Below are 231,099 nucleotides of genomic sequence, written 5' to 3'. Positions count from 1 at the left end.
GTTTTATTTTGTATTTTATCCTAAAGTTGGCAAATAAATTAAATATTAATAAATAAAGCCTAGACTTATTTCTATAACATGTTTTAGTATTTGCTATGGATTTTGACTACATTGACATTTGTATTTCGAGTTGCAACATAATGTTGACTTTATTTTGTCAAAAGGAATGTCCGGGATGACAAGATATGTCAACACAAATGTCAGTGCAGTCGAAAAATTTTTAAATTTTTTGTTATTTCAATTATACCCAAAATTGCATAAAACAATAAACAAATCGGGCAAGACATAACAAAACTATCAATTGATTGCCATATACAAATTGAAAAGACTACCCAAAACTATTATTTACATCGATATGATAGTAACAGACAAACGTAACATATAACAGCACTCAGAATCCATTAATGATTGCTAAGATAGGACCTTAGTGTAGACATTTCACACTAAATCTACATCTGCCTGAAGGCTTAGGCTACGGATTTCAGATTACGTAGTCAAGGGTTCGAATTCCGTCCTTCGTCTATTGTCTTAAACGGTACAAGAAATGTTAGTAAATAGTAAAGTTCCGTAACAATCCTGAGTACGGCTACGGTACGGTAGTTTTTAAACTTATCGAATTGTTTATATTAACTTATAATCCGTTAAGTACATTGTGAAATATTTTTTATTAAAACGTATATTCGAGATATGTCCCAAACGCGTATGTTGAGTAAAATAGTACTATAAAATATTTAATACTTTCGTAACTTTAAAATAACCAATTGTTAAGTGATATATTTCTTAACTATATCATTTTTTTTTTAATTATGTGCATGTGTTCTATACTCATAAGTACTATTTAAATTATTTGCAAAATAAATGTATATAGTGCAGTTTATCATTTTATTTACCTCTATGTTATATTTTACCATAGATAAAAAACGGTTCATGAAAAAATTAGAGGTTAGGAATTACTAAATCGATGTTGCCACACATAAATTATTTTTAAATTCTATTGCAAAAAAAAAATATATTAAATGTTTATAAAATCTATAAACAAACATAAACTTAAAGGCGATTTTACTATTTTTTTATCAATTCCATTTTCATTCACGATTTCAAAAAGGAGCTTGTATAAAACTAAAAAAATCACTACGGAATGCTATTTCTTAGTAATATTACATAGACAAAAGAAAATAAACTATCCGTTTTATAAATATATGAACAAAACAAATTTCTTCATCACTCGAGTCATTACATCTTCGAAACTAGCACTCAGAGTAATATTCCTTACAAGAAATCATACCATAAGGTAATTGGCAAGCCATACAGTCATCGCTCATAATCCATTTGACAAAAAGACCAGCACCGAGCAATGCTATCTTGAAGGCAAGATTCACGACTCAATTGAGCCGTTATTCTCCCACTCATCGCTGATAGCGACTGCGGGCATATGAATACTCAACTTTGTATTTATTGTACTCAATTGTGCGCCGCTCGTTTGCCTTGCATGTAACCTTCCCACCTCTTGGCCGTGTCTATCAGTATGGGGTCAGGGTCCAGGCCGGCGAGGAGGTACAGTTGGTTGACATGAGTGGCGTGGTAGTCCCAGCGGGCGAGGTTGGGACTCACTCCGAGAGTGAAGTGGCGAAGGTCGTAGAAGCTGCCGCTGCCGGTGTCGAAGAGCGGCAGTAACGTCTTGAGGGAGGTCATGCCGTCGTCGAACATCTTCTTAGCTAAGGATATAGAGTTCTCACCCTCGATGACGTGCAGATCGTAGAGGCCAAGCAGCGTGTAGATGAAGCCGTTGAGCACGAACAGAGGTGGTGTGGTCGGATATTCCTCGTACCTGTGTGTTGGATACAATTATATTTATAATTATACTAGTTGTCGCCCGCGACTCTATCCGCGCGGAATTAAAAACAAACGTAATTAGTAGCCTATGTGTACTTCCGTTGAGCCGTTTCGGAGATATCTTCAAATATTAATAAAGCATTTATAATCTGACTAAGATATTATCTCTTAATTAAAATGTCTGTTGGTCAATTTCTAATAGCTGTCGCATAAATAAAATTAGATGTTATTTTTATTTTTATTTGAGTACTGTTGGGAACTGTATGTTGGTGTGTGTAATGTTGTTATATATCCTCACCAGACGTATTTGTCCATCCACAATGCCTTGACGCCGCCATCCCGGCTGTGTACATCGAGCGGCAGCAGCGCGCGCTGTGCGGCTCGCAGATAGCGCACTCGCCCGCTGCGGTGGTACGCACGCGACAGTACAGAGATCGCGTGACCCTGACTCATCGCCGACAACCTGCAGGTACATCCGTATAATAACCATGAGATTTTTTCCCATAATAATATGTTTTTTCGGCAAAACATGGATGTTTTATTAGGGTTCGTTAAATAACAAAGACTGTTTCTGCACTGACTGGTTGGTTTGAAAGTCTCTCGGTCACCAATTAACGTCTCATTACTGCATTCGATCATATTGTAAACTAGCGGTCTACCGTGACTTTGTCAGCATAGAATTTAAAAGAAATGCCCTACAATATGCCCGCGTGTACTAGTTACCTTCCCTTCAAAGTCTCGTCAAACACTGTTCCGAAGATTACCAGGAACAAACGGTGCCTTACTGACACATACAGACAAACAAAACTTTTAAAATTTGTTTTTACGTTTTCAACATTATATACAGACAATCCAATCGTATTAATATTTATATAAATAAATTATAATTAAAAAGAGCGTCAGTGGCTCAGGGGTTAAGCACTTAACTTGCAATCTGCAGGTCCAGGGTTCGAATCCCTACATGCAACCTGTACATATCTGAGAAGAAATTCAATGATATGTGTGAAGTCAACCTGCAGTTGGTCAGTGTGGTTGACTATGGCCCTCGGTGGGGACTTATAGTGAGTTGATGATGATGAAATTATAATTGTATATAAAGATTAGTGACCATCCGGGCTTGAGGTCGGGCACTGTGGAGCCAACATGGCGACGTGCGAGCACGGGCCAGCCGCCGCGCGCGCGCTGCCCGCTCGCCAGCCAGTCCGCAGCCGCGAAGAAGTGCGCCATGTGCTCGCTGCTCGACACCCGCACCCCGCACACTGCTCCCGCGCCGCTCAGCATCACACTACATATCTGACGTAACACCACTACTTACAGTACAGAAAGCGACTTCATCCGTATCAAATTCCATTCATTTTCACGCTTAAGGCCATCGTATGAGAATTACCGTTACCATGGCAAACTTCTACTTACCCTAAACTTATTCCTGGGCGATTTCCTCTTGGGTCGATCTTGCAAGGCCCAGCCTTTTTGCATATCGATGATCAGGTCGCGAGTTATTCGTCGCCATTTTACTTCTGTGCCGATGCCGTGATAAATGTGGTCCTCCTGAAACAATATCAGAGGAGAGTCAGATTATAAAGATTAAATGTCTTCTTGATCAGTATTAAATAAAACTTGCTAAAAATTCACCTGAGCATATATTAACTGATTACTAGTAACATAATGCAGATAAACAGTTTCCTTTTTGTCTTTATTCTGCAGCACCACAGTCATAGATGAATTCGGTTTGAACCGCACATCCAAACTGAGCACAAAATCCTGACTGATGTTCACTTTCAACCACACCTGACTGGATACATGGTCAGAGGTGGAGAACTTCAGCACTTTAGACTTCATCTCCTGATCATATTCCCTCGAAATTGTCGCATCTTTACTAACGATCCAGTTTTCCAAGACTTTATCTCCATCATCTATGATCCTCACCCTAGGCTCGGGTTCGGTGACATTTTTACTATAATGTGCTAAACCAAACTGGGCTATTTGAGTGGGATAATAAAACCCACGTGGTTCCCACTGGGTAGACACCGGGACACCTTCTATACCACTAATACATTTGACTCGCTCTCGCACTTCGACATTGTAGTTCTCAAACGTGGTGAATGTTCCTCGTGGGTCATACTTTTTTTTCGGATGGTAAATCTTACTATAGCTGTGGGACCATTCAAACCTGTCCACGCCATCCGTCGATGTTATCTTGCCATAAACCTAATTACAAAAAGAAGAAATTTATTACAAAATTCACTAAAGTGTACAACAGCTTAGTGAGTTCTTTCCCAGTAAATGGAGTGACAAAAAAACTAATTTAATACATTATTGAGAATTAATACAAATGTGACAGACCTCAAAGTACTTGTGTATGAAGGAGAAGGGCAGGTAGACCTGGTCCCTGTCGCGACGGCACGCCACAGAGTACTCGCCGTTGATGACGCACTCGATCTCCTGCCCCCCAACCCCGCTCGTGTCAGCTACTCGCTCCAAGACACCATAAGACAACACTGAGGCTACTACAAATAGAATTGTTAGTAAGCGCATGATGAAGTTGATAACCAGTTGGTATTTCTTTATCCATACTCCCCTCCCCTGTGACATCTATTGATTTTACTCTACTGTTGTGAACTTGCAGGGTAAGTTAAATGTATTTAAAGCTGTTTTAAAACAAATAGCATGTATAATGCATATTTAATCTATTGTAACTGAAAAGTTGAAGCTTTTTACATACTTGGTCTATGCGAGAACTCCCCGCAGCGGCTCCAAAAGACAATAATGAGAAGGACTGCAATGCACAGCGCAGCCAACGCTGTGCGCATGTTGATCCGCACCAGCATCATAGTGCTGTCCTGTACACCACACATTAATCTCAATAATGCAACTTCTATATCTCAGAAGTGGGCAGGTATATATTTTAATTTTGGATTATCTTGGTTCTGTATGTGGAGGAAATTTCTGACTATAATATTTAGAATTATAACATGTACAGGTTGGATTAATGAACTATACTTTTGTTATTAAAAAAAATCTTTTGTGTGTCAATGTTTTTACACAATAACGATTGTGTCAAATGCAAATTTGTGGTACAAAATCTTAACAGGAAATTCTCACAGGAAAATAAAACATTAAATAACATTTAACTTGACAACACATAAATGTTAATGTACACAACATGAATAATAATGTATGATCCATTACATGCATTGTGTTCAATGTCATGGTTTATTTTGATCAAATATTGCAACATTTAACATAGTCATTGGTAATATTCCAACACAAAAGAGGAAAGTTGTGTGTTGCTAATGAATGAGTTTTTAAAAAATAAAATATAAGGAAGTTGTCCTAATTCTAGGAATAGGTTTTAAAGCAATAAATTGATGATGCAAAATCATAAAAATTAATTGTTGAAATTTACTGAGTCCTGAGTGTCTGACAAACTTACTAAAATATGTATGAACTATATAGAATAAAATGTACTAAAAGATTACAATTCAAATACAAAATTCATCATTTGTTTAAGTAAACAGATCGCTTCCCTTGGACTAAGAATATTTGCGTGGGTGTAGAGGTGTACTACAATTTAACAGTTTCTAGATAGGAAAGAGCTGCAATTTAGTCTACATTAAAGTATTATGAAAACATATATAAATAATGTAGTAAATAACTGAGCATTACGTACTTTTTACAGTACAACGGTGATCCATTCGTTCCGTTATTGTTTTTAATAATTCAACCCATGGTTCCACTTAAAGTCAGTTATAAACGCTGTCATATCCATCATGATGACTGAAGTATTTACATTGGACAGCTTTATTGAATGTAACTTTCACGAGTATTGATTTGTAATAACTATTTTTTTAATAAAAGATAACTCTCGGTCATCGAACCGAAATTCTGTACATATTTGATATTTTTGATGTTTTGATTGACATTGACATTACTTTGCAAGGGGTTGCCAAATCTAAGCATGTTTCAACTTGCTGTGTTGCTCGACGAAAATAAAAAGACATATCGGTAAAAAGGTTTTAACCGAGAGCACAAAATATTTTGATAACTTGTCAAGTAACCACTTGCGTACGCGATAATAAAATGTTATAAAAATCGAGACTCCAACGCCATCAACCATCAATTAAAATTGTGCGTAATCTGTAATGCATTCTGCTACGTACTATAAATTTTCAAATAAATATGTAAAAAATGAAAATTCTGATAAATGTAAATTCTTTTATTATTCAAAATAGATTTTCGAATCAGATTGATGTATCGAAAAGCTCGTTGAACATGAACGCTTTCACATAAATTAATTTATCAAAGCTGAAGACAGAGTTTGTACATAGGTACATCGCACAAGCACTGGACTTTAGGGGAGGGTTTTTTAAATCGAACACACGACTTTTCACTCAAAAAACGTATAAATGAAATATTCTATATCGGGATCGATAAAATGTAGTTATATTTGGCCAGTTTTCATTTGCAACGTATTTTTGCCTACCCCATGACCTATTTTGGCTGCTGTTTCTAAAAAACGTCTTAATAAAAAGTATTTCACACACTATTATAATAAAAACATATCACAGCATTGCCTTATTCTGTACAAAAAGTAAAAACTTGGTCCATATTTGTAACTCAAAACACTTTGTTTCCTCTTTCGTTGCTATTTGTAATAAAAAAACAAACCTCTAACTTAGTTTCTATTAAACAAACAATATTACATTAACATCGACGAATCAGCAAAAACTGAAACGAACTGAACTGCTAACTGAATTTGCTTTAATTTTCCAGTTCGTTATTCATTGTTTGCCCGCAGCTGATAAATATAATTTTATCGCGCCGCCTTCTCCGATGCAATACTAGATATTACTAAATGAACAAACTACTTGTGAAAGTGTGGCTTCGTCTTCATGTTAAAATTTGGTTTATTAGATAGTGGTGCGAATAATGGTGTATTGTGAAGGTAGTGGAAGGGTAAGTCGCATCGTGAATCCGTCTATTGGAAGTGTTGGGAAAGAGGTCAGTGTGCGCGGCAAGTGGGTCAGGGCGGATGCACCGGCGCGAAGGGACCAGGGAGCGCGGTGCGCGGGAGGGGCGGGCGCCTGCGCGTGGCGTGCATCGATCGCCGCCCACGCGGCGCACCGCTCGAGTGGTCCGCGAGTCGCGACGCGAGCCCCGGGCTGTGCCCCACGAAGATGGCGGCGTGAGCGCGCGCCCACGGCCTCCGGCGGTCATGCCGCGATGGCCAGAGAGGTAACCGCGATACGACCGGCGCCGCCGCCCTGCAACTAGCGCGCTCCGGCACGCCCGACGCGCCCGGACCCATGGTTACTATCCTCGGTCTGCGCCTCCATGCCCCCGTGCCGCCGGATAGCATCTGGATCACACGCGAACCCCTCGTTTTTTGTAGTTCAGTGCAATTCGGTGAAGGAGTGATCGAAAGTGCCAGGGAGCCGGTCGGACCTGCCCCGGCACTGCCGCAGCCGGCGTCTCGCTCGCGCACGCCACATGCCGCCTAGCCGCGTCTCGCTCTCTCTGCCGTAGCTCGTTGCACATGCAACTTGCAATATTCAAAATCTGTGCCAGATTACACGATGTTCCCACATGCGAATCCTTCCAACCACTATTGATTTTACAACAGGGATTTAAAATTAGGCCATGTTTACATGGTTAACTTTGCCTAAATAATCAATGTTTAAACAAATACCTATTCTCCTTTTTTACAGGTTTCCTTATTTGTGTATTTTACTATTACTTTATATCAATTGACTTAGGCATATATATATATAAGAGAAGTTTATTGAATTTCCAAAGTGGTATGTTTAGGTTTAAGATTCTGTTTATTTTAATAGGGAATAATTATTTAAATATTATTTTCGAACTAAAATGAATTTACTAATATTTTCGTAACTTTTCTTTAAATCTTGACAGATTTGTGGATTTGTGTATAGATATATGTACATTGTGAGCGGACACGGCACATGCGTACAAGTCCCTTCGAGACAGGGCTAAGCCGTTAGCAGTATTGAATCTGTAACTAGTTCTAACCTATTTATTTTCTAAATTCGGCTAATTTCTCCTCTAAGTTTTTTCGTAGTGTTACTATCGGAAATTATGTTCAGTGCTGCAAAGAGATCAAAATAAAAAGAATCTTCATAAACATTATCTACTTGGAAATAGATATTATTAAATTATTTTTTTTTAATTACTATCACTATTTATCTATTAATAATATTTTGCTTGTTCATATTTAATCCGGTATTTTTTTAGAATAAGTAGATAAGTTTAATACCTCCAGATTGTTTTCGGTAAGACCATTTTCAGCCATGTTTGAGAAAAACTTTCTGATGTTTCACCAACTTCTCTTACATTGTTTGTTTAAATATACTACAAAAAACCGAAAGAGCGCTAGCCAACGAAGCGAAAAGAGAAGGCCCACTAAATTCTATGTCACTTAATTTAACAGATCCAGATGAAATACGTATAATAATTAAAAAACTAAAATCTCATACCTCTCCGGGGTGGGACAAAATAACATCTAATTTTCTTAAAAAATATGATCAATACTTATCTAAACCTATTTCATATCTTATTAATCTTACCTTTGAGACAGGCTATTTCCCAGAAATTTTCAAGGAAACAATAATTGTTCCCATACACAAATCCGGAGATAAACTAAACCCATCAAATTACCGCCCTATATCTCTGCTGTCGACATTGTCAAAAATAATTGAGAAGGTGGTTAATAATAGACTTACAGCATATTTGGAAAAGAAAAACCTACTAGCTAATACCCAATATGGATTCCGACAGAACCGATCAACAAATGATGCTGTATTGTTATTAACTGAAAAAGTAACGGAATACATAGAAAAGGGAGATAAATGCATAGGTGTTTTCCTAGATATGCAAAAAGCATTTGACACTGTCTCGGTAGAAGTGCTATTGACAAAACTAGAGAACTGTGGGATAAGAGGTACAGCTTTGTCGTGGTTTAGAAATTACTTAAAAAATAGGACACAAAGAGTCCGAGTGGGATCGGTAGTCAGTGCACCTGCTAGCTCTGACTATGGGGTGCCACAGGGCAGCACGCTTGGTCCGACCCTATTCCTTATTTACATAAACGAACTATGTGAAATTATCCTCCATAATGCAGATGTACTAATGTTTGCTGATGATACAGCTATACTTTTCCACAATAGTACATGGAAGTCTGTGAAGGAAGAAGCAGAACAGGGACTAACTACTGTGACGAGGTGGTTAGAAAACAACCTGCTAACTCTTAATACCTCCAAAACAAAATTTGTACCCTTTTACAAAACTGCAAGATCCAAGCCTCCTAATGACTTAACAATCATCATACATGAAGCCCCCTGCAACAGAAATCTTAATTACAACCCTAACTGTTCATGCACTGATATAAAACGAGCAAATATTTTTAAATACCTTGGTGTAATACTCGACGAGCACCTAAACTGGAAAGAACATATCAGATGTGTTGCTAACCGCATAAGAAGACTAATAATCATCTTCAGGAAACTCAGAGCGGTTGCTAATCAGGAACTCCTGCATAAAACCTATAATGCTCTGTGTCACTGTCTTATAACTTACTGTATCTGCTCTTGGGGAGGGGCTTCTAAAACCTGGCTTCTTGAAGCAGAACGGGCCCAGAGAGCTGTACTAAAAGTTATGCTAAAACTTCCATACAAACATCCAACTAATGACCTATATAAAATAGCAAAGATCTTAAGTATTCGTAAAACATATATTTTTGAATGTATAAAACGACTACATAAAAACACAATGAATGTGACATCACTGCAAAGTACAAGAATTAAAAAATTCCATCTACCAACTGTAAAAAGTGCCCTCGCTGTAAGGCAGTTTAAGTTTCAGGCTCCCCATTTATACAATACTGTTAATAAAAAGCATAATATAAGAGGTTTGAAATCATTTCATATGAGGAAAGTAACTAAGAAATGGTTAGAAGATATGGATTATAACGATTGCGAAACATTGATATGTAATGATTAACAATGCTACTTATTCACACACTCCTCACATCCATATTCACATAAAACCCATTCACGCATACATACACGCGAACACAAATCAACATCAGATACACACACACACACACACACACACACAGGTACACACACACAGGTATACATAAACACACCCGCATATTACTTTGGTTTACTTTTTCTCTTTTGGTTTTAAAATGTTCATTTAATTCAAAAATTGTACAAACATTTCAACATTTAAGGGAAGTCATTGGCTCCTTTAATACAGGGAAACCTAGTAAAGGAGCCAAGGTTATAATGAAACAGATGTGTAAAATGTACAATAAAGATTTATTATTATTATTATTGTATTTTTAAGATGTAAAAGAGCCATACTTACATATTTTTAAAAGTTTCCATCCAAAATTTTTCAAAAACTTAATTAATATACGATGTTATTAGTGAATTCGCGTCTGTAATCGAAATAGGTTTACATCGGATGCGGAAATGCGGAATCAAACCTACGACCTCAAGTTTCGCAGTCATATTTATCTTATTGCCAGTAATAGTAGTTATACGATGTCTATTTTTGTGTTAACTACAAAGTTAACAGAAGTCTTCCACAAATTTTTTTGTCTCTTTTGTCAATCTCCTTACTTAACCCTTCAATATTCTGGTTAAATTATTTTCATAGTTTACTTAATCTTACTGATATTATAAATTCGAATATATAGATGGATCATATTTGTTTGGATCTTGATTAAATTTGGCATAGATGTAGAGCAAAGTCTGGAAGAACAAATAGGCTACTTATTAAGATTTTTTTAAAATCCGCGCGGACGGAGACGCGGGCGACAGCTAGTGTAATAATATCTAATACCTTATGTTAAATGGTAATAGTTATTACTCTGAATAACAGGAAGCTCAAATTTGTAGAGAATCGATTTTAAGAAAGTAATAAATTAAACCAAACATCTTTTACTTTGTTTAAACCTGAACACTGCAAATAAATTCCGATTTATAAAAACCCTATCTAAGTACACGAAAACTCCAGTTTCTATTAACAATTTCTATGTACATGGTCTCTGTTTCAAGGTAAACGAACAATCTTTTCCCCAACCTTATTTATTCCCTTTGTTTGTCTTCATTATGCTAATAGGGTAATATATAATCAAAAATAAGCTTCCAATGCACTTAAATATATCATTTTTATCACATCGAAATTGATTCATAAAATATTTCATGTTTATATTCGAGTAGCTGTGTGGATATGGCATTAATTTTACGTTCAGTTACAAATATAATAAACTAGCTTTTACCCGCGACTCCGTCCGCGCGGAATAAAAAATAGAAAACGGGATAAAAATTATCCTATGTCCGTTTCCTGGTTCTAAGCTACCTGCCCACCAATTTTCAGTCAAATCGATTCAGCCGTTCTTGAGTTATAAATAGTGTAACTAACACGACTTTCTTTTATATATATAGATAGATAAAACCTTTTTTTTCTCTCCTAATAGAGTAGTCGGAGCATTAATTTGCTAGTTTAGGTGGTTCAATAATCATTACCAATCGGCATTTTAAGGTTTATAGCCAAAGAACTTAACAACAATTAAATAACAGAATAACAATGAATTTTTACAATTTTAATAATAAACATTATTAATAACAACAAAAATCCCCTGTTATCCTTTTCCAGTTCACTTCTCTAACCTTGAAAAGATCTTGAGTCCATCAGACGGAAGTCAGAACGGTGTTTTTTGGTAGAATTGACAATTTTGTGATGCTCTGCAAAATGGGTCGCCTTTAATGGTAATAGCGCATTGATCAGAACCTAGACTAGGATCAGTTAGGCTTATGATGAAATGTATACTAGCGGCCGCCCGCGAATTCGTCACCGCAAAATTAAAAATAATGTCTATAATCAGAGCTGGGCATTAACTCGTTAATCCGTTAATCGTTAATTAACGAAGTTAACATTTTGCTTAACGGATTAACTTTTAAGTTAACTTCAAAAAGTGTTAACGCTTTTGTTAACTTCCGTTAAACTCCACTTCCGTGAATAAAAGTCCGTTAATCGTTAAATTAGAAACTTTAAGACGTGCTGTCATCGAATGGTGAACGAACGAGTTGATAATTGATATAATATGTGAAGTTCGCGTGCAAGTGTGATGCATCAGAGCGTCCGGGAAAGACGTGACCAACAGGACAAAATCAAAAGAAGGTTCAAAGTAGTATATTTCATTACAAGTATATAAAAGCCTGAGTATGTAATAGCCCACATTCCGAACGCTCTTCGTCCCTGCAATACGCCACTTTTTGAGCAACTGTTTTAAAACACTTTTTTACTCGTGCTTTTTCTTTAGCTTTTCTAAACTTGTCTTTCCCAACTGTCAAAATAATGTCTGTTAAAAAGAATAACCAACCACGAAGTTTTTACAAAAAAAAAATCATTGAAGTTTTTATGATTCATGCAAATATTTCTAAAAAAAGCTCCTAATTTGTTACAATATCAGATTTAATGATTTGATTCAATGAATTAGGTTAGTTTTCATTTTATTTCATCTCATTAAATTTCATTTTCATTTCATATCAATAAAAATAATCTACTGAAGACTTGGTTGTTTGGGCATAGTACCCTTTGCCTACCCAGAATGGGTAAAGAAAACAAAAAAATCTCTGTTTGTATTCTTTTACGGTTGGCGCCATTTTCCAAACATTTTAGTTAGTTGAGTTTATTGTGTTTTTATTATTCTATTAAATTGCTTCATTTTTTCGCAACTGTATCAAAAATAGTTGTTTAGTACACGTGCGAAACTGTCATTCCGCATTCGTAATGAAATATACTATAATGCATTCATACTTGTCTCTAATACTAATGTGTACATTCTATAAATGTATAGTCTAATTAATATTTTAAACAAATGTCGCCACATAAGTGTGAAATTAGTATGTGTAATTTTGGTATGGTTAACTGTTAACGATTAACTTTAACTTGCGTTAAATTTTCGAGAATTTAGCGCTTTAACGATTAACGAAGTTAATTTTTTAATTAACGAATTAACGATTAACGAAGTTAACTTTTCGATTAACTGTGCCCACCTGTGTCTATAATATGCCCGTACACATTACCTACCTTCCAGTGAAAAGTTTAGGTGATTACCCGGAACGCACCTTGCAGACAAACAGACAAAAAATTGAAAAATTAGTTGTGCGTAGTAGCAACGCAAATATACCGTGTGTAAGAAATGTCATTTTATTACATAGATAGACACTCCAATTTTATTATTATAAATTAGGTTATTTTCTTGATTTTTTTTATTAATAGATTAAATATTGTGAAAAGCGAAATTTGACAACAGACATTTGACAAATATGTTCTTACAGAGTAGATTTTTTCCTTTCCACGACATTAGACTATTATGTGTCGTAACGATGAGTAGTCTAATGTAAAATTGATGATGGAACTTTGATGATTTTCTTACACTTAAGCACCTGTCACGAAAAATGTATGTAATACGTGATTACATAACATCCCTTAGCTAACACCGCATAAGTCATTTTTATCAACTTTACAGGAGACGATAACAACTATTTATTTAAAAAAAAATCGGTGGATTTTTTAGTAATTTCTTAATAAATATTTAAAATTTAATAGCGGTTAAGAAATATTTATTTCTTTAGTGTTTGTCGATTTCCTATATTATAACTATTTTTACTATATTTCTTTAACTTTCAATTATCATGTGAGCAATGGTTAGACGCGGAATGAGCAGCTCCATTTAATGGCATCCAAATGTGAAAACCGCCGATTTTCTTCTTAAGCGGGGTTGTAAGCTAAGGGACGATATTGTGTTCAAAGTATTATCTGCTTTTTCCATAAAAATTAATAAAATTGCATTGACTGTATGTAATAACGAGAAGAAAACCATATTTCGTACACGTAATGTATTTACGTTGTTGATGTATGTCTGTCCGAGAGGCCGCGTTTGTTCCGGGTAATCTCTGGTATGGTTGGACCGATTTTGACGTAAAATACATGTAGGTTCATGTCTTTGCGTCCAATTTCACCTAAAGAAAAGAAAAATTACGATTTTTTTTGCATAAACAAACCCTCCGAAGTCCATTAATAACTATAATACAATGTTGCCGTATTTTGCTAGCAAAGTTAATATTAACACAAAAAAGATGACTTAGATATTAATATCTATTGGTTTTTACATACGCCGACACGCAGTAAACTTTGTTAAATTTGTACTAACGGCCTCTATCGTAGACTGGTGGTGGCGGCCACTCACACCGTTCAACTACGAGTACATAATCCACGGCCGCCGACCGCACGGTGTGATCGCACTTTCAACATTAAACTGACCTCTGCAGGCGTGCCAACGAATTTTTAATGTCCTTCTAACTGAAGAGGTGAATTTATATAAAACGTGTCTAAGCCTGATTTAAGACGGCTATATAATTCATTATAGATATTGGCTATTTTCGTCACTCAGTAGGTGTCTGAACTTTGAAAAACATATAATAAAGCATTTGTGTAAATAACCGTAGGTGTCACTTATCGCGTATCTACCCACAACGTCTAGGAATTATATAAATAAGTATACTTATCATAATGAACATGAATCTGTTGAAATTAAAGTTGTTTTTTATCAACACACGCAAATTGTTTATTTTCGGCCTGTGTTAACGTTAGTCTAAAATTATGTTAATAGGGCAATTCTAAAAAAAAAAAACTAACAAATAAAATACGATAATAGAGAGATAATACAAGAAATAAAAAAAATTCTTAAGAAAATCTCAAAACATTATCGATATTAGTGGTTAAACAATAGTGAATATTGCTGAATTTCTAAAAGACTCGGTAACTTTAACCAACTGAGCGATAAGAATTACACCTACATATTTGTATGTGCTCGCTAAAAACATTATCTTGTCAGTCGAGTTATTATGATTACTGATGCATAATCCAAGCAGTTTTAATATAACAAAGCGTTAACTAATAACGGAGGTCGCAGTTACCAGCTTGTGTCGCGTGGAGGTCGCATTGATTTGTTGAGGCTTCAAGCCGCTTGTTCGCTTTAATCTTCTTAAACAGTTTTCAATGACACGCGTTCGATGATCGCAAAACCTTTCATTTTATTTGCAAACAACAACAATGTTTGAATTGAAAAAAATCTACAAATTTCTGATTACTGTATCATGATGATGATGATTAAGATAATGATACCAATAAGTTAAAATAACTATTTTTTAATATAATAAAGATTACATTTTTGTCGTTTTCCGAACAAACTCGATGTCAACAATACTTGATGCTAAGTCTGACCACTTTTTTATTTAAAACACGTGAGGGCTTATAATAATTCATCGTTTACTTGTTCGCCGTTGCATTCGTATTAAGTTGTTATTTCATAATCAGCCAGTGAGTAGACCATTGCGGCATTCAACTCATGATAAGTGACATAACTATCAAATTTATAAAGATTTATTTGTTATTAAATTATTTATTTAACAAGAAATAGTTTAAATTACTTATAAAATTTTATTTGGTATAAAAAATAAACATGGTTTAGGATAGTGTAAATAACAGGTTGTGGTAAGGCTAGTGATGTTCCAAACACCACGTTGTACCGATGAGAGCTGACGTTCCGCGCTGCTTGTAGACTAAAGCACCTCACTAATCCGTTCGTTTAAGCATTATTCCGATCATAAAGATCCTCATAAAACCCCTCCCGAGGGATTTTTGTGTGGATCGCGTCTGCAGCCTCGCCGCGCCGTCTCTTGTTATCGTTTCAAATTATTGTAAATCAATGAAATCTTAATAAACTTCATTTGGGATTCATTGGCAGGACACTGATGATAGTTTTAGCCTTTTTTTAAAAAAGGAATAGTACAAATTGTAACCACATTAAAGGACCATAGTTTTTTTTAACAAGAAACGTTTGAGCAGAGGTAAAGAATAAATATTTATTTATAAGATTAACTAAGTTATCAATACGTCGTTTATAAAGGCAAAGTCTAACGATTTTACCAAATGGCTTTTCTCTCGTGTGACCTACATCTTGATCTGAAAGCTCTACGCTGCACCCTGTGGGATCCGAATGTGTTTGGCACGCTGCGCCCTGGCACCTGCCACCTGCCACATGCAGTTACGTATGATTTACTATAATACAAGACGACCATACTGCCTCTGTTATCTTACTAATGTTATAAATGCGAATATTTAGATGGATGGATGGATGTTTGTTTCAAGGTATCTCCGGAACCGCTGAACGGATCTTGATGAAATTTGGCATCGATGTAGAACATAGTCTGGAAGGACACATAGGCTACTAAGTTTCTTTAAGAGGGCTAGTTATGAAATAAATACATTTATAAGTATTGTTAAGTCACGTGTTTCTAATTTAAATAATTTGATTAAAAGGGGGATTACTGTCTAATAATGATAGATGATTAATTTGAAAGGTGAAAATTTCTTTTGAAACAAATAATTTTACTTCGAATTTTAAGTATTTAACTTTAACGTAAAATATTTAACCATATCAAAATCATTTCCAAGGTAAAGTTAGAAAGCACAATGTAATAGAAATCCAGACGTTGACTATGATTGCAATTAAAAGAGGATCTGAAATAGAACTGCTCTCAAAACTAATTTGAAATCTACAGCGGAATTCAATTTTCGCTTTGAGTGTGACGCTGGAATAATGGCACCTTTACACTTTTAGTTATATCTTGAAATAAATAGTACAAACGTACCTCACGGGAACCGTAACTATATCTACAATTAAGAGTAGCCTATGTGTTCTTTCAGACTATGTTCTATATCTATGCGAAATTTCACAGAGATTCATTAAGCCCTTAGAACAGAAATAGATCCAACAAAATCTACATGAAGAATGCACTAAATATGAAGAATGGAGCATTTTTTGCAAATCAGTGTAATTCTTGCCCAAGGAATTTGAAAAGTTCAATACGTGGGTGTTTATAATATTAAGAAATTAGCTACGAACACCGTAATCCGGACAGTTTAAGTTATAATTAATATAGCGAGCGAGCGTTGGTGGTGCCTTGACACTGATAAGGCTTACAAACGTGAGCCCACTCGCTGCCCACTGCTTTAAGTTAGTAAATAAACTGATTAATGATTACTTGTAATTAATTATTGAACAATATTTGTAACACGTTACTTCTTTGGAACTCAGTAAATAGCATGCTACGTCGTCGTTTCTTCGTTGTTCGTAGCACAACAAGGCATTGTATTGTTGTGCAAGCATGCTTCATCGCTCGTTCAAAGTTTTTTGTAGCATACTATAAAACTGTATGCTATGTGATTGCAATAATGTTCTTTGCATACTACGACATTTCTTTGATGTTTGTAGCTTTCTTCAACACTACACTTATTCGTAGCAAGATTTTTTTGAATTATTTTACGGAAATAGCTTCTTTATTTCCATATTATTCTTAGTATATTATATTGTTGCCACTTTCACTTCACATCATGTCCTGGTACGAAAGCGAAGAGAACTATGACTAGGAAGGTACGCACACTCATCACACAAAACGCGGAATTACATTCACTTCTAGCCTGTCTTCTGTGTGATCGTGGTAATTTACCGGTCCATTTTTGCATAGGAAACATCCTTTGCACAAAACATTGCGCTCTACATTAATACAACTGCATATTCGTAGAATGCTACGTCGTGGCAATTTGTTATTATGTTCGTAGCCAGCTACGTCGTTGCTATATTAATTGTAGCAGCCTACGAAGTTAATGGGTGAAGCAAACTACGACAGTTCTGTGTTTGTTTGATTGTTTGATTTTATGTTGTTGCCTTGCTTCTTGTAAAAAGCTTATTCTTGTTATTGTAATGTTGTTTATAGCATGCTACGTCTTTTTCTGTACTTCGTAGCATGCTACGAAATAATATCCATAGCTTGCTACATTGTGTTTAAATAACGCATTTTTGAATTGCTCGGTCTCCACTTGGATTTTCCTTTTCGATCTGTATTTATATATTAGTATTACCTATTCTATTCTAATAATCCCTTTTTGTTGTATTTCATATTGAGTAAATATGAGCTTTTATGACTATTTATTTATGGCAACTCTGACTAAAATCTGGCATCAATTAGCCTGTTAGTCTAAATATAATTAATCAGTCTAATTGTCATCTCGTTCTAATGAAGATGTTGATTTTATTATCGCCTAAAAGTTTAAACATTATGCACTAATAAATAATTTGATGGTGAGTATACTAAGTTGGATATGACTGACGTTAATGAAATATTAGCAATACCTTTCTATGAGTACAATTAATGGCCAGTTAGAAGTTACTATGTCTATAGTGAGGTCACTTATCCCCGCATTGTCACGGGCAAGCGTGTCACTCGCTGCAGGTCAACGTCCGGCACTCGACGCCACGACTGTATAAAAAATGAAAGTTTCTATTCACATTTGTATATGTCAAAATAGCTGTCACTTTTGCTGCCAAAAGAGAGATAGTCAAAGGGCTGTTCAAATTGTGCTCGAAATGTGCATCATCGGCGTTGCTAATTCCAACGATGTTACGGCATCGAGAAGGCGCGGGTTTGCGAGGGTGCGCGGCGCGGGGTCGGGGGCGGGGGCGCTGCACTGCGGGCTCGGGGTCGCCCGGGCTGCGCGGGGCAGGGGCGAGGTTGGAGGCAGGGTGCGCGGGGCGAAAGATGGCGCGGCGCGCGGGGAGGCCGCGACCCGGTCACGAGTCGCGAGTCATGAGTCGACAGAGCGGCCGCGGCGCTGGCCCGCGCGCACCGCGCCGCCCGCCTTATAACCTCTAGTCTGAACTAATTCAATTTAAACGTCTTTTCTATACCGTAAATATACACAATTAGCGGCGTGTTCGCGGATACGTCATATTCCATCGAGGCGGTGCAAAGGTTCCGGCGAGCAGCGGCCGGCGTTACGTAAAGACTGTACTACCGCGTACGGTTTTCTGTGTGTCTACTTCTTTACTCAATAGTGTGGCCGTGTAAAATTGTTTATTCGATTATCGCCCGTGACGTTCACGTGAAAGGGTGTGTTTGAAAATTGTATAATCTATTTTTTTACGGATAATTCTTTGACATTAAGTATAATATACTAACTTGAGATAGCCATTTGTTTTTCTTTTTTTTTGTGTCTGTATTAACCGACAGCTTAACAAAGTTAGTTGAAGTGTATCATTTACTTAGAGATTTGTTTCGAGCGCACTCGAAAGTTATCCCGAGCGCTCATTTAAGACTATAATGAAGTATCAATATGATGGATATATAGGAAGACTGCAGTGCTGTGGTGAAAGTGGGTCCTTAACGAATTTAGTGAAGTGATTTTTTTAATTTTGGTGAAAATGATTGTTGAAATACAGGAGGTAACTTTTCAAAAAATCTTAGAAGCAAGCATTAGCTATAAATTAGTGGACATTTCGCAAACCGGACCGCCATCACTTGTAACAAATTCAAATTCAATGAAACAGACATCGACTCCACTGCTTTGACTCGCCGCATTTTTCACGCTACACCTCTGTATATACATTCCATCCCCGGCATCCAATGACATCCGCTGACACCACTGCACCATTGGACCTCGGAAATGTTTTGAAAAAAGTCAGAAAAATCACAGATTTTTGCAAAAAAAATGATTTTTTTTTTACACTATACCTTATTGTTTTATCATTCGTAATTAAAATAATTTAACAATAATAAAATGCGACTTATTTCACTAATCAATATGAAAAATATTATGACCTACTGCCGTTTGAAAAAAAGCATCGAAGGAAAATCTTTGCCCAGTGCTGGACCAAGTTGTAGATTAAAGATCGTGCAGGGTGGCGATGTCAGTAGGTCAACGCACAGTGCGTGGCGAGGGGCGTGTCGCGGGGCGGGCGGAGAGCGCAGGGGCGGGCGGAGTGCGCAGGGGCGCGCGGGGCGGGCGGGAGCGCCGGTCGCAGGGCGTTGCACCGCTACGTCAGTAGGCATTATGACTGCTTGTGGGCCGGACTTGTGGTAGCCCAAACAGTCATACTGCATTCATTATGCATGACACCTTCGCTTTATCATATTAGTTTCATTAGTGTAAAATTGGTGATCATTAAATCATGTATGTTTATTGTCTCCCAATGATCTATGGAGTTTATTGATTCGAAAATTACCTTATTTATTACAATAAATTTAAAATTTAATTTACCTAATTATAATTTATTAGATTAGATGAAAAATCACCATTTAATTAAACTTATTAAATGTTTAGAAAATGTATTTAATTTTATTTTTAACAACATCTAAATTAAATTAAGTTTAAATACAATAAAAATAAATACATGAAATAAAAATTCAAACAATTCTAACGAATTTTTCCTTTTGTTTCTAACTGTTAATTAATATTTAAATATTTTTTAACCTTTCTTATTGTAATTGTATTGTTTTTCGTGAACTAATTTACCGTCGTCATATGCGCAGGAGGTTAGAGGGAAGAGGCCTTTCAAGATATGGGACAGCTCTCGGAACGTGAGGAAGGGCCTGGTGGTCACTAGTTTTGAGGAGTTAATACACAGAGGTTTGTGTTCAAGTTTTTTTAATTGATACAAAGTAATATTAATAAATTAAGAAAACTGAATTTGTAATTGGAGCAACAGACACTGATTTTTTTTTATTTTTTGTAACTTGAAAAAATATGATAAAATCCTTAAAATTTGCACACGCCTTTAGCAAGAATTATCACTTACACTATTAATTTCTCTCTATCTAATGATTTTACAAATACCCTCAAAAAAAAATTTGACTTCTGCTTGATAATTTATTGTTCCATAATCCATTTCTAAAAATTCTTTCTGATAGTAAGCAATTTACATTTCTTATTTATTTCTTAATAAACTGGTGCAAGATTTCCGAGAGTGCTGCGCCGCCGCGACCGACTTACACACACTTCAACTGAAAGCCCCTACATCTTTCTTCATCACGAAAAGGATTTCCTTTTTTTAATTAAAGTCTTTTATTTGAAGTACTTGCCTTTTAGCTAGTTTATACAATTTTTTAACTATTTTTAAACAGTGGCGGAACAAGACCAGAATTTGATGTGACGAGTTTGGAGATCTTCGGCGAGACCCTCATGTGGCAAATTAACCTTTTTTTACTTTAATTTATTTTAGGTTGATTTAATTGATTTTTGTTCAGCTACCTTTGACTTTGAAAAAGCCCTACATTATCCTATAATTTTGAGAGTTTTCTGATGCTTCTACTAAGAAACTATCACTAGAACTCTATTACATCACAACAAAACAACACAAAACAATGATTTTCAGTATTTAGTCTGTTTGTCTGTGTGTTTGTGGGCGCTAATCTATAAAACGGCTTAACCAATATGGGTTTAGTTACCTTTAATATACTGTTGTAGGCCTCAATCAACATTTATTGCATTTATGAAAACACACGAAAAACTGTTAAAACAGGCCTTTTTTTATATTGGAGGAGAAGGACCAATAAAAAAAATATCAATTAAAATATTCAATTTGGGGATTTTGATTTCTTAAATTAATTTTAATCCATGATTGGCTTAGGTTTAAGGTGTTTTTGAAACTCTTTTTTAATTTTTGGCTGAATATTTTTATTGTTAAAACTCCAAGGCGCGAGGCCCCTTGGAGCGCAAAGCCGTGGTCGACAGTCCACGCCTTCCTCTGCCTCCGTTTTTTTAAGTATATGTATGTACTGCGAGATTTAAAAAAAGAAAACTCGTTAACGTATGTCACTATTATTATTATAATCTACACTCTGAAATATTGATCTAAGGCGCGGTGTGTCTGCGGCGATTAATCTTTGACTGCGCATGCGACCCAATGTAACAATTTTTTTAATTTAAATTTTATTGCTAACAAGAAAACTGTCAAGAGTTATAGGTTACTAGCTATCGCCCGCGACTCCGTTCGCGCGGGATTAATTAGTAACCTATGTGTTATTCTTCTATATCAATGCCAAATTTCAGGAAGATCCATGCAGCCGTTCTGGAGATACCTTCTAACAAACATCCATCCATCCATCCAAACATTCGCATTTATAATATTGTACATAAAACTACTTAGGGATTCACGAAAACACACACACTATCACAATTCACTTTATTTAACACTTTGAAAGGTGTTCGCGCCAATTCGCCCTTGGGATATGCGCCTGCCATTTTTCAACGAGCAACGGCGTAATTTTAGGATCACCGTCATAGAATTAAGATTTGTTAATTTAAATTAATTTTTAACTGTGTCATTCTGTTCGCTGTTATCGATCAACTCGCATTATACGTCTCTTCCCTCTCTGGCAAAAATTTGTTTTATTCCGTATAAAACTCACTAACTTTTACATGGTCAGCTTCGAGCCAAATTACATATTGTTAATAACCAGTGGAGTTAATAATTTCGTCGATTTCTACGGATTTTACGAAGATCTTGAAGAAGACATTAGTTCGTCCGGAGGTCATGTGAAGGACATCTTGAGAACAAAGAAACGGACAAACATACTCAGCACCGCACAGTGTTTAATGGAAGTTTATTAATATTTTGATTATTTGTGTAGTGTTGTTTAGTTTACTTTAAGATTATTTTTGTAAATTTTCAGATTTTTGCCTTTTTCCATATACAATGACCGAGGAGAGGGAATTAATTAAAAAGCGAGCGAGTTATAAAGGTCGCCTAACTGTATTTAGTAATTACATCAGCGATTTAAAGGAGCCTTTAACTTCGTCCCAGGTTAGCGAATTGAAGACCCGCGTAAGTAAAATTGATATTTTATATACAAACTACGATGAGGTCCAACTACGTTTAGAGTGTTTAGCCGACGATATTGACAGTCAAATTAGCGAACGTACCGATTTCGAGTCAATTTATTTTAAAATTGTTGCAAAGGCGCAAGATTTAATTGTGCGTCATGACAATAGTGAGCAAAACAATAGCGCACTAAGTTGCAGTAGTTCACAGTGCAACAATAATATCGTTAAATTGCCAACTATACAGCTACCTAAGTTTAGTGGTTCATATGATAATTGGCTTGAGTTTAGAGACACTTTTTGTAGCTTAATACACTCGAACGATAGTATAGATAACATAAATAAGTTTCATTATCTTCGCGCGTCGCTAGAAGGGACAGCCGCTGTAGTTATTCAATCTATTGAATTTTCAGCCGGTAATTACTTAATTGCTTGGAATTTGTTATGCGACCGGTTTGATAACAAAAGGCTATTGATACAGAATCATGTTGCTGCAATATTTAACATCGAGACAATTACTAAAGAGTCGAATTATATTTTAAAGCGTACAATTGATACGATAAATAAAAATATTAGAGCTTTAGAATCGTTAGGAGAACCTGTAAGTTACTGGGATACGTTATTAATATACATAATTAGTCATAAATTAGATTCAAAAACGTATCGTGAGTGGGAGGAATATAAAGGTAGGTTGGACTGTAATACTGCCATTTCATTTCAATTATTTCTAACATTTCTACGAAATCGTGCAGACCTTTTAGAAACTTTAGAACTATCTCGTTGTTCTCAACCTGCACAAAAGAGGACAAGCAGTATTAAGAGTATGGTGTCGATTGCACAATGTCCAAAAATTCAAAATAATGAGAAGCCGTCGTTACAGTTATGTCCTAATTGCAAATGCGAACATAAATTAAGCGATTGTCCCAAGTTTTTAGAACTTAATTACGAACAGCGTTTGGAACTTTTACCCAAATTAAAGGTTTGTTTCAATTGTTTACGTTCAGGTCACTATGCAAACAATTGCAGAACTAACGGTTGCAAAATATGTAAAAAGCGACATAATGTTCTAATTCACATTCCAGATCTGAAGTATAAGCCAACAACTAATATATGTTCTAACACTGAGGACCGCTCCGCACTTTCTCCCGCAAACCCGACACAAGGCAGTGACGAGCCCTCTGGTAATGTCACGTTGTCTGCTCAACTTTCAACCTACTTGCCCAACAGAACGCAGGTACTCTTAGCCACTTCCCTTATAAAAATTATCGACGATCGCGGCGGCGAGCGTCTCGCCCGCGCTGTGCTCGACAGCGGCAGCACTTCATGCCTTATTAGTGAACGATTGAAACGATCGTTAAATTTACCTACAATTAAGGTAAACGAGTCACTTTTGGGTATAAATAATTCAAAATCGCATATAGGCGAAATGTGTTGTTTACCCATTAAGTCGTTAAATGAAAACTTTTCGACAAAGATTTTCTGTTTTGTTTTGCCGAATATAACTGACGATGTGCCCAGTCAGCAAATAATTTTAAAAGACTTAAATTTACCTAGCAACCTCTGTTTAGCGGATCCCAACTTCCACACTCCATCTTCGGTGGATTTAATTATTGGTGCGGATGTTTTCTGGGATTTATTAGGGCTACGTAAAATTAGTTTAGGAGCCGGGAAACCCGTGCTATTTGAATCTAGTCTAGGGTGGCTAGTTTCAGGTCCTTTGTATAATAGTGGCCAAGCGCGCTCGACTTCTGACTTTAAGTCCAATTTCGTGTCGGTAAAATCAAATAATGATGTTTCTTCGTGCAATGATTCCAGTGATGACATTCAAACCCTGTTAACGCGGTTTTGGCGCCTCGAGGAGGTCAGCCCTCAGTCTTCATCTTTCTCCGAAGAAGAGGAAATGTGCGAAGAACATTTTATCAAAAGTACATCTCGTCAGGCAGACGGTCGGTTCTGTGTCAGGTTGCCACTGACGCAGTCACCTGATGTATTAGGCGGCTCGCTGCAGCGCGCCAAGCATTGTTTACTTTCTCTAGAGAGAAAATTCAAAGAGCAATCGAATGAACCTCGAGTGATTTTAAAGTCCGATGACCCCTCATTAAATTTAAACATTGGGTCCACGGAGCCTTGTAAAACATTAGGTCTCAGTTGGCTTATCGAATCAGATGATTTGCATTTTTCTACAAATAATATTAAATTAAATAAATTAACTAAGCGAGGACTACTTTCAGTCATTTCACAAATATTCGACCCGCTAGGTCTCTTAGCTCCCTGCATTATTTCCATGAAAATATTAATGCAAAAATTATGGCTTCTTAAACTTTCGTGGGACGACCCACTGCCTATAAAAATTATTAAATCGTGGCAAATAATTGCAGACAGCTTGCCTTTGTTAAGTTCTTTGCGTATTCCTCGTCTTTTACTTTGCAATAATTATGACTCAATTGATTTACATATTTTTTGTGACGCTTCGCAATCTGCCTACGGCGCATGTTTATACGTTCGTAGTTCAAGTAATAATGTTGTTTTGGTGCGGTTGCTTTCAGCAAAAAGTCGTGTGGCGCCTATAAAGCCCACCACGATCCCGAGACTCGAGCTGTGCGCTGCGCTCGTCGGAGTGCGCCTATACGAAAAGGTGTTACGTTCTCTACGAGTGCAAGTAAGATCAGTTACTTTTTGGACAGACTCCACTATCGTCTTAGGCTGGTTAAGAATGTTGCCAAGTAAATTACACCCGTTTGTGCGTAACCGTGCAGCCGAGATATTAGATAAAACCGGTTCGCACGTTTGGCGTCATGTTCCTACTGATTTGAACCCGGCAGATTATGTCTCACGCGGTGTCACTATTGAAAAGATACGCGATCTCGACATGTGGTGGTCAGGCCCTCAGTTTCTGACGTATGATATTTCTTCTTGGCCGAAAAATGTTACGTCAAATGAGTGTTTACCTGAAACGCGTACTGAAATTACTTTAATTAATAATAACTCTAATAGATCTTTAATCAATTTCGAACGTTTTTCTAATTTTGTAAGATTACAACGCACCATGGCGTATGTATTAAGATTTATTAATATTTGTAAAAAACAGCGTCCACCAACACAATTTCTAACCAATGATGAACTTCAAAATTCTTTAATTGTTTTATTAAAATTATCGCAAATCGAGTCATTTAATGAATACAATATTTTATTGCAGAATAAGCGCTTGCCCGCAAAGAACCATCTATTGAAATTTAATCCGTTTTTAGACAACAACAAATTAATGCGTGTCGGCGGTCGCTTAGGTAATTCATTGTTTTCTTATGAAAAGAAGCATCCTATTTTATTACAGTCCACTCATCGTTTAACAAAAATACTTTTCAAATATATGCATGTAAAACTTCTACATGCTGGCCCTCGTTTATTATTGACTTCTATTAGAGAAACTTACTGGCCAATCGGTGGTCTAAATTTAGCTAAACGAACTTATCGTAATTGTCATTTATGTTGTCGATTTAAGGGAAAAGTAGTGAATCCTATCATGGGTAACCTGCCGCAGCGACGTGTGACCGCAAGTTGCTATCCCTTCGAGACCGTTGGCATCGACTACGCCGGACCTATCACGTCAGCCAGTAGACAGGGACGCGGCTGTAAACTTGTCAAAGTTTATATTATTGTTTTCGTGTGTTTCGCTACTAAGGCCATGCACATTGAGTTAGTAGGTGATTTGACAAGTAATAATTTTATGTCGGCTCTTCGTCGATTTATGTCACGTCGCGGCAAACCTAAACACATTTATTCCGATAACGGGACCTCATTCGTAGGTGCGTATAATGAAATCGGTCATTTTATTAAAAATTGTAACAATTCGCTGCCTGGTGACCTAGCTCCTGAAGGTATTGATTTTCATTTCCTACCTCCTCACGCCCCTCATTTCGGTGGTCTATGGGAGGCAGGCGTTAAATCTGTAAAGTTCCATCTTAAACGAATTCTTGGTAATTGTAACCTCACATACGAGGAATTAAACACTGTGCTGGTCCAAATTGAGGCAGTTCTCAACTCACGTCCGCTAACGCCGCTCTCAGCAGATCCTAGCGACCTGCTTCCATTGACGCCGGGACACTTCCTCATCGGTCGCCCTCTCACCGCGCTGCCGACTGACTGCTACGAGCAACACGTCACAGGAACACTGAGCCGATACCAACATTTGGAGCAGCTCCGCCAACACTTTTGGCGCAGATGGAGCAAAGAGTATATATCGGAACTTCAGTTGAGGACGAAATGGCGCTCTGATCTCAACCCTTTACAGGAAGGTGTCCTCGTCATCCTGAAGGAGGACAATCTACCGCCGCTGAAATGGCGGCTGGGTCGAGTCGTGGCAGTCCATCCCGGAGCGGACGGAGTATCCCGTGTGGCTGACGTGCGGACTGCGACAGGAGTCGTACGCCGCGCTTTTAGCAAGATCTGCCCGCTGCCTCAGGACGACATCTAGTTCTGTTGAAGGACGAGCCTTCAACGCCCGGGGGCATGTTCGCGCCAATTCGCCCTTGGGATATGCGCCTGCCATTTTTCAACGAGCAACGGCGTAATTTTAGGATCACCGTCATAGAATTAAGATTTGTTAATTTAAATTAATTTTTAACTGTGTCATTCTGTTCGCTGTTATCGATCAACTCGCATTATACGTCTCTTCCCTCTCTGGCAAAAATTTGTTTTATTCCGTATAAAACTCACTAACTTTTACAAAAGGCCAACTACAACGACATAAAAATTATAACAGGTAAGTAAATTTGCATTCACCCGGTCGCTAGCGCATTTTAATTTGCCCGCAGCGACATCTATTGATCGTTGGCGGAAACGACTGCGGAATACACTACAAATATTACAAACTAAACATTCCGCCCACCAAGGACTTGTCCTTTAAAAATCAAACAACAAAATATTCACTTACAAAAGACATAAAACTTTACTTAACCTAAAGAACTTAACATCTATATGTAATATAAACTGGTAAAGAAACTAATGATATAAAAATAATAAAAAAAATAAAACCGCCCACCGTGACAATGTAAATCATTTGTCAAGAACACAAACTTTACTCAACGGTCTTTTTAATAATCCATTTTTACAACGAATAGTTACTACTCGAGTTACATTGTCAGGTCCAGTATGCTTACTTACAATTCTACCTAAAAGCCATTTAGTTGGTGGTAGGTTATCGTCTCTAACAATACAAATATCATTAACACTTGGTTCTGGTAATTTCGAATTCCACTTATATCTTTGATTTAAACAAACCAAATATTCTTTAGACCATCTTATCCAAAAATTATCAACCATTTTTTGAACTAACTTCCATCTATCAATACCAGTAATATTACAATCTGTATAATTATCATAAGAAACATTGAACATAGGTTCTCCGATTAAAAAATGACCTGGCGTCAGTGGGAGAGGGTCAATTGCGTCATTACTCAAAACCGATATGGGACGTGAATTTAAACACGCTTCAACCTGCGATAATACAGTAGACAACTCTTCATAAGTCAGCGTAGTATCCCCAATTACCTTTCGTAAATGTGCTTTAGCACAGCGTACGCCTGCTTCCCACAATCCACCGAAATTTGGCGATTGCGGAGGAATGAAATGCCATGTCGTAGACTCTAACGTTAACGCTTCAGCGATTTCCTGCGGCAGATTTGACTTGGCACAATCAAACATCTCACGTAATTGTTTATCGGCTCCAACGAAATTTGTGCCATTGTCACTGAAAAGGTCTTGACAATGACCTCGCCTAGAGGTAAATCGTCTGAAAGCGGCAATAAAGCCCTTTGTTGATAAATCAGTTACTGCCTCAATATGTACTGCACGAGTGACCATACACACGAATAAGCTGATGTATCCCTTGTAAGATTTGGCTCCACGGCCTGGTGAAAATCTGATATTAATAGGACCCGCATAGTCTACTCCAGTCGCTTTAAATGGTTTGCAAGGTTTCAATCTCGCGTCAGGAAGTTGTCCCATCAACTGAACTCTAGCTGCTTTGGAGTATCTCATACAAGTGATACATTGGCGATAACACCGCTTGACTTGATCTCTAGCTCGTAATATCCAATACTTTGAACGAAGAAAGTTCAACATAATCTGCGGACCGCCATGCAGAGTCTTGTCATGCGCGTCCGCGACCAAAAGCTGGGTAAGGTGACTTTTAGCTGGTAATATAATTGGATGTCTAGTGTCGTAACTCACATCAGCCTGTTCGATTCGTCCTCCCACTCTCAGCAACCGATTTTGATCCAAAACTGGGCAGAGAGTATGAAGTGCGCTTTTCTTCAAGACTTCTTTCCCTTCTAGTAACAACTTTATCTCTTCTCCAAATTCAACTCCTTGAACTTGTTTGATACACATCTCTAACGTTCGATTCATTTCTTTAACTGTCACATATCGTTTAACCCATATAGGTAATTGTTGTCTTTCTTCCTTTTTTGTCAACATTCTTCTACAAAATGACATTACTTTGAGCATTTTTGTTAAGTTTGAAAATTTCGTCCATTCAAAATTCTCTTCTTTTGTTTGTGTCACCTTCATAGAAACTATTCTTTCTTCTTCATGTGTTTCATCTACATTACATTTCGACTCTTCTATTTTAGATTGTTTTAGCCAAACAGGTCCATGCCACCATAAAGATTCGGAATTCATTTCTGAGGGCTGTAAACCTCTTGACGCACAATCCGCAGGGTTTGTGTCAGTCGAAACATGTTGCCATTGTTTGTAGTCCATAATCGAGAGAATATCTGATACACGATTGCTGACAAATGTAGTCCATTTGCTAGCACCACCCTTCAGCCATGCCAATACGATTGTGGAGTCAGTCCACCCATGAAGATTTTCTTTAGGTATGTTCATTACTTGAGATATCTCTGATAGCAATTTTGCCGCAAGAGTCGCTCCGCACAATTCCAATCTGGGAATTGACATTACCTTATCTATAGGGGCAACCTTTGTTTTAGCAGATATCAAGTTAGCGTGCACCGATCCGTCATGTTCTATAACTCGAATATAGACTGCTGCAGCGTAAGCTGCTTGAGACGCGTCAGAAAATGCGTGTAGCTCACAATAGCTACTTCTAGTACTCTTAATCCATCTAGGAATCTCAATTTTCTTGATTTCAACCAAATCATTCCTGAACTTGATCCATTGCTCTTGCAACTCACCGGTGACATGATCGTCCCAGTCTAAATGCTTTTGCCATATTTTCTGGATAATAATTTTTGCTGAAACTACAACTGGCGCAATCCAGCCCATTGGATCATATAATCGAGCAATGTCGGACAGGACTTGCCTTTTTGTAATGGGATATTTCACCTCAGGTAAAGCGACCGTGTATTCAAAATTATCTGTAGCTCGATCCCACTGTAGACCTAGAATCTTCATCATATTATCAGCTTTGATTGGCACTGACTTTTCTTTACTGTGTTTGTTCTCTCCAATATATTTTAATAACTCACTACTGTTACTGCTCCATTTTTGTAGTTGAAATCCTCCAGATGTCATTAGTTTATTCATTTCATCATATACGCTTCTAGCTTCTTCTTCTGTATCACATCCGGTCATTAAATCATCAATGTAATAGTCTCTTTTAGTTATTTCTGATGCCTTTGGAAAACTATGAGCTTCATCGTCAGCCAGCCTTTGTAACGTCTTCACTGCCAGATACGGAGCACATGCCGTACCAAAAGTTAATGTCAACAACTTATAGTGTTGAATAGGCAAATCTGGATGGGCTCTCCAAAGTATCCTTTGAAAATTCGTATCATCGGCATGTACAAGCACCTGCCTATACATTTTCACAAGGTCAGCAACAATACAAATTCGATGCGTGCGAAATCTCATCAATAAATGCCTCAAATCCTGTTGGAGCTTAGGTCCAACTAGAAGATCGTCATTAAGTGAGACGTCATTGATGCCCTTGCTTGATGCATTAAAGACCACACGAACCTTAGTCGTATCCTTGTCGTCTCTAACGACAGCATGGTGAGGTAGATAGACCGCTTTGGGATTGTCAATGTCCACTTCATCAACGAGATTCATGTGCTTAAGATAATAATATTCATCTAAAACCTTTCGATATTCTTCATATAATTTAGGGTCTTTTGTTAACCTCCTTTCTAAAGCTATAAGTTTTTTCGTTGCTATATCCTTCGACTGTCCATATTGACATGCAGGATCCTCATTCTTAAATGGTAGTTTGACAACGAACCTTCCTTCTTCATTTCTAACAGTTGTAGCTTGATAGATATCTTCACATAATTGCTCCTCTTTAGTCAGTCTCTTCTGAATCTGATCAGGTTCAGCCTCTATTTCCCAAAAACGTTTGAGACATTCATCTTCTGGAGTGAAACGCAAATGTAAAGTCGTAACATTGTCATTAGCTGAAGATGAATCCGACAATTTACCATATAAAATCCTCCCAAAGACCGTATTTTGCGCTAAGAGTTTTCCTTGAGGTTGTTTCATAATGCCGTCTAATAAAACTTCGTAGTACACTTCAGCTCCTAATAAAACATCAATTTTACCTGGTGAAGCAAAATTTGGATCAGCTAAATTCAATTTCTGGAGTTCTAGCCAGTCAGGTGTTTCCAGCTTGTCACCTGGAAGCAGTGAGGTAAGCGAACCTAGAACATAAGCATTTACGTGATAGGTAATTTCGGGGTTGTGGCGCGACTTAAGACCTAAAGTTACCATGTATTTAACACGCGTTTGACCACCTCCCAAACCTGAAACCACGCCATTAACAGAAAAGCGTTTGAGACCAAGTAACTGAGCCGTTGCTTCCGTTACAAAAGAAGCTTGAGAACCTTGATCTAACAAAGCACGAATCGGATATGTCTTCCCGTTCCTTGAACGAGCCTTGATAATAGCTGTCGCCAACAGCACATGATAGCTTAAATCTTGCTTTGAGAAGTTCGCCACTATATTTAGTGGGTTAGCTGTGGATGACCCATAATGCTTCGTTCCGTCAACTTTGTTTTGATTTTTCTCTCCTTGATTGCCAATCGTCTGTTCCGTGAACTCTTCCTTATCAAAGTGTAACATAGTGTGATGTCTTCGTCCGCACTTCTTGCAACTAGTTGGTAATCGGCATTTCATAACAACATGCGTTGGTTGCAAGCAATTAAAGCATAGCCCTTTTGATTGTATAAAATCTCTTCTTTCCTGTACAGATTTCTTCTCAAACTGCTTACACAAATTCAAATGGTGATTCTCGCCACAGAGAGCACATATTGTATCATTCTTCTTGTTATCCTGTTGTTGTACTGCTGAGTGGAATGATTTAGTCTTAGTCAATGGTTTCTTCACTTGTGTCAACGGCTTAGTGTGCTTACTAGAATCTATCATCTCCATGCTTCGGAATCTAGCTTCTAGAAATTCAACAAGTTGCGCCCACGAAGGCATATCTTCAGCCATAAGACTTATCTGCTGTTCCCATTGTTTATGAGATTCCACATCTAGTTTGGAAACCACAAGATGAACGATTATAACATCCCATGTTTCAGTTCTAATTCCAATATTGTTCAAAGCTTTCAAACAAGAAGACGTTGTATCAAGTAATTGTTTGATACCATGCGAGGAATCTGTATTGATTTGTTTTTGTGAGAAAAGTATCTTCAGAATTGCGTTTGAGTTGTACCGTTTGTTGTTGTAACGTTTAGTTAGTTGTTTCCAAGCCTCATCATAATTTTGGTCTGTGGTAGCGAAATTACGCAGCATGCTCTCTGGTTCTCCTTGTACACTGCTTTTCAAATAGTGCAATTTTTGAACAGCTGATAATTTCTCATTGTTATGTATTAGCGACACGAACATATCGTAGAATGTCTGCCACTCCTCGTATTTACCACTGAACGTTGGTAATTGTATTCTTGGAAGCTTAACTTCATTACACGGCGGAGTATTCGATTCAGGTTTGTGCTTTTCAGTGAACCTGCCCTGTACTTCTTTGAGATCTGACATGTAGGCGATATATGTCTCTTCAAACTCATCATATTTATCATTAGTAAAGTAAGGTAAGACTTGCTCTTGTTCAGGTTTAATTATCTGAATAAGTTCTTTGTGATTACTGTTGAATTCTGCATGTAACTTTTCTAAAGTATCAATCCTTGTTTCTACATAACCTTTAGTTATTCTAATTTTCGGAGTCTTCTTATAGTTTGTTTGAGCTTTCTCCAACCTTCCTAGTAGATCAGCTTGATTCTTAAGTAATTTCTCAGCCATTTTTCAGTTAATAACAGTTCACATAAATTCTCAAAACTCAGTTAAGTTGAATATTGTTTGAGAATATTCCAAGTCCATAGAATAAAATCACAAAAAAATACAAGTCGAAGATCACTTAAAAATTTTCTAAGTCCAAAACCACTGCTGATTTTACTAAGTCCGTAGAATAAAATCTTGAAAAATTACAAGTTGAAGATCACTTAAAATTGTTCTAAGTCTAAAACCACTGCTGATTTTTCTAAGTCCGTAGAATAAAATCTTGAAAAATTACAAGTGTTTTACAATGCAGAGTCCAAAGTCCATCCGAGGTTTCGGCACCATGTACATAAAACTACTTAGGGATTCACGAAAACACACACACTATCACAATTCACTTTATTTAACACTTTGAAAGGCCAACTACAACGACATAAAAATTATAACAGGTAAGTAAATTTGCATTCACCCGGTCGCTAGCGCATTTTAATTTGCCCGCAGCGACATCTATTGATCGTTGGCGGAAACGACTGCGGAATACACTACAAATATTACAAACTAAACAAATATTATATAGTAAGATAGGTTTACTACATACACATTGTAAGTTGATATGCGTGACCTGCTCGGGCTAAATAAAATACATTGTCTGATTTTTCTGTGGGTGGCTAAAATTTTTATTATATAAGTAGTGTAAATAATAAAAAGTAAAAAAGCTTGAATGTAAATAATTTAATAAAAGCTTACTAAGTGACTCAAGTAGTATCTATTTTAGGTAGAGATTGGTGCTCGTCTCTAGCCTTGAACTTTGAAGAAAAGCCTTTTGTGTTAACATCTTGCCGCTCTTGACGTTTATGTCGACACACGAGTGTTTGCTCTAAACATTTCTATTTCTGTCTTCTATCACGTTGCCCATTCTAACGTTGGTACTCCCTCTTAAAATACTACGATTAATTAAAACCTTCCTGTCTGTTTTTTTTTTCCATACATTGCTATTATTTATGGCGATAATTCTTCGACATTTTCAACTTCTATAAGTTTATAAAAACAAGCACTATTGTCACAAGCTGGCACTTGTGTCACCTTAAGAATGCTAAGCCTTTTACCTGCATTTAAACGCGCGAGGTGGTCGTAAGCGGTTTAGTTCCGGGTGAGCAGGGCTCGCGCTCCGATGCCTGCGTTTGACCCGCTTCCCAAGCTTGGCCAATTGCCACTCGCCTTGCCTCCGTCTGACCCGCTTTCCGGAACAAGCGCTAGTATTATCCAACGCTTTGTTGGGGATTTTAAGTATAGTCTTATTTTAAAATATATATTATGGTTAGGAAATCTTGTACTAACAATTCTAACTTTAGAAGATGTCTGTAGTTTATTTAAATTAATAAAATGTGTATTGTCAGGTAAAGAAAAGTTATCGGTAGCGGCCAGCGAGCCGGTGCGGCTGGTGCTAGAGAGCGACGGCACGCAGGTGGAAGACGGCGAGTACTGGCGCACGCTACCCCCACACACTGTGCTCCTGCTGCTGCGCACCGGCGAGCGATGGTACCCCACGGGGGTCGACGTCATCAAGGCTGGTCAGTTCTCCTCTAATCTACATTTTGTTAATTAAATGCACGTCTACTCTCTCTGTAGTAAGCCTTGATGGAATCAGGACATGATTGTCCAATATGCTGTGTGAAGTTGCAATTACTTAATTAAGTATTTGGGTTAGTCATCTTCGCTTGTTGTATATGTATACGTCTTTAATCGCTTTCGACACTAATATAAGAAAAAAATTATTCTAGCGATATCGGCGATCCCGAAAATAGTGTGCGAGACCATCCACGCGCTCGAGCTGCACGATGAGACGCCTTCGTGGAAGATCATGGACAACAAAGGGCGCGTCACGGTGGTGTTGCACTGGGACCAGCGGCCGCAGGCGTCTCCTGCCGCGCGCTCCCCCTCGCGCCAGCCCAAACCCGATCGTCGGCCATCGCTCGTGATCCAGACCTCGCTGGACCGCCCGCAACCGCCGCCGCCGCACATCACCGTCGTCAACCACGACGAGCCTGCGCCGCGCGCGCGCCTTACGCGCTCCGCCGGCTCGCTCGACCAGCACGTACACACGGCCGACTGCCGCGCGCACGTCCCGCACACCACTCACGCCGCTCCCCACGCGTCCCACGCGCCGCACACCGCCCACTCTTCCGCGCACCAGCCTGCGCGTCCGCCGCCTGACGAGTGCGACTTCCACTGCTGCGCGTTGCACGAGGAGGGGCGGCGCATTGCCGTGCATAAGAGCGTTGCCACCTCGCCCATACAGGACGCGCAGCCGCGCGCCTCGCCGCAGGGCCGGCCCAAGGGGCACGTACGCTTCCTTGACGCCGAGTCGGCGCGCCGGGGCGACCGCGACTCCTCCGAGAGCGAGACCGAGAACACGCTCGTGGAGGACGAGGCGGTCACCTCCGAGAAGTTCCTCCTGTTGATCGACCAGCTCAGCGTCGATCAGAAACGGCACCTTACTATTAAGGACATCGGCATCATTCTCGAGAGACTGAGCTCCAAGATCCTCGATGTGGAGCGGCTCGACCGCGAGTCGGAGTCTGACGACTGCTACAACTGGACGATAAAGGCGACTATCCGAGGCGATGCGCTGCGGGAGCTAGGCGTCATCTACAACGGCAACTACTATGCCATCAGCGAGCACCCCGGCTACCGGGAGGAGAACGAGGAGGCCGGAGACGAGGGCGAGGAGGAGGAGGAGGAAGACCGACTCTGATCGGGCCTGTGCGGCGCCGCGCCCGCCGCCGCTTTGCGCCTGGCGCTTTGCCGCGCGCGCTGACCGCCGCGCCGCACGCCCGCTCCGAACGCCACGAACGCGCGCTCGCCTCGCCCGCCCGTTGCGCGCCCCCCGTGCACATCGGGCGTCAGCAGCGCCTCACACCACGCAGTCGACTCGCCAGTTTAACAGCAACCGCGAGTCACAGTGGACTAGAGACTTGTATGAAATTAGTCAGAGACGAACGGTCGCGCCCGCCGGCGCCGCACCGGCCCTGATTCTAGTTAATAAATAGCGGAATTATGATAGGTACTGACTTCCTACTGATTTGTAAGGTGAATGATAAGTCAAGTGCATTCGCCAAGTGGCCTGACGCACGGCCAGGTCAACATCGAGGTTATCCTCAATGTGCTTAGATAAAGTAATAAATTATACAAATGTTAGCGACGATTTACAAAATAAATCATTAAAATTCTCTTTTTTTTTCGGTTACCACCGCGGGCCAGACCCGACAAAGCCGCAGTTGTGTCGAACACTATGCCAACCGCATTCACATTGGCCTAATCGTTAAGGTAAATTAGTTTGAGTAAAGTACGAACACTGCAGCGTCATATATCTTCATAGTCGACATCTAAGTATCGAATTAAGTCAACGCTCTGTAACTGATATAAGACTCCAACAATAATAATTAACAGTTAATGTAAAGGATAAATTAAATCGGTATACTCGTGGTATTAGGTATTACCTTACGATTACTGGCTAAGATGAAAGATTTTGCTCATGTATTATGTTATCTAGACAAATGTAAAATACACAGCAAATATTTAGGAGTTGTTGTGTACGAGGCCCCGGTGTCGCCACTGATGCGTGGCGGACGCGTTACCTCTTCTATACAAAAAATTTTTGACACGATAGAGACAACCCGGCGACGCGAACATGACGGGAAACGATAACCGCTCAAAGACGCGTCAACAGCGAACATACAATATTGAGAGAGCAAATCTAAACGGTATTCCAAGAGATATAAAATAGATATAAAAAATTGTACTAATTAATCATTGTAAAAGAGGTTGTAATTACGATATACCGTCATCGCATTTTGTCGCTCAGGCAGATGGGTATAGATAGTTGTAAGTCAGTTCTTTCTATATACATATAATATATTAGCTCTATGATATCGTAGTATTATTGTACAATGTTTTTAATTTTTGTATAGTACAGAGACGTGGACGTTTAACACATTGATGTATCATATAATGAATCTAAATTGTCGAACGGCATCAGTTGTAAAGTTGTTTAAGATATAACATTAATTGTCTTATGTTTATATTATTGAGTGCAGTTGAAGATCCCATGATAAGGAAACGATCTCGTATTGACGTTGCATTATCATAATTTTACATACATATGTTTGTATTTGATAAATGGACTTGAGCTCTCAGTGGTAACTTTGAACAAATTATTTTAAACAATTACCTTCTTATGAAATTCATTAAAAATAATGTTTGTCAAACGAATATTACGAACGTTTTGTACGAAAATTGTATAGGTAATTGATTCGAAATTAAAAACGTATAATAATGAAAATTTGCAACTTCATTGTTGCAATCCTATAATAATAATTTTTAAGATATAAATTGAATCGATGTTTTATCATTTAAAAAAAAATTATTTGTAAATTTTGTTATATGTTTTATTGTAAAAAGAGTTTTTTATGCTCGCTTTATTAATATTGTAAGTAGAAATGCATTTTAATAATTCTACCTCTTTATATATTTTGCCCGTTCGATGTGTGCAGTGGATACGAAGAACGATATGGGGAAACCCAGAGATGGCATCGGACGGGCTTATAATTACTTTGTTATGTCTACTTTTAATTTGTACGTTTATGAGATGTTAATTTGTACTGAGCTGTCGGAGATGCAGTGGTGTTACGGTCCGTTACGCACATTATATTATATCTAGTTATTAATTAAATGTTCCGTTTTAATATTTTCATGTGTATAGTAATAAATAAATATACATTTTTTTGTGAAAGCGGTCGAGCGAACCGCGGATTATTTTGAATGAAATGATGCTAATGAAATTAAACGTTATAAGCGAATGGAAAATGTATAAAGTTGAATAATAATTTTTTTAGAAACGGATTAACTCACGCATGATCGTGGCACAGTACGAGGCGAGACGCGACCGCGATGAACTCAAAATAAATACTCACCCTGAACGACTCCCGACAGGTCCGTTACTGGTGCCGTCACCGGACAATCATACGTGAGTTAAGCCGTTCTTAATTAATTAATTATTATGTCTCGCGAAAGTTTAAATAACTTCAGTTGAATAATTTGACATTTTTTATGTGATGAATCTTCGGCTACTAAGATATCTGGTATGGTCGAATATTGATGAAGGATGTTTTAGTGCAAGTATTTATGACTTTACGGCAGCTAGTGAGGCGATTGACTTCGCAGTTGTAATTGTAACAATATTAATCACGTACTAAACGACGTCAATAGTAAAAATCTATTTAAGGAACATGCATTAGCCATTAGCAAGAATAAACTACTGAAAATGTAAAACTACAAAATATACTCATAATAAGGTGTGATTTGCCGTTAAAAATTATCGATTTAACGCATCTTTGTTATTCATAATTTTACACGTTTAATATTTTTAAATTTATTCGTTGCCAGTGCTGCCAACCTAATCAAGGGTCAATGAAAACAACACGATGTTGTTATATCAAATGGAGTTTGGTAAATTTTTGCTCCAACAAAACGTCAAGCGTGTCTTATTTTATATGACTAAAAATATTGTACCGTTTGTTGTATGGTCAGTGACTGAAAAGGTACGAGGATCGACTGTCGAGAGCGACTGAGTCGCTGCATCTGTTTGAATACAATGAAAACTGTATAAAGATTGGATTAATATTTTTTTTCTTAGATGGATCCTTATAGTCAAGTAATTTTTTTAATATCCCAAAGATGTGTTTGTATATTGAAAATACGTAAAGATATTTAGTAAACGTGACATATAATCGAGTCAGATGCACTTAGAGACTGTTTTTAATGTGCCAAATTATTTATATTGTTGTGTAAATGTTTCCGCTCCATCATTCACAAACGTTTAAAAACTTTTGTTGTGTCATAACTTGATTTATTATAATTTTACAATAAAACTACAATGGTGGTAATTTTATATAAATAATAAATAAATGACTACTCTATAACAAACATTTAATTAAGATACGTAGATATTTGAATGGTATAAAAAGTCCAATATACTTTCATGATCATGCGATATTATTCAATTAAATAACAATTTCTATAGATGAAAACAAAATAAACACTTCATAATATCTGCTACTCTGATGCTAAAAGTTTTTTTTTTTAATTCTTTTTTCCTATTAATATTTTTTTTTTACATTACATTATTAAAATGATTTACATATTAAAGATAAAATGGTGGCTTACTTAATATCGAATACAATTGTAATGTTTTTTTTACTGTTATGTTATTTTTATTCATTTTTAATCGTTTGTGAAAGAGCAATGACTTATGCCAAAGTATAAATATGTTATTTCTATCGCTTTAAGTTTATGTTATGTGCACTGTGTTGCAAATCTCTGATACACATACATGTTTTTTTATAATATAAATACAATATTGTAATAGAATAATAAGTTTAATTAGTACAATGATTAATTCTAGAAAATATGGATGAAATACTGAACTTGAAAAGCTCAACCATTTGATAAATAATCCTTTAGTAAAAGCGTATTATATTAGAATATATTTTGACAATCGTGTGTTCATAATAAATTACTGCTGCAAAACAGAATCGTTAAATGGCCATTAAGGCCTTTAACCGTCTCTTAGTGAGACACTAAGAGACTGCTTAAGTGTTTAACGTTTCTGATTACGGCAGTTAGAATGTAAATGCATTTTATAATGTAGAAATAAATTAATGTTGGTTGTTTTTAAATTGTAAAGTATCAGAGATTTCCAGTGCAGAGGTCTGCCAGGTGTTCGTTGTATTGACTTGTGTGGACGTGTATGGAAGCTGAGGCAGTACCAGGTTATGTTTGTATGTCACGAGACCCACCCAATAAAATTTCACTGCCACTAAATTAAAAATAAAAATATTGGAAACGATATGTGCATTTTATTGTTGATAACTTTAGATAAGGTACGTTAGATCTGGTGAAGGCTATAAGCTGCTACATCTTTGGATTTGTATGGTGAAACAAGTTATTAGATTTATTTTTAGTAAAAGATGACAAACAAGCAAATGGTCACTTAAAATCGTTGAAACAATGAAGTGACCGTTGCCCATCATAGACAGAAAAGGGATATTTTACTGTACTATATAAATTGCTATCATCCAGCCCACGTTGACCTCCTTACTATCAAACAGTATACACAATATTCTACCAACACTGGTTTATCACCAACCGTTTTCATGCAATTAGAAACAAAAATATAAACAACTCAAGAAATGTCAAAAAATGTCATTTATGTAATTACGTCAAATATTTTCGTTATGTTATCGTGATTCGGTTAATAAATATGAAATTGATAGTTTTCGCGGAAACTGAACGATATAAATAATAAATATAATTGTTTCAGTAAGCATTACGGTAAGTTATTACAATTGAGTGTAGGAAAAACAGTAAAAAATTAAACTCACGAAGATTGTTCATCTCTAAACTAAAACAATTACCTAAAATTGACTACGAAAAATGTAGCCCCAGTTTCGAAGCCACGGATTACGCTTATTTGAAATTGCTAAGAATAATATTTATACAACTATTTTTTTAAATTTTTAGTTGATATCAGCATTCAACATGAGCAGAGACAATCAAGGTCCACCATACAAGCAACGTTTTAAAGGGTTAGAAAATTTTCTGCGACGAGTAGCGTTCAATTTAGGTAAAAAAATATAATGAATCAATATTAATATATACTGCAAGTCAAAAACAGTTACGGAAACAAATAAGGGGACACTAAATACCAACTTCAAACGAACGATTAAAAAATTAATAGATCGATCGAACCAACCAAATATCCAGTCCAGTAATAGTCCAGTTAAATTAGCCATCAACCCCGGCATGTGATCGCATTATAAAATATTTCAAAATTAAAACATTAATAATGTCAATAACATTCCAGGTAACACTCCATCACAGACAGAAGTGAAAATAATTTCGTGCATTCCAATAGATGTGACAGACTTACAGCAGAAGATAAACTCTCTGGAGAGGGAGCTGCGCGAGGTGAAGGCCAGAGCGCCTAGCGCCAACAATAGCAAGAACAACCGCGTCGCCGCCATTGTTCAGACCGCGCTCGGGAAACCCAACATGATTCGTAACAAGTCGCGAGACAAGAAGGCCGAGTGCAAAGTGCCCGTCTCCAATCACGCCTGCAACACTAAACCTAAGCGTGGCTTCAAACGGAAAATTTCTAAATTATTCGTAATGTCCTCATATTCTACGGAAGATAACACCGAAATATGTAGATTCGCCTATTCCGATTCGAACATCGCCGATATACCTACTTCAACGTTTCCAACAAAAGTTTCCAAAATAAGCAGCAAAATCTTTCCGAAAAGGCTTCAGAAAGCCCTCAAGAAGAAACCCCGGAGGAAGACGCAACTGGTTTATTTCACTCAGGCTTTGAACTCGCCTTTCAACAGCTACGACAAAACGTCTGACTTTAGCACGATCAATAGAAACCTCCTCTCCCGCGCCTACATCAACAAGATGATCCGCAAGCAATATGAGCCGGAGCTGATCGGCGACCGGCTCACCGACATCAGCCAGTTCTCCTCGCCAGTGTGCCGCGACCCCACCCGCAGGGACCTATCATACACCTCTGACATATCATGCTCCTACAGCAAATACGAAAACCTCGACAGGACTTATCCCAAACCAAATCATATAAATATTGATGTTACCAATAACTTTACCATCGACTCCGAGCCCGTTTCGGACCATTCCCATAATGATCGTAATAATTATAACAGATATTATAACTCCGATGATTATGATATGTTCCCAGTAAGGGAGAAACCTATTAAACAGAAGAAAGAAGAGGTTATACCGAAGCAAATGAAAAGGTGGAATACTGATTGCTGGCACGAAAACACCAAACTAAATTTAAGTCCGTTAGTGCTCGCCAACGATGGTACTCGCCGGGCATACGATGGCGCACGCGTTCCTTTTAAAACTCGTTACAAAAATGGACATGAATTCACAATCACCAATATTCAGAAGAAAAAAAATCGAACTCATACACATCAATCAACTAATTCCAGTGAACCTAAAATTTGTTCTATAGATTATGGAGATGTTTATGTAAAACAAAATCCCAGTCCCAAACCTCAACGTGTTATTGCAGTAGAACCGACGTTTAAAAATGCAGAATGTGTGACTGATAATACTAATAGCGCGGAATGCCAGACGGTCGAATCGAAAGGGGTCCAGCTTAATATTCCAGATGAAAACAAGGCTGAAGTAGCACTAACTCAAATTAAAACCATATTACAATCCGTTTTAGCAGAAGTGAAGTCAAATATTAAGCAACACAATGTCGTTTCCAGAGCTAAAAAAGATGTCGTCGTTCAAAAAGATATGTCGCACAATAACATCACCTACGGGTCGACACTTCTCAACAATTATAACTACAACCCTTTGTACAACATCAACCCTTGCTTAGCTACGTACCCGCGTCATGTTCCTAACTTCTACTACGCTAATATACAATCTCCTACGGTGAAATGTATGCAGAACTTCCCCCTAATATTTCCAAATATAAAACATCACGATTTCGAATGCCAACATATAGACAACGTGAACGCGGAGTCGAAGCCTGTGCACTTGAAGCCGGCGATCACGACGGCTACCAACACAGACGGCCCCGCCTACACCTCGCCGCCCAAGAGCGAGACCATGAACTTGATAAAAGAAATATACAAATCCATAGCACTAAACGTTAATTATTGTAGTAAAAACACATCACATATATCTATCGACTACCCGAGGAAGATTGAGCAATCTGAACTGAACACTGTCACCACGAAGGAAATGACGATCTTAGAACAAAATTCTGGTGAAGAAAAAGAAAATCAGATGGACATACCCGCAATGGTAATGTCGTGCGGCATCGATGAGGATCGTACTCACACCACCTCGACCAGCGAGGTACAAACAGAAGTGAGCAGTGAATCAGAGGAATTTGTCAACGAAGAATCTTTACAAACCATTAACGACGAAGAAGAAGATAAACTAACATCAGTGGCTCAGGAATATGAAGCTTTTGACAAAAGTGAGACGAAAAATGAAAACGAAACGCGTTCGACCACTATCGGCACTGAGCTCACACCGGCTGCCGATACAGAAATAGAAGTAAATAGCTTTTGTAATTCTACTAGCTGTCGTCCGCGCGGCATTAATTTAAAAAAGAAACTTAATTACTTAGTAGCTTATGTGTCTTCCTGACTATGTTCTATGTGATTGCAAATTTCATCGAGATGCGTTGAGCCGTTCTGAAGAGACCTTGTTACAAACATTCATCCATCCATCCAAACATTCGCATTCATAGTTTTAGTTAGATTCATATTAGGTTGAGTCAGTATTTAGTAAAATTATCGTAAACAATTTTTAATAAATTTCAAGAATATATATTAATGTTTCATTTTATTTACAGAAAAACGTAAAACCCGAATTACTACAAAAAATGTTTGAAACTGTTAAAATGTTGAAAAAGAAGAGCTTGAGTAACAGAATGTTGCCCAGCGGCCGAGGGACGGCCGACGACGCCAAGTCTTCGAGCTCGGACACGGACACGCAGACTGTATACAGCTACAAAACGCACAGGGGGCGGAGACCTACAGGACAGAGTGCAGAAAGGCCCGGACAAGCTCTGAGACGAGAATACTTGAAAGACATCGTCGAAACGGACAGAGAGAGCGTCCTGAAGATCCAGGAAAGTTCTAGAAGGCAATCGCCCTATATGGAACAGGAGTACCGGCGCCACTGGGACGAGAAGCTGATGTTCAACGTGAACAAATCCCCGATACATTTCTCCGAGAAGTCGTACTCGGGCCGCGAGCCGGACGAGGCGCTGTTCTGGCGCGGCTACGAGGCCCGCAGCGCCATGCTGAAGAAGCGGCTCTCTAAGACGTTCCGGGAGCAGTACCGCGCGCCGCTCTCTCCGCCAAGGGAGAGGATGGGCCTCAAGCTCGAATGGCTCAAGAAGCAGAAATTAAAATCTCCGGTTCCCGAAAACAGTTAAACGATTCAGTTGTAAAAGTAAATTCTTGTGTCACGTATAAATTTTTATAGTATTTAAAATAAATTAAGCATACTGTAATAATTATGTGCTTATAATAATTTCACTGGAATGAATAAGTCATCCGAAGTTACCACAGTCCTAGGTAATAAGTAATAAGTAATAAGGCGATAAAGTGAGCATTAATAAAATACATGGGTACATAAAAAGTAGGTTTTAATGTAAGTATAATAAAAAGACTAGTCGAGCAACGTTACATTTAAGAGATCACAAATATCTTATGTCAACTTGAGGTCCTCCTTGGGGCCCTGGCTGCGCCGCGTGTACTGCAGGTCGTCTATCACAAACCTGCAAAAAGATGCAAAGTTTTCTGGAACATATTCAACTATTAGGTGATAAAACGCTACGGTTGATAAACATTTTTAAAGTCTAGACGATTAGATTAAAACTATTTCATATTTAGCTATAATATACTTGAAGTCTGCAGCAGTAGATGCTGGTACAACTCTTTCAATCAAAGCTATTATTTCTTTTGATTTTGATTATATTGTATGTGGTAGTCATTTAACATTAGCTCCTCTCTTTTACTTCCTGTGTTGGCAAAGTGTCAGAGAATCCTCACCTGTAGAACAGCAATGGCAGCGGTACTGTGGCGAGATGCCAGAGCGCGTGTGCGTCCCAGATGTGGTAGTAGGGCGGGAAGTCGAGCAGCTCGAGGCTGAGCGCGACCGCCGACAGCAGCACGAAGGCCAGCAGCCGCCACGCGTACCGCCGCCCCGACAACCACTGCCCCGCGCCCCACCACAACCATATCAAGGATCCACACACACCTGCGACACACCACAATTTGACATGATTGAGCATCCCGTCTACTCAATGACCTTTGCTAAAGAGGAACCCCATAGAAATCCTTCTATGCGTAATTTACCAAAGAACAAATTGACCATCATGTTGTAGTGGTAGTCTACGCGTGCGGAGTACAGGTAGAAGAGGTGCTGAGCGTACACCAACGCCGACAGTACCACGATGCTCGTTGTCAGCTTCGAGCGCTTGCTGAACACCCTGACATAAATTACATCCATTTAATAAAACATCTCCAAGACAAAAGACAAAAAGAAATATTGAATGTTCAATACAGATCCAAAGAAGAGACAATTTGCCTAGGAAAATCATAAAAATCTGTGAGGTTAATTGCTTAACATTGCAATTCTCTAGTCACTTTTGTATAAAATCAAAATAATAACAGTGGTAGACGCCAGCACAACATCTGTTGCACAAATTCGTCGGCTCGACCACTAGCAATACCACAACTACACAGAAGAAGTTGAATGAATTCCACATCTCGTCTGATGAGTGTGCGGTGCCGGAGTCCTAATTTTAGTAGTATTTCTCTTTCCACCCTATTCTTATAAGGTAAGGATGGAAAGAGGAAGTAGATTTGACCAAGGAGACGCATTGGAAAGGGGAAATATTCTCTTTATGTGCATCCCCTCCTCCGACGATTAAAGATAGGCAGTTAGGTAGTTGTTAAAAAAGTGTAATGCTAGTACATTTGACTAACCTGATCACAGCTGCAATATACATGATCATGACCATAGAGAGCGCGCACCCGTAGTCCATGAACTCTGTGAAAGGGCTGTCTCTCGTGTGGAATATTAAAGACCAGATCCACGCGTTCATACACACCTGCATACACAAACAGCCATACATACTTCATTTAATTAAAAACACTAAACGAGAAGGCAGTCAAAAACTGTCTCATCCACTCTTATATTTTAAAATTTGAAGTTATTTGGCATTATATAATACACTAGCTTTTACCCGCGACTCCGTCCGCGCGGAACAAAAAATAGAAAACGGGGTAAAAAATATCCTATGTCCTTTTCCTGGTTCTAAACTACCTGCCCACCAATTTTCAGTCAAATCGATTCAGCCGTTCTTGAGTTATAAGTAGTGTAACTAACACGACTTTCTTTTATATATATAGATTTTCCTGAAATATCAAAGTATCAATTTAAAAAAGTAGTAATAAAATTCACTAAAAATGTATTCAAGCACCGTATAAAAATGTTAAATATTATCCTATCAATACTGTGGTAATATCTGTACAATAGAGGAAATACTGACCGCGGCAAAGAAATGCCAGAAAAAAACTCTAGGATCATCATCATCTATAGAGAACTTCCGCGTGAACTCCACGTGCATGAAGACGTGCGCCGCCAGGTTCAGGAAAGACGCAAACGCGGATCCTGGCTCTTGCACCCCATAGATCCTTTTAAATGGCCACTGCAAGTAAATGATCATATTTTATGCTAAGTCCAGTTTATTGTGATCTGTCATAGCCTGTCTTGCCTGATTTTGAAGAACAAAGTTTAGTTTCGTAATTTGTTTTAGAAATCTAGCAGTAGTAATGACTTTGGTACTTTTGTATTATTACTTGTTGACAGAATTTTTGAACTTCATAGCGTGAAAAGGTTTGTATGGCTAGCTAGATTCTAATTTTGTTTCCATCATAATATATTACTGTACTAAATATTAGCAGATTGTTGAAACAATTTAGTAATACTGCTTATCCATCCTAACAAAGCTAGAAGCTTAGGCTATGGATCACGAAAATCTTGAATGGTAAGATTCAAACCTACGAGCAAGATATGATCAGTTCAGTACCCTTTATGCTATTGGCAATTTAATAATGATGTTTTATTGCATAATAACACCAATTGTTCAGATGACTTTCATCATCATCATCAGTTCACTATACATCCCCACTGAGGGGCTCAAAGCCTACCCTAAGTTACGGGTGATGTTAATCCAATTTCAGAAAAATGCATTTCAACAACTGCCTCTCTACAAAATCTACAAAATGGCTAATGGCAAGTAGTACTATGAGCTAGCTAGCATAAGAAAACAGTCAAGAAAGATGCCTCATACCAGAGTTTGATTAAGCAGATTTCAGCCACCACCTGCCCTTTAAGTGAGAAAAACAAATATACAAATAAAATTTAAATACAAATTATTAAAAAGCAAAATTATTAAAAACCAACAGAATTCATACACAACAGAAAATTTGACCATATGTAAGGCTAGTTTACACTGCTAGAAGGCTACGTTATAACAGAAAAATAAAATGGTGTTAAACTTTACTAAAATTATCATAAATGAATTTAATTTTTCTTTAAAACAAAGAAATTACCTTTCCGTGAAACTTTGGTACATCATAGCCCCGCTGCTGAAATCCTTCCACAGTTCTCCACATACAGTTATACCGACATTCAGCCAAACAGTTCCACATAAATAGTGGGTTGGTAGTTTTAAGTTTTTTTTCCGCTGTTGGAGTAAATTGTTTCTCATCTAAAAGAAAATAGACATTACAACTTCATTAAAAGAGTTTTCATTAATTTTCTAAGACAACCTGCTTCCTACTTTCATTTGGATACTAAATATAATTCCAAAAAAAAAAACAAATTCAAGGCAAAAAATTCAATAGTTCTTACACTAAAGCTACAACAAATATTAAATATTAATCAATAAACCAGTAAATATCTTAAAATAGATATATATTAAAGCTTTAAATCTAATTCTCACCTTCAGTACAATCAGATTTCACACAATTCTTCACACATTTCTGATAAAACGGGGATCGATCGCCATCGCTTGCCGATAAATATGATACCCCATTAAATAAAATTAAAACAACAACGCACTTATAAAAAACTAATTGCATTTTAACTAGATTGTGGGTTTATTTAATAATATAACTTTCTTTGCCTTGCGCGGTTTTATTTTGGATCAATACTTTAAACATTGGTCTTCTTATCATTTTTCATATCAATTTTTTTTTTGCTTCCATTCCATCACTGTCACTGTCATTTCAAATGACAACAGATTAAATATTATCGATCGATGTCATATCATCGATGTAAAACAATTTTGCATGGTGCGTATAACGTTGACGTTGTGCGATATAGGTTAAAAATTATTTATACTCTGCATTTTAAAGTTAGCGTATCAAATGTCAAAATGTCAATGTGACAATGACATAAAGAAATGATTTCAAGTGTTTATATAAAAACATAAAAGTAACCTATAAAAATACTTAAACTATGGTTTTTATTACCAAAATTTGTTATGCAGTTAAAGAAATAAAAATACCACGTAATTATTTACGTAGTAAGTTTTTAGATTCCGTCAGACTACATGTAAAAGGTGGGACCGGTGGTACCGGGCTTCCTAAGTTCGGAGGTCTCGGTGGTCAAGGAGGATGCGTGTACTGCGTAGGAAGCGAAAATGCTAATCTCAGACATATGTCAAAGTATCGCGCCAAGACAATCACCGCTGGACATGGAGAGGATAGCCGAAAAACTAAGATAGTTGGAAACCCTGGTTCTGACATTAAACTCGAAGTACCGCTCGGTGTTACAGTTTACAGAGAAGATGGCAAAGTCTTGGGTACCATAGACAAAGAAGGTGATACAGTCATAGTGGCTAGGGGAGGTCCTGGAGGAAATCCAGACAACAACTTCTTAGGGCATTTTGGTCAGATACATCATATACGTTTAGATCTTAAACTAATTGCAGACATAGGCCTTGTCGGTTTTCCGAACGCAGGCAAGAGTTCTCTGCTAAAAGCTATTTCTAGAGCCAAGCCACGGATAGCAAACTATCCCTTCACTACGATAAAACCAAATAAGGGCATAATCCAATATGAGGACCTCAGGCAAATCTCGATGGCGGATCTGCCAGGTTTAATAGAAGGGGCACATATTAATATTGGTCTAGGACATAAGTTTTTAAAACATGTAGAAAGAACAAAATTGTTGCTGTTTATTGCTGATGTTGAAGGTTTCAGATTGAGTCCAAGGCATACAAAGAGAACATGTTTAGAAACAGTTTTATTGCTGAACAAGGAGTTGGAACTGTATGATCCTGAATTGCTGAATAAACCAGTTATTTTAGCCATTAACAAAATGGATTTAAATGGTGCTGAAGATATTTTTGGGAAAGTTAAAGAATCACTTTCAAATATACACAATATTATTGAAAAAATACCTGAAGAAATACGTCCAGAAAATCTAATTTCATTTCAAGATATAATTGGTATCTCTGCATTGAAGGGAAGTTCTGTAGAGGATCTGAAGCAGCTGCTCAGGAAGAGACTAGATGACTTAGCAGAGGAAAGTAATCCAGACATAATAGAACCAAGTAAATTATTGAAGAAAAACAGAGCCATTGTAAGAGAAAGAGGGCCACAGATCACATGATGTGTTGTGTAATTTGAAATTAAATAGCTGTAAGTAATAAGTATTAGCAATTGTTCATAGTTTTTTTTTAGTAAGTTTGTTTAGTAATCTGTCAATTCCTTAACATTTAGTGGCTGCATTTCACATAGAGAAATGTTGATAAGCAAAAAAGCAAACACTTTAATATGCGTTTATACAAAAAATAAAACACAAATATTATACAATTAAAACTTTATTAAAATTTAATTAACATTCCAATTATCAACTAAAACAATCACAACTACAAACTTGTATTACAAATTGTCTTCTCCCCGTTGCCAAAGACAAGCCTTTCATTATCACAGCAATCAATGTTCTCTACTCTTATGCTTATAACAATATTACACAAAAAACATACACAAGATTAACTACAATATATGTTCACTTAAAAAAAAAAAAATTTGTTTAGTGCATCCTGGTAATGAAGCTATGGAAAATTTTTAAAGCCAAAGTTACTTATCCTTAGAGAATATCCATATATATTCTTTTAATCATTTTCATAACTGTATTTTTACTGATAAAAAAATCTACATAAATATAAGATCTATCAAACATAAAATAAAAATTTTAATGATATGGAAATCCCTATAACAATATTGTAATATTCCAACTGACCTCTATACATGGACAGGCTGTAAGTCATGATATTTTGTGCCAATTTGATTTGCGTCCTTTTGGTAGAAGTGGTGAGAACTCAAATAATATATTGACAGTTTGTTTCCGAAACCAAAATCCTCATTTAAAACATTATTATCTCACAGGTATATCTTTTAAATAGACATTTTATTCTCAGAAACAGTTAGTTGATAGTTACATCAAATTGCGTCGGAATTAAGCAAAATTTCCAAGCAACGATCTATTTGTATAGAGATCGGTGAATATTCCTAATTTAATTTTCATTTTGCTGCAATAAACCAAGATATGAATGGATATGAAAATATTATATTCTCTTATCAAATACACATTACATTAAACTTATAACCTAAATATTAAAACATTTCGTGCAAAGATATAACAATAAAATAATTAGGCCACACACAATTACGTATTGTAAATGAAAGTTTCTATGGATATAGTATACTAGCTATCGCCCGTGAATCCGTCCGCGCGCAGTTAAAAAAAATGAAAAATAGATGTTGGCCGATTCTCAGACCTACTGAATATGCTCACAAAATTTCATGAGAATCGGTCAAGCCGTTTGGGAGGAGTGTGGCAACGAAAACTGTGACACGAGAATTTTATATATTAGATAAACTTAACAACATACGCTTTGAATCTAGATAAATGATAAAACAAAGATCAATTTCATGACATATTAAAATAATATATCACACAATGAGAAATTTTTTTTTTTTTATATTACAAGGTAGTAAACGAGCATGCGGCCACATGAATTCACCGAAATAGCGAAGCGACCGCTGCCCATAGACATTCGCAATTGCAGATGCGTTGCCTACCCTCAATTGACAAAGGAGGAAACACACAAAAAGAGAATTTTAACCTTCCTATGCATCTCCTCCATCAAACCCACCTCCCATTCCCATCCTTTCCTTATAAGAGAAGGGGTGGAAAGAGAAAGAGGATTAAAATAACTATGGGGACTAAATATGTTTTAGGCAGGTGCAGATTTACTTGCTATGTGTCGCAGTCACTAAGTGTCACACTAAGCGAATACTCAAGACATCCAAACTGATTCATTAAACAACTTAGTGGCAGTGCTAGTTTCAATTTAATTTTTACAAGAGAACAAATAAAAAAAATTTAAATAAATCACAAATGAAACATTTATGAAATCAGAATAGTAGATATTTATGATACAAAGAATGGCCGTTTTATTCCAATTGCGATGTATTTTTGCATGTTTACGAAATGGAAATCCAAGTAAATAATTTAAAACATCAAAGCGAGACTAGAAGGTATAGACTAAACACTAAATAACTAGAGAAAAAGATGTCGTTGCGATAAAAATTAAACTTAATTCTATTTTCACACACTTTCTCAAATATACATACAAGTAGTAAATTTTTTAAGGTTATAAAAATGTTTGAAAAATGCATAAGTGACATTTTTACTAAAAAGAATACATACCTTTTTAATTATTCTTTTTATATTCGCACACTCAATATTATTTATTATTTAATTTCGAATTCGTAAATATTTCAATAACTGGCAACACAAAAAAAAATTGTCATTCAATTCGTAACCACATCGAATAAAAGAGATTTTTAGAATCACATACACTTAGTCACATTATCCCAGATCGGTGACTTCTATGACGGATGACCATTGCCCGGTGTCATAAGTGTGTCATAGAGTGTCAGACGCAGTGGCAGTGCGCGCGGCGGGCGCTGCCTCACTCGTCGTAAGTCTCGGCGGCCTCCTTGGCGGTCTCCGCGGGCGGCACACTGCGGCGGGACCTCGCCGACCCGGCCGAGCTGGTGGAGCCCGCGGACTCCGCAGACCCGGTGGGGGACGCCGCCCGCACTCGCTCCGGGCTCACGCTGCTGCCTGTGGACCATAAATATACTGTAAATCATCAATATCAATCCAGCTCGAAGTCATTAATTGGTCATGCGGAAGTTCTAAGTGTAGGTCCTAACGACTCTGAGTGCGATATAATTTGTAATGGGTACTGACTGGTGGGGCCGGGCAGGGCGCGGTCAGAGCGCGGCTTCCTGCCGCTGGCGGTCTCCTCGCGCGGCTCCTCCACCTGCGCCGGACACTCCAGATGCACCAGGTGGAACACCTGCACATACAGTCATAAATTATAGCGTCTGGTGTTACAGAGATTTATTACATTTACAAGTGGAAGATGAAACACCTCATTGACAGAGTTGTGAGTGCCGACAATACGGATGACAGAGACTGGCCGAGGACTGAAGTAGATCACCTGCCATGACCTGCAATTTTACATTATAAATTACAACATAATTTTTTTTTATATGTCATATACATCTGCAATTGAATATGAGTGACAAGGAAAAGGAAGTGTATGTGTGTGTGTGGTGGGTGGTGAGGGGTAGGGGGAGGGTGACCTGCAGTGGTCGCGCGTGCGGTCGGCGACCATGTCCCAGTGCCAGTAGTTGACGGAGGTCTCGACGTAGTAGGAGTAGTGTCTGTAGTCGCAGTCCCACAGCAGCAGCCGCACCGAGGAGAGCATGTAGGGCTGCGCGAGCTGCACCACGATGGCGCCGGAGCCGAGCTGGTGGCAGGTGTAGCCCTGCTCCCAGTCGTAGTGCTCCGTGTCACCGTTCAGCAGGGCGTTGCGGGATCGGCTGCGCACGAGCAAATATTATATTGAAAACTTTATATTTTGACAACTGTAATATCAGCGATGAGCACAATTTGTTACGTTTTGTTGGAAAATATGGGTGCATACCTAACCTAAGGAAACCATTTTTTTTTACAGACCTGAACATCTGGTTTAAATGCGTTTTACAAATACTTTTTTCATAGAAGATAGCACAAAGCAATTTTAATACCCTCGAATAGTGGTATGACTTCTAAACCGTATTTTTTTTAATTTGTCTACTGAACAAATTTCTATCTAACATCGAGTCGCGGGCGACAGCTAGTAATAAAACAAATTTTCAATTTTCAATCCGTTTGCAAAAGCGGGAATACGTTGACTTTGCTGGGGACAGCAGCCAAAGTGGTGCATATGGTGACATGACATGACACATACCTGATGCCCTCAATGACAACAGCTGCGAGGTCAACAGTGGCGACGTTGTGTGTGGGTCTCACCAGACCGTTGCAGAGTGGAGGCACTCGCGCCGTGTACAGCGCCTCCAGCGACACCGCGTGGAATACCTGTACACAATACACCATTTTGTATTTCTAACGATTGCCGGCGATTTCATCAGTGCGGAATTAAAAAAAATAGCCTATGACATGCTCGCGTACATCAGCTACCTTCCAGTCAAAGACCGGATAAAATCGGTCCAGCCGTTCCGGAGATTACCAGGAACAAACACGACCTTGCGTACAGATAGACAAAAATATTTGAAAATTATTTTTTTCTTTATTAGTAACGCATCATGTGGACATACGATTTCTTTTTCTCGATGTTAAAGACACTCCAACTTAATTAATATGTATATTAACCAACGTTACATCTCATAAATTGAATAAAAAATTTATTTAATCAGTAAAATAGATATATGCAATTATATTGTTAAAATGTATACTTTTCTATGATCGAGGTCACTCACTCAATGGAAACCAATAGTACTTACACTATAAATAATAAATTACAACATAAAACTTACAGGTTTTATCTTAAATCTATTAAAAACAAAGATTTCATTTCATTAAATGAAGAAATAAGTTTAATTTATACCTGAAATACTAAAAAAATAAAAACAAAAATGTGTTACATAACATGGCAATACCTTGTTAACAGTGTTGCTAGTGCCTACAATCTTGATGAACTGGACGACGCGCGCCTCAAAGTAGAGGTTCTGCCAGGAGCGGCAGAAGTAGTTGCTGTGGTCCACCACCCTCACCCAGTCCTGCTGGTCCACCGACACCTCGATGTAGTACGCGTACGACCTGCGCATGCGCCTGCACTCTTCATCACATTATATTTGATCCATAGAGATTTCCTTCAGATATATCGATGGGTCCTATTTATATAGGCCTAAGTAACAAATTGATGATTTGAACCTGCCTTTTAGTTTAGTTAACAACATGCAATAAACAAAATATATATTTACAGGTGTAAATGTAATTTTTTTGCTGAAATACAAAGGCGTATGTGGCATATCTATCTATATATATAAAAGAAAGTTGTGTTAGTTACACCATTTATAACTCAAGAACGGCTGAATCGATTTGACTGAAAATTGGTGGGCAGGTAGCTTAGAACCAGGAAAAGGACATAGGATAATTTTTACCCAGTTTTCTATTTTTTATTCCGCGCGGACAGAGTCGCGGGTAAAAGCTAGTTTTCATATAAAGATGAAACTTATCGTCATCCTATTAAAAAAAAATGGTAAGATAAGCAATATTTCTTTTCGAGTGACGTGTGTGATACCTGTGGTCGCGGTCCCAGAGCAGCAGACGCAGATGGTTGATGATGGTGGGATGTGCAAGACGCACAGTGATGCCGGGGTTGTCGGCGGCGTCGCTGATGGTGTGCCTCGTGTATCCGCGCTCCATGTCGTAGTTGTCCACGTCGCCGTCCAGCAGCGCCGACCTCATGTCGCCAGATATGACGCGAGCTCCGCGCTTCGGAGTCGCTACGTTCTCCTCCGGCACTGCACAACAGTCAACAACGTCCCATCTTCATTTCATTTTCTGCCACCTCATTCAATTAATTCAAATAAGGAGAAAAGATGAAGTTTCCTATCATTGTTCAAAGTTTATAATAGTTATGTTAAAAAATATATAAAAACTACTTTGGCACATAAAATGCCAAAAAAGAAAATACAAGACAATTACACTTTTTGGACAGGCTATAAGACGTGGTATTTTGTGCCTATTTGATTTTCGCCATTTTCTCCCAACGGTAGAGGTCAGTAACAGACGCGTTAACATCGGAATGAAGCAAAAGCTGTCACTTCCAAGCAAATCACTTATTTATAGAGAACAGTCAGCACTGTAGATCATCCACACCTATCGCTAGAGAAAAGTTTCCCCCCATTAGTTCTGTGATGAATGTTTCTGAGTAGTCAAAAGTTATAGTATGTATATATCTCACGTAGGAAGCCCCGATGTGGCAGGTCGGTGCTCTTGGTCTGCGTCTTGTCGTGTATAGCATCCAGCAGCATGTCGGGAGTCACCAGCGCCACCGGCCGCACCGCAGTCAGCAGCTCCTCCAGAGACATCAGCGTCAGCCGCACGCACTTTAGGATCTTCTCCTGACACAAAACACTAATTTTACTCCCCTTCCTAACATTGGACAGGGGAGGGGTTGTATAGAAAGTATGGAAGGAAATAAATTATCTTTTTTCTGTTCATTTCCACCGCACTTCATAAAAAGGTAAGGCATCTGAAATGTTCTTATTAACTGCTAGAAATTCATATTAATATTGTAACGAAAAAAAAAAGATTAATATTATTAACCAGGCTAAGTAAATTTAAGTGGTACTTACGACTTGCATCATGCCACTATCAGACTTGACCCACTGCTGGTTGGCGGTGAACCAGTTACAGACCGCCTTGAAGATGTCCACCTCGGGCGCGAAAAACGAGTCGCGTTCCAGTAGACCCTGCAGCGCTTCCTGAATCATAATACACAAATATAAATAATTGTCACATACTAGACACACTTCTCTGAATCTATCCTAAGGTATACAATTTAATGGGTCTTTAAGAAAGGGTTTCCAAAGCATCAGACTTTAGTAACACCATACTGTTCATACAACATTCCATGCATTTTCATAACTTACAACAGACAGCTGTAGAAAGGAGTCATGCTGCAGCACCTCCGTGGCGTTCCTATCCAGGAAGTTATAGCAGTAGTCCATCAGCGCCTCCAATCCATACAGTCTATGAAAAAAAGTTAAACATTTTTGTATAGATAAATCAGCTTTATCTTTCGGATATTCCCATAATAAAATTAAAAATCACATGCTAAAAAAAATTATGTATAATTTCTCAACTCCATACAATCATGAAATAATCTTCTATCTTATGACCTTCCGTAATAATAATTATTATTTTTTATATTATAAGGTTGCAAACGAGCAAATGGCCACCTGGATTCGCAGCAATAGCGAGGCGACCGTTGCCCATAGACATCCACAAATGCAGATGCGTAGCCTACCTTTAATTAATGGAGAAGGGGACGCACAGAAAAAGGATATTTCTCCTTCCTATGCGTCCCCTCTTCCGCTAAATCCACTTCCCCTTCCTATCCTTTCCTATAAAGAAAAGGATGGGAAGGGAAAGAGGACAAAAATTTGTGTTTCAAATGCAAGAACTTCTTGAACCAAATTGGTAGTTCCCGAATTAAAGGTATACAAACATACAAACTCTTCAAGTTAAGATAGATTAATGCACTAGCATATGTACCTGGCGGCGTCGAGTACTGCGCAGACATTCCTCAGTGCGAGCACCTGTCGCAGATAGTCTGATATAGCAGCCTCCAGCTCCTGGAAGTTGAATTGGTGCGCTAACCCCAGCATATCCAGCACTGTCTCCTCACGCAAAAGCGACAGTCCCATGTGTCCTGGACAAAAGAGTTACACTCTCCATTTATTGTACAACAAACTTAAAACTTAATCTTAGTTCTCGATCTACTCAAATCAATATTACAGTTACATAAAATCGATTATTGATATTAACATAGTTTAAATCAATTAAATTTTGTTCTTTAAAGTATTATTTGTAAGTGTTTTTTTACATACAACTAGAGTAATAAGAGTATGAATTGTTCAACATATTAGTCATCTATACATATAAAAGAAAGTCATGTTAGTTACACTATTTATAACTCAAGATCGGTTGAACTGATTTAACTGGAAATTGATGGGGAGGTAGTTAGAACTAGGAGACGGACATAGGAACTTTTTTATCCTGTGTGCATTGTTTTTATTCCGCGCGGACGGAGTCGCGGGTAAAAGCTAGTTTATAATATATTAATTTATGCAGAATTAACTTACCAGAATAAACATATCGTAACAGTGCTTTAAACGCCTGTAGAGGTGCTTGCAGTTCTACTTCAGCCTGAAACAATATTTTTCTTAATTACCTGCATATCTATATGAAAGTATGTCTTTATAATCATATTTGGTTCTTAGGTGATTGTACTACACATGTATTGGTAAGAAAATTTTACTGTCCCTACAAATATTTATAAATGTTACTTCACCTGGTTGGCTTCCCTCATGCCTCCATACAGTAGAGCTCTGAAGTAATCACTGCTGGCCGCAAGGATCACTTTGTGGGCAGGGATCCTCTGACCCTCTACTATCAGGGTCACATCTGAGTACTCTGAGGATAAACAGAGAGACCCAATGTGCTCCGACAGGTGGCCTAATAATAGAGGAAATAATATATAAAATATTGAGATAAAAGATAATGCTAACACACACTCTTAAGTACTTTGCTTATATTTATTTTTCTTTTTTGTTATTTTTTTGTTTTGTCTGCCTCATATAGTTAATTCAAGTCAATTTAAATACAGTAAAAATAAAATAATATTAAATTAGTAGAAAAAGGTTTAATTTATTTAAAAAAGTATGCTTGTAAACAACATTACTGATATACAAAATTTCTTTTTCATTAAGTTTTACTTTATTATTTATTTTTATTAAAGAAAAAAAGCATACTTATATGTTCAATATCTCCAACCCTGGCGCTGGGAGAGTTGTTCACCGTCATGTACTGGTGTTGGCTGCTCATCTTTAACTTCCAGCATTGAACGCCGGTCTATATGTAATGTTTCAGGAAAAAAAATGTGGTAATTGTTAATCAAATCTAAAAATTTTGTTAAAAAGTAAAAGCATGTTATTAGTGCAAACTAATAACTATGATGCATGGTTTAGAGGTTTGTAAATGGAACAAGTATAGGATATTGCAAAGAAAAGTCTGTCGCTGTCTTTTAGATAATAAACTTATACATTTTAATTAAAACTGCTTAAGTAATTCTGATTGTTTCTATAACGATTTGAAATTGTTCGATATGTACATAATGTGACACGTAAAAATAAATATTTTGCAAATGTTACTATAAAATGAGAGCGTCGATGGCTCAGGGGTTAAGCACTTGACTTGCAATCTGCGGGTCCTGGGTTCGAACCCGCCATGTACCAATGTGTTTTTCGATTTTCGATTTACATATGTACATTTATCCGACGTTCTTACGGTGAAGGAAAACATCGTGATGCAACCTGCACATATCTGAGAAGAAATTCAATGATATGTGTGAAGTCAACCAACCCGCATTTGGCCAGCGTGGTTGACTATGGCCTAGTCACCCCTAACTTGGGGTAGGCTCCGAGCCCCTCGGTGGGAACGTATAGTGAGCTGGTGATGATGATGACTATAAAATAATATGAATAATAAATTAATACTTCTAGATTTATCGAAGCGTATACCGGGTATATGTTACGAAAGATTCGTGTTCTCTTATTATTTGTGTAAATTTTACTGCGCAATGACACAACTTAAGACAATTAGTATCAAATAATCCAGGTACCTGAATATGTGAAATTGATGAAGTGATATTAGAAATTCAATGAATAACAATTTACACTGTAACAATAACAAACTCCAGTTTATTTTAGAGAATTATAAATAAACACTCGAAAAGGTAAGCAATATCCTTTGAACTGACATTTGCATTTGACATTTTGTTTTTTTATGTGTGTTTCACTTTAATTTATTAGCTATAGATATAGGTCTTTTTTCTTAAGGTAGCCTTAAACATTGCAATCCCATTTTGGACCTAAAATACCAAAATTTTATAAATTATATTATATTTACAAGTAACTTTTCATCAAAACATATATAAGTAATATATAATTTTTGACTTCAATATATTCAACAACTCAAATCATTGAGCCGCTTTTTATAGCGTGCGAAATAAGCAAAGATTCAATAATAATTTAAGTTTATTAAGCAGTTTTTGTAAATCGTTTTGAAATAAATATGACATCACATAACATGGTATAATTTATTTTTTATTGATGTATCCAAACGGAAAACTAAATAAACGGAAACTCGTAGCGGGAACGTGAACTCTGAACATAAACTTGTACATTTGATGGCTATCTATATTTTTATTTCCGTTTCGGTATTTCCTGTTTTCGTAGTAAATATATATTGAACATCTCATTAAAAAAAACACCCTTAATGTTAAAATCCTCACGAACGTATTTAAAGTATAAGTTGCCAAATAATTACGTAATAAATACTGTTGAGTTTACATACTTTTGTTATATTGTACATAGCAACAATGTGACTATTTATTTAAATTACTTCTTTTAAAGCTTACATTAATATGAAACTTTGGGAAATGCACCGTAATGTATCATTTCAGAAAGCTGTGACATTAAAACTTTAAAAAATAGCTTTATAATTTGATATGTTATGTATTGGTTATGATAATGTGCGCTCGTCTTTCATTTTTTTAGCTGAATAATCGGGCGCGAAAGCACCGTCATAGAAATGCTCGAATTTCATTGGTTAAAAATTTCGAAAGTACCAACCTAACGAATGCTGTAATAATTTGGCTATGTTGTCAGAATTATTACCAGTTGTGTAGGCAGGTAAATTTTGTCGCTTTGCTGAGTTAAATTTATTTTTCTTTAATGGTTTTCAAGACGAAAATGACATTGTAATACCTTGAATAATACCAAGAAAATTCTGCTTCAACTTCAAAATAATAAATGTAAGTAACAAAGAGCCGTATTAGTGTTTCGAGAACTTTTCTTTTTAAAAGGTTGTGGTCCTGCAAAAGTAGCTGCACAATTGATAGAGTGCGATAGTCGCGAAAGAAAAATGTTCTAATTTTGGTTAATGCAATTGAATAGAAAAGTAATGTAGTTTCTTTTAGATTGTTTTTAATTCGGTGATAAAAACTTTATCGCTGCGTATTAATAATATTTGTCGTGAGTTATGCGCAGAAATTTTTTATTTGACAATATTTAATTTTTAAATGATTTCCAGGTGGTCAATAATGAATTGCAAAAGATAATTTAAACTTCTGTAATGAATCTGTTAATGTTTCTGAGATCGAGAAATGGACAGGCAGCAGACTAGTGCACTTCAAAACTTTGACGATCCAAAAACAGATATATTAAAAAAAAGATTATTAAAGACTTCTAACTCAAACGTTAGTGGTGTTTTTTCACAAAATAGTTCGCAGAATAATGTACTGTTGAACACATTGCGCGTGAGTTTAGCTATTATATCTCGTAAATTTCAATATGTTGCGCCGATACTAACATTGTTTTATTTTTCAGGCGCCAATCTCGAGCAGCATGATCGTGTCCTCAATGCAGGCGCCGCAAAGCTCGATGCCGATCACTCATAACTTAGTAACACATTCAATAGCTCCTGTGAAGATTCATCCAAATAATTCCCCATATCCTCTGCAGCTGTCCACGGTACATGTGCCAGTGCAGATACCTGGTTCTACTTCTAACATAAATGTGCCCGTTCAACTCTCAGCAGCTACAAACTCTATGCCATTACAAATAACACCTGTCAGTCTTCCCTTACAAGTTTCTGGTACAACCAATGTACCCGTCCAGTTACCAGCCGGAGAAACAATAAATGTTCCACTGCAGTTACCACCGGTTAGTCAAAATATACAGATAGGTGGACAAGCATTGCCTCCTATGCCACTTTTACAAAACGCACACAGTTCAATATTCCATGTTCACATGGGTTCAAATGCGAGACCCCCAAATATTGATGTAAATTCTGACATGAGTGTGTCAAGTTCAACACAGCCTTATCTTCCTGATTCAACAATTCAAGTCAAAATGAACAACCAGACATCAGTAGGTCAAGTTGTCTCAAATTCTGGTATGGTACAAATACCAAATACATCCAACAGTTCAATACAATTATCATTACCAAATGCTGGTAATTCTGGAACAGTGCAGCTTCGAGGTGCACCAAGAAGTGTGCCACATGTTGTGTATATACAGACACCTACTGGATTGAAACCTGTCACTAACACGGAAGTTATAAGCCAAGCCAGCACTAGTGGGAACCCACCACAGATCATAGTAAGGAGACCAGTGAGTTTCTTTTCATATACATTTTTTTTTATAATTGTCTTATATTATCATTCAAATATTGTAAAATATGGAGGTAAATGTGATAAGTGACTTTGCAGTTATTGCTAATTTGTTATTTTCCTTTGGCTTTTACAGGAAAAAAAAACATTCTTTCTAAAATTAATCTTTCGAAAATTAATCAATACATGTTATTTAATTATAATTAAATTTATTTAATTTCTAATTTATGTGACTTATTATACAATAGCAAATTTAATTTTTTCATATCTGATGTGAGCATGTAAGAGCAAAAAGAAGAATTTTTTTTTGTTACAGGTTGCTAATAATTCAAACATTCATTTGATATCAAATGTAAATAAACCCACAATTGCTCAAATGCCCAAACCAAAGCCATCAATACTGGCACCAGCAAATGCTTCTCAACCTATTGTCATCCAGAAACCAAAAGCAAGTGATAAAATGATGGTCCCAGTGAGCATAGCTCCCGTAACACAAGGCAAACAGGCCATTGCATATTTGGGGCCCGTAAAGAAAAATACTAAAAACATATCAGAAAATCAATCCATCCTAATATCGAGCAATCAACCAGCTCAAAACTCGAATAATCAAAAACTCTTCTTGACTCCGATGAATATGCCCAAAATGAATAATACAAAATTTATTTTACCAGTTACGTTACCAGCCACCATGGCTTCAAAGGGTCCGATTATAAATTTACAAATAGCCAATGGACAGATACAAAATGATCCTCAAGGAAACATTACGGTTATGAGAGATACTGCCCCTATGGATACATCTGATATGCCACTGGTGACACCTTTATCAAATCTGGTAAATGGTAAGGACATTGCAGTTAATCAGAGTATACAAGATAAATCCTGTGCCATATCAATACAGGGCTCACGAGCTGAGCCTACCGGTGAACAAGGTGAATATACTTTGTCCATACCAGAAACAAATGCCTCTATGAATGATGATATTTATACTGTATCCATAGAGGATGAAGGCGGGCAAACACATGAAAAATCTTTTACTTTAGCAATACCAGAGAAAAGTAAGAGTTTATTAAACAAAAACATCATAGATAGAGATATCGGACCTCCTGCTGTGGCAGCTCCCGCTATTCTTCGACGCTCTTATTCCGATACTAGTGACAGAAAAGTGTCCAATGCAAGTATGAAAAGACGCATATCGCTGTGTAATGAAAATTATACAAAGAAACTCACTAAGGAGACCTTTACACAAATAATAGAAAAATCAGAAGTAACAGATTCAGAGAACAATGATGATCATCGTGTGCCTTCTTTGTTCTGTGACGAAAAGCTAGACAAAGAACTAGATATCAAAATAACCACTGAAGATTCGGACTCTGAAGATGATAAAAATAAAATTAAATTGATCCCCGAGGTAAGCGTTAATATTACGTACGAAAGCTTAGATGAAGATAATTCAAGGAAAGGACAAGAGAGTAGTGAACCCACTTCGGAGGAAGACCCTCCAGGTTTGATATGGAATAATGGTGTTGCTCACTTGCAGGGCAGCGGCCTACAGTTTCAAACTAATGAGTTTGGCTTAATTGATTTGATATCTAGCAACGGTAATGTTAAGGAATCATCTAATATTGGAGCTAAGTATAATTCCCCAATAAAGCAGGACAACGGGAACACCGCCAGGGAAAAGAAGCCCACCTCTCCGGAGGATCTGTACCGTTGCGAAGTGTGCGGGTGTCACGGCATGGCGGCGGAGTTCATCACACCAAAGTTCTGTAGCTTGACTTGCCAAGAGGAGATGCGGAAGGTTACCCAGAAGAAGAGGGATAAAGAAAGACTTGAGAATGCAAAAAAGAGAAATAAAATAAAGAAGTTGCTAATGAGAAAACAAGCGGAATCTGATTTGATACAAGACAGTAAAGATAAAGTTTCACCGGGATACGAATCAATGCCGAGCGATATCCAAATGTCGGAAGTTCCATTGCTTCAAATGACTGAAGATTACGAAGATGAGAAATATCCTTGGATGTGCGGTAAAAATGGATTCTCATGGATGCGTTATTTAGATATATGTAAGGCGAAAGCTGCGCCTGTGAAATTATTCAAAGACCCGTTCCCATACAACCGGAATGGATTCAAAGTTGGGATGCGTTTGGAGGCAATAGATCCTCAGCACCCGTCGCTGTTTTGTGTGGTGTCGGTGGCTGAGGTGCAAGGCTACAGGATGCGTTTACATTTCGACGAGTACCCTGACGTGTACGACTTCTGGGTGAATGCAGACTCAATAAACATATTTCCCCCGGGCTGGTGTGAGAAGAACGGACGAGCCTTGAAGCCTCCTGCCAGCTACACATCCTCGTCTTTCTTTTGGCCTTTATATCTGAAGAAATTGAGGGCTGTCGGCGCACCAAAACATCTGTTTCCACATGTGACTACAACGGTAAGTTGTACATTTCAATAAGGGCTAATGATAAAGTTGTGTACTTGTTACAATAAATTTAAGTTGTAGCTATTAACAACTTATTTATATAACATAACAATAACTTAAGATAAACTTAAATATATTATGTCAACACTGCTGTTCTTGTATTTGTATATTAATAGTATGATAGTTATGTCCTATCTATTCATAAAATTGAACTAAATATTACACACCCATACCGAAATGAATTTTCACTAGTGACCAACGATTTTGTCAGCATAGAATTTAAAAAAAAATACCCTATGTATGTCAGTTACCTTCCTGTCAATATCGGTCCAGCCATTCCTGAGATTGCCGGAACAAACTCTGACTTGTGGACAGACAAAAATTACACAACTTTTATACTTTATCTTCGTAAAATATGAAATTTTCAAATACAGATACTCCAATTTTAAAAGTTAAAAAAAATATATTTTTTTTTTAAATTGTCGAATTATTGTAAATATGTCTAACTTTGTTATTTCACGTGTTAAAGTCATGTGAGTGATATATTACTTTGTCGTCAGATGGTGAAGCCGAACGGTTTCCGTATCGGTATGAAGCTGGAGGCGGAGGACGTGCAGAACGAGATGGTGTGCGTTGCGAGCGTGGCCGACATGCTGGACAACCGGCTGCTGGTCAGCTTCGACAGCTGGGACCACGTGTATGATTACTGGGCCGATCCAACCTCGCCATACATCCACCCCGTGGGCTGGGCTGAGGACCACGGGTACACCCTCACGCCGCCCAATGGTCAGTATTACTAATATTATAAATGCGAAAGTTTGGATGAATGTTTGTTATTAAACATAACTTGAATAAGGTGTAAAGATGTCGAAAAAATTTGATTCAGATGTAGAACATAGCCTGAACGAACGCATTTCCTAAGTTTTTTTTTAATACCGCGCGAATGAAATCTCTTGCAAAAGCTAGTATTTTTATAATGAACTAGTGGTCGTCCTCGACGTTGTTCGCGCAGAAAAAAAGAAATAGTAGCCTATAATATGCTGATATGCATTAGCTGCCTTCCTGTCAGAGTCCCGCCAAAATTGGCCTTGTTAGACGTTAGACAGACAGAAAAAAAAAACAATTTAAAAAATACATTGTATTATTTTAAACTAGCATTTACCCGCGACTCCGTCCGCGCGGAATAAAAAAAATGCACACAAGATACAAAAGTTCCCATGTCCGTCTCCTAGTTCTAAGCTATACCTCCCCATCAATTTTCAGCTAAATCAGTTCGACTGATTGAATATCTTATAAAAATTTGGAGTTTTTTTTTATTTTTTGGTACTAAAAAGTTGAAAGATAAATTTCAAATTTTATTTCCTAGAATAAATTCTAGTTAAAACTTTTAAATGAGAAACATTTTGGAATTTTACGGACTTTGTGCTTGTAAATCAACCGTGCATTGTACATAGTCCGTGTTATAACTTCCAGACACCTTATAGCACTTTGATTTGTTCTTTTTCTTATTTGCAAGTCAAACAAAAATTATATAATTCGTATATATATTGGTTAACTTCAAAAGGCCTTTAGCGAAGTTTTCTCTTTTTAATAAAAACGTCGATCTTGTCTTGTGCACAACGGGGTCAAGTGGACAACAAAATAATAATTTGCGCGACGCCCTTCGTTTTCGTAAAGGATTACGTGTCGGAACATTAAACAAGTAAGCTGGTTAATTTGTTACCTTGATACAGTGCGCGGTCGGGTGGATATATTTTATTGATTTTGTAGGAATTTCACTATAATAAAAAAGTGTCATAATAATAATGCAAAAAGGGGCGCCTTGAATAATAGCAGTTTTTTATTCATTACATAATTCATAATTCAAATTAAAAATATTCTTAAGTTCTTTTTAAGTTGCATCTTTTTTCAATTGGGCTTGTCGTAAGTGTTCGTAAGTAGTTTAAACGTTTAACTTACCCAAGATAAGAATTTTAATGAGTTACCTAATGATTTCAATGAGTTTTGAGGAAAAAATCCATTTCAATATATTTTTTTTGCAGTTCAATTATAACGAGAGTGTATTGACTGTGTTATTTTATTGTCACCCTACACCGCACTGACACATAAGTTTGTTTGCGTACAAACAGGAATGCGTCTGTTATCATTATAGCGACGCCCTCAATTTCCCTTAGCGGTTGCCCACTGTCAAGTATTAAATACCCAGTACTTATTTACCTAAATTTATATCAACATGTCGAACAAGTGCACATTTAATTGTTTGTAATAAGTGATTTTTTTTTATAATTAATAGTTGTTTGTATGCTCTCGAAAAGTCAATTTTTTACGTCATATATTTGGATGAAAAATTATTCTGCTATCGTCGTCCTCGTCGTTATTAATATCTAATATATAAAATTCTCGTGTCACAGTTTTCGTCACCGTACTCCTCCGAAACGGCTTGACCGATTCTCATGAAATTTTGTGAGCATATTCAGTAGGTCTGAGAATCGGCCAACATCTATTTTTCATTTTTTTTTTTAAATGCGCGCGGACGGAGTCGCGGGCGACAGCTAGTGTACCTATACAATTTTTGATTAGACCTCTCATCAAAATAAACGTGACAGATTCTACCAAAATTTTAGGCCGTACCGGTTTAACAATTAACATAAAGTGTTAATAAATAAATTAACAAAAAACATGTTCTACCCTTGCTTTGTACTCGAAACAAAGGAGGTAAATAAAAACATAATCGCATTTATTAAAGGTTAATTGTTCATTTATTCTTCACTCGTTAGTAAGCAACTTAAATTCATTTTTTTTATTAAAAGAATACATCAATATTCTCTACAAAGATAATTTCACAGATTTTTCGTTCTTTAGCATTGTAAACACTACCTAATCTTGTAAGTTGTGGTCTTGAAGAGTTGCAAGTCTATTGAAACATGCATTTGATAGATTTCATTTTGCATTAAAGAACCATTAGAATACAGATTATTAATTGATTGTCCTAATAAGATTACCCGAGTTAAAAACCTCGACGTCTCAATAATAAAATGAGATGTATTTATTTGGAATCGCTCGATATACCTACATTTGTTTACGTCGCGGCTCGCGGCACGGCAGTCTGTCGACGTCTCGCCGACCGTCGCGTCGTCGCCTCGGGTCCGCGCCCCCACACTATAAATATTCAACATGTCGTATGATATTAATTTACCAAAATATGTGCAACTTAAAGTTTGTCTTAAGATGTGAAGTAATTTTATACGTATAAAATGTTTTGAGTTGAGTGTACAGTTATTTTTGTATGTGTAAACGGTAATTGAACGTGTTTTTGTTTTTTTGTTGATATTTAACTTTATTTTTTATTTTTAATGTGGTTGAAATGATTAATTGCTATTGTGGCGATATGTTTGGTTAAGGTTGTTTACTGTCACCTTTTACCTTTTGAAACCTTTGATGACACATTGATTTGAAGACATTGAAAACTTTCTTTATTTATGTGATTTGAAGAAATCTTAAATATACCGGGACATTAATATACCGGGACGGGACATAAAAGCAAATATATGGTAAGCTTTTTTACAGTTAAATGTTTGGTTATTGTAGTAATATTTTTCCTTTTCTTAAAATATAGAATACGATAAAGTTCAATGCTTGTGATCGTATACAAATCTTGATATACCGGATTTTAATTTGGCCGACGCGCACCTATTTTTTTTTTTTTTTTTGTTAATTAGCTAGGATAATAATTGCTGATAGAATTGATGAAATCGATAATTTTGTCTCGTTGGTCTTTACCAAATATTATGAAAAATATAATCTTATTTTTTCTACCACTCAAATAGTAGTATCGTCAATGTTTAAATAAATGAAGAGCCGTCTGTATAAAAACCTATACACATTATGACATTTTTTTAGATACGTTGTGAACCATGAACTCGGTAATATTTTTACGTTTTCACAAAAAAAAACAATTTGATTTATCGATTTTCGTTCCGACGCACCTCAAATCAAAAGGTACGTTGGTATAAAAACAAAAAAAGAAACATATGTATTTTATCAATATTACAATGTAACCAGCACTTCCTCTGGAAAAGGGCGTAACATACATATGGTACATCTAAATATAACATGTCTCTGTTTGCTTTCACTTCATTGCGCTCAAGTAAATTATATTTTATTACGATTTAAAAACACTGTTATGTAATCGAAACTGATAAAAAACGTCATTGCAATATGAAAAAGTTTCTGCTCTTTTAGTATATTCGAAATTCAAGTTAAATAACATAGAATCTATTCTGCCAATTATTTATAAATAGCTGTCGCCTGCGACTCTGTCTGCGCGGAATTAAACAAACGTAATAAGTAGCCCATGTGTTCTTCCAGACTATGTTCTATATCTGTCCCAAATTTCATCAAGATCCGTTAAGCCGTTCTGGAGATACATTCAAACAAACATCCATCCATCCATGTAAACTTTCGTATTTATAATATTAATAAGATGGGGGATAAGATTCCATTCTTGTGTACAAATAGGAGTTTAGATCATTCGTGATTATCTTGACGATGGTTCTATGAATAGTACATGCAGACGTGTACGTGTGATGTTCCGTAGACTACAAGGAGGCGGAGACGTTCAGCTGGGAGGCGTACCTGGCGGAGACGGGCGCCGCGGCCGCGCCCCCCCGCGCGTTCCGCCCCCGACCCCCGCAGGGCTTCAAGCCCGCCATGAAGCTCGAGGTGGTCGACCCTAGGGTAAGCATCTGATGCATTCATTCCTCCTCATCCAAAACCAGGATCTTGTTAACCATATTGTACATTCGGCTGCGAAAATCAGTCAGTAAAATGTATTGCTCGTATTAAGTTAAACAAAAGTTTTTACACAAGTGTTCAGAGCTTGTATTCTGAATCAGCATTTAAACTTAAACGTGATTATTTTATTGCTGCGAACGTAGGGAACTGAACTTGATACTCTAATGTCTGACAGTACGCAGTATATTAAATTTCATCATATTTAAAGTAATTATATTATTGTTCACGAGTCGATGTAATCGGTTTTTGTTTTTATTTTAAATTCAAAAACAATCGTCCCCCATCCATAACAATTGTGTGAGTGAGGACTTTTACATAATTGATGATCATATTTGTGTGTCAGTGTGACATTAATGTGTTATTGATGTTTGAGCCGCGCCGCACTTTCAGACACGATACACGCAGGTACTGCTAATGACTCGTAGGTTGCGTTTTATTGATAATGTAAACAGGAATAGAGATACATTTGTTAGTTTTTAATGTAAATGAACTGAACTGACCAAAGCAAAGCTTCAAGATGTTAGCGTATTGAGGACGTCCTCTACCTGTAATTCGGTGAACTTGGGCGATGAGTTGTGTGATGTGTGTCAGGTGCCATTCCTGATCCGCGTGGCGAGCATCAGCGAGGTGAAGGGGCACCAGGTCCGCGTCACATTCGACGGCTGGCCCGACACTCTCTCCTGCTGGCTTAGCGACGATTCGCCCGACATGCATCCCGTCGGCTGGTGCCTCAAGACCGGGCACCCCCTCGAGCCGCCTCTAAGTAAGTACAACTTCACAGATGCACCACGATTTCTGATAGAACTTATCGATTCTTTACTATTGCAACTTCAATGTTTTGATACTCTTCTAGTAACACTCTATTTGATTCACAGCGGAGGAGGAGCGCAGCGTGAGCGGTCCGTGCGGCGTGGGCGGGTGTCGCGGGCTGGGCTCCGTGCGGGGCGGCGCTCACAAGCAGCACGCCGCCGCCTCCGCCTGCCCCTACAGGCCGCGCGCGCCGCTAGACCCGCCCGACAGGCTCGCGCCCCGGTATCTACACTACCTACATGTATATGTCTGGATACTGAGAAATTCACATTGTTTTTTTTTATTAATTCGCATAAATATTATTGTTTATTTCAGAGCCAACAACAAGTCCAACAAGGTACAAGTGCAGAACAACACACCCACCAACGACGCGCCCAAAGAAAAGTACGTTGATACTTAAATTACTGATTATATTTATTACCAAATGTCGACCGTGACATTGTCAAATACGTGTCAAAATTTGACCAATCAAGCGCTTATGTTTTGTTATAGAAATTATTTTTTTATTGACGCAGGTTGCCTCGCGGTCGACCACCGAAGCATAAACGCGTTGAAGTTATGAAAAATGAGCATGTAAGTAATGAGTTGCTCGTTAAAAAAACTTGCCTTTGTGATGGACAATAATGAAGATTGTTCATCAGTGTTCGGACGAGGAGTCGTCATCTAGCGCGGCGGGGTGCGGCGGCGCCGGCGGCGGCAAGCGGTGGCGGGGCGGCGGCAGTGCGGGCGGAGGGAGGGACGTGTCATGGCCGCAGCCCCCGCGTGCGCTGCTCGCTGCACACATCTCCGAGCTAGCACTCTCACACGACCCCGTGTCCTGGTCCCAGGTCAGTATTACATCGACATGATGAGTCGCTCAGTGATGGTGGGTATTCGTAAGTTAACATGAATGTATGTGTTGCCAGAGCGAGGTGGAGGCGCTGGTGAGCCGCGTGGCGGGGCGAAGCGCGGGCGCGGCGGCGGCGGGCGCGCGGCTGTCGGGCGCCGAGCTGCTGATGGCGTCGTGCGAGGAGCTGGTGGCGTGCCTGCGCCTGCGCCTCGGCCCCGCTGTCAAGGTGTACGCGGCCGTGCGCCAGCTGCGCGACTCGCTCACCTGACCCTCGGTCGCCTGCCACGCCATTACAGTCTTTATGTAAACTACATACGGACCTGTATGGCACAAAACGTAGACTAAGATGGACTGTTCAATTACCTAAAGAATTCGGCGTGAAATAAAATGAAGTTGACCGTTCACCCACCGAATGCGTTGCCACATTTTTTTGTTATTTAAAACCGATTTGTGATGATTTAAGTGTATACTCACAAACTTTGGTTATGAAGAAGAATACCGGTTTAGTTTTACTTTTAAAAGTTTTTACTGATATTTTTATTAGATAGTGGTGAAGGTGCAAGTTGGAACACTTTATTGTTTTGAATGTTACAAACTGTTTCCGTGACTGTTCAGTGTACATTGGTATTATTTTTGAACTGTTGCATCGAACTTTTAGCAATTTGACAATGAAATTTATTGTGACAGTGAAGTAGTGAAGTGTATTTAAGATTCGCCATCATGAATTATTTATAAGTTGTACAAGTGTACACCGTTGAATGTTAAACCGCCACACTATAAGTATTAGAAAATTGACAAACTTTAGTGATGTGAATTTCTTCAGTGGAATATTTGACATTGGAAATTGTATTTCTTGCTAACTTTACCTTTGAAAATTTTGATATAAACTATTAACTTGTAACTTATTTCTTGTGACTTCAACTGTGTTAAAAAAATAACTTATTAGACTATGAAAAGTGATGTACGGAAAGAGACATATCGTGTGTTACCATTGAAACTTACAAATTAAATTATTGTGAAGTTAAAATTGTGAAAACGACTGCTCGAAGACTGCCCTCTCTGTGCTTACATATTTATATTATAATATTAAATATTTTAAATTATGGTAAATTCTAGTTAAATTATGTTGGAATGGATTATATTTTTGCTACATTTAAAATTAAGAAGTCAATTTGTTGACAATATTTCTAATTTAGGTTGTATTTTATTTGCATAAGTTCTATGATCAAAATTAGCACAAAAACATAATAATTGTAAATCAGGTACTCAGGTTGTGATGACAAAACTTTTTTTTTAATTTCCCATGTCACAAGTTTTTCGTACTTTGACTTTACATATAGACAAACAAAACTTGTTCAGAATTATGCATTTGATTTGATGTTTTTGCTTCTAATATTCAAAATAAATCTATATTTCTTATCTATCATTCAGGTGTTGGGTGAGTTTAAGTTAATATTATTAAAGATCTTGTTTAGACAAGCCAAAGAAGGTGAAATTTATAAATAACCATTGTTTGTGTAAATATATTTTTTTTAGATGGGTTTCCATTAATGATGTAAATAATTATGAAAAAGTGCAATTTAGTTCATTATATATTAGTGTTAAAGTTGTTATAAAGGGAGGCCAATTTAATTGGAAGGTTTTAGATCAGGGATTCCCAAAGGGGTCTCTTGGGGTCGATAACGAACTTAAAGCATCGCTAATTCTCACTCTGTCTTCTATTGACCTAAGTCAGAATGAAAAATAATAATAATAACTATAATTGTATTTCTTATGTTATGATGTTAAAAGTAGATAATTTGACCATGGGGAGTCTGTGGTAACGGTTCATTTTGGAAAAGGGGGTCACTTGTCCAAAATAGTTTGGGGATCCCTGTTTTAGATGTTGTTATATATTAAATAGCAATGTCCTCTTTGTAAATATTTCATTATGTTTAAACTTCCAAGCGAGTTGTGAATATAAAAGAAATATTAAAATTAAAATATTATTTTCTTTTTATTAAGAAAACTATGTTTCATTATGTTGTCAATTTTTATTTATTTCATGAAATGTTATAAGTTTTTTATTACATATTGTTTAATTATGAAAATTGTGGCAAAACATTTCGACATTGAATAGAACAAAATGTTAATAGATATGTCTAGAGTGTACTAAATAGCACAAGGTTTCATCCCAGCTGGTATAGTAGTTTTCAAATATCTTGGTTGTTTAGTAGAATGCAGAGAGAGGTTGGATGACCTTAGGCCGCCAAGACATTTGAAAGGAATTGTAAAAAATTGGAATATAGACAGTTTTCTTAGAAAGATATGTTTTGCAAATGAAACTGTGGGTTTCCTCTGCAGAAATAATTGTACCAAAAATATATTGTCTTTTCTTCTGATTCTCTATGACAAAAACAAAATAATATTGTGCAGGTATTTTAGATTTGTCTTTGGTTACATATTTTGTTTCATGTTTATATAATGGGCTTATTTGTCAAAGTTTGGTTTGGCTTTTTAATTGTGGCAATGAAATTTTAATGTTCACACATCACATAAATCTAAAAATTGTGAGCTCTATTGTTACGTATTTCATTAAGTATTTTGTATATAATAAAATGTTTGTATAGGTGACACTATTTTTGCAGTGGCCATGTACAAAATGATTAATATAGCTTAAGTTTTTACACGTGTTTAGTCGGTAAGTCGAGTGCCATTCCACAGGCACTACCTATTCTAATCCGTTGTTCAATAATTTAATAAAAACAAGAAAATATGTTGTAATTTTCTTTTTAACTCACTGAAATTCCAAAGAGTTATAACCAGATTATAAGAAAAAAAATTGCAGTAAATATTAACAAGTTCGGAGCCGTTTTATAATAAACTCTCATACAAAAACATCCATGAAGAAGACAAAATCTATGGTATTTCCAGAAAATCTACGTATTTTTTGTGATCCTGTTACTGGCTAAATTACCGTATTGTTAAACAGCTTTTGCCAGCGACTCCGTTCGTGCGGTATAATAAAAACAGTATGAGTTATTTGAGACTATGGTAAACGTACATATTTCTAGAATGTTATGTCACCTATGTGTACCGTATTCTACGTTTGTTCCAAATTTAATCGAGTTCCGTTTATCGGTTCTGTGCATACGTAAGAACAAATATTTTTAACAGTAGATCCCGAGACACCAATATATTACGTACTCGAAACGTTCGGGTCTACCGGTGAAAAACACCGACCACTCAGAAGACTGGCGTGAAATGAAAGAAATTCCGCGTTTCGTCTGATAAATGAGCGTGCCGCTGGTCTAATTTTGGTCCAAGTTTCCTGCCTACCCTTTTCTTATAAGGAAATGATGGGAAGGGTAAGTGGATATGGCGGAGGAAATATCCTCTTTCTGTGCGTTCCCTACTCCGATAACTAAAGAAAGGCAACGCAACTGCAATTGCAGATATATGCGGGTTGCATAACGATGTATTCCTTCACCATAAGAACGTCAGATAAATGTTCAAATGTAAATAGAAAACACTGGCATATGGCGGGATTTGAACTCAGAACCTGCACATTATAAATCAAGTGCTTAACCCCTGACCTACCGACGCCACCTTATAATATGGAAAAACAAAATTATATTCACCCATGTTACCACCCAATTTATAATATTATTAAGTATAATAAGATGTTGGGTAATTTTAATTATTGTAGGTCCCAAATAAACATTCCACCACATTCAAATTCGATTTTGCAATATCTTTGGTACTGATGTTTCGGCAGGTTAACTGATATCAAACATTTTTATACTCTGCGCTGCATCATTGATGTTTGTTTTATTTATCTATTAACTTTATATTCTCTGTGGCTATCGCTTGGAACCACAGAGCATCCATCAAACTATTGAATTTGATTGAATTTACAACATATTTGTATTTTGTTACTTGAATGTTAATCAATTTTAGTGATAAAAGTTTGCTTTAAGCTGGATTTATTATGGCTCTGTGTTGTGCAAGTAAGTTTTAAATTTCTCTTGAACACGGCGTTATAAGTCCGCAAACAAATAGTGGTAAAATCATGCCGGGTAAACCTTCAAAAGTTTATGCCTTGGCTTGTTTTCCTTTTGAATAAATATAGTTTTAGAGATTAACATTGCGTGATTTAATTATTTTATAATCTTTAAGGGAATAAGGGTTATATGGTTGTAAGGAATTATTGCGTTGTATTGAAGGAAAATTCTAACCTATTTGTACCAAATTTTAGTATCAAATGAAGTGCCAGAAGTTCCAGTTGTTTCTCCATCTTCGGGGGCAGTGTTCGAGAAACGTATCATAGAAAAATATATCATTGAAAATGGTGTGGATCCAATTAGCGGGAAAGAGTTAAAAGTGGAAGATCTTATTGAAATTAAAAGTAAGTTTTATAACAGGCTTAGAACTGTACATCTGGTTGTTGCCCAATGTGTTATGATATACAATATACAAAATGTGGGATAAAATTATTATGGATATCCTCAATGTAAATTTTTTTACCTTACATTACATTTTACAACAATGATATTGAAACATATACAAATATTTGTAGCCCCACCGATAGTAAAGCCAAAGCCCCCAAGTGCCACATCAATCCCTGCCACATTGAAGAGCATGCAGGATGAGTGGGATGCTCTTATGCTGCACACCTTTACACAGCGCCAGCAACTGCAGACTGCTAGACAGGTAAGCTTATTAAAAAAAATGTATTAGTCCTTATGACAGCAGAATAATTTACAGCTATAAGGTATATAATACCTCACATATGAAATTCTAATAATTTTTATGCTATTTTGAAGAATGAATTTTGCATTGAATTTATGGGTTGTACAGTAGACATCAAGAACTGTGCCCTTAGCTGGTAGTTTTCTTAAAGACAAGGTTAATGCTAAGATCATTACAGTTGCTATAGATATCCCAGATGGAACAAATAATAATTATTGCTTTAAAGAAATTTGCAATGTCATTGCTAATACATATTCAGTTATGAAAGTGAAATAATATAAATATTAAATATGCAGGAGCTGAGCCACGCGCTGTACCAGCACGATGCGGCTTGCCGGGTGATCGCTCGTCTCACCAAGGAAGTGACGGCGGCGCGAGAAGCCCTCGCAACGCTTAAGCCACAAGTAGCCGTCGTCACTCCGCAGCCCACACATGCGGTAAATTATACAGATATCACTAGAATAACAGTGTCAGGACATTTTGTCTTATTTATTAGTGGTCTCAACCACTATACTTTTAACACAAGAAATTTCAGGAAATGAGATTAAAGGGAAAATAGAGACTTGTGTCAAAAAATTATATTTCATACCAGTTTTGAATTGAATTTATATTTGTTTGCAGGTGGAAGCTGGTGCAGCGGGTGCGGCTGGCGCTGGAGGCGGCGCGGCGGCGTTGGGCATGTCGGGCGAGGTGGTGGCGCGGCTGCAGGAGCGCGCCACTGCACTCACGCAGGAGCGCAAGCGGCGCGGCCGCACTGTGCCCGAGGGCCTGCTGCCCCCAGACCAGATACGCGCCTTCCTCACGCTCGCTTCGCATCCCGTGAGTTCACTTGACCATCTGGTTAAAATAATATGTTGAGAGAATTTGTTAATTGAGAATATCTGGGTATTATTTTAAAAACCAAAAATGTTAACATTGTTTTAGTTTTTTTGAAAACTGACCTATCTGTGTCTATGCTACATGAATGAACCATTTAGCTATTAATATTCTATAACTGTTATAACATAGCTAATGAATGAGATTTCCCTAAGGGTCTCCACTCTGCGAGCGTGCCGGGCATCCTGGCGTTGGACATCAACCCGTCGGATCAGAGCCGGCTGCTGACGGGCGGCAACGACCGCAACGCCACAGTCTTCAACAAGGACACGGAGCAGGTGGTGGCCATTCTCAAGGGGCACACCAAGAAGGTGACGCGAGTCATCTACCACCCCGACGAAGACACCGTCATCACCGCCTCGCCCGACCACACCATACGCGTCTGGAATGTGCCCACGTACGTTTTTACTTGTCATTGTTTACAGAGAATTAGCTTTTTAATAATTCAGTTGAAACATTGTTGTATTTGAATTTGATGGCAGATCTCAAACATCTGTGATCCTGCGGTCTCACGACGGGCCGGTGACGGGGCTGTCTCTGCACCCCACCGGCGACTACGTTCTGTCCACCTCCACCGACCAGCACTGGGCGTTCTCAGACATCCGCACCGGCGCCCTGCTCACCAAGGTGAGCGACTCCTCCGGCGTCAGCCTCACCACTGCGCAGTTCCACCCCGACGGCCTCATCTTCGGCACGGGAACTGAGAACTCGCAGGTCAAGATTTGGGACCTGAAGGAGCAGAGCAACGTGGCCAACTTCCCCGGCCACGTGGGCCCAGTCACCTCGATCTCGTTCTCCGAGAACGGCTACTACCTGGCGACGGCGGCGGAGGACGCTTGCGTCAAGCTGTGGGATCTGCGCAAGCTGAAGAACTTCAAGACGATACAGCTGGAGGAGGGGTATGTGATCAAGGAGCTGTGCTTCGATCAGAGCGGCACATACCTGGCCATTGCGGGCAGCGACGTGCGCGTCTACCTCTGCCGCCAGTGGCAGGAGCTGAAGGTGTTCAACGACCACACCGCCTCCGCCACCGGCGTGCGCTTCGGCCGCAACGCGCAGTACCTCGCCTCCACCAGCATGGACCGCACGCTCAAACTCTACGGCCTCGAGTGATACTTCACATACATCACAGGACAACAGGTTAAAGTTATGGGACTTTATGACAGCGTGTTGTTATAACCTAAATATGTTCTTTTATAACTAAAAATCTCATATCACAGTCATTGGTATGAAGAGGCACAGATATATGTCTAAAGTTAACATTTTATGAACCCAATTTTCATCAGAGCTGATTTGGACCAATGTGGCAAAATGTGAGGCCAGAGTATATATTTTTAAGGATTATCATTGAACTTTTTTTTACCTTAGTTAAATATTTTCGTAGTGTAAGTAACCCTTTTTTAAACATTGGAATAAAAACTTATTTGCAAATGTATACAAGATCCACAGACATTACATCCTTTATTATTATTCAAAGTAATGTAAATTCCTTTTTCCTTGACTTTCCCCACAGTGTAATATAAATAAAGGAAAGTAAACCAATGTTTTTTTTTTATTATCACTTGTAGCCATAGAGAATTGAGAAATATAAAGACAAACAACTTGCAGTACAATTGTTTATTTTAAATAATTTACAATAAAACATTTAAATATATACACATAGATTACATAAGCATTTTAACATAAAACTCTATCTACCGAATTAAAAATTAACCATGGTCTTTTTGCTTGACAAGGAATTGTTGCGACGTTGACGTGTGACAGCTGTTCCCGCCAACGCGCAACATAACCTCCAAATATCACAAACATCCTTCACTTTTTTACATTAGAATCAAACTAAAGCTAATAGAATATTTTTTTTTAAAACTAACAAAGCAGAATTTTTCAGCCAGATAATTTATAGTAAAACCAAGAATTAATAAACAATATTTACAATGCCAATACGACTTTCATTGTGGCATTGGATGTGACAGATTCATAAATCAATGGCTCCTACGTAAGTTATCTAATGTTTAGAACACAAATTTTGCAAAATTAAGTTTAAGCATTTACAAAAATAATTACGATAAAGATGAAACCATAATTATCTACAGTTATTCATCTTTGTATTGTTAAATTAGTTTTTGTCAAGTTTAGAAAACAAGAGGTAGGTAAGTCACAAAATCATGACTTCCTATAAGTCTACGTAGGAGGCATCAAAATATTAGACATTTACGAAAAAAAAGATGTTTTCAAAATTGATAATTATTTAGTACAGAAAATATGTGACCATATTTAGATAGTACTAAAAAAAAAAAACAGAAAAGGCATTTTCCTTTGAAAATAACTGAAGAGAAAGAATGATAGGCAAAATATCCTTTTAAACATAACCATTATGTTGATACACATTAATTTACACAAAATACCTAGTTCTTAACATAGCAAAAATGAAGTTTTTTGTTATTCACTCAAATTTATTTTCGAATACATACATAATATACCACATTCAAGCTCTCGTCTGGTTAAGACTGAAAAAGTCTGTAATAAAGTTCAAAGAAAAACGTTTATTCATTTAAAAAAAATGTTGAAACATCGAATTTAAGTTAAATTCGATGTTGTTTTGAAGTGACAGTAGAATTAGTTTTTAATAATTTATGTGAGCTTTGTGACGATGATTTTGCTTTCTTACACTGTTTTAAAATATATTTTTATTAAATTGATGCGCATTGAGCACATACGACAAAGATAGTACGGCTTCGGCATGTTAACTATGTATTCAAATATTACAATAAAATGCAATTTGTATTATTACACCATAAACCTAGCGCATTTAAAACCTGTCGCGATATTCAAAAATTAAATTTAGGAATCAAGTGATGTTAGAGGATAAGTCCTCTGAGGAGACGCACGCGGTGTTGTGGCGGGAGTGAGTCGCGCGGGTCATGCGAATATCAACCACAACACGAAGAGGATGGCCACCCACAGGAAGATCTTGGACAGGAACTGCTCCTCGTCGTACTGCGCTGTGCCGCGCGGCGCTGCAACACAAGAGTACTATATTACAAATAACTAACTAACTAGGGTGACGCAGAGACCCAAAGTGGGCCTTGGCCTTCGACAACAAATACAAATATTACAAATAATAATCAAAATGGCCGACACCTGTGTTGACAGTTGACATCTTACTACAGTTGTAAATACAATTTCAAGGTTAATCTTATTAAATTTATTTTTCGTTGTGTTATTAATTGTTGCATTATAAGCGATGAAGATCCAACATAAACTTTAGCCGGAATAATCGCGATGTTCGAAACAGAGCGAGTTTATTACGAAAGTAATTCGAACGCTAAAATATCGAGTGCGGCAAAAGCTGCTTGTGCTTTACTGAACGTGTGATGAGTATACAGTTTTTGTAAGTTATAAAAAATACAAGTACGCAAGCAAAGTCATGTGCGGTACATGTAAGTTCTTATCCCTAAGTTGCCTACGAATTATTTAATGTCAGTGAATCGAAGTTTTTTTTTGTGTGGCGTCTTCGCATTTTTTTTTTCGTTTCGGATAAACTGAAAAATGCGAGAATCTATTTTTTATACAATTTTAAATGCTTTTATCAACAACTCTTATTCTTAAAATGAGATTGTTAATACGTAGAATTTGAACCCATAGTCCGTAACGCATTCATGAGCTACCGTTTACCAAAATTAAAATATTTTCACAATTTGCAGATATTGCTTTAAACTTTTGAGACTAAAAAGGTATATTTATGTGCAACTTGTTTACGAGATGATTTTGTAACGGTATTCTGTTCGTACCGGTTCCGGCTGCGGCGCACTACGCTACGCACACAGGCACAAAAAAAAATTTATAAAGATCATAATTTATTGATAATGACAGCTAAGTGAACCAAATCAAAATGTATTATATCTGTAAGTCTTATGAGATCACATAAGACGACTTAACAAATATAATTCAGTCACTCTTCATCCTCTGTCTCTTAAACAAGCAGGCAACATCTGGAACCTTTTAATTTATAGCTAGATCTCTATGTACAGCTTCAGCGATTTAAGGTTATCGCGTATATTGTAAATGTGAAAGTTTAGATGGATGGATCTTGATGAAATTTGGAATAGAAATAGAACATAGTCTTTAAGAACCAATGGACTACTTATTAATTTTTTTTAATTTTTCGCGGAGTTGCGGGCAACAGCTAGTATGTACTTTAACAAAGTATTTAAAGCATCCATTTGTCAACAATGATAATATAAGTTTGGACCTGCGCTGGGCCGCGGGTCGCCGAAGTTGAATGTGGAGGTGAAGACGCCGAAGGGGAAGGCGCCGATGCCAAAGGACATGTGGAAGCCCTCGCCGAAGCCGAAGCCTGGGAAGCCGCCCGCGCTCTCGGGCTCCGAGCGCTGCCCCGCCGGCCGCGGCGGCACCTGCGCAGTGCACACAGCGTATATAACATACGTACTAAACAATTACGGTATTATTAATAACTGTATCCGACAAATGTACTAGTTTTCGTTCAGATATTATGTTCGTAGAAGCAAAAGAAGTATGCCACCGAGGACCAAGTTAAGGAAAAAACACTATAACCTGTGCGTTCTTTGGTTTAGCCTAAAAAACATAAAGCCTAAAGATGGAAAACTTGGCAGAGCATACCCCAGATGCTCAGATTTACGTCATACCTCTTTTGTACGATAGTTTATGATAAATCATATATTTTACGATAAGTTATCAAGGCTACAAACACTCAAATTTCTGTGAGCCAAATCAATGTTACAATTAAATTTTTTATATATAAATTCATAATACCTATACATGTATTATAGTTATCAGACATTGGACCGCCAAGATATTTGTAAAGAGTACATTTTTATAATAGTTTGCTATAGTAGATTGTTTTAAGACCAATTCACTATGTTTTTTTGAATAAAAACAAAGATAAAACACATCACATGATTATAATAAAAAAAAAAAACTGAAGTGCCTCATCCACATGTATATTCAGTGGCCATTCATCTTTGATTCAATTAAATATTTAGATGTTAAGTATGAGGAATAAATAAACAATGTAAACAATCAAAATGTCCGTAAACAATGTCAATACACCTGGCATGACAAAGAGACAATAGGATATGGTAATACATTATTTTACTAGCAAAAGGCGAGAGATCATCGAACTGTTGAGGTCGACATGCAAATGTTATATGTCCCTGGTAACATAGCTAACTAATAAACGGTATCCACAAATTGCTAACACAAGCTACAATCATCAAAGAAGTAATTCCCTGATTCATTGAATGGTCTATTGTATTAATGTAAAGAATAGTAAGTTTATTCTCTTACGAAAAGGTTTTTTTATAATTCCAAACTGCTTTATTTATACCAGATTTATTGTCCTCATAAATAATCATTGTCAGTCGACCTTTTGGAGATAACAGAACATCAATATACAATTTTTTTTATGTTTAATATTTAAAATACAAAGGTATGATTTACAATGTCCTTGTAAGTTGAGGATAAACATGCATATTTCATTGAATGTTGTATACCTAATTCATTAATATTACTTATCACTTGCTTAGTTACTTAGGTTTTAAGGTCTGTACTATTATTATTATTAAACGATCGGTCGGTTCAACTGTAAGTTAAACAGTCACTAAGTGTTAATTTCTTATACTAAATCTACATTAAGAATCTCCTTAATTATTAAATTATTCTATGTTTTAACCTTATTTCTGGGGTCCTCCTGCTTGGTGTTCCCCCGACCATAGAGGGGTATGACTTTGTCCCTGCTTATTGCAGCCTTACACACGGGGCACACCTGCCGGCTCGGCCGCGTCTCCAACCACTGGTGCAGGCAGGGCCAGCTGCATGAAACAAAATTATTATAACACCGGGTATTGCAAATTCAAGGATCTTACAATATTACTGTCCATTAAAGACATGTAAAAAGTGTGAGAATACATGTTTTTTATATTTCTTTTACATCCACCCCCCCACTAGCCAAATCCAATTCTACCAATTCTTTTGTTATTGGAAAACTAACTGTCACTGGCAACTGCATGGAATAAAAAAAAATTAGTAGTCTATGTGTTCTGTCAGACAATGCTCTATATCTATATGAAATTTAACTTGAGCCATTTTGGAGATAACTTTTAACATACATTCATCCATCCGTACATATAAACATTTAGTAAGAAGTAAGACGATTGAATTGGGAAAAGGACTAAAATTAGCCTCAACAATGACAACAGTACTGTGTGTGTGAAAATAGATGGTATAGTAAAGGTAAATTGAGGTATCATTGTAAATAAATACAGAGCTATCAATATTATTGTGAGTAATCAGATTGTGTCTTCAAAATACAATGCTGCAGTCCTGTATAAAGTCCTCTATTATTTCATAGTATTGTTCTTTGCTGCAACAAGACACAAAATGTCATCATTTTAATGAAAAGGTTCTAATGAAGTTTAAATGTAATTAAACAAGTTGAATAAACATGTTTCGGATAAATTTTCAAGCAAACATAGAAATAGTTAGCAAGTAACTCATGCAACATTTAGTAACCAATGCTTTTTACTTATAAACATTAATCCTTTTAATAACAAGAAGATTCATTGATGTGTGAACAACTTTTGTGTTAGGTAGGAAAAATGATATGGCCCAACTTATGAAGTAAAATAATCAAAAATTTCATAACTTTGTTTGTTATTGAACAAGTGTAAAGAAAACCTGTTTGTGTGTGTATCATAAACACTATACTTATTGATTATATTACAAAATACTTATTTATCTTCCTACCAAAATAGGTGTCCGCACATGCTGACCACGGCATCCCGAGCTGTATCCAAGCAGATATTACACTCCAGCATTCGTTCATCCCGTTTGTCATCCTCGCTGCCGTCTCCGCCGGGCGCCGACGCACTGGCCTGCGCTTCACTCGTCTCAGCCATTTCAACAAACTATTTGAACTGCTTATTGCGTCACGCAATTATTTTATACAGCACTAACAAATCACAATTTAAGATATCCCTGTAATGTTAAGTGATTGTGTAAACGCACTTTGCTTAAAATTTGTTTAGTCTTTGCAACAATGACTGTAAACACTAGAATTCACTACAAAAATTTAACTGTAAAACAAACTAAAACTAATTGTTGAATTAACTCAAAAACAACTGGATCACATCCCCTTTCACGTATTTTAATTGCAACTTGACGACTATCTGTCAATGTTACCGTAGATTATAGAATAGTGCCGAATCATCGCACATCGCATTCGTTTTTTTAGCCACGTTGCAAAATACATATGTTTTTTTGTAGCTATTCCCAATTCTTAACATATGCTTATATAGACCAAATTGACATCATTTTTTGTATGGATGTATACTGGATATAATGCCTCTTTAAATGTATATGACATCCATACATACACCATCGAATTCAACATTCTGTAAAATTAAAGGTACTGACTGGGGTTGGGGAAATCTGATATCCAGTAGTGGACTGATGTAACTTACTTGACAATGACGATGAAGCCAGCTTGGCCTTGGATTTTTTTCTTTTTCGCTTTCTTTTTCTTTTCTGATGCCAATGGCACGAATCTGTGATATACTCTTTGGCTCTTCGGCTTATATTTGTTCATCTCTGGTTTCAAAAAAATTCACTTTCATCTTCTTTTATCTGTGGCTGAAAAAAAATAACAATCTGTTTGGTTTTATTGAGTGGTTTTGCGTTTCCCTTTTAAATTATATTCCCATATTAGAAGTTCATAAAAACACTTATAAGTGTACAAATAATTTCTAGTACATTATATTATTAGCCACGTTCTATTAAGACCCCTTTTTAATAGGATGGGCTTTAAAATATGTGGAAAAACAACTGTGACGTCACGTACTCTATCAGCTGAATACTAGGTCTTTTTACGTTAAATTGTAGTGATAAAATAACAAAATGGGTGGTGCAGTGAGCTCAGGACGTGATAACAATGAGTTGGTGGACAATCTGAAGGAAGGGAGTTACATCCGAACCCCAGAAGTGGAACGCGTGTTCAGAGCTCTTGATCGAGGAGATTATATGCTTCCTGGTGATAGAGAGCGAGCTTATAAGGATATTGCCTGGCGAAGTGGACTTTTACATTTGTCTTCGCCTTGTATATACAGGTATGTCGTCGTCATTAGATCATATTTCTTCTAACTGAGGGGCTCGGAGCCTACCAAAGTTTGGGTGAATAGACCATAGTTAACCATGCTAGCCCAGTACGGGTTGTTTGATTTCACTCATATCTTTGAATGACTTTGCCGAAATATGCAGATTGCATCACAATTTTCGCCTTCACAGTAAAAACATCTACTTTATGGATATATGAAATTCGAAAACTGAAAATACATTGTATTATGGTGGGGGATCAAACCTGGTCATAAGATTTCCGTCCAGGCTAGCCAAACATTTAACAACTGCTACCTCTATTTTAGGAAGCGTCTTTAGACTTCTCTATTAGCCTTTCTCTCAGCTATAAAGTCTGCAAATTGCAACTGAAGCTGTAATAAGGATTTGGTTTATAATTGTGTATGGAACATTCATGTGGAAGAAAACTTTTATACCTTCTTTTTTGTTGTTAATTCTTTCAATCATAATAAAATATAATAAGTACAATTTATTTTTAAGGAAAAACATAAATCAAGGTGTGTTGTATTTTTTATTAATGACCATGTCTCTCTAACAGTGAAGTTATGGAGGGACTGGAGTTAAACCCCGGGCTGTCATTCTTGAATATTGGTTCTGGCACTGGGTACCTGAGCACCATGGTGGGCCTGGTGCTGGGCTCTGGTGGCATTAGCCATGGGGTTGAATTACATGCCAAGGTTGTGGAATATGCAATCATGATGCAGAGGAAATTCATTGAAAGATCATATGCTATAGATGATTTTGACTTTTGTGAACCCAAATTTTTTCTTGGTGAGTACTAGTAATTTAGCTATGATATAAAGAACTATTTTTAGGAAGTTATAAATAAATTATTATTAATAAAGTCCAAAAAATAATTGTTGAAGCAGAACAAATTAATGTGGAAAACAAATTAATGCCATTTGTAAATTGTGATAAATGGAATTGTAATGGACATGTGTTGTTGTACTTACAAAAGTACTTGATGTCAAGCTTAGATGGAGCATTGGTGATATGAGAGATGTATCAATGTGTATTGATAGAGCATTTGGTGGCCAGGCAATGGGCTCTGTCTGTCACCGCTGACGGCCGCATACGACCGTGTCTACTGTGGTGCAGCCTGTCCTGAAAAGTACGCCAACTACTTCAAACAGCTTATAAGGGTAATGTTTTTTTTATTATCTATGTATTTTGAAGTAGCTGTCGCCTGCGACTGCGTTCGCGCGGAATTAAAAAAAAAAAACTTAATAAGTAGCCTATGTGTTCTTCCAGATTATGTTCTACATCTATGCAGGATTTCATCAAGATTTGTTTGTTGATCCATCTAAACATTCACATTTATAATATTAATAGATGCAGGATGAAATAAGTGTGTAAGATATCAATGCAGGATTGAATATTGTTAAGTTTATCAGATCAGAGAAAAACGTATTAATGAATATTTTTTCCATTTTCCGTGTAACGCTTGGTTTTGGCGGGAGGTGAATGAGAGATTTGTGCCAAGATCGGGGGCATCCTGGTGATGCCGCTGAACGATACGCTGGTGCAAGTGCGGCGTGTGGGCGCGCGCGAGTGGGTCACGCGCAGTCTGCTCAACGTCTCCTTCGCGCCGCTGCAGCTGCCGAACGAGGACGACGGCACCGAGGCCGCATCCAACAACGGCACCGACGCCCGACAAACTCTCACGCTTGGTATACTTCCTTAAAATTCCCTAAACTTAACCGACTTCTTTGAAATTCTTTTTCCAAAAAAATCAATGTGTAATGTTTATAGACGAGCAGACGCCGCCCGCGCTGCAGGTGCTGTCGCGCGGTGCCATCAGGCGCGCTCTGCTCCGCGGCTTGCTGTGTCGCCACCCCGAGCTGCGCGAGGTCCCGCGAGTGCCCGTGCCCCGCAGCACGCGCACCTCCAGAAACACGCGCCGCTGCCCGCGACGTATCTGCATACCTATAAACGAGAACCGTGCGCGTGAGTCTTAACTTTACTAAGGAGCCCCGTACGTTTAACGCCACCGGGCGCCCCTTCTGCCGGCGCGGCGCCTCGAACCGGTGATCGTTTCCAAATGTCGTCAAGTAATCGATTATAATAGTATTACTGTGTCGCAGGTAACTTTAACATGTTTCACGACCTGGAACGCGAGGATGGCGCCAACGAAATGAACGCCCTGCTCAGTCTCGTGCTCAGCATGGGCGAGAACAGGGTGGCCGGCGCCCTGCGCTTCGACGCCTCCTCCGATACCTCGAACTCCGCCGACGACAGCTCCGAGCCGGAGTGCGACCTCGCACCAGAACCCGACCCCGAAGATTCCGATGCGCCTCGGATAAGATTAGTCAACCAAACAACGGGAGAGTTGGGCAGGTACCTGCAGCCCATGAACCTGCAGCCCAGGTACCCGCGCCCGCTAACCGTAGAGTTTCACGACGTGGACGAGACCGCCCCCCCGCCCCAGCCCCAGTCCCAGTCTCAGCCCCAGCCGCCCCTCACCGCCGACCGCGACCTGCCCGCCGACGTCGACGTGTACTTGGACAACACCGAGGAGCCGCGAGGCTTGTCCGCCTCCGACATGGAGTGGGAGGAGTCGCGCACTGCGGCGGGTCGCCGCCAGCCCTCCAGCGACGACGACACCGAGTCCGCGTCCAAGGGCATCGAGGGGAAGCGCCAGAAGCTGGACAGCGGCATCGGCGAGGCCAACTCCCCCTCCAGCTCCTCGCAGGAGAAAACCGAGCGCAGCACCACCTCCGACACCGGCGACGCCACCGACGACACCGAGCCTCCGCTCGCCGACGGTAAGTACTATTTTATTTTTTCGCCGAACAGCTTTATAATATAAGTAATAGGAAATCTTTAAATTTATGGTGGAATGTGGCAAACGAGACGTGTCACTTAATATTCGAAGCCCATGGACATCTGCAACACCGGATACGTTCCGGATAGACATCTTGAATTGAAATTATTTTTTATTTTGTGCTGTTAAAAATGTAGGCGAACGATATAACTCTAGTGGTATTATGACCGTGAGTGTTGTGTCGCGCAGGTCGCCGCCGCCAGAAGCGTCTGCGCACGTTGGCGCCGACATCCTCCACTGAGGAGGAGTGGTCCGAGTGCGAGGGCGAGCCGCGGCGGCGAGCGGCGCGGCGAGCGGCGGGCGGGGGCGGGGGCGGGGACGGGGGCGGCGCGGCGAGCGAGGCGACCAGGCGGCGTCGCGCGCGACTCGTGCGTCGTGCACTCAGCGACCTGCCGCTGCCACAAATGCTCAAAGTGTACGTGAACTGGGGCCGCAGTCTGCCTCAGTAGACAACATACAACATACAATATACAACCAACAGGAAATATATAAGATAATGCGACATAAACACGGATACTACATGCTAATTGTAACATCTTCTACCAAACATTCAAATACGTCACTTTATTAATGGCATGTGTCGTGGAATGGTGCTGGAGATGGTCGAGAATGGTCTAACTAACAAAATTGGTGGCTACTACAATCTTAATGTTACCTATTTCTCTAATATTAGGAACACTACCTATGACAAATAACTAAATCAGTACTTCATCTCATTTCGATTTGATCATAAGTTTAATGATGCTTTTAGAGAACTTAACTGCCATACATAGAATGTACTAGAGTTGACATTTAAATAAGTTATTGTTACGCATAAATTAAGAATTATGAGAAATTATGAAAGTTAGTATTTGAAGAATGTTCATAGAAGTGGCATCTCTGCCTACTCCCATCAGTCAGCTTTATGAGGTTATATACGGAGTTGGGAATATGATTGTATATTATAAAATATTACAAATATGAAACACTACAATAAAATGAAAAAAAAAAACTAAAAAAAATATAGTATTTTAAAATGTAAAAAAGGTTTGTCACCCCTGGCATTAATTGGAGTGCTAATCATCCTCAACAAAGATAAATATTATTATCAATTAGTTCTGAAAGTTATATGAAATGTAAATATTTGTTACGATTTATTGTATTTGATATAGCGAAGAGGAATCAATAATATTGATATGAAATGTTTATAGAAGACATTGTTACATGATGTAGTCAACAAGATAAAAGTACAGTACAGCAACCGAATGTGCCTGTTTTCAAGCAATAATTATATGTCTTATCATTTTTACTTATTAAATTGCTTACTATATTTACCTTAATACAATGAAAGTGCCCATAACTGTAGAGTATGTATGGATGTATGGATGTAAAGATATAGAGGTGTGCCAGGATTGGGATGAGTTGGTAATCTCTGCCTTCTTTGTGATGCAGACTTGAGTATCTTTAAATGGTTAAATTAGATATAAAATAGTTACCGTGGATGTTCACTGTCAAAATACCTGTATTAGAATGTATTGAATGTGTGGGAAGATATTTTTGTATGAGTATTTAGACAGTGGACATCTACGGTTATTTAGTTAGATGTAGGTAATGTTTGCCCGACAGACAGCATAGTGTTGAGGTTTGTTTTTGTAAGACTGATTGCTTGTCTCTAGAGTTGTATGTTGTAGAGTTTATATATTTTTTTTTCTTGTTTTGTATATGTAATGTCATAGAATGTGGAATAGATTTGTGTAAAAATATTTTTAAACAATTGAATTTGGATTAATGTTTCGGATTTTGCTTCTGTGTAATTGATTGATGAAGTATTTTTTTTCATTGCATATTTCTGATGTGGATTACATTTAAAGTTATTTGTGTTGTTAATGAATGTTGTAATTTTATAAGATTTACCGCTAAATATGTCTGTAAAGTAGATAAAACACGGTGTTGTCGCGAACCGTAATGTCACAATCAGGGTTGTAATTCACGATGTCAACGACTTATCCCTTTTCCCCTTTTTTATATTGATAAATATTGTAATCATCTCACGATATTATTCTTGTAAATATTATATAAAATGTAATTTGTTTTGTTGCAAATAAATATCCAAGTTTATTATGGAATGATGTTTTATTTGACATGGAATGGGTTACAATAGTTTGAGAAAATTAAGCAAATAAAAAAAAACTAACATTTATTTTGGAAATTGTTTAATTTCTTAATAATAAAAATACAGTTTACATACAGGTGAGTATTTAACGGTGGGCCTTAGGAATAATACAGATATGTACAGAAATTCTATTAATATTTTAACAAGTCGGAATATTACTGGCAGTGACAATCGGCAATCGACGAGGTCATCGGTGTCCCTACAGTCTTTATTATTTAAAATGGTGGTAGCTAATATCATACAGGTTTTCAATATTTTTAATTATTTTGGGCAAGATATTTTACACCTTTTCAAACGATGTATTAAATAGTCTCAATGACATTGAGAATGGGATGAACTCAACTTTGTTGCTATTTCACATGGACAAGACGTAACGAATAACTTGTGATTTTATCATTTTAATTGAATTTATTGCAGCTGACAAATATAAAAAGATAATATAATTCGAATTCCATGATCCATCGTTACGGAAGCGATGTGAGGCGAGGCGCTAGCACCACTTGCCCGTGTGAACGAGGCCGTTTGGTCGCGGCGGCGCGGAGCCGGGCGCGGGCGCGTGCATGGACTGCGGGTAAAGGTCGTCGGCGGCGGGCGCCTCGCATGCGCTCAGTCCGTGAAGCAGCTTGCGCTGTGGTCGCGGCGTCGCGCGCGACGGGTCGCGGATCTTCTCGCGCGCCCACCGGTCCGCCGCGTACGTCCGTTTTACGGGCCGCTTGTGTGGCGAGTCCGGCCCACCGTCGCCCGTGCACGCCTCTGAGGGGGGCCTGCTCGGCGTCTCGGACTCGCTACCGTTAAGAATGGAGTGCGCGCTGCGCGCCTTGTGTAGTGAGAGACGCAGCGGCTTGCGAGGCGGCGTCGGCCGCGACCTGCCCTCCTCTCCCCGCTTGTAGTGGCTCGTCCGCGTCGAGCAGCTCTCCGAGCCGTAGTCCAGCCTCGGTGAGCTGCTGTACATCTCTCCGTTCGGATAGTCGGAGCACTCGGATTCGAACTCCGAGGATTTTGCGCTACGGCAGTGGACTTTCGACGACCTGCGACTCGACTTGTGCGCGTTCTCGAGAACCTTGCCGTCGATCCGGTGGTACGTGTAGTGCCTGTCCGACTCGAGCTGAATATCTTCGGAGCTGTCGTTCTTTTTCATTTTGCGCAGCCGCTGCGATTTCTTCAGCTGTTCTATGATGGACAGAGTTTTTCTCTCCGCCCAGTTAGTCTTCTTTATGCTTTCTTCTATTCTATCGGCAGCTTTTTTGATCTCGTAATGTCTCGGCTCGCACGAGCGACTGGTCGAATGTGAGTCTTTGGCGTCCAAGTCGCTGTCGGATCTGAAGCGGTCCTCGGTCTGCGATTTATTGAATCTTTCGTTTTTCATTCGCTGCTTCTCCATGTGTCTTTGGTTTCTTTCGATCATGCGGATGGCTGCGTCGGTCTCTGCGCCGTAGTCGACGGAGGCGTGTATGCAGTGGTGCGAGATGGAGTGACGGACACGGCCCGCGCGGGGCTCTGCCCCATGCGAGCTGTGAGCGCGGCGCTGAGGCACGGGCGAGGCGCGTGGCGAGACGGCGGCGCGCGAGGAGGCGCCCGAGGCGTTGGAGCGCGGCCGCAGCACGGGTAGGTCGACTTCGGCAGCGTCCAGGCCGGGCAGCTTGGCCACGATGGCGGTGATGTCTGGGCCCTTCTGGAACACCTGTACCTCGGATTTGGGGCTCGGTCTGCTCGGCTGTTGGGGCTCCGTCGTTATGTTGATGTTCGTCACGTTTTTCTTCGTCTTGTTGACTGTGATGCAGCTGTCGCTACTGCTCACCGGGTGTAACTGTAAAATTGTTGTATTTTTATAAATTAACTAGCTGACCTTGTAAACGTTATTTTACCATGTAAATTATTTTTAGGGAATTATTAGTGAAGAAAAATTTTGACCAAAAAATAAAAAATAAGGAAAGGGCGAACAACCTTTATCACTTAGGGGTATGAAATTTCATAAAAATTTATCAAGATAAATCGGAGGAGTATGGTAACTTACATTGTGGCACGAGAATTTTATATATAAGATTAAAATGGGATAATCTTATATTTCTAAATATTTGTGAACGTGGTATATTGTATGTGTGTGGATGTGTCAATGTGTGCCTTTCAGATATTATTTGATGAATTGATTTATAAAAATGAGAATTCGTGAGCGTACCTGCGCGTGCCTGGCGAGCAGCTCGGCGACCTGGTCCTCGAGGTAGGAGATGCGGTGCGTGAGGCGTGTGTTATCGGCGCGAAGGCCCTCTTTGGCGCGCTCCGCCTGCTCCGCCGCCGCCCGCAGCGCGCCCAGCTCCGACCGCAGTGCCGCCGCTTCGCTCTTTAATTTTGTAAGAAACGATTTAAAGACGACTCCATATAAAAATATAAAATCAGTAAGGTAAAATGAGAAGTACTGACATGTGTGAATGTGTTGGTTGGCTGCGAACTGTGTGGGGGGTGTGTGGGACGTTGGTCGCGCAGCAGCACTAAGCGCGCGGGTCGGGCGGCGGCAAGCGCGCGCTGTAGCTCATCCTCACTACTGCAGCTAACCATCGAGGTGCCGTTCACCTCTATTAACCTGCATAAAATATAAAACAATATTTTATCAAGTGGTAACGATATCGTATGCATATGAGTGATTATCATAGCGTGTTAATTTCCACTCTGTTCAGGTTTCACGAATCGTGGACTAACGAATATAGTGACCATTTAAATTACTTCTTAAGGTATCTTATTCGTAGCTTGTTAACTTGTTTACATCGTGACCCCTCAGGTTGCAGCTAACGAGGCGGAGGGGCGCTATCTGTTCTGTTAGCCGTACAGGGCAGCACGCCGGCGCCGACGCCGGGTCACGAGGGGTCACCTGCGCCACGTACTGCTTTATCGCGGCCGACATCGCCAATTTTATTACCTGCGCTTCTGTTCCGGGTTCTTGCTTTATTTTTAACGTTACAAGAAGAAGCAAGTTATTTGTAGTTAGTGCTGTTCGAATCTATTTAAAATGTTACAGTATTCTTAAGGTCTTCATAATATCGCACCTATCTCCCGGTCTGAGTGGCGAGTGCTCCTCGGCCCAGTGCACAGCCAGCCCCGCTCCGCGCGCCTCTACTCCCCATCTCGCGCTCCCCGCGCCCTCTTCCGCGCACACCAGCAAGGCCCGGCCGCCACACTCCTCCACCACACTGAAACACAACATAATTCATTGATATTTAGCTAAATGACAACAATTTGGAACAATTAAATTAAGTAGTTAAAGGTGAGTTTCTAATATTCATTTATAATCCGAATAGGAAACGAAATGAGTAAGACAAATGCAGATGAAGAATGAACGTATGTATGACTGGAGACGGGAACAATAAAATGTACCAACATGTCTTGGCTTTACAGGCCACGATTTTTGGCCATATTATAGGTTTATTTGCTGTCAAACTTGGATCAGAACAAAGTAAAATTAAGTCAGTCAGTTACTGCTTTTAATGTCTTGTTTTATTGCTTGTAATTAAATGAGTCTCATTAGTAGTTCGTGTGTGACTTATCAATAAAGTCTATCATTCAGTGTCTCCTACGTACAATAGTGTTTAATAACATGCCTATTTTTTTCATTAAACTAAATGGCTTAAAAACGTGAGTTTATACAGTACGTTAACAAAGTTGTGCAAACGCAATTGTACAGATTTTTAGCCAAGATTTAAGAGTTTTAGTGTACATAGGGTTCAAGTTACGTTCATTAATGTTTGGCCTTCTTCTGCCACCAGATTATAAGAGTTCTAATTTATACTTTGAAATATAAAAGGCAACTAATATGATCAATTGGGTTATTAGTAATTTTAAATATGTCTAAGGATAGTAACTAGACTTGTAGGTCTAATAGGTCCGTGTGTCGAGAGCGTGTTGTGCTGTGTGTTATGGAGCGTCGCGAGTCGCGAGTCATGCCGCAAGAGCAGTGACCGCGCGGTGGCTAAGCGTCGTGCGCCCTATTAATATTGATTCTTGACCTGCAGACAACTAAATTTTATTTTTATAAATTTAAAAGTTTTTGATTACACTGTATACAAAAAAAGCTGTTACTTAAATCGTTCTAAGCAATTATCGGTTGAACTATCAGTTGGCTCTTTAATATTATACTGAAATCTTACTAATATTTTAAATGCGAATGGATATTTGTTTGAAGGTATCTCTGGTACGGCTTAACGGATCTTGATGAAATTCGGCACAGATGTAGAACATAGTCTGGAAGAACACATAGTTATTAAGTTTTTTTAAAATTCCGCGCGGACGGAGTTGCTGGCGACAGCTAGTTATTTAATAAGTAGAATTCCTGGGAAAAGTAATTCGTTACAGTTACAAAGTGTAGTCTTGAGATTATGATTACATAAATACAGTCAAAATCTGTTATAACGACATCGAAGGGACTACTCATATTGAGTCGTAAAAACCGATAGTTGTAACAACCGGTGACAGGTGTTCGCGCCAATACGCCTTACAATTATTAATAGCAATGTACATTAAATCAATTAACCAATAAGCGATGACGTGAAGTTGCATCCACCGACATTACCCTTGCATTTTTGTGATTTTTCGTATGTAATGAAGTTGTCTATGCCTTCAGGGTCGAGAATATTTGTTCACAGCACAACACAGCACTTTTAACACACCAATGTATTAATGAATAAAACCACATGTACTCAGAACGAAGACATTTATTACAAATTAATCAAAATCACTTATTGACAATACAAAAACGTAACCATACCACGCATTTAAATCAGACAACGCCATCTAGGCAAGCAAGTGTAATCGTTGTACAATAATTAAAGTGATACAGTTTGTTAAGACGTGAACATTCCGCCCACCAAGGACCGAGTCCTTTCAAACCGCCCACCATGACATTTCTAACAATATATTTATTACTATAATCCTAGGTGATCGGAGATGACAATATTCATAGATCAAAACATTTTCTAAAAATTTAAATATACTAACAAAATAAATTCTAATTGTAATTACTATCGCAGTGGACTGTATATAAAGTAAAAAAAATAAGAACAAAAAAATAACAATTCAGAAACTTCTACCTTAAAGTATTGAGTGAAAGAGTTAAGAAAAAATCAAGTTACATATTCTACTACTAATCAACTAATTAACAACTAACTAACTAATAATTCTGCTAATCATTCATCATTAACAGGCAAGATACACAATTTCGAAGTTGGACGTTTGACTCGGGAATCCTTACATTGCAGGGTAACTACGCGAACTAAATTATCTTTACCAGGATGTACTTCAATTACTCTCCCATATAACCATTTGGCAGGGGGTAAATTGTCTTCTTTTACCAACACAATATCCCCAACCTTTGGATCGCGGATACGTTTAGCCCACTTATGTCGTTGAAAAAACATAGTTAAATACTCCTGAGACCAACGTTTCCAAAAAGCCTGAATCATTCTTTGTGTCAATTGCCAACGTCTCAAGCTACTCACTGTCGTATGCTCATAGTTATAGTCTGGTGCTATCACCAGTGGCTGACCGACCAAGAAATGTCCTGGTGTCAAAGGGTTTGGATCTGTCGAGTTGGCACTATTCTGTGACAGAGGTCTTGAGTTCAGACATGCCTCAATTTGTGACAAAACTGTACTCAATTCCTCGAAAGTCAAAGTAGAATCACCAAGAACTCGTCTAAGGTGATGTTTTGTACTTTTTATCCCAGCTTCCCACATACCTCCGAAGTTAGGAGAGTGAGGCGGGATGAAATGCCATTCTGTTCCATTATTGGCCAATAAAGCTGCTATTTCTCGAGGAAGAGAAGCACATTCATTGTGAAACATTGCCTTAAGCTCCTTTGAAGCTCCAACGAAGTTGGTGCCGTTGTCACTGTAAAGATGACTGCAGTGACCACGTCTGGCGACAAAACGTTTAAAGGCTGATAGGAAGCCTTCAGATGTCAAATCAGAGACCGCTTCGATGTGCACAGCACGAGTTGCCATGCAAACAAAAAGACATATATATCCTTTGTAGGACTTATGGCCGCGACCCTTAGCTGTTCTCATTTGAATTGGACCCGCATAATCGACGCCCAAATGAAGAAAAGGTTTACTAGGTGTCACCCTGCATGACGGCAACTGCCCCATCAGATGATTTCTTGTTACAGCTGCATGACGAATACATGGTACACAGTTGTGGATATGAGTTTTAATCAACTGCTTACCTCGCACAATCCAATATTTTGACCGAAGGAAATTTAATGTCAATTGTGGACCGCCGTGCAGTACGCGTTGATGAGCGTCCGATATGAGCAGTTTCGTCAAATGAGACTGATAAGGAACAATGATAGGGTGCTTCATATTGTCATCTAACTGAGAATTTTGGATTCTTCCTCCCACTCTCATGAGGCCCCTATCATCCAAATAAGGATTCAAAGAAATCAAACCGCTGTTTTTGCTAACGTTTTTACCAGCTCGTATTGCTTCTATTTCTGTCTCAAACCACACTATTTGACAGAGCATGAGACAGCGATGGATAGTATCTGCGATTTCAGAAGCTGTTAGGTAAGGCGGTAACTGTGTCCGTAATGCTTTAGCCACCTTTAAATTCAAAAATCGTCTGCAATAGGCTAACGACCTGGTTAACTTACGGAAAGATGAAAATCTGGACCATATCAATTCGATCGAATTGTCGGTTACCTCTGCCGCATGAACCTTAACAGATCTCTGTTCCAGTTTGGTCATTATAGCTTTAGGTCTGCAATATGCTATGGTGTCAGCTACCAACCACGGGGGTCCGTGTTTCCAAAGCGAATCATTTAATAGAGATGTGGGTGTTGTTCCCCTCGAAGCAATATCTGCGGGATTATTTTTTGTGTCCACATAATGCCATTGAGTGGAGTCGAGGGCAGTAAGGATTTCAGATGTCCGATTTGCAACGAAGGTTTTCCACCGACTCGGATGATCGCTCAACCATGCTAGCACGACTGTTGAATCCGTCCATGCATGTAAGTCTGTTTTTTGAACATTCAAAACTCGAGCTACTTCTAACAGTAATTTGGTAACTAAAACTGCTCCACATAACTCCAGTCTTGGAATTGAAACCTGTTTTATGGGAGCCACCTTTGTTTTTGCAGTTACCAGATTGCAGTTTATTTGGCCTTCACTATCGATAACTCTCATGTAAACAACCGCGGCGTACGCCACACTTGATGCATCAGAGAAACCATGTAATTCTACTGTTTGATCATTGTTTTTTCTTTGCAGCCATCGCGGAATCCTAAATTCATTGAGTTTTTGTAACTCGCAACGGTAAAACTGCCATTCAGCTAGAAGCTCTGCAGATAGTTCGTCATCCCAATCTAAACCACTGATCCACAGTTTTTGGATGAAGATCTTTGCGGTAATTATACATGGTGCGATCCAACCTAATGGGTCATATAAACGTGAAATCTCTGATATGACACTTCTTTTAGTTTCAGGTGCCGATGACGACGGTGTTGAAAAAGGTAAGTTTACAGTGTAATGGAATTCATCAGAATTACGGTTCCAGGTAAGTCCTAAAATTCTTGTAGTTTCATCTTCCTTAATTTCTAGATTTCTTCCAGTATCCAGTTCTATTTGTTTAAGTAGTTCTTCTCGGTTACTTGTCCATTTCTGTAAGGTGAAACCGGTTTTATTTAAAAGCTCATTAAATTCGTGATAGATTTTTACAGCTTCTTCTTCAGTCTGGCAACCCGTCATGAGATCATCCATATAAAAGTCTGTCATGATTCTACTAGCAGCATATGGATATGATTCGCCTTCATCGCAAGCAGTTTGCTGCAATGCCTTCACTGCCAGGTAAGGTGCGCTAGATATTCCAAATGTAACTCTCAAAAGCCTATATTCCTTTACGTTAGAATGAACGTCTTCTCGCCATAAAATCCTTTGATAGTCTACGTGATCACCAGCCACCTTCACTTGCCGATACATTTTTATGATATCGGCTACTAGACATATAGGGTGTAGTCGCCATCGCATAACAGTATGGCGTAAGTCAGCTTGTAAAGGTGGTCCAACCATTAAAGTGTCGTTCAAAGAAACACCATCGGATCCTTTAGCTGATGCGTCAAATACCACCCTTAATTTTGTGGTCGACTTATTTTCGCGGATTACACCATGATGCGGTAAGTAAACAGCGCCAATTTTATTCTTTTCTATTTCATTGGTAATTTCTTCCATATGACCTTGTGATAAATAATCATTAATTACTGATGTATATTGGGATTTAAGCTCACTATTTTTAGATAGCTTCCGTTCAAGACTATACAACCTTTTTAATGCTATTTCCTTTGTGTTACAGGGAGTCTTACTTGACCGAAATGGCAGCTTTACAATGTAGCGTCCATTTTCATCCCTGCGCGTTGTGGCAGCGAAGTAATCTTCGCATGCTTGTTCTTCCGGACTAAGTATTGATGATTCAGAGTTTGTTGGCTCTGCCTCTAACTCCCAAAATCTTTTTAGGATTTGATCCGTTTCGACCTTTGCATGCATGCTAATAGTTAACTTATGATGCGACTGCCCTTCATCCTCAACTTCTCCAGACACTATCCAACCAAGGTAAGTATCTTGAGCCATTGTTTTACCTCTAGGGTCCTTAATTAAGCCTTCTTTTAAAATTTTAGTATAGGCTTCTGAACCTAGCAAAATATCAATTTTGCTGGGCTTATTGAAATTTGGATCAGCCAACTCAACATTATGAAGTTCTGGCCAATCCACCAATGTAAACTTCCTTTCTGGTAAAATAGAAGTTACCCTACTCAGCACATAAGCTTTTATTTGAAAATTAAAGTTAGGATCAATTAAAGATTGAATGTTAACTTGAACCATGTATTTTGAAGTCAGGTCGCTATGACCTCCCCCCAATCCTGAAATAGTAGTTTTAACGGCTATTTTTTTTAACTTCAATAACTGAACTGCAGATTCTGTTATAAAGGAAGCTTGAGAGCCTTGGTCTAATAAGGCTCTCAAAACTTGAGAATACCCATTTCTCGACCTAGCTTTAACAACGGCGGTAGCTAATAAAACCTGACTATGTACATTTTTCGCGAAATGGGTTGAAATATGAGGTTCAGCCTTGGACTCGTTCTGTGGTGGTTCCTTATTAGCACTGGTGAGGGGTGCGGAAGAGTCCGCCTCCGCACTAGGATCGAATTTTTTGTGCAAAAGAGTGTGATGCTTCCTGTTACAAGTTTTACATTTAATATTCATCCGACAATTAATATTCAAGTGACTTGAGCGAAGGCAATTAAAACACAAACCGTGATTTTTAGCTATCTGGCGACGCTGATCGACTGTTTCCTGAATAAACCTTTTACAACGACACAAGAGATGCTCTTCAGAACAAAGTGGACAGGATATTTTTGAAACTACATGCAATGATTTAGTACTGCTACTTGACTTGCTACTCTGTGGTTCTAAAAATTCAAGAGCTCGAAAACGTTTTTCCAAGAAGTCCCGAAAAGTTTTGAAGCTAGGAAGTTCATCGCAAGATTGACTAACCTGGAGTTCCCACTGCTTCCTAGTCTCAACGTCCAACTTGGAACCTATCAAATAAATAACAATAATATCCCAAGCGTCTACTTGTACCCCTAGATTTGATAACTCATGTAAGCAATCGGTTGTAGTGTCTAAAAGTTGCTTGAGATTTATAGATGACTCAATGGTCATTTGTTTTTGGTTCAGTAGACGCTTGAGAATACAATTCGCCAAGAACCTTTTATTGTTGTATCGGCTATTTAATAGAGACCAACATTTTTTATAGTTTGCATGCGTGATAGGAATGTGCTTTATGAGCTGTGCGGCTTCACCTGACAACTGAGATCTTAAATAGTGTAGTCGTTGTACATCATCAAGAGTTTCATTACCATCAATTAATGACAAAAACAAATCCCTAAATGTTGACCACTCTTGGTATTTACCGCTAAAAATGGGAATGGCTATTTTAGGTAATTTAGCAATCGATTTTGTTTTCGTATCGTTATCTGGTGAAGCCTCACTTTTATTACATGACTGTAAACTAATAGATAAAGCATTTTTTAATTCTACCTTATAAGTTATAAAAATATCCGTGACCGTTTCAAACACGTCATTTTTGATATAACTTGTTGAGTTTAAATCCGCTTCAGTGTATTTCATTAAAAGATCTTCATGTTTTCTTGTGAAATCTTCGAATTGTTTATCCAAAATTTCCAATCGAGATTCTACATATGCTTGATTTACCCTCTCTTTTGGAGACTTTTTGAAATTAATAAGTCCCTTATGAATACGACATTTAATGTCTTCCAATAATCTTAACTGCGCCTCCATGTTATTTAACTTTTACGTGCACTTTGAACACTATTAATAACTTCTCTTACTTGCTCCGATCCGTTCCGCCGACCGCAGTCCGTTCGGCTCAGCACAGCCGACCCGCTCGTCGCTCAGCACGGCTTCGTTGCCGTACAGCTCCGTCGCTGTAGACCGCTATCCCCGCTCAGTTCGGAAATAACATCCGGATCGATGGACCTTATGTCTATGCCTTCAGGGTCGAGAATATTTGTTCACAGCACAACACAGCACTTTTAACACACCAATGTATTAATGAATAAAACCATATGTACTCAGAACGAAGACATTTATTACAAATTAATCAAAATCACTTATTGACAATACAAAAACGTAACCATACCACGCATTTAAATCAGACAACGCCATCTAGGCAAGCAAGTGTAATCGTTGTACAATAATTAAAGTGATACAGTTTGTTAAGACGTGAACAGAAGTTCATTCTGTAACTTGCTCGATTAAAGGCGTACACACCGCATCTGAAGTTTTATATTTTCTCAATAACCAACTACTCCGTCACATTGAATTTTTACACAGGTATTAATAGGAAAGATATGTATATAACATTCAGCCAGGACCTTTGATTTTGGTCAATTTAACCGGTATGTTGTTCTAAACGATGTCGCTATAAACGGTTTTGACTGTATGTGTATTATATCAGCACTACCAAGAATTAGTCACGTCAAAAAGGTAAAATCCACTAAAACACATACAATATTTATCACAAATTGTGCAAAACGTAGCTCGGTAGATGGAATTGGCTTACACAAATTAGACCTAATAAATTAATTTAATTTGCAATTTGTAATCTAAGAAGTTTAATTTCAGAACAGTTTCTTACAGTTATTTAAAATGCGAGTGTAACATCTTGCGTAATTCAGGTCATATCTGCTGGACTAAATAATTAATACCTTTTTTGGTCATAAGACGGAATGTCTTATGGCGTTCGTGTCAAAATAAATTCGGGTCGCCTTTATTCATAGCTGTGAAACTAGCAGGTTTCATCGATTGTCCAATTTTTTCAACAACAAATTAATATGAAAAATCTTCAATCTTACTCATGGTATATTTAAAATAAACCACTCACTAGATAAATAAATAAATATAATTTTATGCAAGATTTAATTATAGTCAAAAGTCACATTAACATCAAGGAATCCAACAGTATCGTGGTTACCTAAGGCACGAAAGGTCGCGGAGTCATCACTAACGGCCTGCGATTTTATGGCGCCTTTTGCCATTGTTGTTTATTTCTACAGGATAAGTACTTGCATTTTTGCATAACCACCACTGGATACACTTTGTTGTTAAGAAATCCTTCTACTTAATAATAAAAAATATTTGTATGCATTTAGAGTTTATGTAAACTAGCGTTCGGTTGTTGAGTTCTAAACATTGTGAAGATCTTTGCAATTTTCTCACATACGATGAAAGTGAAATCAAGCGTCTAGTGTCGAAACTGTGCGTTTATTTAAACGAGTAAATATAACGATATAATGGCATAGTGTCAGAATCAGAACCAATAAATTAACGACTACAATCGTTAGTCATAAAACTTAATAAGTATTAGTTACGTTTTACGTTAGTATTTGTTAAGGGGCCAGTTAAAACTAGCGCAGGGACAGTTTAGTCTGTCTCTGCTTCGCTGAGCTTCCTTTTGACACCCTATTGTACCAAGTTTGTGCCTTGTGTGTGTTTTATGTTTTATAATTTTTGTGTGTCAATAAATGTTTTTTATTTCTTTCATTCTTTTATACACATACATATTTTTATATGTACAGTAAAGCTTTTTTAACCAAAGTATAATCAACGATGTACTTGTCAGTAGGTGTTTGAATGTATTGGATTGCTAAATTGCTAGTAAGTAGTCAATACATAAATAATAGAATACTTGCTACAACCTACACGTAGTTATAAATATTACAGATGTAGGGGGCGATGTGGGCGTGGGTGTGCAAAATTCATGCAAATGGTTCCTGTGAACCTATGTCATAGTCACTGCGCTCGCTAGTTGCCGGCGCGACGCTACAATGGCGAGTAATTATTGTTAACTATACTTAAATTCATTGGTACATTACGTTCATGGTGTAAATATGTCTCGTATTAATAGAGGAGAGACGTATTTTATTTGATGTAAAAGTTTCTTAATTCTAAGTCTTGATGCGCTACTGTTATGTTTGTTATATCGGAATCTAAATGTTATTTTTGCTTTAAATTCAAGAGCTATAAAAATGACGAGAATAAATATATGAAACATTGTAGGTTATTTTAAAAGAAGGTTTTACCGCACCGGCCACATTCATCTTCAGTTAAAGGTATACGGTAGATGCATTATTTATAAACGATTTGCAGTCGAACCCAGACATAGTACCTATTGATTTATCCATACGAGCGTCACAAGAGGTAAAGCTGCGCTTGCGCACGAGCTACTCGCCTTCTTAAGGAACAGACGCTATACGTTGGTATTTAAATCTTATTCGTCAGAGTTTAAAGTTGATTTTACAGTGTATTGTAATATTCAAATAATGTTTTCTTTATTCAAGGTGTATATTTAAGGTAACTCTAGTAAAGTAGCTGCCGATACTTCAGGTATCAATTACAACTAAAATAATGGTTTAATGTAAGCACAAATACATTTTATATTTGAAAATTGGCGTATATTTTACTATTTGCTTGGAATTTTTATCCTGTATTTTGATTCTTGGCTGATTCTTCAACAACAAGTTTTTCGGCAGTTCGCTTAGTCATTTTTAAAAACTATTTAAAAGTTCAAAGTTCTTTCGAAAAGATACTTAAGCATATTAAAATTATAACTACACTTCTAGTTGAGTTTTGAAAGCTAGACCGCGTAGTAAAAGTAGCATTGTAACCGCTGAGCCGCGAGGTTCGCGACCCGCCTTAATGACTTCACAAATCACACTTTCACTGACGGATTTTTACTCTTTTTAAATCACAGTCTGTCGACACAATGCAATATATTTCCCACACATTTATCTTGATTTGAAGTTAATTGATAAAAATTATTGCAATACTTATTGTTTTCAATTTTATTGTAAAAGTTTTTTAGAATTGCAGAAAATTTTATGATTATGTTTATCAGAACTGTGATAAATTTAATTAATGTTACGAATGTTGATACTTGGTGTTTAAGATTTCTTGAGAGTTTTCCACATCTCATTAGCGCACTGATGTAACATGGGTAGGCAACGTTAACGTTCCGAGTTCCGACGCAACTCACTCATCATTTGCCAAAACCCTTCGTCACCCGACTCCATGTTCAAAGCGTCGACGTCAAGTATTTCAGTAACTGGCCCCATAAAATGTTGTAATTTTGCTGATACGATTTCTTATTATGTATTTTTTTAATTTGTAACACCTATTACGATTTTTTCTATGAAAAAAAATTTAAACATTCATTTTAATAGAAATGAAGCAGTGGTATTTTATGGCTCATAAGCTTAAAAGTGATTAAGTGATTACTGATGACAGAAAATTTTCTCGACGTGTTAGCGTGGGAGTGCTCCAGCGACCGCTGCGGCGGAGTGCATGGCTGCCTTGTCGTATCCGGCGCGTAATGTACACCAATCTTCATTAGAGAACACATTTAGCAAATGTTATGAGGCCGGATATGCGGTTTAACAGAGATGTTCTACCGTTTTATTACTATGCTAATCTAATTTAATGTCCTCCGAGTGTATGGCTAAGGAGAGAACACAATTTAGTTTAAGAATAGTGTTTCCATTGTTGTATTTAAAGGCAAAAGTTTTTAAGGTAAGTATTTTCAGATTTATTTGATACGATTTTCAGATGCAAGCACTTTCGATATAACAATAGTGTGACGATAGAAACTCTATTCAAAATAACTTTTTTCCGGAGCATCGATTTCATTGTCTCGATAATTAAGATTCGAGTAGTTTATCCGAAGTGCTTTCTATCGACAGATTGGCTTGTATTCGGTAAGATGCTTCCCATCGATAATCCGCCGTAGAAAGTCTAATCCCGCCTCCGTCACACAACAATGGCCGCTGTCGTAACACACGTCAGAACGGGCGATTTGTTGTGCTCTATCGCTGCATCTGCGCAGCATCGCCACTCCGCCCCGTTCACACTATGTTAAGATTCTTATCAAACTTTACTAGGGATACCGTTAACATTAGACAACCTAGAAATTCTGAGCCACATAATATTGGTATGGTACAAGAAGCGGACCACTAAATGTTATAGGATCACTGCTATCGAGGGAACAAATAGTAAAAATAATTTTGAATACGTTCCTTCAGCCGAGATAAAGGATAAAAATGGGACGAAGACCATTGAGGTGGAAAGGTTTTCTTTGTGGTTATTTTATGTAGCGTTTGGCAACCCTCGTAACGGCCCGGTTTCCATGGCGGCCATGTCTTCACACGATGTTTATCGGATGAGTTTCAATGGATCCGTGCGTCCAGACAACAGATTAGAGTGTAATTGTTTCTGCTGATCGCTCAGATACCGCTAGTTTGTGAAATTATTCAATGTTAGTTCTAATTGAAAACGTCTATTTTGTAAATTTTTAGCTTTCAGTTAATTACGATGTTTTACTTTTTATAATTTCAACACTAAAACATTGTATTCTTACGAAATGAATACCTACTAGGGAAATATCTGGTGGGATGTTGTACCTGTATAGTGTATTGTCTTGGCGTGCGGCGGCGCTGGCGTGCTCTATGAGCAGCGCGAGCGCGCGCGCCTGCTCGCCCAGCGACAGCAGCTCTAGCTCCTCACGCCCCAGCCGATACTGCAGCTCTGCTTGCTCGATACGCGAGTCGATGCTCCTGACACACACAACCACTCATGTCACACCGTCACAACAGTACAGCAGTCAACGTCAGTTGTTACTACTCTCAAAACTAATCTGTAGCCAATGAACCTATTTCTACTTGTCTCTAACACTGGTAACTGTTTTTTTCCAATTTTCTGTCTTTCTTTATTAAAATTCCTTACTCAGTGACATGTGTGTGCTCGAGCCGTTTCCTAAGCTCTTGTATGTTGTCGCGGCGCGTCTGCAGGTCGGCGTTGAGCGCGGTGGCGCGGTCCTCCAGCGCGCGCCTCTCTTCTGCCGACAGCGCAGCCGGCTCCTCGCGACCACCCCGCGACATCCGCGTACCTCGCGGACCCGCCGGCGACGGCGCCTGCGCCGCCAGCCGCGCTGCGCTGAGCGACGCGCTTAGTTGCTTTTTAAGGCTAGTTGGATTCAAATAAATACTTGTCAGTAAAAACTTTATGGAGTTGCTAAAGAATGTCCTAATAAATTTAAATTTTGCGTCAGCGTAATCTTGTGTAATTTAAGTATTAAAATTCGTGTTTTGTCGTAAATCAGGTACGTACAGTAAGTGTTGCATGTCTTACTTCTGTATGAGAGTGTCTTTATCCAGCAGCGCGGCGCGCAGGGCGTCCAGCTCACGCGCGCCTCCTCGCCGCCCGCACCCCGCCAGCGACACCTCGATGCTCGCCATCTTTACAAAACGTACTTATCAGCCATTAATCATTCAAATTACAGCTAAAGAATTAGCCAAAAAGAAGTCGTTGATGATAACAATTTGACAATTGACACGTATGTTAATTAATTATCTCTTACAACTTTTTGAACAAATGACATGCATTACAGGTTACAGATGTTAAAATAATTATGTACATGTGTGACTACGGTGTATTGTGTTTGTAGAGAATTTCAATTCGTAATAACAAGATAGCAGGCAGATGAATGAAATGAAATGTAATGGCATGCGCGGTACAGTGCTCTCAACAGCGAAATTGTCTGTTATTATGTTATTAATTATTAGAAAACGTTTAATGTTGTAGAGTTAAACGAGCGGTCATTTGTGTAATAACAACATTCACTACCGCGCGCTGCCCACATCAATACACCTTCGTAAAAGCACTGTCACTTGATCTTCGATAAATATTTATGACAATCGATAAAGCCTCGTGTCGGAAAAAAATACGCAGTAATAAAAAATAGTGATTTTTACTGACTGTACTTTCTACTGATCAAATCAATCATCTTTACACACACGAAAATATCAAAATCTAATACAAAATTCAAAATACACTACAAAGTTCTACATAATGTTCAATTTTAGATACTCTGTTAAAAAATAATGGGCTTGAATCGGAATTATCTTATCGGCTTATCTTAATGAGGAATTGTTTCGTAGCAACGCATTGAGGGGATTTTTTATAATTTACCGTAATATTGTGTGTTAACTATATAGTAGGTAATAAGTAAGAGGGAATTTATTACTTTATCTTGGTAATTGTTAACGCCGCTTGTCGCTAGATGTCGCTGGGTGTCTATTATTCGTGATAAATTGCTGATAATAGTAGCCCTAGTCTAGTACGGTTACAGCCAGGGCTGCGAGAAACGAAATACAGTCAAAACCGTTTATGGCGACATCGTTTAGAACAACATACCGGTTAAATTGACCAAAATCAAAGGTCCTGGCTGAATGTTATATGACCGCTTTATCGAAAACATTGGTTTTTACGACATTGTTTACTACGACATACCGCATTAAGCGACCACATTTGGTTAATTTTTTCGGAGAATGATATCTGTAGAACGACCGGCTCAGCTGTATTGTAAACAATTTGAATAGGTAACAGTATCCACATCTGGCACAGTATAATAGTCAATGGCTATTATCGTAAAAGTAAACAAAGTTTAGGGTCTTTTGTAATTCTTAGAAACAAAGCACATGCACGCCGTAGCCTCAAGGCCCGCTTCGTCATATCTCTTAAGTCCAGTGTTACCAACCCTACTGTTTTAACAGTAGATTTGCTGTTTTCACATTGATTTCAATGTTTTCTGTTTCATTCCTATTTTCTACTGTTTTTCAACTAGCGTTCAGCGTCACCTATTACACTGCTATGCAAAAATTTTTAATAATCGCTACGTAATAAAACGCAATGACACTAGATGCATACAAAAATGATGGAAAAATGATATTGTTCTTTTATATTATACGTTTGTATTGAAGTAAACAAAATGCGGTTTAATTTCATACATATCTTTCCTATTAATACCTGTCACCGGTTGTTACAACTATCGGTTTTTACGACTCAATATGAGTAGTCCCCTCGATGTCGTTATAACAGATTTTGACTGTAATTCTAATAAAAAATTTAAACGTGAAAGTTAAAACATGTTTCATTGATCAGAGAACACATCTTATAATTTAAATTTTATTCCAAATTTATTTATACATAAATTGTTTATTTGAATTTAATTTTATTCCCGACTTTCAAGCCCTTTGTAAGGGTTTGTAATAAGATCGTTATAAAACCATATACAGCTTAACTAGTGAATATTGTTGCCGAGGGATAATTTTATGCAACGGATTATATTAATACTACCTCATGATATATTAACATTTAAATGTCAGTTTCACGTAACAATAGATTTATTTTAGAAACCGTTATTTTTACGAGCCGTGAGTCCGACCGGTTGGACATCCCTGGCCGGCCGGTCGGTGTTGCGGCCCCTATCGCGGCGCATCTGACGTAAGCTTGATGTATGTTCAATTAATTCACAGCTATCTCTACATCTCTCCTTCATTCCACACATTAAGTCGTTACAGAGAGAACGAACTTATTAAATAATGCTCAAATGTGTCTCCGGAGTTAAAGTGACCGAGATTTAATGCTATTTTTTAGTGTTTTACATTGTTTATATCGCTATTAAATCCGTATTAAATATACAGTATTAAATCGTAATAGAGTATTGCCAAATATAAACAACAAAGCTAACTTGTAATAGTCTCTAAATAATGCGATATTTGGCAATTTCACTACCTTATATTTAATTGTAATAAATCTGCATCAAACTAGCCATCTACCTACTGTCAAGCAATATCCATCTCCACCTATAACTAAACATATCGAAATCATTTCAGAGCATTTACTGCTTCAGGCGTAGGCGCTAGTAAGTATTATATTACTTACGTTACGTAATGATGGGGTGTGGAGGCACTGCACATGCGCAGTGACGGCTGTTTTACGACCTGACCGCTGCACGGTTTGTGAGTACTCTCAAACGGTAGCCCTCAACTGACCACCGACTTTACAGATCTTTAGTGTGGCTCAGAAGATTTATCTTTTGAAGTTTGTGTCTTTTGTGGTACATAGATTAATTTCCGCTCATATTAACTGATCAAGATAACTTTTAACGGTAACTGCTGTAAGTTTTATGATAATTTTTTTTATCTAAGACACATGTTTACATAAATGTTTCGGAAAAACTTTCCAATCGGCTATCATATTTGAATGCTAAGTCATATGAAATTTAATGGTACCACATCTCTGGATTCATCTAGATTACGCCAGAGTGCGCCACAATCTACACCCAGCTGTCTAGTTCACTGCTCAATGATCGTGGGCCAGCGCGTGGGCCTGGGCGATCGTTAGCGTCGCTTCCTGCCGCCACGCTTCGTTCCGCTCGGCAGCGCTCGCGCAAGGTGACGCCGTCACTTCACCGCACTTAACTCACATACGACATTAAAACGTACGAAATTATATAACTTAGTAGCATCCGAAATTGACACAATTTAAATTTTGAATTCAAAATTAGTTATTCGACTACCATTTAGTTCTTATACAAATTCCAACCTTTTAATAGTAGTATTGAACAAAAATAAGGCTTTTATACCAGAAATACTTTTTTTATTATTAAATTGGTTTATACTACAGTCATAAAAAAGTAGTTCCTTGTAAGTTATTCTTGTTAGCTTCGCTTAATGCTTAAGTTAAACACTTAGTTGATGTTCTACGATCAAGGACCTCTGAAATATACGAGAAAAAACCTACACAAGTCCAGATAAAGCAACTTAGAAGACGCCGCGTTTGTTTTTGTTGCTGTAAATCTTGTTCTTAAAGAAAACAACGGATTACATAAATTCATGTGAATTTCAATCTAACCACATTTTTACTACACTCGTTCTACTATACTATTCATTATGTACTATTGTTTTCTTTATTGTATTACGAAATAGACTAATTAGAGGTTACACTAAAATTAATCAAACAAAAACCATACATTTAAGACCATCAGGTAAAATACAATAACTCTTTAATATTTACTTTAATAACTACTACACGTGCATACAATTATTCTTGTTTAATTTATTGTCCTAATTATTACTTGTAAGATGAAATTACGAATATTATTAACTCTAATTAACTCTAAATGATTGTAAAAGATATTTTATATGGTTAATAGTACATTGAAGCTTGATGCAAATTATTTATCGATAATAAATTATACTTTCAAGAATATTTCAAATTTCACTATGACCATAAAGAGAATACATAACTTATATATTGTTGTTTATTCCTAAGCAAAAAAAAACCAACAACTAATATAAAATGTACATGTATAGGTTACATATCGAGCACAAAGTTTCACAAGAAGTTAGATCAAAGTAGAGTTATAATTATTTTGTGATTTCCTTTAATATACTTTTAATGTTCGTATTATGTAAAAATAATATGTAATCTTATTTCTAGCATATAAAATACTCGGACGGCGATCTTTGAAGTGAAACAACTAGAGGTTATTGCACTAACAGATGAAGTAGTAAAAATTGTAATACTTGTAAATGATTTCAATACCTAACTATGTTTTTATATCTCGTTTGATTATCAACAGACAGATTTGCATACGCAGCCATACATAGGTACTGTGCTGTATGAGAAAATGTGAAGTTGTATGAAATTTATATTTATAAGTGAGCTCTTGTAAAGGTTCCGTAGCTAACAATTGCCTATTTTATTGCTAACAAATATATTTTAATAGAGATTTTTTTTCCAATATACTTTAAAAGAACCGTACATCTTTGGGTAACAGTTTATTGGAATTGAGAAATGAGTATAGAAACAATTTAATTTAGTATAAATCAATATAATTCAGTAGTCTTTAGTCAGGATTATTACTAGGGACCTTGTTGTTACAGACGTAAAATAAAAATATTTTTATTACGTTTATGATTGTATAAAATTATTAATAGAGTTTGTAAATAAATCTAAATGAACCCTCCAACGACAGTGTTGCCATTTTCAAGTTTTCCATATTTACCGCGATATGTTCTCTTAGAATAGTGTACGGTTAATAAACCGCTTTATCAACGTTTAATAAAATGTTGTCAGTTGCTCACAAATTAGTTATTCGTTGCTATATTTTATAGCATAACTAGTCTCGACTATCAAACGCTAGTTTATGTTATAACATGACTCTTTATTGATTACTTTGACCGAAGAAGGACTGCTTGTAAACATTTCTTACCACCAAGTTACTTACGATAAAAATACTTTTTTTTGTTGTATGTTATGTTTTGATGTGCGAAAATATTAAAGAGTTAATAAGTTTTTTAATAGTAAGTAAATAGTATAAGGAAGATATGTTAGGCTGTGGGTGCTAGTTCACCGACCTTCGCCTCCAGAGTGTCAAGGTCGACGACCCCGCCCGTCTCCAAGGTTTGCTGCAACAAAGGAGAATATTATTCTTTCTGAGCGTATGGTAATTAGACCAGAGGCAACAGTCGCTGCCGCTTCTACAAGACTGCGTCGTGTATCGCCTATGTGTTGTGTTGTATGCTCAGATTGTTCTTGTGTGTTAACAGCTGCATATGTAAATGTTTGATTTGTTTTATGGAATCAAAGTGTTGAAAAATTATGTAAGAAGTCTGTAACAGATAGAGTAAAATATAGTCCTGATTTCGATTCCGTAAAGAAAAATCAAGCTATACAGTTACATTCAATACCTACCAGACACATTTTCTTTTTTTTAATTCCACTGAATCCACATGTATAATTATGTGTACTTTTTGTTGGTACGCTCATTACGTGGACGTCAATTTTCGACAAATAACCGTTTCTTATGTTTTCATTTCTTAATAATACATAATTAAATACATTTAAACACGTGCATGACTGCCAAAGAAGTAACTGACACGCGTACGAGATTCCTTTGGCAACGTACAGATTTGGAGACCACATATCTGATTGAAGTTCAGTGAACGGCAGACAAAGATATAACACAGGCTCAAGAACTAAATATAAGTACTGTTCCTGATATATTTTTAGAAAGGTTTGTTAACTAACTAGCTTGTAAATGCCGGAAAAAATACAAAAGTAGCGTAGCGTCCAGTTCTATTTAACAGTTTCTCGTTGCAGGGGTCCTATTATGACATTATGCTAGTTTCACACAAGGACAGAACAGTGAAGCAGTGCAGTACTGCTGATGTTGACTACGTTGATTGACGCGTTTAAACAACAGCAATGGTTCTGCTCTCGTGTGAAACTTAATTTAGTGCGGCGTTGCTTTGTGACGTATCAGCTAGCAGCGCCGCTGCAGACCGCGCTCGCACCACTGACTGCGTTTCGTCGGTTTTTCGTCACAAATAATCGACATGGACCGATTGTAATCCTCGTTATACGCTCGTTAAATGGTTCATTTGGGCGAGAAAATTGCTTCATTTTGTTCTATTATTCTATAATTAAGGCGAACCGCGGTCGCATTGGACAGTTTGAAATAAAAGGAAATAACTATGTCCATAGTTTGTAAAACATATACTTGTCCAATTACATCATATTTGGTTTATCAAAAGTTAGTGAAACTAACTTTGATCACGTTATAGAAATTAGTTTCAAAATAAAATCCAAAAATAAAATAAAAATCTGGTTAAATACTACAAATATTTGAGTATAAAAGTTGTGAAGAGATTACTAATCTAAACATATTTCTTAATTTAGTTGTATAGTAAACACTTGAATGCATATGTCAATAAGTGATGTGAGTAAAGGAATAAAAGATAAAGATAGCTTTATTTCCCTTATAACAAGATATAATGTGAATTGTATTATTTACACATTTACAGGTGCCTTTACTAACAATGTTTAAATACTTATCTACTATGCTAATTTTACTTAAATTTATGACGGAAAAGAAAAGAAATAATAATAATTGTTAGTTTGGTTAGTAGTCTCAAACTGTTGTATGCAAAAATATTAGTATTGTTAGTATTATTGTTACTCATGTTCCGTATAAGGGCCGCCTTGCGCGGTAAAAGCCTCCTCCAGAGTACTCCACGTTGTCCTGTCAGTCGTCAGCCTTGTCCAGCAGTGACCCGCTACTTTGGCTATATCGTCGCACCACCGTTGATATGGCCTTCCTTTCCTTCTTTTGTGATCGATTGGCAGCCAGTTGGTTATTATTTTTGTCCATCGTTCATCTTTCACTCGACATCAATACTCGACTTGAAGGAAACTAAATGTCCAAGGTAGATATAGTCTTCAACGTATTCTAACGGTGTGTTATCCACAGTGATCTGTATTTGCTCCCTGTTTGTCATAACCTTAGTTTTGCTTTCGTTAATCTTCAGTCCTACCAATCTACTCTGTGCGGCGAGTGATTTTATCATGTATTCTAATTCTTCAGCGGTTTCAGAGAATAATATTATGTCGTCAGCAAATCTTAAGTGACTTAAGTATCGACCATTGATATTTAATCCTTTATTTGACCAGTTCAATCTTCTAAAAACAAATTCCAAAACCGCTATAAATAATTTTGGAGAGAGAGGGTCGCCTTGTCTTACCCCTTTTTCCACTTTAAAGGTTGGTCCTTGACCTTCTAGCTTTATAGTAGCTGTGCTTGCACGGTATATTTCTTTAATTAATTTTATGTAGTCCTCATTTACACCTTGTTCCGCTAGCGCCTGCCATATTGACTCGTGTAATATTGAGTCAAAAGCTTTGCTATAATCAATGAATGCATTATATAGAGGTTTGTCATATTCGCAGTATTTTTCTATAACGATTTTTAATGTGTAAATATGATCCACCGTAGAGAAACCGCGTATAAAGCCGGCCTGCTCGAGTGATTGGTTCTCGTCTACTATTTTTGTTACTCGCCTTAGTAGTGTTGTTGCAAAAACTTTGTACAAGCACGACATTAAACTTATAGGTCTGTAGTTTGCTATTAGTTTAGGATCTCCTTTCTTAAATATAAGTGTGATTTCAGAGCTCGTCCATTGCTGCGGTATCGTTTTAGATTCCAGAATGTCGTTAAATATTTTGGTAAGCGGAGTGGTCAGGACGTCTATGCCCGCGATGATCATTTCATTGGTTATGCCATCGGTTCCTGGACTTTTACCGGTTTTAAGATTTCTTATCGAACATTCTATCTCGCTTTTAATAAATTGCGGCACTGGTTCTCTGTTAACAGCAAGGCGGTAGTTGCTCTCTGTGTGGCAGTCATCCGATTTCTCATATAGTTTTCTGTAGAAGTCGGTGGCAATTTGCAACAGGTTTTGTCTACTCGTGCTTATGAGACCAGCTGTATCTTGAAGTTGACTTATAACTTGTTTTGATCTTGATAGATGTTTGTACGCTTTTTTTACAGCTCCTGTGTTTTTCAAGTGGTCTTCTATGACTCTAATTTTGTATTGGTAGAGGTTATTTTTTATTTTTTTGTGTATTATTCTGTATAATTTGCTAAGTAAGTGTTTTTCTTCTTTTGTTTTGTTAGTTTTATTTTTTAACATTTGTCTTTGTTCTTGTAATTGAATTATTTCCGGCGTTATGACGTGGTTGCTTTCTTCTTTACTTTTTGTGATACAGGAAATTTTGGAGCTTCTAATAATATTTTGTTCTAAATCATTGTACTTTGTTTGGATTGATTGGTTATCTTTGTACTCGTATTTCAGTAATTCATTTCTAAACTTTTTATAATCTATATACTTTACATTAGGTTTGCCATAAGTCGATCGTGATTTTTTTGAAGATTTTATATTTAATGTTGCGCGTACAAGACGATGATCACTTGGGTGTTTAAGAGAGGTAATGACGTTTATGTTTTCAATTAATTTAGGTTTATTTGTCGCTATAAAATCTATCTCATTTTTAGTATATTCGTTGGGTGCTTGCCATGTCCATCTTAATTTGTATGGCTTTTTAAACATTGTGTTTACAATTTTTAGTTTGTGCTTTAAACAAAATTTAATAAAACACTCTCCTCTGCTGTTTCTTTTACCATACCCATATTTCCCCATAACTATGTTTTCTTCATACTTTGGTTCCCCTATTTTTGCGTTCATGTCTCCAAGAAATATTATATTCTGTATGTTTTCTGCAAGTGCTTTGTCAATAGTGTCATAGAACTGTTGTATTTCGTTATCGCTTGCTTTTATTGTAGGCGCGTAAACTTGTAGAATAGTAAAAGACTTATCGTGAAGATCAACCTCTATTGTAGCTACTCTGTCTGAAAAGCCGGTAAAGTTTTTTATTGTTATGTGTTTCTGTTTTTTGACAAGGAAACCTACTCCTTTTTGGCCACTTTTAGTCCCGTAGCAATAAAGCCGGTGTTGACCTCTGTCCTCAATGGTATTACCTTCACGTCTTGTTTCAGATAAGCCAATAATATCCCACTTTATTTGAGATATTGCTTGTTCTAGTTCTATTAATCTAGTTTCGTTAGCTAACGATCTAACATTAAAGGTAGCAATATAGTATTTTCTTACTTCTGGAGGGTTATTGTCTACTGCCCTTGAGTACTACTACTTGAGTAAAGGAATAGAAGCTAAATAATGTACAGAGTGGGAGATGAATCAATAAAATCTTTTAATATATTTTCAGTTATATACAACGTTTGATATTTTATGAAATGTATCAATTTACTGTTTAGTCCACTCACTTGTCCTCGCCCTGTCCAACCGAGGTGTGAGGTCGGACAGGTAGATACGATCAGGTCAGGGTATGAGATCTAATATCTACGGTGTCGCAGACTGCGCTCGACCACAACAAGATTGGACTAGATAATTAAGCTGTTTATATTATAAAACAATTGTTGCATTATATGTTTTATGCGATCATTTATCGCGGTGATTTAAACAAAATTATTGCGTGTTTATTCGACTAGAATGGTGAGTATTTTGTAGGCGGTTGATCCCATCCCCCCACATCCCCTGGCAGACGCGGCGCCGACACCGACGCCGTTTGCTCGGAACAAACGAGATCTTCCCACACTCAAACGTTATGATTCTTCCGGTCGTAGGTGCAATTAAAACATTCTTGTTTCAAATCAAGAATACAGAATATACTTAATCGAAAAATAGATTACCGTCAAAGTTTTATTTTCATTTCGTGTGGTTTTATTTTCATTGACTTGTAATAGTGATTTAGTTTCGAACCTAAGACCTCGTATTTCGCTGCGTGTAATGTTAACTTTTAGGTTGCTGCTTACTTATGGCCTAGTTGGTTTGTACACTTACCAGAGAGGCGGAGCGCTGCTTGTTGTTGAGCTCCTGCTGGCTCCTGCGGTCGTCGCCGGCATCCGACAGCTGCCCAGACTTCCGCGAACTATTATTCACACACAAAAACATTATTATTTGTTAATGAATAACTAAAATAAGTTTTGAACTTTAAAATGATGTCTTCTATTTCTCTTAACCTTCTGCTAGTTTATCTGTTGTTAAATCTTGTCCTAATAAGAATGTAATTCATGTCGTGTTGCGGCCGCGATGTGTGTAGCGTGTCGGCCGCGCTCACTAGAGTGCGACACATACGCGCCTCGCGGTTGCGTTTCTATCTCGGCTTCGTTTTAATTATATATAGAGAAATTGCAAAGGAACTTTAAGACAATTTTTATTATCTACTAGTGATCGAATGTTACAAGTTCGAACACTTAAGTATTGTTGGCTTTTAATAATTGTACAAGATCCCAAAAAAGCCCCGAAATAAAATGAAAAGATCGGGTGGGTGAATCGTTTAATTAGCGTTAGTCGCAAGCACTTTTACGTGTAAACAATGGAATCAATTTTGGAATTGGAATTTTCAGTAACAACTTTCGCGTTGTTACGCATGAACAATAAAAAACCCCTTTTACTACTTTACCTAAAAAAAGCTAACTGTCCTTTACTTTTTCAATCGATATAGCTTAAGGTAATGATTTATCGGCCACGTTTGAAATGGCCACACAGCGCAGCGCTGTATCTGATAATTGGCATTAAGCCGTAAAAGGCCCTTAAAAATTCCAGACCACTCGATAATCCCAATGATAACTACGCTTTAAGCGCTTTATGACAACTTAAAGCGGCTTTACAATGATCGAGGGCGTCAAGAGATGTGAATAAGTGGGTAAATAGTATGATCAAACTTGAGCGTTTATTTACCATCATAGTTGAAAGCTTTGTTGTGCACCCAAAGGATTAAAACTTCTGATAACAGTGGATGTGTATTAAGTGAATAAAAACACGGGTCTTGCAATAGCTTCTACTTTTATTTTATTATCTTGGTAATATTCAAAGATACTGCAATTTTTAGCTGTTTGTGTGTATTATTCGAATATATCTGTAATGTTAGGTTTTTGTTATCGTTTTTGTGTGTTGCTGATTAATAGACTGTAGTGTCGTTGGCGTTGGGCAACTGCAGTCAGGCGCTAGCTAGTGTTAAACAATATCAATTGTGTATAGTGAGAGAATTGTTACTGATTATCTGCCTCGAAACGCAAACCATTGTTGTCAATATAAGAATTTAATTGTAATTAAGGCTATGGAAAAACTATACACGAATTTATTTCTCAGCGCATTGTCAAAGAACATGCTTGAGACAAGGCTTAGCTGTTATTAATCTCGTGTGACTAACAATAACGGTAAATAACAATTTAATTTGTAAAAAGTAAAGTTCGTTTTTTACAAATATAAGTAAATAATTATATTATTCGTACAAAAATTATTAAAATAAACAAATGAATAAGTATAACAACGAAAAAGATTGAAGTTTTTTCTTTGTGTAAAAAAACTTGAACGGGAATGCTCTCAATAAAAACCGACTTTCAAACTATGATATGTTTTCGTGTGGTTACTAATGAAAAATTTAGTGTGTGATGTGTGCGTGTTACCTGGCCAGCTTGCGGTGCGCGCGCCGGCCGCCGCTGATCATGGACAGCGTGCTCATCACCGCGGACATCGCGCTCGCATACGCCGCGCATCTGTCCTACAACCAAACACACAATATTTACTATTTTGCTTATCTATATTTATATTTCTTTACTAATATAATAAAGAGGTAAGGTAAGGTACGCACGCTTTTACCTACCAAACAACAAATAAGTACTACAAGAGATTTATCTTTCGTAATTATGAAATACGATATTTGCAATGATTGCTGGCAACCTTCACCATGTCATTTGTAAATTGATGCATTGTCCCAATCTTTTTGGATAGAATTACATTTGATTCGGATCCCAACGAGTATCGGATTGCTGTTAAATATTTTGCAAGTCGAGTGCACAAATTGACACCGCTTTATTACGAAAAAAAATACTTTTAATTTCTTATTGTATTTTCGTATCGTAATATTTTATTGTCGTATCTCTTTTTGCTAGCTTAACTAGGATTTTCGTGATTTTAAAATAGTTTTCTTATTTTTTTTACTTTGAAGAACTCTTATGAAGACGAAGCAAGTCATAAGAAATTCTTTAACATGATTTAACTTAAGCTTTTAAAAATAATGTTTCACAGTTCCTATTTTAGTCTATTAGCTAGTACCTATTGGTTCCTTAATAGTTTTTTGCTGTAAACCTTGATGTTTACGCATAAATTAATGAATTAAATCTTACTAATATTATAAATCCGAATGTTAAGATGGATGGATGGATGTTTGTTTGAAGGTAACACCAGAACGGCTCAACGGATCTGAATGAAATTTGGCATGGATATAGAACATAGTCTGGAAGAATATATAAGCTACTTATTAAGCTTTTTTTTTAATTCCCCGCGGATGGAGTCGTGGGAGACAGCTAGTATGTTAACATGTTTAATTTCTATTTTATGCTGCAGTTATTGTTGTATATCCGAGCCGTAGGTGGGGTGTTGTCACGTGCTACATAAGCGCCTATCGCCTGTCGCGTTGTGACACCGCTTTTGTAACTCGCCTCTATTGTTGTCGATGTAATCAATACAAAGTGAACGATAAGACCTTGCTACTGTTGCTTGCCATTGCTACTGTTTACAGTGACGCACAAATATTTGAACTTGTTTTCTTTGGTGTTTGCCTTATACATAGTTAATTTAAGTTAAAATGTCACTATTAAAAGCTCAAGCTTTATATTTTATATCTACTTCAAACCAACTTAACTGTTTTTAGTTTTAATGTATTTTTTGAATAATTAGTTAAGTAAAATTTACAGTAAGTACATTTTGTTATCAAGTCTGCGGGTTAGTTTACGCAATAATACTGTTTTTTACTTGCGTAAATTGAACAAAATCAATCGAACTCGGTGATCGCTCATTTGCTGGATATAATTTATTTTTTTACAAAAAAAAAAAAAAGAAATAATTGAAATAAACTACTAAGGTACATTTCTTTCCTATTTAACTAAGCTTTAAGCTTGTGCAAAGTTACTTCTTTGTCGAGTGGCGGATTCAAACCTAATACCGTATGACCAGATGTCAGTAGGTACTCTTAACCATTAACTGTGTATGCTATTATGTACCAATATTTTTTCGGAAATGACTTAAGACAAGTTTTTTTCAAGGGAGAGATAACTACGTCTCATTATCTTACAGTTAGCGGCCGCGCACGTTTTGGGTGTATTATTATGCCCATTGCTTTTTTTAAGTTTTTTTCTCTAGCGTGCGAGAATTTTACCAAAGTATTTTTGGTTATATAGAAAGGATGAAGTAAGTATGGAAATTAAGAAGAATATTTGTAAAGTGTCTATAATTGCAGGTGCCTAAGACCCCACATTTACATTCTCAGCATATTTGTATAAACCTAGTACCTAGTACACCTAAATCTTTTTTTTTTTCAGGTAATAGTTAATAGAGCATGTTGAATTAACTAAAATCAAACACTTTTTCATCTTTACGATCCAATTCAGACTATATAGTTTTGCACATATTTAAAAAAGTAAACAATAGACAATATAAATTAGAAAAAATATAGTGTTTTTTTTTTTTTTTCTCTTTATTTTTATAGGGACTTTGGTTCATATGAACATGTCAGTCCCATAGGAAACAACTTACAATATCATTACACATACATTTACAAGAAAATAACAACAACAAATAAAAGCAAATAATGATAACAAGAAAAAGTATTTACAATTTTATAAGGCCTTTAACACCATGCTGCGGACTCCGTCTGCTAGGTCCGACAATGGTTGGGCCAAGGCACACAGAAGTTCGCCAACATTGAGTCTCGACAAATTGTGCTTTCTAAATAATTCTTTTCTCTCCTCTTCGTTCACGAAACACTCAGCAAGTACGTGTTGCACATCTTGGATCACGCCGCATGATTCACAGTTAGGTGATTGAATTATTTTCATTAGAAAAGCAAACTTGGCACACGGTATATGTCCAGAACGAAGGCGAAGAGTTAAAACAACCAATGACCTGCCTAAACGACACCTGTCAAACCAAGGGATTTGAGGTGGTCGACTCTGGATGGTTTTGTACCAGATACCCTTCTCCTTTGACCTGCGATCATAATGTTCTTGCCAAAGTGTAAAACATAATCTTTTATAGTGGGACAATACTTCAGAGTGATCTGGGAGTATGTCATACTCTGTTCCTTCTGAAACTGCCAGTTTGGCTAAAGTGTCTACTGTTTCATTGCCTTTTAAACCGATATGTGAAGGTGCCCATTGAAGTACTACGCTTCGGTTACTTGTTTGAAATTTTAAAATTTCATCTAGAATGGAATATGCTATCGATACTCCTCTGACTCCAGAGGTGCATCGAGCAATGTGTTGAAGCGCACTTCTGCTATCGGTTATAATGACTACTTTTACTAAGTTAATATCATTCGCATATTTCAAAGCTTCTAGTATAGCAACCATTTCTGCAGACATTATTGTGACGGGATTTAAAATCTATATATATAAAAGAAAGTCGTGTTAGTTACACTATTTATAACTCAAGAACGGCTGAATCGATTTGACTGAAAAATGGTGGGCAGGTAGCTTAGAACCAGGAAACGGACATAGGATAATTTTTATCCCGTTTTCTATTTCTTATTCCGCGCGGACGGAGTCGCGGGTAAAAGCTAGTTTTTAATAAACATTTTTGTTCTAAACATGGATACGAGTAAGCTGCACCTAAACTATTTGAACCTTTAGAGCCATCAGTATACATTTTCTGCCATTCCGCGTATTTATTATTTAGCTCTGTTTCAACATTTGATCTTAATGAGTTAATCTCCTGGAATCTTTTAGCATTATTCAAACAATCTAAAAAAGGTTTTATTACATGTGTTTGGTTAATACTAGATACCCATGTATTTAGACAAAACAAAGGAAGTTGTTCTGAAAAGTATGTTCTAATTGTTTTGATTTCATCGTAAATTACAACTAAAAGAGGTTTCTTTTTTTTCTCCAATAGCTTAACTGGCACAAATTGCTTAATTTACATAGTAGTTCAATTGTAGTGTTATTAGATGTCGATTTACATTTTAAGCAATACTTATATCCTAACATTTTTCTTCTTAAAAATAATGGTACTATGCATAACTCACTTTCCATTACATGGATGGGTGTTGTTTTGATAAATCCACCAATAATGCGCATAGCTTGATTTTGAATTTTATCTAATTTAGAAATATTACTATTAGCGCTTGAATCATATAGAAAACAGCCAAAATCCAATCTACTTCTCACAAGTGCTAAGTACAATTTACGTAAATGTTGCGGGTGGATACCCCAACCCGATCCAGACAAAACTTTTAGTATATTTATATATTTTATTACTTTTTGGCAGATTTCTTTAATGTGTGTTGACCATTTCAATGTTCTATCCATCCACATGCCTAAATATTTGTAGTTATCTACAGGAGATATTCTGTTACCACTAACTTCTAACCTAATTTCTTGTCGCCTTATCCCTCTGCTAAATATCATACATTTTGATTTTTCAACGGAAATTTCCAACCCTAATTTTTGAAGTGAAATTGCTAGGTTTTTCAAGGAATTTTGAATGTGTAATTTGCAATCATTGAGATTCTTGGAAGACGAGTAAACTACAAAATCATCTGCATACTGACATAAGGTAGAATGTTCTGACGGAATATGTAATCCGGAAATAATTATGTTGAATAGCAAAGGAGACATTGGGTCGCCTTGGGCAAGCCCTCTATGAGTCCACCTATTTATTGATACCTTAGTTACTTGACAGTTTACTGATAAGTTTCTTTGTGTTAAGAATGCCCAAATATATTTACAAAATTGTGCCCCAACTTTAAGTTCATCAAGAATTTTAACTAATATATCAACAGGAACATTATTATAAGCGTTTTCAATATCAATGAAGCACGCTAATGTTGGAATATTTTTAGAGAAACCAATTTGAATATGAGAAACTAAACGTGCTATACAATCTATACAAGACTTGGATTTTCGAAAACCGAGGGTGTGATTGGATAGAATATTATTGTGCTCTATATACCATTCTAATCTTTTGGTAATCATAGCATGAAATATTTTACAAATACACGAAATAAGAGATATAGGTCTTAATTTATCCTTGTTGCCCGATTTTGGTATCGGTATAATTTTCACGGCACGCCATTGAGTAGGTATACATCCGGACGAGAAAATAGAATTATACAAATTTAACAAGAAATGCTTAGCTGGCTCAGGAAGGTTATAAATCATAGAATAAGATATATTGTCATTTCCGGGTGAGGTGTCTTTTTTTTTCAGGTTGTTTTCTAATTCGTAGATAGTGAATTTAGACTCTAAAGTTACATTAGTCGATTTAAATGTAGGCGTATTGGGAAGAACTGAATCAGAGGCAAGACTGTGCAGAAGTTCAGATAATTTTTCTTCTGACGGGTATTGCTTTTGTGAACTTATACCTTTAATCCAACGCATCTTATTCCACAACATAGAACTCGTAGTGTTTTCATCAATACTATCACAAAACTTTTTCCAACTTTTATTCTTAGCGTTTTTGATAGCCTTGGCAGTTTCAGACACTTTTTCTTGGAAGATGGTTAAATTTAAAGGGGTTGGGTTTTTCCTAATTTTTTTTAAAGCTAACCTGCGTTGGGCTACGAGTTTTGACAGGGATTCGTTCCAATATATTTTTGGTTTAAACTTTTTTTCAGGGTCAGTGCAGATTTTTGAAAGCGGTATAAATTTGTTGGCAGCCTTATTAATTTCACTTTCAAAATAGTTATAAGCTGTTTGGACATCACTATTACTTAAACTGTCTTGATTTTCAAACTGGTCAATTAGAGATTTACGGTATGAACTCCAATCAGCTTTTTTAAAATTTCTTTTTTGAATGACGACTACAGTGTTACCAGTTTTTGCACTTATCTTAATTATTAAATGATCACTACCTAAACTTTCATTTGTTACAGACCAATCAAAGTATACAGAAATGTCTGCAGATACGAATGTAATATCCGGTGAGGATTTTTGGAGAACACCATTAACAAGTCTAATTCTAGTATGTTCTCCATTGTTAATGGATACAAATCCCCTTTCCAAAGAGCTATCAAAAAGCTGAGTGCCCCTAACATCCGTTTTGTAAGACCAGCTCGTGTGGTGACCATTAAAGTCACCTCCTATCACACATTTATTTGGAAGCGAGGCAAAAAGTCTATACCAATCATGGGGAGTGGTTCTAACTGAAGATGGACAGTAAATAGAAATAACATTTTCGATAATTTTGCAGTTCAAAATTTTAACATGAATGATTTCTATACCTGTGTTAGTCGTAGTGATTGGGCATTGTTGTGCTTTAACTGATTTATGGACTATTACAGCTACTCCGCCATATGAATCACGTCTATCTTTTCTAAAGATATTATAGTCTTTGAGAGCAATTATTGAATCTTCTAATAGCCAAGTTTCGCTTAACATTGCAATGTGAATTTTCTCATGTATTAAAAGAGCTTCAAAAGATACCAACTTAGGCCTAAAACTTTGTGAATTCCATTGCAATAGGTTTATTTTAAAGTCTTTGAGAAATCTATCCATTATAAACGCTTAAAAGTTTGTTTATCATACCTTCTTCCGTAATAAAACTTATGAAAACTTTTTTCATCTCTTGGAATATCACTTTTAGTATTTCTAATATCTTTTCTTCTGTATTCTCTGTAGATAAAATTATGTTCTTTACCTTTTTAAATATCTTTCCAACTTTGGACTCATTCTCTTTTTGTTGATCTTCTTCTACATTCCTATTGGTTTCCGTTCTTAATACCTTTTTATTTTTTGTTACTCCACTTGTCATGGGTATATTCTCCATGTCTACATGATTTTGGTCATCACGTTTAGTCTTTTTTTGTTTATTCTTGTTTTTTTTTCCAACCTTGGATTGCCTGTTAATGCTGTATTGATCTTCGCTTTCTACCACTGCATCTATTTCTTCGCTGCTGTCAGAAAGGAGTACATCTCTGTATGATTTTTAAGAGTATTACTTCCGTTGTTTAAATTTATGGTTGGAGTTATTTCCTCTGTATAACATATTTTCTTCTCCCTAAGGTATATATTTAAGGCTTCTCTATACATAACATTTCGACGGCTCATTATGTTCCGAATCTTTTTTTCTTTAAGGAATATTGGGCAGGATTTATCGAGAGCCATGTGAGCACCTTTGCAGTTAATACATGTATATGCCTCCGTTAAACAATTTTCATGTTTGTCTCCACATTTTGGGCATCTAATGTTTTTGTTTGGGCAGAATTTTACCTGGTGTCCAAATTTCCAACATCCAGAACATTGTGTTACAGGAAAGTGGAATGAGTCAACCTTGAACCTACATCCATATCCATAAACGTATGGAGGTAGTTTATCACTTTTGAAGACCACCTTAAAAGTCTCGCTATCTATCCATTTTCCATTTGAATCTAATCTCTTAAGTCTTTTCATAGAAATAATTTCACAAGACGATTTTAGATTTTCTAAAATTTCTTTCTCTTCAATCACTAAATCAATGCCTTTAATCACACCATAACATAGATTGCATTCACTTGTCAGACGGCAGTTACCGCCTAGTTCAGATATTTGTTTACACGTAATCAATGATTCAGCGTCTTTCTTATTTGTGAATTTAATCAAAACTTTATATGGGTTTTTGTATCGTATTTGTAAAATATTCTGGATATTATTAGATTTAAGTAGTTTAGCCATTGCTATTTGTTTAGGTAGACATTGTAAGGACGAAATGCAAACCTCGTAATACTCCTCAGCTTGTACGGAACTTGGTATATTCGGAATAATTTCTATGTTAACATTGTCAGAAGTCTCTTTCTTTTGGTTTTTACTTTTTCTCTTAGATACAGTCACAAAACCGTCGGCACAATTATCTGTACTGGAATCACTGTGTTTTCTCTTCTCTGTTGACATGTTTTCAGCTTGGGCTACTTCCATCGGACTTTCACTAGAATTATACCGATTGATAATTTCATTGATTTCATCATCATCATCACCACACTCACTCATTTAAATTATAAAAAAAAAAAGGGTACTTGTAGAAATCGATTCGTTGGACGTGTTAACAAAGCGAAGTCTCGCGCGCGAATGAAAATATAGTGTTCGATTTTTGTGTTTGAATATATTCTTTTGTAAAAAACCTCTTTCCTAATCTTTGACAGAGTTGTTTCGATGCAAACTTAATAGTCTAAGAGCCCGTGAACCCCAGACCTTCGTTATTTTATAAAAGCTGAAAGTTTGTCAGCGCATGCTCCCAACACAGGTAAGAACGATGGACTATTATGAAGTTTGGGTTACCGTGGCTTTAGCAGGTAAACGGTACTAAAGGTGTGTAAAATACCGATCTAAATTCATCAAATAATAAAGTGTGATTTTTTGGTATTACCTTCAGAATATTATTAAAAATCAGGTTATTAATTGCCAGACACTTAACATCGTGGCAACCCCTTGCCAGACACCCCTAATGTTCATGAAATTATAATTCTACTTATGTTATAGTATAAAAGCTGATTTTTATATATAATACTTAGGTAATAATTAGATGATGTTTCCTCATCAGCCAGACATTTTTGATAGTTCCAACCCCTTGCCAGACAATGATGTAGGGTCGCTGTAGGAGCGAGCGCGAGACAGTATATGTATGGTGGGTGCGAGTGAGATGGCGAGATAGGTCTATCGCGATCCCTCAATAACAGATTATAAAAAAAAAACCAAATAAATAATACTCAAAAATTTAATTAAAAACATATTAATAACATTACAAGTTATTATAGAGCAAGAGCCCGTGAACCCCAGACCTTCATTATTAGTAGTAGTAAAAGTAGTATCCATTTCAATGGAATTCTCTGCATATATTCTCTCCAATGAATCAGTATATAATTCATGTAAATGAATCAATAAATGACAGCGGCCATTGTTGATAATATCTTCTTCTATGATGCTACAAATTTCATTGAAAGATTCTTGGTGGTACTCTCGATAATGATGCCAATCACTTTTAACAGATATTTTCGCCAATGAAGATATTTTATTATTAAACTGAATCCTACAGTCAGTGTGACAGTATATTTTCGGACTTGCAATACTTTCCAATCTACTTAACAACTCATTATACTCTTTTTGATTTTCAATGCTAGACATTATACGAGACTGAAATTGGTTTTTATCACCTTCATGGAGTGGAAGCATTTTTGATCTCACTTGTCTCTTTTTTTTATTGCAAAATAAACAAATTTTTTTACTTATACTGATTAAAATGACTTATGACTTATGACTGATGAAAAAATATTTTACCCCAGAACCTAAAAATTCTAAAAAGACTGTTGAAACAGAGCAAGAAAAAGAGCCATCTAAAGACGTAAATATATCAACAGACGATTCAATACCAGGTTCATCGCATTTGTCTGAGTTAACTGTATCACATCCACCTTCAGCTTCTCAATCAACAGAACTTCAACCTTCCCAGGCAGCTGTGGACATTCGCGGACTTGAAGAAGTGAGTGAAAATGCTAATGCAACCACAGAAGTAAATAGTTCGATTCAAAGTGATACCAGTGTTGATATAAGTAAAAAAATTTGTTTATTTTGCAATAAAAAAAGAGACATTTCATTCAATTCATTTCAATTCATTCATTTCAATTCAGTTTAATAATAAAATATCTTCATTGGCGAAAATATCTGTTAAAAGTGATTGGCATCATTATCGAGAGTACCACCAAGAATCTTTCAATGAAATTTGTAGCATCATAGAAGAAGATATTATCAACAATGGCCGCTGTCATTTATTGATTCATTTACATGAATTATATACTGATTCATTGGAGAGAATATATGCAGAGAATTCCATTGAAATGGATACTACTTTTACTACTACTAATAATGAAGGTCTGGGGTTCACGGGCTCTTGCTCTATAATAACTTGTAATGTTATTAATATGTTTTTAATTAAATTTTTGAGTATTATTTATTTGGTTTTTTTTTATAATCTGTTATTGAGGGATCGCGATAGACCTATCTCGCCATCTCACTCGCACCCACCATACATATACTGTCTCGCGCTCGCTCCTACAGCGACCCTACATCATTGTCTGGCAAGGGGTTGGAACTATCAAAAATGTCTGGCTGATGAGGAAACATCATCTAATTATTACCTAAGTATTATATATAAAAATCAGCTTTTATACTATAACATAAGTAGAATTATAATTTCATGAACATTAGGGGTGTCTGGCAAGGGGTTGCCACGATGTTAAGTGTCTGGCAATCAATAACGTGATTTTTAATAATATTCTGAAGGTAATACCAAAAAATCACACTTTATTATTTGATGAATTTAGATCGGTATTTTACACACCTTTAGTACCGTTTACCTGCCAAAGCCACGGTAACCCAAACTTCATAATAGTCCATCGTTCTTACCTGTGTTGGGAGCATGCGCTGACAAACTTTCAGCTTTTATAAAATAACGAAGGTCTGGGGTTCACGGGCTCTTGCTCTATAATGTTTTGTTCCTATGTATAAAGTATAGTAGATATCATATTAGACATAATTACTTGTACTACAATAGTTTATTGTAAATAAATAGAAGTAACAAAACTTGTCAGCGTGGAGACGAGGCAATGGTTTCCGGACAAAATGTGTACGTTAACCGTCTTGCTATAGGTGTGCCCCGCGGCGCCGCGCTCTCCAACCAAAGCCTGTTATTATGTAGCAAAGATAATGGAGAGGCATTCGATCCCGCCGACGATCCCTTTGATTTGTTTTAAACAGATACTCTACAGTTAAACGCTGAACGTCGATTGCTTTCAACCTGTTTCTAATAACAATGGTAGCGTGGCTCTTTGAATATTATTACGTTTATGCACGCATTAGGGTTTGAACCAAAAAAAAAAATAAGAAACTACTTTTCTCTTATATATAACATTCTCATGTCATAATGTTAGTTACCATACTCCTCCAAAACGACTTGACCGATTTATATGAAATTTTATATGCATATTCTATAGATCTGAGGATCGACTACTATCTATTTTTCATATCCTTATTAATTTTTTTTACTACGGACGGAGACGCGGTGAAATTGCTATAGAAAAAGAATAATGAGTCGCTATAAAATAAAATATTTTCGTATGTGCAACACTGCCCACGACGACGATATACAAAAATGTAACTACTGCGCTTCAACTTTATTTTTCCTTTGCAGTGTAGCGTTACCAACATAACAAGAACAAAAAACAATTGCGGTAAATCTCGACAGAGCGTGTGCAATCCATTTAAAGCCAAATAGCAAGAACACCGTGCAAACTGCACGACGATGGTCTAAGTAAAGGTGCTTTTCAACATGACTGTCGGCTAGACTTGGGTAGCGAGTGAACGAGTGATAAAAACAGCTAGTTCATTTTTTATTGGTGTTTAAGCTCACTCATTCGATCCGTAGCTCAATTACGGCTCTCGCTCACTTGCTGCGATAGGAGCCAGGACAGGACACGCTCGCGTCTCTAGCGATATCTTGTGCTGTTTTTAGCGGCACTTACGCAGCGTAAAAGGACTCGTGCCCGCGTAAAAACGGGCGGCTGATGCGACGTAAATTAAATAGAATGCGGCACAAGATTGCAAACGCAGTAAATTTATGTAACTGATGCATGCATTTTTAAACGTTAAAACGTTATAAACAATGATTTTTTTTCATTGTATCTTTTTTTTATGTTTCATTTAAGTTGATTAAGTTGGTTGAAGTTGAAAATGTCGATGATTCTATCTACGGTACGTTCTAATATCTACATTATTTTTACTTTGTAAGGTAAAAAGGTCAACTCCCTCTGTGTGATCCATTTCGTCCACAGGGGCTGCGCGTGTCATGACACTGCAAAACAAAGCACAGCCCCGACATCTGCGGCATTAGATTGATGACGCGCGCCTCACACCAGATGGCACTGTTCAACACATGCCGACTTATCTTCAATACTATTAGGGGTGTTCTAAAACTTTTTATTTAATTTACTACAGATAGATAAAGTGTATCTATAGTTACCGGTTCACATTAAGTCTATCTTGGAAAATTAATGATGAGTTTAATTTTTACCACCGTTATAAATTCTTTGATACAATCCCAATTATTCCCCCAATCTCGGTGATTCAATTTATTATTTACTACTTTAGCAGCAATTTTTGAGTTCGAGAATTATTGCTGATTCTGCGCCGCTGGCAAAAGCACTAAGCGATGGTGCACGTGTGTGCACCCCGCGCCGGGCAGCGGCCACGCTCCGTCTGGCAAGAAGTTCCGAATGTATTGTCTTAACGGAATTGCTACGCCGTTTTAATTTCTTTTGTTATGTATGATGTCACAGAAGTTCTCTTCAACTTACCTGATATAGGAAAAAACATACGTGTATTTTTTTTCTGGCTAGTTCCTTTAAGATTTATTATAAACAAGTAACACAAACGATGGTAAAATATAATATACTAACTCGGTGTAAAAAAAGAGTTTCGTTTTAAGGAATCGAAGCAAAGTCGTCCACAAACCGGTCGAGCGATGCGCCCTCGAAGAAAGTTTTGCCGTTTTTTGTTTTGTTGTTGTTTTTTACCGCATAATCACAGCTCGCGGCCGGCGGGACAGGGCGGGGGCGGGGGCCACAGGGCCAACACGCTAGAGAATTATCTCCGAGTGAATTTAATTATCCGGATCAATGAATAATTGATGACGGCCGCCGCCGCGCACCAGCCACTTGTCGTGATAACAGGGCGGACATCAAATTATTGATTATTTGTTAAAAATGGTCAATTATAATAGCTTAGGTTTAGCCATTATCTAAACAACGCGTTTATGAAGTGATTTCTGCTAAAAGTTTTTGTTTTATTTTTAACTTACTTATTCTTGTTACTTTACCTTACTTTTCTTGGTACTTGGTAGAACCACACAACTATTCGTTTCGACTACAATGTCATAACTTAGCATGGTAAAGCCAGATGCCATAAATGTAGTCAGGCAAAGCGTGGGCCGGCTACTTACGGCGCAAGCGGCCACGCCAGGTATTGTGCTTCCTCGTACTCATTACACCGGCACGGATTAGTGTAAGTATACACACTCGCTGCTTACTTGATGAACTTAACATAAAAATAAGATAAAACTTATCGAGTACCTTTTACTGACAAACTCAACTATTTTGTCAATTTTTTTAACTACTTAAAGAACAGTTTGGAATCGATCATGTTATCATTATTTATTACGTAATTTATACAACGTTCCAGGTGGATAGATAATTATCCTACAAGTGCTCAGATAAGTGAAGTATGGTCAGGCAGGTGCGTCGGCGCAGACCGATGGCCCGGGGCCTACGGTAGAGGGCAAAGGGTGGAGGGCGAGGGCGCAGGGCGAGGAGTCCGGCGGATCCCGACCGTGAAATGAGCCCATTGTCTGCGCTCCCACGGCCCTCCGGCCTCGAATTAACTGCCAATCGATAAGTGCACAGACCGGGTCACGACCGCCGGACCTCGTAGGCTAGTTCAATGTTTTAGAACCGTTTAAGTTGTTGTCTAAACGATTATTGTGTAATTTAACACTCAAAATAATTTTTAATGGTCGCGTAAACATTGACCTACACACTCGTAACATTTTCACATGATTTCAAGTCTCTTTTTTGGAGTCACTTGCAGATTGTTACAACTAATCACTTTATGGGTGTCTACGTTGCAATTGAAAACGTACTTAAAGCCACGAAGTGATGCTTCGAAAGAAAAGTGTAACCGAATCGAAGCAAATGGAAATTCATAATCTGTATCCGTGTGACTGATCATCGTGAGTGTGAGATGTTTTTTCCCTCCGTCGTTAGTGGTGAAGATCCGTCGCGTCATGTAATCATTGATTTATTACAGCAATAAGTTGTTAGTTCTCTAATTCACTTTTACTCTCTTCACGTGGCGAGACACTTTCTTATAAAATGGAACAAAAAACCATCAACATGATGTCTTGTACCTCACATTAGCGGTATATGAAACTTTCCTTGCTTCGCTGACGTACGCCGATTCCTGCGGCCGCAAATATTCGCCCAACATGTTTATAGAACATATACATTACTGACGAATATTCATCAATCAATAGATAGCTAGATCATCAGCTCTTTATAGGTTCCCTCTAAGATAGGGGTAATCAGACTATGATATAATCTTTGACTATGGCACGCTGGTTCCAGTGCGGTCAAACGACTTCACACGTATCTTTGAATTTCTTCGCAGGTGTATATGTATTCCTTCACCGTAAAAATGTCGATTAAATGTACATATTTAAATCGAATAAAACATTGGTATATGGCGGGATTCGAATCCAGGACCTGCAGTTTACAAGTCATGCGTTTAACCCCTAAGACACCGACGATTTTAGATATATTATTAGCTCGTAAACATTGTCATGATTAACGATGAGATGTGTTAAAATGTAAGATCAAACTGCAACATATTCTGCGAATATAAGTATTTTCAAGCCACGTTCGCCGGAAACCTCCACCGCAACGCAACGGAAGGGATAACGTCTTTCTACTGTGAGAATAAGTTTTTGTATTAACTTTACCATACTTAACTTCTTCGGTCTTAGTTATGTCAAACAATGTCCGATACTTCATAAATTTTATTTTATTACTAGTCTAATAAAATATAGATCCGCCTCTCGGTGGGTACGTGTATGACGACAACTAGTTCTAAGAAAAGTAAAAGCACAGTTTAAAAGAGAAATGATGTTAACTCGAGCGCACATTTTAAAGTAATTAATCATAATTATTGATACTTTGAATTGCTTGTTGGCAGTACACGTATAAGTTGAGAAGAGGAAGGATTTCTAGTATAACCACTACAAAGAATGCTGACATAAAATGGCTAGCGTAATGTACTTGGAAAAATCTGATCAATACACAGGGCCGTATTGAATTTATCGTTATTTAATTTACAAGTAACTATTTATATTTAGAAACAAGTAAAATTACTAATGTTTATAATTATAATAATTATTATTATAATCAAATAATTCTGTTTAAATAGCTAACTTAATTGATCTGTCAGATTTTTATTAGTAATCATATGAGAACGTTTGTTAACATCCGTGTTACTACAACTCATTTCAATTGTAAATTATGTGTGTATTCTAACTAGATCTATGAATGTTAGAATTTTAAGTAAAATAATAAATTAAAGTAATAGGTAGTTTTAATTAATAATTGATAAACCAGAGAGTAACGATTCGTTTTTTTTAGCAATTTTTAAAATAAAAAAAATATATATCATCAAGTCAAGCCCTGAATAAAATCGTAAAAAATATACAAGTTAGTTTGCATTCAGCTCGTAGTGCTATTAACTTAAATTGGAGGCCCTTATACGATTGCACAGATATGTGGCGCGTGCCGTTGTCAACTATTGACCACTGCTAATTATCCAGCCTTTAAGGTCTCGACAATTTAAATACACGTAGAAAAAATTGCGAATATATACAAGCATGTACTTTAACGTTACAAAATTCATGACTTGTTAGGGTACATTAATATACTAAATACAGTTGAACCTGGGTAAGGAGAAAATTATATAAGCCAAAGTTATTGTCCGTTCCCGACAAAGGATCTACATAAGCGAGAAATTCGGAGAAACCTATATAGTGAAAAATATCTTAGTTCCTTGGACTCTCTATTATCCAGGTTCGACTGTATATATCTAAGATACTGATAGGATAATTTACTACATACATTTCAATGTATCTGTGCCCTTATGCATATATGTTACATACACAAATATGCCATTAAAATATCATTATTTGTACAGTATTATTATCTTCTGAGTAGCGCTTGTTTTTAGAAATACAATTTGCAATTACAGCGGCATCAGTTTCGTAAGCCCTTCGATTTTTTACATCTACACAAAAAATAAGTATGAGAAATGTTCTAAACGAAAATTCCGTGTTTCAAGAGAGTAGGGTTCCTTAATGCTACGTTTGAACACTTGCCTATAGCATACTCATTCAAAGACTTTGTTTACAGATTTTTTTTAATTTGTAAATAAACATTTCGCTTATGCACTTATTTCCACACGAAATTTATTTACAAATAAAATGCACTGTAGTGTTACAATTCCTCTCGCTATAACAAAACGAACAAGACAATATAATCATAGGGACGTTTACGACTCGAAATGAGAAACCGAATTAAATTTTTGTGCCTAAGTACTTAGCGCATAATACTTCTTATACGTAAGTAGTTTTTATATGGCGCAGAGTTGACAACCCTGCTATATTCGGCCGTTTTTATAACTACTCGTAATACGGGTTAACTCTCATTTGGTGGACTTAGACAAATGACTGTCGTTAGAGTTGGACCGTGCAGTGGGCAGTGGGCAGGGGGGACCGGACAGTGGGCAGCGGGCAGCGGGGACCGGACAGTGGGCAGCGGGCAGCGGGGACCGGTTAGCGGACGAAAGCATTTCTTTTGGGCGTAAGCTTTAACTTTCGTAACGTGGGGAATGTTGAACTTGTTTACGGTTGCCTCAGTTATTTAAATGTCTTCATCCATTACGTTAAGCGGTTATTTATACATATAACATCGCAGAAGTGTTTCGCTTCGGATATTTTGTAACGGGACGCTTAGAGCAAGATACTACGTACAAAAAATAGTTACTTAATTTTTGAAAAAAATCTTTTACTCTCTAGATAATTTGTTTCGTCACATGAATTCAATATGCGGCAAAAAGGTAAAACCGTTACAATGATCCGTGTATCCCTAATTTATCAATCTGTGTGAGACAATCGTGTCAAATTGACAACCTCTATGTTGAACGACGAGTTTTTTTTTCTCCCTTAAATTTCATTATCGGTATTAAAAGCGATTGCGTGCCATTGTCGTAGTGCATCAAACGCGCCCGTCAGTCGCCGGCGCGGGAAAACATAACATCGAACAAGTTATATGTGATAACATTGTGGTCTATGTTATAAGCGATTCTGATGTTCATTTTTTAATTTTTAAATGATAAGTGATTATTTCATAAGTCACGCCACACGTTACTTTCATAAGTAAGTGAATAAGTTATACCTTGAATTTATTGATTTAAAAAAATGCTGTAAGAATTGTATAAAAATATTTGGAAATAACTGTATATATGTAGTGGGCGCCCATTTGATTGAGATCGTTTACAAAAAAACAGTACTAACTAACAAAATGAAGGAGATACTCAGTAACTTTGGTCAGTTAAGACACCGAATAAAAAAGTATATATTCCCGCCATCTCTTATGACACAGGCGGTAGTGCTATCAAGCCGCGTGACAATGCAATTGTTACACTTTATTTATATCAAGTTGTAAAAGTCAATAGTAACGGTTGTGCGCCGCGATTTGAGGGGGGCGCCACTATCGAGCATTGTGCACAGTTGCGGCCGCTGCTGCAGCGGACAATAAAGTCTGCCGGTGAAGAATGTCGAACTGGGTTTTGTTTAGACATATCCACGATGACTGCACTCGACGGGAAAATCATTGAATCGACAATTGTATTAGGGGATTTATATTATTTATGTAGTTCCAGTTGTGATTTAGTGACGAAATAAATATAACATCATGTCTTATAGTCCAAAAAATTAATATTGCCTAAAAATCGTGTGCAAGTTTTTAAAGATTTGCAGCCCAAGTGATATAAAAGTGTCAAGTTACTAAAAAGATGGTTCATATAAAATCGTCGTAAACGTTTAATTGATAACATTAAAACAATAAGTTATTAGTTTGTCAATCACCAATTAAATACCAATCGAAATTTATGTTTCGAGTATTTCCACCATCTGCCGTGATTAATTATCAATTGTAGTTCGGGGCATTGTCTGTGGTCACTCCAGTGCGGCTCCTCGACCAAAGACTATACAGCACCATTGTAACCCCAAGCAATCTGACCATTGTCCGACCGCTCGCCGGAACAGTTTTGTAAAAAAAAAACAATCAATTTCTCCACTACACTGCCACTTGGAAACAAACACTAATCAGAAATAAAATGTCTAAACACTTGACCTGACACTAACAACAGCATTTATCTCTGAATATTTATAGAGTAAAAAAGTTTGTCTTGAGATTTTTTCGTCTTTGATCCAAGGTTATCTACTTCCGTTGTCGCAGCTGTGTACATTCATAAATTAAAAAAAAAAACTAATTACATTCTTTGAAATCACAATGTGAACTTTACACAATGCGAGTTTCAATAGACGTGAAATAGAAGGGTATAAAATAATTATCGCGCTCATACGCGCATTCGAACAGACATACACATAATAATAACTAGGGGTGTTTTATACTTCGTTATAAGATCCACATTAATCTTAGAAGTTGAACGAACTAGGACTAAAGGGTTGCTCTGAGATTTACATTTATTATTTTATTTAAATAATTATACAACGACATTTAACGTTATTTTTCAATTATATCGTTTGTTACTTGCATTAAACTTTAACGTTTATAAAAGTTTGTGTGCGGAGACTATGTGAGTGGGATAAGGCCATCGAGGTAATGATGATGTTACCTGTATTAAATTTGTCAAAACTTTATAATTAAATCGGCGATAATTTTTGAACAACTGTCGCCGAATTAGAAGCTCATAATACAAATACGGTTTTGCTTATTATAAATTACGAATTTAGATAGAATTATTTTTAATTAATTAAAATTGTATTCACCGGTTGTTATATTAATATTTATACCCCTGCCAGCCCTAGATTCTTTCGGTCCCTTTTTAAAAAATAGGGCGAATGATTTGTAAGGGAATGTCCATGTCACTGGCAGAATAATAGAATGTATTTGAAAGGTCTGTTTACATGCTTCAGAAGCATTTTAAAATATTTGTAATTGGAACAAAAATATTATTGTTCATAAAACAATTGAATTGTTGAATTGTTTAAAATTATTTAAACTACTTTTTAAACGTACATAAATGAAGTTGGAATTTATGTACTTACTATGTATTTTAGTAACATCAACCTCATGTTAAGAAATGTGTTAGAAAGTTGCCGACGAATTAGCGCCCTGGTGTGAAGTCGCTCACTGACGACCCTATTATATATAGCGTTAACAGTACACGAACTCAGGTTTATAGGTGCTAAGCTGTTAAGTGATGTAAAATAAACAAATCTTGACAAACTCATGCTATGTAAAAACCCTTGTTCCTTTGTTTCAAACCTTTGTTCGTACCGTTCAGGAATCGAACTGAGGATTATAAATATCAAAGGCAGACAGCAATATGGCCTTACTTAATTATTTGGCACACAGCACCGGTTACGATAGTCTATTGTGTCTACGATAACCTTCTTTCTAAGTCTAAGGTAAGAGTTTTTTTTATACTATTTCGGGTCTGTTTCGTATTAAATTTTCTAAATTAATGTAGATAGATAATTATTACGCATATATCATAGGAAACGGAAACGGTCATAGGATAATTTTTACCCCGTTTTCTATTTTTTTATTCCGCGCGGACGGAGTCGCGGGTAAAAGCTAGTTTAAAATAAGAGAATTAAGTGAGATATACTGAGAGAAAAGTAATCAAACAAAAGACATCAACGCGGTAGACGATATCGTCGCGCTCGGCCATTTCTTACTATTTTAACAAATATTACGAACACAAGCGATTAGTTCTGATTTCATACAATACTTTATGAAATATGTACATTTTCCTCTGTTAAATGTTTATTACAATTAAATACAATAATTAAGATTCTAGAACATTCAGCTATCTGCGCTTTCTGTTATTAGAAAACTGTTCGTTATGTTTCAAAGTTATCGAAGCTTACGAAGTCGTAATAAAATATAAGATGATCAATGATTTAGATTTCACACGCTTCATGTTAGTTTAATTTTACATAAATTAGTTACAAATGGTCGGTCAGATGTCGCCAAGCGGCGCAGTGAACGGAAATTGGTAATTCAACATAACACATGAGCTGTCGTTGATAGAGGCGTTTAACATGTCTTGGCATTACGCAGAATACGAAAGCTTCACGACAATTTCCTTTCGACACTCGTTTATACCAACGGCCCATTCGTTTCGTTTGACGGCTATTTGTCATGTCCTTATGAGGGTGCGAGAATTATTTTATATATTTTTTCTGTACTAATTGTTGCTGTAATTTCTGTACTGTATTAATTGATAAAATGGACACCTAATCTATCTATTGTCCTTCAAGATTAGTGATTAGTTTGTTAATCTCTTAAGAAGCAGCAATCAATCATTAACATATTAATTATACGAATATACAATCCGTGTTGTCAATCTAATGTAAGTTTTAAATTGATTGAACACGTTATAAAACCACCCAAAAATAATTTATTTAAGCTTCCTTTTTGTTTTGCGGATCCTAATATAAGGATCTAATTAATTCGACGTGTGCGGCACGTCATTAGTTATTCCCGCAACGCCACCAAACGTATAGTAATCGCGTCGTGCCGTGCCGTGCCGCATCGTCTCGTACCGTGTCGCACGGTACTGCACCGTGCCGTGACTCGGGTTATCTCTCATCTATTCAATTACGGAGTCGAGCTTCCATTTTACCTTCACAAATAAAATGAGAACCCCATATTCTAAGCACGACTTGAAAATAATATTTATTTTCAATTTTTATTATAATTAATGTTGTTAATTTATCCAGCGAATATTACATTTCATACAAAAGTTATTTAAAGCGAATGCACACTTCTTTATGCATTTCTTCTGGAATCTACTCGGTAGCCTTTTACAATATCCCAAGAAAAGTGACCGCTAGTTTACAAGTTGTAGATATAAAGGTAACCTCGGACTGCGCGCGAGATTAATTAGATAAATGTTATCATCAGTTTCTAAGAATCCGTATTATTTTAAAAGTAATTAAAACGGATCATATTTAGCATTACTTAAAATAATTGCCATTCGGTACCACTGAATATAACTAAATTTTGTATATATTCATCACCTTAATTTATTCAATTATAATCTAATTAAATTGTTCAATTACAACGTATTTAAATTATTGGGATAAAATAAAAATACAAAAGATCATACCAGACCTAAAATAAATTAAAAGAAATCCTTTTTACAGCACTGAGTTCACAAAACAAACACATGATCGCACAAAAATCAGTAAAACAAAATTTGTTGCACTGCACTTTAGTGAGGCGCGAAAAAGTTTTACCGCGCGACGTATTAGTGCACAACGAGCGACACGCGCACTCGAGTGAAGCTACGCTAGCATACTGTGCCGTGCCGGCTAGCACGCGCCGCACATGTCGTCGACTGTAAAATGTGATCTGTAAAAGTCGTGATAGTCCATACACTTAGGTGAAAGCACAAAAAATTATCATACCAATAAATGCGAATGTTTAGATGGATGGATGGATGGATGTTTGTTTGAAGGTATCTCCAGAACGACTCAACGGATTTCGATGTAGATCATAGTCTGGAAGAACACTTAGGCTACTTTTTTTTTTTAAATATTACGGAGTCGCAGAGGACAGCTACTACAGTTATATTTAGAAAACAAAGAAGTTTTGAATTTACTGTGCTGATGATATTTTCAATGTGTGTACATATTAAGAAATAACGTAAATAGTACAAGTTATGTTTCTCCCGCGCTATGCGGTGCACAGTCAGAGTGTGACCCCTAGGGGGCGCGCGCGTTGTTTTCTTATTTCCCGCGCTCGCGCTCGCGCCCCGTGGCTGCGGCCCACGCCTTTTTTTACAAACTCTTTTTTGCATTCTGTTGCAATATTCCCATTGTTAATAAATTGCAACTCGTTTTATTGCAACTCGACTCACGTAAATACATGTTGTAGATAACCAACTATAATTCATAAAGCACTTAAAATATGTTAGTTTAACACTATATAGATGAGAGAATGTGAAAACGCATTGAAGTCAAATATTACAGATCACCCACCACACCATTGTAAATCAATTTGATTTTTTAACACAACACAAAACCTTAAATGTACAATTTTTTATAGATTATGAAATTTGATATTAATCTCGAAAAACATCGTAAAATTGATCGATAGGCTGCGGTTAGGTTACATGTATAGCTCTGGCTAACGTTAATTTGTAGGGTTTTTTTTGTCCAATTATAATAAACAAATATAATTTGTGATTTAATATTAATGTTCTGCCACAGAAAGGATAAGTGATATTAAAATTTATCACACGTCAGCTTTTTGTTTCTTCTTGAAGAATTGTTTAAATTGTTATTTAAAAAAAACGGTTGCGCTTTATATGTATAACATACAATTGTTAATTTCAGACTACTCATTCTCAACGGCATCAACCTGAATAATAAAGATTTTTTTACATTTTGCAAATAATATTTATATTCGGCGAAGCGTGAAAGGGAGTGAAGACGCTATTTTAAAGTTGAAACTATCATTAAACGAGCAGTTTTTTGTACAACAAAACTTATCCTGTAGCGAATCCGTCTTATGTGTTGCATGAAATTAAAATTGCAGGAACGAGAGAAATATCTGCAAGTCAGTATAACATACAATAACTGGGTACAATAAAAGCCAATACAAGCTCGATACCTTGTTAACTGTTAAATGGCAAGCAATCAGATTAGAACTACAGCGTCTCGCTTTATAGGAAGTATATACTGAACATGAACTGAAGGCAGCCGGGGAACAATACAATTACATATTATCGTCAAGGCAACGTACGGGCACGGGAATACACGCACACCCTGCATTAAACCGGTCCAGGGCTACTGATCGTCTGGTAGCTGTGCCCACGTCAAATAAACCAATAAAAGTTAGAATACATAAACACTGGACATATCACTTTGTATCAAAAATAAAGGGCGGGATGTAAAGGTCAAGGCAAGATAACAGTTGTCCATCTGACATAAATATCAAGCATATGTAATGAAGTACCAAATATTACGTATCACAGTTTTATAACTTGCAAACTCTATGACACAGTTCAATCTGCAGTTTTACTAATAAACATTCAATGGTTAATCAGATCGTTGCATGCTGACGAAGCGAAGTTTTCTCTAACGTTTTTATCGTCTGCAATGCTATTAGAATTGATATAATTACATTTGTATCAATTATCGCGTTACAGCGGCGGGTAGTTGGCGTGCGCGGCTGTCACACTCTCGTGGCCACCACTAGCGCCGCGTGCTCTCTGACTATGCTCATATTTTTTATAAGTTGCAAAATTGCTCTGCTTATCAGAAAGCACAACATTATGGAGATTGGAGTTTAAATGTGAGGAACAAAAAGTTCAACTATTTTTTAATTATATCACGCTCCTGAATTAAACGGAACGACAACGTACTAGATACTATGTTCCGTATATTTGCAGATCAAATTCAACATAAGCGGTCGTCGTCAGCTATATTCCCCGCTCACAGAATTATATTTAAAATTTCCTCGGCCCGTCTCAGCAATCGCGATATTTAGCTCGTACGCACCTCCGGCATTATCAATTCCAAACGATCTCTTAAAATCCTCTGTTAGAAATCTTGCGGACATGATGTACGGTCGAGTCCAGTCACAATAACGCTATTACTGTTCATGAATAAATTAGCCACAACCGGCTTCATATCTCTAATGTTATTCGGTAATACAAAAGCTTTGCGCTTGCATTTTATTTCGACGGACATATTAAAATTTATTATTTTAATTCTGATTAATATGCAGCTATAAAACCTCAAATTGCTCAAATGGTATTAGATTGCGACCACACGTAAGATATACCGTTATTCGCAATTACATTAGTCGCTTGGAAAAACACAAAAATTACTGTTGAAATGATGCGGTGAGTATGAAACAGAGAGAAGCAATATTTGGATCATCGCATTATACGTATTTTTGCTTGTTATTTCTCCGCTATGATTTAGTTTTTAATTTAAATTTATTTCCAGTATTTGCTACGGCGAACGATCGACTTACCGTGGGTATCTCACACCAAAATCTCTGTTTATATTTAAAACATATTATTATGTCCAAAGGTGGGCATTAACTCGTTAATCCGTTAATCGTTAATTAACGAAGTTAAAATTTTCCTTAACGGATTAACTTTTAAGTTAAATTCAAAAAGTGTTAACGCTCTTGGTAACTTCCGTTAAATTCTACATCCGTTAATTTAGTCCGTTAATTGTTACAATAGACACTTATTGACGTGTTGTCATTTTATTTAAATTATGCATCAGGCTACATTCGTAAGTTCGGCTATGTTCGGCGACCGTCGACGAGACGAATGGTGAACGAGAACGAGAGAGAACGAGAACGAGCGAGTGTGATGCATGTTATACAATACACCGAGCGGCCAAGATAGACGTGATCAAAAGAGTACCACAGAATCCTTGTTAGAAAATAGTGACGATTTAAACAGACTTACCTCTATCAAATATTGCGAAGTTTAGGCGCTAGACACCTTCAAAGTTTAATAATTATTTCACATTTACACAAATATCTCTAAAAGTCTTTATTACATTTTATTCACATTAAAACTGGTTTTCATTTATTTAAAATCACTTTTTTTTAGAAAAAGACTTTGTTATAAAATCAACATAAGGTTCGAAAACACTTTACTCTACATACAATAATTGTTATACGTGAGACGCAAAATCTATTAAAAGAGATAAACTCTGCGTTGAATTGCAATCAAAATAATCGAGATTACTCTTCAACGTCGTACCTAAAATACAACTAAACTTTGTTGCAGACAAAAATGTTTATTTTAATGTTGGAGTTTAAAGACAACAAAAATTATAAAAAAAAATAGTTTATGGTTCATTTGAAAAAGCGTACAAATAGGATTTTTTTGTCATTGCGTAGATAAGAAACAAACAATGAAAAATAAATTTAAAAATTCGAAAGACGAAATGTGCACGCAATAATCGTTCCTCAAAAACAAAAGGGATTTAGGTGTTTATTACCGTCGTTTGTTTTTTTGGGGCTTCTTCATAGTCGACGAAAAATAATTTTGCATTTTAAAAATATGAACAAAGGATCAAATGGACAGCCCGAACAGAGAATGCGATAACGAACTCGATGGATTTCTGGCCCCAACCCTTCTAATGGTCGGGGATGCACGTGCGCTGCGCAAAGACAATAGCGAAGATAATTTGTTTGTTTACAAAAAAAAGTATACGACAAAACGAGAAGGAATGAGGAAAAAGATAAAATAATTATGTTAGTGAAATAATGTTAAACTGTGTTATACTAAATTTAATATATGAAATGTTGCCATAAGTGACCTTTACAAAAAGACATCGATTTTATTACGTATATCGAAAGTTTATTTTAAAACTAATCGAATGTCGTTGAAAATAATTCAAAACCATATTCTTACTAATTAACTATAACGATTTTATAGGTGATAAGAAAGAGAGAAGACATCACCCGCGATTGGTTGTTTTCGTTATGTCGTGTAACTTATGCTCTATACACTGAGAGTAATTTAACTTGATTTAACATATAACAATAGATCGGACGATAGATCATTAGATGATAGAAGTTATCGAAGGCATCTCAGTTGTATGGTTTGATGCGTTGAAATGTATCACTGGATTGGTTATATAGTTTATTTATCAATGTTATAATAAGTTTCCTCTGATGTTAGAAGTTTTATTAATAAATCTATATTAATAAATAAAAAGTACGTAAAAAATGATAAGTCTGTTCGTGGGTCCTTAGCTAAAAAAAAAAAAAATATATTACCAAATTATACATAAAAATAAATGTTCAGTTGTTGGAGTATGAGCAAATGAATATCCGGGTGCAAATAGTAACAGATAAATGTAAATACTGTACAAAAGTTTTGATTGTTTTCTTTTGAATATTATCACATGTCTTACTGTTTAATAGAAAATTTGTGTTGTCTAAATTTAGTTAGCTCTCTAATTCCGTGACGTCGGATTGTCGATAAAACAATTGACTGAAAAAGTCAATTGTCCATCATTGTCAGTGTAGTATATAAGTGTGTGTAACTAGTGCATGCTATGTCATTATTATGGTACAGGCATTAGTACATCGCTCCTATTGTCTAAATTATATTTTAGTATTATATAACTAAATTATAGATAGGATTAGCGATCTCCCGAGATTTCGTAAGGGCGGTAAAAAAATAGCCTAAGTTCTATTGAAAGTCTCGACAAAATCGGTCCATGCGATTCGGAGATTATTCATATGGCCATTTCCCGCTTGCGCCTTATACTCGTTATATAAACAAAAATTAACTTTAACTGTTAACTTTAACTTGCGTTAAATTTTCGTAAATTAAACGCTTTAACGATTAACGAAGTTAAATTTTTATTTAACGAATTAACGATTAACGAAGTTAACTTTTTGATTAACTGTGCCCACCTGTGATTATGTCTGTCCTGTATGATGTATGAGGATATACTTATGTAGAGATTTTAATGGTCATTTTGTGCAGTCAAGATATGACCAAGTGGATGTTTTTGACCTTTAGTGGGTTTTATAATTATAATTGTAAATATAAATTCATAATGTCCGGTGTGTCCGCCCGAGCTTAGATATGAATCACGGCTTGCACCGTTACAACTCAAGTTAAAATTAAATCATAGTGTTACACAAAAATACAAAACGTCTTAATTCTGGTTAAAGAAAACAGTAATAAGTGTTACTGTGTTGTATTTTTTTCATTTCCTGTTTACGTTGCGAGATGTGACAAACCGTTACCCATTAGTATGCAATACAATTAATTTCTACGCTTTAAAATTAATTTTATTATTTAAATGTAACATACAAAAAATTTGTAAATTTATAAGCTTTAGTAAAACACTAGCTTTCAATGAATCGATTTATGCAAGTCTTTGCCAACTTTTCAAAAAAGGCAACATACCTCCAACCTACTTCCAACACCAGTTAAGTAACACGTAATAATATTAAAATTTAAGGTATGAAATTTTTTAGTTTCAAATAAAATAAAATAGCATTATTTATTTCTTAAACTATTTTAATGATATTAATTAAGAACATTTTTTGCGTTTCCGTCTCTCGTCGTAACTTGTTTCCGTGTCTCTGACGTCATATTTCATGTTGTCTTCATCCTCGAAAATGTTAGATTTTTTATATCTAGTTGAATCACACTTTCTTCTATAATCTCTTGTATAACTAAAGCTATGTTCTCTGGAATTATATTTATCATGTGTTCGGCAATCGTGTCTATGTTCTGTTGTGTCTCTTGATGATGTACTGGAACTACGTCTTTTGTGTAGATCGTGTCTATGAGAAATCGTCTTTTCTTGGTCTGTCTTTCTACTTTTTGTTTCCGTCTCTCCAGTATATTTAATAGGAACATCATTAGATTTTCTTTCTCTATGTTGTCTTCCTAAACTTTTTTCGTAATAAACAATTCTTCTGCTTGAGCTTTCTAATTGTTTATCTCTAGATGTAGAGTCAGATCTGTTTATCTCTCGTTTATTCCCAATTCTTTTATCTGTGTTACGATCATTTTCTCTCTTTATTGTTATATTGTCCTCCCTGTCTTCCCTGTAATCAGGGGATCCACATTCAGATCGACGGTGATTGTGCCGAGAGTCTGGAGTTTCAATTTTTTCTACTTTGATATTCGTGTCATTTTTTGGTCTAGAAGTGTTGCCATAATCTCGTTTCTCGTCATTATCCAGTGAATCAATTCTTTCTTGTTTGATATCGGTATAAAGTTCTGAATGTCTGTTATTTCTCTGAGTCGGCGGAGTTCGAGTTTTTCCAGATCTTGATCTCTCGGGAGATTTCGATCTTTCCGTTTTGATACAGACTCTGCTCCTATAAGTATTGTTATAACTTGGAGATTGTTCGTCTCTGCGACTTTTTCTTCTATGTTTTGATTCTCTGTCTGTAGTTCTAGAATCTTTGAACTCATCTGAAGTATAAGAATCTCTATTTCTCTTTCTTTTGTAACTATTTCTTGTTTGCGTTTCTTTAATATTTCTATCAGATCTATCTTTGTCCTCGTATCTTCTGTAACTTGACGATGTATTCTTGTCTCTGGTCTCTCTGTAATCATATTCATAAGCTTTTTCTTTTGTAGATATTTTATCTCTGTCAATGTATTTCTCATGACTGTATGAATGATGTCTCTCACTGTTATAATTTCTAGAATTTTGGATTCTTTTCGAACTATAGTTAGTTATTGGCGATGAATTATATCGGTTCGTTTCTCTCGTGTGTGACTTGTAATATTTATTAGGACATTCTCCTCTTACATTTTTATTGGGAATATAAGTTTCTCTGTCCCTGGAGGATGATTTATTAGGATAATCATTTTGAATACACATGTTATCACTTCTTGTCGAATTATTCTCTTTAGACTGTTCAGTAAGCTGCGACATTCCCGAATATGACTCCATCTAAAAATATGTTTTTAATTAAAATCCAATCAATGAATTTTATAACAATATTATTGCATAGGAAATAATGAAAATTGATAACTGATTATACAATATGAGACCTGAGTTTTAATAACGTCTCTTAGGACATCAGAGTAGTTCCGTGTCTTGGCAGCTTGGCGGTACTTAGTGCGGCGGCGTCTCATATCGCGCAGCTCGGCCAGGATCTCAACACGGGACTTCACTTTACTCACTCCCTCATCATTACTACATCTGAAATACCAAAATAAAATCGAAAAAATTGCATAATTATGATTTAGAAAATTAATAATTTGCAGCAATCGCTACCCAAGCATATGAATCTTGAACATTTGAAGATTTATCTTACCCGGGTAGAGCCAAGTCTGCAAGATCATGGCACGATGGCACGGCCTGCACCACGGCATCGTGTATAGCGCGCCGTTCATCACCGGTGTACGTGGCCTGCAGCCGCGCCAGATTCCACGGCTCCGAGCACCGACTCTCCCAATTGTTGCCTTATATTAAATTTATTAAAGAAATCATTCAAAGGCTAGAATGGTAGAGATATAGTTTTAAGTCTCAATGTATGCTTGCTTTAGTGTTTTTCTGATGGCAATTACCATAAAACACATGCAATATTAAAATTAATGTTTGTGTCATACCACAGTTACACTTGTGGAAATGCTTCAAGAAATATTTTCAAACAAATAATTATTTTAGAGCTGAAACTGGAGAATCTAGAGGCCTCTATAAGGGAGAGTTATCCAGTCCCAATAGACAACCTCCATTAGCAATGAACTCAGGTTAAACATCTATAAGCGAGAAAATATTGCGGTCCGTTGGACTCTCGCTTATCCAGGTCGGACTGTATATTTAAATATACAGTCTGTTAAATAATTTAATAAGCATAGATTAGATTGCATAAAATAATTAGCTATAAATTCATGAAAAGGATACAAATCAAGAGCAACATTCATTGATGGATAGGAACAAAAATAACTGCTGTAAAAGGAAAATTCACATCAATATACACGTATATTACATTCTAATAAAAGAATTTGTGTACTAACATAAATTAATAATGACATATAAATGTAGTAAATAGTAGATGTATATAATTCCATACCACTCTTAAACATTGGGTCGCATCTTGATGCATCATTCAGTATTGTAATGATTTGTTGAGTACCTGCATGTAACGGAAAGACAATTTTTTTTTTCATAAAATAGTGAGGTAGAGGTAAACTCTTATATACTGTTTTTGGGGATACAACCCTTCCTACATATCTACTTGCTTTTCTTTCCAACATAATAACAGTAAATTTACCCTACCAATGAAAAAAGTTATCTTTTATATGGAGATCTCATAAGAGATGTAACTCTTTTCATCCCACATCAACATTTCTATTTTTTTTATAGCAATAATATCACATCAAGTAACTTGCTTGTACCATTCTGTGAAACTAACTGATCAAACTATTTCACAAGTATTTTGATTTATAAAATAGTAATCCGTATGAGAGAAATAAACTGACGGAAATGTATGATATCACGTAAAACAATTCACGTACTTAATTTAACCAGAGTATTTGCATAAATATCCAATGGTTCAGGCAACAATTCATCATCTTCTGAATAGCCTTGCAATTTCATGAAACACTTCGTTTGGTGAGATTCAGCCTTCTCCAGGGGTAGTTTGTGGTTGTTATTATACCGGCATGTTACCATTGGTAAGCGCTGCAAGGAAATAAATATTAATTACATGCTTAGGACAAGTCATGTCCATTTAGTGTCCGTCCAATATTTTATTAAAATCTATTTGTCCTCTTTAACAAGTTACGTTCTCTTTTAAATCATTATTAACTTCCTTATATATACAGTACTAATACTTACCGATAAAAGGTTTTTTCGATCCCATTGCAAATTCTGTAGTATCAATGTCAAGTCTTTATCGACTCCTTCGACAAAACTATGCAGTTGATCTAATTGCTTTAATCTTGTTTCCATTTTCATAATTCAATGTATTTTTATTTATGTTAGTCAGTATAACTAAATTAAAAAGAAATTTTAATGGTATTAGACGATATTCTTTCGTTCAAGCCGAAAAAAAAATATGTCAGAGATTGTCAAAGACAAAGATCAAACATCTATTGTGCAAAGAGTAAGTAAAGACCATAAACACAAAGTTTTGTTTTCTTCCCATGATCTCTAAAAATGGACAGGCTAAAAGGCATGGCATTCTGTGTCCATTTGAATTTGCTCCATTTTTTTTTGCGATGGCGATAGTAGTTTTTGGTGGTCGGTGGTGAGAATTGACTGTCAGTAACATCAACAGCCACGCTTAAGTCGGAACACAGCAAAGGCAGCCTTTTCCAAGCAATGACCTATCCATTTATAGTGTCAGTGTTTCTACCAAATATTATTTTCGCCTGTGTCTTGTCTATGGTCTCCCCTGTGAAAAATTCAAACTAAAATGTTTTTTGACAAAATCATAAAATCATTAGTAAAACCTTTTTAAAGCTACCCTACAAATTATTTTTTCATTACGATTATGATTTTTTGAAGAAATCTATTCCGAATCTGATTATCACTGGCAATTACACTCTTGACTTTTGTGACAGTTCTTTCATCCAGTTCCCCTTCCCTCACCTCTCTCATTTGTCTCTTTTACGTCCGATCCGAGCGAGCAAAAGCAAGTGTTTTGGTTGGGGTTAGGTGTGCGAATTTTGATCTGTTTTCTTTACAGGACAATTTGTAATAAATATACAAAACTATCTGAATGTTTGCAGAAAATGGCAGACACAGAGGTGATTATTTTCTAAACCCTATATTGAATCATATTATAAACCGACTATTCTGTTAACGTACGATTCATTTCAGGTGTTAAAGAAATTGAAAGATGTCCCATTTAAAATCCAGACCGCAAGCTTGAAAGAAAGGCGCGAAGTGCTTAAAGAAATCCAAGATGTATTAGCAACGCCGGGTAATTAGTTATTTATTGAATTATCGTTATTACTGATATATGTATGAAGATAGTACATATCAATGTAGTGAAGTTATTAAAGGTTGAGCGAGGTATCGGTCCCTAGATTTATTGATCCAATTCCCAGGTATTTTCAGGTAACTGCATTCAATGGAGTGAACTTAGCTCCCTGTTCCAAAATTTGCCTCCATGTCACTTAGCACTAGTACACCAATGATATTGTCCATTACTATAGGATTTAATAATACACAAGTTACACTTTTTGTACAAAAATAGTGTCACTCTTTAACTCCACTTGTTGTTCCTTTGTCCTAGAGATATTTCAAGAAGACTTTTAGCCTATGTGATTATTAAGTTATAATTATTGAAAGAAAATATTTTGTACTATCACTATCTTGTAGCATCTAATTTAAAGTATCTATATGGTAGGTAAAAAGAAATGTTGTTTGAAATTTAGTTATTTGAACATAGTCCTGTTTAACATCTTTGTGTAATGTTCAGCTTGAAACAAATTATGTAAATTACACTAAGTTGCAAAAAATAGTGATAGTTTTCTTTCATAAATTTAGTGTAAACATTTTCTTCAGGTATAACCGAACCAGCGGTTAGGTTTGTCTGCCGCGTTGTGACATCTACATTGCACCGCTACAGAGATACAACATCACAATTTTATGTCAAGAGTTTGCTGGCATATCTTAGTACCAACCATCGTGAATGGACATTACGCAGTTTTCTACCATTGTTACTTGACATATCGGAAAATTTACGAAATACAGTTACATCGTAAGTAAATTTTCCAATCCATAAAACTAAAAAAGAAATTACTGATTAACTAATAGTGCATTTTTTATTTTAGTAAAAGTACATGCCAAAGTGGTCTATTTGCATTGCACTGGTCAGCGGTAGTGGCCGAAGCATCACTGAAGAACACAGATGAAGATGGCGTTGACTATAATTCCTTGGTATTATCACAAGCCAATTTGTTGGCTGTGGTCACCGCTTACGGAAACAAGAAGAAAAATAATAAAGCATTTACTGCAGTATGTATATTAAATTAGCTATTGCAAAATTGTGCACTAGTGTTAGTGACTTAGAGATATAATTATATTTTGGTTTTAGTTGCACGCCTCATGGACAGCAATTGGTAAAACAAAAACCACCAAGTGGTTTGATGTCCTCACCACTTTACCAACTGACTCCGGTCCCCAAATTCCCATAATTTTCTCTGCCCTATGCAGGCATTTTAAGCAAACTGGAGATGAAGAGATTGTCACCAACCATAAGGTAATATTAATACACAAATTTTATGTCCGTGCATTAACATTTTTAAATATTGTAAAACTAATCATGTAAATATCTGTACAGGCAAAAATGCTGGATAGCTTCATAAAGAATCTGATCAGTGTTAAAAACCGTCCCAATGCAAACTACATCAGTGGTTGCGCAGACCTGCTGCACATGGTGACTTTGGTGGATGTTAAGGACTCCCTATTGCCAGCACTACAGAAGGCCATGCTTCGTAGTCCCGAGACTATTATCCAAGCGGTCGGGGAGGTGTTTGCCAATCTGGTATTATTTGTAGATGGAACTGCTGTTGATATTGGCAAAAGTTTAATAGGTATGAACAATTGTATTACTAAAAATTATTACATTTTAATCCAGTAATATACACTAGTATATGACGTTGGTGATAGTGAACAAGATTGTTGCCTTCTGTAGGTAATCTCCACTCAAAAGATGCATGGGCTCGAGTGGAGGCCAACAAGGCGCTGGGGCACCTGGCGCGTCGGTGCTCCGCGCTACCGGCCGCGCGCCCTCTGCTCGCCAGCGTCTTCGCCGAGTACCACGGTGCCAGCGGGAAACTCACCTCCAGCGAAGATAAAATTGCTGTATTACAGGTCAGTACACAGGCCGTACTTTAAAAGCATTCGGCCAAACAGAGGATATTAATTAAATTTTCTACGATATTTTTAATCACAATCAATCCAATCTACAGTCCGTTGTGTACCTCACAAATGGAAAATATAATAATGCTCCAAACTGAATTAATGTGATGTGGTTTGTAATAATTTATACAAAAGTTGGTCTGTTTATTAGGGTGCGGGTACACTTAGTGAACTAGCGGTGAGTGAGGAAGACTTTACGGCGCTGTACGAGGAGGTGACGAGCCAGGTGTCGCGTGTGCTGGACAGCGAGTCCCACGAGCGCACCCTGTGCGTCGCGCTCGACGTGCTCAGCCTGTGGACGCAGCGATTGCGTGCTCCGCTACACTCCAAGGTCTATGAGATATTCAAGGTGTGTAATACATTGTCATTTAATGAATTATGCATTGCTTCCAATATATATTTAATTGAAATTATATGTTATTTGTAGAAGAACCTGTCCGCAAAGAACAGCACGCCGGCAGTGCGTAGTGCGTACGTGTCGCTGTTGACGCGCGCAGTGCGGGGGGGCGTGTCCGCTGCGCACGCGCAGGCGCTCCGCCCCACGCTGCTCAGCACGCTCGAGCGCGCCGCCGCGCAGCCGCCACAGGTGAAAAGCCAGACCTAGAATAAAACTAGATGTCTTTCTATTGCACAATATTATTGTAAAAAAAAAAATACAAAAATATCAGTCCGGTATCATTTGGTTCGTTTTGTAGCACCCAATCGTAAACGAGGCGATCTCGGCCATGCTGGGCTTGATACTGATGGACGAGGACCGGCAGTTGCCCGCGAAGACCGCGGTGTGGTCCATGCTGGTGCACCATGACAAGCATGTGCTGCTGCAGGACCGAGTGCTCGCCGCCGCACCGGATGATGGTGACTAGAGCTTTCTTACTTTCTATTGTGATCATATGAAACTTTTTAACAATAGTCTGTAGTTTAAGTACTTTTTTTTGCGAGAGCGACTTACTATTGAAAAATCAGTATATAATAATTGTTTAACCGCAGTTCAATGTTAAATAGACGTAGTACTGTTGCGATTTGTAGTTATATCAAACCACCGAAAATTCATTAAAATGTGATTTGTATTTCAGTTTGTCTTAATTGCTGCAGTGATCGGTTGCACTATAACATTTACCCCTTTATAGTCCTAACGCAGGTGGTGTTGCTATGCAGCGCGGCGCTGGAGCGGTACGATGTCGTGGCGAGTGACGGCGACTCTCCCGTGTACCGCGCGCTGGTGCTCGTGCTGCTGTCCACCGCCAAGCCGGTGCGCAGCGCCGCGCTGCAAGAGGTCAGCTCCCTCCTCGCCAGGGAGGACCGGGCGCAGGTGGCCCGCTTCCTGGCCCTCAAGCTCAACGAAGTGCTGGAGGAGGGAAAAATATTCACCGTTAAGGAGAAAAGTCCCCCCGAAGAGAAGGCCGAAGTTACAGGGAAGATGATCATAGATTGTGTTCATGCCATTTGTTCCTACAGAGGTGAGATGTCTTATTATTATTGCTCCATACATATGTTTTGATGGAAGCGTTGGGCTACATGTTAAACTATAATACAGTAAACTAAAAGAATAAATGTAAGAAAATGATCTTTATATTGTACAGATTACCCTTCCGATGAATTGGAAGGGCTAGCGATAGACATCCTGCCGAGCTGCCACCACCCGGTGGCGGCCGCGGGTGGCGGAGGTGGTCGCGCCTGGCTGCGGCTGCTGGCACACCTGCGCCTGCAGCCGCGGGACCTCGTCGCCCGCCACTGCACCCAGCTCAGGGCCACCTACATCGACGGTTACACGCCCACACCGGTACTGAGCTATTCTGATCGAAGCTCGCTATCTTATTTTTATATACGTAATAGAATCCATTCCATGAGGTTGTTTAATATTGTGTGTGTTGTGCAGACGATGTCCAACATCGTGTCGTCGCTGGTGGCGGCCAACGAGCAGGCGGTGGGCGGCGCTGCGCTGGCGGCGGCGCTGGATGCGCTGCGGGAGCCCGACCTGCTGCGCGTCACTCGCGACGAGTACTTCGTGTTCCTCACGCCACCAGGCGATCTCTACGACAAGAGCGTCGTACCAGGGTACCGCCGTCCTTCTCTTGACTTATGTATTCCTTACATGTCACTTTGTGATATTAAGTTGTATATTTGTATTAACAGCAATGATGACGGCAAGGAGATGAACTTGAAGCGCGAGAGCAAGGCGTACAGCTACAAGGAGCAGCTGGAGGAGCTACAGCTGCGCCGCGAGCTCGAGGAGAAGCGGCGCCGCGAGGGCCACGCTAAGCAGGTGCCCTCGCCTGCACAACATTTACAAGAAACGTTTTTTATTTCTTATGCCATCTTTGATTAATGTTGTGTATTTCCATAGGTGCCGCTGTCTGCTAAACAAAAGGAAGCTATCAAATTGCAGCTGGCAAAGGAGAGCATTATTCGTGACAGACTCACCGCGGTAACTAACTGCCTATATTTTGTGTTTTAGTCTGTATCGACTCTAGTGCTAACCGGTATCTGTACGCGGTGCAGCTGAACGAGCGCGTGGTGGTGGCGGAGCAGCTGGTGAGCGCGGTGCAGGCGGGCTCGGCGGCCGCGGTGTGCCAGCAGGCTCGGCACGTGGTGTCCGCCGTGTTGGCCGCGCTGCGCAGCCCGCTGGCCGCTCCGCGCCTCGCCCCGCTCTACCTGCGCCTGCGCCCCGCCCTGCTGCCGAGACACGCTCTGCTCGGCGACACCGCCGCCCGAGTCGCACTCAGGTACCCGATGTGCACAACATACACACACACAGTCTTGATGACGACATAATAAATATATCAACGACAATCGAAACAGGTTACACAAGCCGCAGTGCGATCTGGAGCCGTGCTGGGAGGAGGAGGAGCTGGGCAAGGCGACGGTGCGCACCATCGGCCTGCTGCACGCCGCCACCGCCGAACCCAAGCCCAGCGCGGAGGCCGATGCGCCCGCGCCGCCGCACGCAGCCGCTAACCACTTCACCGCGCCCGGCTTCTGCTACATATTCCCTTTGCTCAAACAAGGTACAATTATATACTTGAAACTTCATTATTAAATTACAAATACTGTAATCAATTTGTCTTTTGATGTGAAACATCTATAGGATCACTTGTAAACCGAATCGTTGGCGTGGCGACGCTTGCCGTGGCGACGGGTCGCCACGCTATACTAAGTTATACATATATATATTTTTAACTATGATACCTGTTTGTGCGCCAGGTCTGACGGGGCCGGCGCGCGGGGACGAGGCGGCCATGGTGAGCGGGCTGGCGGTGATAGCGCGCCACGCCAGACTGCGCGGCGAGCCGCACGACCCGCGGGACATGCTGCGCCCCGCGCTCTTCCCCATCGACCACATGTTCCGTCTGCTCATAGACGTCATCAGTGAGTCAAACGAGCGAACGAACGCACTTGTTTTTGTTTTCAGTATTTAATTTTTGCATATTGTGTGAACAGGCAACACGAGTAAGCGCGTGCAGGCGGCGGCGACGCTGGCGCTGCTGGAGACGGCGGAGTGCGCGGCGCGCGGCGACCTCTCGCTCGACGACGCCACCTGTCTGCTGGCCGGCCTGCAGAACCCGCAAGAGGTCGCTCGCTTTCTTCATACTTCATATGGTTCAACTAAATATATTTTTAAAACAATGAGATTTGTAATTTCAGGTAGTGCGTGACGCAGCACTGCGCGCACTCCTCTGCGTCGCCGACTGTCTGTCGCCTCTGCTGGACGACCTCGAGCACGGCTTAGAAATTACAAAGCGCCTTTATATTGCTACATTTGATGTCTCCGAAGATAACAAGTTGGCTATATCTTGTATCAATATTGAAGTTTAATGTACGCGATGTGCACTTCCTCACGACAGGCAATTTGTCGCAGGAAACTGGCGTACGAGCTGTGGAGCAAGGTGCCGCGCGCGGAGGCGTGGCTGAGCGGCGCGGAGGCGGAGCTCGTGCGCGAGCTGGTGCGCGAGGTGCAGCACCCAGCCGAGCCTGTGCAGCGGGCCGCCGCAGACGCTCTCGCGACGCTCGTGGCGCGCGCCGACAGCGAGGACTGCGCCCCCAGCAGAGTCATGCACATGCTTCACGACCTCTACGAGGAGAAGTACCCCGTCAGTATCCACCATTACTTAAATGACAAATTAAATTTAAGAAAAAAAATGTTGAAGCATCTTTACTATTCTTCACGTGTTCTGATGTAGTGGTTATTTACAGTTAATCCCCGCGAAGCTGGATCAGTTCGGGCACGAGCGCGAGTCGGCGGTGGACGAGTGGGGCGCCCGACGCGGCGCGGCGCTGGGACTGCGCGCTCTGGCGCCGCGGCTGACCGCCGAGGATGTGCCGGCCGCCACCGCCTTCTTCGTGCAGCGCGGCCTGGCAGACCGCAGAGACGAGGTGCGCGAGGAGATGCTCGCCGCCGCCATGGCCGTAGTCGACCTGCACGGCAAGGTAATAACTCGCGCATTCTATTTATGTAAAGTTTTTGTGACATTGGTTTATTTTCTGTTTTTTTACGCATCGTGCATAGCTATGATTGGTTGCACGAAACCTTATTTAAAACTCATTCAACCCGTATAGGAGACGTTGAGCAGTCAGCTGCCGGTGTTCGAGAACTTCCTGGACACGGCGCCCAAGTCCGGTGGGTACGACGCGGTGCGCCAGTGCGTCGTGCTGCTGGTGGGCTCGCTGGCGCGCCACTTGGAGCCCCACGACGCGCGCATCCGCCCCATCACGCTGCGCCTCGTCGCCGCACTCTCCACGCCCAGCCAGCCGGTAACCGCCCACACTGCCGCCCACACTGCCGCCCACTCTGCCGCCCACACTGCCGCCCACTCGAGCGACACACCACGATACAATCACGACCTATTATGCTTTAATATCTACTTTAGATAAGTTTGTAGGGAGTCTGCAGCTCGTCATTGTTGACTGTTGTTGTGTGTGCGGTGCAGGTGCAGGACGCGGTGAGCAACTGTCTGCCGCACCTGGTGACTTCGCCCGCGCTGGCGGCCGAGATCCAGCCCATCATGAACAAGCTCATGAAGCAGCTCCTCACCGCAGAGAAGTACGGCGATAGGAGGGTCAGTGGAAACGATCGAAACAATTTTATATCTACTTACAGACGCTTATTAAACATGTTTATTGATGAAAATTTGACAAAGAAGATTTATCCTGCGCGATGTAATTTATGTTCAAAATGTTTCAGGGCGCCGCTTACGGCATTGCAGGTGTTATCAAAGGGCTCGGTATTCTGTCCCTAAAACAATTGGACGTGATGGGAAAACTCACAGAAGCCATACAGGAGAAGAAAAATTACAAGTATCGCGAAGGTAAGTTTGATGAAATTAATTCCTTATACATGACTACCGCAATATAAACATCATGGGGACGTATAATGTATACTGTTGTGTGGTCGCAGGCGCGCTGTTCGGTTTCGAGATCCTGTGCTACAAGCTAGGGAGGCTGTTCGAGCCGTACATCGTGCACGTGCTGCCGCATCTGCTGATGTGCTTCGGCGACAGCTCGCAGTACGTGCGCGCCGCCGCCGACGACACCGCCAAGCTCATCATGAGCAAGCTGAGCGCGCACGGCGTCAAGCTCGTGCTGCCCTCGCTGCTGCAGGCGCTGCAGGACGACAACTGGCGCACCAAGGCCGGTATGTGACACGACCCATATGTGACAACTTGCACAAATCACACAAGTGAGACAATTGAGGGGTAACTATATGTGTAAAGGTTCGATCGAGCTGCTGGGCGCGATGGCGTACTGTGCGCCGAAGCAGCTGTCGTCGTGTCTGCCCTCCATCGTGCCCAAGCTGATCGAGGTGCTGAGCGACTCGCACACCAAGGTGCAGGAGGCCAGCGTGGAGGCGCTCGGCGTTATCGGCTCCGTCATACGCAACCCCGAGATACAAGGTAACTGCTGCCGCCGCCGCCGCCGCTATCAACTGCCTATTAACGAAGGCCCCCAACTTCCCTTCAACTTCAATATGTATTTATTTGTGCTTGTGTGCGGCGTTGCAGCGATCGTCCCGGTGCTGCTACATGCGCTGAAGGACCCCTCCAACATGACGTCGGCGTGCCTGCAGACGCTACTCGACACCAAGTTTGTGCACTTCATCGACGCGCCCTCGCTGGCGCTCATCATGCCTGTCGTGCAGCGCGCCTTCCAGGACCGCAGCACCGAGACGCGCAAGATGGCCGCGCAGATCATCGGCAACATGTACTCGCTTACCGACCAGAAGGACCTGCTGCCCTACCTGCCCAACATCATACCCGGCCTCAAGAGCTCGCTGCTCGACCCCGTGCCCGAGGTCAACAGATCTGCATGACTTCATCTGTCTCATTGAACACTGTGGCCTCGTTGTAGTACATATGCAATGTGTGTACGTGCGGCAGGTGCGGTCCGTGTCGGCGCGCGCGCTGGGCGCCATGGTGCGCGGCATGGGCGAGAGCAGCTTCGAGGAGCTGCTGCCGTGGCTCATGCAGACGCTCACCTCGGAGTCGAGCAGCGTGGACCGCTCGGGCGCCGCGCAAGGACTCTCCGAGGTCGTCGCCGGCCTCGGCGTCGAGAAGCTGCACAAGCTCATGCCAGGTCTGTCCATGACACAAAACAACCGAAAGAAATACTACAATTATCAATATTCAAATTAAATATTTTTATTTTAATTAAATATCCATAAATAATAAAGTTTTGTTGTGCGCGTGTGGGGGGCAGACATAATAGCGACCGCGGAGCGCACGGACATAGCGCCGCACGTGAAGGACGGCTACATAATGATGTTCATCTACATGCCGGGCGCGTTCACGGACGAGTTCACGCCGTACATCGGACAGATTATCAACCCCATCCTGAAGGCGCTGGCGGACGAGAACGAGTACGTGCGCGAGACCGCGCTGAAGGCGGGCCAGCGCATCGTGACGCTGTACGCGGAGTCCGCCATCGCCCTGCTGTTGCCTCAGCTCGAGCGCGGTCTCTTCGACGACAACTGGCGCATCCGCTACAGCTCCGTGCAGCTGCTCGGCGACCTGCTCTACCGCATCTCCGGCGTCTCGGGCAAGATGAGCACCGAGACCGCCTCCGAGGACGACAACTTCGGCACCGAGCACTCGCACCGCGCCATCATGAGCGCGCTCGGCGCGGAGCGGCGCAACCGCGTGCTCGCCGGACTCTACATGGGCCGCAGCGACGTCGCCCTCATGGTGCGCCAGGCCGCACTGCACGTCTGGAAGGTACCGACGCGAGTCGTACGTTACGATGAATTCAAAACGGTGGATATTTACTAAACCATTATATCCATGCAGGTGGTGGTGACAAACACGCCTAAGACGTTGCGTGAGATCCTGCCGACGCTGTTCGGACTGTTGCTGGGCTGCCTGGCCTCCACCAGCTACGACAAGCGGCAGGTAGCCGCGCGCACCCTAGGCGATCTCGTTAGAAAGGTAACCCTATTTAAATATTTTAATCTGTACAGTACAATAATAAATGAAAGAAAACCAGTAATGTGAAAAGCAGATAACAATATAAGCTGTGATATGTTCACAAATAGAAAAGAGTATATTTGTTCGACGCACTATTGTTGAAATTACATTGATTGTATGTGAGTTGCGTGTCAGCTGGGCGAGCGCGTGCTGCCGGAGATCGTGCCCATCTTGGAGCGCGGGCTGAGGTCTGAGCGCGCCGACCAGCGGCAGGGCGTCTGCATCGGCCTCGGCGAGATCCTCGCCTCCACGTCGCGCGACGCCGTGCTCAGCTTCGCGGACGGGCTGGTGCCCACTGTGCGCACGGCGCTCTGCGACCCGCTGCCGGAGGTGCGCATGGCCGCGGCGCGCACTTTCGACTCGCTGCACGCCACCATCGGCAACAAGGCGCTCGACGACATCCTGCCACCCATGCTGGCCCAGCTGCACGACGCCGACCAGCAGCGCGCGGACGCCGCTCTCGACGGCCTCAAACAGGTACGCACTCGATTATGAACACACTAGCTGCACCTTTGACCGTCCTGATTTATTACTTGAAAATGTCTGTCATCGATTTCAATGAATAGCAAGTTGAAATAATTTTAAATTTTTAATGCATCACTATTTAGATAATGGCGATCAAGTCGCGAGCCGTGCTGCCGTACCTGATCCCGGTGTTGACGGGCACCGGAAGTGGGCCGGGCGCGGGGGGCGGCGCGGACACCCGCGCGCTCTCAGCTCTGGCGGCGGCGGCGGGCAGCTCGCTGTCGCGCTACCTGCCGCGCGTGCTGCCGGCGCTGCTTGCCGCGCTGCTGGCGGCTAGGGGCTCCCCGCACGAGGCCCGCGAGCTGGACCAATGCCGCGACGCACTCTTGCCCGTCGTCGACGACGCCGGCGTGCGCTGGTAACATCATTACTTCACCGTATTGTTTACGCTTTCATTTTATATAACACTTTTGCTGTTTCACAATTCGAACTGCGGCTGTACATTATAAGTTGTAAAATAGTGTGTTTGTGTGTACAGCATCATCGACATGCTGCTGGAGGCGGTGCGCACGGGTAGCGGGGAGCGGCGGCGAGCTGCGGCCGCGCTGCTGTGCGCTTTCGTGTCGCACTCGCGCGCCGACCTCGCGCCCCACGTGCCGCAGCTGCTGCGCGGACTGCTGCTGCTCTTCGCCGACACCGACCGCGACGTGCTGCAGGTCACACACACACACACACACACACACACACACACACACTTTGGCATATGTCAGTTGATATCGCTATATTAGCAATTATAATAAAATCGTGTTCGTGTTACACCAGATGGCGTGGGAGGCGCTGTCTGCGCTGACGCGCACGCTGGACGCGGAGCGGCAAATGCAGCACGTGAGCGACGTGCGGCAAGCGGTGCGCTACGCTGCCGCGGACCTCAAGCCCGGCGACCTGCTGCCCGGCTTCTGTCTGCCCAAGGTGCCGTCCTATAATCAATTATAAAATACACAAATTGGTAATGCCTTGCTGCACAGGAAAAATATTGAAATGAAAGAAATTGTAAGAATTTATTCTTCGATGTCAGGGCATAGCGCCGATATTGCCGCTGTTCCGCGAGGCTATTCTGAACGGTCTGCCGGAGGACAAAGAGGGGGCGGCGCTGATGCTGGGCGAGGTGATCCGGCTGACGTCGGCGGCCGCGCTGCAGCCCTCCGTGGTGCACGTCACCGGTCCGCTCATCCGTATCCTTGGCGACCGATTCAACGCCGCCGTCAAGGCCGCCGTGCTCGAGACGCTGGCCGAGCTGCTCTCCAAGGTGCGACGACTGTCTGCTGCTTCCTCGATTTATTGTTTCCATTGAATATTATTCAAAGATGAGTAAACGAGTGTTATTGTTGCGTCAGGTGGGCGTGATGCTGAAGCAGTTCCTGCCGCAGCTGCAGACGACGTTCCTGAAGGCGCTGCACGACGGCAGCCGTACGGTGCGAATCAAGGCGGGGCTGGCACTTTCGCAGCTCGTACTCATTCACACGCGCGCAGATCCTCTCTTTGTGGAGATGCACAACGGCGTGCGCAACGCGGAGGACGCGGCGGTGCGCGAGACGATGTTGCAGGCGCTGCGCGGCGTGCTCACCGCTGGCGGTCAAAAAATGTCGGAGCAGCTGGCGCTGGCCGTGCTGGCCACGCTCACCACGCCGGCGCTCCTCGCACACCCCGACGACCCCCCGCGCAGTGCCGTCGGCGGCTGCCTAGGTGCCCTAGTGCAGTGGCTGCCGGCGGCGCACCGCGACGCGGCCATCGCTCACCACGTGTTGGGAGGCTCGCCAGCGGAAGACTGGCTGCTGCAGCACGGACGCTCGTGCGCGCTTTTCGTCGCGCTCAAGGAGAGTCCACAGGAGATCTACCGCGAGCCGTTCCTCGAACGCGTGGAGCGCACGCTGCTCACCCAGCTGGCCAGCGAGCGCGCCCCCGTCGCCTGCAACGCCGTGCGCGGCATCGGTTACCTCGCGCGATATCTGCTGCAACACGACCGCCCCGTGCCGCACAACTTGCTTTCGCAGTTTGTCAGGGTGAGCCCGCTAACTTTACGTAAGCAATGAGAAATATAGTTAAAGGATTAACCAATTAGTAAATGATATGCTGATGATGTAAATAAAAGAAATATTTCTCCGTTATTTCAACATAAAATCCTAACTATGACCTTAATGACCGGTCGCCCTTAGTAACTTTTTCATTAATTTTTAACATTTGTGTCGCATTCTTTCCAACCTATTTCAATATGTAGTTTTCAAGTGCATAATGAATTTACTTCGCTTCAATATCACACTCTTCGATTTCTTATTATCAGTTCGGATACTGAATTGTTTTCATATCATCATCAAGCAACCTTCCTGTCTAATTGTTTTTCTTTTGTAATATTTTCCCGCGACCACATAACTGTCTTATCACCAAACACATTTACCGACAATTTGATAGATCTGGGCGATATTTACCACAAGTGATAACAGAATATCAGGTGATATCGATCATCACTCATTGCGACATATTTTGGTGACGTCATTTCTTCAACTAGAATTAAACCTGCCAACCTTTTCAAAAATACCATTTTCTTAAAAAAATTATTGAAACGAAATCGAAATGATTAAAAAAAAGATTACTATGACATTGTTACAATTTACGAAAATGCCTTTCATAGAAATGCCATCTTGTTAAAATTGTACATTAAGCACATTTGTGATGTGAAATTGTTTCCCAACAAGCAGAGCATGAACCACTCGAGCAACGAGGTGAAGCAGCTGATGGCGCGGGCGAGCGCTCTGCTGGGCCGCGAGGCGCCGCTGGAGGCGTGCGGCGGCGAGCTGCTGCGCGCGCTGCTGCCTGCGCTCGTCAACGGCACCAAGGAGAAGAACACCTACGTGCGCGCCAACTCTGAGCTCGCCCTGCGCGCCGTGCTGCGCTTGCCCCAAGACGAACACTTCCACCAGGTACTCATCGCTTTAACACGCCCACGACATACTCTTAATTATGCTTAAATTTTATTAGTATGCTTCATTTAAAATACCATTGAAAGAAAAATGTTCAGTTATAAATCAAACACTGATTTGGATTACTGGCCAATAATGTTTTAATAAAACAGTTGATGTTATATACGTGTTGTTGCAGAAATGCCTGGTGCTACTGGAGGAAGGTGCGCGCGAGGCGCTGAGCGACGTGGTGGCGCGCGTGCTGCGACGTGCGCACAGCGACGTGCGTGACGCCCGCGACCGTGACGAGGACCTGGACTGCACGCTGCTCACCTGAGCCCCTCACACCCTCGCCCCCTCGCCGGCCGACTGCCACCTCACACTATATTATAATATAAATATCTATTGTTAATGAAACCATGTACACTTTTATTTCGACTCCATTTTGCATTCCTTCTATTGAGAAACTTTTGCATATTATGGAGCTGTAGCTTAAAGCCGGCGATAATGGCAGCGAGTTGACAAGTTACTTCTGAGCTCTAATGACAATCTAGTTTTTGTAAGGTCAACATGACTTCAAGATCAAAACATAAAACCGATCATTTGAATGAGGTTTATTTTTTTATTGTCTGCAACCAAAATACTTTCAAACAAAATGAAGGTGTCAACAAAATGAACTATTGTCATTAGAATTGGCAATAAATATGCAATATTGGTGAACATTTAATTAGTCAACATTGAATCTTGTTGTAGTTTGACAGACTTTTGATATAGAAAGTAGAGGGGATTTTTTTTATGTGACTGACTAGTCACTGTTTGCCTTGAAGAGGCATTTACAGCTTCACAGGGCTTGAGGTGGCCGGACGCAGATAGCGCTTAGCCTAAACCTCTTTTAAGATTAACTTGGCTCATACTGTTACTTCATTTTTACCGGATTGGGAGGCCGCGCTCGTAGATCACTTGAGTGGGCATTGCAAAGAGTGACTTGGCTCAAGGGCTACAGAGAGGGGACCTTGGCTTGGGCTGTCACTCATTACACATTTAACATTCCGATTCGATTCAATTTCTTGCACAAGAGGGCCTAACCTTGGCTTGATCGGTTGCTGTTATCTGAGTGATAGTGGAGGGAATGCATAGGAAGGGGATGTATATTCTTTCCGTGCATCCCCTCTACCCCTTCTCTGTCGATTAAGGGGATCTGCTATTATGGATGTCTATGGGCAGCGGTCGCTTAATTGTTTATGTGTATTCTTGTTGCTGCTTGCTCATTAGCCAACTAATGATATGAACAAATAAATAGAGGCTAGGTTATGTTTGTGTAAAGGCCAGTAATAAAATTCAATTATGAAAAATTTATTTATTCTGTACTATGATGGAATGTAAGATAGTGGCAAATGTTTAAATGCTATATTTATTTACTTTCACTTAAATTTTAAAATTCAGAATTTGTTATTTTCTTGGAGAAACCCTTGCTTTGTACGAGGTCGTTGCATTCGGAACGAGACAGACGTGAGAGAAGGAGGCGCTCCAACTCGCGATCGTTGCTGTCCAAGAGAATCAACTCGGGGTCCGCCCCGGAAATAAATTTAACCTCTAAGCGTTCATATTTGGGTGCATCTTCCATTATAAAACTTTTCACTTCGGGCAAACGGTTAAGGGAACATCCCCTACAACTCTGAAAGAATAAATGTACATAATTATTTAATTTATTATTGTTTCATTACATTATTACATTCATTACTTCGTTCAAAAGATAATTGTTTACCTCAATCCGAGCCGAAGCTATATCAGACTTTTCATAGGCTGCCGTCATAACAATTGTTACACATGCTACTAATAATAAAATTTTCCAGTGTTGTGCCATTTTAAAAGTTATTAAAATACAACACACAAACTAAAGGATAATTTTTTCACTCACTTCTACCAACTTCTACGCCCAACACGAAGAACGCCTATACGGTAATTGACAAATTGAATTTGACATAAACATGACAAATTACAATGAACTGATTGACAAATGACATTCAAAGATTAGTTAGTGTTTATTGAAAAATTTATCAATTAATCATTGTTTCTACTGTCTATAATATGATAACAACTAGTAGAAGACAAAAGAGGCCAATTTGATATAAAGAATGAAAACGTATTCTCGCAAGATATGTTTGTAATGCCTTTGATTTGATGGACGTATACTTGAGATTTAATACGTGAAGTCTATGAAACATCGTTTAATAGTAATATTTTTGTCTGTTTGAATTGTTATTAAGGGTATGTTCCGATATGCACTGCGAGCACTGCACAGTGCTATCATTGTAGAAAAATTCGTTCCGTTATGGACTGCCAGTACACTGCCGCAGTACCCTAGGGAAATATATGACGTCATAAATCGCAAAAAAAACATATTCTTTGTTATGAAAAACTTTTATATATTACTAGCTGTCGCCCGCGGCTCCGTCCGTGCGCAGTTAAAAAATGGGGTGGGGGGGTTATGAAAAATAGATGTTGGCCGATTCTCAGACCTACTGAATATGCTCACAAAATTTCATGAGAATCGGTCAAGCCATTTCGGAGGAGTACGGGAACGAAAACTGTGACACGAGAATTTTATATATTAGATAAATTCAATTCACAATTAATAGTTATTAAAATATTTTTAATTTGAAAGTACTCCAAAACAGTTTTTTTTAATGTACTAGAAAACTTGAATACACTCATTTGAATGCTGCGTCAAAAAATGCGGCTGACAGTGTACGGGATTGCGTTCCGTTTTAAATCGTAACCAGTATAACTGGCTGTAAAGGAACGGCTTCAAAGTATACTGAATTGACGTCACACTGTAGAGTGGTCGCAGTGCAAATCGGAACATACCCTAAAGGAATGGTGTCACTGTCAATGTCAACTGTCAAGTTGTCGAAATCTAGACAAAGATGACACCACGACATTTAAACAAAAGAAAGAGAAGGAAAGTCGTATTTTGATATTAGGTTTTTGTGAATCATGGACAGTTGTTTTTGTAGTTGTTAAATACAATTATAATTTTGTAATTCTTTGAGAGCTGAATGAGACGGAATAAAACGATACTGACGATATCAACTGTTCCCAGAAAACCATAGTTCACTGACCTGAAATTACTATTGATTGGAATTAAAGTTATTGAAACAAAACCAGGTGTGAGAAAATTGACATAATTGTAATTAAGTTTGTGCATGAATTTATTAACAAAATGCAGAACGAACATCGCAAGGCAATACAAAATAATTTCGGCTCGTTGGTGGAGCAAACTGACCTCGACGTGATGGTTTCGGCTCTATACGAAAAAGGAGTATTTTCAGAACAAATGATCGAACCTTTTAAAGTAAGTTCTTAGTTGTTTTTAAATATTTAAACTGTTTTAACATAAACCATGTAATAGTCTTGTATATCAATTTGTCTCTAATACTAATATAATAATATTTTTAAGGACACTAACAAGGATACAAGGACAAGAAAACGTCAGTTGTACATGGACATAATGAGACGGGGGCCTGATGCGTTTGGCCACCTCCTGGAAGCACTGGAAGAGAATGGCTACTGGAACCTGGTGCGCGACCTTGACCCCGCCAGTTCCTTGCATCTGCAGCCCAGGAACACATACAATAATCAAGGTATTCACGTTTTTTTTAAATAAGTAGTATCTGTGAGTAGATAAGATTTGAAAGATTTTTTTAAATTTGCATTTCAAATTTACATGACTTGATTTTTCTCAAATATGGACTATGAAAATAATAATAATGATAAGATCCAGGCAGAAGTAAAAGTTATTTGTAATAACTTCTTTGTTATTTTTGCAGATTCAAAAAGTGGGGAGAGTAACTATGTTAGTATAAGGACAGAGAAAAAGAGAACCAAGTCTAATGTTGAAGCCACCAAGAGTTAGTAAGAAAAGCATTGACCCATGCAATGAAAAGAGTAACATGTTTTATGAGAGGTTACTGTTTTCATTGCATGAGTTGATAGTAATAGTGTATTGTGCTTTCTTAATATGTATATTTAAAATGTATTCCAACCAAATAATTGAAATCTGTATGGGCATTCACAGATGAGATTCAGGCAGCATCCTCGGCAAGTCATAAGGAAGGCACCGACCCCTCTGTAGAAATTCCATACTTCCATGTTGTTAAATCTAGGCAGTTCTTTGAAGACAATGTGGATAAGGGTTAGACAAATAACTTACATTATTTGCAACTTAATTAAGTTTAGTTTTCTATATGTTTTTGTTTGAAAGTTTGGCATAATTGCTGGCTAAAGTTGTGTTGGGTTGGACTAAAGAAGGGTGATCTTGAGTTTTGAATGAGCCATAAGAGTATTGTGTTAAATTAGAATTAATTTCTAGTTTAAAAAAATCTTTTAACTTTTCTCTAACTTTTTCACCAACATACTTTCTGTTCTCTGAGCTTTTGGAATTGTTATGTGAACATTGAATCAATATTTCCAGATATAAAGTTGTATAAAACGCGAGGGCATCAGCGCGGCATACTGGTCATTTTCAGCTATATCCAGTTCTGCAACGATATCGAGAAGTATCGCAAGGGCGTCGACATCGACTGCAAGAAGCTCAAGTACCTGTTTGATGAGATCGGTTTCTCTGTCATCGCCTATCAGAACCTCACCAAGCAGGTCAGCAACACAATGCCTAGTATTATAATGCCACATTAAAAATTTTAAGGGTGGCCAATGTAGTAAATTTAATGGTTTTGAAAGGTACTCAAAACAGAAATTTCCGTGATTAAATAAATCTTTGCATGGAACATATTACACAAGAAACAAATGTGTGTGGTACGTCAGGAGACGGAGACGACGCTGAAGCGGCTGGAAGAGGTGCTGGTGGGCACGGAGTGCGTGTTCATCGTGGTATCGTCACACGGGTACGAGCGCGCGCCGCGCAGCGCCGACACCGACATCCGCTGCTCCGACGGACACCTCCTCTCCTTCCTTGACATCGTGGAGCGCTTCAACAACGCCAACCTGCCCGCGCTGCGCGGCGTGCCCAAGGTCTTCATCTCGCAGCTCTGCCGGTACACCTAGCTCATATGTACACTAAAAGTATAAACTATAAATATTAATAAAACTAGCTGTGCCCGCGACTTCGTCCGCGTGAAATACTATTTTGGGTAGCATTTTTTTTGAGCTAATTATTTTATTTAACCAATGTGCTATGCTTTGATGTATGTAGAAGAACATAGAAAGAGGTGTGCCCGGACCGCGCCAAATGTAGGTCCTGGGTCTCTGCCTACCCGTCTGGGTTACGGGTCGAGAATTATGTTGTTGTTGTGGTTTTTACTTAAACTTATAAAAAATGCCAAAAAATATTAAACTTACAAAATATTCACATAAACATCTTCCCATACAAACTTTCATCCCCTATTCCGTTTTGTTACATTGCAACCTTGAGGGTAAAACTTTTACAAATTTCAAATGTCATATTTATTTATATCAAATCAGCAGCCTAAAAAATAGGTTTAAAGCTTCTAACTGTAAAAATGACGATACTTCCATACAAATTTCCACCCTCACTTTCAGTCTCTTATAACCCTTTTTTCGCGTTAAAAAGTAGGCTTTGTCCTTCCTCAGGCTCTAGACTAAATATTGGTAAGGGTAACATCAAAACATATTAAACAAAACATTCACCAAAACCAAATATATTGCCAAACAAAATTTCATCCCCTATTGTTATTTAGCACCCTTGGGGGTAAAATTTTTCCAAAAATTTAATTTCATATTTATCTTTATCAAATTAGCCTTGAAAATAAGTTTTAATCTTCTACCTGTAAAAATGACGATAACTCCATACAAACTTTCACCCCCACTTTCAACCCCTTACAACCCCTTTTTCGCGTTAAAATGTAGCCTATGTCCATCCTCAGGCTCTAGACTATCAGTGTACAAAATTTCATTTAAATCGGTTCAGTAGTTTTTGCGTGAAAGCGAGACAGACAGACAGAGTTACTTTCGCATTTATAATATTAGTAAGGATTAGAGTGTCTGTTTGTCGATCTGTTCGCAAATCCGCGTTTGTTCTGGGTAATCTCCGAAGCCGCTGGTCCAATTTGACGGGACTTTTCCAGAAAGGTAGCCGATGCACGCGGACATGTTATAGGCTACAAAGTTGCGAGCGACCACTAGTAATTAATAAAATTGGGCTACTTGGTAGGTAGTTGTGATAGTTGCGCTTAATAATATCGTCGGGCAGGGGTCGTAACGAAGAGTGGACGCTGGTGCCGCGGCGGCGGGCGGGGGGCGCGGGGGACGCTGCGGGCGCTGCAGCAGACGGGGCGGGCGGAGCGCGCGGCCCGCACGGAGCCCGCGTCGAGAGTGATGGCGCGCGCTGGGAGGAGCCGCTGGAGCGCCAGCCCGACCGCATCTACTCCGACATACTCATTGCTCACTCCACGGTGCCCGGTGAGCGAAACGGCACATACTTTCTCATCTTGTATTGAAGGGTCAGTATAACGCGGTGGTTGTTGTTGTTTAGGTTTCGTGTCGCACCGGGACCCGGAGAAGGGTTCGTGGTATATACAGGCGCTGTGCGAGGTGTTCGCGGCGCGCGCGCACGACTGCCACGTGGAGAAGCTGTTCACGCTGGTGGACGAGCGCATGTACGACCACTTTCAAGTGCAGACCTCCTCCGTCGAGAAGTGGGGCTTCAACCGCCGCCTCTACCTGCACCCAGGACTCTATGAGGATTGACGATATTGTGTATCTCTAAAGAATTGATCAAAGTACATCTCTCTTTATCCATTACGTTATTAAGTTAATTTATTTAAGCAATAATGATATTATTAAATTAATCAGACCAATTACTTTTATTGTATAAGTATATTATTTAATTAATATTATTCAGTTGATGTAGATTGTCTAAGTTTCAAACCTATGTTTAAAATTATATGAAATGTGTTTGTGTCTTGGAATCTAATCAAAAAGGAAGCGAAAAATGAAACAATGTGCCAATAAAAGTAGCTATAGTTATACGAAATATTTACTTTTGTTTTTGGACGTAATCTAGATAATTGCATCTTTCATAAAATTTGAGTTTAAATTAAAAAAATATTATTAACAGCATACTTTAACTAAAATGGTACAAAAGGGTTACACGTAAAATGCAACTAACTCACCCAGCTCATTATATAAGTATGTAAGAATTGCAGTAGCAGTGAATGTGTTAAACGATAATTTTCTAGACTAAAGATACTTGTGTAAGACATTGTAATGTGTTCACTGCCAGATTTATATTGGCTTGCATTTTTAATACAATATTTGATATGTCTGTGATATATTTAGTTTTAAATGGTTACCAGACAACGACAAAGATCAAAGGGATGTTTGGTTTTTACTTTTATATTGATAGTCTAGTAATCTAGAGCGAGTATCATTTTTAATGTTTTGAAGAAATGCAACAAGTTCCTAAACATTTGCAAATCTATGGAACAGCTGTTAGTATTACGTAATTATTTTAAGAACAATTTATAGGAAATAATGTAATTTAAGTGAATTTATGATCCTTTTTATTTTAATAAATATTGTAATATTTTTTATTGAATTTTCAAATAAATAACCTAAAATTAAATGACTATCTTTTAATTATATTATTTTAATGGGATGGGATATACATATAATAAATAAGATACTACTTCAGAAGGTTTATTTAGTTATTTTGCATACAAAAATATAGGAATTGAAACTGATCAAGTTGGCATTGTTCTTACAGTATTCGCTCAAGTGACCTTTTACTTAAGTTAACCTTAACAAATATGTAAGTACATGACATTAGTACAATGTTAAACAAATTAAAAATAAAGAAATAATTTACTGAGCTTTTGTTAAATCAATCAATTTTGCTTAATTTACAGCCAATATACAGTGAAAACAGAAGTAGAAGTATTCGTGGTCAGTGTCAGTGTTGTGCTGGATCTCTGGTCTCTAGCGGTCAGCGGCAGAGGCCAGCAACATGTTGAGCTTGCTCAGGTTCAACCACTGCCAAACACAGTGGTGGTGGTCCTCGCTACACCGCTCGCCATGTCTTGTGCCTTCGATGATGAATAGTTTCTTTTTAAATAAATCGGCATATTCGTCGAGTATTTCCAACCATCTTTGCATTGGACCGATGACGGAGCTATGATACAACCAGTTCAATAGCGGAGTTTTAGACCACCAAGTTTCGAAAGATTTCCAGTCATATGCGACGACATTATCATGCCAGTGATTTTTTGTTTCAGTTCTGTCATGATATTGCAGCCACCTGGTGCAACACTTCAGTTTGTCCGGCAGCGCGGGCTCCTCCACTTGGGGCGAGTCTGGTACGAGATCCAGCGTGCGGTTGCTGAGGAACGGTGCAATGTCGGATTTGTCGGGCATAATATTTGTGTCGAGAGCGGAGAGTGCACCGCGTGCCGCCGCGTACTGCAGAGCGGGTAGCCACGCCTGCGACAGCACCAGCGTGGAGGTGAGCAACGTCAGCAGGCCGGAGAGGTAGGCCAGTGCGGCAGCCGCGCACGCCGCACGCAGCGCGCCCACCATCTCGCACAGAAGGGCTCCGTCGCAGCTCGCCGCCAAGTCGCCGTATGTAAAGAAACCTCGCAGATTCGCCTGCCGGAGTGCCACTTGCCGCTCCAGCCACAGCAGTCCCGCTTCAAATGATCGCTCGTTCACATAAACATTCCAATCCTATTAGAGAAAAATAAGATAAAATGTATCAAATGCTATAACTTTTATTTTGCACATTGAGTAAAAAAAGTCTATGTCACTTACAATAGCATTTAGAAATTCCACTTCGAGTTTCTTGAGCTGGTTCAACTTGAGGCCTCCAGAGGCCGCCCATTCAGAGCAGATCACCTCATCATCCTCGCCATCATCTTGTAAAAACTTATTGCTCACCATCTGCACATGCAATTTAAGTTTTTACTCAAATCAAATATTTATTAAAACCCCCTTAAATATTAAATACAAATTTAGATAGTCTATTATGATAAACTTCACAACTACATTCCTTCAATTGTAAAAACAAAGTTAAATGTTCTGTGTCCTATTTTATTTTTAACAAATGCATTAGTTTTACTTGTACTAATATATGTAATAAGTATAATTATTAATTTTAATAATAACTTATACTATAAGCTTACTATAACTCTCCTGCTTGTAGTTATATTACAAGTAAAAACACAGAATCAGTCATTCTAACATATACCAGAATACAAAGCATACTGACCAAAGAGACAAGGAAGAGGTCTGCGGGTGCAGCAGAAGTGAGGTAGTCCTTGTTACAGGATTTGAGGCGCTCAAGGTAGAGGATGGCCAGTACAAGGGCACAGGGTGAGACGCAGGCACTGCGCGCAATACCTGCCGCTGCATCTGCACGCAGCCGCCGCAGCGATCGCCCGCGCTGTGCCACTGACCACAGCTCACACGAGATCTCTGCACAAATTTAACCATCTTACTAATATTATAAATGAAAATGTTTAGGTGTATGGATTGATGGGTGGATGTTTGTTAGAAGGTATCTCCAAAACAGCTAGAGGGATCTCGCTAAAATCTCGCATAGATTTTGAACAGTCTGGAAGAACACAGTCTTCTAAAGTTTATTTTATTACCATGTGGACAGTGGACAAAGTTGTGGCCGACAGATAGTTATTAATAATAATTTACTAACTAATTTAGACTGTGTACTTAAAATATAATACATGCAGATAGAACAAAGTTGGATTTGACCACTGACCAGTGACGGGAAGACTGAGGCATGGCAGATCAGGCAGCTCACCATAGTACAGTGTTTTCGTGATTCTCTTTAAAAACTCATCATGGTCTCCAATCGTCTGAAATGTGTTTGTTTTATTTATTTAAAACTTAAATGTGTAAACATCTAGACAATTCAAACACAAGATTCATAAACATTTTTATATAAAACCGAAATAGCGAAGTGACTGCTCGTTTGTATGTTTTTTAGGCGATGGAAATGCACAGTAACAAAAAATCCAAAGTGATAAGACATAAGCATGCACAGTGAGCGATAACAACCCCGCCGTGTCGCCGTAATTACCACCTGGTGAACTGTGGACACGTATTGTGAGTATCGTACCAACTTATTAACACAGCACTAATTCATTTTTTAAACATCAACGTCATTTGCTTTAGAAATTAAACATTTAGTAGTATACCTGAAAATACATGTTTTTTTTATTGTTATGAGCCACGACGGGCTTGACCTCCTTTTTACCTTGATCTTGGCCCTAGATCCTTCCTTTCGTCTCTTCGAAATATTTGTCATGTTTAAGTTTATTTCTCGCTCTATTTAACTTGAAATTGAACGACGCTGTCAACACAAATATTATGAATTTTTAAATCTAAAAATAAAAGTTGTAAAGAACACCGCCGCTCGAAGGCACAAAACAGAAAGCAACAGGAAAAAAGGGAAGGGATATCAGTCACTGTCACCTGTCATTCAAATCAAACTGACACTTTACCTTATAATTATGAAAAAGTAAAAAACAAGGCGCGGGTTGTCCCTCGTCCACTTTTAACGACACAACAACAAAATAAATTCAGTTTCTCGGTTAAAAATTACAATCACAAGTTACTACTTTCTTCTACGGTACTTTGTATGTGACTCTTATGCGTCCGTATAATATGGATTACTAGATGACTCTATTTTTACCTCTGAAAAAATTCCAATTTCATGAGTACTCTAAGGATACTAACTTGGAAAGAAACATTCACAAATTAGAATTGGATTTGTTCATATTCAATTTGCTTGCGATCTCTATAATTTTTCGTTCTACGCATTTTCTGTCGGCTGTCGCTGTCAAAATAAAATGTGTCAAACCTAACTTTGTCGAGAAGCGGCTGCCTCGCTAATGTCGTTCGTTTAGCTTTCTGTTACGATGTTTATAAGTTTCCGTTGTAATTAAATATAAATGTGGTTTCGGAATTTTTAAACAAAGAAAGATAAATAAAAATTCGAGTTGCATAATGTCAAGGCTGCGATATTTACATAATTATTACAGGGCGTGTGTGGGCTTCTGTCATTGATATTGATTTGTTTTATTTTATAAGTTTGCTTTCTATAATGTAGTCATATCTAAGACGCTAATTCTCTATTAAGTGTTCAATAATTCGCACTATGTGTTAACCGCTAGTGGAGAATGGACATGTGTCATTAAAATGAAAACAAAGAGCTTTCTGCTGTTTTCAACATCTGTATTTGCAATAAGTTTATTTCTGATAGTATTTCACTCCCAACCGCCTCAATCAATTCAAAATATCGTCACACAAACACACCAACATATAAAGGACTTTCAGGTAAATTTTAACTTCTAGGAGTGGCTTTTTACTTTTTTATTTAATATCTAAAATTAAAATATTTGATTATTAGTTGTCTACCAGAAACAATTTATTAACAAAGGACTCCTTGACTCATGTTCTTATCTGAATATTTCTAATGGCAGTATTTTTATTTAATTAGTCCCAAAAATAGATATTATGTATGTTTTAATTTAATGTAGAATTGGTTTGCAGAAGTTGTTTTTTTTAAGTTATACAAAACTAAAATTTTATGTTCTCTTTACCTTTCTTCTGCTGGATGTTTTTTTTTAGCTGTATTATTATAAGATTATCACATATATGGGTTTCTTATCTTTTGAGTGAGTTTAAACCAAATAAATAAATAAGAACTTGATTGTTTCACTTGAATTTCTCAATTTTGGTGCATGATGTAGTTTTTTTTTTGAATTGTTTATAACTGCATACCCATAAAAAATATTCTTTCAGTAAAATAATAAGCTTCTCATTCTTTCTTTCATCTACCTCAACAATTAATCTGATAAATATTTGTAAATATATATAATTTTTTAAAATAGACTGATAATTTCCAGTATGACTAAATTTTTCCCTCAAATTAGTCTTTGCAAAATGTGAAAAGAAAGGTGAAAAATATCTCTTATATTAGATGAGTACTTGTTCTGTATCTGTGTCAAATTTCAATAAGATGTATTGGACCATAGTTGATTTATCAAGCTAATATGTGAATCAAACATATCCTACAAATACCATTCACAATTCCGGGATTATAAATAGACTATTTGTTCTTCCTCATGGTGTTCTTAATTTATTATATAAGTAAGATTGACTTTTGAATGTAACATATGGCATAATATGACAATATGTCAGGCGTGGGTCCCACAGGAGAAGCTTCGCGATGTGGAGGCAAGCCATCTGGTGGCGGGCGAGGAGTATGGAAGGCTGCTGGGGCTGGACGGGCGCGCGGAGCTCTGGCGTAACACCACGCTGCCCGCGCTCGTGACGTACGCGCGCGGTGATGCGCACGCCCTCGCCGTCGCCTTTGTACGCCATGCCGCGCGCCTACCCTACACTGTGCTCCTTTACAACATAGGCCTCAAGCCCTACTCCCTCTCTGTTGTTAGTACCTACAAAACCTTCTACATTTCAACTTTTGATGCACTTAATTGATTTTCCAATTAAAATACGATTAATTTTATCTTTACTTTATATGTATTATTAGTTATGTTTATTTGATGTCACATCATTTGATATTGACTGAACTTTTTTTTCAAACATTTTCGATATCTTTTTTTTTTATTGTCTGCTATACAAAATATCTGTTTGTCAGGTGTCAAGTTACTGCAACTCGTCCAAGTGCGCGGTGGTGGACTTCGATCTGAGCGCCTTTCCCTCGCATGTTAGCGACGAGAGCATCTACGCCTTCCGCCCCCTCATCATACAGGTCAGTAGCAGTATACAACTAGTGGTATGAGACTCTATGGGCTAGGTAAGCGACAAACGTGACGCATTACGAAAAGAGATGTGCCAACATCGCGGCAAATGATCTCTGCCTACCCATCTAGTCCACGGTTTGAGTTATGGAATTCAAACTGATAAAAGTACACATAAAATTCGTACTAAAATGCGGGAAATTGATTTCCTTTTACTGTTTCCGTTTGCTGTGTGCACTAGCTGCTGGGTACAACATCCTCAGACATTATGTTATCGCAATGTAGTTAGCTCACGTTATCAGCCAGGTGTGAGTGTTCCGGAAATAAGGAGTGTTTCTTGTAGGAATGAATAAAGAATATGCGATAAGGTGCATGTTTGTATTTCTATTTGTACTATTTACGAGTACATTTGTAATGTAATGTAATTCGTGACCGGTGTCATCGTAATATTGTCACATCACGCCATGACATAAACTGTATCAACTAAACGCAATATATAAGCTATAAAACTTTTATGTTGCAATATTAATTTTGATGAAAATTCTACATAAACCAATTTAATTGTACTACTCAATACCTTCATTGATAAATTATTTTCATCAAAGACGCTGACTGTTAGACGTATTAATGTAAGGTGATTAAGGTATTATTCTAACAAATGAATTATTATGAATGCACTGCCTCTCTAATTCCAATTGACATCCTCAACTATGACCAGGTTTTCGAACCAACTCATGGCGTTCCTCCGTCTTTTATCACTGACGGCTGTTCTAAAGCCTTCTCCTTTTCGAGTACTTGCTGTGCTATGTTTAAAGTATGTATGTGTGTAAAATATTAATACAGTGGTAGTGTACTGATAGTGACGAGTGGTGAGCCACAGACACAGATCATGTAATAGTTAACTTTAGATGTAATCTAAATGTAATTATTGTGTTGATGATAACTTTATCTCGATCTGTTTACACAATAAGTGTGTAGAGAGCATCACTTGCACGTATTATTATTTTTTTTTTTCAACTTATTACATTTTTACATTTATATAGTGTATACTTATATAGTGTGCTCAACATTTTACCCAGTGTGTACGTCACCCAATCTACCGCCGGTATGAGCAATATAGCAATAGGCCATTAGAACAGTACCATCTGAAACGGAGTTCAAACTAAAAATTATGTTGCCGTGCAAGTTAGAACTCGGGCCTTTTGAAAATAACAAATTCCTTAGAAGGGAGATTAAATTCGATTTTGATATAAAAGTAATAATTTAAATTTTTCATCAAAGTGTATTTCCGTTCCGAAACAATCATAAAATTGACATAAAATAATATTATATATCTCCTTAATCGCGACATCGTCTGTTTATTTTTTTATCCAAGTCATCGGTTGATGATTCTTGTTCATTTTTCTTGCTGGTCATTTGATAGCTTTTTGATGTCCTCAAGACAACGTATAATAATTATTTTATCCTTGTCTTCTTTACGCACAAAGAAATGACCATTTTTGTACCAGACATACTTATATTGTGGGCGTAAATGTGTTTTAACGTTCCACAGAATGGTTTTATATCATAATTATTTCATATTGTCAGCGCGTGTCTTACTTAAATTGCATATAACCAACTATTGTGTGGGTTTAAAACCGAGACATGTACAAAAATTATTGGGCTTCTTTTTTCCCTCCAATTGACTTTCGAAGAAAAAACTAAATATGTTCTTTTCCAGATGTTTCCAGTCAATACTCATGTAATTTACGAACGAATACTGTCGACCTGCTAATGTATAGCTAAATTAATATTAAATTATTAACTTTAATTTCTTGAAGGAAACGTTTGAGAGAAATGTCATATTACTATACTGAGGAAAATTATCGTGCGGCTACATCTGGTTCCTGTCATTATGACGAGAAGCTCCTCTGAGCTGAGTGCAATCTTTTGATGTGCCATGTGGGCACTTTGACGTGCGCTTTGTTCCATGATTTATGGCTCACGCGCATTCGCCGGTTTTACGGGATGTAAATAGATTGCGTTCGTCACACGCTCAATAAGATTTTATTGTTGTCCTCAAAATATTGACCAGTAGTGTGAATTTGCACGCTTTATCGACTTATTCGAACTTCTCCCTATTAATGTATTTTGGTTAAAAACGTTATTAATTTATTAGGTAAGTATGGTTCCTAATAATTCAGGAAATAGGGATTTAAAAATTATATAACTTGTTCCAAATAACGACAATCAAATAAATAACGGCAACCGCACTGGGGAGTTGATATCGAATCTACACGTTTGGAATTGATAAGGAAAGAAGGTTTATGTGACCAATACCAAGGATAGTTAGATAATTAAGGATGCATAATTATAAATTCAGCAATACGCTTTATTAAACTACCAGTTGCTGATCAAATCTACTCTCTGCTGTTGAGTATAAAGGCGTGAAATTAAAAATATAACATTAATATGTGATTTATATTTTATTCAGCCATTAAACAATTTTATGTCTCATGTTGGTTATTTATGGCCGAGTCATAACAAAATTACGTAAAAGCTTTTTATTTCATATTTTATATTGATATAAAAACTATAACGACCATAATATTGTAAGTAATGGGTTAATAGAGGCGGAGGCTGGAGATGTCCCGATACGAGTTGTCGATATGATATCGATTAGTAATACGTAGGGGCTGTCGTTACATGAAAACATCTTTATAACATTAAGTAATATATGTATTGATATGTAAATTATAACATTTCTATAACGGTTTAGAAGCCTAGTTACGAGAATCACTCTAGATTCTCGTAATTAGGCTTCTTAGTGCTAACTATCATTTGTTTACCCTGAAAATGATTACACAGTATTGTCCTTGTCACGTCGCTTATCTACATACTAGCACGCGGGGAATAGATTTAGATCTTAATTATTTGGCTCATTATCACAATTAAAAATTGACGCTACACGTTACGAAGTTTTAAATAATTAAATTTTGCAGTCAAAGGATATTTTTGTTTATTACTAGCTACTGTCTTTTCAGCACGCGCTGAGTCGCGTGGGCGGAGTGATCTTCAGCGAGAGCTCGCAGCGGTGGGTGGGGTCGCGCGCGCAGCTGGCGGCGCTGTGGGCGCGCGCGGCGCAGGGCGGGCTGGTGGCGTGGCCGCGCCGCGCCGCCGTCACCTCGCTGACGCATCCGCGCATGTTCACCTACCTGCGCGCGCGCGCAGACGACTTCCTCTTCGTGCAGATGCTGGACGTGGAGCGGCTGCTGGTGTCGCCCGCCGCCGCAGACGTCATGCGCCCCTGGATACAGTGCGCGCTCACCCTCGACTGCATCATGCCCATCGGTGAGAACACGCGCGCCTCCACATTTGTCGACGCGGGCGCGTTACAGTGATCACACGAGACGTGGACTTTTTCTACGGTCGACAAATTCCGCTCTGTTAGATCGCTAATATGATGGTTGCAGGTGCGCAGTCTGTGGGATGCAGATTCGACAAGAAGCCGCAGTACCGGTACTCGGGGTGCCACGCGCAGGACGCGTCGGCGCTGAGCATCGTGCTCGGCCTCCGCTGGGGCTTCGACGAGACGCGGTACGTGGAGCGCGCGCCGCTGTGGCGCCGCCAGTCGGAGGCCGCCGCGCGCGCTGTCTTCGCCGACCTCCAGCGCAACACCACCGACGACGAGCGCGCCGACCAGCACGTCGAGCAGCACGTCGAGCAGCACGTCGAGCAGCACACCGAGCACCGCACCGAGCTGCAGCCGGAGCGGCTGACGGAGCCGCCGCGGCCCTGAGGCGGGGGCCGGGCTCCGGGCGACGTCTCCGCCTCCTCGCAGGACTGCGCACATAACGCAAGTGGCACAACTTGAAGGTGGTTTTGCCACTTCAATGTAAACTTGCGTAGCGCAGCTCCCTGTCCAGTTCACTCCCTTATGAAATCGATTTTGTTTTACAATAGCTATCAATATGAAGAAGGCAGGTGTGAAACTTTTTTACAGGTATGTTAAATAGCCCACAGCAATGTATAGTGCGAGAGGTCGCGAGGTCGCGGGGAGTCAGACAATATTGTAATAGTCGTCTGGGGACAGGATCGGTTCTTAAATATAAGAGTTGTAACAGAAGTGTAGATGTTAGTGATTACATACACAGTATTAGTGCATATATATGTAACTGTGAGCTGTAGCGTTACTCCACTGTGATCATATGTTTGTGCACAAAGTGACGAGATCCGACTCGTCTACGAGTTTTTTAAGTTAATATTATTTATTTGGCAAAACTTGGATGATTATTTGATTTTTTTAAATTAGTTTTTGCCCGAATTAGGTAAAAACGAAGTGATGTTTATGCCATATCAAAGTTAATTAACGAGCATATTGTACAGAATATTGGATATTTGAGGGATCGCTTTTGCTAGCAAATATATTTTTTATTATTTTTATAATTTGTAACAAGACAACATATAATTGTGATAACATGGTACAATAGTACATAATATTTTAGTACATAAAGTACACAATGTGCGCACTAATTTAATTATAATTTATACAATATACTGATTTACGTATAATTTATTTATTTTAAAATAATAATTACATAGATACATATCTTTTGCAGTTTTAATAAAAAAATACATTGTGTATGTTTGTTCCTACATTTATATTGTACTGAATTACATCTTATTGTACTGATCGCGATAATTTGAAGTTAATTTAACAACGAGGGCAGCTTGAGTCAAGGTAATATGTAAAAATGGCAGCTAAAAATATAAAATTTCTCCACAGCGAAGGAATGGGCCCCACCATTCTGTTTCGTTTTAATAGATCAGTGTCGCGTTTCCTCTGAACATCTTCAACACCAGAGGAACTCTATTCCTGATAGACTTGTGGCCGCTCTTAATGACACTAAACTCTGATAATCTCATATTGGTAGTGTCAAATTGTTTGAAAGTATTATTTTCTCCTATATATTAATAGATATATAAGTAAGTAGAAAGAAAAAAAGATAAATTAAATCAAAATTGCTCACCTGATGGGCTTAAGATAAACTAAATTGTGACGGCTCACTAGCAGCCCCTTGTCAATATGAAAAATGTATCTAAAAATTCTTTTCGTACTGTAGGTGTCTTGTTACATTTTTTTATATAATTTTCCATGCCTTATGTAGTTTTTACATATATTCTTAGCAGCATGTATCTCACTGGGTCAAATAACATTGTTACACTATGAGAAGCAATAATCGTATCTATTTGTTAAGTTTTATACGATTTTCTGTTTGTTTAGGAACAAAAAAAATCCTATTAATAATATTTGGATGTACATTTTATTATGTGTAATTAATTTATCTTATATTTTGTTTTATTGGATATGTTTGTAAATTTGATTATTGTAATTAATTTAGTTGAAGACATGTAAATATTTCGATAGCTGTCAGTTTGCAATATTATGATTTAAGACTGACTTATTTTTGTGTTGGGAACCCCGCGAATTATAACTGCGCGTTTCCATTGTTGTGACACTTGTATAAAATGTTTGACGCAAGTATTTCGGCTGCGGAATTGCACAGTTATTGTGACAACGTATAACGTTATTGTATTATTTGAATATTGTTGGGTTTTATAATTTTTTTTAATTGTAAATTTAAGATGTGAAATATTTATTTTATGATAATTTTATTTTAAAACAATTGGGTTAATAAATGCTGGCACAAGTAAGATAGTTTGTATATATCGCATTACAATGGCAGCTTGAAATTTACTTGCGTAAATATAATGTTTAAATAAGTTTAAATCTGAAGAAAAATACAATTTACTGAATACGGCTTTTGATTCATCTTGCAAGTATTTATTTATTTCCATCAGTTTTTCTTCGGATCATTTATATCTCCGAGTGAGGGTAGTTTCAACTCTTTTAATCGATGTATTATTTACAAAGATGTTATTTAGTGAGTTCGCATTGCTGAACAAATATCTTAAATTTTTCCAAAAGTGGAGAAACATGTTTTATGCGTATGTTTCTGACTATGTGGACTCAATAATGTTTAAATAAACCTAAGTAATATTCAGTCAAGGACGGAATATTAGTCGTCGTATCATCTTCTAATAACCGGGTCATATTCCGTCGTTACAAATACATTTATGTATTTAATATATTACCTGGTTACCTCAATGTAGAGGAGGCGAGTGTGTCTCTTAATATGATTCTGGACTCTTCCGTAAATAAAACTACTATTGCTAGTTAAAAATGATATTTGCAAGCTTCGAGACATACAGATTTCAGATTTTGATTATTTATTTTTATGACCTGGAATAAATGCCTTTTTCGTATTTTTTTACACAAATCATGAAGCTATATTTTGTACTTGTTCAGAATAAATAAAGATCTCATTGTCATTGAAGTATGCGAGCTGCCGCGTGTCGACCATTTATATACATTAAGCAAGTTTATAATCAAAATACGCTTTTAAAATTAAAAAGTATATACATTTAAGTTTGTAAATTATTTTATGTTTTGTATATTTTAAAATTTGTAAAGCTTCGATGCAGCAGCACGTCTTTTGTCAGAGAAAATTAAAAAAAAAACTGAACTTTGAAACGCAAAATGCTGTGTCATCGAAGTTGATATTAGACATGTGCAAGTACACACTAATTAGTGCATACTATTTATATAGCTCCGCGCACTCTCGTGTAGACATAAAAAAAAAACATTGGCATTAAAAATCTGAAAGCAAAAATGTGTTTTAATGTTTTGTTATCTGTATATTGCATTTTAATTACCCTAACATATGTTAGAATATACAGAAGTGCACCAAAAATACCTGTTTCGAGACTTTTTGATTATTTTCATCAAGTTCACGGCATCGTGAACTTTGAAATTTGTACCCTTCATTTTTAAAAGAGTTTTTTTTAATTCTCTATGGTTACAAAGAATTTAATACACTAGTTTCGATTCTCTCCACAGCTTAAACCGTCATGTTGAGTTGTATTAAAATTAAACAAAGTATTACATTTAAATACATAATATATTTACAAATTAAAGGAACTGTCAATTATAAAAGAATTAAGATTTTTTGTAATATTATATACAAAAAAAGATTTTAACTGACTAGTTATCTTCAGTTGTTTTATCTTAATGCCCTACATTTATTACATTTAGTTGCATTGTGGATAATAATTAATTTATATGTTAAAATAGTAATACATTTGTAGATAATGTATCAATAAAATCCTTCAAATCATAGTGTGCATATTCACAATTCAATTTACAGTGAAACTTCGTACATAATCTTTGAAATAAAATTAAAAACTAATATAGCAACACTGTTACGGTGTTACCATCCACCATAATGTTTACAGCAATATGTGTTATAGTTTTGTTGGTGGATAAATAATTTACTCATAATATTTTCATTTTCATAACTAAAACAAACTAAACCCTACATATATAAGTTTACAAAACAAACCATTCATAGATAAAAATAAAATTTATGAACTCACGAAATGTCAATGCCATTTTGTTTCTTAAAGTTATAATAAATAAAAAAAGTCAAACACTATCATAAAAACAAAAGAAATCTACCAAATCTCAATATTTAAAGTTAAACAAAATGCTTTTAATGTTTTAGATTTATTTCATCACGGTAATACGGCCAAAAATAAGAATGGATTCAATATGTTACGGACAACTGCAAATTAAAATTAGATCAATAATTATTTAGAAAGCAAACAAAACGTTAAAATTTCAACCATAGACAGTCAGACATACATTAGGCTTAGTGCAGATTATGCAAATGCAATAACACCTAAAAAACGTGCAGTATATTTAAAGGCAATTTTCATTAACTATACCTACATCTATCAGTTACAAGTGATCAAATATATTATATCAATAAATTCATCTAAAAACAGAGTCAAGTTTCATAAATTACAAAATAGAACATTTCTATAGATTAATTTACAGAATTCCTTTACAACTTCAGTAATTTAATCTTTACATATTTATTAAGACAACATGTGCTTCTAATTCGGACAAAAATATTTGATTTGTGCTTTTATAAATATAGGTGGTAGAGTTATGTTATAATATGTCAATAATATATCTAAATTATTGCTAAAGAAGTTCTCTACACCGTATTTAAAAAAAACCGCTGATTAAAAGTTTTTGACATTTACACATAACATAGCAAATACAAACTTATATATAAGAAATAAAATAAGTAAGTTTTGCTTATTTGTATAGATATTGTATTTAATTCTTCAAATTTGTAAATGCAAAAATAAAGTTATTGCTGACTTCCTGAATAAAATGTGCAAAAATTGAAGACATCATATTTGTGAAATGTCAATTACTGAATATTTAATGATATTTAACTAAATAAAAAGCTGTTTTGAATAAACAAACTCAATAACTTTGTAATTGTGTCAATAACAAATGCTGTTGTAGTTTTTTTATAATATAAGGCTATCTAAGACTAAAGTTGTGGTTCACTCTCCACCGAGTAGCAGAGAGCAGTGAGAAGGCACCAATACTATTCTTTACTTATCTTTAGTGTCCGTCTTCTTCTCGTCATCCTTGAAGAGCAGAGGTGTCATGCCGAGGAAGCAGCCCAGTGTGATGCCCAGAACTCGGCCCTGGCACACACCATATTCAGATATTAACACTTAAGTGGAGCATTTTTGAACTCAAAACAATAAATTAATAGCAACTTTGAGTATGTACACCAAAGCGTGAGCGATAGAAAGGCGACCTAGTGCACTGGGGCCAGTACAGAGAGAATGTGAGGTTACCATGTTGGCGAAGCGCCGGCTGACCGGCATGTCGAGCTGCACAGGCGAGAGCGCGGGCGCGCTGAGGCCGAGCAGCGCGGCACCTCGCTCCACGTAGTAGGAGGAACCGATGCCGATCACGTCGCTGAACGTGTTGCCCAGCGCCGCCGCCGCCATCGTCGACAGCGTTATGTAGGCGCTCATGCTGCTCTCTATGCTGTCGCCCTACAGCACACGCTATTGTCACTCACATGTATTTTATACTAGCTATGCCCGTGATTTCGTTCACGCGAAATATTGTCTTCCGATCCCATTTTCATTTTTTAGACTAATTATTTTGCGTAAACTTATCAAACATTACAATAAAACATATTCACACTTACAAAACATTCATATAAACCTTGATATATTCCTGTACAAACTTCCATCCCCTCTTCCCTATTGTTGTTTTTACACCGGTGAGGGTAAAACTTTTACAAACACAGTATAAAAAATAAACATCAAGCTGTCTCTACATTTCTCAGGCTCTAGACTATCTGTAGACTTAAATCGGTTTAGTAGTTTTGGCGCGAAAGCGCGATAGAGTTACTTTAACATTTTTAATATTATTTAGGAAGTAAGGATTACAAAAAACTAGTATGCAGATGTTTTATCAGTTACTTATCTAATTCTTATGTAACTATTATATTCAGTTGCTCATATAATCGTAAGCTATGTTAATCATAGTAATGTAACCATCAGTTCATATCTATACAATTCATAAAATTGCAGTCTCTAATATAAAAAAAATTATATTTCGCAAGCTTGACGTATTTGCATTGCTTATTTATTATAATAACCAATTTTGTCTGTAAGTTCGTTTTTTCCGAATAATCTCCGAAGCGGCTGGACCATTATTGATGGAACTTTTAAGGTCTGCAGTTTATGTGCATGGGAAAAACAGAGTAATTTTCATTTATGCTTTTCTTGATTTATCAAAATGTGACAGTAGATTTAGAAAATTTAAGTAACTACAAACATTGTTAGTACATTTACAGCATGGATCCCAAAATCAGTCATATGAATAGTGTTTATATTAGCAAAGACTGCTAAGATAATAAGAATAAACAAAGCATTAGACATAACTTTACAGTTCAGTTACACTACTTTATGGCTTACTGTATTTATTATCCGACATCACTACAATATAAAGCAGGGGCGACCAACCATTTGATAGTCACTATTAGCCAATAGATCAAGGCATGGCTTACTAAATATAATTGTCAATTTTATGTTTTCCCTTTTATTAAATTCTATGGCTATAGATCAGAATATGATAAATGTCATTTTATTACTTTACAGGATAAGCAATTAAATTATTAAGAAATCTTGAAGTCACTCAATATATGAAAAAAAAAAAAATTAAAATTAAGGAAATATATATGAAAGAGAATTTTTTGGTGATAATACCTATATTAATAAGGCATACTGAGCAAAAATGTACTTGTCATTGTCTCACCACAGAATTAAATATAACTACATAATTGTGTATTAAACTATGCTAAGTTGACCACCACTTTTATACAGCAATACTGATAGCTAACTGATCAACACTTTGTCAAAATATATGAAAAAAAATACTTACAGCAATAATCATGATGAAATTATCCAAAAATCCAAAGCCAATAAAAGGGATAGAGTTTGCCAAGGACACTGTAACACAAACAAAATGTTAGACATAGCATAGTATGTTGTATTTTGTGTTGCCTATTGAGTGAAAATAAAATTTAAACATTTTTATTAAATTAAAACTCAACAATGTAATCACATATATGTGATTTCAAGTTTGACCAAGATATTAAATAAAGTGTTACTTACAGTGCAATAGTTCCTTAGTTGTGGGTTTTGGTACTGTGGCCGCTGAAAAGAATATAAAGTTATATAAAGCATATGAATTGGCCATTAATAACAAATATTAGAAGCTGTAAAAAGCAAACTTACCATATTTCTTTTTCAGCCAATCTTCGGGGACGGGGCAATAAGTTCCGGTGGGGTCCACGTCACCTAGAGTCGGCACTTTACTAGGTCTACCGAGCTTACTCCTCCATCTTTGACCAGCTAATTTATCTAGCAAAATAAATGACTTTTTTGGTTTATTGCCTAAAAGATGTTGTCATACATTGTACAATAAAATACCTTCAAATTCTTCTTTGATGCGATTCGATTCATATTCTTGTAATGCGTTAAACAGTACCTTCCTCTCTTCGTCGTTTAAATGTAGGACAAGTTCTGTGGCGTGAACTTTTGTTAGAGGACCGGATATTTGTGTAGGTTCTTCGAAATCCTTAGAAGTTGGTCCTAAACCCAAGTTACGGATATTAACTAAATCTGGAACTATTTTTTTTAACTTTAACGTTCCCACTGTGACACTATGCCGTACTTGAAGTTTTGATAGTCTTTGATGACCACAAGTGTTGAAATAAAACATTGATGTACCACAAAACCTTTTCATTGCATGTATTGCTTTCATTTTGAAAAGGTGAGTCAAAATTTAAGTGTAAACAATCAAACACAAACAAGTCCCGGTTTCTTTGAGATCATACTCATTTATAAAAGAGAATTTACGCTACGTCTTTCGTACACTGCTGTCAAATATGTCAATGTCAAATGTCATAAATAATAAAATCCTCCAGTTACATAGAAATATTTTTTTTAAGAAATGTAGATATCGATGAATTTCTTTCAATACCACCTCCAAAAGTAGTGCTCTTAAGCTTAGACTACTTATTCTAGGTATATGAGATATCTACGATTAGACCTTGTTTATTTACAACATATAACACTGCTTATTGAACAATATTTATTTTATATTTTTTTAAAATTAATAAAGTAAGAGCTCTTATATACTCAATTCTTACATGTCTCAGTTTTATGTTCAAAGAGGTTTTGATTTGATTTTGATTTTTTTTAACTATAATCCATAAGGCTGTCTTGTTTAATTTGTTAAAGTGTTTAGCTTAAAAGTCTAGTGGCAAGGCCATACATAAAATATAAAAAAATGACTGTGTTATGTCATATTGAGACATATGTCAACAAAGGAAAACAAATTTTACCATTTTGTTAAAATATCTGAAAAAGAGCGAAGTAGTTAATTGAATAAGATTTAATGAAGTATTATACCAAGAAACTTTGTAGTCCTATTTAATTCTTAAGAATAGACATCTCACAGTAATATATTTGAGAAAGTAATGTTAAGTATCGGCCCGTTACAAGTGAATGTTGTAACTTGACCATGCACGATGTTGGAGGGCCTCGTAGCTTGGGTATTGAACAATTACCTTGGGAAGTATGTGGAAAACTTGAATACGGATCAGCTAAGCGTAGCCTTATTGTCTGGTACGTTGCATGTATTCACTTACGATCACTTTTATCAACCGGTTTTCCTATTAGACTCGATGTTTCTTATGTTTATGCACAGCTTTGGCTTGAAGCGAATGCTAAATAGTTCAGAGAAAGATTTTTTCAGTAAACCAAAATTATTTTCTTATTAAAGAATTACTGATCGATCTTAATATATATCATGGTTCATTTAATATTTTAAAATTTTGTTAAAAAACTTTTTTTTATAAAATTGTTTAGGCAAAGTAGAATTAGAGAACCTACCCTTGAAGAAGGATGCGTTGCGGCACTTGGGTCTGCCGGTGGAGATCAAGGCAGGGTTCATTGGCAAGGTGCAGCTGCAGGTGCCAGTGCGCCAGATCCGCTCTGCACCCTGGCTTATTGCCATTGAGAATCTTTACCTGGTTGCCGCACCAGTGAACCTAGATGAGGTATGGTGTTGTGTTCTATATATGTTAAGGGTAACTAGGTACAACTAGTAACCATGGGAATCTGTACCAAAGTCCAAACCATCTTGTTATAAAGTTAACTTCTATTTTGATTGCGTTCAGAAAAAGAAAAGGTTCAAGATGTGTGGTACTGATTACCATCTAAATAGATTTATGTAGTAATTATAATAATGTTCAAAGAATAGAAGAGTTATTCATGTTTCTAAATATGTCACATGTCCTCAGAGTGGCATCACTCTGTGCCAGCTGATGCAAACAAAGATTTGATATCAAGCCAATATTTTGTTTTATAATTATTCCTACTCTATAAGATAGATCAATATGAAATAAATTATTAATGATTTACTTTGAAATAATGTTACTTTTTTTTTTGTAATAGCAAATATCAAAACTTATCTACTGAGTTATATTTGCTGTAATATTGGCTTTTTTATGGATAAGATAGGAAACCCAAATTGCTTATCCATGTTTTGGTTCTTGTCTTGAACTTTGTACTACTGTGATAAGATTGATTGGACATCTTGATAATTTAAATAAAAGTTAGTTTAAATTGTCTGAATGAAGATTGAATAATTGTCTTTATATTTATTTATTTTATCAATACATATACATAATGTTATTTATTATGTACATTTCCATTTAAAGTATTGTACCAAAGAACTGACTGATGTAAAGTTTTATCAGAAGAGATTATGAAATGTTTCCATCTTTCCAACATTAAGTAGATCTTTATACATATGTATTTGTTTGTTACTGGGAATTTTTATTCATGTTGAGGATGCAATGTCATGATCACGTACACTTTGCTTAGTTATAGGGAGTTTATTACATTTTCAACAATTACATAAATAAATGTTAATAGCATAAATAGAGTAAATGTACTTCTTTATTTATTTTTCCTCATAAGAACAGTTTGAAGAAATTTTAATAGTAACATGCTGATAGTAAGATCAGACACAGTTATGTTTTGCTACAACACCTACTTTACATTGGCAATTTTAATAGAATTCAATCTTAAGACTAGTGCCAAATTAATCTAGTATTGGAGTGTATACTCAAATTGAATTACAACACATTTCAAGCATGTTCATCAACTGTTTTGTATATTTATATATATTTTTTATCTTGACATGATGATGAATAATGCACACACTCTTGAGTGTGTCATTTGTGTGATTACAATTTTAGCGGAGCTGTTTTATCTATTAACAATTCCAGTATGTTTTTTCTTAAAAATATAGCTGTCGAACCCAAAGTTTTGTGAAGAGCCATTCATTAGTTCAATTGATAGATAATAATGTATATTGTAATATCGTCGCTTAAGTTCTAAAATATTTTTGGTATTTGATGCCTTTACAAAAATATGTAGTTTTATCGGACAATAGAAAAATTGAAAAATTTAAAACGAAAAAAATAGCTTCCACATGTTTGACAGTATAGGTCACAGAGATGTTGATGGTTGTTCTAGTGGGACAGCGTGGTGGAGGCGCACATCGCGCACGAGCGCAAGACGGCGCTGCTGGACGCTCTGGAGGCGCAATGGCGCGCCGAGCACGAGGCGCGCGACGCCGGCTACTACGCCGCCTCCTACTCCACCTGGCTCAGCTACGGCACAGGCCTGCTCGCCAACATCGTCGAGAACCTGCAGGTGCCTTCCGTTTTGTCTTCGTTCGCTCATTGCTCCGCACTCAACACCGTTCTAGCTGACTGACAAATATGTTTCCAGTTGAAATTGACCGACGTGCATATCCGGTACGAGGATGCGGTGACGTGCGCGCCGCAGACTTTCGCGTGCGGACTGACGGTGCAGTCGCTGACGGCGGAGTCGTGCGACGCGAACTGGGTGCGCGGCTTCACGCTGCTGGCCGACGCCGACTGCTCCTTCAAGCTGCTCGAGTTGCAGCAGCTCGCCGTCTACTGGGACCCCATGCCGCCCGCAGCAATGATGGCCGCCTGCACGCTGGCCGAATTGACCGTCAGTTACAATACTATTTATCATTAATAGGGACTATTTTTAATTTAGAAAACAAACAGTCAACGTATATATACCGCCGTAAGACTATTACGTAACAATGACTTATTCGTAGGAGCGTATGCGCGCGACGTGGCTGTGCGAGCACCGGTACCTGTCGGCGCCGGCGTCCGCGCGGGCCCGCGTGCGCCGCGAGCGCTGCGAGCAGCCGCTGCGCTCGCGCACACGTCCGCGCCTCGCCTGCCATCTCACGCTGCCCAGTGTCCAGCTCGACCTCACCTCCGTGCGTACAGCGCTTTTATTTACATGAGTAATTGAAAAAATGTGAAAGACGTAATAAATGTAGGTCATATCGGTTTTGCATCGTGTGAACGAAACGTTTTCAGAGACAGTATAGCGAGGTGGTCGGCTGCGTGCTGGGGCTGGAGCGCATCGCGCGGCTGCGGGAGTTCCGCGCGCTGCGCCCCGACGTGCCCGTGCGCGGCCACGCGCGCTCCTGGTGGCTGTACGCGCTGCGCTGTCACGCGCCGCACCACCGCTGTCGGTTATCTCCTCCGCTCAATAGTGCTCGCCCGCGCCAAGTCGCGGCTTCTTGTTATAGCACCTCATCACGTTGCAGGGATGGATCCGAAGCCGACGTGGGCTTTGTGCGCGGAGCGGGCGCGGCGCACGCGGCGGTACGTCGACATTTGTCTCGGCGTACTGAGCAACCCGGCCGCCACGCTGCCGCCGGACGAGAAGGCCATCAAGGACGAATTCGAGTGGAACACTCCGTTGTCGGTTCTGAAGCCGCTGCGTGAGGTGCTGATTCTGTCGGTTTTTTGTTTCGAACCATCGGTAACATGCTAGAGATATTTTAACAAATCGTCCATATACACAGGTGGCGATGCGCAAAGTGCCCATAGCCACCCCGGCTTCGACCCCCGAGGACGCGCCGGCGAGCTCGGGGCGCAGCGTGCTGGTGCGCTGGTTTCCGCTGTGGTGGGGCTGGTACGCCCCGGGGGGCGCCGCCGACGCGCCTGCCGGTGGGTCCGAGCAACCGCAGCAGTCGCAGCAGCCGCAGCAGGCCGCCGCACCCGCCGCACCCGCCGCGCCCGCCGCACCCGCCGCGCCCGCCGCGCCGCGCCTCGAGGAGGAGATCCTGGATGTGATCGCGGACTCGCTGGAGGACAACACGCTGCTGCGACGCGATACTGTGTTCGGCTTGTTCGAGTTTACTCTGGAGCGCGGCTCTCTCAACCTGACCACAGAGCCAGATGACCGACATCAACTTCAGTTAGTTTTTTTTGTTTTCTCTCAAATTAAACATCTTTATAAACTGAATCTTGTGCAATTTTTTTTTTATTACGGAATGTAGTAGAAATAACCTCGTTTACTTACGGCCGGTGAAGACAGAGATGTTATGTGTAGGGGTGCAGCAAGTCCGGAGGGTGGGGGTGGGGGCGGGGGCGGTACGGGGGTGGAGCTGCAGTTCTCGAGCGTGTGCGTGCGCGTGGAGACGCGGCCGCGCACGGGCTCGCACGCGCTGCACGTGTCGCTGGGCGCCGTCTGCCTGCGCGAGCGCATCACACCCGGCACGCTCTTCCCCGTGCTCGTCGCGCCCCAGGTACCACCACCACCACCACCACCACCACCACCACCACCACCACCACCACCACCACCACCACCACCACCACCACCACCACCACCACCACTGATCATATCTTGTATTTATGCGTTAAACGGATCAAATCGAATGAAAATGTAACTGAAAAAAAATCATTCACTTAGGTTTCAGAATTAATAATTTTCTGAAATAAAAAAGTACTAACAGTTGGCTGCGTGCCGCCGGGCTCGATATATTATTCAACGGTTGCGCAGTAGCAGGTAGTAATAGCAGGTGTAATCCTTGTCTGCAGGGCATGATCCGGGAGGGGCTGAGCGCCATGAACGCTGCTGCGAGCGCGGCGGCGTGGTGGCGCGCGCAGCAGACGTCGGCGCCGACCTCGCCCCCCGCCCCCGCCGAGCCCCTCTTCCAGCTCTCCTACGAGAAGCACCCCTTCGGCCTCAATTGTGACTACAAGTAAAAATGCACAGTCCTCCCCGCAGTGCGCACTGGTCGTCGGACGTAGCTCGACATTGTAAGTGGTTGTTGTGTGCGCGCAGGCTGTGGGTGAAGTCGATGTCGCTGGAGGTGGTGTACTGCGCGGCGGCGGCGCGCTGGGCGCAGCAGTTCGTGGCGGCGCCGTGGGGGCCGCGCCGCACCATCGCGCACGTGCGCGACCAGACGCGCGCGCGCCTCCTCACGCACTGGGAGCACATGTTGCGCGCGCATCCGGTACTCGGCCTGCCGTTTTCCTCCATATGTTTACCTCTGAAAAATCAAATTGTGACACTGCAGTCGGTTCGTCCCGGGCAGGGCGAGCGCCGGTCGTGGCAGGTGGAGCTGGACGTGTCGGCGCCGCAGATCCTGTTCGTGGAGCAGCTGAGCGCGCGAGGCACCGCCGTCTTGCTCGTCGACTTTGGCCGCCTGCGCCTCGCCAACGCTCACTTCACCGAGGACGCGCCCACCGCCGCCGCCCCCGATCCCGTCGCCGCCCCCGCCCCCGATCCCGTCGCCGCCCCCGCCTCAAACGCCGCCCCGGACGACGACGAAGGTAATGCAATAATCGAATCGATGATGATCATAATAGAAGTATTAATTTAAAGCGCCAGTTTATTTAGAAGTGTGATGTTGGTTGGATGTCGTCGCCAGAGATGTTCATGACGCCGTGCTCGACGCCGCCGGGCAGCCTGCTGTCGCCCGCCTCGCCGCCCGACCCGCCGCCGCCGGTGCGCCTGCTGGACCCCGCCAACCTCCACATCAGCCTGTACGACAGGTCGGTTGCGCCGACACCCTCCCCGTCTCGCAACTTCCTCTTAGTGACTGTGTGGTGTGACTGGCGGCAGGTATAACATCGAGCTGAGCGACCTGCAGATCCTGGTGGGGCGCGCCAAGGACAACTGGAAGTACGCACACACCAAGACCACGTCGGCTCTGCACCTGCTCGACCGTTTCAGCATATCGCTACAGGTTGGTGATGGCCGCATTGTACAAAAATTCTGTAAAATAATCTTTTTAAAAGTACATATAAAAATACACCTTTTTATTTATACCTTGAATTTGATCACCTCTTCTGTTGTAAACAATGATGCGTGTGCAGGCGGAGCGGCGCGTGGTGCACACGAGCGACCCGCAGTACCCCTCGGCCACGCTGTGCGGCTCGCTGCCCGCGCTCGTGGTGCACCTCAGCGAGCACAAGCTGGCCGCCGTGCGCGCCGTCGCCATCGGCTGCCGTCTGCCCGACCTCGCGTGAGTCCGCTTTCCTCCCGCGTATATGTCTCATTATAAACCGTTTTTCTGTTGTACGATATCCGTGTACGTCGGCAGGCGCGACTCCCCGAGCCAGGAGGGGGCCGAGGTGGAGGAGGAGGAGGAGGACGAGAGCAGCGTGAGTTCGGAAACGGAGCGCTCGGAGCTGTCGGCGCACAACAACGCCACGCTCTTCATGCTGCAGTTCGCCATCGACCAGATGTCGCTCGAGGTACCCGTCGGCAAGGGCCTGCCAGTGAGCTGTGCCGAGACTTTGGCGCAGTATATGTTGAGCATGCGCGGCGTGTGCGCCTTGTGCAGGTGCAGTCGCGCGGGCGCAGCATCGCCGAGGTGCAGGTGTGCGGGGTGAAGGCGGCGCTCAGCGCGCGCCCCTGCGACCTGTCGCTCTCGCTGTCGGTGCACTCGCTGCTGCTGGTGGATGCGCTGCAGACCTACGGGCCAGACTTCGAACTGCTCGTCGCCAGCCACAAACATGTCGGGTGAGCGATCCCTTGTCGATCCATTGGTGGACAAAAAGCCTCCCCCTTCCGTCACCTAGTTGCTTTCAGCGGTTCGAAGGTTCCGTGTCGTGTAATTAAAATATTCCTGTGAGTTACTATATACTAAATATAGTATGATATATTAAACAATCCAATTATGAAATGGTGCAGGATGGACACCGCGTCTGGCAGCATCCGCGGTTCTGAGCCCACGTCGCCCACGTCGCCCACGTCGCCCGCGTCACCCGACAGCCGCGCCGCGCCCGCTCCGCCCACGCCGCGCGCGCTGCGCCACGCCCTGCGCTCGCTGCACCGCGCCGCGCCCACCGCACTCATCGCACCCGCCTCGCTCCACGGTATATCAATTATATTTTATTTGCGACTAACAACATTTTTAAGAATAATAAAATTATTGTTTTGTAAAATCATTTGCAGGAACGGTTCTTTGTTAAAACAAATCAAAACTTCTCGATGAAATTTGAGCGGTTTCTTCAGGCGGATTAATTTAACTAATTACCTTTAACTTTCTGTTAGATTCTGAGGAATTAGGACAAAGAAGTCCGACACCAAATTGTATGTCCGGTGGGGCGTGCGACTCCGCCAACACTGAGTACATGTCGACGGCCTTCACGTGGCCCATCGGCGGCGCGGGGGGCGTGGCCGGCGCGGGGGGCGTGGCCGGCGCAGGGGGCGTGGCCGGCGCGGAGGGCGTGGCTGGAGCGACGGGCGCGGTGTGGGGCGGAGGCAACGGCTGGAGCGCGCCCGGCCTCGTCGACACCGAGGCCCTCATCGCTGTAGAAATATGCCTCGTCAAAGGCGATGCCGATTCCGAAGATCTGAGGATCGCTAATATATTGTTTAACAATTTGGATGTAATTGGTGAGTCACAGAATACTGTATGTATGTTATATTGTAGAATTAAAAATAAAGTAATACAAAACGTATATAATTAAAAATAAAAATATATTACTGTAACAGTGTTCTTTTATATTCGTCACAATGAGACATAGATCGCTTCTATATACATGTTTGTTCTTTGTGCAGCCAACCAGGAGACAATTGTGGAGCTGATAGGGTTCGCACATCGGGTGCTGGGCCCGCGCGCGCCGCACGAGCCCCGCCCCGCGCCGCCCGCCGCCGACGTGCCCGACGGCCCCGCCCCCCACTCCGCCCCGCACGCCGCCCCGCACGCCGCCCATGCTCGAGACGTACTCGATGGGCCCGATGCGGAAGATCTTCCTCAGGTAACTAAACACCTGGTTCGCCAAAATAGCGAAGCGACCGCTGCCCAAGATTGAAGATACTTTGCCTACCTTTGACGGAGGAGGAGACGCACAGAAAGAGAACAATTTTTTTCCTATGCGTCCCGTCCTCCGTCAAATCCACTGCCCCTTCCGATCCTTTCCTTATAAGTGAAGGGTGAATGGGTAAGAGGAACAAAATTAGTCCTTCCGCTCCACACTCGAACAAAACAATTATTTTTAACATTTTAAGAAATCGTATAACGTGACTATACATTCTAGAGTACAGAGAAAAAACATTTTTACTTTTACAAAATCAATCCACGTTTCGAAGATAAACCGGAACAATCGCAGACCTTCTGATAGACATATGATAATTGTTCAGTAAAATACAACACTTCACTTTTAAAAACCGTTTATTTTTAATATTCAAATAGAACAAGACACTAAAAAACGTAAAAACTTTAAAACAAAAACTTGTCAAAACATGAAAAATACACACTCGAAGTGACATGAAAAACAAAAGAAAAATTGACTCGATTTAATTATAAATATTTCACGGCGACAATATTTGCCGGTGTTATTAAATACGCCGGTGGCGCCATCTATTAAACATTGAATTGCGCTTAAATATCTGTTTTTAGTATTCTCTGTTATTATATAATACATGCACTACTGTAATATGTACTTAGAGTAATGATATAAGACACGGTGTCTGTTGCGCAGCGTGCGGTGCGCACGGAGATCACCTTCGACTTCCACCGGCTGGGCGTGCTGCTGCTGCGCGCGGCCGTGCTGGACGGCGCGCTCGTCGCCAAGAAGATCGCCACCGCCACCGTCGGCGAGGCGCGCATACAGGCCACCCTCGGTCCGTCCCACTCGCAACTGTTGCATATGTACATAGCATTGTGTGCGCCCAGCGGCTGTACGACGTGCGTCTGTGTGTGCAGCGGCGCGCCGGCTGGAGGTGGGCGGCTCCCTGGGCGGCGTGCAGGTGGTGTCGCTGTGCGAGGGCGCGGGCCTACACACGCGCGTGCTGGCCGCCGGCCGCGCCCACGCGCCCGACGCGCCCGACGACAAGGCGCAAGCTCTGCTCTTTACCATCACCCGCGACCTTCTGCCCGGCGATACCCCTGATGCTACGGGTGTGTAGTTTGTGTTTAGCGAATGTCGACTGGACGTAGCGAAGACGTATCTTTGCACGATGAAGGAAGCGGTAATGTTGGTTTGCAGTTGTGGAGACGTCGGTGTCGGTGCGGGTGGCGAGCGTGTGGTACACGCAGTCGGGCGCGCTGCTGCGCGAGCTGCAGTCCTGCCTCACCGAGTTCAAGCAGTACCTGGCCAACCTGGCGCGCTCCATCCGCGCGGCCGCCGCGGACATGGCCATCGGCCTCGTGCACCCCAGTCCTCGGTGCGCTTTGCACTCATATTTTTATACCGACTGATAAAGTCTAATTTATTGATACCTTTTCAGAGTTATTAATTACTTTCGAATATTTATAAATGCTAATATGATAGTGAAAATAATAATAAAAGCAATGCGTTACAGGGGCGAGTCTCTTTACGGTAATCCGCGGCTGGCGCAGTCGACGGAGGCGTGGGGGAGGCACCGCACGGTCTCCGCGGGCGCCACGCCCCCCGCACACGCCCCGCCCCCCGCACACGCCCCGCCCCCCGCACACGCCCCGCCCTCGCTGGACGAGGCCGACGTGCGCACCGACATACTGCTCACGTGTGTATAAAACCACTTGCAAATAATATCTCCTAAGAAAATTCTATATATCGCGATCTTGGTTGTTACTTCAATTTAAACATAAACAAAAAAAATATCACTATTACTATATCCTAGGTGAATGCGTCCTATCGGAATATAAAAAAAAAACCATTAGTAGCACATAGGCTACTAAGTTTTTTCCAGATTATGTTCTACATCTGTGCCAAATTTCAGCGAGATCCGTTCAGCCGTTCTGGAGTTACCTTCTAACAAACATCCATCCATCTAAACTTTCGCATTTATAATATTACTAGCCCGCGACACACGAATTAAAAAGAATAATAATAAGTAGCCTATGTGTTCTTCCACACAATCTTCTGCATCTCTGCTAAATTCCATCATGATCCGTTGATACCTTCAACCTAATCTTATCTAATATTAGTAAGATCTGATAAAAAGCTATGCATCATGATTCGTGTTGGTGATGTGGTTCTGAGCGCGTGTTTTCCGCAGCGTCAACATTGAGTTGGAGTCGCCGGTGGTGGTGGTGCCCCGCGCGGCGCACAGCACGCAGGTAACATGAGTTGTATTACTATAATAAAAAATAGTTTTTCTTCGAATGGAACGATGGTACACACGACACATTCGATGGTATAAAAATGAAAATGTTGTGCAGGTGTTCGTTGCGCACCTCGGCCGCATGAGTCTCACAAACCGGCCCGGCGCGCCCAGGAACACGCGGTACAACGTGAGCGTGCGCGACATCTCTCTCGCCTCGGTCAGTATCATCTCTTTATACACAATTATACATCGCAAACTAAATGAATGCACAAATCTTGTTGTTTATACTGCATATAAATTTATATTAGCAATTAGTACATTGTGTGTGTGTGTACAGCTGGACGTGGGCGAGCGCCTGCGCCGGCAGCCGCTGTCGGCGGAGAACATGGGCGCGGTGTACGACGTGTCCTGTGGCCGGCCCGTGCTGCACGACACCGCGCTGCAGCTGACCCTGGACCTGCACGAGCGCGACCACCTGCCGCACGTGCGTACCACTCCTCCTACGACGAGAGCGCGTCGCCGACTGCAGAGACAAATATGTTGAGTGTATTGTGCAGTGCGACGTGAGCGGCGCGATAGTGGGCGCGCTGCAGGTGTCCGCCAGCCGCGAGCAGTACGAGCAGCTGTTGGACACTCTGCGCTGGGTCGCCGACTCCGCGTACCCCGACGTGCGCCCGCCCAGCCCCGCCCCCGCCCCCGCACCCGCTGCCCCCGCTGCACCGCACAACGACGCACATCCACTAATGACCAATGACAAGGAGGTAGTTACATTTGGAACAGGAAATTTCAATGTCGTTATTTATCCCTGAAGCATTGTAAAATAATTCAATGACTGTTTAGATCGATTGTAGGATTAACATATGCATATTTGTCGTATCATGCGGCTGCAGAACGCGGCGTCGGCGCAGGGTGATGCTCTGGCGGAGGGCGCGGTGCCGGCCCTGGTGGAGCCGGCGGTGCCCACGCTGCGGCTGGACCCACAGCTGCGCGCTGCCGTGCTGGCCGTGCCGCCCCCCCAGCGCGCGCCCGAGCTGCACGCGCCGCGCCCCCGCTCGCACGCCCCGCTCACCGGTACCGTTGTTTACGTATGTTAATCGTTGTTCGCCGCCGTCGCGGGCCAATGCAGGCGACGATATAAGACGTTGTTTGTGGTGGGTGCACAGTGTCGTTCGAGGTGTCGGAGCTGGCGGTGGAGCTGCGCGCGGACCTGGGCGACGGCGAGCGCAGCCTGGTGGCGCTCATCTTCCGCGAGTTCGCCCTCACCTACCATCACCTGCGCCCGCACGAGACCGACTTGCAGGTTACATTTTGTGTTCTTTTCATAGTACGTGCCGGAATTAGTAGCGGTAGAAGGGCGACATGTAATACATTTACTGTCCTCACACGGCGGCAGGTGTCGCTGCACTCGGTGACGATGGAGGATCTGACCAAGGAGCCGGAGTCGCGGCACCGAGTGCTGCTGGCCTCGCACTCGCCGCCCGCGCCCCGCAAGTCCCTCTTCCTGTCCAAGTCGTGCCCGGAGCTGCGCGCGCCCGCAGCCCCGCCGCACCTCGCGCCGCTGCACTACATGAAGCACCTCACGACCTCCCTGCCCGCAACTATCAATAAATCAGGCGTCACGAATACAGAGGTGCCTAGTGCAAAATATCAATTTCTATTGTGTTTAAAAAATTTTTGCTTATCGAGATTTTGTCTAATGTTAAATCTTATATGTTTCGATTGGTACTTTTGAAGAATAAAAAATATCAATGCTCATGACAGTGAGTGTTTTATGTGACAGCGCGGTCGAGACAAACCGGGCAGGTCGGAGAGCAAGTGCGGCGCGACTCCGCCGTGCTCGCCCGAGCCGCTCGAGCCCCTCGAGCCGCCCGAGCGGGCGGACTCCTGCGACACCTTCCAGATGTCCGGCGAGGAGGAGGCGGACCGGCCCGCCGGCGACGACAACCTGGTGTGGCTGTCCGTGCACACGCGCGACCCCCAACACCCTAACTTTTATGACAGATTTGATCAGGTACTTAGATACAAACATTTCATCAAAATGAATCGTGAAACATTACAGTAACTTGAAAGTTATTACAAAGATCAATCTTACCTTACTAAACCAAATCGTGTAAACCAGGTATCGAAGCAAACTAAGGTGGAGTTTAACTGCCTAAAGCTGGTGCTGAGCATAGACAGCTGGGTGGCCGTGCTGGACTTCTTCGGCGTGGCCGGAGACGAGCCGGCCTCGGAGCCCACAGCCGAGCCCTCTCGCCCAGGTCTTTATAGCCTCGACCACGTAATAATTCTAATTAAGGCTTAACAATATAAGTGAGCAGACTTAAACACTTATTTTTTCATCTACTTTAACCATTATTTTTTCAATCATCGCTTGTGAACTGGAACAATACCTAATCCGTTTGCTTCAATCGTACATTTGTATATTTGGCAGCCGGCGATGGAGTCGCGAGCAACGGTGATAGCGCGGCGCTGACGGAGACCGAGGTGTTGGTGCGCTCGCTGTCCGTGGTGGTGGTGGGCGGGCGCGGAGACGCGTGCCGCGCGCTCGTGTCGCGCGCGCACGTGCGTACGCGCAGCGGGCGTGGGGCGCGCCGCGTGCACGCCACGCTGGACGCGCTCTCGCTCGTCGACCTGGCGCCGCGCGCCGCGCCCTACGCGCACAGGCTGCGCACGCGCGCCCGACACGCGCTCGCTCTCGACTACAGAAGGTATAACCCAACTTCTGATACCATATCGCATCTTTGGAATGCTAAACGCGTAATGAGTGACAGCCCGAGCCGAGGCTCCTGAGGGAGCCCTCGACCTTAGTTACCGATAAACGAGGTTAAGGCTAAGCGTCATCTGCGTTCGGTCACCTCAAGCCCGGTGCTTCTTCAAGGCAGACAGTGGCTTGTCAATCAAAAAAATAATAATATATCGCACCGACTCGCACGCTACGTCGCGCTATACACCATGAGGACGTGTTTCAATGATGAGAAACGTAGTGATGGGCTGGAGGTCGTTCGAGTGAGTATTGCGTGTGCGTGTGCTTGTGCAGGCTGAGCGCGGCGGAGGCGGCGGCGGCGGGGCACGAGACGAGCCTGAGCGTGCGCATGGGCCCGCTGACGTACGTGCACACGAAGCGCTTCGTGCTCGAGCTGCAGGCGTTCGCGCGCGACTTCAGCCTGCTGCGCCGTGTCATCGCGCAGGCGCGCAAGAAGGTCAGTCGCCGCATTGTCACTACATCGTTTGAAATACAACATAACTAGTGCAAAAAAGAAGAAAAAAGAAACTATTTTGAATTAACGGGAATTGTAACTCCCTAGGTGTCATCTGCGGTGGCGTCGACGCGCACGGACCGCATGCGGCTGCGGCTGAGGTGCGCGGCGCCGCTTATCGTGCTGCCGGTGTCGGGGCGGAGTCGCGCCGCGCTGGCCGCGCAGCTTCACCTGCTGCACCTCGACAACTGCTTCCGCCGCGCCGGCGACCCCGACACTATCAGCACGCTAGCCGACCCCGCCGCACGTGAGTACGCCGCGCGTCCGGTTAAACTTATTTGAAATTTGATGTACATTTATTTAACATAGATGTGTGCGTGCGCAGGCGAGCGCGAGGTGCTGGACGTGCGCGAGGTGCGGCTGGAGGGCGTGACGCTGCGCTGCTGGGGGGCGGGGCGGGCGGGCGCGCCGCTGCTGCCCGCCCCCGCCACCTTCGCGCTGCGCATAGAGCACAACCTCAGCGACACACACAATGGTGTTTATTTTATGACGATAAGTGTGATTCCTCACGCTATTTAAGTATTTATTATTTAAAAAAAAAATAATTTAAAAATAATGTAAAGAAAATTACTTTTTTATGAATTACTGGCGTTAGCACAGGACGTGGTTGGGGACCGCCCAGGGCGTTGGACAGAAAGGGGCGCTACAGATTTGCGGATATAGCCTTAAATAGTGTCATAGACAGTGTTTAAACTGATATTGGCAGTGCCCGATACGAGCGTGCAGGGTACGCTGACCACGCTCGAGCTGGCGCTGGACGCGGCGCAGTACCGGCTAGTACGGGGGGTGCTCACCCACAACCTGGGCGAGCCCTGCCTAGACCTCCTACCACCCACCACGCCCACAACTGCTGCCACACCCCCACAGTCCGCTACTAAAACTTCGAATGCTACACAGCAGGTAAATTAAATAGCGAAAATCAAACATGTATAACTTATTTACATATATAAGGTATTAAAATCTATTGTTTAACCTCCAACCTTTATCAAATAAGTGTATTACATTTTTGTGTCGCGTGAGGTGTGGACGACGTGGTCGCTGAAGCTGGACCTGCAGGATGTGCGCGTGCGGCTGGCGGCGGCGGCCGGCCCGCTCGCCTGCGTCAACTTCATCAAGTCGCGCCTGCTGCTCGAGACATACTCCGACCTAGGCCAGGACGTGGACCTAGTTTCGCAGGTGCCGCCTCCACTTGTACATGTCAAACTACTATACTACATTTACAGGCGACTAACGTACCGTGTTGTTGGCAGGAGATCCTGGTGAGCGACGTGCGGTACGCCGACGAGCCCGCCAACCGGCGCGGCAATGTGTTCAGCCACATCGTGCAGCCTCTGCCCGACCACCGCCACAGCGTGCAGGCCGAGGTGCACGCCAGGTGCTCACCAAGATACTTATCATGTTTCATATATTTGCCCTAATCAAATAAGTGCTTGTACATATTGAACTCGCGAGCGCAAACAATCAGTCAAACATATCAGTTTTTATGGGAGTGTTCACCTTTGACTAGCAGCGGAGCTCACAATTTACTACCGACGACAAGTAAGTTACACCGGTTTGAATCGGTCGATTGTGCAAAAGCCTCTCGGTTGCACCTGAACACGAGCTGGCGGCCGCGCCCGCGAGCTAGATATGAACGACCAGTAAATCAAAAATCTCATTCATCACTTCCTCATGCGATTGATTGCGTACAGGAAGCGTCAAGATTCTTCGGCCTATACGATTCTCATCAACAACATGCGTCTGATGGCCATCCTGGACTGGTGGGAGGCGGCCAACCAATTCATCATGCAGCCACCGCTGCCGCCCACAGACCCCGACCTCGTGCATCTGTAAGTGGACAGCTCTCTCCGCTGTGATATTTATTTTCGACAATTGCATCGTTAATCTTTGGACGTTTCAGCGAGGAGGCGTGCCGCATGTGTTTGGGCGGGGCCGGGGGCGGGGCGCAGGGCGGGGCGGAGGCGGAGGAGGCGGGGCCGGTGGAGCTGAAGCTCAACGTGACGGACTCGCAGCTCGTGCTGGTGGAGGACGCCTCTGTCTGGGACACCAATGCAGTTATACTGAAAGTGCGTCAGTTTAGAGCATATTATATACAAATATATTTATTCAAAATACAGTTACACTGAGCAAGTAACGATATTGCTAGTAATAATCCAAATCGTCAATTGTACGTTACTCGAGCAATTGCCGGGTTCTTAGTTAGGCGATCGATTGAAATGATTTTTATTGCACATACTTGAACAACTCTTGCTTTTGTTATCTTATCCATAAACGGTAAATGGCATTATGGCATACATTTGATGAGGTTTGCCACCGAGTGAGATGAAAGTAGAGCTGTATGTGTGTGTGTATGTGTGTCAGAGCACGACGGTGCTGCGGTACTCGTGGGGCGCAGCGCGGCCGGTGTCGTGCGAGCTGAGCGGACTGGAGGTGTTCTCGTGCGTGCTGGGCCTGGAGGACGAGACGGCGCTCGCCATCGTCGAGCCCGCCAACCTGCACGCCTACCTCGACTCCGACCGCCTCCTACACGTAACATGAGCCCCTATTTATTATAAAACTTTACATCTTTATTATTCTCATGTAAATTTTCGTAATAAAACAATTCATCGATGAAATGTATCTGTGGGCAGGTGTCGATGGGCACGCTGAACCTGCGGCTGTCGTACCACGACATGCGCATGTTCGCCGCCATGCTGCAGTCGCTGCCGGTGCAGGCGCGCGCCGCTCTCTCCGGTGCCTGCTCCTCTACACTTTGCTTATTTAAGGATAATCGATGTCGTTATCTTCAATGTTATTATAAATATTTGTAGGCAAGTCGGATGCGACCGAGCCGGCGGGGGAGCGCGACGCGCCCGCCAACAGCGAGCACATGCTCGCAGCGGACGGGTGCGCCGCCCCGCGGCTGCTGGCGGCGCGCTGGGCGCGGCCTGCGCGGGGCCCGCCCCCCGCACCGCCCGACCCTCCGCCCTCACAGCCCTCCGCCGTCTGGCCACTCGCCGCGGTTAAGGTGAGCCTTACCAGGACATATGTTTTGTTTCAATCGTATTTCTCACTTTCGTACTGTGTTTCTGGTAATGTTGACAAGGGTTGAGATATAAAGCGGTGTTTGTGTGTGTGTGTGTGTCAGGTGAGCGCCGAGTGTGCCACGCTGTGCGTCATCGACGACTGCCTGGACTCCGACGTGCCGCTGCTGGAGGTCTCGCTGTCGGATCTGCATCTCGACCAGGTTGGTGTCTTTTTGGATAGTGATTTTCTTGTGAAACAATAAAAAAAATAGGACATCGTCGTCAGGACCTGCGTCAGGTGGAGGAGACGTTCCCGGACCCCGTGCTGGTGTCGACGCCGGCGGGGGAGGCGGGCGCGGTACCGCTGGGGGGCGGGGCGGGGGCGGGGGCGGGCCAGCTGCGCGCGCAGCTCGCCATCGACTACTACAACCGCACGCTGTCCGCCTGGGAGCCAGCACTGGAACCTTGGAGGTGATTTACTTTTTTGAAGTGTGACGAAGAGTTTCACTAAAATTATATGTGATCACTGAAATTTTAATTCTTAAATTGTACGTCTTTAAACATGATTTATAATTTCAGCTATTGGAATGAAAATATATATAAACACATCTTATTAATTATTATACATGAATGGATGGAGGGATGTTTGTTAGAAGGTATCTCGGGAACGCCTCAACGGATCTTGATGATATTTGATACAGAGGTAGAATATAGTCTCGAAGAACACATAGGTTACTTATGAGTATTAAGTTATTTTAATTCCTCGCGGACGAAGTCGTGAGCGACAGTTAATTTAAAAATAATTACCATTTTGTGACGTTCAAGTTAAACAAAAACGATTAAATCTTTGCGTTGTGTGATTGAAACTAAGGTTTGAGACAAAGTGGGAGTACACGCTGTCGTCGGCGCTGTCGCTGCGGCGGCTGCAGACGGAGGTGAGCAGCGCGGACACGCTGGACGTCAACGTGACGGCCGCGCTGCTGGACCTCGTGCGTCTCGTGCGCGGCAACTGGACCGCAGACTACTACGCGCTGCCCGCCGCGCACCCCGCGCACCCCGCACGCCCCGCGCACCCCGCGCACCCCGCGCACCCCGCGCCCGCCAACAGCGCACAAGTGAGCGGCAACAGCGCGGAGACGTCACCGAAGGGCAGCCCGGCGGGGCACCGACGGCGCGCGCCCTTCGTGCCATACGCGCTGCGCAACCACACCGGACACCGCCTCTGGTTCACCACGCTGCTCACCACCGCCGAACAGTCAGTTATATTTTATGACCTTTCTGGACAACCATTATCCAAATACACCACTTGAAGTTAGTCAATCCCGGAGTACATTACAATAAATTCCTTATTAAAGAAGACCGACCTCTCGCAGATTGTTAGAATCGGAGGCGGAGAATGGGGGCGGGGCCGGGGGCGTGTCCGCGCCCGACGACTCGTGGGTGTCGGTGTCCGCGGGCGATACGGAGCCCTTCTCATTCGGGCTGCGCCGCGGCCGCGCGCGCTCTGCGCTGCACCGGCTGGCGCTGCGCCTGCCCGCCTGGAGCCCGCCGGATCCCGTGCGGGTCGACCAAGTGGGCGTATTCTTCCGCACCATCACACACCAAGTATTAACAGTTTTTCATGAATTTATATTTTATCGTTTTCTACTGTATATTGCATAGTTTTTGTGAAGATGCGAGAATATGTAAGTAAATAATTAATTGTGAATTTGTACAGAAGAGTTTTGCGGAGGCGCGGCTGGTGCTGGAGGTGACGCTGGAGGGGTCGGCGCGCAAGCTGGTGACGGTGCGGTCGGCGCTGCAGCTCGTCAACCAGCTGCCGCACGCCGTGGAGGTGCGCGTCGACGCCGCGCCCGCCGCTGCCTCCTCGCACACGCCCTCGCACGGTCAGTACCCATCATTGCTAACGAATACAGACAAATACTATACTTAAACAATCAAACAGTAGTGAAATTAAAAATATTTATAGCGAAGCAATTAATTATAAAAAGTTGAGGGTGAGTAGTATTGTAGAGTGCACGGTAGCGCTGGGCGCTTTCGCGTGCGTGGGCGTGGGCGTGGGCGTGGGCGTGGGCGGGTGTGGGGGCGGGGCTGGAGGCGGGGCGGCGCGGCGGCGGCTGCGCGAGGCGTGCGCGGTGCTGCACTGGCGCGGTGTAGTGCGCGCGCTGCCCGCATGCCGCGCGCTCGCCGCCGACACGCCGCAAGCCCACCGCGCGCTCGCCGCGCACTGCGGTACCCGCTAACACTACTTCATCAAATATTCATTTTGTACCTTTAATGGATTATTGTGTAGTTTATAGAATTACATACATTCTTAAAGAAAAATATTTTTGTATACAATTTTAGTCGGCTCGATATAAAAATAGAAGTTTACAAAAATTATGGACATACATTCAATGTAACGAAAATGAAAGTAGTGTTAAAGGGTAGACGGCACTGGACCGGTTAGAAAGCACCGTCATCGTAGTTAAATTGTATATAAAATCAACTTGTATATCTGTTGTAGTTTACCTGATACTAAACTAGCAATAGTTGAACCAATGGCACTTATTTATACAACTTTGACTTTAAGTTATAGCTCGCAACGTATCTTAGATTTTGTGGCAACATTATGGTTGCAGTGACATACTCATTATTTTTAATCTATGTTTTTTTAGGAGTAGAAAAATTAATATTATGTAAGTAGGTAGCTTAGGAAATATATTAGTGAAATATTAAATGATTTTTATTTATTAAAAGTGTTTAATATTAAAACAACATACAAAATAGTACATGGCGCAGCCGGTAGGATACGAACCTACGCTCCCAAAGGGAATCAGATTTGGCGCAGCCGGTAGGATACGAACCTACGCTCCCAAAGGGAATCAGATTTGGCGCAGCCGGTAGGATACGAACCTACGCTCCCAAAGGGAATCAGATTTGGCGCAGCCGGTAGGATACGAACCTACGCTCCCAAAGGGAATCAGATTTGGCGCAGCCGGTAGGATACGAACCTACGCTCCCAAAGGGAATCAGATTTGGCGCAGCCGGTAGGATACGAACCTACGCTCCCAAAGGGAATCAGATTTGGCGCAGCCGGTAGGATACGAACCTACGCTCCCAAAGGGAATCAGATTTGGCGCAGCCGGTAGGATACGAACCTACGCTCCCAAAGGGAATCAGATTTGGCGCAGCCGGTAGGATACGAACCTACGCTCCCAAAGGGAATCAGATTTGGCGCAGCCGGTAGGATACGAACCTACGCTCCCAAAGGGAATCAGATTTGGCGCAGCCGGTAGGATACGAACCTACGCTCCCAAAGGGAATCAGATTTGGCGCAGCCGGTAGGATACGAACCTACGCTCCCAAAGGGAATCAGATTTGGCGCAGCCGGTAGGATACGAACCTACGCTCCCAAAGGGAATCAGATTTGGCGCAGCCGGTAGGATACGAACCTACGCTCCCAAAGGGAATCAGATTTGGCGCAGCCGGTAGGATACGAACCTACGCTCCCAAAGGGAATCAGATTTGGCGCAGCCGGTAGGATACGAACCTACGCTCCCAAAGGGAATCAGATTTGGCGCAGCCGGTAGGATACGAACCTACGCTCCCAAAGGGAATCAGATTTGGCGCAGCCGGTAGGATACGAACCTACGCTCCCAAAGGGAATCAGATTTGGCGCAGCCGGTAGGATACGAACCTACGCTCCCAAAGGGAATCAGATTTGGCGCAGCCGGTAGGATACGAACCTACGCTCCCAAAGGGAATCAGATTTGGCGCAGCCGGTAGGATACGAACCTACGCTCCCAAAGGGAATCAGATTTGGCGCAGCCGGTAGGATACGAACCTACGCTCCCAAAGGGAATCAGATTTGGCGCAGCCGGTAGGATACGAACCTACGCTCCCAAAGGGAATCAGATTTGGCGCAGCCGGTAGGATACGAACCTACGCTCCCAAAGGGAATCAGATTTGGCGCAGCCGGTAGGATACGAACCTACGCTCCCAAAGGGAATCAGATTTGGCGCAGCCGGTAGGATACGAACCTACGCTCCCAAAGGGAATCAGATTTGGCGCAGCCGGTAGAATGTCATTAAAAGTTTCGACGAATATTTCAAACCTAAAACAAGCGAAGTTATTAATACCTTTCAATTTCATAAAAGAATGCAAGAGGATGATGAAAGCTTTGATAGTTTTTATACAGATATAAGACGATTTTATTGTAATTCGGAATTAAAGCACAATTGTGTTGCTAAAAAGTGAAGAAACGACAATTAAAGTTAATTCCGCTTACTTTTCTTAACCTTCTTTTTAAAGTTTTAACTATTTTACATTAAAATTCTCTTAACTGTCAACGTCAAAAATGATGCCAGATAATAAAATGAAGAAAAGTAAGCGAGATACAATTTCTTTACAGAAAAAATAAATGTAATTAATAAATTAATATTTTTCTTAAAGAAATACAATTTCTTTACATCTCCCCTACCAAAAAAAAAAAAATTTATGCACATATAAAAATGTGAACTTAAAATGTGAATTACTTAAACTAAATTACAATCAATTATTTTATTAATACAGTTTCAGGAGTTGGTATGAGTTTTGTAATGTGAAATAGATTCGATTCTGATTTTTTATGATTAGTACTTATTCTATATATGGAATTTGAGACCTTTTCAATAATCTTAAACGGGCCAATCTTTATCTCATCTAATTTATTTCTGTTCAGTCTGTTTCCATTCTCCACATATACTAAATCCCCTACATTGAAATTAAATTGAGCTCTATTTTTATCAAATATTTGTTTATTGTATTTATGTGATTTTACTGAGTTTTTAAATGCTATGTCTCTGTCTTGTTGCCATTCCAATTCTGATTTATTTTTCTTTAATTCTGTGGGCAAAAAGGAAACATCTGTTCCATACAACAAGTATTTGGGTGCAAATCCAGTAACTGTATGTTCTGTATTATTATATTTATCTATACAGTCATGAGCTATGGTAGTCCACGCCTTTCTAATATTATTCTCGTTTATTTTACACCTGATTTTATTTACAAGAGTTTGATTAAGTCTTTCATTTAGCCCATTAGAAAACGGGGAATTTACTGCAGTAAATATAATTGAAATAGATTTTTCTTTTAAAAATGTTTTGAATTCCTTTGAATTGATTCCTGGGTATTGATCAGTCAGTAGCAATCTTATAGTATTTGAATCCGTTACTTTATTTATTAATTTAATGAAATCATGTGCACTTTGTGTTTTCGAGGTCACAATATAAGCATAACGTGTAAAATGATCAACAAGAAGATGCAAATACCTCTTTGTAGACCTGGAGCCTCCAAAACCTCCGATTGTGTCTATTGAGACTATCTCAAAGGGTTTTGTCGCAGGTCCTAAGTGTGACATTAAACCATATTTAACCTGCCCTCTTGTTTTATTTTTTATACATATCGCGCAATTTTTGCAGTGGTTTTTAATATTTTTGATCAAATTTTTTGCTGTGTATATTGTGCTGATTTTACTTTGCATTTGTTTTTCACCTATATGACACATGTTTTCATGTACATCTTTAATAAGTATCTTACTAAAATTTTCTGATAAAATTATTTTTTCGCGATTCCTAATTTTTTTATAGTAAACTCTGTCTTTTAGTATTAAGTTTGATTTATTATTTTGTATATTTAAATTGTTTTCCTGATCTGTAACTATTTCATTTAATGTTATCATGTTTACTAATTTTAACCGATCATCTGAATCATCATTTTCATCAAGTACTGGGTTTCTACTCAAACAATCAGCTTCAGTATTTTCTTTACCTGGAGTATACACAATTTTAAAATCAAACTGTGACAAATAATATGTCAAGTCTCCTAGTTCTTCATCTGTCCTAGACTTAATATTTAAATTTTCTAATGGTTTGTGGTCAGAATATACTATAAAGGACTTACCAATGAGCCAGTATTGCCAGTATTTTATTGCTTCTTTAATAGCTAAGCATTCTAAATAAATAGCTTTTTTCTTCTTTTGTACTTGGTTTAATTTTTTTGAGAAGTATGCTACCGGTTTATTTTTCCCATTTGGTTGAGTTTGTTTTAATACTGCCCCAATTCCTTCTAAAGATGCATCTGTGTGAATAATAATAGGCAAATTTTGATCAAAAATTTCCAGGATTGGTTGTGAACATAGTATTTTTTTTATATATTCAAATGATTTTTGACAATCTGCCGACCAAGTGAATTTTTGATTTTTTCTCAGTAAATTATGAAGGGGTTCTAAAATAATAGCACTATTTGGTATATACTCACGATAGAAGTTAACTTTTCCAAGAAACTGTCTAACATTTTTCTGATTTTTCGGTGTTGGAAAATCTTGTATTGCCACTAAATTATTTGTTACTGGCCGCACTGTATTATTTTGTATTATATGACCGAGATATTTCACTGAATTTGAAGCAAATGTACATTTTGTAAACTTTAGCCTGAAACCCTCCTTTTTTATTGCTTCTAACAATTGCGTTAAATGGTCAATGTGTTCGGTAAAGGTTTTAGAATATACTAGAATGTCATCTATGTAGTTTACAGCAAATTCAGTAAGTTTATATTTTCGTAAGATGTTACTCAATATCCTTTGGAAAATAGCTGGTGATGTCTTCAAGCCAAATGGAAGACATGTCCATTGATAGTGACCTTCTTGCGTTACGAAAGCAGTTTTATTTCGGTCTTCGATTCTTAGTGGTATGGACCAAAAGGCTGAATTGATGTCAAGTGTAGTGAAATATTTTGAGTTTCTTGTCTTAACCACTAGTTCATCAATCAGTGGGAATGGTTGGGCCTGTGGAACAACAATTTTATTTAAATCTCTGAAATCAATGCATAGTCTTGACTTTTTATTTTCTTCTTTTTTGAAAGCTAAAGTAACCGGTGCTGCAAAAGGACTATAAGATTCTTCTATCAGATTCCTATCCAGTAGTTTTGCTATCTGTTCTTCTATTTCTTTTTTATCCTCAATCGTACACCTGTATGGCCTTTTACAACAGTATTTGTCCACAAGTAGATCAATACGTGCCTCATATTCTTTAACTGTACCAATATCATACTTGTCTTTTGCAAAGATTGATTTATAGCTATTTATCAGTTTGTATATTTCCGATTGTTGTTCTGTATTTAAATTACTCATATGTACTCTAAATTCTTCTTCCTTAATGTGTTCATTGAAATTTATTGAACATGTTTTTATATCATTCTTCATTTTTTGAAAAGTATCCTTGTCTTCTTTTGTTTTTAATTCTTCTATTTTTGTTTCTTTTTTATTTCTCTGAATAATATTCAAATTCTCATCATGGCTCAGTTTGAATGTTTTAATTATATCCAGTCCAATTAAAAAATCATATTTAAATTCTTCTCCATCAATTATGTATACATCGGCTTTTTCTTCAATATCAAATATTTTTATTTTAATAGTTGTCAAACCAATTGTCTTTTTCACACCATTAATTGTAATTAAATTATCACACTTTGATTTAGTGTCTGTTTCTCCTTTTAGCCTAATTAATTTGGAATTAATTACAGAAACATTTGAGCCGGAATCATATATCCCATATATTTCTATTTCTGAATTTAGTAATAGTTTGACTTTAATTAATGGTGTTATTATTCGTTTTTTTGATACTCATTGTTTAATTCTATATCAATCACTGAATTGTTTACAGTTTTATTAGAGTTTCTATTATGATCATTTATTTTAGTTTGCCGGAACCAACACTTTTCTTCAGGATGAAACCGAACACCTTTATTCAAGTTTTCACAAATTTTACACGGTTTTATTTTATCCATTTTCCCTTTGTATTGATTTGTATATATTTTATTTTTGCTGAAATCCTTTTTATTAGTCACATACTCATGTTTGCTAATTTCATTGTAAAGGCTTGCCGTTGATTTTGCAGTTTCTTTATCAATTTTATCTATTATATGATCTGGTAATCCCATGACTATTAGATTTATCATAGTTTGGGTGTCAATTTGTTTGTTGACATCCAGCAGCAGTTTTTCTTTTTTTATGGCATATTCCAGTAAAGATCCAGCTTGATATTTAAATGTAAATGCATATTTAATCTGAGACCAACCTTTATTTCCAAATGTTTCACAAAAATTATCCCTCCATACTTTCCATTGCGAGTTAACTGTCAATTTTATTAACATACTGCTGTACCAATCTAAACAATGTTTTTCCAAGAGATGTTTTAAAGTTTCAATTTTCTCCTCACTTTGAATAATTTCAAATCTTTCACATTCACTCTCAAATTCATTGATCCATTGTTCAGCATTCAATGTTTTGTTTGAATATCTTTCCATCAAAAATCTCTCAGCAGCTTTTCCCAGATTTTTCTTTTCTGATAAATAACTACTAGTATTATCTGGTGACGGATTTGACTTTACAGTAATCTCTTCTAAATATTGGTCACCAAACTGTACATTTTCACCGGCATCTAAGTATATTTTCCTGAAATTTGTATCTAAAGGGATCCACACTGATCGTGTTTGGTGCCTTTTTTTTAATGAATTCTTTATTTTGTTATAAACTTCGGAGGAAAGTATGGCAGTGTGTTTACTTACGGCCTTAAGGTCATCTGGAACTTCATAAGTACGTCCATCCGGTGTTTCAATTGAGGTTATACATAACATGTTTGTTTTCACGTCGGATGACGCCAACACTTCAAATTTGAATCTTAGTTTTTCCATGTTCCAAAAATTTTACTAGAATTGTCGTTTTATAAGACGATTTTATTGTAATTCGGAATTAAAGCACAATTGTGTTGCTAAAAAGTGAAGAAACGACAATTAAAGTTAATTCCGCTTACTTTTCTTAACCTTCTTTTTAAAGTTTTAACTATTTTACATTAAAATTCTCTTAACTGTCAACGTCAAAAATGATGCCAGATAATAAAATGAAGAAAAGTAAGCGAGATACAATTTCTTTACAGAAAAAATAAATGTAATTAATAAATTAATATTTTTCTTAAAGAAATACAATTTCTTTACACAGATCTAAGAAAATTTGCACAAAATTACAACATTGACGGGCTATATGCTAGATGGCAAAGATTTTTAGCGAGCTTTAAAATATTTATTGCAGCTGCTGGATTAGGACAGGTTACAGAAAATAGTACAGATTTTATCATTTAAGATTCAAGGTTTACTTTCACAAATTCTATGGCTGTGTTCTAAAGGAGAAGTTTTTAATGAAATACCACTCACTGTTCCGAAAACTTTCTCAATGTAATAGTTGTACTGTGTGTCAGGGCCGTGGGGCGTGGCGCGCGCGGGCGAGGGCGTGTCGGCGCGCGCGGTGCAGGTGTCCGCCGGCGCGCGCTGGGCGGCGCCGCTGAGCGCGCACGCGGCGGCGCTGAGCGTGCGCCCGCTGCCGCCGCGCGCGCCGCATGCGCCCGCGCTGCCGCCCGCACGCCTCCACTGGCGCGAAGTGCGCTCAGAGCGCGACCTGCTGCACCACGAGTGTCGCGCGCCGCCATCGCACGTCTACAGGTTATTCGATTCCTTCTATAAGCTTGCTCATCGACTATGTTTATTTCTTTATAAATTTATATCTCGTGTACAAATCTTGAAACCTGAATTATACACACTCTCAGTTTTCAGATTTTTCTGAATAGACCTTTAGCCACGATTCAAGATGGCCGCCATCACCACCATTGTTTATCGTGGCACAGGTTCTGCTGCGTGACAGTGCGGGAGCGGTTCCCGGCGGGGCGGGCGGTGGCGGGGCACACGCTGACGCTGGTGCCGGCGCTGCGTCTGGAGAACCTGCTGCCGCTCGAGCTGCAGTACCGCGCCGGCGACGTCACCGGCACGCTGCCGCCCGCCCACACCAGACCCTTCCACGAGGTCCCGCTTCTTTTATCCATTTTATTACGATCGATAGGTCGTGCTTGTGATTACAGCTAACCTATATAAGTCTGTGTGTATGTGTCTGCATATAAAGTTTGAATTAACCATAAGATGGTGGCGGTTGTGGTGCAGGTGAACGTGGAGGAGGGCGTCGAGGTGAGCGTGAAGCTGGAGGGGTTCGGATGGTCGTCGGCGCTGAGCGTGGGCGGTGCGGGCTCGGGCGCGGCGGCCGGGGGCGCCTCCTTCGGCGCGCGTCTCAAGCTGCGCGACCTGCGCGGCCGCAGACTGTACCTCAACGCCCGGGTCGGGGTCAAGAAGACGGACGGCATTAAGGTACCCGTGTCGGATCAAAGTATGGCGTTTTGAAATACTTTAAATTATCAAAATAAATTTACATCGAAAGGATCGAAGGTAGTTTGAGAAATGATGCGATGTGTGTGTCGGTGCCGTGTGCAGGTGTCCATCTCCGCGGCGTACTGGCTGGTGAACCGCACGGGGCTGCCGCTGGTGTTCCGGGCGGAGGGGGGCGCCAGCGAGGCGGCCGGACAGTTCGCCGAGCACGAGCTGGCGCGCATGGTGGCGCCGCTGCTCTTCTCCTTCGCGGACTCGGACGGCGGACCCACCATCGCCGCGCGTCTCGGCACCGGCATCACCCCCAACCCTGAGGTCGATTCGTAATTAACACCCTTTTGTGAAAAGATTGCCACCTTATATAACAAAAAAAATTAAAGAATGTATATTGTACAGTGGTGCTCGCCTTTCGGGCTGGGCCCGGGTGTGACGGTAAAGCGGCTGGAGGCGCGCGGTGGGGGTGGCAGTGGGGGTGGCAGTGGGGGCGGTGGGGCGGGGGCGGGGCCGGCGGGCGAGCGGTCGTTCGCGGTGGGCGTGGCGGTGCGCGCGGGCCGCGGCCGCTACCGACACACCAACATCGTGACGTTGACGCCGCGCTACCAGCTGCACAACAACACCTCGCGCCATCTGCAGTTCGCGCAGAAGTGCACCGCCACCACGCTAGTGAGCATACGACCACTTTTATGACTTTAAAGCACAAAAAAACATTTCTCACTTTTGTATTTTTGTTTCAAATTGTACTATTAGCTTGGATGTTTGAAGAACACTTAGTGGTGATGGTATAAGTTATTGTATAACGTGTGTCAGAGCGACCCCGGCGCGACGGCGACGCACGTGTCGGCGGTGGCGGGCTGCCACTTGCCGTGGCACTGGGCGCGCCGCGAGCGCGACCAGCTGCTGTGCGCTCGCGTGCTGCACGACGGCTCGTCGCGCCCGCGCACCGCCTGGTCCGGCGGCTTCCGCATCGACAAGCCGCGCAGTCTGCACATCGCCTGCAGGTATATACTACACTTGTTACTCCTTTTTATTAATAACATAATTAAACAATTCATTTCTTCGGTTCTTTTATCTTATTTATTGCAGAGAGAGTGGCGGGTCGTATGTGTTGGTGCGCGTGGAGGTGGTGTCGCAGGGCGGCACGATGCTGGTGGTGCTGACGGACGCTGAGTGCGCGCCGCCGCCGCTGCGCATCGACAACCACTCGCCCGTCGCCATCATGTTTCATCAGGTGCGACACCCCTCCCCTCCCCTCATTTACTTTGAGCGAGTAGGTGTTACCAATGAGTTTTGTGGGTCATTCCTCAGGTGGGGTGCGCGGAGGAGTGCGTGGTGGGCGCGGGCGCGCGCGCGTGCTGGGCGCTGCCGGAGCCGGAGGGCGCGAGCGCGCTGGCTCTGCGCGCGCCGGGCGGGCCGCGGCTCGTGCTGCCGCTCGAAGCCGCCGCGCACACGCACCGCCTGCTCTATCAGAACTTCCTGTACGTCGCCTTTCCCGCCACCAGCGCCAGAGACAACAGCATGTCGAGTGCGGGCAAGCAGATATCGACCGACGACGACAGCGTGCTGGTACTGGAGGTGCCGGCGGGCAGCACGCGCGTCGTGCTCGGCAGAAAACGCTACGGCGATCGGTATGATAGACACGCGTTCAGCTAGCAGTGCGAGCGATGCGAGAGTGACAGTATTGTGGTGAGTGAGGTGGTTGTGTTGTGTGCGCAGGTCGCAGCTGTGGCGGCGCGCGGCGGGCGGGCAGCTGGTGCACGAGGGCAGCTCGCCGCCGCAGCCCACCGACGCCGCGCTGCCCGACGACTCCGCGCTGTCGCCGCACGCTATGGTCCGTTCCTGTTCTCCTTCATTTTTTGATTATGTAATATTAGTTATGGCGCTATTTTAGAATATGGAGAGTAATTTTGCACGTCCAGGTGTTGGACATAGAGGAGGCGGCGCCGCGGCCGGGCGTGGCGGCGGCGCTGGTGTTGCGGCGCGCGGACCCGCGGCGGCGCTCCACGCAGTCCTGGCGCCTGGTGCCGCCGGGCCGCATGGCCTGCGCGCACGCCAACCTTTGCGTGCAGCCTGACTCTCACGCCGCCCACGCCGGCCTCGTGCCGCTCGTGCCCGGTACGTTACGAGTCCGCTCTGGCTCGCCTCGCAGCGTCGGCCGCGCCGCGATAGCGGTGAACTAACGAGACACGATGTTCCAGGTGCTCGTGTCGTGCTGGGTCTGCCGGGCGGGCGCGCGGACGGCGGCGTGCCCCCCTCGCAAGCCGTCAGCTGGCACTCGTTACGGCCCGGCTGCGGCCGCCTCGACGTCTCGCTCTGCGCCGCCGGACCCACGCGCCTCGTGCGTATACACGACCACGAACATCCGGTACGTACTTACTTAATATTTACGACAAGCGCCTTCGTATCGTCATCGTCAGTTATATTAAAATTAATATGAGTTTATTGGTGTACTTTACGTTCTATTGGGGCATTCATCATCATCAGCTCGCTATACTTCCCTACTGAGAGGCTCAGAGCCTAGCATAAGTTAGGGATGACTAGGCCATAGTAACGCACGCTGGCCCAGTACATATGTAAATCTGAAATCGAATACTACAATATACCAAATATTGCAGGATTCGAACCCAGGACCTGCCGATTACAAGTCAAGAATTAAACCATTAAGTCACAGACGCTTTAGGCGCCCAATGGGCGCTGCACGAATGTTCGTGCTAGACCACTGACATTATTCGTTGAATTGTTATTTACTGAATAGGATTCGAATCGCATCGAGGGCGATGGCGAGGAAGAGGAGGAGTACGGAGCGGGGGCGGGGGCGGGGGCGGGCGAGTGGGGCGTGCGCGTGTCGCTGGGCGGGCTGGGCGTGTCGCTGGTGGGGCGCGCGCCGCCCGCCGAGCTGGTGTACGCATTGTTCGCGGGCGTGCGCCTCGAGCTGGCCCGCACGCCCCGCGCCGCCCTCGCCGCGCTCTCCGTAGACTCTCTGCAATGGGACAACCAGGTGACGTACGCGAAACTTGCGCGGACATACGAGCACCATTGTGTGGCCGATATAAAAATGTGAGGTGTTACAGCTGGTGGGTGCGGCGAGCCCGCTGGTGCACGCGGGCGGGGGCGGCGCGGCGGGCGCGGCGCTGCACGCGGCGGCCGAGCTGATGCCGGCGCCGGCGCGCCGCTACAACGCTTACTACTTCCGCCATCTCGTAGTCGCGCTGCGCCCCGTCGCCGTGCGCCTCGAGGAGAGGTGACTCAGAGCTGTTCGCAAACAATCAATATACATGCGGTAGGGTCGTGTGACCGCGATGTATCTGTTCCGGCGTGAAGGTTGATCCTGGTGCTGTGGGCGTGGGCGGAGCAGTGGGGCGGAGACGCGCAGGCGGCCGAGCAGCCCGACGAGGTGGAGTACGAGACTCGGCGCGTGCTCACCGAGCTGACGGCGCTGCACGCCACGCGGTACTACTTCGCACTCATCAAGCTCATCCCCGGACAGGTCGGGACCTTCCCCCTCCCCCCTCTCCCGATATCGTTTATCATATATACAATCTTTAGGTTCTTATTTATTGTCGTGCGTCAGATCCGGCTGTCGATGTACACGGCCAGCAAGCTGGAGCCTGCGCTGGGCGCGCTGAAGCAGCGGCTGGGCCTGACGCTGGTGCGGTTCGAGCACGCCGCCGTCGAGCTGGAGCCCTTCGTGCGCACTCACGTGTTCGACACGGCGGCCTGCCTCGCGCGACACGCCCTGCAACACTTCAAGGACGTGAGTATGTCGCCGCCCCTGTCCCCATACATACACACACACACACACGTTGCCGTAACCCCCCCCCCCTCTCCATCGTGTAGGAGCTCAAGTGGCAGGCGGCCAAGATCCTGGGCTCGGTGGACTTCCTGGGCAACCCGCTGGGCTTCATGGCGGACGTGTCGGAGGGCGTGTCGGGCCTGCTGCTCGAGGGCAACGTGGGCGCGCTCGTCAAGAACGTCACCCACGGCATCTCCAACTCGGCGGCCAAAGTCACAGGTAGGTAAACCGGCTCGGCTTATTTAAATATATCAGATGTGTGTATGTAGTAGTTCTACAGTCTATATGTTTTTATTGTTGTCTCGTATAAATTTTATCCTTTCACTTAAAATGTTGTAATATTGAACAGAGTCCCTGGGCGACGGGCTGGAGCGCGTGGTGGGCGACGAGGCGCACGAGGAGACGCGGCGGCGCATCCGCAGCGCGGCCGCCGGCGCACACCTCGCCGCCGGACTGCGCGGCCTCGGCCTCGGCCTGCTCGGTGCGCGCGCTCGCTCGCCGCTCTACTACTCGTCTCACATCACCCACATGCTTATACATTTGTCGCTGTTCTCGTATCAGGTGGCATGACGTCCCTGGTGAAACACAGCTACGAGGGCGCGACGCAGGAGGGGCTCGGCGGGTTCGTGAGCGGCGTGGGCAAGGGCCTCGTGGGCACCGTCACCAAGCCCGTCATAGGCGTGCTGGACCTGGCGGCCGCGGCCGCGGCGGCGGTGCGGGAGTCGAGTGCGCGCGCGGGCCGGGCGGCGCCGGCGCGCACTCGCGAGCCCCGCCCGGCGCCGCACACGGCCGCACTGACGCGCTACTGCCCGGCGGCGGCGCGCGGGGCGCAGCTGCTGCACGCGCTGGCGCCCCCCGCCTCGCCCGCGCTGGTGCACCCCGAGCGCTTCCTAGCGTACCGGCCGGTGCGCGGTGCGCCGCACGACATCCGCGCCCTGCTCACCGACACGCACCTCAGGATCTTCACCTGCAAGCACGACACGCCGCAAATCGTCATGGAGACCCATCTCAGGTATTATTATGATAAAGTGACGTATCCTGTATTCATCGAGCAGTCTGAACAATGCACTTCCTGTGTACCGGTGCAGCAACCTGGTGTCGTGCACGGCGGTGTACGCGGAGGGCGCGCACCTGGTGGAGCTGTGCGTGCGCGGTGCGGGTGCGGGTGCGGGCGCGGGCGCGGGCGAGGCGGTGCGGCGGCCGCGCGTGCAGTGCGACAGCGGCGAGCTGGCGACGTGGCTGGCGCGCTCGGCGGCGCACGCGCGTCAGCTGCACCGCGACCTGGCGCACACGCTGCTGCCGCATCCCGACCTCGGCTGAAACTATACTTATTTATCTATTTGCAACAATATCCGCCGTACAACAGTCAAATCATGTTTCAATTTTGACGTCAGACTGTTAACTGTTGCTAAATTATTTACTTAGTTCTGTTTCATATACATATATATTAATTTGTTTAATTAGGTAAAGCAACAAGTCAATGCTTTTACACACAAGTACTGATTAAACCAAAAATATTGTTAATCATTTAGTACAAATTTTATTAACTTATTACGTTTTCGTTTTTATATATTTATATTTTGTTTACGCAAAATCTTTATTTATCACAAATTTCTAGGGGTTTAAATAAAACATGTAACTTTTGATTTAGGGAATAGACATGAGCACAAGAAGACCATCACAAGCGAGCTGTTAGCTTGTTGCCGACATTTTTGTTACAAGATTTTTAATGAAAGCATTATTCTTAGTTCGTTGTTATTTAGTTTTACATTCCATTAAAGATGAAGAAGACATTGTTATTGTATCTGAGATGAGAAGATAATGTCATCTCGAGATAATACATCACTTACAAAACACATTTTATTAGTCAATGTGACGTCATAGCATCAAAAAATGTATTTAGTGTATATATGTCGCATAGTTATAGTATATTTATTGTTATAAGTTGAGCACAAAGTGTACGATGGATAGGGGGCGGTGGTAGAGGGGGGAGGGGGGGAGGGGGGAAGGGCGGTGACACCACTCCGCTGACATTGTTGTATTATTTATACTATTTATTGACACTTAGGGTATGTTCCGATATGCACTGCGAGCACTGCACAGTGCTATCACTGTAGAAAAATTCGTTCCGTTATGGACTGCCAGTACACTGCCGCAGTACCCTAGGGAAATATATGACGTCATAAATCGCCGCCATATTCTGCTGTGAGCACTGGCGTTTTCGAGGTAAGGTACTCGCAGTACTTTGATCACGTGATCAGTCAAAACCACCCGAGTGCCTCACATCTTATAAACAAAGCTACCGTATAATCAGAAAATGTTAAAGTTCTGTAATTAGTTTGGATTAATAAATAAAACAATGGAAGAATTGCAAAAATTAACCTTGTTAGACTGTATTGATAATGAAAAACATATTCTTTTTTATGAAAAATTACTTATTTTTATTACATTATAAATTCAATTTATAATTAATATTAATTAAAATATTTTTAATTTGACAGTACTCCAAAACAGTTTTTTTAATGTACTAGAAAACTTGAATACACTCATTTGAATGTCGCGTCAAAAAATGCGGTTGACAGTATACGAGATTGCGTTCCGTTTTAAATCGTAACCAGTATAACTGGCTATAAAGGAACGGCTTCACAGTATACTGAATTGACGTCACACTCTACAGTGGTCGCAGTGCATATCGGAACACACCCTTAAAAAGTTGTATCGGCGAAAGTAATTAGAATTAGTACATATTATATTATAATATTTTTGTATATAAATAAACTTTCAAGACCCTGTTATATAAAACAGAACATTTAGCATTTCATGTAACTATTAGATTTGGAAGATTTTTTGCAAAAGTATTTAGATAATTTCATAAAGTTATTACATAATAATTAGATACATCAAAGTACAGATTCAAAATTAACACGATTAGGTCTTGTATGACAAATGTATTTTTTAATTGTGAATTATTATTTAAAGCAATATAAATAAGAGAAGAGATGTTTTTAAATGGTTTTTTTGTAGTATAAGTAGGTTGAAGCGGTGCGAGGCTGTGCCGCTGCGACATTTCTACAGACTTATGTTTTTATGTTAAGACAATTACTAAGTTTGTCATTTAAAATATTTATTTATTTTAATTTTAAAGTACCTCTTACACGGGAATTATATTTAAAGGTTGTATTTAAAAAAAAAACAGTTTATATTCTTATTGCCAAAGTATCTGACTTAAATTCGATACTAACTTGTGACAAGTTAAAGTATGTACGAGTACTTGGTGTGATCAAATGGTTTGGTACGTGTACAATGTAAGACTTGTCCATTGCAGTTTATTTTCAGGGAAACTGTTTGTGAGATGATTAAGCAATAAATTGTTTCATATACATTGTTTTGTTTTTATTGTTATAACACATGTCTGCTTGTTTGACTTTCTATTCTATTCAACTTTTACTTGCAGATGAAGGCAAATTAAAATTAGCTTCCCTGTTATTAATTAGACTTTAAATGTGTGACACTAGGCATGATAATGAGTTTTTTTGTCTCCAACAGTCATCTAATACGGCCGATTATTTATAATATTATGTTCTTAAGGAAATGTGCACTGTTAATCATTTCATTTTCAACATGATGTCGAATGAGACCCAAAAAATTTGTAAAAAATTCAATACAAATTCCTTGATGTACAATTAACGACAAAGCCAATGAATGCTAGGTATGTTTTATTTTAATATGTTTAAGTAAACAGTTGACTTATCTTTTAACGTAAAAAAATAATGAGAGCTCAAGAAGCTGTTTACACAGCGTCGTACAAGGTCATACCTCACTCTGCGGCCGGCCACCGCCTGCGCGCCCGCTTCACCACCGCCGGCCCCGCTCTCACGCGGCATATACGTAAGTTATAACCTAAGGTCATCGCCTTTTGACCTCAACAAACTAAACTTATCAAAATCATGTAATACTTGTATAATTTTTTGATAATGGTTCTCGTCGGACGTTCGAGTCTCTTTTATTTAAACTTTATTGTTGTAATAGTAGTTGAAGCTGCGGTAATCGATACAAATAATTTATCGAAGTAAGTAGTGTCTGGAGTACCTACTTGCGGTTTGACGTCAATTTGCATTAAATAGTAAAGTTTTACATTTCATACAAACATATCTAAGTGATAACAATAAGCGGCTAATATAAATAAATAAACTACACGTCTATTAGTTACTGTGAAATTTATATAAAAAGTTTTGTTCATTTGATTTTTTTTTCAATAACTTTGTTTCTGTATGCAGCATGGCGACAGTAGACTACACGAAGGTGCCCATCCAGACGAAGGCGCTGTACGTGCCGCCATTGGAGGAGATGGCCGACGGTCAGTCTGTCTAGTCCCTTGAAGAAATAACTGCATTCACTAAGAAAAACTTTCATAACAGCTTTTGAGTGAAAGTGGCAAAAAACAAAGGCGATTCATAGAAAATGTTGTTACTCCAGTATGATGTCTGCTAATTTCGTCGTTCTTCACTTCTTATTACTTCCTTATTAAGTATTTTATATTTGTCACCTATTGCAACCGCAGTTTCTTGATACCAGATGAACGATTGTGGATTTCGTAGCAGAGTTCTGTCAGCTCATCGAAAATGTTCAAGACAAAAGAGAACTTATCGCGATGTGTGTTGCAGTACTGTCGCACGAGCTGCGGTCCACGTTTGAGACTGTGGAGGTGTCCGTGGTGGACTGCCCCGACCTTACGCAGCCTCCCTTCGACCTGCAAGCGCCAGGTCAGTGCAGTTTACCATAAGTATACACACAAGAACCCGGAACTTAAGTTGTAAACTAAATTAAGATGATCTAAAATGATTTTTATGTTCATTTTATTTAAAATGTAAATCACCTCCGTAACCTAGATCAAACATTACTAGAAATTATTTATTAGTTCAATCTCGTCAGACCACGTAGTATGCAAAGCTTCAACACCGGTAGCGAGTCCGTGTTGACTCTGCTATTACATTGCGGCAGCAACTGATTGCAGTTTATCTCTGTTTGTTATGTAACTATGTACACACACAGTGTCTGTTTGTACAGACAATGTAACAGCGCGCACTATTTGTGATCGATTGTTGTGTTTGCTAATTAAATCAATCACTAATTAGTTACAGCAAACAAAAAAAAAATAGCAGATATCATAAGATCGGCTCAATAGGGGAATTAGGAATATTTTTGATATTTTATGACTAGGCTTCGTAATATTTGTACGTTTTTTTACATTTTATATAGTATGGTTACACTATGTACTATGACCCAAGTCATCCTTAACTTAGGGTGACTTGATTTGACTTAGGTTAACTTGAGGCCCTCAGTGGGGCCGTATAGTGAGCTGATGATGATGGTTACAATGAAAATTAGCGGTCATGATAAAATTCCAATATAAACATGGTCTGTGATGTTGATAATAATTTGATCCCAGCGCCAGCGTTCTAACTTACGTCACTATTTCCAATAAAAAGTGTGTCGATATACAACTGTGTCTGTGATGGATGATATTAAGATCGTTTACAATAGAATCTACTAATTTTTATAAATATGTACATCAAAATCGTACAGAACAAACAAGTTACAACTTATTTTCCGCATTATATGTAATTGGTGATATGCAGGCATATCGGGTAACGCGACGCTGGTGGAGATCGGCGGACCGCCATACCTGATGCCTCTGGTGCAGCGCGATAAGGTGTACGACTTGGCGGCGCTGCTGCGGCATCTGCGCCGCGACCCCGCGCTGCTGACAGGCGCCGGCGCCGGGCCCTGGCCCTACATCGGCGTTAACTGCGAGGTCACAACCGACGCACTTTCTTTCTTTCGATGCTCGTGCCTACTAGTGTTTGACTTTAAGCGATGATAAAAATGTGAGTTTCGAACGCAGGGCATCATCAACCTCCGCATGCAAGACGGCGCGGTGCGGCAGGGCACGCGCGTGGTGAGCGTGCAGCCGGTGGGCGCGGCCAAGGGCAGCAGCGGCTACCTGCAGCGCCGCCTGCCCGACGCCGAGACGCGCACGGCGCTGCTCGGCAACTACCTGCTGAGCGACGGCGCGCCCGGCAAAGTGCTGCGGGTGGTGGCCAAGCGGCGAGTCGGCGCCGACAACTTCATCACGGCCATCAGACGCGCTCTGCAGGCGCGGTACGGGGAGCGCGGGGTGGGGCTGGGCGGCGCCTTCGTGCTGCGCGAGGGCCGCGTCAAGCACCACGTGATGCCGGACTTCTCGTCGACGGCGCTGTGCAGCGACGAGGACATCGACCGCTGGCTGCACTACTTCGAGATGCGCGCGCCCATCGTGCACGTGGGCACGCTCGTCACCGCCGACCTGGGGCTGGACCTGCGCGTGCAGCACTTCCACGGGTTCAGCGCGCACGGCGACGGCGGCCACTACCACTACGACACGACGCCCGACTCCGTGCACTACGAGGGCTACTTCACGCCCGCCGACACCATCGTGCGTGTGGACGCGCCGCGGGACACGCACGCATTCGGCCGAGACTGAGCGCCCTCGCGATTATTGTTAAGGCTCGCTGTGACTCGCTAAGGTCCAATTTGTTTTGTTATATCACTTTATAAATATAAGATGTTGTTTATTACAATGCATTATTTTTTTTTAATAACTTGCAATGCTCCAACAACATGGACATATTGGAAGCAGCAGGTAGCGCTCTCTGGACGGAGACGAGTAGTACCTGCGCCATGCTGTCGAAGAGTTCCCGAACGGGTTCAATAAATCACGTGTAACTTTACTAAAGTGGATAGAAAATGAAATACGCATATGATTGTGTATCTCTCTATATTACCAAATATTCTGCTTTGACACAAGAAATATGAATTATGAAAGCTACATGTATGTATTGTATACAGTGGGGGAGGACGAAGCGGGGATTTTAGAATTTACTCGAGTGTTGGAGTTAGTTAACAAACCAAATCTTAGGCTTCCTTAAACGTGCAGCTCTATATGGTGAGTTCTATATGTGGTGGGAGTACTTGATCACTTGCAAAGTTCCTCCATTACATTTAACAGCCACATTTGAGTGACTTCCAAAATTCCCGCTTTTCCTCTCCTACTACAGAGTTTGAATACAAAATGGTCATTACACTAGAGACGTGCGGCGACTTGCGCCCTCATTATTGTCACAGTTATTACAACATAATGAGACCTGTTACTTTGAAAATTAAACTTACAAAATGCATAAATACAAAAAAAAAACAATGACTTTAAAACAAATATAACAATTGTGTATTACATTTACAAAGAGTTGATATTGTAGTCGCTAGACATGTTCAATGTGCAGTGTGAACTGCGCACACAACATTGAATTGTAGACATCTGGTCGCAGCCGGCTCATACACAGACATACTACAAACAATACATTTTACATACAAAAATATCAACGAGTTATATTTACATACATATGTGTCTTGAAATTGACATCGACACATTGACTTAAACACTAATATATATCAAATTAAATAATAATTCATTAAATCACAATACAATTGGATGCCGACAGCAAATAATATAGAAATTAATGTATTTTGCATAGAGTTGTTTGTCTGTCTGTGTCGCTCATTGTCACTACAATTCATTTACAAATAGAAATATGTTTCTTATATAATAAAAATCCACCGAAAAATATTATTTAACATGATTCGAGTTTAAAAATTACTAACTGCAATACTTAAGTTTTTTTAGACATACAATAACAAGCAATTTAAACAAAATTTAAAAAATAAGTTATATACAATTTGTTTAAATACATTGATTGTATTCTAATACTTATAACATTTACACAATGAGTTTGTTGATCACATCTCAGACTATACATACATACATACATACATATCTCGCTAGATCAACATACGAGCGTTGCCGTGAGTTTGCACTGCAGAAACATTTACATGAAAACATTACGTAATGATCCAGTGCACTCACTTAGAACAGAGCAGCTGTTCTGCAGAGCGGACTCACAACACTGTGAGTCCGCTCTCTCTGCAGTCCAGTCATACATCCTCCATGACGTGAATAATGTATCCCTTCTTACCTTCATAGCTTTATTTACATTTACTTTCATAATGATGAAGAACTTTATTTTTCATATCAAAAATCATAAAAAGTGACTTTAACAATCTACATTCTACAAGGACAGTACTTGTTGACAAGAATTAAATTCGCTACCCACTTAAGATCGAATATCTTTTAGAATATGTTATCATGAGAGCTATAATTTAGCACATATCGACGCTGGAAAGCATAAACGCTGTAACCCTTGAAATCGTGAATATGTTTTGCACACGTTAATAATTTGAACCATTATCAAACGATAATGATTTTATTATAGGTTAGCACAAACTACACAACATTGCTAAATACCGCATGCTTGTAGGCGTATCAGCTCACGAGTTATCATTTTTTGGCTCTCCTGTAAAGTTCATACTTTCGGGGTTACAGCGTTTACGATTTCCAGCGTCGATATATTAAAGGTTACTGTGACAAGTTTTCGAATATAATTGCATTGTGGGGAAATAAACGAGATAAAAAAAATTAAATATAGAATAGTAAAATTAACTAACATTTTAACATTCAGTCATCACAAAATCATTTAACACAAGAATTAAACATTAACTGGAATTCAATATAAAACTTCATTTACACGACTAAAGTTCTGAATGTTTCAAAATTTGAAATTGAGAAACGCGGAAAAAATGACAGGGGCTTTGTTTAGCATCACCGTCAGTGATGCTGCATGTAAAGATGCACATGAAATGAAATAGGACCAGCGATGGTTCAGGAGCGGAAGAAGCGCACGGCGCGCACCACGTACTGGCGGCAGATGGGGCACTCCGCCAGCTGCTTGGAGCAGCGCGTGCAGGCGGCGATGTGGCCGCACTCCAGCAGCACGCACTCCAGCAGCGATGGTTCAGGAGCGGAAGAAGCGCACGGCGCGCACCACGTACTGGCGGCAGATGGGGCACTCCGCCAGCTGCTTGGAGCAGCGCGTGCAGGCGGCGATGTGGCCGCACTCCAGCAGCACGCACTCCAGCAGCGATGGTTCAGGAGCGGAAGAAGCGCACGGCGCGCACCACGTACTGGCGGCAGATGGGGCACTCCGCCAGCTGCTTGGAGCAGCGCGTGCAGGCGGCGATGTGGCCGCACTCCAGCAGCACGCACTCCAGCAGCGATGGTTCAGGAGCGGAAGAAGCGCACGGCGCGCACCACGTACTGGCGGCAGATGGGGCACTCCGCCAGCTGCTTGGAGCAGCGCGTGCAGGCGGCGATGTGGCCGCACTCCAGCAGCACGCACTCCAGCAGCGATGGTTCAGGAGCGGAAGAAGCGCACGGCGCGCACCACGTACTGGCGGCAGATGGGGCACTCCGCCAGCTGCTTGGAGCAGCGCGTGCAGGCGGCGATGTGGCCGCACTCCAGCAGCACGCACTCCAGCAGCGATGGTTCAGGAGCGGAAGAAGCGCACGGCGCGCACCACGTACTGGCGGCAGATGGGGCACTCCGCCAGCTGCTTGGAGCAGCGCGTGCAGGCGGCGATGTGGCCGCACTCCAGCAGCACGCACTCCAGCAGCGATGGTTCAGGAGCGGAAGAAGCGCACGGCGCGCACCACGTACTGGCGGCAGATGGGGCACTCCGCCAGCTGCTTGGAGCAGCGCGTGCAGGCGGCGATGTGGCCGCACTCCAGCAGCACGCACTCCAGCAGCGATGGTTCAGGAGCGGAAGAAGCGCACGGCGCGCACCACGTACTGGCGGCAGATGGGGCACTCCGCCAGCTGCTTGGAGCAGCGCGTGCAGGCGGCGATGTGGCCGCACTCCAGCAGCACGCACTCCAGCAGCGATGGTTCAGGAGCGGAAGAAGCGCACGGCGCGCACCACGTACTGGCGGCAGATGGGGCACTCCGCCAGCTGCTTGGAGCAGCGCGTGCAGGCGGCGATGTGGCCGCACTCCAGCAGCACGCACTCCAGCAGCGATGGTTCAGGAGCGGAAGAAGCGCACGGCGCGCACCACGTACTGGCGGCAGATGGGGCACTCCGCCAGCTGCTTGGAGCAGCGCGTGCAGGCGGCGATGTGGCCGCACTCCAGCAGCACGCACTCCAGCAGCGATGGTTCAGGAGCGGAAGAAGCGCACGGCGCGCACCACGTACTGGCGGCAGATGGGGCACTCCGCCAGCTGCTTGGAGCAGCGCGTGCAGGCGGCGATGTGGCCGCACTCCAGCAGCACGCACTCCAGCAGCGATGGTTCAGGAGCGGAAGAAGCGCACGGCGCGCACCACGTACTGGCGGCAGATGGGGCACTCCGCCAGCTGCTTGGAGCAGCGCGTGCAGGCGGCGATGTGGCCGCACTCCAGCAGCACGCACTCCAGCGGCGCCGCCATGCAGATCTTGCAGCACTCCTCCGTCGGCAAGTTGTCTATATCTGCACACGACACAACACTCGTTACACTGTCGCCGTGCTGTCTGTCTGTCTGTATGTGTGGGGGGGGGGGGGGAGAGCGTACCTCTATGCAGCAGGGTGTGGTCGCGCAGCAAGGTGCGCGCGCGCTGCAGCAGGTCGACGCGCTCGAGACAGCCGCGGAACTCGACGCGGTTGCGCCGCAGCAGCTGCTTCAGCTGGCGCACGTTCAGCCGCTCCAGCTCCGCCTCGCTCAGACGCTCCAGACTTATCTGGTCCGGACTCTCTGCAATTGTTGCACCATGTACGTGAATAAAAAACACATGTCCGTGTAACTTATGTGTTATTAATCCCATGTAAATGTACCGACCTGGCTGACGGTCCATCATGGGCTCGTCCTGCAGACTGGTGGTGTCGGCGTCGTCGGCGGGCGCCCGGTGCAGCTCCAGCTCGGAGGCGGCGCGCTGCGGAGTGCCCGGCGCCTCAACCTGCGCCGGCGCCCGCCCGCCCGGCGCCGGCGCGGCTCGCTTGGCGCCCCCGCCGGCCGTCGCGAGGCTGCCGGAGCTCCTGGGGCCCTCTTCGGGCGCCGTGCTCACCTCGCTCGCGGACGCGGCGCCCGTGGCGGCCGCCCGCTGGCTGAGATCGCTGGTCGTCAACAGCACCGCCGAGTCTTAAATTAAAATAAATAAATTAGGTACTGATGATACAGCATTGCAGTACTAGCACGGGGTGGTGTGCGATCACCGTTGGAGAGGGGCTCGGCGGGCGTGGTGACGAACTCCCAGCCGGCGTCGTCGAGGTCCTCGATCTCGAGGCAGTCGGCGGTGTCGACGTGCGCGGAGTCCTGCGACTCGCGACGCGCGCCCACCTCCGCCCCCTGCACCCCCGGCGCCCCCTGCACCCCCTGCGGCTGAGGCTGCTCGGACACCACCGGCCGCACGTCGCGCTCACCACCTGTACATACACAAACAAACAAATTAAAACCTCCAGGTGATATGTGACTACAATTTGATTATTAGTAAATAAATACAAATAGAGATTTTCATGGAGCACCATGATTTATAAACAAGTACCAGGTGTGGGCGTGAAGCGGCGGTCCGCGGGGTGGGCGTGTTCTGGGGCGTGGGCGGGGTCTCCGGGGCCGGTGCGGGGGCCGCACGGTGTCGCATGCACGTGCGTCGCGTTGAAACAGCTGCCTGCAAGTTACCGTTATCGATCAAGCATGATGTAAAACTCCATTAAATACATAAATTTGTCGGCAGAATTTATGTATTTTGTAATAATGTAATGTATTTCTCAATAAATGACAAATCAATAATTAACCTCAATGTTATATGACAACTTTCCCCAATAATAATTTGTATTATTTGGTCTCAACACTAACATTACACTTACCGATGATGAATCTAACATTTGACATAAGTTTTAACATAATTAAATAAATTATAGTATATTTTGATTTTCTTCACAAAATTGCACTATGTTTAAAAGAAACTATGAACATTATCACTGAACACCTCTTATAACATACAGTACAATATTAATAACATATTCAGAACTATTTAAAGCAAAATTGAATAATAATGTAATCCAATATCACAACTAGACAATGTAAGCACACAGTTGCTTATAGTCTTGTGTAGGAAAAAAGTACTTATGTTAGCAAAAAGCGAGTTTCAAATTATTGTTTGTATAAGCTGCAATACAACACTGGAGGTAAATTATGTAATACAGTGTCACTCACAAGCACTCTATTTTGTTTTATATGTACATACATTTTTTAAAATTTAATAATATAGATGAAATGTTATTTTTTTTTTCAATATAAATGTTATTTATAAGCAATAAATAATATATAACTTATTTTCATTAGCTATTTTTAGACTATTCAAGGGAAGTAAGTACTAGTCACCCACTTGCTTTCATTGAGTCATTTTTATAAAATTTAAATAGTCAAGAAATGCTATATGTTATGTATGTATAAATGTGTTTGTATGTAGAAGCTAAGATGTAACAAACAAACTGAAGAGGAGCAGTATCTCACTGCGAGCGGGCTGGGGGTCTCTTGGGGTGTCTCGCTGGGGGGCGCGAATGTCGAAGGCAGAGTTGAGAAAGTCATTGATGTTGTTGGTGAGGCCCTTGAGGCCACTGAAGGCGCCGCCGCGAGCACCGCGTCGCCGGTACGCCGCACTGTTCACGTGCGACACGCACAAACCCACCAGCTCATCTTTTTCTAAAACAAAACAACAACCCATTCTAACTATTCAGTCTAGTCTAGTCTAGTTCTAGTCAACTAACTATTCATAATTATAAATGTGAATGTTTGGATGTACGGATGCATGAATGGATGGATGTTTGTTAGAAAGTATATCCAAAACAACTGCATACATTTCACTGAAATTTGGCATAGATGTAGAACAAAGTCTGGAAGAAGATTAAGGTTAAGGGGAGGACAACTTAATAAGTCAGCCTAAAACAATTGACAAATACTGATAAGATTGTTATTCTTAATAGCTTAGTTTATTATCAATTTGTATTGTAGGATTATTTGTAAAATTACTATTATAATTGTTACTTATAATCATAAATTTATAGCACTCAGTTTACCCTGGGGAAGTACCTCATCATCATCAGCCCACTATACATCCTAACTCAGGGGCCTAGGCCATAGTCAACCATGCTGGCCAAGTGCTGGTTGGTTGACTATAAATATCTACAAATATCTTTGAATTTCTTCAGATATGTGCATCAAATAGATGTACACATGAAAATTGAAAAACAAATTGATACATGACACCATTTCCAGGACCTACAGATCACAAATCAAGTGCTGAACCCCTGAGCCACCGACACTCTACCTATCTACATGTTGCATTTCATAACTAACATGAAAGTAATCTTACTAATATTGTAAATGCAAATGTTTAGATGGATGGATGGATGTTTGAAGGTATCTCTGGAAAGACTCAACAGATCTTGATGAAATTGGCACAGATTTAGCACATTGTCTGGAAGAACACATAGACTAATTACTATTTTTTTTAATTCCGCGCGGACAGTCATGGGCGACAGCTAGTCAAACATAAGTCTTAAGGGTAACTTACACATGATTATGAATTTATGTGGTTAATACTGCAGATGAGATTGGCAGTTGAACTAGAATTTGTATATTGATCTAGTTTAGATTGATCTAAAAATGTTTTGCCCAGTTCCCCCAATAGTCAGTAATATAATGTGTTTAGTGGGTATGTTTGTAGGTTAAATTGCTTTACCAATTTATAAGTATAGTGTCATTTGTTCCATATTCCTTCCCGAAGTGACACAGAGGTAAGATAGACGGTCAGGTTTGTTGTTGTAATGCAAAAAAAACAATATGCAACTATAATAGAAGAGAAAAATTGTTGAGTAGTCTGCTACCTTTGTATGCACTGGCAGGTCACTATAGAATATATATGTCTAAATGGTTGTATATAAGTGTAGAAGTGTAGAAGAATCAATCTAGAATGTACATGCAATTATAAATTTTTTAACGCACCGACGCAGCCTCGCGTAGAGATATTTTGATGTTGTAAGAAGCACTGCAAGTCTCGAACTTTTAGGTGGGTGATGGCATGCCGGGAGAGTGGCCGAGTTGATAGTACTCGACATGGTGCGCACATGATGCCACCGCCACGACGAAGACATCCTGCACAATAATATCGCTCGCACTCAGAGCAAACCCGTTTTCGCTTAAATACACTGAATTGAACGGCGCAACTCTCGCACGGCATTTTAGAACACCCACGTCCTGACTTTACCATCTGACATACTAAACATTAAAAGGCACTTCACCAATTTCTTTTAATTTATTATGAATACATGACATTGTCGTACTGTTACAGTTTTGCTTTAAATTAATTATAATGAAAAAAAACCAAAACATCACACAACTGCCATCATGGAAAACAACGTTCCGTTTTAACAGATTCTCATAAAGTTTCACCAAAAAATAAATATACTTTTTACTTAAAAGCATATTTTACATTATAACTATACAATTATCTAATTTCCGATGAAAATAAAACTAATACTGTAATCGTCACCATGTTTCTGAACTTATGGATCGAGGAGTGAATCTAAAATCTTTTATGGCACGGCGGCTCGATGTGTTTCTTTTTCCTTTCGATCCTATTCCTAATCATAATTCCATGAGATAATACACAGCCGCAGCTGCTAGCTATGACCCTTAGGAGCCAGAAATCGTGCTGACCCGCTTACCAAAGTATGGGCTAAACTTGTTGTCAAGAGCCAAATCTAGAATCAAAAAATAAAGCGAAATTATTACCTGTTCAATTAAAGAGGAAAAAATTATCATGAAATTAAATCAAATAAGGTTAACGTTTTGTCGCTTTAAAGTAACTATTCGTCAAAAGTGCCAACATGTAAACGGCAGGCGCTAGTTTTGCTAATTTATTCTTTGTTCTAAACAAAAAGTGAACTTTTCTTAGATTGCCGTGCCAGTGTTTACATTTTTATGAAATAATTCATAAACATTCGATATTCGTGAACGGAGTGACAGTGAGATCAATCACTATTTCAGCGGTAAGAATAATTGGCAGGCCCGAACCAAACAACAGCGAGCGAGAGACGAACCAAGCTCCAGCTTCTCCACTGACCCGAGCCTGAGTCCGTAGCCTAAATATTTTTCTTTTGCATATCTCATCTTTCTTTATTTTTAATAATTCTCCACTATTCTACATGGATTCAAATTCAAAAAACGCATTTTAGGCATTTTAGGTAAAAAGTAAGTTGTGAACATTCATAGACCAATTGTGACGATTATTTTGTTTATTAAATGACAAAAAGGGAGAAATACGAAGTTTACTGCACACTGAGTCACAGTGAGTCTGTGATTACTTACGCCTTACTTCAGTCTTATTAATTACATGAAAAGATGAAAATCGCATGTCTATCAGTTAATTAAAGGACTTTATTTGTTTTACAAAATTCAACAACTCGTTTATTCAATTTTAAAGCGGGAAAGTGTTGTGCATTGCGCGGGCGCGGCAATCTCGCACGCTTCAAATGTTCCACCAAAATTTATCTATACCTACCGTATTACGTACGTTATTACACTTTCATTAATTTATATGCATTTTATGTATTCACATAATTCCATTAATAATTTTCATTATATCTCTCGTAGCTGAGGTGTCCGAGTGGTTAAGGAGTTGGACTTGAAATCCAATGGGTTCTACCCGCGCAGGTTCGAATCCTGTCCTCAGCGATTATCTTTTTGTCCGTTGTGTTAAGTGATAAAGTTTACTTTTTACAAGTGGACTTTGAAAACATTGCTTAGAATTATCAAGTATAAAACTAATTTAAAAATTAATTTAATTTAAAATTGTTGTCATGGCTATCATGACTAGGTTGCTCGCAATTTCGTCGGTGCAGAAATTCTCCTCAAAAACATTCTCGTCAAAGTTCTGTCCAAAAAGGTCCATCCACTTCGCAGATTACCCGAAACAAATGCGAAATTGTGGACAGACAGATAGATATAATTTTAAATATTCTATTTTCGTTATCAGCAACGTAAATACATCATGTGTTCGAAAAATACATGTTTTTTTTTCGATTACACACTGACATTTCAATTTTATTAAATATATAGATAGCGCGAGATTGAACCTAGGCTGGTACCTAATACGAGCAAGACTGTTGTTGTCATTGCCTACTGACATCATACAAATTCTAAAATGACTAAATTAAATATAATGGCCAAGAATCTTTTTAACACAGCTGTGTCAAGGCAGCTGGTAAATAGGGAAAACTGTTTTGAAGTTTGCAAAAATTGATTCGAGGAAAACGGATTCTTTCAAAAGTTCACAACAATATGACATATTGAGTAGACGCGTGACTCGTCACCGGATTCTGAGAACCGAATGAGTAACCAGGTTTAGAGTTAAAAAAAATCGGGCGGTAAAAGTGACCATATCAGCTTTTAATAGAAGAATATAATAAAAGGAATATACGCTAAAGGTTCTACTAATAGACACAGTCTTCGTTTTTATTTTTACGTTATTTATTAAATACCACCAACAGTGGTCACTATTCGTACGCATTTTCGTGAAATGATCACTCTATCATACCGTTTTTGGATAACTTTAATTTGGAATTATGTTTTTTTTCCTTTGCATACTCAACTACGAAACGTAAGTAACTCCTGAGGATAAAAATAGCAATATTGTCAATACGTTGCACTTGCCGATGTTATCTAAATAATGCTTATTGAGTGAAATTATTAATTAACAACATAATTATTATGAAAATAAGCTTACTTATTTATATCTATACCCAGATGA

At 40.0% G+C, this 231,099-nt stretch overlaps 23 protein-coding genes, 3 long non-coding RNA genes and 1 other non-coding gene across 32 annotated transcripts; 16 read left to right on the top strand and 11 right to left on the bottom strand.

The window, feature by feature from the left end:
- Positions 1–1,197: 1,197 nt before the first annotated feature.
- On the bottom strand, positions 1,198–5,734 carry LOC106718979 (D-glucuronyl C5-epimerase B). The gene is made up of 8 exons (XM_045686889.1): positions 5,504–5,734; positions 4,556–4,673; positions 4,177–4,340; positions 3,466–4,041; positions 3,247–3,381; positions 2,942–3,126; positions 2,132–2,296; positions 1,198–1,828 (listed from the first exon to the last, which is right to left on the bottom strand). The coding sequence occupies exons 2-8, from the start codon at positions 4,662–4,664 to the stop codon at positions 1,462–1,464; spliced, it is 1,701 nt and encodes a 566-aa protein (XP_045542845.1). The 5' UTR covers positions 4,665–4,673; positions 5,504–5,734; the 3' UTR covers positions 1,198–1,461.
- Positions 5,735–6,963: 1,229 nt separating this feature from the next.
- LOC106718994 lies at positions 6,964–35,582 on the top strand. Of its 2 annotated transcripts, none has more exons than XM_014513223.2 (4): positions 6,964–7,068; positions 20,301–20,397; positions 34,215–34,388; positions 34,599–35,582. In XM_014513223.2, the coding sequence occupies exons 1-4, from the start codon at positions 7,057–7,059 to the stop codon at positions 35,570–35,572; spliced, it is 1,257 nt and encodes a 418-aa protein (XP_014368709.2). In that variant the 5' UTR covers positions 6,964–7,056; the 3' UTR covers positions 35,573–35,582. The 2 variants fall into 2 exon arrangements, with proteins under 2 accessions (XP_014368709.2, XP_014368708.2); XM_014513222.2 differs by lacking the exon at positions 6,964–7,068 and adding an exon at positions 18,899–19,213.
- A 4,831-nt stretch (positions 35,583–40,413) lies between these two features.
- Positions 40,414–43,864, top strand: LOC106718978. The gene is made up of 3 exons (XM_014513204.2): positions 40,414–40,501; positions 40,742–42,975; positions 43,277–43,864. Exons 1-3 carry the CDS (start codon positions 40,417–40,419, stop codon positions 43,862–43,864), a joined length of 2,907 nt encoding a protein of 968 aa, XP_014368690.2. The 5' UTR covers positions 40,414–40,416.
- Positions 43,865–44,080: 216 nt separating this feature from the next.
- LOC106718995 (post-GPI attachment to proteins factor 3) lies at positions 44,081–47,732 on the bottom strand. Its single transcript, XM_014513224.2, has 7 exons — positions 47,447–47,732; positions 47,055–47,212; positions 45,989–46,147; positions 45,423–45,547; positions 44,790–44,923; positions 44,484–44,691; positions 44,081–44,209 (listed from the first exon to the last, which is right to left on the bottom strand). Exons 1-7 carry the CDS (start codon positions 47,583–47,585, stop codon positions 44,140–44,142), a joined length of 993 nt encoding a protein of 330 aa, XP_014368710.2. The 5' UTR covers positions 47,586–47,732; the 3' UTR covers positions 44,081–44,139.
- A 194-nt stretch (positions 47,733–47,926) lies between these two features.
- Positions 47,927–49,160, top strand: LOC106719003 (GTP-binding protein 10 homolog). The gene has a single exon (XM_014513233.2). It carries the CDS (start codon positions 47,965–47,967, stop codon positions 49,120–49,122), a length of 1,158 nt encoding a protein of 385 aa, XP_014368719.2. The 5' UTR covers positions 47,927–47,964; the 3' UTR covers positions 49,123–49,160.
- Positions 49,161–51,314: 2,154 nt separating this feature from the next.
- On the bottom strand, positions 51,315–58,433 carry LOC106719002 (BTB/POZ domain-containing protein 9). The gene is made up of 15 exons (XM_045686764.1): positions 58,289–58,433; positions 57,420–57,519; positions 56,960–57,123; positions 56,751–56,814; positions 56,161–56,317; positions 55,536–55,635; positions 55,239–55,367; positions 54,845–55,004; positions 54,179–54,401; positions 53,535–53,694; positions 52,826–52,953; positions 52,176–52,415; positions 51,962–52,040; positions 51,778–51,886; positions 51,315–51,648 (listed from the first exon to the last, which is right to left on the bottom strand). Exons 2-15 carry the CDS (start codon positions 57,490–57,492, stop codon positions 51,494–51,496), a joined length of 1,941 nt encoding a protein of 646 aa, XP_045542720.1. The 5' UTR covers positions 57,493–57,519; positions 58,289–58,433; the 3' UTR covers positions 51,315–51,493.
- Positions 58,434–59,334: 901 nt separating this feature from the next.
- Positions 59,335–70,460, top strand: LOC106718977. Its single transcript, XM_045686798.1, has 12 exons — positions 59,335–59,482; positions 59,761–59,986; positions 60,057–60,842; positions 61,158–63,272; positions 63,821–64,046; positions 67,858–67,997; positions 68,646–68,817; positions 68,930–69,086; positions 69,180–69,248; positions 69,380–69,437; positions 69,506–69,691; positions 69,770–70,460. The coding sequence occupies exons 2-12, from the start codon at positions 59,834–59,836 to the stop codon at positions 69,959–69,961; spliced, it is 4,254 nt and encodes a 1,417-aa protein (XP_045542754.1). The 5' UTR covers positions 59,335–59,482; positions 59,761–59,833; the 3' UTR covers positions 69,962–70,460.
- Positions 69,175–69,577, top strand: LOC123723605. Its single transcript, XR_006756799.1, has 3 exons — positions 69,175–69,248; positions 69,380–69,437; positions 69,506–69,577. It is a non-coding gene; the product is annotated as an uncharacterized LOC123723605 (long non-coding RNA).
- Positions 70,461–73,543: 3,083 nt separating the features above from the next.
- LOC106718989 (pre-mRNA-processing factor 19) lies at positions 73,544–76,807 on the top strand. The gene is made up of 7 exons (XM_014513216.2): positions 73,544–73,682; positions 73,931–74,080; positions 74,252–74,385; positions 74,721–74,861; positions 75,046–75,243; positions 75,456–75,697; positions 75,783–76,807. The coding sequence occupies exons 1-7, from the start codon at positions 73,664–73,666 to the stop codon at positions 76,411–76,413; spliced, it is 1,515 nt and encodes a 504-aa protein (XP_014368702.1). The 5' UTR covers positions 73,544–73,663; the 3' UTR covers positions 76,414–76,807.
- Positions 76,808–77,876: 1,069 nt separating this feature from the next.
- On the bottom strand, positions 77,877–82,544 carry LOC106719004 (E3 ubiquitin-protein ligase RNF185). The gene is made up of 4 exons (XM_014513234.2): positions 82,087–82,544; positions 81,014–81,152; positions 79,553–79,715; positions 77,877–78,317 (listed from the first exon to the last, which is right to left on the bottom strand). The coding sequence occupies exons 1-4, from the start codon at positions 82,236–82,238 to the stop codon at positions 78,220–78,222; spliced, it is 552 nt and encodes a 183-aa protein (XP_014368720.1). The 5' UTR covers positions 82,239–82,544; the 3' UTR covers positions 77,877–78,219.
- Positions 82,545–82,965: 421 nt separating this feature from the next.
- Positions 82,966–86,880, top strand: LOC106718975. The gene is made up of 7 exons (XM_045686816.1): positions 82,966–83,444; positions 84,008–84,240; positions 84,508–84,611; positions 84,953–85,139; positions 85,222–85,416; positions 85,554–86,234; positions 86,483–86,880. Exons 1-7 carry the CDS (start codon positions 83,236–83,238, stop codon positions 86,740–86,742), a joined length of 1,869 nt encoding a protein of 622 aa, XP_045542772.1. The 5' UTR covers positions 82,966–83,235; the 3' UTR covers positions 86,743–86,880.
- Positions 86,881–88,908: 2,028 nt separating this feature from the next.
- Positions 88,909–136,473, bottom strand: LOC106718974. Its single transcript, XM_045686756.1, has 11 exons — positions 136,301–136,473; positions 115,725–115,819; positions 114,097–114,184; positions 109,258–109,308; positions 104,183–104,289; positions 103,778–104,017; positions 103,456–103,608; positions 91,484–91,627; positions 90,864–91,023; positions 90,622–90,783; positions 88,909–90,252 (listed from the first exon to the last, which is right to left on the bottom strand). The coding sequence occupies exons 2-11, from the start codon at positions 115,790–115,792 to the stop codon at positions 88,936–88,938; spliced, it is 2,490 nt and encodes an 829-aa protein (XP_045542712.1). The 5' UTR covers positions 115,793–115,819; positions 136,301–136,473; the 3' UTR covers positions 88,909–88,935.
- LOC123723607 lies at positions 122,100–123,278 on the bottom strand. Its single transcript, XM_045686755.1, has one exon. The coding sequence runs from the start codon at positions 123,276–123,278 to the stop codon at positions 122,196–122,198; it is 1,083 nt and encodes a 360-aa protein (XP_045542711.1). The 3' UTR covers positions 122,100–122,195.
- Positions 136,474–142,221: 5,748 nt separating the features above from the next.
- LOC106713865 (E3 ubiquitin-protein ligase Topors) lies at positions 142,222–145,676 on the bottom strand. The gene is made up of 6 exons (XM_014506756.2): positions 145,498–145,676; positions 145,176–145,341; positions 144,731–144,793; positions 143,972–144,119; positions 143,706–143,856; positions 142,222–143,604 (listed from the first exon to the last, which is right to left on the bottom strand). Exons 1-6 carry the CDS (start codon positions 145,615–145,617, stop codon positions 142,222–142,224), a joined length of 2,031 nt encoding a protein of 676 aa, XP_014362242.2. The 5' UTR covers positions 145,618–145,676.
- Positions 145,677–146,232: 556 nt separating this feature from the next.
- Positions 146,233–159,803, top strand: LOC106713871 (eIF-2-alpha kinase activator GCN1). Of its 2 annotated transcripts, XM_014506765.2 has the most exons (39): positions 146,233–146,411; positions 146,485–146,587; positions 147,175–147,370; positions 147,444–147,627; positions 147,707–147,871; positions 147,953–148,205; positions 148,307–148,485; positions 148,685–148,882; positions 148,961–149,119; positions 149,229–149,388; positions 149,661–149,990; positions 150,114–150,313; positions 150,410–150,588; positions 150,667–150,796; positions 150,878–150,958; positions 151,033–151,256; positions 151,333–151,538; positions 151,735–151,899; positions 151,972–152,102; positions 152,176–152,312; positions 152,390–152,621; positions 152,725–152,958; positions 153,088–153,282; positions 153,459–153,587; positions 153,713–153,836; positions 153,926–154,162; positions 154,242–154,421; positions 154,530–154,819; positions 154,905–155,100; positions 155,224–155,738; positions 155,811–155,948; positions 156,123–156,464; positions 156,596–156,870; positions 156,991–157,168; positions 157,275–157,421; positions 157,528–157,758; positions 157,847–158,512; positions 159,206–159,427; positions 159,606–159,803. In XM_014506765.2, exons 1-39 carry the CDS (start codon positions 146,397–146,399, stop codon positions 159,741–159,743), a joined length of 8,064 nt encoding a protein of 2,687 aa, XP_014362251.2. In that variant the 5' UTR covers positions 146,233–146,396; the 3' UTR covers positions 159,744–159,803. The 2 variants fall into 2 exon arrangements, with proteins under 2 accessions (XP_014362251.2, XP_014362252.2); XM_014506766.2 differs by lacking the exons at positions 146,233–146,411; positions 146,485–146,587; positions 147,175–147,370; ... (4 more) ...; positions 148,685–148,882; positions 148,961–149,119 and having other exon boundaries at positions 149,253–149,388; positions 149,672–149,990.
- A 949-nt stretch (positions 159,804–160,752) lies between these two features.
- Positions 160,753–161,376, bottom strand: LOC106713870 (selenoprotein M). Its single transcript, XM_014506763.2, has 2 exons — positions 161,172–161,376; positions 160,753–161,081 (listed from the first exon to the last, which is right to left on the bottom strand). The coding sequence occupies exons 1-2, from the start codon at positions 161,268–161,270 to the stop codon at positions 160,839–160,841; spliced, it is 342 nt and encodes a 113-aa protein (XP_014362249.2). The 5' UTR covers positions 161,271–161,376; the 3' UTR covers positions 160,753–160,838.
- Positions 161,377–162,351: 975 nt separating this feature from the next.
- Positions 162,352–166,236, top strand: LOC106713862 (caspase Dronc). The gene is made up of 8 exons (XM_014506750.2): positions 162,352–162,761; positions 162,867–163,050; positions 163,237–163,317; positions 163,485–163,601; positions 163,881–164,062; positions 164,231–164,460; positions 165,636–165,844; positions 165,918–166,236. The coding sequence occupies exons 1-8, from the start codon at positions 162,630–162,632 to the stop codon at positions 166,130–166,132; spliced, it is 1,350 nt and encodes a 449-aa protein (XP_014362236.2). The 5' UTR covers positions 162,352–162,629; the 3' UTR covers positions 166,133–166,236.
- Positions 166,237–167,055: 819 nt separating this feature from the next.
- Positions 167,056–169,868, bottom strand: LOC106713863 (protein CNPPD1). The gene is made up of 5 exons (XM_014506752.2): positions 169,653–169,868; positions 169,155–169,251; positions 168,648–168,853; positions 168,191–168,319; positions 167,056–168,106 (listed from the first exon to the last, which is right to left on the bottom strand). The coding sequence occupies exons 1-5, from the start codon at positions 169,701–169,703 to the stop codon at positions 167,363–167,365; spliced, it is 1,227 nt and encodes a 408-aa protein (XP_014362238.2). The 5' UTR covers positions 169,704–169,868; the 3' UTR covers positions 167,056–167,362.
- Positions 169,869–170,245: 377 nt separating this feature from the next.
- On the top strand, positions 170,246–176,667 carry LOC106713867. Of its 2 annotated transcripts, none has more exons than XM_014506759.2 (5): positions 170,246–170,734; positions 171,617–171,850; positions 172,062–172,175; positions 175,188–175,494; positions 175,617–176,667. In XM_014506759.2, exons 1-5 carry the CDS (start codon positions 170,597–170,599, stop codon positions 175,940–175,942), a joined length of 1,119 nt encoding a protein of 372 aa, XP_014362245.2. In that variant the 5' UTR covers positions 170,246–170,596; the 3' UTR covers positions 175,943–176,667. The 2 variants fall into 2 exon arrangements, with proteins under 2 accessions (XP_014362245.2, XP_014362244.2); XM_014506758.2 differs by having other exon boundaries at positions 171,602–171,850.
- Positions 176,668–180,530: 3,863 nt separating this feature from the next.
- Positions 180,531–183,530, bottom strand: LOC106713872. The gene is made up of 6 exons (XM_014506767.2): positions 183,085–183,530; positions 182,890–183,015; positions 182,767–182,808; positions 182,534–182,601; positions 180,931–181,134; positions 180,531–180,774 (listed from the first exon to the last, which is right to left on the bottom strand). Exons 1-6 carry the CDS (start codon positions 183,416–183,418, stop codon positions 180,679–180,681), a joined length of 870 nt encoding a protein of 289 aa, XP_014362253.2. The 5' UTR covers positions 183,419–183,530; the 3' UTR covers positions 180,531–180,678.
- Positions 183,531–191,710: 8,180 nt separating this feature from the next.
- Positions 191,711–192,799, top strand: LOC123723636. The gene is made up of 3 exons (XR_006756802.1): positions 191,711–191,783; positions 192,507–192,648; positions 192,731–192,799. It is a non-coding gene; the product is annotated as an uncharacterized LOC123723636 (long non-coding RNA).
- LOC106713860 (vacuolar protein sorting-associated protein 13D) lies at positions 192,799–210,868 on the top strand. Its single transcript, XM_045686797.1, has 34 exons — positions 192,799–192,925; positions 193,014–193,191; positions 193,330–193,512; positions 194,008–194,068; positions 194,171–194,272; positions 194,393–194,539; positions 194,613–194,816; positions 194,946–195,126; positions 195,219–195,355; positions 195,449–195,685; positions 195,836–196,066; positions 196,175–196,313; positions 196,487–196,763; positions 197,093–197,255; positions 197,361–197,559; positions 197,638–197,787; positions 198,019–198,212; positions 198,333–198,488; positions 198,563–198,687; positions 199,004–199,141; positions 199,213–199,378; positions 199,674–199,841; positions 199,943–200,045; positions 200,123–200,319; positions 200,440–200,538; positions 200,604–200,788; positions 201,189–201,572; positions 201,691–201,922; positions 202,035–202,203; positions 202,331–202,549; positions 209,590–209,830; positions 209,956–210,187; positions 210,323–210,523; positions 210,647–210,868. Exons 2-34 carry the CDS (start codon positions 193,160–193,162, stop codon positions 210,866–210,868), a joined length of 5,874 nt encoding a protein of 1,957 aa, XP_045542753.1. The 5' UTR covers positions 192,799–192,925; positions 193,014–193,159.
- A 1,703-nt stretch (positions 210,869–212,571) lies between these two features.
- On the top strand, positions 212,572–213,363 carry LOC123723637. The gene is made up of 3 exons (XR_006756803.1): positions 212,572–212,653; positions 212,737–212,903; positions 213,294–213,363. It is a non-coding gene; the product is annotated as an uncharacterized LOC123723637 (long non-coding RNA).
- Positions 213,364–213,523: 160 nt separating this feature from the next.
- Positions 213,524–215,651, top strand: LOC123723608 (vacuolar protein sorting-associated protein 13D-like). Its single transcript, XM_045686796.1, has 8 exons — positions 213,524–213,541; positions 213,610–213,779; positions 213,860–214,025; positions 214,110–214,292; positions 214,376–214,550; positions 214,681–214,812; positions 214,893–215,343; positions 215,420–215,651. Exons 1-8 carry the CDS (start codon positions 213,524–213,526, stop codon positions 215,649–215,651), a joined length of 1,527 nt encoding a protein of 508 aa, XP_045542752.1.
- Positions 215,652–218,132: 2,481 nt separating this feature from the next.
- LOC106713864 (ester hydrolase C11orf54 homolog) lies at positions 218,133–220,931 on the top strand. 3 transcript variants are annotated; one of them, XM_014506754.2, is made up of 5 exons: positions 218,133–218,219; positions 218,609–218,688; positions 218,996–219,094; positions 219,971–220,146; positions 220,237–220,931. In XM_014506754.2, exons 2-5 carry the CDS (start codon positions 218,610–218,612, stop codon positions 220,852–220,854), a joined length of 972 nt encoding a protein of 323 aa, XP_014362240.2. In that variant the 5' UTR covers positions 218,133–218,219; position 218,609; the 3' UTR covers positions 220,855–220,931. The 3 variants fall into 3 exon arrangements, with proteins under 3 accessions (XP_014362240.2, XP_014362239.2, XP_014362241.2); XM_014506753.2 differs by lacking the exon at positions 218,133–218,219 and adding an exon at positions 218,287–218,400; XM_014506755.2 differs by lacking the exon at positions 218,133–218,219 and adding an exon at positions 218,387–218,454.
- Positions 220,932–224,533: 3,602 nt separating this feature from the next.
- LOC106713858 (E3 ubiquitin-protein ligase rififylin) lies at positions 224,534–228,686 on the bottom strand. The gene is made up of 7 exons (XM_045686788.1): positions 228,294–228,686; positions 226,782–226,991; positions 225,832–225,954; positions 225,503–225,712; positions 225,129–225,428; positions 224,865–225,044; positions 224,534–224,782 (listed from the first exon to the last, which is right to left on the bottom strand). Exons 1-7 carry the CDS (start codon positions 228,556–228,558, stop codon positions 224,607–224,609), a joined length of 1,464 nt encoding a protein of 487 aa, XP_045542744.1. The 5' UTR covers positions 228,559–228,686; the 3' UTR covers positions 224,534–224,606.
- Positions 228,687–229,942: 1,256 nt separating this feature from the next.
- Positions 229,943–230,024, top strand: Trnas-uga. The gene has a single exon. It is a non-coding gene; the product is annotated as a tRNA-Ser (tRNA).
- Positions 230,025–231,099: the final 1,075 nt, after the last annotated feature.

This window comes from Papilio machaon, chromosome 4 (assembly GCF_912999745.1).
Source record: "Papilio machaon chromosome 4, ilPapMach1.1, whole genome shotgun sequence".
NCBI classification, from domain to species: Eukaryota; Metazoa; Arthropoda; class Insecta; order Lepidoptera; family Papilionidae; genus Papilio; species Papilio machaon.
Note: the sequence above shows the minus strand (reverse complement) of the source record. Positions and strands in the feature narration are given on the sequence as shown.

Bases quoted from the DNA above. Each gene is read 5' to 3' on its own strand.
- LOC106713858 (XM_045686788.1), bottom strand. From the start codon at position 228,558: ATGGTAAAGTCAGGACGTGGGTGTTCTAAAATGCCGTGCGAGAGTTGC. The intron at 225,713-225,831 runs GTACTTGTTTAT...GTGTATGTACAG, and splicing joins CCGCTTCACGCCCACACCTG to GTGGTGAGCGCGACGTGCGG. The intron at 225,045-225,128 runs GTCGGTACATTT...CAACAATTGCAG, and splicing joins CATGATGGACCGTCAGCCAG to AGAGTCCGGACCAGATAAGT.
- LOC106719004 (XM_014513234.2), bottom strand. From the start codon at position 82,238: ATGGCTGAGACGAGTGAAGCGCAGGCCAGTGCGTCGGCGCCCGGCGGA. The intron at 81,153-82,086 runs GTAGGAAGATAA...TGTTTCATGCAG, and splicing joins ATGTGCGGACACCTATTTTG to CTGGCCCTGCCTGCACCAGT. The intron at 79,716-81,013 runs GTTAAAACATAG...TGCACTGCGCAG, and splicing joins AGGAGGACCCCAGAAATAAG to GTGCCGCCGCGGCCGGCGGG.
- LOC106718995 (XM_014513224.2), bottom strand. From the start codon at position 47,585: ATGCAATTAGTTTTTTATAAGTGCGTTGTTGTTTTAATTTTATTTAAT. The intron at 47,213-47,446 runs GTGAGAATTAGA...ATTTTCTTTTAG, and splicing joins GAAATCTGATTGTACTGAAG to ATGAGAAACAATTTACTCCA. The intron at 44,692-44,789 runs GTAAATTACGCA...GGTGTGTCGCAG, and splicing joins GATGGTCAATTTGTTCTTTG to GTGTGTGTGGATCCTTGATA.
- LOC106718989 (XM_014513216.2), top strand. The intron at 74,386-74,720 runs GTAAGCTTATTA...TTAAATATGCAG, and splicing joins AACTGCAGACTGCTAGACAG to GAGCTGAGCCACGCGCTGTA. The intron at 75,244-75,455 runs GTGAGTTCACTT...GATTTCCCTAAG, and splicing joins TCACGCTCGCTTCGCATCCC to GGTCTCCACTCTGCGAGCGT.
- LOC106718978 (XM_014513204.2), top strand. From the start codon at position 40,417: ATGAGCAGAGACAATCAAGGTCCACCATACAAGCAACGTTTTAAAGGG. The intron at 40,502-40,741 runs GTAAAAAAATAT...ATAACATTCCAG, and splicing joins ACGAGTAGCGTTCAATTTAG to GTAACACTCCATCACAGACA. The intron at 42,976-43,276 runs GTAAATAGCTTT...TTTTATTTACAG, and splicing joins CTGCCGATACAGAAATAGAA to AAAAACGTAAAACCCGAATT.
- LOC106713863 (XM_014506752.2), bottom strand. From the start codon at position 169,703: ATGACAAATATTTCGAAGAGACGAAAGGAAGGATCTAGGGCCAAGATC. The intron at 169,252-169,652 runs GTAAAAAGGAGG...AACACATTTCAG, and splicing joins GATCTAGGGCCAAGATCAAG to ACGATTGGAGACCATGATGA. The intron at 168,854-169,154 runs GTCAGTGGTCAA...AAATTTGTGCAG, and splicing joins CCTCAGTCTTCCCGTCACTG to AGATCTCGTGTGAGCTGTGG.
- LOC106718977 (XM_045686798.1), top strand. From the start codon at position 59,834: ATGGACAGGCAGCAGACTAGTGCACTTCAAAACTTTGACGATCCAAAA. The intron at 67,998-68,645 runs GTAAGCATCTGA...GATGTGTGTCAG, and splicing joins TCGAGGTGGTCGACCCTAGG to GTGCCATTCCTGATCCGCGT. The intron at 69,249-69,379 runs GTACGTTGATAC...TTATTGACGCAG, and splicing joins AACGACGCGCCCAAAGAAAA to GTTGCCTCGCGGTCGACCAC.
- LOC106713867 (XM_014506758.2), top strand. From the start codon at position 170,597: ATGAAAACAAAGAGCTTTCTGCTGTTTTCAACATCTGTATTTGCAATA. The intron at 170,735-171,601 runs GTAAATTTTAAC...ACAATATGTCAG, and splicing joins AACATATAAAGGACTTTCAG to GCGTGGGTCCCACAGGAGAA. The intron at 172,176-175,187 runs GTCAGTAGCAGT...CTGTCTTTTCAG, and splicing joins TCCGCCCCCTCATCATACAG to CACGCGCTGAGTCGCGTGGG.
- LOC123723607 (XM_045686755.1), bottom strand. From the start codon at position 123,278: ATGAGTGAGTGTGGTGATGATGATGATGAAATCAATGAAATTATCAAT.
- LOC106713865 (XM_014506756.2), bottom strand. From the start codon at position 145,617: ATGAAAATGGAAACAAGATTAAAGCAATTAGATCAACTGCATAGTTTT. The intron at 144,794-145,175 runs GTACGTGAATTG...CGTTACATGCAG, and splicing joins AAATACTCTGGTTAAATTAA to GTACTCAACAAATCATTACA. The intron at 144,120-144,730 runs GTATGGAATTAT...ATTTAATATAAG, and splicing joins CGACCCAATGTTTAAGAGTG to GCAACAATTGGGAGAGTCGG.
- LOC106718979 (XM_045686889.1), bottom strand. From the start codon at position 4,664: ATGATGCTGGTGCGGATCAACATGCGCACAGCGTTGGCTGCGCTGTGC. The intron at 4,341-4,555 runs GTATGTAAAAAG...TTCTATTTGTAG, and splicing joins GGAGTTCTCGCATAGACCAA to TAGCCTCAGTGTTGTCTTAT. The intron at 4,042-4,176 runs GTCTGTCACATT...TTTTGTAATTAG, and splicing joins TCATACACAAGTACTTTGAG to GTTTATGGCAAGATAACATC.
- LOC106718994 (XM_014513222.2), top strand. From the start codon at position 19,193: ATGATTGTTGAAATACAGGAG. The intron at 20,398-34,214 runs GTTTGTGTTCAA...GTGTATTGTCAG, and splicing joins TGAGGAGTTAATACACAGAG to GTAAAGAAAAGTTATCGGTA. The intron at 34,389-34,598 runs GTCAGTTCTCCT...AAATTATTCTAG, and splicing joins GGTCGACGTCATCAAGGCTG to CGATATCGGCGATCCCGAAA.
- LOC106713870 (XM_014506763.2), bottom strand. From the start codon at position 161,270: ATGGCACAACACTGGAAAATTTTATTATTAGTAGCATGTGTAACAATT. The intron at 161,082-161,171 runs GTAAACAATTAT...TTATTCTTTCAG, and splicing joins TAGCTTCGGCTCGGATTGAG to AGTTGTAGGGGATGTTCCCT.
- LOC106713862 (XM_014506750.2), top strand. From the start codon at position 162,630: ATGCAGAACGAACATCGCAAGGCAATACAAAATAATTTCGGCTCGTTG. The intron at 163,318-163,484 runs GTTAGTAAGAAA...GGGCATTCACAG, and splicing joins TAATGTTGAAGCCACCAAGA to ATGAGATTCAGGCAGCATCC. The intron at 163,602-163,880 runs GTTAGACAAATA...CAATATTTCCAG, and splicing joins TGAAGACAATGTGGATAAGG to ATATAAAGTTGTATAAAACG.
- LOC106719003 (XM_014513233.2), top strand. From the start codon at position 47,965: ATGGTTTTTATTACCAAAATTTGTTATGCAGTTAAAGAAATAAAAATA.
- LOC106713864 (XM_014506753.2), top strand. From the start codon at position 218,306: ATGGTTCTCGTCGGACGTTCGAGTCTCTTTTATTTAAACTTTATTGTT. The intron at 218,401-218,608 runs GTAAGTAGTGTC...TTCTGTATGCAG, and splicing joins GATACAAATAATTTATCGAA to CATGGCGACAGTAGACTACA. The intron at 218,689-218,995 runs GTCAGTCTGTCT...TGTGTGTTGCAG, and splicing joins ATTGGAGGAGATGGCCGACG to TACTGTCGCACGAGCTGCGG.
- LOC106713872 (XM_014506767.2), bottom strand. From the start codon at position 183,418: ATGAAAGCAATACATGCAATGAAAAGGTTTTGTGGTACATCAATGTTT. The intron at 181,135-182,533 runs GTAAGTATTTTT...CGTGTGCTGTAG, and splicing joins ATTTCATCATGATTATTGCT to GGCGACAGCATAGAGAGCAG. The intron at 180,775-180,930 runs GTAACCTCACAT...GGTGTGTGCCAG, and splicing joins GCCGGCGCTTCGCCAACATG to GGCCGAGTTCTGGGCATCAC.
- LOC106713860 (XM_045686797.1), top strand. From the start codon at position 193,160: ATGGCCATCGGCCTCGTGCACCCCAGTCCTCG. The intron at 197,788-198,018 runs GTGTTTATTTTA...TGATATTGGCAG, and splicing joins CCTCAGCGACACACACAATG to TGCCCGATACGAGCGTGCAG. The intron at 209,831-209,955 runs GTTATTCGATTC...TTTTCTGAATAG, and splicing joins CCGCCATCGCACGTCTACAG to ACCTTTAGCCACGATTCAAG.
- LOC106719002 (XM_045686764.1), bottom strand. From the start codon at position 57,492: ATGAGCAGCCAACACCAGTACATGACGGTGAACAACTCTCCCAGCGCC. The intron at 56,318-56,750 runs GTAAGTTAATTC...TCTTTTGTCCAG, and splicing joins GTTACGATATGTTTATTCTG to GACACATGGGACTGTCGCTT. The intron at 53,695-54,178 runs GTATCACACACG...GCGCATGCGCAG, and splicing joins CTCTGGGACCGCGACCACAG to GTCGTACGCGTACTACATCG.
- LOC123723608 (XM_045686796.1), top strand. The intron at 214,026-214,109 runs GTCGGGACCTTC...GTCGTGCGTCAG, and splicing joins TCAAGCTCATCCCCGGACAG to ATCCGGCTGTCGATGTACAC. The intron at 214,293-214,375 runs GTGAGTATGTCG...TCCATCGTGTAG, and splicing joins CCCTGCAACACTTCAAGGAC to GAGCTCAAGTGGCAGGCGGC.
- LOC106718975 (XM_045686816.1), top strand. From the start codon at position 83,236: ATGGGTGGTGCAGTGAGCTCAGGACGTGATAACAATGAGTTGGTGGAC. The intron at 84,612-84,952 runs GTAATGTTTTTT...ATTTGTGCCAAG, and splicing joins ACTTCAAACAGCTTATAAGG to ATCGGGGGCATCCTGGTGAT. The intron at 85,417-85,553 runs GTGAGTCTTAAC...ACTGTGTCGCAG, and splicing joins TATAAACGAGAACCGTGCGC to GTAACTTTAACATGTTTCAC.
- LOC106718974 (XM_045686756.1), bottom strand. From the start codon at position 115,792: ATGTCCGCGGTGATGAGCACGCTGTCCATGATCAGCGGCGGCCGGCGC. The intron at 104,290-109,257 runs GTCGGTGAACTA...CGTTTTGTAAAG, and splicing joins TTGACACTCTGGAGGCGAAG to ATGGCGAGCATCGAGGTGTC. The intron at 91,024-91,483 runs GTGCGATATTAT...TATTTTATGCAG, and splicing joins CCACTCAGACCGGGAGATAG to GTTAATAGAGGTGAACGGCA.
- LOC106713871 (XM_014506765.2), top strand. The intron at 146,588-147,174 runs GTAATTAGTTAT...CATTTTCTTCAG, and splicing joins AGATGTATTAGCAACGCCGG to GTATAACCGAACCAGCGGTT. The intron at 156,871-156,990 runs GTAACATCATTA...TTGTGTGTACAG, and splicing joins GACGACGCCGGCGTGCGCTG to CATCATCGACATGCTGCTGG.